At 36.4% G+C, this 288,358-nt stretch overlaps 1 protein-coding gene and 1 long non-coding RNA gene across 5 annotated transcripts; both read left to right on the top strand.

Annotated features, from left to right (window-relative positions):
- Positions 1-51,413: 51,413 nt before the first annotated feature.
- Positions 51,414-65,266, top strand: LOC119526176. Its single transcript, XR_005215138.1, has 4 exons — positions 51,414-51,450; positions 57,169-57,413; positions 58,013-58,138; positions 65,074-65,266. It is a non-coding gene; the product is annotated as an uncharacterized LOC119526176 (long non-coding RNA).
- Positions 65,267-77,916: 12,650 nt separating this feature from the next.
- Positions 77,917-196,505, top strand: PTPRC (protein tyrosine phosphatase receptor type C). Of its 4 annotated transcripts, XM_037825091.1 has the most exons (32): positions 77,917-78,074; positions 78,156-78,271; positions 133,444-133,641; positions 136,979-137,119; positions 139,780-139,923; positions 140,696-140,773; positions 141,925-141,954; positions 144,736-144,951; positions 146,108-146,236; positions 147,366-147,503; positions 151,125-151,247; positions 154,235-154,390; positions 155,084-155,295; positions 157,808-157,868; positions 165,763-165,871; positions 167,093-167,127; positions 170,792-170,901; positions 171,487-171,577; positions 171,665-171,741; positions 177,523-177,559; positions 177,658-177,755; positions 178,462-178,587; positions 180,367-180,524; positions 180,746-180,881; positions 182,678-182,827; positions 186,519-186,609; positions 187,864-187,997; positions 188,960-189,094; positions 190,732-190,854; positions 191,074-191,252; positions 192,810-192,945; positions 194,379-196,505. In XM_037825091.1, exons 2-32 carry the CDS (start codon positions 78,199-78,201, stop codon positions 194,652-194,654), a joined length of 3,900 nt encoding a protein of 1,299 aa, XP_037681019.1. In that variant the 5' UTR covers positions 77,917-78,074; positions 78,156-78,198; the 3' UTR covers positions 194,655-196,505. The 4 variants fall into 4 exon arrangements, with proteins under 4 accessions (XP_037681019.1, XP_037681021.1, XP_037681020.1 ...); XM_037825093.1 differs by lacking the exon at positions 133,444-133,641; XM_037825092.1 differs by lacking the exon at positions 136,979-137,119.
- Positions 196,506-288,358: the final 91,853 nt, after the last annotated feature.

The following is a 288,358-nucleotide window of genomic DNA, read 5'->3' as shown; positions in this document are numbered from 1 at the left end:
CCAGGCTCCAGTCTGCCTTTCTTCCTGCGCCTCTTTAAATCACCTGAGTTGCTTGGCTTTCTGCCATGTTCTCCTTTTTTCTTTCACACCAGCAGCATCTACATTTTAACACCAGCTTCTGGTAAGAAGCTGCTACCTTTTTTCTGTCTTCTAAATGCCTTTTATATTTAAAAAATAGAAAGAGGAAAAAGAAAAAAGGTTGGGAGAGATATAATTATCTGCTGGTTCTTCCTCTCTCTTTTCTTGCCTCTCCCACACCAAGGAAAAAATAGGTTGAGATGGTTCTGCCTTTTTAACCAAAGTATGATTCTGGCTTATCCAGAACATTTTTGGAAAAAATAATTTTTTGGAAAAATTATACAGCATTCTTGCTTCATTTGGGATCTGTGGGGGACAGCTTTCAATATCTCACTATGAAATATAATACTTGTTGCAGCTTTTAAAGGATTTTAATCAGATTAATGAAATGGCCCTTTCTTGCTAGTTTAGTAAGAGTAGCATAAATGAATGCTGAATTTTGTCAAATGCTTTTTCTGTTTCGTTTGAAATGAGCACTTAAGTTTTCCTTTTATTGCCTTAATGAGGCAAATTACTTTGGTCTTTAAATGATTTTCTGGAATAAGTGTCTGCAATGATTACTTCCTTTTTTTCCTGATATTAATTATTTTTACTTTTTACAAAATTTGTCAGTCTTAGCATGGGTTCATCAATTTTATAAGTCTTTTTAAAGTACAATGTTTGGGTTTGTTAATTTGTTCTGAAATATATTTTTCTTTCATTTCTTTCTGTTTTTATCTATATTATTTTCTTCCTTTTACAATTTGGGTTTAATTTGCTCCTCTTTCTCAAAAGTCTTAAAATGGATACTTAAATCAATGATTTTCACCCTTCCTTCTTTTCTAGTACATGCATTTAATGCTATACATTTCCACTAAAAATAATTTTTGCTACTTTGCAATATTTTAATATATCATATTTTAATTATCATTTAGATCTTCTCTGTTTTGATTAATTCTTTGACCCATATATTATTTATAAATATATTGCCTAATTCCTAAATATTTAAGTATTTTTCTAGTTATCATCTATTCCTTTTTTTTTTTTTTTTTGGAGCAGTTGTAGGTTTAGAGAAAAAGCATGCAGAAAATACAAAGTTCCCATTTATACCCCCCCACACGCAGTTTTCCCTATAATTAACATTTTGCATTAGTGTGGTAACTTTGTTGCAATTGATGAAACAATATTATCATTATAGTATTAACTATAGTGCTTAGTTTATATTAGGTTTCACTCCTTGTATTGTCCAATTGTGTTTTTTTTAATTTCATTCTGTTAACATATTTACAACCTAAAATTTTCCATTTTAACCAATTTCAAATATACAATTCAGTGGTGTTAATCCCATTCACAATGTTATGAACCATCGCCACCAACCTTTACCAGTTTTCCCTTCACACCAAACAAAAACCCTGTACCATTTAAGCAGTAATTAGTGATCTTTTTGTTTTTTATTTTCAGTTTAATTTCCTTGCAATCAAACAATATACTCTGTATAATGTAAATCCACTGCAATTTGTCCAGCTTTTCAGCTGATTCCCCTGGGAGGTTTGCTCTGCAACCAGCTATTCACTATTATAGAGGCCAAATTATCATTGTAATTTTATCTGTATTTTCCTGATGATGAGTGCAATTCTGTATCTTTTGGGGATGTATGTCTTTTGTTCAGAAATTTAAAATTTTGACACAGTTTGATTTATCATATTTTTAACAGTTTGTTTCCTTTATTTCATGTTTCAGAAAATTAGTCCCTGTGTTGACATCACAAAGATATTCTTTTACATATTATTTTTTAAAGTTTTTAATGTTTTTCAAATTTAGGTCTTTAATCCACCTACATTTAGGTTGAATATATAATTTATCATCTGAGGCAGGACAGTATTGATAGTGAAAGCACATGCTAACCAAATAGATGCCAGGGCAGCATACATAAATGGAGATTGGTCTAAGGTACCCTGTTTGGAACTCATTTCTTTACCTCTCACCTTACCTCATCTGTCCAAATTGATTCAGGGCCTCCTAACAGCAACAACTAACATTTATTATTGATTTTGTGCCGGGAACAGGGCTAAATACTTTACTGCCATTTTTTGTTTCTTTATTGATCATCTGTCTAGGTGTTCTATCTATTGATGAAGTGGTGTATTGAGGTCTCCAACTATTATTTACAGACGTCTATTTCTCCCTTCAGTTTTGCCAGTGTTTGCCTCATGTATTTTGGGGCACCCCGGTTAGATGCATAAATATTTATGATTGCTATTTCTTCTTGGTGGATTATCCGTTTTATTAATATATAATGTCCTTTGTCTCATGATGGTTTTGCATTTATCATGTTTTATTTAATTCTCACACAACCCTGTGTGGTAGGTACTGTTATCATCCCTGTTTTACAAATGCAGAAAGTTACTAAAGATAACAGAGCTGGTAAACAACACAACCAAGATTTGGATTCAGGAAATCTGATTCCAGGACCTTATTCGTAGCCACTATGGGAGTGCTAAGGTCATTAGTGGCTCCCCAAATCTGCAATAATTACTCTCTTTAGCTTAAGGAATTTCTCTTGTTTTTGTTTCTACTCCTCCTCTTTCATCTAACTTTCCTCATTTTCATTCCTTTGCTTTTTATTTGGATTCTGACACTTTGCTTAGGCCTTTTGGGTTGGCAGCTCTATTTTAATGACCTGCCTGATTTGTTGCTACCCACTGGGTTCAGCTCCCATACACTGGCAGTTTCTTGGGCTTATCCCATCCAAGGCTCAGAGCTGAGTCTCCTGCTTGCCTAACAGGAGATATTAGATGAGAAATGTGCTATACTTCCCCTATAACCATAACAAGTGACTCATCCATTACCTCCTCTAACCATATTTGTTCATCCAATCTTTTTTTCTCCCTCCCTCTCTTCTTTCTCCCTTTCTCCTCCCTCTCTCTCTCTCTTCCCCTCCTTTCTTCTTTAATTATTTAGTTTGTCAGACATTTATTAATGTTGAGTTGATCTGTTCTAAATATTGAGCATAGGGAAGTGAATAAGGTAAGTATGTGCTTGCCTTGTAGAGCTTACATTCTATCTGAGAAGACAGGCATTTAAACAAGTTGGTGAAGAAACAATAACAGTACTGTATAAAATATTCTAAATTCACCATCGATGTCCCAAAAGAGGGGGTATATGACCTAGGGCTTCAAAGGTGGATGCAGAGAGCCATAACTTAAATTAGAATACTAGCTCTTATACATTTGTTTATAATAGAATGAAATTAACCCGAGTGCTTTGAAGACCCTGGAAGAGGGGTTTTATAGCCTCAAAAAGAGCACAGAACATAGTATATTTATTCTGTTAAAATCACTCATGTGGCCTTTACTCCCTCTCTTCTTTTCTTTTCTTTTCTCTTCCCTTCTCTTCTCTTCTCTCCTCTCTCCTCTCCTCTCCTCTCCTCTTCTCTCCTCTCCTCTCCTCTCCTCTCCTCTCCTCTTCTCTTCTCTCTTCTCTCTCTCTCTCTCTCTCTCTCTTTCTTTCTTTCTTTTCACAATTCTCAAGGTGGTTTTGGTAGCCACAAGCTTGCAACAATTTATCAGTAACTCATATTTCAAATATAGTGCAACTTAGAAGTCCATTGTCAAGTCTGAAACCCTAGGAAGCCACATCCCCTAAAAGATCTGACAACGATCAGGCTCAGGGCCCATTTTATGTGCACAATGTGCTGTTAGTGTGGAGTAACTCAGTGAGCCATTTTAAATGTTTTCCTCTCTTCACTTTGTAGTGGCTTGTCTTGATAAGCTATCAAAGCATCAATTTCAGGTAGTTACTTAGAAAACTCAACTACTTAAGCTAGGTTAAAAAAAATCAATATTTGTGCTGTTTCTGTCTTTATACCTCATTTCTATTGCATATCTCTTATACAGAAAAATGATATACAACTATAAATTTAGACTCCTAAAATGTTTCCTTAACTATGCTTAGTTTCCCTACAAAATATGTACCAGTAAAAATTTTGAGAATATTTTTCATTTGTCAAAAAGTTGATATGCCATGTCTTTCCTAAGCTAAAGAAGTTTTTTTTACCTCATATTATTGAGATTGAGCTGTACTACTAAAAAGATCACATCTATGCATATTCTTAACATCTAGCTAACTTTATGTGATTTCTAGTCCAATTAACATCTTCATAGCTGCCCAAGAATTCACTGCAATTTTTGAGAAAGATTAAGTTATCCATATTCCATTCTTAGTTCCATCTAATATTTTCTGAATGTGTTCACTCTTTATATGTGAGTATTCCCAAACACAAAATAAATGAATTGCTTTTTGGTTGGTTTGTTATGAATTGCTTTTTAAAATGTGATTATTTTACAAAGGCTTTAATTTGAAAAAAATAGGCATATTTTTAAAAATAGAGAAAGAAAGAATGGTTAACATTCTCCTTTGCCAAATTATAAATGATGACATTGCTTTTTAAAGAGGAATTAAGAACATAGCAACTGTCTTCAAGTTCAAAGTTGTAAGTAATTTTTATGAGTGGTAATAAGAGGAAATGACACCTTTACTTGTTTAATTGTGCCAATTCATTTGTGACAAAACAAAGCATAAAAAGTGTGAACATTTTCATTCACCCATTTTAGTAGTGCAAAAACAATGAATATGCGCATTTCTCTGTTGACCTCTCTGGGTTGTGAAATGATCACAGATCCTTCAGGACACCTTCACTTCCTGACAGAGACCTGAACCAAGCTCAATTCTCTATTGAATATTAGCAGAGCACTTTATCTTTTTAAAGATTGAATATTTTAGTATTTTCTTGTTTCACCTCAGTGGACTGCCATGAGTATCTTCTATGGCAGACACATTCCATTTTGCAGACTACAAGTATAAACTTCTTTTGGGTCCTCCAGTCTCATGGTAGGGTGCTGATTAACTGTATTGCAATTTGTGGTACGTTCAGTTTGGGGTATATTTCTGCCCAATTGGCAAACTTCTTCTATTGACTCAATATTGTCCCTTCCTCAATTCTACTCTTTGATCTTAGTTTAGTTTACTGGAAATCATTTTTAAAATGCTCAGATTGAGTAATTCTGGGCTAGAAGAGATTTTAAAATCCTATAGCTTGGTCTCCCACCCAGTGTAGATGCAGGGTTGCTAGATTTAGCAAAGATAAATACAGTACACCCAATTAAATTTTAATTTCACATAAGTAACTTGCCAGGAAAGACCTAGTCTTCACACAAATTTGGGTCAAGGGAAACTTCCAAAGGCGCTGGGATTGTCTCTGTTTCTCTAGGATGTGGCAGGACAGAGAGGGAGGAAAAGCCACTTTCAATGCCTGTTAATGATCTACCTTATCTTTTGCTTAACACCCCAAAAATTTCATGTAAAATTTCATTCATAAAAGAAATTCACAAAATCTGGCCCTCTAAGCCAAACTCTGTGAATAAACTCATTATCCTCCCCGCTATGTGGGACATGACTTTCTGGGATATAAGTCACCCTGGCAATGTGGGACATGACTCCCAGGGATGAGCCTGACCCTGGCATTGTGGGATTGACAATGCCTTCTGGACCAAAAGGGGTTAAAGAAATGAAACAAAATAAGGTTTCAGTGGCTAAGAGATTTCAAATAGAGTCAAGAGGTCATTCTGGAGGTTACTCTTATGCAAGCTTCAGACAGATATTACAAATTGTCACAGAATGTCAGGCTCCAACCAACACTATTCCCCAAAACTCTAAAGAAAGCCCGGAGCTCTGTCTAAGACTCTATAAAAGTTTTACTTATTAAGTTTATTTTCCAGAAACTTAAAACCTCCAGATTGCTCCTATGCCAGAGAAACCTTGAAACTTAGAGGTGTCAGTCTCTCCCAGAACATCAACCAGTTATTCCCCTACCTCAGAATGTAGATACTCCTTTTCCACATGAAGAAGTTAGAATGGTCACTGCCCAAATATCCCTGAAGACAGAAAATGATCAAATGAGAAGGAGAAGGTATAAAAGAGAATTTAGGATTTAATAGATAATTGTGACTATTGAATCATTATATAGATATTTCTTTTTAGTTTCTAGTGTATTAGAACAGCCAGAAGGAAATACCTGAAATTGTGGCATTGTAACCCATACTATACTTTGAAACGTGCTCTATAACTCCCTGTCATTGTTTTAGTCTGCTAAAGCTGATGAAATGCAATATACCAGAAATGGATTGGCTTTTGCAATGGGGATTTATTAACTTACAATTTTAAAGTTCTGAGGCTGTGAAAAGGTCTAAATCAAGGCACTAACTGGGCAATATCTGGACTTTGAAGACAGGTTGCTGACATCCTTAGCAACTCTGCACATTGGAAGGCACATGGCACTTCTGCTGGTCTCTCCCTTCTCTCCTGGGTTTCGTTGCCTACTTCTCAAGACTCTCTAATAACACACTTCTATAAGACCCACATACCATCCCTGTGATGATTTAAAGCTGTCTGTACCTCAGAAAAGCATCAGCTTTAGCAAACTGAGACAATCCTCTATTCAGTGGTTCCTTGAGGGACTGTAAGAAATGGGAGAGTGGGAGAAAGGCACACGTATTTTGCAAAAAAAACACTCCTCAAGATCTTTCTTGGATTCTCTGGATATGCCAAACTACTTTTGTTTTTCTAAACAGGTCATGTTTTCTATCATGTCTGTGGTTTTGTGCATGCTCCTCCACTCCCTGGAACATCCTCCCCCCATCTTGTCTCTCTCACTATCTCCTGTGTCCTTTCAAGGATCCAATCAAGTCTCTTTGACCCAGCCTCAGACCCTCACACCAAGTAAGATACCTATTCTTTGTGTTCCCTTAGAACTAATTTTTACTACTTTTAACACTTAAATCACAGCATTCATTAGTCATCTTTGAATCATTCACTCTAGAAAAATGAGTAGTAGTAGACACTGAATAAATACTTGCTGAGTTGATTGATGGAAGTCTTTACCACTAGGCCAGTAAATGGGCATCCATGTATGTAAGCCAAATCCAGGATACTGAGATATTTTTGTTCAGTTATTTCTGAATCAATTGGGAAGTTGCTTTTCCTGTGAAGAGCTTTCTTCAGCCTAGAAGTAAAATTAATAGCCAAAATGAAGTCTATCTTTAAGGTAAACTTTCTTATCAGTTTTATAAACAAAGTTGAATATGTTCTCTGTGACTCTTCCTTTTTGTGAGTATTTCCTACTTAAATATTCAGGAGACAGAAGGACTCTTAATTTTCTCTCAGGAATTGGGTGGCATTCCTCAATGATTCTTTATAAGTTACCATGAGTTACTGTAGCCGAATGCCACACAAGCTGGGCCTCCAGGTGCAGATCATCAGTTGTCGCTTTGGCTCCTCGATTGTCGTGGATGTAGTGAGAGAAGACCAGGAAAAGTACAGAAAAGATTTCCTTGTGCTTCATGTTTGTAAAGCATGCATTTCACAAGAATGTTAAAACTAATTTATATTCAGGCTGTAAATATAACTTACCTAACTGAATATTATCAGAACACAAAAGATATTTATTGATGAAAACCTATTTTCCTTAAAATGCAGTGTATTACTACTTAGACTAGCTAACATTTATTCTTTACTATCTGCCAGATGTTATCCTAAGCCTTTGCTTTGCATAGTCTCATTTAATTAACATTGCTTTCTTACAGATGGAGAAAAGGAGGCTTAGAGTGGGTAGGCTGTGGTTAGTAGATAGGGGGGCCAGAATTTAAACTCAGATGGTCTGAATACAGAACCTTCAAACTTAACCACCATACTCCACTCCTGAAATAAAGCACTGCTTTATCTTGATGAAGGGCCATGTTCTCTGGAAAATATCATAAAGTTAAATAGCTGTAGAGTTTTATCCCTAAAATAAAACTCTGCATTTTGTTTTGAAAGACCTATTATATAGCCAGAAATGTAGGGGCTGCCTCTATCCCTGAGGAGACCTAAGCATCCAGTCAAGTGGGATATTTCAATTTCATGTGTTAGACTTTAAGGGTGATTGCAAGACTTTACAATGAGTCTGAGCTCCCATGGTACAGGGAGCCTGTCATTAGACTCTGGGTTTTCCTATTTATTTACTTTTATCTATTGATGAGAATAATGTGTCTTTGATTATAAAAAAGAGAGAAAGAAAAAAAACAAACCAAAACAATACAACAACAAAACTTTAGCAAATAAGTTTCAGGAAGTTCCATTAAACCAAGAATGATATCATCACTGGAAGTGAAATAAGGTGCTAATCATTTAACCTGCAAGAAAATTAGGTACATCAGAAAAATACTTAGTTTATACCATGTTAGACCTAGATCCAGCTTTACAGTGGACCCTGAGGCTCAGCAAGACAAAGGGCCTTATCCAAGGTCATATGACAGCAGCAGACCCAGAACCAAGGACTAGTTCTCTTTGGAACAATTTCTTGATCGAATATTCTGTGGGTCATTGCTTGTGGTTCTTGGTACCAAGATAATTACTGATTATAAACTGAATTCAACCTTGAGTCTGTGGTTGTCAGGTACATGAGGCTGCAATAATCTTTATCTCTTTAAACTCTTCAATATATAACACATCACTTCTGTGGTAAGATCAAGCTCTTGATAATTCAGGTTGGTTCTCCTCACCATTCTAGTGTCAAAAATGTCAGTCCAGCCATCTTCTCTTTTTGCTCATGACCTTGGTGATTAATGAAGAAATTGCAGCACTAAGACACCAGTCTTCAACGTATTTCCCCTTCAGCTCAAATTGTCTCTGGGCCTCATTCTTCCTTTCTTCTTTCCACCTTCTACAAAATGTAAGGTCTTTGATCTTTCCTAAGACATCCATCCATGCCCTTATTCCTTGTTTTCTTTGTTCTCTTTTATTTCTTTCAAAATCTGGCTTTGAAAAAGCTCACTATCTTTTTTATTTCTAACCTTATGTCTTTGTTGGCTTCTTCCCTTTCTCCTGAAAGCCTGTTCAGGTATTCCCTAACATTGAAAATATCCTCTTTGCTCTGCTACCACATCGAGCTATAGCCTTTTCCCATTCATTTCTAAATTTCTTGAGAAGTTGAATTGTTTTCTTAATCATTCATTCTTAGTCCCTTGTCTCTGCATCTCTCCAGTGAAATTGCACGCTCAAAGGTCACCACAAACTCATTACTATCAAATCTAATAGATTTTTCCTATATGATACTTATTTCCTATTTGAGCTTCTTTCACATGGCCACAGCATTTGACAATGCATTCTTTTTCTTGAAAATATTTCCTCTTTTAGCTTCTGTGGCTTTACCATTTCCTGATTTCCTCCCACCTCTGTATTACTTCTTAATTTTCTTATCTGGTTCCTCTTCCATCTCTTGTCTTTTAGACTCAGATATTCCCTAAGGTTCTTACTAATTTTCTTCCTCTGTTTCTGCCCTCTATCTTTGAGTCATCCCATTCCCTTCCCCAGCTTCAATTTTCACAGAAGTTAACCTTCCTTGTTATGGACCTCTTTAAACACCTGACCAAAGCTACAAACTCCTCAAAATATTGACACAATAATATAACAGCTGACATTTATTAAGCACTTATTGTGTGATCTAGTACATCCTCACAACAATTCCATGAGTTTGGATAAGAAAACTTGCCAAAGATCTATACCTGCTAAGTTAACATGGCTGAGATTCTAACCCCAGCAGCCTGACTACAAATACAAGATGGTACTCAAATTCTGTTTACATCTTTAGGGGAATCATGGCCCTTGAATCCCTTTTCAGGAACTCCTCAACTATCACTGCTAAGATGACGGCTATAACACCTCTTTCTCTAGGTACTATAACCCCCCTGTTAAAGCTAGCTTTTTAAAATTTATTTTTATTTTTTATTAGAGAAGTTGTAAGTTTACAGAAAAATCGTGAAGAAAATACAGAGTTGTTTATGCTCTCCCCCAATTATTAAGACCTTGCATTAGTGTGGTAATTTGTTACACTTGATGAAGAATATTATTATAATTGCTGTGGTGATGGTAGCACAACATTGTGAATGTAATTAACAGCACCGAATTATATATTTGTATGTGGTTAAAAAGGGGAAATTTTAGATTGTAAATATGTACTAGAATAAAAATAAAAAAAACATAGAACTGTACAACACAAACAGTAAATCCTAATGTAAACCATGGACTATAGTTAAAATAAAACTGGCTTTTATTGAGGAATAATTGACATACAATAAACTGCATATATTTCAAGTGTACATTTTAATGTTTTGTCATATGTATATACTTACAAACCATCACCACAATAAGAAACATATCCATCACCCCAAAAGTCTCTTCAGTCCTTTTTTATAATCATGTTGTACTGCTCCTCCCCACCCCATCATTCCCAGAGGCAACCAGTTACCTGCTGTCACTATAGAGTAATAGCACCTTTTAGATTTTTATATTAAAGGACTCATACAGTATGTTTTCTTTTCTGTTTGCATTCATTAGCTCAGCGTAGTTATTTTAAGATGTTGCATCTAACAGTTCATTCCTATTTTTTGCAGTGATGATCATGCTGTCTTCAAATTAAGACAATTTTATTTTTTACTTATGAATTTGAATGGCTTTTGATTAGATATTCTTGCCTTAATGGTTGGTACCTCTCCTACAGTGTTGAAAGGAAGTGGGGAGAGTGGATATCCTTATCTTATTCCTGATCTTAAGGGAAAAGCAATCAGTTTCTCACCATTAAGAATAATTTTAGCTATAGAATTTTCATAAATATGCTTCATTATGTCCACAAAGTTTTCTTCTATTCCTAGTATGCTAAGGAATGGATACTGGATTTTGTGAAATGCTTTTTTTAAAAAAATCAGTTGGGAAGATCATATGGATTTTCTTTTCCATCTTTAAAGTGGTGAATTTCACTGACTGATTTGCAACTGTTAAACCAATCTTGCATTTCTAGTATTAAAGATCACTTTGATATAATTTATGAAAATATTGTTTAGTATTGTTGCATGTATGTTCAGGAGGGGTATTAGTCAATACTTTCCATTTTGTTGTTTCTTGCCTAGATTTGGTATCAAGGAATTTCTGTCTGGCCTAAAAGAATGTATTGGGAAGTATTCCCTCTTTTTCAATTGTTTGGAATAGTTTTTGTACAATTGGAATAATTTTTTCCTTAAATATTCCATAGAATTCACCAGTAAAGTTATCTGGAACTAGAGTTTTCTTCCTGGGGAGAAATTTAACTCATTTAATAGACATAGGGTTCTGCTGATTTGGATCTTTTATGTCCAGAAAAGCCATGCTCTTTAATCCAGTCTTGTGGGGGCAGACCTATTGTGGGTGAGATCTTTTGATTAAGTTGTTTCCATGGAGATGTGACCCACCCAACTGTGTGTGGACTTTTTGATTAGATTATTTCCATAGAGATATGATCCTGCCCATTCAAGGTGGGTCTTAATTAGTTTACCAAATTCCTTAGGAAGTTGAGAGAGTTGCTTAGAGGAAAAAATGCACAGAAACATTTTGGAGATAGCTGTTGAAACCGGACATTTGGAGATGCAGTCACAAAGATGTTTGGAGATGCTAAGCTAAGAGATGAAGCCCAGAGTTTGCCCAGGAGAAGTGAAATGAGAACCCACAGATGCTTAAAGAGAAAGCCACTGGAATCAGGAGATGAAAACAACACAGTCCAGGAGCAAAGGACTAGCAGATGCCAGCCACGTGCCTTACCAGCTGACAGAGGTGTTCCGGACACCATCAGCCTTCCTTCAGTGAAGGTATTCTCTTGTTGATGCCTTAGTTTGGACACTTTTATGGCCTTAGAACCATAAATTTGTAAACTAATAAACCCCTTTATAAAAGCCAATCCATTTCTGATATTTTGCAAAATGGCAGCTTTAGCAAACTGGAACCAGGTTATCTGTTTTTCTTCATGAGTGAGAGATTAATTGTGTTCAAGGAATTTGTTCATTTTATCTAAGTAATGAAATTTATTGGCAGAAATCTGTTCATAATATTTCTTTGTTATCCTTTCGATGTCTCAAATTCTGTAGTAATGTCAGTTCTTTCATTCCTGGTATTGATATTTTTTGCCTTCTCTTTTTTTCCTGATCAGCCTATCTAGAAGTTTATTAATATTATTGATCTCTTTAAGGGATGAGGTGTAGACTTCACTGATTTTTTTCCTATTGTTTTTCTGTTTTCTAGTCCATTGATTATGTTCTGTTGTTTATTATTTTCTTCTTCTGCCTACTTTGGGTTTAATTTGCTCTTCTTTTTCAGTTTCTTAAGGTAGAAGTTGCTATGTTTGGTTTAAGACCTTTTTTTTTCAAATACATGTGTTTAGTGCCACACATTCTCCCAAATACTGCTTTAGTGTGATCCCCCAAACTTTAATATACTGTGTTCCCATTTTCATTCAAATATTTCATAATTTAATTTTCATCTCAAAATACTTCATAATTTTCTTCTTGAATTATTCTTTTTTTAAATTTTTATTGTGAAATATAATGTATATGCCAAACAGTGATAACTTTCAAAGTATGATTTAACAAGTAGACAGCAAATTTCAAATTGAATTATTCTTTGACATGAATTATTTATCCATGTATTGTTTAGTTTCCAAATATGTGGGGATTTTCCAAAGGTATTACTGTTATTGACTTCTAACTTAATTCCACTGTAGCTTGGAAACAGATTTTATAACATTTGAATCCTTATAAATCTATTGAGACTTCTTTATGGCCTGAAATATGGTTTATCTTAATAATTGTCCTATGTGCACTTGAAAAAATGTGCAATCTACTGTTGGGTGGAGTGATCTATACATGTCACTTAGGTCGAATTGGTTGAAAGTATTATCTAATATTGTCTAAGTCTTCTATATATATAATGATTTTCTGGCTACTTGTTCCATCAGTTATTGAGAGAGGGGTATTAAGAAAGTTGACAGAACTGAGAAGATGAGAATATAGAGAGAGCCAGGTGCTCAAACAATATTAGCCCTGTAAGAAGGAAAGACTTTAGATTTCATTATAAGTGTGATGAGAAGCTGTTGAAGGACTTTTTAAATCAAGGGTATGTGCGTGAAGAGGAAGACATTTAAAGTTTTGAAAGATAGCAGTAGATGAGCATAGATAATAGATTGTAAGGGGACAAGAGTCAAAGCAGATTTGGACAAGGATGGTAACACTCGAGGTGGTAATAAATGAACTAATTCTGGAATATGTTCAAGAAATACTGCTAAGATTTGATGAGCTGGAAGTGAAGTGTGAGAGAAAGAGAGGAATAATGATTTAGTCCCAAGTTTTTGACCTAAATGGTAGTGTTATTTACTAACATGGGTAACAATGGAGAGGAGAGTTTTGGGGAGAGAATTAAATTATGTTCAGTTTCAGATGCCTTTGGATATTCAAATGGAGAATGCCAGGGAGACAACTGAATATTCAAGTCTAGAGTTCAGAGAAAAGTAGAAAACAATTATTTTAATATCAACAGCAAACATATGATGTCATATGGGGATCACTAGGAAGTGTGAGGATAAAGAAGAGGTCCAAAGACTAAGCCCTGGTGTATTTTAAGCTTTAGAGACTGGATAATTGAGACATAATCAGCAAGAGACCAAGAAGGAAGATTGTGGAACTTTAACCCATAACATTCTTTGAAATTTGCTCTTTGATTGTTAAATCATACATTGAAAGTTATCACTATTATGGATATATGTTAAATTTCACCCAAAAAAAGTATTAAAAAATTAAAAAAAAGAAGGGGTAAGGGATCAATCATGTTAAATGCTACTGCGAGATCAAATAAGATAACTGAGAATTGACAATGGATTAATCAATGCACAGTGATTGTTCATTTTTTTTTTTGAATTTTTTCACAGTCTCAAATAATGGAGGCATTATTTATGAAGTTAAATTTAGATGGACAGTAAGATTATGACATGCCTGTGTCCTTGAGTTCTGATGTCAAATGAAAAAGTTGGTTTTTTTACTTGTCTGTGTGTACATCTAAAGATACCCCATATTTTTCAATTTTCACTCACTAAGTTATTGAAGCGCAGTATAAGAGCAGCTTACCATCTGAGGGATGATGGGAAATGTTCCTAGAAGGTCTGCCTAGTGGAGCTCCTTCTACCAATGCGAGTAGTAACCTAGAGTGGGGTGGCTCAGTTTGTGTCAAGGAAAGAGTCACCTTCTCCTGACTATGGAATAAAGTAAGAAGCCAACATTCTAATCAGTGTTTACTTCTCTGTTCATTTTTGAATGTTAGCATACTGTATACATACCTCAAAAGATACAGGAGTCCACAAAGACCCAAAGGTATAGTTTTGTTAAAGAACACAGTCCATTTTTCATCTCACTAAAAATATTTTACTCCATCTTCTGATTAAGAGTATCAGTAACAAAACTTCAAAATAAAATAATTAACTTGATCAATATTGACATGTTTATGTTTTTGCCTTGGATTATTTTTTATTCAAACACTAAAAAGTAATTCCAAAAGGAATATCTATTAATAAGTTTATGAATTTAGTCGATATTTTAGGAGCATGATTCAACATATTGGCTTGATTGTAACCTTAGGAATGTAGTTGCCCCATTGCAGTCATTATATTCTTTGCATCTGAGTTGAATCTAGACTGCACAACACATCTTGTGTTTACCTAGTTATCTTGTATGCCATTTAGGGAGGCTTAAAAATCCCTGAGGAATATAATGTCTAAATGAAGAAAATGCTTTATTTATCAGACTTGGTGGTAGCCTTGAAGAAAAGGAATTGGGAGAGTTTTAAGGGGTTAGGAAGGGAATGGAAGCGGGTGTTTGGTGTTGGCAGGGAGTCTTTCTCTCGGCCCAATGTAGTCCCTCAAGACCAGGTGTTGGAGACCCCATCTGCTTCCAGGATTACATGGAAGGGGAAAGGACACTTGATGGATCTTGATGGCTTTTAATGCTGCCACCCAGAAGTGGCCATGTCATTTGCACTCACATTTTATTGGACTATGCGAGTATGATGGCAGGACTATCGACTTAAGTAGACAACAACCAAATCGCATTGTGAAATCAGTTGGTGGTTCTCAAGGGTCATGGTTGGGTTACCAGACTGAGCTTAGTAACACAGCTGCCAATATCTGGAGCTATAACAACTACAGATCTCATGATATGAGGCCAGGAACATTCATCGGGGAAGCATTCAAAGGATAAGAGAGCACAAGGTGAGACTTAGCTGGGCTAAGTTCAAATACTGCACTGTAACAGAACAGACTAGAGAGAGATAACAGAGCAAAGTGTATCTATGCTTTCTGTGCCAGTCTCCTCTTCCATCTTATGGTCATTCAATTGCTAATTCCAATGGATATGGAATGTCTAGTTCTTTCTAGCTTCTTCATATTTCGTTTCAACTCCTGACCTCAGAGAACTTAAAATTGAGTAGACTCTGACACTTTTCAAATTATTTCAGGAAGTTGTAATAAGGGGCATTTCAATTGACTATGTGCTTTACCAGAAAGAACATATGAAAACAGGTAATTAAGCATCTATTAGCTTTCCATCCCATAGTAAGTAATCTACAGTTATCATTCTATCAGTGGAGTGATCAATAATTACTGAGAGCATACTCTCTGATAGACATTAGACATGCATTATATCATTTGATTTTCACATCAAGCCTGTGAATTCAGTGTGAGGTACGTGATGCTTAAAGACTGTTTACTGACTGCTTACTACGTTCCATGTCCTGTGTGTTACAAGTTTTTCATAGGTTATCTCATTTAATTCTCACAACAACCTTTGAATGTAGTTCCATAATTATTCACAAACGAGGAAACAGAGGTACAAAAAGGTTAGCCAACTTTTCCAAAGGTCACAAAGTTAAAATAGCGAGGAATGGATTTTTGAATGGTCTGTTTTAACTGTCTGTGAGTTTTAATTAAGTCTGTCCATTATACCAAGCTGTTCTTGTTTAAAAGATCCCAAAGTGAGAATAACCTAAAATACTTTGTTTATCCTATTTTTCTGTTATGATTTCAGTTTAGTTGTGATTCTCCCCAAATACCTCTCCATTCATGGCTTATTTTCTCTCCATTTATTTTCCTGCCTAAATTGTCACTTGGTTGTTCTTGCTATCAGTAAGAATGCATTTTTAACAGAAAACTCTATGAACTGTAGTTTTAAGCATTAGGCTATTTGGTTTTTTAACGAAGTCTGGAGTAGGTAATTTCAGGGTTGATTCATTAAAATCTTGGGTTGATGTTTTTGTGATTCTATGGGCTTCTCTTCATGTTGGCAAGATAGCCGCTGTAGTTTTCTCTCTCTCTCTCTCTCTCTCTCTATCTCTCTCCTCCACACAACCCCTCCCATATTCCTCTTCCCTTTCTTCCTCTACCTTGGGTGCTTCATTATTGCCTCCCCATGGCAGGAACGACAGCAAAAGAAAGAAATGTTTGGTGAAGGGAAGGGAAACTGACAGTCTAGGTGAGGGGAGTTCATGGAGGACTAATCTTCCTGCAATATGAGATTTGAAGGTGAAAGGGCTCAAAGAAGGAAGGCTTTTGTACTGAAATTAAAAGTTGATGTCATGACACTTTAATTCAAGATCTAAAAGAAAATATAAAAATTGGATAGACTTGTTGGTAAACTGAATGATATAAAATTTTGAATTTTGATTTGAAGGACATTTGTGACATTGAAACTGGGAAAAGGGAAAATCCCAGAGCTGACATAATAAATTATTTTCGAATCATTTAACATTGAGTGGGAGGTATGTGCAGTCACAGTCAGTTAAGCTACCTAACAATGGTTCCTTAACTCCTCTTCCCTTTTTCACCACCCATAATAATTTTGAAAAAGTCAGATGCTTCCTTTCTCTGCCCCCGTGTACTTAGAATTACCATGTGAATTGGAAAGCAAGGTTGAATGGAAGCCTCCTAGACCACGGTGCAGTATTAAGATGTTTGGCAAGTCTATCAAGGAGTCTTTTAGGTGGGAACACTGTCTCCTTGAAACAGCCTGCTCTAGTAACTCTGCCGCAACTGGTGATAGCTGGAGCAGCCCTTGGATGAGTGTCCTCAGGGCAAATGTGGCAATGGATATTAGAGTATGCAGCAGCTGGGGCCCTTGGCTAGGTCCTTCCCTTGTAGTTGACATCTCCAACTAAATGTTACATGTGAATCCCAAATGATGTCAATTTCTCATTTTTGTAATTCAATTCTTTTTTAACCTGTCTCTCGACTATCTTCTCCAACCCAATGTTTATCATCACCTTCAACCAATTTAAGATAGAAATTGTGGCATCAACCTTGACTTTCTTTTTCCTTAGCTCTCACCTCAACCCCACCATCACCACCATATTGAAAGCCTTAAGTCCTATCAATTGTGCCTCAAAATTGTATTTGGAACTTGTCCACTTTCCTCTATCCCACTCTTATACCTTTATTTCCAGGTTTTGTGATTTCTCATTTTAACCAATGCAACAGCACCCTAGCTGATTTCCTCACTTCCATTCTCAGTTCCCTGTAATCCATTCTTTGCAGAGTATTTAAGAGTCCTTTAAAAATGTAAGTCAAGTTACCTTAATCCTGGCTTAAAGCTTTTAATGATTTTCCCCTTGTACAATTCCTAAATTCCTTTACATGGATTATAAAGCCTGGCATCAACTGGTCCCTCTCTTCCCCTGAAGCTCCATCATCTACTCTTGCCCTTGGTCACCATTTTATTCTCACCGGCCTTGTCCAGCTTCTTGAACAAACCATGCTCTTACCTGCTTCAGGATCTTTGGACAAACTATCCCTTCATCCAGAAAGATCTTTTCTCAGATATTTGAAGGTTGAACTCTTCTTGTTCTTTAGTCTCAATTTTAATGTCACTGCCTCTGTAAGACTTTCCTTGATTTCCACATCTACATAGCTTCCCCCACTCGCTGTTCTTTTTTTATTTTTTTAACCATATCACCTTTCCCCTTCTCTACAGCATTATCACAGTTCTGAGTTGTTTATCTGTCAGTGTGCTTATTTTCTTTTTCTCCCCATTAGACTGAGCACTTCTAGGGGAGATGGTACATAGCTGTTTAGTTTTCATCATACATTAAACAAATAGGACAGGGGCTATTATATACATGAATGTATGTGTGTAGGTGTGTGTGTGTGTATTTGATGAATGAATGAATGATAGAAGTTTGTTATTATCATTATGGTGTCTAAGAGATTTGCAGTTGGAACTCTTTGAACAAGTTCTTTTTCTGGAAAAGATATTCCAAAGGTCTCTTTGACCTCCCATTGGGATTATGTGACCATCTTTCCCAGAAGACAACTAAAGCCCACTATGCTGAGATAATGCATATGAAAATATAACACAGTTAACCATTAGGGCATTTTCAAGCAGTGTTCTAATTTTGTAGTTTTACAGGTGTGCCAGTTGGAATGTATTGTGTCCCCCAAATGCCATTATCTTTGATGTAGTCTTGTGGGGCAGACATTTTGGTGCTGATTAGATTTGCTTGGAATGTGCCCCGTCCAGCTGTGGGTGATGACTCTGATGAGATATTCCCGTGGAGGCATGGCCCCACCCATTCAGGGTGGGACTTGATCAGTGGAGCCATATAAATGAGCTGACTCAAAGAGAAGGAACTCAGTGCAGCTGTGAGTGACATTTTGAAGAGGAGCAAGCTTGCTAGAGATGAACGTCCTGGGAGAAAGCCATTTTGAAACCAGAACTTTGGAGCAGACGCCAGCCACATGCCTTCCCAGCTAACAGAGGTTTTCCAGACACCATTGGCCATCCTCCAGTGAAGGTACCCAATTACTGATGTGCTACCCTGGACACTTTATGGCCTTAAGACTGTAACTGTGTAGCCAAATAAACCCCCTTTTTATAAAAGCCAATCCATCTCTGTTCCGCAGCATTAGCAAACTAGAACAACAGGATCTTCCTACTTTAGGCATTAAAATTTTGTCTGGAAATATTAGTTGGCTCCATAGTGTTCAGGAACATTTTTAAATGATACTTGAGGGCCATTCTTTTTACACTGGACAACATAAAGCTATTAAAATAACTAGTTGGGAAGGAAGAAAAACCCCTATTATGAAATTATTTGTCTAGCTTACTAAACACTTAATCTAAGCATAAAATCATATTTGCTATCTATGAATAATATAAAATTAACCACAATGTTTTCTCTCTTAGTTTCCATCTACTCTCACTAAATTATTCATGGGAATCAGAAGGAATTAACAGAATTTTCTTGTTCCTGGCCATGTATGGTCCTCTTCTTTTGACACCTCTCTGTTCATCTTTTGTGTCTAACTCTGATCTATATCCCATGCTAAGCCAAAACAATACTCACAGATGGTAATGTACATCAGAATTGATAACTAATTGGAGATGATCCCATGTCTCCACACTTACTCCAAGGTCAGTCTTTCAAAGTGCAGTGTCATAATTAACCTTGAACTCTACTGTTATAGTTCTGCTGTTTCTGTTCATGTTTGGCACCTCACAGATCCTGGCAATAACATCCCTCCAGTTGCAGTTACTTGTTACACAAAGCCTGCAAACAAGCTTGCTTGCTTTCTTTAAATCTGCACAGTGGAAGACGTTTTACACAGACACCAATATGCATTTCTGATGCTACCTGGAAGAATCTCCCCAATATTACTCAGAAACCCTTCATTCTATTTTACTTCATCTATTGAATAAACAAAAATGTGTATTCCATACCCCACTCCTGCTCTTACTAACTGCAATAATACTTAAAAACTCTTTGCTTTTTGTTCACTAGGACCGTACTGTTTAATTTTTACGTCCTCTTTTATGCCCCACTTTTGTAACAACAAAAGTATCCTCTAAACTTGAAAGCTATTAAATGTAAAATTTCATTGTGTTTTTAAATGTCACATTTCTTTTGCCTCTTCATATCTCCAGTTTTTGTCAAGAATTCTAATTGCTAAATATCAGCCCCTCTGCTCTCAACCAGAGTTTCTCTTACGCATTGTAGCAAATGGTCATTATTTAAAGTTTAAGCATCAAGGAACATGCTTGTAAAGTGAAATAATTAAAGTCTATTTTCATACTTCACTTGCGCTAACTCAGAAATTAAGTTTCTTTGATACCTACACCATTTTAGAAATTTAAATTAAAAAATAAAATGCGTTTATTTAAAATATTGAAAACAAATGTACCTTGTGTACTAGTGCTGTAAAGACTAAATTAACTGTCTTAATTTTGAAGAATTCTATTTTGTATCATTCCTCAGTTGTTGTGAGGGTAATATTTCCTTACTGAAAAATCCTTACAGTTAGTTCCCTATTATTTAATCACAAGTGAATGATTAGCAACAGTTACGCCTTATCTCATGGCCCAGCTTTCCCTGAACCTGCAGCACAGAGGTCCTGGATGTGATCAGAGGAAAATGGGTGGGCCACGTGCAATGGGTACGTAACTGCCAAAGAGAATCCTGATATTCCTCTGGACTGTGAAAAAAATTCACTATCAATTAAAACACTCATAAAAAAAGGAAAAACTGTGGTTTCCTACTAACCAGATTTCTTTCTAGTTCATATATATCACGGTATTTGACAAAATAAAAAATTAGATAAGAGGTTTCCTTTTGGAAAAAATAAAAGCCATTTCTACTTAATTATTGATTAGCTTGAATATGACCAGTGTATTTATGCTAGTTTTGAGCTCTGATTTTGTGTCTACAATTGTTTCTAGGAGCAGATGTAGAACAATGGTAAAGGTCCAGCACATAATCAAACGACATGAACTAACTTTGTGCCACAGTAGGGCAGTAGTTCTCAATCAGGGGCAATTCACCCCCAGGGGACATTTGGCCATACCTGGAGACATTTTTGATGTCACAACAGGGGCTGGAGAGAGTGGGGCTGCTACAGCACAGTGGGTAAGGCCAGAGGTGCTGCTAAATATCCTATAATGAACAGAACAGACTCCAACAAGGAATTACCAGACCAAAAAAGGTCAATAATGAGAAATCTTTTATTAGACTGAACAGAATCTACCATTCTAAATCATCAGAATGAAATTTCTGTGCAAAAGTTAATTCTGCAAGCAGTTCTTTGCTTTTTCAGAGGTCTCTAAAATTTCTGTCATCAAAATCCAGATTAAAAGCTACTCAAAGTGACCAACTCTAAAAAATTGAAAATAATTTGGTGGAGGTGGTGGGGTAGGGGGTGATTTGTGGTAACTTTGGTAGTGCACAAACACAAAGCACCCCTATGAGCTGCCTTTTGAAGAGGGAAAACAACCGTATAATAAGCAGAGTGTATGTAGCTCATTAGTTCCCTAGCTGGACTCTCTGTTCTTTACAAGATAAACTTCCTCTTGGGTTGGGAAGCGGGGGAGGTGCTCAGAGCATGGGGAGGAGGGGTGGGCAGTTTGCAAGTCTGAGAAATACAAATCTTTGAGGTGACTAAATTAAAAACATGCATTGAAGCTATAAACTCACTACCGAATCTGTGGCCTCGGGTCAGAATCCCTGCAGGAGAGCCTTCTCCTCAATGCCTGCTCTTGTTAACGTTTTCTGTAAGGAGCCGCCCAGAGCTAAGTCAGCTCTGAGCAGGACTCTACAAGCCCACATCAAAAATGACGACAGGTGGGCCAGTGTGATGAGGCACCGGTGGGAGGTTCACCCTGTGTGAGGTTTCTGTCACGGCACACCCCAGGAGAGTAGCAAGGACAAATGTAAATGCTCTGTTTCATTGAAAATCACTTTGGATTATACAAAGCCTTTCCTCTTTTACCTGAAAAGCTACCGATTTCTGCATTTATATGTGTAAGAGATGGAGATTTTCTCTTGACCACAGAACAACCCCAAGACAAATCCTGTGCGTAGGGTTTTCTCCACACGGTTTAGATGGTGTGACTTAGCAGCCAGCACTCTGTCTCCCTTTCCCCTGATAAACTAGAGCCCTTCTGCATTTCCATTATGACTACCCTTCATAAGGGAAGGGAGAGGGAAAAAGTGCGATAACTGAAAATGGTTTCAAACCAGTGCTTAGTAAAACATATTGCTCAAATTATATATTGTGTTTTATTTATTAAAAAACATATATCCTGATGCTTAACCTAGTGGTTCTCAACTGGGAGTGGTTTTACCCTCATCCCCACCTCCAGGGAGCTTTGACAATATCTGGGGAGTTTGGGGTGTCTCAACTGGAGAGGCACTACTGGAATCTAGGACATAGAGCCTGGGATGCTGCTAAACATCCTATAATTCCCTTCAACAAGTATCTGACCAAAATTTCAATAGTACTGAGACTGAAAAACCTTGTTCCAATCCAGTCAGTAACATATAAGGAGTACTCAATGCTTGTAATTTATCGAATATGTCAAGAAAACACGCTAATGCTTATCATTCAAAATCTTATTTTCTATGTCTATTTAAGAAAACACAAGAAGAAGATGGAGAGTCTAAAGGTTTTGCTTCAAACTTTCTGGGCCCTTTAACATGTTGTAGATCTTGACTATGAAATCCATCATATTAGTCTAAGTAGACATATTTCCAATACACATATACTGATTCATACTCCAAGAATTCCTCTCTGTAGAAATCAGAAAATTTGTTTAATTATAGTAAAAGTATGAATAATAAATAAAGCTCTAGAATGTCAACCTTCAAAATAATCACAGGGGCTCATAAATGAATGATCCCGTGTAAACCAGACACAGCAGTTTTAACTGTAATTACAGCCATGCCACATTTAAATCCCTTTATTTCATAATTATTGTGTGAAATTTAAAAGTTTCAAGTGATTTAATTAGAATATACACTATTATAATTTCAAGGCACTTAGTTTGAACCCTCCAAAATAAATGTTAACTTAAAAATATAGCTGACCTCATATGAGTTTGTTTTTTTGTTGTTTTCTAGTTGTTATTTTTTAAATTATCCATATGCATTTTTATACTGCAAGACTGGGTGTAGAAATGTTAAAGGCTTGAGAAGAAAACAATTTAAGAAAATAATTATTCTAAATTATTTTGAATCCCAGGTTCCTGAAATAGTTTCTTGGGCTAAATTGCGGGTCCTGATCCTATAAAATATAAACTCAGCCTACATAGCTGGATTCATCATGAATTATGTGAAAGCCCTGTTGTTCCTATTGCTTGGGTGGTCAGCCCTGCTTACATGACACAGTGCTCAAAATATGTGCTTTATGTGACTCAGTGTGCTTTAGGCATTTTCTTACCTTTAAATGCCTATATTTTCTTTTATATTTGGCAGTGCTAAAAATAAGTGAGGCACATTTTTGCCAAATTTAATAAGCTCCCAAATAACAGCTTCTTTTATACTGTGTGTCCTAGTTTGCTAATGCCGCAGAATGCAAAACACCAGAGATGGATAGGCTTTTATAAAACAGGGGTTTATTTCGCTACACAGTTAAAGTCTTAAGGCCACAAAGCGTCCAAGGTAACACCTCAGCAATCGGGTACCTTCACCGGAGGATGGCCAATGGTGTCCGGAAAACCTCTGCTAGCTAGGAAGGCAGCTGGCGTCTGCTCCAAAGCTCTGGCCTCAAAACGGCTTTCTCCCAGGACCTTCCTCTCTAGCAAGCTTGCTCCTCTTCAAAACATCACTCTCAGCTGCATTCCGTTTCCTCTCTTTGAGTCAGCTCATTTATATAGCTCCACTGATCAAGGCCCACCTTGAATGGGCGGGGCCACGCCTCCATGGGAACATCTCATCAGAATCATTACGCACAGCTGGGTGGGGCATATTCCCAGCACCAAAGCGTCTGCCCCACAAAAGACCACAAAGATAATGGCATTTGGGGGACACAATACACTCAAACCAGCACACTATGTAAACAAAGTTTTTGTGTCACTAGGAGATGTATTCAGCAATTTTCAGATTTCTACAGGAAGAAGCCATTACTTTATAGGATATTTGAGATCCTCAACTCTATCAAATCAATACATGCCAGTGTAAAGTACATGACAGCACTAACTGTGAATATTGCTTTTGATTTTGTTTTTACTAGATATTGTTTTTAGATGCCTTTAAGGTGCATAATTTTATTAAGGGAATTTAGGAGCAGCCTTGAGCTGTGATTATCGACTGTCTCTATTTACTACTGTCTCAGAATCATAACCATTTCCACACCAAACGTTCTTATCTGCCATGAAGAGACATAGGCTACTCTGTTTAAGTTAGATTAATGAAAAAGGAATTATGAAGTTTTTGTTTTAGGTACCTAGAAATGGTACCTCACAAATGCGATTCGACTTCTACATCTGAAGAGAACGAGACATTAGCTGTGCACCTCTGGGGGAGACAGGCATTAGGCTTCAGTTTCCTCTGATGTAAAATGAAAGGGCTGGACGAATCTGTCAACTCATTTTGAATTACATATATTCCTCAGAAAATTTTATTTTTTTAAAAGCAAATAAGTTGAATATTTGGACGAGTTGTTTTAAATTCAGGGGATCTGTTGCCATTCTTTCTCTCATTCTGTTTCTATGCAAGTAATGGGTAAAAGATAATCTCGACACTTAAACTCTTAAAATGATTAAATAGCTTTCTCAAAAAATGTTACTATTTAAAATTATGGTTTTCATATTCTTTAGAGGTAAAGAAAATATTTAATATGCACCATGTGAATATTGTTTGTGTTCATTTCTAAAAAGGAAAATTGCATTGATTTCTTTATTCATAAAATATAAGCAATTAATTCATCAGTCTTTGGTATTTAAACTTGAGCTGCCCAAAATAGCTTAATATGAATGAGAGAACTTTCTCTCCACTTTTGTGCTTTCGAACAAGAATTCTTATGATTATTGTTTTATAATATTAATTGCTGATGGATTATTAGGTATTATTAAACACAACTCTGCTTCTTGAGAATCACTTATGTTACTGCATTATTAAAGAGAGAACCCAAAACTAAAAAAATACAAAAGGCAGTGGAGACTTTTGGGAGCTATCAGGCAGGCTGGATGGAAATAGCTACTATTGCAACAAAGTACTGAAATGTTTACTCTGTGAGGTTCTCTTTATTTTTAGAAGGGCATAAGAAAATTAGAACATGTGAGTACTGCATAGTTTGCAGTTGTCCCTTTTCTCTTTCCCATAATCCTCTTCCTCCTCACATACATGCTCAAGGAGCTCCTTAGCTCACCTGAGTTTGCCTCATTGCCTCTCTTGCACACATCATGTCAGATGGTGTCCCTGCTCCAGGGGATCCAAACTCCATCTTCCCATGGGCTGCATCTGCTATACCCATTCCCTGGAATTCCAGGTGGCAGACCTGTAGGTAGGCCAGGGCTTTTCTCAACTGGAGTCTGCAAAGTAATGGGGTGGAAGAGAATTCTCTTCTTGTTATCCTGTCCTAGCAGCCTCTACAAGGCATTTATTTTTTTGTGAAGCATGAGGGAAACCTCAGAGGGAATTATGATGAAGGAAGGACAACTTTTTCAAGTTCTGGCCAACTCTGACAATCCCTTAGGTCTCATTGAATAAGTCTTTTAAAAGCTTAAGACCTTTGAACAGGAGGGGATAGGACTATAAACCACTAGCATAGGTCGTAAGCCTCCTGATTCTTCTGAGCATCACAGGACTATCCTTTTCAAGACTCGGAATCTAAATCTCACACTCTCTCAACTGCTATAAAACCTTATCCCTTCACAGAAGAAGAGATCTCCTTCCCAGGGTCTTTCAGTAGTCTTGAGGATTTCCTTTATGTTCCTTTTTTTATAGCGGAAGCTTATGGCACTACAAAACATCCAGATTAGCTTTTAATGGCTTACTCGTTGTCCTTTCTGTACATCTCCTGCTCTCGGACCCACCTGGTCCTGTGTTGGGTGAATGCTGTACTTGCTGTTTTTTTTTTTTTTTTTTTTTTAATGCAGAGTCTTTTAGAAATAAGGGTATTTGGGGGATGGTTTGTCAGTTCCTTCGAACACATCATCTAATATATTTATGATATGAACAAATTGGCTGTAAATAGTGATTTGTGCATTTTTGCTGAAATACTTTTGGCATATGAAAGCAAAAGAATGTTCACACTGTACTTTAATGTAATAATTTAAAAATAAGCTCCTAAAATTTGCCACTTTCAGAAGCGGAAAAGAAAACATGCTGTTTTCAAAAGATTGTCGATACTATTGTAATGATCCTGCAGTTTTCCTTTTAGCTGGCACAATTTAAATGTGTGAAATAAATTATGTGGAAGAAAAGCAGATGTATTGCTGAAACATTTTCTGACAGATTTTTCAGTTGGATGTCAAGAATTCAGGTCATGTGGGTAACTGATGTTCTTATTTGGAAGGAATTTTAAAAATTATTTTTTCCTAAGAAATTGTAGTAGCTATTTTTGGAAAGTGCCTACTTTCTTGTGACAATCCCATCTTTAGAACATAAGTTCAGCCTGAACCTGCCCACCCTTTTTTGCTACTTTGCTATTTCTCTTCTTCCTTTCAATGAAGGAGCAGATTCAGGTTTTGAGGGACCTAAAGATTTTACAATTTGTAGGGGTGGGAGTGGAGAGCCTCCTTATCAAAATGAATGCAGAAATATCTTACTTCTGCAAGTTTTACCAAAATGTAAGATCATGCTAACACCTTGCTAAAGCCCAGCCTTGTACCTTGGAAGGGGCCCATGTAAGCCTGGGGCCCTGAAACTTCCACTTAGTACCTTCAAGGGAACTTCACGGCTGATTCATTTCTGAACTCATGAAGAGTGGGATGAAATACTTGTCTTAAGTTCTTCCATGTGAGACAGTGCTCATGTACAGGACCGGTACTTGGCTCCACAGTTACTTGGAGAGAGAAAGAAAAGGATTCTGATATGAAGGAACTCTCTTCCTGGTGTCTAGACTGGCGATTTGATTCTCACCTCCTTCCCTTTCCCCTCCTACACAATCCACATCTAGCCAAGTGATTTGCTTGTTTTGTTGGGAGCAGGCACCCAAGTAGTCTAGCTGAGTGAGAAGATTTATCTTGAAATATCCTCTTGAGTCTAAGATTGTTCAATTATAGATTTAACTCTGATATGTCATAGATGAAACATCTAGGTCAAACAAAAAGATACCACAACCCTCTCATGGACCTTTGTACAGGGATTTGTTCTGCTGAAGCTTGTCCTGTTGGGGTAAGATGTGGTTTATCTAAGATTTATTTTTACACTAAATCTTGCTGGTTAGTCTTTTTTTTATTCTTTTAAAGCAGTTTTATTGAGACATTTTCACATACCATACAGTCATCTGCAGTGTACCATCAGTTCACAGTATCATCATATGGTTGTGCATTCATCACAATCATCCCTTGAACATATTCATTACTCCAAAAAATGAAAATAAGAATAAAATAAACATAAAACTATAAAAGAACACACAAAACATCCCATACCCCCATTCATTCATATTATTCAAGGTTTCCACAATTACATATTCACACCGTGTAAGCTACATAGTTATGCAATCAACTTCAAGAATCAAGACTTCTGGGATGCAGATCAACAGTTTCAGTTATTTCCTTCTAGCTATTCCAATACACTAAAAACTAAAAATGGATACTTATATAGAGCATAAGAATGCCCCCCAGAGTGACCTCTCCACTCGTTTGAAATCTCTTAGCCACTGAAACTATTTTGTTTCATTTTGCTTTCCCCTTTTGGTCAAGAAGATTTTCTCAATCCCATGATGCCAGGTCCAGGCTCATCTTCAGGAGTCATGTCCCACATTGCCAGGGATATTTACACCCCTGGGAGTCATAGTGGGGAGGGCAATGAGTTTACCTGCCAAGTTGGCTTAGCTAGAGAGAGAGAGGCCACATCTGAGCAACAAAGAGGTTCTCTGCGGGAGACTCTTAGGCATAATTATACATAGGCTTATCTTTCCTTTGCATTAACAAGCTTCATAAGGCCAAGACCCAAGATCAAGGGCTTGGCCTATTAAATTGTCAATCCTCAATGTTTGTGAGAATATCAGCAACAACCCAGGTGGAGACGTCCAACATTTCCACACTTCTCCCCAGTTCTTCAGGGAGGCCCTGCAGATATATTTTTATTCTCTGCCTGCATTACTTTGGGATGTGTTGGGATTTCGCACTAATCTGTACAAACCTACCAGATCTCACTTCTTATTCAAAGTTCCATGTAATTATGGTGTTTGAATAAACTGACCGTACAAGTTAAATTATTTAGTGTGCTGCAGAAAGTATAGATCCTGCACTGTATAAACATCTCTTACCGTGGTCTTGCACAGAAGTTGAAGTTTTAGAACACAGTCAGTATTGTCCTTTACCCTTTAGCCTGATTTGCCTTAGTCCTAACCAGATCTGCTTCATTCATATCTCCAACTGAAGCCTGAACTCTTTTACAGCTGTATGAGGATAACGATATTCATAGCTGCTGAGCTCTAATTCTGAGTTTCAGGTGTCACACAGATACCGAAAGTTCCAGAGACCAACCAGGTTATTACACAGAAAGAGTTAAGTACCTTGGAATTTGGAGATAACCGTTACAACTCAGGAATAGATGTGACTGCTGTAAGAGCTTACAATCTAGGGACCATTACAATAAGCATTCCCATGATAAGCTGTGCTCCAAGATTCAGTTCTCAGAGTTTACACATTATAGTTAGTCTGTGCCGGTTTGAGTGTACTGTGTCCCCCAAATGCCATTATCTTTGTGGTCTTGTGTGGGGCAGGCGTTTTGGTGATGGTTGGATTTGCTTGGAATGTGCCCCACCCAGCTGTGGGCAATGATTCTGATGAGATGTTCTCATGGAGGCGTGGCCCCGCCCATTCAGGGTGGGCCTTGATCGGAGGAGCTATATAAATGAGCTGACTCAAAGAAGAAAGGGAGTGCAGCTGGGAGTGAAGAGAAGCAAGCTTGCTAGAAAGGAACGTCCTGGGAGAAAGCCGTTTTGAGGCCGGAGCTTTGGAGCAGACGCCAGCTGCCTTCCTAGCTAACAGAGGTTTTCCGGACACCACTGGCCGTCCTCTGGTGAAGGTACCCAATTGCTGAGGTGTTACCTTGGATGCTTTGTGGCCTTAAGACTGTAACTGTGTAGTGAAATAAACCCCCGTTTTATAAAAGCCTGTCCATCTCTGGTGTTTTGCATTCTGCAGCATTAGTGAACTAGGACAGATTTTGGTACCAGAGAAGTGGGGTGCTTTTGCTGCTGAGTCTGCAAATACCAAACATGTTGGAACGGCTTTTTAAGTGGATAAGGGGAAGATTCTGGAAGAATTGTGAGGAGCTTGATAGAAAAGGCCAAAACTGCTTTAAAGGGACTGTTTGTGGAAATATGGACTCTAAAGATACTTCTGATGAGGCCTTGAACAGAAATAGTGAATGTGTTGTTGTAAACTGGAAGAAAGGCGATCCTTGTTTTAAACTGGCACAGAATTTGGCAAAATTGAGTCCTGGTGTCAGATGGAAGGAAGAATTTAAAAGTGGCAACCTGGAATACTTAGCTGAGGAGATCTCCAGAATACGTGTGGAAGATATACCCTGGCTTCTCCTTGCAGCTTATAGTAAAATGCGAGCAGAGAGAGATAAACTTAGAACTGAACTCTTGGGTTCAAAGAAACCAGAAGTTGATGGCTTGGAAAATTACGGGCTTCCTGAAGCTACAGCCCAAGGTGAGGACAAGCCAAGATCGGATAAGGAGTTAAGCAGAAAGGATTTGTGGAAACTCCTATTGTCTGATGGCTTTGATCCCTGCATGCTTCATGCAAAGCCAACAGAATTTTTGTGAGATCTTTATAGACAGAGCCATTGCCGGTCTGGACTGGAGGAGACAGACAAGGAAAAAATTAAAGGAAAAATCTCTTCAAAGACAGAGCCATGGAGGTTGAGGTCTGGAGTCAGGAGGTCTCGGGCTGGGAGAGTGGAGCAGCCCACACGCATGTAAAGGGTGAGTTTGCCCCAGAGGTCGAGGGAGGGCTTTCCGCCTCGATGCTCTGGAAGAGTTTTGCCACCTCAGGTCCCAAAGAGGGTGGAGCACATTTCCAGGGAATTGAGGAGAGCCTGGCTGCCACCACACTGTTCTGAAGGGGTTGAGCGTTTGCCCCGGAGATGGAAGGAAATCTGGGAGCTGCCCCGAGGTTTTAGGAGGGTGGAGCCGAGAAGGTGGTCTCCCCAATGTGTGGAAATGTTGGAGCACTCACCCAAGCATTTGGAGAAGAAACAGCTGCCAAAAAGGCCCTTGGGAAGGGTTAGGCTCCCACTCTCTCAAGCCCCAAGGATGCAACATTGTTTTGTTAGTGACTCTCAGACTTTGAAATCTGATGGAGTTTGTCCTGCGGGTTTTAGGAACTGTTTTGCTCCTGTTAACCCTGTTTTCCTTACTGTTTCTCCTTATGGCGATGGAAATGTTCATCCTATGAATGTCTCTCCTTTGTATATTGGAAGCACATAACTTGTTCTAGGTTCACAGATCCACAGCTAGAGGGGAATTATGCCTTAGGACTGACCAAGCCTAAACTGATTTTGATGGGATTTTGTACTTAACTTTTGTTACTGAAATGATTTAAGTTTTTGTGATATTGCGATGGAATGAATATATTTTGTATTTGGAAAGATGTCATTTTGGGGTCCAGGGGGTGGAATGTGCTGGTTTGAGTGTACTGTGTCCCCCAAATGCCATTATCTTTGTGGTCTTGTGTGGGGCAAGCGTTTTGGTGATGGTTGGATTTGCTTGGAATGTGCCCCACCCAGCTGTGGGCAATGATTCTGATGAGATGTTCTCATGGAGGTGTGGCCCCGCCCATTCAGGGTGGGCCTTGATCGGAGGAGCTATATAAATGAGCTGACTCAAAGAGGAAAGGGAGTGCAGCTGGGAGTGATGTTTTGAAGAGAAGCAAGCTTGCTAGAAAGGAACGTCCTGGGAGAAAGCCGTTTTGAGGCTGGAGCTTTGGAGCAGACGCCAGCTGCCTTCCTAGCTAACAGAGGTTTTCCAGACACCACTGGCCGTCCTCTGGTGAAGGTACCCGATTGCTGAGGTGTTACCTTGGATGCTTTGTGGCCTTAAGACTGTAACTGTGTAGTGAAATAAACCCCCGTTTTATAAAAGCCTGTCCATCTCTGGTGTTTTGCATTCTGCAGCATTAGCGAACTAGGACATAGTCCATATTAGTGAGGCATTATAATGTCTGTCTTTTTGTTTCTGGTATACTTCACTCAAAATGTTGTCCTCAAGATCCATTCACCTAGTTGCCTGTCTCACAGCTTCATTACTTCCTGCATCCGCTCAGTATTCTATTGTGTCCATATACCACAGCTCACCATTCTGTTCATCAGTCGATGGACCCTTGGGCCACCTCCATCCGTTGCAAATTGTGAATACTGCCACCATAAACAGCAGTGTGCAAATGTCCATTCGCATCTCTGCTGTCAGATCTTCCAAGTATATACCCCATAATGGGGTTGCAGGACCTTATGGCACCCACATACTTAGATTCTTGTGGAACCACCACACTGTCCTCCAGATAGGCTATACCATTCTATTTCCCAACCAACAATAAATAGGTATATCTCTCTCCATGTTTTTTCCAGCACTTGTATCCCTCTGTTTATACTTTTCCCTGCAATTTTACAGAGATATTCACATACCATACAATTATCCACAGTGTACAATCAATTGTTCACAGTATCAACAAATAGTTGTGCATTCATCACCACAGTCAGCACTTGAACATATTCATTATTCCAACAAACAAAATTTTTTAAAAAGAATAATAAAAAAGATAAAAAATTCAAATACAATAATAAGGTCAGACAACAATACCATTCCCAAAAATCCCATACCCCTCGCTTATATACTCCTCTCATAGACATTTAGATTTGGTATATTGCTTGTTAAATTTAATGGAAGCATATTACAATGTTACCTTTAACCATAGAATCTAGTTTGCATTGATTATATTTTTTCCCCAATACCACCATTTTTCAACATCTTGCAAGGCTGACATTCATTTGTTCTCCCACATGTAAAAACATTTTTATATTTGTACATTTAGTCACCATCATTGACCACTCTAGGTTTCATTAAGATACACAGTCCCAGTCTTTATTGTCTATCTTTCCTTCTGGTGTCAAACATGCCCCTACCCTTCCTCTTTCAACCATACTCACAGTCATCTTCATTCAGCATATTTACAATAGTGTGCTACCATCACACCAGCATTGTGCTATCCATTTCTGGATCTATACAATCAATCCTCTTGAACATTCTATACTCCTTCAGCATCAAATGCCTGATCTCTACCCTCTTTCTATCTCTTGGTATGTTCATTTCTACCCTCTTCTCCAAATCTCTCTCTCCTTTCTTTTCCTATCTGTCTATAGCACTCCCTTTAGTATTTCTTATGGAGGATGTCTCTTGTTCACAATCTCTCTCAGTATCTGTTTATCTGTAAATATTTTAAACTCTCCCTTATTTTTGAAGGACAGATTTGCCAGATATAGAATTCTTGGCTGGCAGTTTTTCTCTTTCAGTACCTTAAATATGTCATGCCACTGCCTTCTTGCTTCCATGGTTTCTGTGGAGAAATCTGTACATAGTCTTCTCAAGCTTCTCTTGTATGTGATGGACTGCTTTTCTCTTGCTGCTTTCAGAACTCTCTGTCTTAAACATTGGAAAATCTGATCAGTAAATGTCTTGGAGTAGGTCTGTTGGGATCTATTCTGTTTGGGGTATGCTGCACTTCTTGAATCTGCAATTTTCTGTCTTTCATGAGTTGGGAATTTTATGTGATTATTTCTTCTGTTATTCTTTCTGCCCCTTTTCCCTTCTCTTCTCCTTCTGGGGCACCCATAACATGTATGTTCATGCGCTTCATGTTGTCATTCGGTTCCCTAATACTCTGCTCATATTTTTCCATTCTTTTCCTATCTCTTCTTTTGTGTGTATGATTTCAAGTGTTCTGTCTTCCAGTTCGCTGATCCTTTCTTCTGCCTCTTCAAATATACTGTTGTATGTCTCCATTTTATTTTTCATCTCTTCTGTTGTGTCTTTCATTCTCAAAAGTTCTGCCATTTGTTTTTTCAAGCCTACAAATTCTTCTTTATGGTCATCCAGTGTCTTCTTTATATCCTTCATCTCTTTTGCCACATTTTCCTTCAGCTCATTGATTTGATTTAGGAGATTTGTTTGAACATCTGTAATTTAGTTGTTTCAATTCCTGTATCTCAGTTGAAGTGTTAGCTTGTTCCTTTGGCTGGTCCATATGTTCATGTTTCCTAGTATGGCTCATTATTTTTATCTGTCTAGGTATCTGATTTTCTTGATTAGTTTAATCTGGAGCTCTTCACTCTTTTACCTAGGGTTTTCTTTGGCATTCAGTTCAACTTATTCTAGATCTCTAACCTAGCTTCTGTTTATTTGATCAGAAGTTTTCACCTCTTGTTTTTATGGTCCTTGTGCTGCCTCTATGTAACCATTTTGTGAGAGGGTCTCCCCAGATATGATTGACCCCAATCAGATTTTTCCAGTCCAAACAGGCCCAGGTCTCAGGAGGAGAGTGTACTTCATATCATGTTTCCCTGAGACTGAAGCTCTATAGGTTTTCAGACGCTCCTGTGAAGCCTCTAGACTTTGTGCTTTTCCTATCCTGTCCAGCAGGTTGTGCTTGTCAGCTTGCAGCTCCCTGCCAGTGTAAAGAGGTGCCACAGGTGCCTTTAATTCTCTGCAGACCCTGTCCCTGCCAGGGGTGTGGCTGACTCAAGCTGGTTTCTGTTTTCCAGCCCTTGGGGTCTGCATTCTCTGAGGGGGGGCTGCCACTTGAGCTAGGCCCTGCCCTCCCCCACCTTTCTTGAGGAAGTTATGCCCTTTAGGGAGTTGTCTCCCCCACTAGACTCATTGCTTTGTTTCTCAGATCTATCTTAGCCACACCCTTGCCTGGGTCCAGCAACCAAATGCAAATATCTGAGGACTTCTGTAGGAGCTGCTTAGAATAGTTATTTCAAAAAAAGAAAGAAAATAAATCTATTTTCAAGACCTTTCCCCAGCCCCCAAGTTTTGTCAGTCCCAGTATAATCTATTTAAAGATATGTTCTTTAGGCTATTATCTCTTTCACCTGAATAGTTACTCTGAGGCAACTTTAACTCTGCCCTTTCCCAGGGCAGTGCTGAAGCAGGAGCTCTGATGGGCTATTGAAAAGCAAAAAGATAAAGATTTTGGTGAGCAAGAAAAGAAAAAAAAAAAACACTTTTCAGAGCTGGACCCCTGCTCCCCAGGTTTGCAGACAGGAGTTGGTACCTGTTTCTATGTGCCCCTTTTGCTTGGAGCCCAGCCCTTTTCCAGTATTCTGAACACCTCCAACTCCAAAAATCTGTGGTGGTGTTTTTTTTTTTCTGTTATTGTTAGCCCTGCCTCCTCTCTGCCAGACTGATTGCTCTCTGTTTCTTATGTGACTGCTCTCAGTTTATCTGTGCTTGGAGCTTTTATTCAGCAGTCTGAGTTTGTTAATTAATTCTGCAGTTGGGGCTGGGTTGAGCCCCACTCTTTGCTCCCAGCACAGATTGTTTCTTTTTCCCTCTGGGAACCATGACAAGACAATCTGCTGTGTCTGGGGGTGAGAGGCGCCAGCCCCCTGGCCAGGGAAACTTACAGGTTTTCCCTGCAATCTCAGCTGTTCCACTCATTCCAGACTGGTGTATGATGCATGACCAATCACAGACATCCTTGAAGTAGCTATTCCATACAGTTCCTGGCAGTTTACAGGCTGCTTTCCATATTTCACCAATCTGCCATCTTGCCCCACCTCACTGGGTAGTTTTTTGATGCTACATCTGAAGTTAATCTTTCTATTTTGCTTGTGATGATCTTTCTTGATTGAGTCCATCCTGTGACCAAACCAGAACAGCTCTGAACCTATGAAAAAGAGGACTTAGTAAACTGGGCATCTGTATCATGCTGACAAAGGTTTATACTTGGTTCCTGCCCCTGCTATGACTTGTACCTACTGTACAATCCTGTTGAATATTTCTCATTCCTCCAGGGTTCCATATTCACTTAAGAAAAACAAAAAAATAATCCATTTTATTTTTAAAATTGTTGTAATTTAGCTCTTACCTTCAGCAATACAGTGATCCCTCGATTAATGAACTCATTAACCATTTTTTAAAATTCTTTTTTAGACTCTTTTTAGTATTTAATATTATTGATCATATTTCCTTCTTGAAACTGTGCTGTTATAACAGAGAGAAAGCTTGGAGATAACTAGTCCATGTGTCTTGTTTGGTAGGCAAGGAATTTGTGGTCTTGGAAGATGAAAAGAATTGCCCAAGGTCACATAGTTAGGAAGTAGACACAACACCCTAGGTTCTCTTCTCACTTCTCTGTCTTTTCCAAAAGCTGCTCTTTCCTTGGTAAGAATTATGTGTCAGTCAAGGTTCATTTCTTTTGCTTTTTTGCTTTGCTATTTTCTCTTTTTTAGGTATATCATCTACCTCATGATCATTCCTGTATGAGTAGGAAAGTTCATGGATTTAGGAGTCAGAAAGACTGAGATTTTTAATTCTTCCCCCACTATCCCTTATTAACTTCTCAGTACATCACACTGATCTTAGACAAGTTATTAGCCATTTAAAAGATTTGAAAATCTAAATGTCTTCAAAAGTTAAGAAGGTAATATAAATGAATTAAGCTGATGATATAAGACAATATTGGACACTGAATATCAGTGATCTAAGCTTCTATCCCAAGAAACTAGAAATGGAATAACAAATCATTGTCTAAGTAAAGTACAAGAAAGGAAGTAATATAGAAAAGAGCAAAAACAAGTCAATGAAATAGCATATATTTGACAAATTAATGAAACCTAAAGTTGGTTCTTTGAAAAGATTAATAAATCTCCAGAAAAATTGATAAAGGAAAAAGAGAGAAAATATAAAATACCAATATCAACAATGAAATAGATATATCATGACAATTCATATAGACTTTAAAAAGAGTAAAATGATATTGTGAACAACTCTGTGCCAATAAAGTTCCCAATTTAGATTAAATAAACAAATTTCTTGAAATCCTAAATATCAAATCTGTCTGAAAAAGAATTAGTAAATCTCTAAGGTCTGTATCTATAAATTGATTCTATTAAAATCCTGGCTCTTCATTCCCATAAAAAAATCCTTTAGGCCCAGATAATTTGTGTAAGTAACACCAAACTTGTACACACTTTTATAGAGCATAGAAAAAAGGAAATACTTTCCAGTTTATTTTAAGAGGATAGCATAATCTTGTTTTCAAAAATGTATACTGGTATTGCAAGAAAGGAATGGACAAAACAATGCAAAAATATTAAATGGAATATTGAACTAGGATAATATGTATTGTGACTAAGTATATTTTATTCCAAGAATGCAAGGGAAGTTTAGCATTTAAAAACAATCAAGATATTTTACCATATAGTCAGAAGGAAAACAAAAAAAATCACGATCATATCAACAGATGATAAAACACATTTAGGATTCAAGTACAGCTCAGCAAAGTGGGAAAAGATGCTTCCTTATTCTGATATAAGTGTCTCTAAAAAAATCCCTACAGAAAATACTGGAGTCCACTGAGATTGGGACTAAGACAATGATGTCAGTATCACCACTGCTTTTCAACAAAGTATAGGAGATCCATCCTAGTACATCCTAGTACAATAAGGGAAGAAAAAGAAACAAAAGAAATAAGAACAAGACAGGAAGAAATAAATCTATAATTATTTTCCTATCAGCTCATTGTATACAGAGAAAATCTAAATGAATCTAAAAATTGTTAAAATTCATAAGTAAATTTAGTAACATTGAAACTACAATTGCTGAACATGAAGTCATTACAGATGTAACAACAATGTATAACATTTTTCTATAACAGAAACAAACAAAAAGAAAATGAAAGTAAAAGCATAATATAATTGACTTAAACATTAAAATATAACAAATATTTAGGAATGCATTTATTAAAAACATGGGAGACACAATTAAAACAACAAAATGTTCCAGAGAAAAATTAAAGAAGACCTAAATAAATTGAAGTTCATACTGTTTTCATGGTCTGGAAGTCAAATATCATAAAGATATAAATTATTTTCAAATTGATCTATTGGTTAATGTGATCTCAATAAAAATCCCGGTAAATATTTTGGAAAATTGTCAAGCTATTTCTAAAATTTATATGGAAATTCAAAAGACCAAGATTAACAAAGGCAATCTTGAAGTTGGAGGACTTGCATTTTCATTTATCAATCTTTTTTTAATAAAAGTACAGTAATTAAGACAGTGTAGTATTGATATAAGGAAGATATACTGACTGCTTCAATTTGCTAAAGCTGCTGTTAAACAAAACACCAGAAATGGATTTTCTTTTATAAAGGGGATTTATTAGGTTTCAAATTTACAGTTAAGGATATAAAATTGTCCATATTAAAACCTAAACAAGAGAATTCCTTCAATGAAAAATGGCCAATGGCATCCAGAACAAGTCTGTCAGCTGGGAAGGTACATGGCTGGCATCTCCATGGTTTGCTATAGTTTCTCCTGGGTTCTGTTTCAAAGTGGCTTCTCCAAAATGTCTCTTGCCTTCTGTCTCTCTTAACCCCTCTCAGCCTTTTTGCATCCTTGCTTGTTCTCCAGGGGCATTTCTCCCTAAGCATCTGGGGATCGTTTCTTAGCTTCTCCTGGGCAAACTCTGGGCTTCATCTCTTAGCTTAGCATCTCCAAATGCCTGCTGGTCTCCATCTCCAAGTGTCTGGGTCTGTGACAGCCCCTGTGCTCTCTTAAGGACTCCAGCAAACTAATCAAGATCATCCCTGAAAGGGCAGGATCACACCTCCATGGAAATAATCTAGTCAAAAGGTGTCGCCCATGGTTGGGTGTTTCACATCTCCATGGAAACAACCAAATCAAAATATCCCACCTGTAATAAGTCTGCAACCACAAGATTGTATTAAAAGAACATGGCTTTTGTGGGGGACATAATAGGTTCAAACCAGCACACTGACCAAATAACTGAATAGAATCCAGAAACAGACCCAGAGATTGTTTTATAATTTCTGAGAAAGGTGCCACTGCAGTTTCCTGGAGGAATGGTTGATTTTTTTTCAATAAGCACTGCTGGGTTAGTTGGATATCCCAGGAAAAAAAATATATCCTGACCCTTACTTCAACACCATGGACAAAGAGCAGTTCCAGATGGACTATAGATCTGAAAGTAAAGGTAAAATAAAAAAGATTTGAGAAGAAACCATAGCAAATGTCTTCATGCACTTGAGATAGGTAACGATTTTGTAAACAGGACACGAGAATTACTATTCATAGAGGGAAATGTGAAAAAAATGACAAATTGCATTTATTAACATGGAGAACTTCTGTTCATTAAAACACCATTAAGGAGTGAAAAGTCAAGCCACATAGTGGGAGAATATGATTTGCAATATATATGTCTGACAAAGAATTTTATTTAGAATATATAAAGAATTTCTACAGATCAACAAGCAAAGGGACAACTAAAAAAATAGGTAAAAGATTTTGACAAGTGAAAGCTAAGAGGGCGGCATAGAGAGGCATGGAAGACTGTTAGTCCCCTCCCTGGAACTATCCATAAATGACCAAAAAACTAATAAATAACCTGGAATAACTGCAGGGAGACAAAAGTGACTGTCCACTCATCATCCACCAACCTGAATTGGGAGGAATGCCCAAGATCACAGCATAAAATCTGTAAATAAAAACTGCAGACCCACACTGAAAGCCGAGAGCTGAGAGCCCCTCCCTCACAGAAGCCTCACAGAAGCACTTCTAGCAGAAGTGCTGCTAGAGAGCAGCACTCTCTCAGCCCAGCCCCAACTGGGGTTTTAATGTTAGCTGCTCAATACAGACAGCGAATCCTCAACAAGCAGACAGAGCCTTTGGTGACAATTGACCTTGGGAGAGTCAGGGGACAGCTGTCTCAGGGTGGGGAGCCCAGAGGATCGGGTGCTATCTCTGGCTGACAAGTGAATCTTGGAGCTTTCTGTCCCTTTCTCTCTCTGTGGAGAAAGTCTCAGCCATTTTCAGCTCGCAGTACCTTGCAGTAAAGAAAGCCTCAGCCATTTTAAAATCGCAACACTTTGACCAGAAGAGTCAGAGAAACAAAGAACTTATTGATATGCAGATGACCTCTCTGGAGGGGGCATAGCTTCCCAAGAGGAAAGGGAGGGGCCCAGATCTACTGCCTGCCTCACCCGGAACCAGACCCTAAAGCCTGGGGGAGGAGAGCCACAGGCCACACCCTCTTACACCAGCCAGTGACAGGCTGACAGGTGCACCTGCCAGGCAGAAAAGCACAGGGGTGTCAAGCCTCTAAGAAAAACCACCAGGGAAACTAGATACTGAATATTTCCTCCTTCTGTGACCTGAGCCTGTTCTCATCTGGGAAAACCTGATTGGGGTGGCCTGGGAGGTCAGATGCCTAGACAACAGAAAACTACAACCTACACTAAGAGAAACAAAGTTATGGCCCAGTTAAAGGAACAAATGTATGCTTCAACTGAGATATAGGAATTTAAACAACTAATGCTAAATCAATTCAAAAAATTTAGAGAATATTTTGCAAAAGAGATAGAGGCTGTAAAGAAAACACTGGGCATACATAAGGTAGAAATCAAAAGTTCAAAAAAACAACTAGCAGAATCTATGGAAATGAAAGGCACAACACAAGAGACAAAAGACACAATGGAAACATACAACAGCAGATTTCAAGAGGCAGAAGAAAACACTCAGGAACTGGAAAACAAAACACCTGAAAGCCTACACACAAAGGAGTAGATGGAGAAAAGAATGAAAAAATACGAGCAACGTCTCCAGGAACTTAAGGATGAAACAAAGTACAAGAATGTGCGTATCATTGGTGTCCAGAAGAAGAAGAGAAGGGAAAAGGGACAGAAGCAATAATAGAGGAAATAATCAATGAAAATTTCCCATCTCTTATGAAAGACATAAAATTACAGATCCAAGAAGCTCAGTGTACTCCAAACAGAACAGATCTGAATAGGCCTACGCCAAGACTCTTAATAATCAGATTATCAAATGTCAAAGACAAAGAGAGAATCCTGAAAGCAGCGAGAGAAAAGCAATCTGTCACATATAAAGGAAGCTTAATAAGACTATGTGCAGATCTCTCAGCAGAAACCATGGAGGCAAGAAGGAAGTGGTGTGATATATTTAAGAAACTGAAAGAGAAAAACCGTCAACCAAGAATCCTATAGCCAGCAAAGCTGTCCTTCAAATATGAGGGAGAGCTCAAAATATTTTCCAACAAACAGACAATGAGAGACTTTGTGAACAAGACACCCGCCCTACAGGAAATACTAAAGGGAGCACTACAGAGTGACAGAAGTAGACAGGAGTCCATGGTTTGGAACACAATTTTGGGAGATGGTAGCACAGTGATATAAGTACACTGAACAAAGGTAACTATGAATACGGTTGAGAGAGGAAGCTTGGGAGCATGTGAGAAACCAGAAGAAAGGAGAAAAGATAAAGACTGGGGCTGTGTAACTTGGTGAAACCTAGAGTGTTCAATTGTGATAAAATGTACAAATACATTCTTTTACGAGGGAGAACAAGCAACTGTCAATCTTGCAAGGTGTTAAAAATGGGGAGGCGTTGGGGGAGGGATGCAATCAATGTAAACTAGAGACTGTAACTAACAGAATCATTGTATTATGCTTCCTTTAATGTAACAAAGGCAATATACCAAGGTAAATGCAGATAAGAGGGAGGAATAGGGGAGGCATGTTAGACACTTGACATTGGTGGTTGTTGTCTGACTCTTTACTTTGATTTAAGGTTATTTTTCCTTTTGCTGCTTCCCAGCTGTCATTTTTTTTTTCCTCTTTCTTTTGCCTCTCTACCTTCTTTGACTCTCCCTCCAGCCTTGTGAAAGAAATGTAGATGCCCTTATATAGATAGTGGTGAAGGTGGTGAACACATAAGTATGTGACCATACAGAGAACCAGAGAGCCATTGATTGTTTACTTAGGATGGAATGTATGGTGTGTGAACAAAACTATCTTTAAAAAAAAAAAAAGGGGTTGATGACAAAACCTTGAGGGCAATATACTGAGTGAAATAAGCCAGACACATAAGGACAAATATTGCAGGGTCTCACTGATAAGAACTAATTACAATATGTAAACTCATAGACATGAAATATAAGGTACCAAGATAAAGGATGAGGCTTAAGAATGGGGAGCAGTTGCTTAGTATGAGCAGAATGTTCAACTAGGATGAACTTAAATGTTTGGAAATGAACAGAGGTGTCAGTAGCAAGATGTGAGAATAACTAACAGTGCCGAACGGTGCGTGAATGAGGTGGAAAGGGGAAGCTCAGGGCCATATATGTCACCAGAAGGAAAGTTGGAGGCCAAAAGATGGGAATGTATAAAACTGAATCCTATGGTGGGCAATGTCCATGATTAACTGTACAAATATTAGAAATCTCTTCCATGAACCAGAACAAATGTATGACAATACAATTAGAAGTTAATAATTGAGGGGCATATAGGGAAAAAATATATACCTATCGCAAACTATATACTACAGTTAGTAGTATTTCAACATTCTTTCATAAACAGTGAGAAATGTACTATACCAACACTACGAGTCAACAATTGAGGGCTGTTGGTTAAGGATATGGAAGGATTCACGTTTCCTTTTTTTTTTTTTTTTTTTTTCATCTTTCATTTTATTTCTTGTCTGGAGTAATGAAAAGTTTCTAAAAATTGAACAAAAGTTAAGTGTGGTGATGGATGCACAGCTGTATGAGGGTACTGGGGCAACTGATTGTACACTTTGGATCTCTGGATAATTGCATGGTGTTCTAGTTTGCTAATGCTGCAGAATGCAAAACACCAGAGATGGATAGGCTTTTATAAAACGGGGGTTTATTTCGCTACACAGTTACAGTCTTAAGGCCACAAAACGTCCAAGGTAACACCTCAGCAATCGGGTACCTTCACCGGAGGATGGCCAATGGCGTCCGGAAAACCTCTGCTAGCTAGGAAGGCAGATGGCATCTGCTCCATAGCTCTGGCCTCAAAATGGCTTTCTCCCAGGACGTTCCTCTCTAGCAAGCTTGCTCCTCCTCAAAACATCACTCACAGCTGCACTCCGTTCCCTCTCTTTGAGTCAGCTCATTTATAGCTCCACTGATCAAGGCCCACCCTGAATGGGTGGGGCCATGACTCCATGGGAGCATCTCATCCAAATCATTACCCACAGCTGGGTGGGGCACATTCCAGGCAAATCTAACCAGCACCAAAACGTCTGCCCCACAAGACTACAAAGACAATGGCATTTGGGGGACACAATACATTCAAACCGACACACATGGTATCTGAACAATCTCAATAAATATTAAAAAAAAAAAAAAAGATTTTGACAAGCTCATCACAAAAGAGAATATCCAAATGGCCAACATACTTATGAATGCTCAAATTCAGTCAACATTATGGGACTGCAAATTAAAAACACAATGTGATACCATTACACCCCACTGGAATAGCTAAAATAAAAAAGAATAGGAGAGAAAAGAAGAGAAATAAAAGAAAGGAGAAGAAAATGAAAAGACAGAAGAAAAGAAAAGGGGAGGGGAGTTGTGGGAAGGGAAAGAGAAGGGAGAGGACCAAGTGTTGGTAGGGTGTGGGACAATTAAGAATGCTCTTACACTTCTGGTGGGAGTGTAAATTGATGAAATCACTTTGGACATATGTTGGCAATATCTCCTGAATTTGAATATATACATACCATATAAACCGGAAATTCAACTTCTAGGCTAATTCTCGTAAGAGATTGTTTGTACGTTCACCAATAGATATGCACTAGAATGTTCACAATATCAACATTTGGGATAGCCAAAACCTAGAAATAAACCAGCTATCAACATTGAATGGGTAACTAAAATTAGTATTTCCATGAAAGGAATTCTATACTACAAACAGAATGAACAAGCTACAACTACACATAGCAATAGGAATGAATCTCTCAAGCAATGCTAAGTGATAGAAGCAACACACATGCACACAAATAAGTTGCAAATTACTTCATTTATACAGAGTTCAAAAGCAGGCGAAAATAATCTATGGTGTTAGAAGTCAGGACAGTAGTTAACTTTATTGGAGAGATAGTCACTGGAAGCAAGCAGAAGGTGGGCTTTGGGGATGTTGATAATGTTGTTTCTTGATTTGCTGGCTGGCTAGCTTCACAAAAATTAGTTTTATGTTAATTTTGAAAAAACTCATCGAGGTGCAAATGTATTCTTGTGCCTTTTCCTGTACCTATATTATATATGAGTAAAATGTTTACCAAAAAATACATTAGTACCTTGTTTATAGGGGCACTCATCATTTAGTTACACATACTATGGTCAAGGGAAACTAGAAATATGGATGTTTATGTAAATCTTTCTTATTTTTAAATGTTGGCAACTAATCAATTAAAAAAAAAAAAAAAGGTGTGGTGTGGGCCACAAATTGGCATTCTTTGTTTTGCTATCTCAGTACCTCCAGTGTATACTGGGGATAATATTGTACTACTCTTTATTTATTTTAACACTTAAATGGTGTAATGTATGTAGAAGACATGTGAAAATGCCTGGTATATAGTAAGTGGTTGATAAATGGTAGCTATTGATATTGTTGCTATTGCTTTATTGTTGCTTTTTGGAGTCCTAATCAATTTCTCAAAACTTAATTATTCTTAATTTTTAAAGGACATTTCTACTGAATCTTGTATGATCACCATAATTGCATCAGATCTAACATAAGCTATAAGCTCAATACAAGTTTGTGGCTTAAATATATGTGTATTGATTAATAATCAGTGCACTTATGTTTATACACTTTAGAGTTTCAGTGTATTTGATGTATTATTCCAATGCTGTGTACTATAACATGAAATACTGTATTAACATTAAGGATTCTGGAGGTCATGGAAAATTTAGAAGCTAATTGTAAAATATTTGACTAGTTCTAAATGATTTTCAGACATCTGGAATTAAATAAGTATATAGCTAAAATACATGTAAAATGTATTTCGTATTCTGTTCTAAACTGATCCCTTCTGTCATTTGTAAACTCCAGCCTTTGTTCCATTTCTCTCAGATAGTTCTGAGAATCACCTATTAGGCGGGAGGGAATAGTATCACATGTGCTGCTGTTGAATCATCCTCCAAGTCACCTCTCACCATCTTTGGTTTTCCTTCTTTTCAGCTCTAATGATATCTCTCTTTCACTCCAATTGCTTACTTAAAGTGCCAGTACTACTGGTATTTGCCACTGCTGCTGATATCCCTAGATGCACACATCAAGGGGCTATATCCATTTTTGATGATGTTAGTGTTTATCTTAATGACCATGTACTTACCAGGGAAGAAATTATTGGCACCATATCCTGTTGCTGCAGGAGCTTTTAGCAGCAATGCTCTGACACCTTGATCTATAGCCCTTTTACATTTCAGTTGCATGTTTAATTGTAATCCTTTCAGCATTCACAGGGATTCAAGGGAATTGTTCTGGAGTAGATGATATGACAAAGTATCATATTATACAGAGAGGAGGGAAATGGCCAGAGGAAAATACAGAGGAAAACATACAGGAGCCCCAGAAACGAAGACAAATGGAAAACCTCACAAGCTGCTGGGGGGAAAAATGGCTTCAAATGGGAACTGAATTCAAACACCAATCTGCTGATTTCAACCAGGATACCTACTGCAAATGATACAAACATTCACGGAAAAGTGATTCTTGATTTGGGGGACTCGGGACTTAGTTGTTTTAGTGTTGGTTTAGAGGAAGAGACTTGAGAATCTCAGAGGAAGTTGACAAATCCACTACAGCTGGTAAACATCTCCAGAACCTGGGTGTGCTGACATCCTCCTTGCACATCATGCTCCCCCATCCAGAGGAAACTGGCGCTTGCACTGAGAAAATGTTTTCTATATTTGGAAACTAGCACATAAGAAACTTAGAGACCCCCAACTGCAAATCATTTGTATTTCCATTAAAAAGAAGAAAAACAGACCTGCTCAGATACTTGACATTTGTCTACTCTGCTAGTTAGTAGCAGAAAGGAGACCAAGTTCAAGATCTTTGATTTTTTTTCTCAAGGACTCTATCCACTATGTCACTATTAGTGAAGTTTTCTTTCCTTTCTTGAGAATGGGTTTGCTCAGAAGGATGAATGGAACAAACCAGAAAGAAAGCACTAGTAATTGTGCCATTTCACTATTTTTCATGTGAACTGAACAAAGCACGTTTGTATGAGCAACAATGAGGAGAACATCCACTAAGGAAGAAGGTAGGGACAGAAAAGGGAGGGCTCTGAAATTTTACTGCAACTCCTCTATTCTCTGTTCTCTGTCCGCTTCAAGCCACAGGTCTTACTGCATGCAGCTAATTTTTTAAAAAATATTTAAATATACTACTTTGCAAGTGGGATCCGAGTCTAGCGATGGTCAACAACTAGTAAATATGGCTCCAAATTTTAAAAATTAAGAATAAATATCCTCACTTCAACAAACATGAAGAGGAAGAGTATACATTGTACACCTGATGTGATTTGAGTTTATTACATTTCATAGTTTAGAACAACTCTATGAGAGCAGTACATGTACAATTCATTTATAAGATACATCATGAGGTAGGAGTGAAAGTTACTAGTCTGCTCTCTCTGGTACTGTGGAGGTTTTACTTGGTGATGCTTTAAATAAGCATAAAGAGGGTGTCATTGAAAATGTAATAGTTTGACTTACTTGGCTTTTTGTTTAGTCTGCCTGCAGTGTATGAATAATTCTTTCCTTAGATATGGAGGAAAATACACTGTTGGAGGAAGTTATTTAGAAGTTTGAATTCTTTGAAATAAAAACCACATACGCAAATGCTATCCTAAGTGGAAAGGAACAGAAATATGAGTATAATCACAATCTAAAAATAGTTTACTGCCATTGTACTTTTCTTGAGAAAGTCACTATACCTAGACTGTATTTCTGATCAACAAGAAATTTATGTATTTCTCAAATAGGACAGGATTAAAGTCAATGTATGATTTATTTGCTATATTATACTTTTGTGTTTTAAAACAATATAACACTCACTATAAAAGAGTAACAAGAGTAAAATGTAAAAAAACAGAATATCACCTAGCATTCTAATACTCAGAACGAATCTGTTTCCCTCTTGGAGAACATACTTCTAGACATCTACTTCTATATACATTTGTCTATTTGCCTCCCTCACAGACTTATACACACTCACACACACACACACAGACATTTACATAAATGGAATCTTACAAAAATGATGGAACATACTTTTTCCACCCATCAATAAACTTGCTCATTTTATGGGAAAATAGATAAGCTCATCAATAAATGTACATTTCGAAGTTTCCTTGTCCTTAACCAAGGTTTAGTTGTACATAGATTTAATGTAGTAGCAAAGCGGATAAAACTGAATAATAACATTAGTATTTCAGAGTGAATCTTAGTTATGATAATATACCATTAATAGGAAGTCCAACCTGAGAAGAAAATTTACATGCTTGTTATATTTATTCTTAAAAATTTTTATTATAAAAATTTAAGTTAAAAAACTTGCACAGTGATCACCCAATACACACACCAAATATTAGCATTTTTTTGTATTTTCTTTGTCTATCTGCTCATCTATAAGTCTCTCAATTTAATCTCTTTGATTTTTTTTGAATCATTCTAAAAATATCATGACACTTACTCCTAAATAATCTCACCTGAAGAGCCCAAAGAATTATGAACAATCTCCTTCATCATCACAAAACCATTATCATACACCTAACAAAATTATTCCACATTCCCTAATATTATTTAATATTGAGAATTGGCTTATTCTGAAAGCCAACTTGCAAAAGCTAGAAAAAATTTGTTTTAGTTACAGTGGGGAAGCCAGATTCCTTTAATACAAATAGTTTTTTAAAACCCAGCTTTAAATTATTGTTAATTCATGATGATATCCTGTAAATATAATATATAATTTCTATGTAAACATAAATACAAATATTAATATAACAGTTCATATGTAGAATGCTAAGATGAACTAAAATAATATATTTTTCCTTCATTATGACAATTTTTCAAGTGAATATTTGGTGTGAATTTTGCACACAATTCACTTTCTGCTTCACTTTTTGTGTACATATCCTATCTACAGAATGTAAGTTTCAAGCAAAATGGCTGTTTTATATCCACCTCCATGGAGGACTATACATGTGTATGACCGGCCCCTCTTCTATTCTGAGAGCATGGATTCACTTGCATCCATTTAAACCTGTTGCCACAGACTACGGGCAGAGGAAGTAATCATTGTCTTCAAACCCAGTAAAACATTGACCTGGTTCTTGTATTGCAAAAGAATGAAGATTAAAGCAAACAAACAAAAAAGCTGGCTTCAAGGAATCCTATTCAGCTGAATTAGTAGTGACCATAAGGATAAACCTAGTCGAAAGAGCTGAGCTCCTTCAACAGTCTTTAAACAGGTGACGGGGATTAAAATACAATGTGTTTAAGAATAAAGTCAATTTTGTCATTGATATGGTCCAGGCTTACCCTATTCACTGTTTTGTTTGCTTCTTTGTTGCCTTTTCAATCATTTTTTTTTATCCCGGTAGAGACAATCAACAGCATGATAACAAGGTAAGACACTCGTGTCACATGTATTTCTAGGAATAGCAGGCATTTTCAACCTATTTTGTGTGTTCTCAAATTATTCATTCTTCAATTCCTGTCCAGAAGTTGATATGTATATACTAGTCCAGGGCAGGGATGTGTGTGTGTTGTTTGTGGCTGTCAAGGGAGGGAAGTTATGTGAACCTTCATCTCCTGTCATGTGGAGAAAGAACACTTCTGCTCCTCGCCTTTACCACAACCACCAGGGGCCTCTAACCTAAGCATTGAACTCAGCTCGCGGGGAGCTCAGCCTCACCCTTGAGGAGCAGCCTGTGCTGGGAAACCCAGCCTGCCCTCTACCCAGCCTTTGGAGAGAAGTCCCACAGCAGGGTGGGGACAGCCAAGAGCACAGCCCAGCTTCCCTGTCCAGCACGTGGGAAGTTATAAAAGGCACTTAGAGGAGACTGAATGCGGAGCAGATATTGTTATAAAGGGAACCACTGACTTCCTGTGAACACACGTTCCTGTCTTGCTCTCGATCTGCATCAGCGTGGAGGCCATTCAGTTCATTACAGAGGAAGTGCTCTTCAGTTACCCTGAAGGCGCTGGACCAAAAAGCTTTGGGATGTGAGTCAGGAAGGCTTTCCTCAGTGAGACGAAGATCCACCTTCTTCTTGTTAAGGGTTCTATGCCTTGGGTTTTATATGTTCCTAAGTTTTTGAAGCAAGTGGGTCCGTGGCTCTCAAATGTTGGCTCACAGGGTTCGCAGCACAGGCTTCACAGCTGCACCACCCAGCTAGGCGGGGTGAAACCAGTGGAGCATTTTAGACAGAGCTCATTTCCGCCCACATCAGAGAGCAGTTTGTGGCGAGCTACATTTGAGCCCTCCATTAGTTGTTTCATATCTTATAGACCAAGACACCATTCCTAAACTAGGTGCTGGTTGGGGACACATGCCATAATCTCCTAGAGGGACCTAGCCTTAAACATGCTCAGGTTTCAAGTCGGAGAACTCTTTCTTTATTCATCCTCACTTTCCAGCAACATTCCTCAACCCATGTTAACGCCACTCTCCATTCCCTTCCCGAATTTTATGTCAGTAGACACTTTCCAACTGTGTGAACAAAAGAGGGGGGGGGCGAGGCGGGGACTAGCTAAAAGTTTATTAAAGTCTTCACGACATAAAGAAGATGAAGGAAAAAAAAAACAAACAAACTGAAATGTTACCAAATTGTACATTCTTTGTTGAGGGAAAAAAGAAACGTGTTAGTGGCAAGGAGAAAGAAGAAATGAAGCATTTGTAAGGCATAAAACAGAAGAAGTTGGAATTCAGTGAGAATAGAAAAATCTTTGTTTTTAGTAACATCTATTGTTATAGCTTATAGATCTGGCTAGTTTGAACTACTAGGAAACAATTTGAGAGTGTTTTAATTCCTATCTTCACCTATTGACAGCCCTAAAGGTATTGATGATACATCTTTAACATATATTTCTTCTGTCAACCTCATTGCTTTTTCCTTGGTTTTGACTCTCATTATCATGTCACTATTATTGTCCCCTCAACCAGTCAAATCCACCCTTTATTATTAGCAGAATTATTTATCAAAAATTAATTTTATCACATTCCTTCTTTGCTTGGAATACTTTGATGATTCTGCATTGCCCACAGGTTGAAATCCAAACCACTGAGTACTACATCCAAGACCTTTCATGGTCTGAGAAGGGCCCATCTCTCCAAATCCATCTTTTGTGTACTATGATTCTGCTAAATTGAAGTACTTGCAGTTCCTCCAAAAGGTGTCTTGTTGGAAATCTCCATGCATCTCTACATGCTACCCCTCTGCTTGGAATATAATCTCTACCCTGCCCTCACCCCAACCCTATCTTCTCCTCTACTACCCACTTGAGCATAGCGGATCACTTCCTCCTTTAAGCCACAATGTTATTACATTTCTGTCACACTGCATTTTAATTATTTGTTTATATGTCTGTTTTCACTGGTGGATAATGGTCTTCTAGTGGGTAGGGGCTTTGTTCCTACTTATTTTTTGTGTTCTTGAGTCCTATTGACAATGTTTGGAATATACTATAGCTCTAAAAATGTTTTTTAAAATTTAAATAAATGAATATTCCAGTGCTAGAGTGTCTCTTCCCATGTGATGACTCAGGGCACTTTCTGCTGCAACTTTGATAAATGTTGACCTAATCTAGTTTAAGCAAAGAGGTAATTTATTAGCTGATATAAAATTAAGAAGTTTAGCATTGAGCATGCAAACAATATAATTAGGACTTGGTTTCCCTATGTCTCTTAGTTCTTATCCCCACAGTTGTTTTTAAGTTGTTCTGAACTTGGACTTAGAATTTGCATGGTACCAAGAGGGCCCAAACTCCAGCCTTTTCGATCTTTTCAGTTTTCAATTCAGCAGGGAAAAAAAAAACAAAAAACAGAAAACAAAAAACTGAGTCTATTTTCCTGAAATACCAGTTAAAGTCACATGGGCTGCAATGACTCCGATTGGGTCATGTGCTCACCTTGGAATTAATTCCTCTAACCAGGAGTATGCTCTTTTCTTATTGGCATACGCCTGAGTCATGGGTTCTACTTCTGAAATCAGCTTCTCTGGAGCCACAAGGACTGAGAGTGACAGACAGAGGATTACCAGAAGGAGGACAAATTAAACCTATGTGACAAAAAATAAAATAAATTGGTTACAAGGTAGATTAAAGAAAGTCTTTTTCCTCTCAACCTTAGGTTTAGGATGTTGGGAGCTTAATGGTTGCCTTATAATTATGGCCATATCAGAAAGCTTACCTCCTATTTGGTTTTAGTGTAATTTGTAACTTTTACCAAAAATTTGTGTCTGCTAATTATGATAATGCAGTTGTATCTATGACACAGAGACAGAGTTATTTTGATTAATACAGTGAAAATTGTTCATCTAGATAAGGAGTAAGACCAGTGATATGATCAGAGTTTTCAAAAACATTAAATGTAGATTTTCTCTGTTATGTTTGTTCCAGTTATCTATGGCTGCTTAGCAAACTACCTCAAAACTTAAAGTTTCAAACAATTTATCATTATCATATCTCTTGATTCTGGGGTCCAGAATTTGGATAGGGTACAATGGGGAAGCCTTATCTCTGCTTTGATGTCTGGGGCCTCAGCTGTGATGACAGGAATGTGTGGGACTAGAACAGTAGAGGACTGGCTGAATGTTTTTTATTTTCTCTTTCTATAGCAGAGATCAGTGAACTACAGCCCATAGGCCAAATCCAGTCTGCAGCCTGTTGTTATAGCTCAGACCATGAGCTAAGAGTGTTTTTTTTTTTTTTAATTTTATTAATGATTAAAAGAAATCAAAAGAAGAATATTTAATAATTTATGGATATTATATGAAATTCAAATTTCAGTATCCATAAATAAAATTTTATTAGGAAACAGTCACATCCATTTGTTTAAATATTGTCTAATTTCTTCAACTGCAGGTTTGAATAGTTACAATAGAGACCACAGGGACTATACAGCCAGCAAAACCTAAAATATTTAACATCTGGTTCTGTGTAGAAAAAGTTTGCCAACCCCCACTTTACATGACCTCTCCACATGGCTACTGTAAATGTCCGCACAGCATGGCAACCACAGGGTAGTTGGATTTCGTGCATGGAGGTTTAGGGCTTCAAGAGTGAGTATTCTAAGAGACAGGAAGTGGAAGCTACCAATTTCTTCAGATCGGAGCCTGAAAACTGGCACAGCATCACTTTTACGGTACTCTGTTGTTCAAGCCATCATAGAGTCTTCCCAAAAAGGAGTGTCAGAGAATGTGTGGTAAGCCATCTTTAATTTCCCCTTCTTGACCTATAGCTAAGGCCAACTATAGAGGAAATTTTTAGAGGGCAGAGGGAATTTGTTGAATTATTTTTCCCCAAGTCAGTGGATGTTTTTATAATTATGGTTCAGTTATAGAAGTGATAAAATCTCTGCCTTGATTTCAAACTTGAAAAAAATTGCTAATTTCATCTAGTTTTCACACCTTTGGTTTGGAAATGAGGATCGGTTATAGAATGGGAGACTTTAGATTTCTAAAAGCTCTCAGTGTTCTGACCTCATTCCAATAAATTTTAAACTTATTATTGTTCCTGATCTTATCATATATTAGATTCATTATTTATCTAGATGTTTTCAAAGTAGGAAAACTGATTCCTTCTCTATGAAGAAATTATTGATTATTAAATAGCAATCCCCTTGATTTTCTAGTTCATGCCAAATCAGAACGACATGGAATTTTATTAGTTGGTTACCCTTACGTACTCAGGCTGAAAAATGAAATTGAGTGTTATTCTTGGCCACTAGAAAGTAGGAAGGTCGGCTTCTTTTGACCATTTCCCCATAGCACAAAGCTTCTGTGAAAAGTACCTAAGACCTAAAAGCAATAATATTCCATCTGAGCCAAACTATTACATATGATAGCTAAACACAAGTACCATCCACATACAAACCATCAGATCCTTCAGGTTGATGATTCTCAAGGCCCTAAATGTACAGTTTTCACGTTCTTAAGCGTGGGACTGGAAAAAATAGGCTTATAATTTTTTGAAACTGGTGTTTAAAAATAGTTAAACATTATGGATCAAAATATTTTGGAAATTGGATTAGAATCTTATTTGAAAAAGTTAGCATTTTAATTTTTGACCTTATTCACTATTAAAATTCAGTAAGAAGTTATCTCCAACTTCTTCCACTTGATACAGTGATTGGTTGTAGAATCATTAGCTGAGGAAGTTAATGTGTGAGAAATCATTTTATAGGTTGAAAGAGGGGAGAATAAGTAAAAGAGTAGTTAAGTGGTCGGAGAGCAATTTTGTGGCAAAACTAAGAACAGAAATAAAATCCTCTGATTCTGGGGTCAAAGTCTAAATAACAAGCTATATTCTCTGAAGAGCTACACTTTTTGAGTCCCTTCCATGTATAAAACTCTATGCTAGATGTTTGATAGCTCATTTCACTGAATTCACGTTCCAATTTTGTAAAGTATTGTCTACATTTTATAGTTGAGGAAACTGAAATTCAGTAAAGTTAAATAACTTTCTATAAGGACTGAAAATTAGTAGTAGCAGTTAAATTTTTAGGAAGGAAGGTCAACTCAGAAGTGAAAGCTCTTTACACAGTATTATGCTGTATCTCTAACAAAGTTATTGTTTCCTCACATGGGAAAAATAAATTCCCATTTTAATACATTCATATGTTAATCTACTTATTCATTTATGTCATCTTTTATGCCTTTCTAACAAATATTTATTGTACATCTTCTTGGAGGCAGGCACTCTTTCCCCAGTGACTCAATGGCATGAAAGCCAGGCCATTTCCTTATGGAGCTTACATTGGAGTGGGGAAGACAGATGGAAAGTAAGTAGACAGACAAGTAAAAAATACCACAATTATTGAAAAATGTTAAGAAGTAAAGAATTATGGGGGTGAGATGAGATAGGGAACAAAAGTTGGATATCCTTTTAAAAAGGAATGGCCAGGGAAGGACTCTCTGAAGAGATTATAGTAAAGCCACAATATAAAAATGAGAATAATCTGGTAACAGGAAGTACGAGAGAAAGAACATTGGTCAAGTAAACAGCCTATGTAAGGGCTGAGGTAGGATCAAGACAAACATGGGAGAAACATGGGTTGAAAGAAAGAGTAGCACAGGATGAGGTGTGAGAGCCAGGCAGGGGCTGGAACTTTCAGGGCCTTGTGGTCTTTGATAAGGAGTTTAGATTTTATTTGAATTGCAAATGGAACCCTCAAGCAGAGTTTTTTGCAGGATCATAACATGGATTTATTTTCATTTCAAGACACTCTCTTGCTGCAGTGTGCAAAATGGCTTTGAGGAGTGCCAGAGTGAAAGTTAAGAGACAGGTTGGGAGGCTGTGCCAGTATTCCAGAAGAGAAGTGGTGTTGTCTAGAAGAGCTGGTAGTAGGAATGAGGAGATGAACTTGATATGCATTCCGCAGACAGAATTGAGAGAACCTGCTTCTCGATTGGGTTTGGCAGCTGGAAATGCTGGTAATGGTGATGAACAGGGAGGAATCAGGATGACTTCATGATTTCTGGCTTGAGTAACCAAGTGATTGGTAGTGCCTCTTATTATGGTAGGGAGGTATACTGGGGCAGGAGAACAGTTTTTAGTCATGGTTGTCTGTGAAACATCCAAGTGGCCTGGTCATTTTAGGCTGCAGGAAATAGGAATGCAGAGGCATGGTTTGGGCCAAGGATAGAAAATATAGATGGATATTAGAATCCATGGAAATCTACGACGCTTCAGTTCATGGAAATCAATAAAATTATCTAGGGAGAAAGCGTGGAGAAAGAAGAGGACCTCGACTATGATATTTATAAGTTGGGTAGAAGAGATTGGGTTTAAACACCCCCCAAAAAAGTTGCTTTTTAAATTGTTGGTGTTGGCATTGTTTATTAGATCTTAGATACATGATGTATGTTTGATCAAAAATGCTGCTCAATTCTTCATTGTTTCCATTTCCATTTGAGTTCCATAGAATTAGATCTATTTGTAAGCTAAAACTCCTTAACATATCACTTTTTTCGGTTGGGGGTGTTGAAATTCTTAAACTCAGGACTGGGATTCAAACTTAAGTTCTGACTCTAATAAAATATGTGAATCATGGAAAGTTTCTTTACTAATCTAGGCCTGTTTACTCTGAAAAAACTTTGACACTAATAGTGCCTACCTCCTACTGGTGCTGTGATTAAGTGAAAAAAGTCAGTGCTTGGCATATAGGAAACACTGAATATACTACTACTGCTACTACTACCAGTAGTCTTTGAAAAAACATAACTATGTAAAACTGAAACTTCCCTCTTAGTCCTTTTTATGGTAATCTGTCCTAGAGAATTGTGCAGGTAGAGATATTTTTCCATTTCCACTCCAGTTCACTACTATAGTATTTTCGCTATACTGCTAGTGTCATAATATTTTTTACCATGAAAAATTAGTACTCTTCATAGTAAATATCTCAGCAGGCCTTTAAAAACATAGTGTCAAGGTTATTTGACAGGTAGTAGCATGTCACAAATGCTGTGCTTCTCATATAAAAGCATAACTTTGTTAGAAATAAGAATGTTTGGTACCATACAATTTACTCGCAAATTACCTGTTTAAAAATCCATGCTATTCATCACTGCTATGTATATACAGACATTAACAGTATTGAGTTGTTGATACATAATCTATATTTTTTCCATTAACATTAAAATTTATTTTCTGTTTGACCCCAGTTACAGTAAATTTAAGAGTTGCACAAAAATTCTGAAAACTGGAAAATATAATAGACATTTCAGCAACAATTCTTACTTCAAATGCATTTGTGGTAATCTGTTGACAAATAGGTAACATGTTTGCATATTTTTGCTATAAAATTCTGCATTTGACATTTCCACATCATCTCAGAATCCTACATTCTATGTTAATTTTTAAAATAATCAGTCATTTGGCAAAATTCTCAAGTCATGGCTGAATTGTGTTGTAAATCATTCTTTTTATTTTGTTTTGTTTATTTTTGTATAATTTTATTGAGGTATAATCACACATCATATAATCCATCCAAAGTATACAGTCAATGGCTCACAGTATCATTGTGTATTGGTGCATTCATCCCCACAATTTTCAGATTTTCATTACTCCAAAATAAATAAAAAATATAAAAAAAGAGAAAAAGAAATAAATCAGAGTACCAAACCTCCCATACCCCTTATTCTCCCTTATCATTTACATATTTTGTCATTATTTTATTACTCATCTGCCCATATATCGGTGAAAGGGAGTGTCAGTCACCAGGCTTTCACTATCACATGGTCACATGATACAAGCTATATGGTTATACAATTATCATCAAGAATGAAGTCTTCTGGATTACAGCTCATCAGGTTCAGGTATTTCCTTCTAGCTATTCTGATACACTAGAAACTAAAAAGGAATAAATTCCAGTTGCCCTTTTGTCACTGTTTGAGGTCTTTCAGCCACTGAAGCTTTATTTTGTTTCATTTATTTTTTCCCTTTAAATTGGTTGGCTTTCTCAATCCCATGATGTCAGGGCCAGGCTCATCCCTAGAAATCCTGTCCCTCGTTGCTAGGAAGACTTAAACCCCTGGGAGTCATGTCCCACATGGGGAGCAGGGTAGTGAGTTTATTTGCAGAGTACACTGAGAGTAAGTGGACACATCTGACCAACAAAAGAGGTTCTCTGGGTGTGACTCTCAGGCATAATTATGAGCAGGCTTAGATTCTCCTTTGCAGGAATAAGTTTCATGAAGGCAAGCACAAAGTCCAAGTGCTTGACTTATTAAATAGGGATTCGGCAATGCTTGTGGGAATATCCGGAAATCCCCAGGTGAGGAGGTTTAATATTTCCACATTTTTCCCCAGTCCCTGAAGGGGACTTTGTAAATACTTTATTTTTTTTTTCTTCCCAAAGTACTCTGGGTACATCAGGGTATTATATTAAACTGTACAGAATAACAAGATCTCATTCCCCATTCCAGATTCCATGCAACCATGTTGTTTAAATAGACTGACCATACAGGTTATGTTAGAAACTGTGCTACAGAGAACATAAATTGTGTACCATGTAAATATCTCTTAAATAACAGCCAAACCTCTGGAATAGATGTGACTGCCTAAGAGTTTACAATCTACAAACCTTTTTATCAAGCCTCATTGAACAATCAACACTCCTGCATCCTCCACAGCCCAATCTCTGCCCACATTCTATCTCCTGGTACCTATGCTTTTGAATTCAATTCTCAGCATTTGCTCATTATAGTAATTTTATATTAGTGAGCCCTTACAATACTTGTCTTTTGGTTTCTGGATTATTTTACTCTACATAATGTCCTCAAGGCTCGTTCCCCTAATTGAATGCCTCATGACTTCATTGCATCCTGCAGCCCTTCAATATCCCATTGTATGTAGACAGCACAGTCGGCCCTCTGATCACCCATAGATGGACCCATTTATTGAAAATGGTGAAAACTGCTGCCATAAGCACCAGTGTGTAAATGTCTATTTCTGTCCCTGCTCTCAGTTCTTCCAAGCATATACCAAATAATGAGGTTGAGGGATCATATGGCAACCCTATACTTAGGCTCCCATGCAACCATTCTGCTCTCCAGAGGGGCTGCACCATTCTACTTCCCTACCAACAGTGAACAGGTATCTCTCTTTCTCCACATCTTCTTTAGCACTTGCATCTTTCTATTTATTTTTTAACAATTTTATTCACACATCATACAAGCCACCCTGAGAGACCAATTAATAGCTCCCATTATAATCACATAGTTATGCTTTCACCACTACAATCTATATGAGAACAATTCCATTTCTTCTGATGTTTCTTCTCTTTCTTCAATTTGGCATTTGCAGGGTCCTTCTCCAGTCTATATCAACCTCTAGAGTTTCAACAATTGAGAATTGTCCTTTTTTTGTTGAAAACTTTGAAAAATGCATTTTCTCCTCACAACTTCATTTCTTCTTGCAGCTGATCAATATACCACTGCATGTATACATCGCTGTTTACCATTCCGTTCATCAGTCAATATACCCTTAGGCTACCTGGAGGGTGGCTGAAAACCGTGGAAGCTGGGGGAGTCCTCTGCCACGACCGAGTGGGAGACACAGCCCCACACTGAGTCAGACATTACCCAGCAAAGTGAGGGCATAGGAAACCTGCAGCTTCAGCCCTGCTCAGTCTCATGGGAGCACCAAACAAGTAACTTTTTAGAGGTAATATTCCTTTAGCACCAACAAAGCCTAATGCTTGTCAGTTGTCTGAAAGAAAGCTAAGACAATTCCCAAAACCTAAGTATATCCTAAAGATTCAAACATCTGATAGCCATAAAAAATTTGAACACGCACATGTATTTGTTCGTATTGTATTATAGTTAGCTGTACATTTGTTCCTTTTCCTTCCTGGACTGAATTCTTTGAGAACATAGATAATATCTTACTTATTTTTATACCCACTATACCCTACACATAGTAGAATGTTTTAACACTCTCTTGTTTCTACTCCCAAGTTCTCCTAGACAATTTTTCTAATCCAAACAGCATATATTTGGCAGAAGTGTCTAGCTGTCTCCCAGACTTTATACTTCCCTTTCCATAGTATAATGCTGTTGCCGGTTACTAGATGTCCAGCTGGAGGATATATTTTCCTATCACCAACCCCTGTCACATACCCCTCCCCCCCTCCAGTATCTAGGTATGACAGTGTGGCTAGCAATTACCATCAGAATGGGTAACAAAATGATATGTGTCACTTCCAGGTCAAGTAGCATCTGTACCTTATCCATTCTTTCTTTGCCCTCTGCCACTCAATGCAGACAACAGCAAGGTCAAGGAATTGTGAAACATCAAGATGAATAAGACCTGGTCCCTGCATCATTCTTTGGAGAAGATCAGCTGCCAACCAGGAACAACACCACCTTGGATTGTTTGGTGAGGCAGAAGTAAGCTTCCACCGTGTTTGAACCTTTATAGTTTTGAGGGCTTATTTGTTATAGCAGGTAGCATTAACCCTTACTACTACAGTGCTTATGAGAACAAAAGGGCCTTCTGTTGAAACATCGCTACATTATTTGGAAGTTAATTTTGTTTTACAAGATCATTTTATTTCCTCCAGCATGCAGGGTAGAAAATGAATTTGTCCTTGTAAATAAGAAGAATAAAGGAGTCCTATACTATACAATTAAAGCAGTATGATTTTGTAATGGCAATTAAGAGATGCAAAAATTGTCATATTTCTTTATTTCTTGTACCTAAAATTAAATCTGAACTTGAGGAAATTTTATACCAGGGAGGGCAGAAAATTCAGTCCCTATCCCAGGGCTGCAAAAAAAGTCCTGAGTGTCTCAGGTAGCCTGAAGCATCAGAAAGGATCCTGTGGTCATTCATTTCAACAACTAATTATAGGTACACATCTGCCCATGGGCTAAGGTAGTTGTCCTCATGGAATGTACGCTATGGTAGGAGAGGCATAAATTAATTAACTAATCACCCACATAGTATGACATTTGTCTTGACAAAGATATAAACAGTATGAAGAGAACAATGGTAGGGGTGCCCTTTCTAATCAGAGAAGCAAAGGAAGACTTCCTTGAGCAGGGAAACCTGAGCTCATATCTGAAGGATCAGAAAAAGATTATTGGATATGCGTGGGGAGGGTTCTTAAGGTAGAAGGGAAAACATATGTAAAATATTAGACCATGAAAAGACCACAGTAAAGAGGGGGGTCTAAACCAATCTCTGTGGTACTGGAGTGAAGGATGCCTGGGGACAGGAGGATTGTGAAAGATGAGGCTGGAAAGAGGTGAACATCAGGCCATGCAGAGTCTTGGAGGCATCTTTAAGGATTTGTCTTTTAATCCTGAATTCTATAGGAAGATATATATATATATATATATATATATATATACACATATGAATGATGGGGGTCAGGTGCAAAAGACGCACAATTTCATTTTGAAAGACTTCTCTGGAAGAAGGGTAGAAAATGAATTGGTGACATCACTCATTGGACAAGGAAAACTATGGAAATATCAGAGATAGACATTGTAAAAGACAGAACACAGGAAAAGATGAGTGCATGCTTCTTATATGAGTGGCTCACAGAAGTCATAGATCCATGTATCTACCCTTACTCTTGGAAGGAACCTGGCTTATCAGAAATAACATGTGCTCTGAGAAGTACATTTGTCCAAATCAGCAACTCAAGTAGAAGTTTCTATTCACCCTATTTATTTTTGCAAGGGGATGCTAGGTGCTTAGGGTTGGAGCCTTGAAGCTATAATAACCCTCTATTTCATCAGTTGGTTTTTATAACGTAACGTGGCACTTGAACATTCATAGAATCAACCTAATTCCTCTGGAAGTGTCCCCTGAATGTTTTTTTTTTTTTTTTTTTTTTTTGTCTTTTTATTTATTTGTAGGATTTGAGTAATTTTTTTACAGGTTATCTATCTGACAAGTATTTTATCCCAGTTATGGTATTTGTTTTTAAACATGAAGTTGACTTTATCATAACAAAAAGTTTTCAGTTTAGATGAACTCAAATTTGTATACCTTTATCTTTATAATTTGTACTTTTTAGTTATTATTTTTAAATGCAATTTTATTGAGATATATTTACATGCCATACAATCATCCCAAGTGTACAATCAGTTGTTCATAGTATCATCACATAGTTATGCATTCATCACCACAATCAATTTTTTGCACATTGTCATTACTTAAAAAAAAATAAGAATAAAAATAAAAGTAAAAGAGAACACCCAAAACATCTCATACTATCCCCTCCATTATTTATTTACTTTTTGTCCCCCTTTTTTCTACCCATTTGTCCATATGCTGGATAAAGGGAGTGTGAGCCACAAAGTTTTCACAATCACACAGTCACACCGTATAAGCTATATAGCTATACAATTGTCTTAAAGAATTAAGGACACTGGATTGCAGTTCAACAGTTTCAGTATTTTCTTCTAGTTATTCTAGTATACTAAAAACTAAAAAAGGATATCTAAATAATGCATAAGAATAACCTCCAGAATGACCTCTCGACTACATTTGAGATCTCTTAGCCACTGAAACTATTTTGTTTAATTTCTCTTCTCCATTTTGGTCAGAAAGGCTTTCTCAATCCCATGATGCTGGGTCCAGGCACATCCCCGGGAGTCATGTCCCACATTGCCAGGGAGATTTACACCCCTGGGAGTCATGTCCCATGTAGGGGGTGGGCAGTGAGTTTACAAGTCAAGTGGGCTTAGAGAGAGACCACACCTGAGCAAAAGAAAAGGTTCTCTAGGGGTGACTCTTAGGCACCATTATAAGCAGGCTTAGCCTCTACTTTGCAATAACAAGCTTCATAAAGGCAAGCCTCAAGAACAAGGACTTGGCCTACGACAATGGTAGTCCCCAATGCTTGAGAGAATATCAGGAATTCCCCAAGTGGGAAAAATTCCACATTTTTCCCCAGGCCCCCTGCAGATACTCTTTACTTTCTGCCCAAATTATTCTGGGATGTACCAGGGTTTCACGCTAACCTGTACAAACCAACCAGCTCTCAACCCCTATTCAAGGTTACATGTAATTAGGATGTTTGAATAAACTGACCATACAAGTTAAATTAGATAGCATGCTACAGAAAGTATAGATTTTGCACCAAATGAACATCTCTTCCTTTGGTCTCACACAGAAGTTGAGGTTTTAAAACAGTCACTATCATTCTTTTCCCTTTAGTCTGTTTTACCTTAGTTCTAATCAAGTCCATTTCGTTCGTATCCCTAATTGAAGTCTGATCTCTTTTTCAGCTTTTTTTTTTTTTTAACATTTGCTGCACGGGGTAATGCTGACATTCAGATCTGCTGAACTCTGGCTAAGTTTCAGGTGTCACACAGGTACCCAAAGTTACATGGACCGACCAGATTACACACAAACAGCTCAGCAGCTCAGAATTTAGAGATAACCACTACAACTCATGAATAGATATGACTGCTTTAAAAGAGCTTACAATCTAGGAACCTTTACCATAAGCCTTCCCATGATAACCTATGCTCTCAGATTCAATTCTCAAGAGTTTACACATTATAGTTAGTCCATATTAGTGAGGCGTTATAATGTTTGTCTTTTCAATTCTGCCTTATTTCACTCAAAACACTGTCCTTAAGGTCCATTCAACTAGATGTATACATCACGACTTCATTTCTTCTTGCTACTCCTCGGTATTCCATTGTATGTATACACCAGAGTTCACCATTCTGTTTATCAGTCGATGTACCCTTAGGCCACCTCCACCCATTGCAAAACATGAATACTGCCATGACAAACACCAGTGTACAATGTCTGCTCATGTCCCTGCTCTTAGTTCTTCCAAGTATATACCCAATAACAGGGTTGCAGGGCCATATGGCCACCCCATTGTTAGCTTCCTGTGGAACCACCACACTGCCCTCCAGCTGGGCTGCGCCATTCCCTTTCCCTACCAACAGGGAATAGGTACATACCTCTCTCCACATTTTCTCCGGTACTTATGTCCCTCTGTTTATTTTTTTAACACATCATAAAATCCACCTTAAGTAAACAATGAATGATTCCCAGTATAATCAAATAATTATGTATTCACCACCACAATGCATATGAGGATATTTCTATCTCTTCCCCAAAGAAAGAGGAAAAGGAGAAAAAAAATGAGGAATAAAAATACACAAAAGAGAAGAAAAATAAAAATAAATTACAATGAAAAGGTCAGACAACATCACCACCACTGAGTATCTGCATCACTCCCTTATATCCCCCTCTTATAGAAATTTAGCTTTGGCATATTTCTTTTGGTACAATTCGTGGAAGCATCTTACGATGTTACCATTAACTGTAGACTCTAGTTTGCATTGATTGTATTTTTTTCCCTATACCATCCAATTTTCAACATCTTGCAATGTTCACATTCATTTGTTCTCCCTCATTTAAAAACATTCTTATATTTGCACATTTAGTCACCATCGTTGACCACTCTAAGTTTCTCTAAGTTATACAATCCCAGTCTTTATCTTCTATCTTTCCATCTGGGGTCATACATGCCCTTAACCTTCCTCTTTCAACCATACTCACACTCATGTTTTTTCAGAGTACTTACAATACTGTGTTACTATTGCACATATTATGCTATCCATTCCATTTCTGCAACTATACAATCAATCCTGTTGAACTTTCTGTACTCCTTTAGCATCAAATGCCCAATCTCTAACCTCTTTCTATTTCCTGATAACCTGTGTTCTCCACTCTCAAATTTCACTCATCAATGTTAGTCCATATTAGTGAGACCGTACAGGATCTGCCTTTCATTTCTGACTATTTTACTCAACATAATGTCTACTGTATACCACTTTGTCTTTTGGATTTTATATGTCATATCTTATTTGATTTCTTTTACTTCTCTCTCTTTGTACCCTTACTGATAGTTTTCATCTCTATACTCTTCTCCAAACCTCTCTCTCCTGTCTTTTCCTATCTGCCTATAGTGCTCTCTTTAGTATTTTTTACAGAGCAGATATAATGTTCACAAACTCTCAGTTTCTGTTTGTCTGAAAATATTTTAAACTCTCCCTCATTTTGGAAGGACAGTTTTGTCAGAAATAGAATTCTTGGTTGGCAGTTTTTCTCTTTCATTATCTTCAATATATCATACCATTGCCATCTCACCTCCATGGTTTCAGCTGAGAAATCTGCACGTAGTCTTATCAAGCTTCCTTTGTATGTGATGGATCGCTTTTCTCTTGCTGCCTTCAGAAGTCTCTCTTTGTCTTTGACATTTGATATTCTGATTATTAAGTGTCTTGCAGTTGGTCTACTCAGATCTATTCTGTTTGGATATGCTGGGCTTCTTGGATCTGTAATTTTATGTCTTTCAGAAGAGATGGGACATTTTCAGTGATTATTTCTTCCATTTTTCATTCTGCCCCTTTTCTTGTCTCTTCTCCTTCTGGGAAACCCATGACACATACATTCTTGTGCTTCATGTTGTCTTTCAGTTCCCTGAGACCCTGCTCATATTTGTCCACTTTCTTCCCTATCTGTTCTTTCATATGTAGGATTTTACATGTCCTGTTCTCCAGTTCATTTTTTTTTCTGCCTCTTCATATCTGCCTCTTTTTTATGTGTCTTCATATCTGCTGTTTTGTGTCTCCATTGTATTTTTCATCTCTTCATTCTGCCTTTCATTCCCATACATTCTGCCAAATGTGTTTTCAAACTTTCAAGTTCTTCCTTATGTTTGCCCAATGTCTTCTTTATATCTTCATCACTTTTGCTGTATCTTCCCTCAACATGTTGATTTGATTTCTGAATTGATTTAGGAGATTTGTTTGATTAATAATCAGCTATTCCAATTCCTGTATCTCAGTTGAAGTGTGAGATTGTTCCTTTGACTGGGCCATATCTTCACTCTTCTAGTGTGATCTGTAATTTTCTGTTGTCTAGGCTTCTGGTTTCCTTGATTACCCCAATCAGATTTTCCCTGACCAGATGGAACAAGGTCTCAGGAGAAGGCTGTATTCAGTATCAGGTTTCCCTGAGGGTGAGACCCAGAAGATTGTCAGACTTCCCTGTGAGGCCTCTAGACTCTGTGCTTTTCCTATGCTGCCCAGCATGTGGTGTTTGTCAGCCTACAGCTCTCCACTGGCATAAAGAGGTATGGTGTATGTGTATTTAATTCTCAGTGGACCCTGTCCCAGCCAGGGACTGAGGGTGTCAGAAACCAAGCTTAAGCTGTTTCTGTTTTGTTTTTGTTTTTGTTTTTCCCCTTCCTCCCAGGCCCTGGGGTCTGAGTTCTCTGAGGGAGGGCCACCTCTTGAGCTGGGCTCTGTCGCAGTTTTCATAGAGAAGATAAGCCCTTTAGGGGATTGTCTCCTACACTTGAGATTTTCCTTTGACTGTCTACCTTAACTTCACCCTTCCCTGAGTCAGTGCTGACAACTGAAAATGCCTGAGGCTTTCTCTAATGAGCTACTTAGAATGAGAGAGAGAAAAAAAGAAAAAAAAAGCAAGAATTCCCCTTTTCAGAGCCAGTCCCCAGCTAGGAGTTGGTACCTGGTTCTGTGTGCCACTTTTCTTGAGACACAGTCCTTTTCCAGTATTCTGAGCTCAGTGAACTCCAAAAACCTCTGCATTTATTTATTTATTCATTTGTATATTTATTTATTTATTTATCTATCAGCCCCATCTCTCTGCCAGGATAAAACATTGGGTTCTTTAACTCTTGCTCTGGGTTTATCTGTGCTCACAGCATGTATTCAGTAGTCCAGATTTGTTAATTGAAACTGTAATTGGAGCTTGGTTGAGCCACATTCCCTTACTCCTGGCAGGGTCTGCTTCTTTTTCCCACAGCAAAGTTTTGCAAGTCAGCCTGCTGAGCTGGTGGGGGAGGAGTGCCAGCTCCACAGTTTGGGGAGCTTTACTTACAGTTCTATGCTGCAATCTCAGCCATTCCTGGCTAGTATACAGATGCTCCCCATCAGTCATTCCAGACTATTTTCTGGTTGTTCCATCTATTTACTAGTTGCTCTAAGGGATGAACTGAATTCCACACCTCCCTATGTGCCATCTTGCCTCGCCATTTCCCCTATATGTTTTTATTTTATGAACACATATAACCCAGAGAAGACTTAACATGAAACTGTTCATCCCATAGGTCTAGGCATATGATGACTATCACATTTTGAAGCAGAGTGTATGGGGAAGGGTTGGATGACAAAAATTCTTCAAAGGAGGTACCATTAGGTTTCTCCACAAGTGGGCCATATTAAAGCAAGCAAAAAGCTTTAGAGAAATTACAGTTTAGAAATTGTTTTTGTATTTTTGAATAACACTGTTTATACCACTCTTCCCCCTACAGATTGTTATATCCCATATTGTTTACCCAAAGACAGAGCAAAGATTTCTTCTAACTAAAATGAGGGCAACCAGTGCTTACAGGCAAAAAAGCTGTAAAGAAATCCTGCAAATTAATAAGAAAAAGACAAGTGGTCCAATTAAAAAATGGTCAAAAGACTTGAACAGACATTTCACCAAAGAAGATATGCAAATGGCCAGGAAGCACACAAAAAGATTCTCAACATCATTAGTCATCAGGGAAATGCAAATCCAAACCATCATGAGATGCCATTTCATGCCCATTAGAATGGTTGCTGTACGAAAAATGGAAAATTACAAGTGTTGGAAAGGATGCAGAGAAATAGGAACACTCACTCTTCGCTGGTGGCAGTGTAAAATGGTGCAGCTGCTGTGGAAGGCAGTTTGGAGGTTCCTCTGAAAGCTAAGTATAGTACTACCACATGACCAGCAATCCCACTATTAGGTATATACTCCAAAGAATTGAAAGTAGGAACTCAAAGAGATATTTGCACACTGATGTTCATAGCAGCATTGGTCACAATTGCCAAAAGATGGAAGCAGCCCAGGTGTTCATCAACTGATGAATGGAAAAACAAAATGCAGTATATACATCCAATGAACTATTATTGAGCCATGAAAAGGAATGAAGTCCTGATACATGCAACAACATGACTGAAACTTGAAAACATCATATTAGTGAAAAAAGCCAGACACATAAGGACAAATATTGTGTGATCTCACTTTTTTTAAACAATTAGAGTAAACAAACTCATAGAGTCAGAATCTAGAATATAGGATACAAAGGGATGAGGTGGAGATAGGGAATGGTAAGTTAAGGGCTTAAAATGTTCAGGGTTCCTATTTGTAATAATGAAAATATTTTGGTAATGGATGGTGGTGATGGTAGCACATTGTGAATGCAATTAACAGCACTGAAATATATATTTGAATATGATTAAATGGAAAATGTTAGATTGTACATATGGTAACAATAAAAATTTTAAAAAAATCCATGGAACGACATCTCACAAACAGTAAACCCTAGGTTAAACCATGGACTTTAATTAATAGTATAATTATAAAAATGTTCTATCATCAATTGTAACAAATGTTCCACACCAATGTAAGGTGTTGGAGGTGGGGTGGTATATGGGAATTCTGTCTTTTATGCATGATTGTTCTGTAAACCCACAACTTCTCTAATAAAGAAAAAAAGCTTTAGACAATTCAGAGCCGAAAATGGGACCTTCTTCATGTGCTTTACTGAATGGTCAAAGGAGTGTGTAATGATCTTGAGAGGACAAGCATGATTGTTGAAAGCTGTGACAGACTAAAGTTCTAGGAACATAGCACATCAAATCCATACATTCTTACTTGAGTTTGGCAATTATTTTATTTAATTTAGCAGGGTACACCTCAGAGCTCATCTAATGCTGTATACTTTGTAACTCTGTGTTACCACAACAGAACATCTGAATACCTGTTTTCTTTGAAATTTTGAGATTTGCTGTTAACTTTATTGAAAGGATTTTTTGTTTTCTCTTATCCATTATTTATTTGAATTTATTTCAAGCTGGATGCATAATTTTTGCTTGAAACTGCATACTTTGAAACATTTTAAACACTGTCCACTGATTCACTGACTATTGTTGGTATTATGCCATTGTTCCACAGTTTTATTCAAAGCACTGCCTGATTCAAAGACAAACTGTTAGTGTTTTGTTTTTTGTGGAAAAAAAAATATATATATATATATACACACACACAGAGTATCTGACATCATTTTCAAATAATCAGAGCTACCAAGAAAGAAACCACCATTAACCACTGCTTTCATATCATATTGATGAAGAGTATGAGAATTGTATGCCAAGTGATGGAAAACCATACATGAGGGTAAACAAATTCATGCAGGTGGGCAGAACACCTGTGGGACAGATATGGTACAAGGGAAGCACCAGTGACAGTTAAGACACAGCAAAGTGCACAGCATCCTTTTTTATATATAAATTTTTTTATCCTGTTGAAAAAAATGAACAAATAGAGGCATGATTTCTATTTTGCAAAATTTAAACTATTCTCATGTATATATGATAGTTCTATTTTATTTCCAACATTGTATTTATTCAAAGATGTTCAGAGAGTCCCTACATTGTGATAAATTTGCTACATGCTTTATTTTAATGTGTCCAGCTATGCAACTGACATATCCCAGAACAGAAAGTCATGCACGGCCAGCAGCTAGTGCAGAGAGAGATGCCGCGAAAATTCTGCATCCTTTAGCCATCAAAGGAATTGACAGCAAATGTTAAACATGACATGTAATCACTAACAAGGAGCCCAATGTAAAACATGCTTATCTCAGCTTAGACCTCATGGAACAAGAACAATGTAGCATTCACACAAGACCAGGGCAGAGTGGAATACTTCTTCAGTTTGCTAAAAGTTGCAAGAGTTTGTTAGTGAGGCAGATTTGGAAACTGGTATCAGAACTCACTGCCTATTGTTTATAGTTCTTCGTATATATTACTGGTTTATTAAACAGTCTGAATTCAATGCAGTATAAACACAAAATAATTTGACTTTTCTCTTGTTAGTGGACACCTGTGCTGCAGTGTTTCTTTGATTCTAAGACGACACATTTTATAAGACATGAAAATGTTTTTTTTTAATTTTTTGATAAATAAAGTGTTCTAATTTGCTAATGCTGCTGGAATGCAAAATACCAGAAATGGATTGGCTTTTATAAAAGGGGGTTTATTTGATTACACAGTTACAATCTCAAGGCCATAAAGCATCCAAGGTAACACATCAGCAATCAGGTACCTTCACTGGAGGACAGCCAATGGTGTCCGGAAAACCTCTGTTAGCTGGGAAGGCATGTGACTGGCGTCTGCTCCAAAATTCTGGTTTCAAAATGGCTTTCTTCCAGGACATTCCTCTCTAGGCTGCAGTTCCTCAAAAATGTCACTCTTAGTTGCACTTGGGGTGTTTGTCCTCTCTTAGCTTCTCCAGAGCAAGAGTCTGCTTTCAACAGCTGTCTTCAAACTGTCTCACATCTGCAGCTCCTCTCTCAGCTCCTGTGCTTTCTTCAAAGTGTCCCTCTTGGCTGTAGCAAGCTCGCTCCTTCTGTCTGAGCTTATATAGTGCTCCAGTAATTTAATTCAGACCCACCCTCAATGGGTGGGCCAACACCTCCATGGAAATTATCCAATCAGAGTCATCACCCACAGTTGGGTGGGGCGTATCTCCATGGAAACACTCAAAGAATTACAATCTAATTAACACTGATAGATCTGCCCACACAAGATTACATCAAAGATAATGGCATTTGGGGGACATAATACATTCAAACTGGCACATAAAGTTAATGAAAAAATAAGACATTTGAACATAGCTGAAATCAGGATGCATCTCACAGTCAATGATTTCTATGAGTCAGTGAAATACAGAATACTAAATTTCCCTTTTCTATCTCTTAACAGTACAGAGGACAGGTTTCTTAACTTTGTAGTCACTTTTAGGTAAAAAAAAATTATTAATTCTAGTCCAGTTAACCACTTCAATTTCACACGCAGTTTAGCTGTCTTGCCTCCTCTTTTTCTCCCAGCACCCATCACCTTGGCCTGGGAGATTTGAAGAAAGGTCAGGTCTGAGGAGAGCTACTTCCTTTGTGTATCTACTTCTTTTGTCTGTTGGGGCTAGAAGGAGGGATAGGATGTATGAACTATTGTATATTCTTATAATTATAACCTAGTATAACTAATCCATTTATTGAATACGTGCTTAATAAATTAATTTAATTCTCACAACACTAACATAATATTATTAGCCCCATTTTGGAGACCTTAAATAAATTCTACAAATAGTATTTAGCTCTGTTTATTGACTGCTACAAAAGACTTCCTCAAGCAATTTTTTTAAAAAACATCAGTATGTTTTTTTGTCATTTTTTTTAAACAATGTTGGCATTGATGTGTAGGGATATGTGGACCAGCTGTATCTAAACTCACTAGGAGAGTTGAGGTTCTGGTGCTCAGAGTTGGAAAAACCATCAAGGCAGTATCATCTGCTCCCCTTAAACAACTTGATGTTAGTAAATATTATTTTTGCTTGGATTTTATTTTACACAAAGACAGGGAGACAGATTTATTAAGTAACAGGCTCTTTGCTCAATACCTAAAATGTTAAAATGCAACAGGGTTGAGCACAAGAAGGTATTTTAATATCTCATAAAGATGTAGAAGTATACCCTCCTTCTGTGTTCCTATAATATTTTGTTCTTCAAGAAGAATATGCATCAAATTTCATAGTTGCTAGTGCTAATTCAGTCATTTATTTAACCAAGGCTTTTCTACTGCCATCCTTGCCTGTGCTACTGCACAAGTTCTCCCGCCATTCTGCTGGCTCCTACCCTTGCCAACTCCCAGAACGTTGGCCACGCCACAGCCTCATGTGTTAGTCTTATCATTTATTTGTTCACTCATTTGAAAAATTTCATGTATTCCAACCACTGTACTAAATACTCATGGCCTTCTATCAAGAAAATTATGTTCTAGTGAGGGGTCAGATATAGGAAAAAAAAGAAAAAAACAAATAAATCTTTAGATTTGTGATGTATAACAAGTACTATGGAGAAAATCAATGATGTTCTGAGATAGAAAATAACATGGAGGGGCCTCATTTAAGGTGATACTTCACTGAGGAAATTACATTTAAGTTGCTAACTAAACTAAGCTGTGTAAAGAGTGGGTGGGTGAGGGATGAGATAGGAAGGACATTCTAGAGAGAATGAAGGACAAAGGCTCTGAAGTGAGAAAAAGCTTGACATTCTAAGAAACAAAGAAGAAGACAAGTATGGCCAGAGCAAATTGGGAATGAAGTGGAAAATGATGCTAAATGAGTTGGAGAAATGAATATAATTGTTGAATTTTATTCCAAGTGCAAAGTGGGAAATATTGAGAGGTTATATGCAAGGAATTATCATGACCTGATTTGTATTTTAAGAAGATTGGTGTGACTGCTCTGTGGAAGAAATATTGAAGGGAAATAAGATGGAGGCTTGGAGACCAGCTAGAAGGTTGTTGTAGCAATGACGGTGGCTTGGTATAAAATGGTATAATTAGAAAGGGAGTACCAATAAGGTAGACAGTGGAGGTAAAATGAATGGAACTTGTTGATGAATTAGATATAGGTATGAGGAGAAAGGAAAAATAAAATAAAATAAAAACTTAAATTTCTGGCATAAGTTTCTGGGTTTATGTTTGTGAATTTACAGATATGGGGAAGATTCAGGGTTGGAATCCAGTTTAGAGAAGGTGTAGGTCAAGGCATCCACCTTCTGTTTAAATTGGCTGTAAGGTAACATGGAGGACATATCAATAAGTTAGTAGCACATGTGGGTCCAGAAACCTATAATATAGACCTGACTAGAGATATAAATTTGTTAGCCATCAGCATGAATGAGCTTATCCAGAAAGAAGTGGGCCAGGATGGAGCTTTTAACATATAATTACTTTAAATCAGGTAGAGGAAGAGGACCCAACATAGGAAATTGCCGTGGAAAAGCCAGTGCAGTCAAGGAAAATCATCAGATAATGGTGTTTTGGAAGCCTAAAATAGATAATGCTCAGAGAGAGGCTGACTACATTTAATGCTGCTAGGAAGTCATGTGATATAAAGGCAGAGAAATAAGTGATGGTTTAAGATCTGGCAACGTGTGATCACTGGCAAGAAGACACAAGAACAATGCTTACTAAGCTTCAATAGATCCCAAGGCTCTTAGGATAAAAATGAATCTCAGAACCTTAGGCCTGGCAGGGTTTGACTATCATCTCCCTCTGAAGTCTCATCTTATTCTAGGCTTTCTTCTCTCTGTGCCAGGAAGACCTGCTTCTTTCTGATCCCTGAACACATTCTCCTCCTTTAAATAGATTGTTCTTTCTGCCTGGAACACCATTCTTTATCCCCATGTCCATTTAACATCTATTAATTTTTCAGACCTAGTTTCATTGGTTATTTTTTATTCCAGGGAAACTTCCCTGACCTCATGATTAGGCCAAATCCCCTATTATAAAACTTGTCACAATGATTAGTTATCTGTTTCTTCAACAGACCTATAGATTTCATGAGGGCAGAAGGTCTGTCTGCTTTGCTCACCATTTCATCCTTGTGTCAAAGTGACTGTCTTAAATTAGAGGCTCACTAAATATATGTTGAATTATTGAGTAAAGTAATGAATGAATAACATCTACTTCTGCAATTAACCTCATGTAATCTCTTTTTATCTTTAAATAACCTTTGTTATACATATCTTTAAAAATGGAAAACGGTTTGATTAAGTAAAATCTTATTTAAAATCTATTACTGTACCTTCAGGGGAAGATGGTGGAGTAATGAGCTCCAGGACTTAGTCTTTCCACCCAAACAACTATTAAACAGGCAACAACTTACTGACACAACTATCCTGAAACTTCAGAGGCCAGAAGAACACTGTACAGCGTCTAGGGAAAAGCCGGAGGGCTGCATTTGCTGAGGAGGCCAGGAAAGCTCACCTTTGGGGAGCTGTTGGAGAAGCTTTTGAGTCCTTTCTGATCCCCTCCCAGGGCACTTTGGAGCTGGTCTGCAAACCTCGTGAGTCCCTGGTCCTGTTTGGCTGGGAATGACTGACCTGGAAAGGTCCTCTCTGGAGTGACCCTCCTCACAGAATTTTTTCTCTGGGTAAAAGCAGTGTGAGACAATGAAAGGAGTGTAAGAAACTACAGAGGCAGACGTTTGTAGACAAAGGCCTGCTGGTGTCAAATTCCCGGGTGATGGAAGTCTGTCTCCTGGGAAACAGAGGGGACAGTCAAACTCCTATAAATGGAGGAACTCTGAAACAACTAGCAAGCAAAAGCCCAGGACAAGAGAGAGGCCCAGAAAGACGGGGAAAACCCTGTGCACTGCATTTGCCTTGGGCAGACCTTCCTGATAGAGAGCTAAAGCTCAAGAAAATCCTTCTCTTATCCCCAGCTGGATACAAAACCAAAAAACAGACATCCCAGCGAGTAAATCCCAGAGTTAACATTTAAAAATATCAAAATGTATAGTGTGCAATAAAAGAGTACAAGACAAGCAAAGAAACAGGAAATGATGGCCCATCCAAAGGAAAAATATAAAATTACAGAAAACACTAATGAAGAAGACAAGAATGTGGACATACTGAACTAAGTCTTTCAAAAAATGATCTTAAAAATGCTCAAGTTGATGTAAATAGTAACCAAAGGAGAGCTGGATAAATAATATCAGATAAAAAAGACTTCATCAAAAATAGTTACAAGGGGCAAAGATGGTCATTATATACTGATGAAAGGGATGATTCAACAGGAAGATTAACAATTATAAATATATGCTTATTGCACCTAACAGCAGAGCCCTCAAAATATATGAAGCAAATACTGACAGATTTGAAGGGAAAAACTGATGTTCTACATATAGAAGGAGACTCTAACACACCACTCTCAATTATGGATAGAACACCTAGTCAGATGATCAATAAGAAAGTATAGGACTTGAATGATACATAAACCAACTATATATAGACACTGCACCCAGTGAAAACAGAGTGCACACTCTTCTTGAGTGCACATGGATCATTCTTCAGTATAGACTGTATATTGGGTCACAAACAAGTCTCAATAAATTAAAAAATATTGAAATCATACAATGCATATTCCCCAACCATAAATGAATGAAGCTGGAAATCAATAACAGAGGGATTTTGCATCCAGCTGGTGATAAGAGAAGGATTTTCTTGAGCTTCAGCTCTTCTATCAGGAAGGTCTGCCCTAGGCAAATAACAAATATGTGGAAATTAAACAACATGTTCTTAACCAATGGGTTAAAGAGGAAATAAGAAGCAAAATTAGGAAATATCTTGAGGCAAAATGAAAACGAAAATACAATATGCCAAAAACTTATGGTATGCAGCAAAGGCAGTGCTGAGAGGGAAATTTATAGTGCTAAATGCTTACATTAAAAAAAGAAGAAAGACTTCAAATCAGAGACACAGCTCAAAACCGGAAGAACTAGAAAAAGAAGAGCAAACTAAACCCAAAGTGAGCAGAAGGAAGGAAATAACAAAGATTAGAGATGAGATAAATGAAACAGAAAATTAAAAAAACAAAGCAAAACAGTAGAGAGAAGCAACAAAACCAAAAGTTGGCTCTTTGAAAAGATCAATAAAATCAACTAAACTTTAGCTGGACTGACAAAAGAAAAAAGAGAGAGGCTACAAACAATGGAAATCAGAAATGAAAAGGGGGACATTACTACCAACTTCACTAAAAGGAGAAGAGGATACTGTGAACAATTCTATGCCAATAAATTAGATAATCTAAATGAAATTGACAAATTCTTAGAAGCACACAAACATTGTCTTAAGAAGAAATAGGAGATTTCAACAAAGCAATTACTAGTAAAGAGATTGAACCAGTAATCAAAAACATCCCAACAAAGAAAAGCCCAGGAGCAGATGGCTTCACAGGGGTATTCTACCAAACATTCCAGGAGGAGTTAATTCCAATTTTGCTCAAACTCTTCCAAAAAATTGAGAAGGGAACACTACCTAACTGAGTCCGTGAGGACAATATCACCCTCATACCAAAGCTGGTTAAAGGTACCACAAGAAAAGAAAACTAAAAACAAATATCTCTTCAGAATATAGATGCCAAAATCCTTAACAAAAAAAAAAAAAAACTAGCAAACTGAATCCAGCAATATATTAAAAGAATTATACACCACAATCAAGTGGGATTTTTCCATGGTATGCAAGGTTGGTTCAACATAAGAAAATAAATTAATGTAATATACCATATTCGCAGGATGAAGGAAAAAAATGCACACACACATGATCATCCAATTGATTCAGAAAAGACATTTGACAAAATATGGTACCCTTTCTTGATAAAAACACTTAGAACACTTGGAATAGAAGGAAACTTCCTCAACACGAAAAGGGCATATATGTAAAGCCCACAACTAAATCCTATTTAATGGTGAAAGTGTGCAGGAAAAAAAAAAGACATCCAAATTTGAAAGGAAGAAGTATATAATGTGGTATATACATACAATGGAATATTATTCAGCTGTAAAAAGGAACAAAGTCCTGATACATGCAACAACATGAATCTTGAAAACATCATGTTAAGTGAAATAAGCCAGACACAAAAGGACAAATATTGTGTGATCTCACTGTTTTGAAACAATTAGAGTAAGCAAACTCATCGAGTCAGAATCTAGAATGTAGGTTACCAGGGGATGGTTGGGCTTAGGGAATAGGAAGTTAGGGCTTAAAATGTACAGGGTTCCTATTTGGAATGATAGAAATATTTTGGTAATGGATGGTGGTGATGGTAGCACAATATTGTGAAGGTAACTAATAATACTAAAATATATATCTGAATGTGATTACAAGGGGAAATGTTAGATTATATATATGGTAACAGAGTAAAAAATTTTTTTAAATCGAACTACACTGCACACATAGTGAACCCTATGTTAAACCACGGACTTTAATTAATAGTACAATTATAAAAATGTTCTATCGTTAATTGTAACAAATGTTCCACACCAGTGCAAGGTGTGGTGGTGGAGTAGTATATGGGAATCCTGTATTTTATGCATGATTATTCTGTAAACCCATAACTAACTAAGAAGTTAGGATTTAAGGGTGATTATGGTTACTGAATCATTACATAGCTATTCCTTTTTACTTTCTGGTATATTAGAATAGACAGAGGGACATACCTGAATACCTGAAGTTTGAACTGTAATCTAGCTGCCTTGATCTCCGATAACCATTGTGTAGCCTTTATCTTGTGCCCTTGTAGTTGTAAAAACCTTGTGATTAACCTTCACTTGTACCCATTTATCCAGTCTTTCGGCTTTAAAGTCTTATGATCACTAACGACAGCCCCTAATGTTTATTAATGAAGGACCTTGGGTCAGCCCAGAACTAACCCACCCCAAGTCCAAAGTTATCTTGATGACCGAAGCTGGATCGAACCAAAATGGGCCCACCTGACATGCGCAGTAGTTAGACTTTAACCTATACATCACCTATACCTCATAAAAATCATGTCCATCATCATATTAAGGAAGCCATTTCCTTACATCTGTTCTGTGACTAAGCATGAAATCAATCTGTGCATGCTCAATAATTAAATCACTTCTAGTTACACCATCTGGGGCCATTGAAGTCATTATCCTAAAACCTGCCCATCTTATGATACTATAAAACCATCAGAATTATTGTAGTTCCGGGAGACAGATTTTGAACCATTAGGCCCTCTGCTCTCCTGCTTCATACCTTGCAATAATATCTTTGAAACCCTGGTGTCTCAGGAATTGAGTACGTTGGGCAAAAGGATCCACTGCCTTGGTCTGGTAACACACCTTTTCTAACAAAAGAAAATCTAATATTGCGATTTTTCATTACAAATCAATCAGCTATGATTATTTTGAAATTTTATTGATCAAACTTTGAAATTGTTTTAGATACAAATCTTTTCAATCATTCAGGAAGGGCTGTATTTGCTATATATAACCTCTGGAATTTTCTGGCCCTTTCCTAGCTTCAGTTGCTCTTAAGAAAAATACCCATTTATCAGCAGCCTGCTTACCCTCCCTCCGTCTCAGTATCAGTGAGAGTGGATTACATCAATATGCCACAAACACTCCTATTTTCTATGAGGGTTTTCTGCTGCTCTGTGTCTGAGGGGCCTAATGGGATAAAGAAGAGATGTTTCTCAGATGCCTCTGTGCAAAGTCCCAAAGTTACACAGATTCCTTCCTGGATCTCCAGCCCAGGGTCAAAGGGTAGCTGTTAGGGCCTTCCTCTTTGCCTCTGCTCTGACAGCCAGTATCTCAGGCAGAACCAAAACCCTGACTGGTCACTGTCTACTTTCTGAAGAGTTACTAGAGTGGCCCAGCTCTGCCTGATCATGTGCTTGGCATCCCCGGGGTATAATCTCCCTGCCCACCTGCCTGAAATGGAATTTAATCTTCTAAATTGCTGTTTCTTCAAAGCTGGTATCTTCAAATCTCTTCTTGCCGTCTCTTTAAGGCTTCTAAACCCACATTTTTAGCTTTTGATAGTGTATATTTAATATGCTTTCCTCCCTTTTAAAGACTTGCACTTTCCTCCTGGCTTCCTCTTTTGTCAAATGCTCTACCCCAACAGCAAGCTAAGAGAACACAAGTATTTGCCTGAAGACATGCAAAGCTAATCCCCAAATGGTTTTCCATTGCAAATGTATTTTAAGCCTTGGGGAAGAAGCCTAGCACTCAAATTTGGTGAGCTCTGGCACATATTTTTCAGTAGTCCTGCCTGCATGCCGATTAGTGTATATTTTCACAACTATTTCCTTTAAAAATACATTTGCAAAAAGAGAACATCATTTTTATGGAACCGCTATTTTATCTTTTAGAGATAAAAAGTTTATAAAAATACATATTACAAAAACACTGGGAAAAGGAAGGAGTAAAACAAGGCAACAAAAGTAAGATGAGACTTGGATTCAAATCATTATTTTCCACTTCTTAGATATGAGACCTTGAACAAATACCCGCACTCCTTGAATTTCATAGATAAACTGGAAACAATAAGTTCATCTATCTCAAGGGTGGTTGTGCTAAATTAGAGAGTGCATATACAGTTCTAAGCATAGATCCTGCACATGGTAAGAGCCCAATAAGTTAGCTATGGTCGTAACAATAATAAAATCATAGTGAAAATAACAATCTTGTTATAAGATTATTAGTCAGATTTTAGTGTGGGGTTATTTCCACTTGCATAAAGCAGTTTTTGACTTGGTAGTTCCTAGTAGCCAATGAGAGAATAAAACAGATAAATTTGTAAATATCAAAATATTTATTTCCTTCAATACAAGAACTCTACAATACTGATTTCTATCTAGGGGTTACAGAGTTATTGCAAGGGCTCAGTGTGTCTACAAGCCCATCAAGAATTAGCTATAGGTCAAATAAATAGTGTCTTGTACATGTGTGTGCTATTATTTTTAAATAATTCATTTACAGTTCATTAATTCATTTACTTGCATTGCTGACTTCATGGTAGCTTTCTCCAGTAAGTGCTTTCCTTATTGATAGACTTACTAACAACACCTCAGAATCACAAAGGACATTGTATATTAATTTATTGTCTCATTTATCAAAAAGTTTGGGAAAATATTGCCTGAAAGAAACAAAAAAAACTTGACTTTTATAAAAGATAACTCTTGGTTGTCATTGCCTTCTTTCCCTTATCAACATCAGTAAGAATATCCTGAGTCACAGAAACATTAATTTTTAAAGGATTTACTGTTTTGGAAGTGACATTCTGATTCTACTTCTAGCCCCCCAAGGACATCTGTGAAAGATTTGGGGCAAACCTGTAAAGCTCTCTGAGAGTACTTTTGCATAGGAAATGGGTTTGACTGTTTTACCAGTCATCTCACCAGGTTTTGAATGCCCTAATGGTGAATAATACTGGCTTCATTCACTCATTTTGGTCACCTTAATAAATCAAGTAGAGGTATTTTCTACTAGTTCAGTTACTGTATCATCTTGACAACCTCCATTCAGTTTTATCCATGCTGTATCTATTTACCACCTTTTAGGTGAGGAAATTATTATTTTTGGAGGATCTGATTTTGAAAAGTTGTAATGAATATTGTGAAGAAGTACTATTTGAATAGTTTAAAAAAATCCTCCTTCAGGGGAAATCTTTTAAAAGGCCTACCAAATTAGTCTAATTACTTGAATTAAGGAAGTAAGATGCCTTTGCACTGACTTTGAACGTCTCTTTTGACTTCCTGCAAAGAGGACCCTTTACAGTATTTTTGGAGAAGTTGGTAAAACCGAATCTGACATCATCACCTAGTACATGAAGCTAGCAAGTGGTTTGTTCTTAGGGTAACAGAGGAGGAAATTGCTCCCTGTCTGATAAGACAATAGTGAAGAGTATGCATTAATTTCTTTTCTTTTTTATTCAATTTGTCAGAGAAAACCTTTTACAGAGATAATCATTATTTTGCCTTGCAGAAGAACGCATGCTGTTTCATAAGGCTACGGCTGATTTCCAGATATGACCATGTATTTGTGGCTTAAACTTTTGGTGTTTGGCTTTGCCTTTCTGGATGCAGAGGTGTTTGCTATGGGTAAGTACAATGATATTTAATATGTCCTTAATTATTTCTTTCCTTTTGGAGGGGAATTGGTTTTAAATAGGCATAAAAATAAATAAGAATTGGTGACAAGAAATGAGGAAGACTGCAGTAAAATAGTTAAGGCTGTTGTCCAACAGGGAGACGTGACTTGTTTTTTGACAGAATACATTGTTTCTGTTTTAAAAAGGCATGATTATTTGAAAAAGATTTACAATTTTGAAGGAAAACATTGTCTATCAGTGTCTTAGTTTGCAAACTGTTAAACAGTATTACCAAAGCAACATTGTTAACCCCCAAAGTGACATGAACATAACTTTATGAAAGTCTGAGGAAATTTTTAATGACCAAATAGGTGCGTTCTTATCTTTTTAACAAAAAACACATTTTCTAAACTCAAGATGGCTTTGGTTTTGTGTCAGTCACTCCCTCCGGTCAGGAGTTCACTTCCTCAAATTTTACTTAGTATTAAAAATATGTTATTGAATATTTAGTTACATGGTAGTTCAAAATAATTTACATGAGTATTGAGTAAAATTTTAACTTTCTATATATTCTTATCATGGAATGTATTTTAAATCAAATTTTTAGTTCCTTATTAAGAGTTTAATGAATTTTTGCTTTGAAAATTCTTGTGGGGCCACCGCCCTTCCTGGGTGATGGGAAAATTAGAGCCTTGATGAGATTAAAATATGTAAACTCTAAGAATCATGCAAATGCTGTGTTCTGTAGGAAAATGCAACTAATTGGACTTTGGGTACCTATTTAAGTTTGAGATCTTTGCACACCTATTATCTATTTAATGAACATTTCTTCAACAGTTTTCATTGGGTCATGAATTATTTTCAGTTACTAAGTTTAACTAATAGACTGATATTTAGTAGTTTTCCTCCTTATGATATAGTATCTAAAATCCTTTTTATTGAAAGGGCATTGAAAATGGATTTCTTGTAGAAATTCCAAACCAGTAAACAGTAAAAAGGAAAGAATGATTTTTAAAAATCTTAGCTTATTGGGATCTACTTTGAAACCTAGTTTGACTTTCCACTGCTTTCCTTTTCTCTGAAAGGCAGGGCAGCAGCTAACTCCTGAGCATGCTACATTGTCTATTTATGTTTTATATATTGGATAACCAAGGAGAGTGGAAAGAAAAGGAGTCTGAGATGTCTTTTTTTTCCCTGCAGAGCTGGATTTAAATATATCTATATCTATAGCCATATATATCTATGTTAGGTAGAGAATTTTGTCAAGTTGGTATCTCTATAAAGTTGGTTATCCTAACCAAAATCAAATTATAAAGAATAATAATTTAATTATTCTTATTTTTTAATAAGGAAATACATATGTTCTTATAAATGAGAGTATAATTGCACTAAAAGTTCTCATACAGCAAGTGTTGCAAACAATTCTAAATGAACATAAAGCCATGCCAATATATATTGTAGGCCATGGAGCAAACAGCTGTAAAATATTTCAACTTTGCCCATTAAAGGTTTTTGTTTTTGTCTTTTTTTTTTTTTTTTTTTTTTTACCATGGGAAACATCTTTAAATTCATAATGAAAATATGAGTGCAATAGGATCTGGAAACCTTTAAATCAACTTTGCTGAATCATTTATATTCTAAAGAAATGGATAGATAATACTTAGATTTATTTTGAACAAGTTTATATTCAATTGTTCACACATATCAAGAGCAAACACATTTCTAGAAGACATGGATAGTCTTTCTGAAAAATATACTTATTTCTGGGAGAATATATACAGACATAATCATTCGTGTCTGCAGATATTGTTCATCATACTTTTAAGTTCCGAGAGGCATTTTGTGGTTCAACATACAATTGAGGAAGTTATTAATGTTTTAACAATATATTTTTCTTTTAGTAATAAATGGGTTGAATTACATGTATTATTTTACATGTTAAAATTGAATTTAGTGTATACAGGAAATATAGACTGTTGTGTAGCAAAATTTATATCATGTACTCTAAAGGATAAAGAAATAGATCCTAAAGTAGAGAAAGATCAATGGATACATATGTGCAAGTTTGGATGTTTTATAATTAGTCTCTAAATACATGAATGGACAAGACCAAAGTGAAGCTTCACCAGGGTAACAATACTGGGTTCAGTTTTATGCAAAAGATTGCAATCTCCTTGCTCTGTGCCTCTTTGCCGTGATAACTGGAAACCCAAACATTGTTTAAATTTTCTAAATAAATCTAAGGAACAATAATAGTTTTTTAGAATTCAGTTATGGTGAATCCTCGCTGGCTGGTGTTAAACCAGGCAAATCTGGCACTCTATCCTTACAGTTCAGACTCATTTCTTGGACATAATTCTCCATTTTTTCCATCTACATTAAAAAGAAAAAAATTTACGTTACAAATTTGTATTGCACCTTGCCCAAAATAGGCATTCACTACCAAGTATTAACTGAATCCTACGAAGTTCTAAAAACTCTACAGTTTAGAGATTTGTGGATGTGAGGATGATTATTTACTAATTTATTTTAAAAAAACCTTTCTTAATAAAACCTGCTTATGACCCTTATCGTTGTTAGAATTTGAAATACATTTCGTTAGAGGAATGGTAAGTGGGGTGGGTGGGTAGAGAACTGTTTTTCTCTCTTGCTCTAGGTAACTAAGCACACGGCAGCGTGGTAGCTTGAGCTAGGTCATTTCTCTGTTCTGGGCTATTTGGTATCTCTTCACCAGTGACACTTAACCAGTGTAGAAATATGCCACACACACACACACACACACACACACACACACACACACAAAAGTATATATATACACACACACGCATACTACTTATATGTTAATTATGTGTAAACGCATATATAATAGTTTTAGGTAATACATATTTATCTATATATCTATCTATTGATCATCTATCTATCTAATCTGTTTATCTATCTATCTATACTGAATTTCCACTTTTGTCTACCCTTCAAACACTGGGGTTCTTTGGGTTTCAGTCCATGGCAAGTTTCATTCTTTTTCTCTACACTCTGGGTTTATTACTATCTACTAAATGTGGATGAACCTGATTCTGCATCTCCAGACTTATCCCTTGGAAGCATGGAACCCACCTCCTCTCCTAAATCCAAACATTTTAAAGCTCCTCAAGTCCTGCAATTTTCCTTTGCAATAAGCTCTAAAATCTTTTCCTCGTCTCTATGTCTACTGCCATCACCTTTAATTCATGCCTTTATCATCTTTTACCTGGAATATTGTAATAGTTTCCTCTTCAGTCTGAAGTCTAATACCTTTCTTTCCATGCTCCACAGCTTAAAAAATAAAACGGGGCGGGGGGGGGGGACCTTTGGCATCTTCCTATTGCCTTTGTTACATAAATTCTAAACTCCATGTCAGAGCGACTAGGCCCTCCAAACAGCTGGGCCTGGAGCTGGGCCTGGAGCTGGGCAGGGATATTTTTCATTTCTTTTTTGATTGGTTAAAAGAGAGCAAGCAGTAGTTAGTTTCAATGCCCACTCCCCTACACTTCCTCAGAACCTTCAAGGCTCTGTGCAAATCCTTTCTCCTTTTGGATGTCCTCTTCAGTATCTCTGGCTACAGAATCTTTCTACTGAAATTGTACACATTTTACCACCTTTCTTTGGCATTCTTCAGATATTATTTCAATTCACATTATTATGATGATGATTACAATTATTATGTGCTTATGGTGCATTTACTGTCACTGTAACCTATGTGAAAGCAGAAACTATATTTTATGCCTTTTTGCGTCTTCTGTACCTGATTTATTACCAAGCACAGAATAAATAATGGATTTTTAAAAAGGTGGTTTATAGAGATGGAGGAGAAAGAGGAGGCAGAGAAGAAATATTTCAATGAGAGAGGAGAAAGGGGAAAAATATATGGCAAAAATGTAGCCAGGGGAAAAAAGTGGGAGGATGGAAGCAGCAGGACAATTTCATCAAGATTAAATAGGTTTATTCTGGACCTAGAGCTTGACAAACTCCCCTCCCCCCACTCCACATTTTTTTTTCCTGTTTTCTTCTTTCATCTCCTTATTTCATCTCTTGTCTGCCAAGATCCTCTTGACTTCTTTAAAATCCATGGTTCAAGAACGTTGTTCCTAAATTTTCCTTGGACTGCTTTTTGGATATTCTTGCTAATGGTATTTGGTAGATCAATTTTCTTTTTCATAAACAGATGCCCATAGAAAGAAAAAGGAGAAATGGGGAGGGGAATATTCACCTAGAACAAGGATAATACAAAAGCAATCAGCTCCAGTCTTTTGCGGGTATTGCTTTGTGCACTGGTAATAGAATGGGGGAGAGATTATTTAGCAAGGGCAGATGGCAGATGATGTACCTAGGCGTTGCAGAGCATGCACACAGGAAGTTTGTAGACAGTCTGGGAACTGTTTCTGATTAAATAAAGTGATAATGAATTTCAATCTAAGAAGGCAAGAGCCTTGATTTGTAGTCAGGTTGATTAATTCTGTTGGTGAAAATACAGCATTAATGAGGACAGTTTCATAGTCAGACCCTGTGGGCCAGTCCGTCAGCTTTGCACAGAGAAAGAATTTGTCATCACCACAGACCTTTGATTCTTTTTCCAGTCATCTTATAAATGTATGAAAATATTTACATGGGAGAAAATAGGAGCAGAAATTTTATTTAATCTCAGTTCAAACTTAATTTCAGTTTAGCCTAAATCACTTTTTCAGTACTAGACACCCAATGCCATACCAGCTGCCCACTGAGGCTTAGTGGCATGCCTTTTGCATACACAAAAATAACACTCTTAAGAGAATGATACAGGGGAAAAATAAAATTTCACAGGCCATTTATTTAGCCTTATGATGAAATATCCATTTCTTCTGCATAATACTCAAATATCTAGAAACAAAAATGATGTTAATTGTTGGATTTTGTGTACATGGCCCTAACCCATATTTAGAGTATAAAATATCTAATTATTGCCTACAATCTTTACTTTGAATCTATATTCCTGTTTATATATCAGTGTGGCACTTCTATTTCAGTCAGTCAAAAAGAGTCTGGGGGATGGTTCTTGTAAGCAGACTATTGTGAATTTGGAAATCACAATAAAAACAGGGAAAAATAAAACAAATAAAAACCTACCTTCCTGCTCTTTCAGGCTGGGCAAGCATAAATATACCTAAAGTTATTTTAGTGATATGCATAAGCATATCTCATGCCCATTCATAGTATCTTCAGTTGATTCGCTTCTGAGAACATAATAAGCAACACTACTGGTTTTTTTTTATATTCTTCACTGAAGACCTAAGCTCAAACAAGCTTTAACATTTTATGATGTGTAGTTCTACCGTGTTTAAAGATTAAACATTTATTTCCTGCTAAAAATGACATAATCAATGACTGAAATGAAAATGTCACTTTACTGAAACTCAATTTTTCCTATATATATTGCATTTATGATAAAATTATAATTATAATTCAGTGATATCTGTGTGAAAATGATCATCATCAATATATTGAAAAATTCTTTCCCACCAAAATATGAGCAACTGGAGGAAAGTCATCAAGACTCAAAAAAAGTGATTTGATAACTCTGGAGTAGAAGACAAGAGCTGAGGGCAACCCAGCATCACACTCATATGTATTAGGATATGAATGGCTGCTAAAGCCAACTTAAGGAAAATCACTGACAGACAAGAAGAAACTCTCTGTCTCATAAAATTAGAAAACATTATTGTTCTGATTTTCAAGACAATAGCTTAGAGAAACCTATATTGGTTGCTAGGAGATCATATCAGAGGGATGATATCATGGCAATAAAGCATGGTCACTACATTTTAAGATAGCTCCTTTTAAGGAAAAGCACCCAATAATTGTTTATGGATAAAAGAAATATTGAGCATTCATAAGCAATAAGGCAGGTGCCATTCCTGATTAGGGAAACCATGGCATTTGGAGTGATAAATATTTTGGAAATGCAGCTCTATGAATCATGTGATCTTTATCCAAATCATTTTCCATCTTTGAGACACAGTTTCCTCATTGATAAAATTTTGTAAGGATTAAAAGTGATAACGTTTGTGAAAATGCTTCGAAAACTATATGGTACTCTGCTCGGTTGTAAATTTTAACTTACACTATCCCATGAAATCACAGCACACAGCTCTTTAACATTGAAACACGATTCCAAATCACATCTCTTCCTTTGAGAGAATGTGACATGACAAAGGGATAAATTAAGGTTATGTGGCAGATGACTGCACTCTCATTCAATCCTTTTAAATTTGTACCGCTCTGTTGGGGATTTTCAGGCTACTTTGGATTCTAGCTTCCAAATGATTTGTAAACCCACCCCCTACTACAACTACTCCTTAGGGGTTCTTATTTCTTATTGTAACAATAGGCTTTCCTCCCTTCACTTCCTACTATGTCCATGCTGGCCACTACCAGGTAATCTCTATAAAAGACAAAACCCACCTTTGTATATGCCTTGTTTAATAGCTCTCTGTGGGGTGGAAAACATTCCGATCCCATGGTTTCAATTCCAAGGATGTTTTGACTCAACTTTTATGAAAACAAACACTTAATTAAGGTATACCAACATTTATGAATTTCCCTTGAGGACAAATTTAACAGCACAAACTCCATTAAGGCAATTTAATGCCCGGAGCAATTTTTTTATATCGTCTGATTACATCATTACCAGTTTTTCCATTTTTATTTTTCTTTTACTGATCTAATTTTCCACATCAATTTTAATTTAATTTTTACAATTACTATTAGATTCATGCTTCAATTTTTTTTGCCTCGAATTTTACTGATTACAGCTTATGCCCTTGAGAATTTTCCTTTGTGGCCATTATTTTTCTGTTTAATTTCTCCTGTAGAATAAAGTAGTTCTAAACTTTTCAGAAAAGTTTTTTAAATCAAATTATAACTGGAAACATTTTTTTGTGTGGTTTTAGTTATTGCTAATTTCTCTTTTTTGCATTTCAATGCTACATAAAATATGAGTCTTTAGTCAATGTTCATTTTTGTCAAATTTTATCTTGGGCAGTATTGGACATTCTAAAATTTATATGGTGTTGACAATTTCTATCAGTAATGTTCATTTTGAGATTAAGAAGTCTTCAGTAGCACTCATTTTGAGATTTTGAGACAGAGAGTTTTAAGTATTTCTCAGGTAGCCAATGTGAAACTTAAACCAATTGTAAGACTGTTCTCTAGTGTAGAAATTTTATGGTCTAATTCTCACTCATTTGTTTAGCATTCTACTGATTAGCTCACACACCTGTGCCAACTTCATACTCATTGGTGGAACAAAAATAAAGAGAAGGATCAATGTGATAAGTTCAAAATGTTCTCAATGTAAAATGGTGGGTAGGGTCAAAATAAAGAGTCAAATCATCCCACTTTGGTCTCTATGCATTTGGGAAAAATAAAAGCTGTCAGCATGGCACACATATCTAATTTAATCCCTCAAGATTTCTCCAGCTTTGTCCTTAACTGCTTTGAGACACATACTAACTATTTTTGTAACTTGCATTTCCCTAACAATGTATTTTCCTACCTCCAAAGTGTTAGCTGTGCTGTTTTTGTTAATCTCCACACCTTTTCACAGTTGGGCAATTATAAACGCTCTTCAAACATTATTTCAATGGTCATGTCCTTTGGGCAGCTCACCTGCACATCCCCTGCCCTTCCACCCTTTTCATACCTAGATAGTTCTGCCTTGATGATCCTGCAAATAACCGTGCTGGAGTTTTCGTTACTTGTTTGTCTCTCGCAGGGCAGATGGGATCATGGAATTTATCACTATGCCTCTGCTTATTTACCAGTGCCTGCAGGTGCACAAAACATTCTTGCTGAATGAATGGACAGTCTTTCAGGGTAACCCAACTCTGAATGTAGAAAGTCCTTGACTTAACGTTTAAAAATAATTTTTATCCTGTCCCCTTTTTGTTGTTGTTATGTAAGTGAATTATTCATGGTAAAATTTTATATGTGATAGAAAATTTGCAAAATTCCAGTAAATAGAAGAAAGAAAAAATTGCTTCAAGTCCTTGATATCATTTTCCCTCTCACTCACTCCCCTTACCTCTCTTGATCACATGCTGTGTATCAAATTGGATATCCTGATTTTTTTCTAAGTCCCCATGATTATTCTAGGCAACTTGAGAAACATGGAAATGAGTGAGTAGGAAAATAAAAATCTCATAGATTTCAGTATCCAAGATCTATAGACTTTTTGAGTATTTTGTTTCACTAGGTCAGCCAAATGTATTTATTTATTCATTATTTCAGTATTTCCTTTGATGAGTAAGTATATTATGAGTGCTTACTCTGTACAGTGGACTGGAAATACCATATCCCGTGCCTTTCTCATGAAATCTGTAATCTTGTTGGGGCAGTGGCATCTTGGAGATGGAGTTTCAGCTCTGCCAAATCTCCATCAGCACCCCAGAGTTTTGTCTCCAAACTAATAATATACTTTGCTGCAGATAACTTGATTTTTAAAATCTTTTATAAAATATAAATTGAAATTCACTATTTTAAGATCTGTATGTAATATACTATCAGAGTTCTTGCAAGACTACCTATAGCCCCCCTTCCATCCAGATTCCCTTTGCAAGGTTTTTTTGGTCACCAAAGTTCTGGAGCTGCCGCTGAATTGTGTAGATTATTATTAGATATTTAATAAACAAAGTTGATAGACAAGAAGCAGGACTAGCCAATAGTTAAGTCATAATTCTTTTTTTGTTTATTTATTTTGTGTTTTATTCTGGAACAAAAGAAATTTATTTGGGGGAAAAATGTTAAAATATGCACATATACATACCACACAGACAAGTCTTTAGCTTTTTGTGCTGGCCTTTTAGATTGGAATACAAACTACTAGATTTACTCTTTATGAGAGGTTTGAGAAATTTATTTTTTAAGGGATAAATAAAGTAAAAAAAGCAATTCATAACCAAAGCCAGTCATTTGGAAATATGCATTTCTTAATGGATGATGTGTGCAGTGCTTGTCCAACCCAATACAAAATACCCCATGACTCTTTCTCCATTTGTACTGACATGTGAGCTTCCACGGCACAACTAAAAACGTCACTAAATTGGCTACTTGCACTCCATTTCAAAAGTATTTACTTTAAATATCCCACAGTATTCTATTCCAATAAAAAAATTAATGTTGAAGATTTAAATAAGGACCAATTCAGAACTTCATGCTGCAGCATTTTCAAAATTGGTTTCTCTTACTCTAAGGTAATGTTTACTCATGCACATAGAGACTTCATGCAATTTTCTTAATGACTTTTGCCCTTCAAAGCCTTTCCTGTGATAAGAACTATCAATCATTGATTTCTACCACATGCAGGATATTGTTCTAACAGCCTTAATCCCAAATTGATTTGGTCTTCATAATAATATAATGTAAAAAGTGAGATTGCCTTCCATTTTTATATATGAGATAAATGTGTCTCATCTCCTCAAAGCATTTTCCCAAGATCACCAGGTAGTAAGGAATGGGAAGCAGAGGGGCAGAAAGTGGGATTTCAACCAGGGACTGTCTGATGCTAGATGTATTCTTTTTCCACTGGGTTACTCAACCTGCTTAGCAGTAAGCTTAATAACCAGGTAACTGAGGCCAGGCTTCAGGATGGTGGGCCAGTCACACTGGGACTGAAGGATAGTTGGTAATTTCTCAGAGGTCATTTGTGTGGAATGACCCTTGCATTTGACTTAGCTTCTTACATGAACCGTTGTGCACAGAACCACTTTCATTTCTTTAGCAAGCTTTAATTCAGCTAAGATAATGTATCTCTTATCAAAAGCAAAAATACACATTTGATTAATTTGTCTTTACTATGAATCCTGATGCCACACTAATAATGCAAAGTATGTTAGAATCATCTTGGAAAGGATGTTAAGGAAGTACAGAACTGAATCTGTCTTGAGGTGAGTGATGCGATGGAAAGAATAGATTTTTCCCCACCTAATTTGTTTTTGATATTACATAAAGCGAAAGCCATTAAATAATTCACAAAAGTGTCTAGATTTTTGTTTTCAAAGTGAAAGGGATGTAACTTGACCTTTGTTAAACACTTTGATCATGGAAAACACACAGGGTTCTCATCTTATACCAGGAAGTGTAGACACCAGATAATTTTTTCATATACATCCTATAGGTATATTAAATGAATCAGAGCTGACTTGTGGCTTCTTATTCTAGAGACAATTCAGCTATAACTTCAGGGAATGTAAAGAAAAAATATGCTTATAGTTTGGGTAATATGAAAATGTAGACTGCCAATCAGATAATTCAGGCCAAATATTCTGCTTTGACTTCTTAAAGAGACTTAGATTTCCAAAATCCCTTTCAGTTTCTAAAAAAAAAAAAAGATCTTAAGGCAATAAACCTAAGTATTTCTACTTTTCAATGAACCATATTTTTATTTTCTGAAACTTATTGGTACATTATAAGATGTTTTCCCCTAAGAAAAAATAAGTGAAGCAGAAGGCATCAGCTCAGAGTTTTGACTATGAGAGGAAGTGAGATATGAAGGAAGCAGATAAGCAGAAGAAAAAAGTTCAAGGAGCTGATAAAAATCATTTAAAAAGAATAAAATTCTAGAAATGTTGGATACAGGCAAGCTCTACCATTCAAGTACTTAAGAAGCCAATTTTTGAAATCTTGCCTGGATTCCATTCTGAACTTGCCAATCATGAAACAATGGGGAAATTACCTTTCAAAGCCTCAGTTTCTTCCCTTTAAAATAGGAATATAACTCTGGTTTTAAATGAGATGATTTATTCATTGATCCAGCAATTGCTTATGGAGCCCCTACTATGTGACAGGACCTGTTTTAAGTGCTAATGCAATGGGAAATAAAATAGACTAGGTCCCTGCTTTCACAATGCTTACATCCTAATGAGGAGAGACAACAAACAAGAAAACAAATAAATCAATGAAAAAATTCAGATATTGATAAGTGCTATGAAGAAAATTAAATAGTGAGTTATGATAGAGGCAGGTCAGATTTGGGGGTGGCTGTCCTTTTAGACAGAAAGTCTGTTTGAAGTAGTGTCATTAAGATACCTGGTTGACAAGAACATGAAGATCCATGTGAAGATAGACTGGCAAGGCAGCTTGGCAGGTGAAATCACTGCCCTCCCCACTACGTGGGATCTGACACCCAGGGGTGTAAATCTCTCTGGCAACGTTGAACATGACTCCCGGGGGGGAATCTAGACCTGGCATCGTGGGATGGAGAACATCTTCTTGACCAAAAGGGGGATGCAAAATGAAATGAAATAAGTTTCAGTGGCTGAGAGATTCCAAAAGGAGCTAAGAGGTCACTCTGGTGGGCATTCTTACGTACAATATAGATAACCCTTTTTAGGTTCTAATGAATTGGAATAGCTAGAAGTAAATACCCGAAACTATCAAACTACAACCCAGAACCCTTGAATCTTGAAGACAATTGTATAAAAATGTAGCTTATGAAGGGTGACAATGTGATGGGAAAGCCATCTGGATCACACTTCCTTTTGTCCAATGTATGCATGGATGAGTAGAAAAATGGGGGCAAAAAAAAAAAAAAAGAAAAAAAAAAGAAGAATGGAGGGGGAACAATTTGGGTATTCTGTTTTTACCCTTTTTTTTTTTATTCTTGCTTTCACTTTTTCTGGCACAAGGAAATTGTTAAAAAAATTGATCGGGGTGATGAATGAACAACTGTATGATAGTAATGTGATCAATGGATTATATACTTTGGATGATTGTATGGTATATGAATAAACCTTAATTTTAAAAAAAAAGATAGCCTGGCAAGGGCAAAGACAAAGTTGGTGGGTTTCAGGCACAGAAAGGAGGCTGGTGCCTACAGCATGATGTGCAAGAGGCTGAGGGGAGCTTGGTGAGGTTGGAGAGACAAACAGGAGGGAGAACTTACAGGGTCTTGTAGAAAATAGAAGGAATTTGGATTTTGCTCTAAGTAAGGTAGAAGAAGCCATTTGGAATTTTTGATCCCAGAATGTCCAAATCTTATTTACATTTTTAAAGAGACCACTCTGGCAGCTGTTAGGGGAACAGACAGGAAGTAAGTCAAAGCTTGGAGACCTAGCAGAAGGTGAGTGAATTGGTGGTTGTGAGAAAGGTGATTGTAATCTAGATTCTGTTGGCAGTGGAGGTAGAAAGAAAGGACGGATTTACATAAAATGAGGAAAATTTGCTGTATGGAAGGGACAGAGAGGGTAAAGAGAGTGACTTGCCTTTTTTTCCCAAGAGCAAGTGGGATGGAAAGACCCAAACCGTGGGTAAGCAATCAAGGGAGATTTTGTCCATATTAAGGTCTGATTTCTCATTAGACACTCCAGTAGGGATGTCAAGAAATTAGTTGGATATTAAGGTCTGGAGCTCATTAGAGAAGTTGTGGCTAGAGACATAAATTGGGGAATCACTGTGTACAGATGGAATTTAAAGCCAAGGGACCGAACATGATGGTGTTAAGAACGTTTAGACAGAGAAGAGCAGAGGACCTAAGTCTGACCCCTGAGACACTCCATATTTTGAGGTGTATCGAAGAAGAGTCAGGTAAAGCAACTGAGAAGAGATGGCCAGTGAGGAAAAGCAGAAAAATTTGTGGTTTGGATGTTGAAAAAGGTAGTTGAAGAGTGTACAGGGTTTAGCATAGCTGCTAGCATATAGTGAGAATACAGTAAATTCCACATAAAAATCAAAATTTATATCTCCTCTTGAAAAGTAGAATGGAGACTGTGGCTACTGTCAAATATCTTTAATTAATTTATAAAAATTATAAATTATTTTGAAGAAATTTATAAAAGTATTTGGAAGAATTAAATATTGTCAATGAACAGATTCCTTGCTAGCCTAATTATAAAAAATAAGAAAAGTAGAACTTAAAAATTTGTTTTAATAAAATCTGTGTAAAATATACTGAGAGATTGATGAATTAGAAATTTATCTGGCAATTGTATAAAAATGTAGCTTATGAGGGGTGACAATGGGATTGGGAAAGCCATAAGGACCACACTCCACTTTGTCTAGCTTATGGATGGATGAGTAGAAAAATAGGGGAAGGAAACAAACAAACAAACAGACAAAGGTACCCAGTCTTCTTTTTTACTTCAATTGCTCTTTTTCACTTTAATTATTATTCTTGTTATTTTTGTGTGTGTGCTAATGAAGGTGTCAGGGATTGATTTAGGTGATGAATGTACAACTAAGTAATGGTACTGTGAACAATCGAATGTACGATTTCTTTTGTATGACTGCATGGTATGTGAATATATCTCAATAAAATGAACATAAAAAAAAAAAAAAGAATGACTCCCCCCCCAAAAAAAGGAAATTTATTTGGAAATGTCTTGGAGAAGTTATGCACTGTTGAGTCATACTTAGTGGTGCTTACTTAGTTTTCACACATATTGATAAAAATACTTTAAAATACTATTTAAGCCAATACTTGGAGAGATTAGATTTGCTGAGTGTTCACTGGATACATAAAAAGATTATTTCTGAATCACATTTTAAACATGGCATTTCTTTGAAAATTAGAAAACCAATCAGTTATCATTTAGGCAGAAACACTAAAGTAAGAACCTAATACCCTTATTTATACAGCATACCAATGGAGATTTGTCATCTTGTGGGCGTATGTATGTAAGATTTTAATTTCAGATTTGGTAGTTTTTTCAAGAGCTATGTCTTCAGAGCAATTTATTTTTATAATTCGTAGATAGCTAATAATAAAAATAGTGCTGACCATGTGCCAGGCACTATTTATTCTCAACATTAACAAATGTTATCTCATTTAACTTGAGTATACAAATAATTATGAAGTCTAGCTTATACTTCATTGTCTTTACCATAAGTCAATTTGTTAATTTATGTTTCTTGATATTTATCATGAATGTATTGACTAGCATATCCTGAAAGGGAATAATTAAATTTGAAATTAACTTTCCTTTCTAATTTTAAGTAACAAAATTGAGAAAGAAGGGGGTCAGGAAAGGGAAATAACACTTATTGAGTACCTCCTACACACACAGAACTCTACAAAATGCTTGATATACACTGTCATTCAGTCTTAGATATGGTTCTATATTTTGCTTCTAATTCTTTAGAGTATTAAATAAATGTATAGACAATCTTTAGTCACTAGTCTTAATAAGGGAGAGCAAATGAAGGTTAGAAAGATTAATCTAAATATCATTAACATTTATTTTGTATTATGATATTTTCTTTAAGCTGAAAAATGAGCACATCAGACGCTTGGTAGTTTACTGTTATCTCAATAATGAAATCATATTGAAAAGGCTCAGTACAGGAGGAAGTTGTGCAGCTTTCTCTTCCTGACTCTACTCTATTTTCAAACATATAAAGTACATCTTAAGCACGTCTGCTTAAGAAAAGTAAAGGCAACTGAGAGTAGACAGGAGAGAAAGGGGGCACAGAGAAAGAGAGAGAGGGGGAAGAGAGAATGAGAGAGGGGAGAGGGGATCTGGGAGAAAGAGAAAGAGGGAGAGAGGAAGAGCAAGAGAGAATTTAAAGCAAAAAAGTATATCAGTGTATAGACACTGTCATCTCTGAACCAGAAAGCAAAATTTGCTGTAATGCAGAAGAATCTAGTTATACATGAGTAATACAGAGACAAAGCTTAGCAAACTTAAGTAATCTGCTCTGAGATGTGTTAGTTCAATTATGTAAGCAAATATCACTTTTTTGCCTACTGTTTCCAGGATAAAAGTTTGACTAAAGAAAATAATTTTCTGTCTGAGTAAAAGAGGAATCAGCATCATTTAAGTTTGAAAAGCTGCAATGTCTCCTTGCTGAATGGGAAGTTTAGAACAGATGGAACCCATGAGTCCATCTAGAGGTTCAAGGAAAGGTTCTCACGTGGAGAAAGATTAAAGATATGTTCAGAATGACCTACGAAAACACCAAAAGCCTCCAACAAACACCAAAGCCTCCAAAATAAAAGACTTTCCTTTTCTAAGAATAACCTGTGGGTATGTATGTTAAGGGCAGCTAGAAGGCACAGATGAAAATAACTACTTGGGAATAGCTAGCGAAGATCAAAGGCAAGTAGAACCTCAAAATTCTGGAAGTGGAACAAGTCAGATACAATATAAGGAGTACTTCAAAGACAGGGAAATAAGAACAATAAAAATACCTTTAGCTGTCAAATGTAAAATTTTTGCCAGTTTTGTCACATTCTATTTTTCAAGAGCACTGTTAAACTAAAGATAGTTTCTGTTCACATCAATTTAGTTATATATATTTTTCCCATCTACCTTAATCAGTGACTTTTTGAAATGAAAACAAAATGTGTTCTTCTTAAAGAATCCAAAATTACTTTTTTTGTTATCCTTAATAGAATATATTTTCTTAACCTTAATATTACTATCTACATTTCTAAGTATAGGGTGGTTATAGAGAATGAATGTGAAAGAACTTCATAAAGCATAATGAAATGAAATAATATAGGGGATTATTACATAATTTAAGCATTTGGAAAGCTATAAAGGCATGTGGAGATTCCATTATTGCAATACTAATTAGCTACTTATATTGCAATTAATCTATTCAAGAGTGACAGACTGAGGAAAAGAAAAGCCAGTGTAATTCATAAAGTCATAATTTTATGGGATCTTTGCTTTTTTGTCAGTGTACAAAAGAAAATACTTATCATGCCTTGTTTTTGCTGAAGAGAAACCTTTATATTTTAAATCAAAATATTTACATAAAAGCATTTCTGAAAAAGAAAAACCATAGCAGGTGTCTTTTATTTTAATTCATCCATTATTCCATCCCATGTTTAACATAGAAAATATTAATTTAATTCTTTTAAAATAAAAGTAAAGAGTAATTCATTAAAATGTCTATTTCAGCTTTCCTGGTCCATGAATTTTCTCAGAAGTAACACTTCTTAAGCATAGCAGATACCATAACTTGACTTGCACTCTAGGCCTCCATTTTATGGCTGAACGCCTGGATTTGATGGGCAAGAAAACATTTTCTTCCTCTGACTTGTCTAATCTAAGAATCCTCGTATAGATATGCATGCTTCATGTTTGTTAATAAAATTGACATGATTTCAATATCTACTGTTTTAATGAACAACGAATAATGGAATTTTCAAAGGCTTTCAAAATTTAAATACATCTTAAATTCCTAAGAAAGCATTATCAAGAGCTATTCTAAAAAGTCTTAGTGCCACAGATGTTTTCCTTTATAGTGTTAATTGATTTAAGTTCCATCAGATTTTGTTAGCATGTCCAGGGATTAATGATAACAATGACACAGATCAGATTAAAATTATTTTAGGACAAAAATTATGAAATAATAGCTTATTTTCCACTGATTGAAAAAAGTTAGCCAATGAATTGAACAGCAATCTGATGTCTAATATTCTATTCTCTTATTTTATAATGAAAGAGTATTAAAATTAGGTCAAAGGGATTATATGGGATCCAAAAAAAAATTATGAAAGTTTACAAGTACTAGTTTTGTTTTTAATGAAGGGAAGACAGCTATACTTTTTCTGTTTTTATCTGTTATCGTTTTCTTACAATTGTAGCAATTTATCTGCTGAACTTTTCATTCTGCAAAAGAAAGTGCAAAATAAGCATCTTTTCTCTCTCCCTCCCCCTACACATATTTAAATTCCTCCTGGCCTCATTTTAAGCCTGCCTTCTTAGTATAAAAGAGTAACATGCTTTGTAATTTGAGAAAATAGTGTGAAGGAACGTTTCTCAGAATTCAGATAAGACCTGAGTAACGATTATATCTTAAGAGAAAACAATTCAGAAATTTTTATAAAAAAGATTGAGTATTAAACTGAAAGTTTCAAACATTCATCAAATTTTTCTTGTCTACAATATAAAAAGTACTGTACATGAATTACAGATTCATGAATAGTTTGAGAAACTTTTATTTAGGAAATCTATCAATGGATTGAATCTATCAAATCAATTAAATTAATACAGTAACAGTACTGTGCTGTTTATTTGATTTTTCTTTTATAGTCTTGATGTTTCATGTCCATAGTAAAAACAAATTAATATATACAAAAGATATAATCAGAATAACTCATTTTCCCATTAAAATAATAAACAATGAGAATGCCTTTTATTCATGTCAGTCTATTTATTTTATAAATAACATTTTAATTTTATTATATTCTTCACTATTTACTAAAAGCCAACTATTATTTAAAACACTGGGATTTTTTTTTTTTTAAATTAGTAGCAATATATCTTGTCTTTATTAGGGCTAGATTTCCTAGAGAAGAAGTTTAAAAAGAAAGCAAAATAGAATTTGGAAATTTGGAGATTGCTACAATTTTAGGCATCATTATTTACACAATAATGCAATTTTCAAGAAAAAAGAGAACTTAGGAGTCATCTATTTCAACTCATGTATTTCATGATTGAGAAAACTAAGACTCAAAGACTTTTAATGCTTGCCCCATGTTATACCAAGAGTGAGGGACTTGGTGTAGAATTCCTCTAGTACATCAAAGGTATTTATTGATTTGCCTGGTATAATGAAATGAGTATTGGATAAGGCATTAAGGAGTAGTTTTGAATCCTAACTCTATCACTAATTCCTTTTCACTAGACTTAGATTTTTTCCATATGGTATTGCCTAAGTTAATTTCTTTAAGCCTCAGTTCCTTTTTCAGTGAAATGAAGCGCTTAGCCCAGGGTTTCCCAACCTCAGCCCCACACTAACATTTTGGGTTGGATAACTGGGCAGTCCTCTGCATTGAAGGATGTTTGGCAGTATCACAGGCCCCTGCAAAGTAAATGGCAGTAGCAGATTCCCCATCACCCACCCCTGTTGTGACAACTAAAAATGTCTCTTTGCATTGCCAAACGTCCTCTGGGGCTAAACCCAGCCCCCTACCCGCCCCCCCCCCGCCCCCAAACACACACACACATTTCCTTGAGAAACACTGGTTTAGTTGAAATGAGTTCTTTAGGGCTCCCTGGGAGTAACATTGTGCCATTCTAGACTACATGTTTAACTCTTGGGTGCTTCATCAGAAAGCACCTAATAAAGCATTATTCACCATGAAGTTCTGCTGGATTTTGTCTACAGTGACTGATGAGGGCATCACATTATTTTTAGAAACAAACAACAAAAGACCAAAAAAAAAAAAAAAAAAACACAGGGAGAGAAGTTTATAGTAATGATAATGAAATATTAAATATTAGAAAAGTTTATCAAAACAATATAAAATATATATATTCACTGTGAGTGGGCATCATTTTCTTTAAATGTAAGAATTATCTATGTAACAGATATTCCAAAGGGTATGACAATAACTTTGGTCATTGTTTCATAAATTAATAGGGACTCACATCAATTTATAGGTTTTCACTATGCCATGTTCCTCTTGAAGACCACTGAACTCTGTAGGGCTAGAACAAACATGAAGTATTTCACAGTGAATAGGGTCACAGATGTGTTTTTGTCTTTTGCACGTGGAAGCAATAGACATCTATTATATAGTTTTCTAATTAAATGATTTTGCTTCCTTTTCTTTCTCTCTCCTATACCCATTCTTTTTCACTGGATCCACATATATCTGTGAGTAGAAGATGAGGGCCTGATATAGAAACAGTCAACAGTGTAGAAGCTACCAGGATATATTAGAAAACTTTGTCTCCAACGGATGCTAGACCAGAGAGCTAGTGTGATGAACACTGCTGCACACACCACACAGTCACTTTGTCATGCATTGCTACAAGTTCCTTGAGGAAGTTTACTGACTTGTGGCTTTACGAGAAATGCACGTCATAGGGGCGGGGATGGGGGTAGGGAAAGTTCAGTTGCTATAAAGTAGGAGCTGAGAGCCATAGGAGCTCAGATAGGTTGGTTATGTTCTGCCAGATGGAGATAAAAACTGAGGCAGCCACATCCTGTGACTAGAACCTGTTAGAGTAGGCAGACTTCACTTAGGGAGTAACAGTAAAGTACATTGGTCAAGGAGATCAAATTAGAGAAAAAAAAATCATTTTGGTGTAAAAGGGAAGATCTATTTCTGTGTTTATAGAACATTTTAACTCCACAATATGATAGAATTAATTTGCACATATTGAATATATATGTGTATACATATCTAGATTAAATATCTAGATTTATCTTTTTCCCATAAAGCAAATTTTATATTGAAATCCAATACATTTGGTTAATAGAGCAGAGAAAAATAATCTGGGCATTTTTGCTAATTTCAGTGCTGATAATTAATCTTTCAGAAAATTAGGTTTTTCCAAGAACTTTTTCTGTCATTGAATACTGTCATCAGATTATTGGTGCTTCAGATATTTTCCATTAAAAAAAAATCCAACTTTTACAAACCACATTATTTTCTATTTTTACTGGACTTAAACAATGGATATTTTTATTTCTCTCCAAGCTAAGATAAAGGACGTTGCTTTAAACATAAACCATTTTTCACTGTAAATAAAATTGATTCATTATGATAATCATCAAAAATCCCAAACATATCTCAATTAAGTATACTCAGGTTTGTGGGTGGAAATCAATTGTCATTTTAAAAAAATAAACAATATTTTCAGTTTTTACTTTTTTGCTACTTCTGGGCTCTGGCCCAGAGTCCGGAAGCAGAAGTTGCAAAACATTGTGAGAAGATTTCTGCTCACTCTCTCTCGTTTTTATCTTTTTCTTTTTTTCCTTTCAATCTCCACCCAAATGGAAATACCAGAAATCTGAGAGGAAAGTCCATTCTTGTTAAATGTCCATCTCAGTGTTCCTTCCCCATTGTAGGTCCTTGGTTACCTTTTTTACAACTAACCTCCATCCATTCATCACTGCTTGTCTTTTAACATCCCTGCTCTCTTCCTGAATGAAGACAGACACATTCTTTCTGTTTGTTGCTGCTTCCTTTGGGCCCCACATAAATTTGCATTTTCAGCATGTCTTTTATAGACAAAACAGGTTAATTATGATTAGATGCTCTGCAAAGTAATCAGCTCTCTGGAATGAACTTATGAACTTTTTTTTTTTCACTTCTCCAAGGAAGAGATGTGAAGTAAGTTCATGTAGATTTCAGATATCCCGGGTGCTCACAAGGACCCCTTCTTGTTCTCGGTCTCATATGCCTTTATTTTCTGCCTACAATACTTGAAACACCTCTAAGGGAAGGACTTTTCCTTATTTGCCCTTATGTCCTCAGTGCCTGACATTACAGAGTAGCCTTTGAACATGCATTTGTTGAATAAATTTTAAAAATGAATGAATGGATGAATTAATAAACCCTTATAACTTTCTAAGGTTACTTCATGTCATGGGACTTTTTTGCCTGTTTCTTAGTGATAGATTGATTCTGATGACTGATATTCTGGGGAAAAAAAAACAAAAACATGGCAGACTACTAAATTTGAGCATTATTTTGTTATGCTACTTTCAAGTATAATGAGGAGTTAGTATAAAGCAGTGTGCACTGTGAATAATTGTACCTGTGAAAGACAGACAATACATACATGTTTTCCTTTCTTGGAATAAAATGACATGGATAGCTTAAAATGTTTACCATGACTTAGAGATTTTTATTTATTATATGTATATTTATTTATTATATGTATATTTCATAAGAATATTTTTTGACCTTTGACAATTACTAAGGTAATTGGTTTTTTCTCACCTCTTCTACCTTTTCTTGTCCCTCTCACCCCTGAGAAGATTTGGTTACCACACAGGTACTTATAACCTGGGACTATTAAATGGAACCAGATTTATATGACAAGACCTGAGGAAATTTGCTTCTGTTCTTCTTATGCTTTTTCTGGAAAATGGTGATAATTCAGGCCCCTGAGAAGCCTTTAAAGAGAGTAGCACAGTTTTATGACTGCTCTTCATAATAATAATAATAAAAAACAGACCCTGTTCTTTTTTCCCTTTGGACTAAAACCCTTGGAAGAAAAAATATTTTTTATCCAACCATTTGAGAAGATTAAATTGATTCAGTGATATGGACCTACCTTACAAAAGTGTGTAACAAATATCCACATTGGTGAGCAGCATTCTACATTGGGAGTGGTAAATAAGAAAAAAGAATTTTCAAAGCAAGGTTTTTCAAAAGTGTTTAAAAGTTTTAAAAGATGAACTTAAAATTGGGGTGCAAGTTATTTCAAGTGAAATGAGACATTTTGGAGATGTGAAATCACATTTCCTTAAGGTTAGAAACTCAGAAGCTAAATGACATGGGCCAGTGGAGACACCTGGGCTTGAGGAGGGTTGAGCTGAGTCCTACGTCGCTAAGAAGGAGGTATCAGCTTCTTTATGCTTTGACGTCTGCTTTGTTCTCTTGCCTGTTGGCACTGGGCATATACTATTTCATAGTAAACATGTCTTTACTACACATATTCAACAAATATAAGCACCACTCTATGCCAGGGAACAGAACAGAGCAGTGAAAAAGAGCAGTGTGTCTCCTTCCTTTGTGGAACTTCCTGTGCTGACTCCAGGCAGAGGAGATGCTCCATCAAGGAGGAGATGCTCCATCAGGGAGGAGGTGCTCCATCAGGGAAGAGGTGCTCCATCAGGAAGAAGGCGCTCCATCAGGGAGGAAGTGCTCCATCAGGGAAGAGGTGCTCCATTAGGAAGAAGATGCTCCATCAGGGAGGAGGTGCTCCATCAGGGAGGAACAGAAAGGACCAAAGCTCAATTAGAGGATATAATTAGGGAGTATCTGAGGAAATGGACTACATGCACTTTATGGCCAAATCAGTGTGGCTCTGAAGGATATTTACTGAATTTTTCTGTGGAAGTAGTTTATTAGTTTGCACTCAAAGAAGACTATTGGCAGTTTTTCCTTAAAATGCACATCACTGTACAGAAACTCTTGTCCCTATAAATCTGGCCATTTCTTTAAGGTAGCATCCTAGAACTGGAATTTCTGGGTCAAAGACTAGACTAGGAACATTTTAAGTCTCTTCATATATATTAAAAAATGTTTTTTCAGAAAATGTGTATCCCTTCTTCTCTTTCTAGAAATGTATGAGTTTCCTTTCACTGTAATTTTACCAGGGTTTAATACCATCATTTTCAAAAATGTGTGAACACATTAAAACTAGTATTTTTAAAATTTATTATTTTGCATTCATTTAATGATTTTTAGTGTGGTTGAATTTTTTCATATGCTATGATCATTTCCATTTCTTCTTCTGTGAGTTGGGTTCACATATTTCTATCAATTGCCCTCTTTGAAAGAATCTTAACTATCAGTTTGCATAATGATTAGAGGAGACTTGTGAAGCTAGCCTCCGTTTGCTTTGGAAAAGACATTTTTATGAAATTGATGTGACTTTGGCAATAGGCCTTTGAGCCTATTTTTTTTCCTCCATTAGAGAACCTAGCACAGTGATTCAAAATGCACCATGTCCTTGCACCGAGGTTCTTCACCTTTTGTTTCACCCCAAAAAACTCCCCTCCTAACCACATGCCTGGGTGCTATCTTTCACAGCAGCCTTTTGAGAACAATATTCTCACTAAGCTCCCCTTTTCAATTCCTTTCATGACGGAGCCTCACAATCTTTAATTTGAAAGAAACTGCAGAGACCATGGAGGTCAATGCATTTATCTCCTTTACCACACTCCCTTATTGCTTGGATATTTGCTAAAGGCTACTTAAAGAAAAACCCAGTTTAAGGTTGAATGGCTTAAATTTTTTGAAGTTTGTGATTTCAAAATCTCCTACACTCTGACTAAAACCAGTGATTCTGAAACCTTTTGGTCTGAGGGCTCTTTTCCATTCTTAAACATAACTGTGGATGCTGAAGACTTTTTCTTTATGTGAGTTTTATCTATTTGTATTTACTGTTTTGGAAATTACAACTTGGAATTTAAATATTTATTTAATATTAATTTAATAATAACACTAATAAACTCACATATGCGAATATAAATAACTTATTTTTATGAAAAATAGCTACATATTCCAAAACAAAGATTTAATAAGAATGGTGGTACTGTTTAACATTTTTACAAATCTCTAGTGTTCCTCTTAATGGAAGATCGCTGAATTCTTATATCTGCTTCTATGTTCTATCTGTTGCACTATCCTATGGCATATAGCCTCAGGAAGCATCCATTAAATGCTTATGAGAGAATGGGAGAGAAAAAAGGCAAACAAATGACCTCTTAATAATTTTATGAAAATAATTTTGACCTTGCAGCCTCTTTGAAAGGATGTTGTGGACCTCCTTTGGTCTCCAGAACACTCTTTAAGAAACACTGACTTAAACCAACTTATAATTTCCCTTACAAAAGCACAGGACTATACCTTCTTCCATATAATCATGCTGCAAGTATTTGAATACATTCTTGAGTTCTCACCTACACTATTTCTTCTTAGGTCAAACTATCCTCCATTTCTTTTAGTCTTCTATATTTGGCATACTTTCTTGCCCCCTGGTTACTGCCCTCTGAAAACTCCCGGATTTCAATTCTGTCTCTAATGTGTATTGTTAGGATGACATCCTAGACTGGACACAGCACTTCAGGTACCCGGAACCTTGACTTAGCAAACATACATCTTCCAAAGGATGACTACGGTCCAACCAATCAATAAACTTTCATATTGTGTTCCACACCAGTAATCACAGGGTTAGCCTAACCAGGTTTAGGCAATGCATTTGCCCCGTGTTGTATTAGTTATTATTAACACGAATATCAATAAGAATAATCATGAAAATGACTGACATTTATTTAGCACTTAACATGTGCCAGACACTATGTTTAATGCATGTATCCATTTATTCATCTAATTCTTAAAATAAGCTAATGATGTACATGTGTTTATTATTCCCGTTTTACAGATGGAGAACCTGAGGCACAGAGAAGTTAGGTAATTTGTTTGAGGTTGCATAGCTAAGAAGAGGCAGGGCCAGGACTTGATCCCAAACAATTTGATTCCAATAATTTTAGGCAGGAATATTCTGGAAGCATTGTATTTAGAAAAATATATGAATAAGTAAACATAGGCCTACATTAGTATAACCATACATACAAATATATATTTTCAACTGCAATGTCAAGAAGTAAGAGTATTTTATTTGGTAGAAATGAAGAGGAATGGAAGAGGGACAAAAGTGAGAAAGAAGAAAGGAGAAAGTTATTATGAATACTGAAAAACCTAAAAGGTACTCCTGCCTTTATCCACCTTACATCCACCGGTGACTTTCCACACACTGAGCAATCCCACTCTTTCCTTTTTTAGGACAGCCTCACAGACACTACAGACACTCTTTTAGGTATTTGTCAGCTACATTTCTCTTCTTTTAATGTTTGCCTGCTTAACTCTCTCAACTAGATGTTTTTATAGGAACTGTGAAAATTATGATATGTCCTTTGACCTCAAGGACTCATCTCAGATCCTCATTCTGGACTACACATTCCCTTTGTGCAGTTGGTGTAACCATGCCACGTGTCCACTGTTACGATGTGGGAGGCAGGGGCTGAATTACCGTTGCTTCTGAAAGAGCATGAACTACTTTCAGAAGTCAGAATGGAGCCTCTGGGTTCTACTTCCCAAGCCTCTGCACCTACAGGTGCAGCAACTCCAAATCTGTGATCACCTTCCTGATGAATGAAGACATTCTCCCAACACAACTGCACTGCAGGCGGGATTTAACTTATGACTACTTCTATGTAATTCTGAATTCCCTAGACCTGAGCCCTGCTGAGTACACCTGCTCCGTTCTATACCTTGCTGAATTTCATTCTTTTTAGTTCATTAACAGTGCCAAACCAAGCTGGTAGTGGTGACAATTTGAATAATAATGGTCTCAAACTTTTTATCCTTTTTAAAACAGAATTCTGAGGTACACTTTTATAGCTATAAAATACCTTCATCTAATTAACTGAGTTCTAAATTTCTTGTGAAGTGTAAAAGGGCACAGGTGGGTCTGTGGAAATAGAATAAAGCAATCCTGAGTCTGAGTAATTAGAGGTACTGGCAAGCTTCTGGAAGTACTCAAGGGAGACTTCTGTTAGAAGCTTTGTCTAATGGACAGAGTTCTGTCCTGAATGTTGGAGACCCACAGCCTCCCTCTGAATCCAGAGCCAACCCGGCAGCCTTGGGCATGTCATATAACTATAGACAAAGATTATTTATTCATGTATAGTATTAATTTCAGGATAGTGCTGTGGTGGTGAAGATTGCAGACATTAATAACTAGACTTCCTGGATTTAAATCCCAGCAATGCCGTTTACTGTTTTTCCTTGGGAAAATTGCTTGTTTAACCTCGCTGTGCCTCAGTTTCTTCATCCATACATGATGATAATTTGAATATCTCCCTCACAGGTATTAGAGAAAAACTAATTGGCACTTAGAAAGTATTGAACAAATGTTAGTCATTATTATTACTGTTTTTATTTTTATTACTATTCCTTTATATATGACATCATGTTATCTGCCCTCCAACAGACTATGAGAACACAATCAAAAGGGTTTTTCTATATTAATAATCACAGTAAACACTTCCAAGTTTTCTGAACTATACCTTTTCTCCTCCCATGTGCTTTTAGGTCATTTAAGGAGAAGTATTTCAAATAGCAAGTACAGAGTTGAACAGGAAGGGAAATGATACTATTAGAGCAATGCCTACTATAATTTTATATATCCATATAAGTGTTTATGTTTTAAGAAAATTGCTCTATGAATAATTGCGTTGAGAGTGCAGGTTTTCATTTTGTTTCCTATAGACAGTGTCTGTGACTGGCTGTGAGAAAAAAGGAAGAGATAGCTTCCCACATTTGAAAGGGAACTGTATAAAAAAAGGGAAAACATTCATTTGAAATGGCTGATTGAAGTGAATTCTATCATACTTGTTAAGTGTTTTGACAGCCAAATAAATTATTTGGGCAGCAAGAAGTGTCTGTGAGTGTGTGTGTGTGTGTATGTGTATGTGTGTGAAGCTCTGGAACAGGCTATTTGGGAAGAATACAGAATCCCCTCTCTGGGGCTACTATGATCATGGTAGTGGGCCAATTGCAAGTCAAAGATTTGTTCTTCCACTGCCCTGGCCCACCTCCTTTATTCTTCTTAAAGATTCTAGCTTTGGAAGATGTTCTTGAATAGCCTTTTCCTCTTCACTTTGCGAAAGTCACAAATCAACAGCGGTTATGATAAGAAGAGGGAAAAATATTATCTTTTAAAGTCTTAAGGTTGATGTTCTGGGACCCTGTCAGGAAAAATCTAGGTCTCCCAATTTGGAGAGTATCTTTTGGAGCTGGCCAGGATTGGAGCCAGTACAATGGGGGCAATATGAACATTCATTCAGGCTTTCAGAACAGAAGCACTAATTAGGCATCAAATTTAATACATCATTTGAATATCATATTTTGGGAATATACTTTGTTATTTATTATAATTTTGATGGATGTAAGCTGACATCAAAACTGGCCAAAGTCAAGAAGTTGTTATTGAGATTCTGAATGGATGGCACAAGGGGAATAAAAGCAAGCTAAAGGCAAAAACAATAAAAGAGTAGACTATCCTGCTCCCCAAGATACATGCCGAGACATTTTGTAATGGAGACCCATTGGAGTGGTCTGAGCCAGCTTTCCACCTCAAGGTAATTGGAGTAACTATAGTGATACTTTTATCCTGATCTCTCCATGCACTTTTCTGTCTCAAAGACAGATTAAACTCTGAAACTAGAACATATATCCCTCTTCTTTGGCTCCTCACCATATGCCTGATAAACATCAACATCAAGTATGTTCAATTCAGTGCATGACAATGAATATCATCTTTAGCAAAGTGTTGGCAAATAAATTCTGATTGGCACATTAAAGATAAAATGAGAATATGGAGAAATACGAATGAATCACATCCCAGCCCTGGAAAGACAGCTCAAGTGCATGCACCATTTATATTTTATTGGTATATCTTAACCTACAAAGGACAGCTCATCATCATTTGATCTGCTCAAATATTGACATCTTAAGAGACATATCTATGTAGAGAGGTTGTGGACATCTGTTCATAGAAGTAAAAACAGTGGAAGTAAAAGACCTTCTGTATATCTTGAATACTGTGTTTTTTTACCTCTGTAGGAAGGTGAGAGTAGGGCCAAGGCAGATCTTTCGAGGAACATGGTGGCACTAAAACAGATTATTTGGATTTAAATAGCTCTTTCCTGGGCATACACATTATTAGAGATTATTTGTGAGGTTGATTTAGCTTAAAAAATAAGGGGAGTAATTAAAGCATTTGCTAACTATATATAGATGTTGAAGTAAATGTAAAAACTTAAGAGTCCATTCATCTATTGACTGAGTTTAATATATGATTTAAGACCAGACCTTAAATATGCTGAGAGCTGTAACAGAGGTAACAACGAACACATTTTACCCAGCCTTGGTAAGATTAGAAACAGAAATTAGAGGCATAAAATATCCACAAGCATAGTGATCTTAACATATCAGTCTTTTCAAGGCAGATTTTGAATTCTTGTAACATGGATATACCTTTTAAAATAGTAGGTTCATTTTCATTTGCCTGTATAGGTTAGATGCAATCTTGCTTGAGTGCAGATGAATGCATGACACCTCAATAATGATCCTGTAGGTTACTGTATCTGTCCACTTTGTATTCAGCCACAAAACCAAAATAAAATATGACTACTACTTTAATAGTTTAAATAAATGGAAACTGTACAATTAGAGACCGAGGGGAATGAAATCCATGACTGAGACAGAGGCAAAACAATGCTGTCAGCAACCCAAGCTCTTTTCCTGTTTTCTTTTTACCACTCTATTCGATAGACTTTGTCTACTCTGTGCTTGTCGTCTCACATCTGATGATGACTGCTGTGCCTCCACACCTCTCTTCTGCCTTCCAGACAAAAGAAGCAGAAAGGCAAATTAGCAAGGGCTCTTTCCTAGTGAGGTTTTGCTTTTTTCATTCAGGTATGGAAACCTTTCCAAGAGATTTCTGTCTTACTGACCAGAAATATACAACATGGCCACTCTTAACAACTTAGCTTTCCAGTCTGTATTGTAGAGTTAGACAAAAAAGAATGGGATTATGAATAGCTTTGGAATTTCTATCTTGTCTGCCAGTAGCCATAGTTGATAATCAAATCATATGATTGAATCTACAGTAGGCCAGTTTATCTGACAAACTTCCCAGGGTCCAAAGACCATAGGACAACATAATGAGCTTGCCTTAAAAAAGGAATAATTCTGTCTCACAGTAAGTGGTGATGTAAGATGCCAACTCCTTTTGGCAAATGAGTTTTGCCTTGGTGTCATTATTGACAGACAACAGACAGCCCCCATTCGTTTACACATTCAGTCATTCTAGCTGTGTTTATTGAATACTTACTAACTGCAAAGCACTGAGCTAGACAGTGGGCGAGGACAGAAAAGAAAAAGTTGTTGTCTCTGCCTTGAAAGTACATTGACTCTAGTCATGGAACAAGACATATACACAAGAATAATACAGTGAGAAATTCACAAGATACCATAGAAATATAGAAAGAAAGATATCAGTGAAGGCTGGGATATTCAGCGAAGTTCCAAAGTCCATGATAGAATTTATGTTCTAAGATCTGGATAGGTGGTAGCGGTGTCAGAGGCATTCTGGGCAGTTCACAGTATGAGAGAAGGCAGAAATGAAAATAAGTTCAGGGAAAGGTGAAGGAACTGGTACAATATTGGTCTGAGGAGTAAGGGAGGAAATGTTATAAAATTACAGAGGGATTAACTCAAAGCTAAACTTGAATACAAAAGTAAGAAATTAAAATGTATTCTGTAACAGCAGAATATTAATTGTTAGGGTAGTCCTGGAAAGCCTTACTAAAACAGAGACATTTGGGCAAAGAGCAGAAATGGTGAGAAAGCTAGCTGTGTAACTATCTGAGAGAAGAGCATTCCAGAGTACTGAAATCAAAGGTGAAAATACTGTAGGTTAAAATTTCTATAAATGTGTGCATAGGATGACATGGTAGCCCAAAACAATGGCATTTCAGTTAGGGTACAGAAGACTATGTAGGAGTTAGCTAGATGAAGAAGAGAGGGAAGGGTCTTGCACACAGAAGAAAGTGGAGGCATTAAAACATCTAAGTCATGGACTTCCATAGAAGCTGAGAGCTTTAGTTTGGCCAAGCAACTTTCAACCACTAATAAGGAGGTACAGTGTTGACAGGGGAAGTAAGGGAGCCAGCGAACCTACAGCAAGGTGCTTACCAAGTGGGGGTAATGAGTCCAATTGCATGATTTGGAGGGAAGACACATAAACAAGGTTAGTTAGGTCCTGCATCTGGAAAGGTGATTTAAAATGAAAAAGAGAAGCATGACCAAAACTAAATGACACTCTAGGGTCAGTTGAAGGTTTTTCAGATTAAGTGAGAAGGGCCAATATTTGAGAGAAAAAGTGAAGGAGCAGAGCAGGCTAAAAGACTGTAAATGCTAGATTGCCAGATAAAGGAGGAGATAAACATAATGACAGCTATCTTGGATGGCAACATGGCATAGGTGGATGGTTGAGCCTTTCAGAGTTGGGGGATCCATTTTTTCCTCTGGAAGAATTAGAGCCCTTTGGTGCAAAGTTATATACTGAAAGAAAATTAAGGTTGCTTAAAAGCCCAGTACCTGCTCTCTATCTATCTTGCAAGCAGCAAGATCACCCAAGGGCTATGTGGTACATTTAGCTAGAAGGTGTCTTTGTATATGCAGTAGGTGACATGACCTATAGGCTGAAGTATATAGACTGATGATTTCTGGTCATTACTGATCTACCAAAAAACCCATTTCCTATGAACTAGTGGAAGTAGTTTCAAAGGTGTGACTTCTGTGTAAATAACATAGTTGAAATGGTACCCACAGCCAGCACATTGAGCAAAATTTACAAAGAAATAACCAAATGGTTGCATATTAACCACAAAAATGAACACAATTATTTTCAGAGTTCAAACCGTGGTAGATTTGAGAGTATGTTTAGAAATGACTAATTCTTAGTGTTGTTTCCCCTGGTGCAAATGCCTATGTAAGGGTTCTTTATCTCTGACTGGTCACACTCACAGCGGTTGTCTGCCAGCCTTTTCCTGTACTCACATCGCCCACCTGCACCTTACATCCTCCTATTATGCCTCCTGCTCCCCTTTCTGGCACTGTGTGGGCCACCCTATGACCTAATCTGCCATGTGCCCATAAAACTAGACTTTTTTTTTTAACTCTGAGAATCTGCATTCTTTACTTTAGTAAGTCTTTAATATTACTTTTAACCAAATGCCAGAGAATTGCTTTGTTTAGCAAAGGAAGCTTATATTTACTTGTGGGTGTGTGGAGTTTATAGAGAAAAGGTTAGAACATTTGTCTCTGACACTAACTAGAAGCTACTGCATGCTTAGGAATAAAAGATGAACTCTTTCAATATGCTAAGAAATAATTTGATGACTTAGAAACCCTATCTACAGGCTTCATTTAGGCAGGGATTTGAAGATAATAAAAATATTTCATGAAGGATTTTTAAATAATAAATGAGGCATAAATGTCAGAAAAAAGTAAATACTTTTTTCTGAAAGATGTTATATAATTAGATCAAAAAGTTAGATTTTTCTTTTAAAATGTTTTCCTTCATTTTTAAAGTTTTCACATTATTTTCATACTAAATTTTAATCATTCACTAATGTCCCACTGCTGGATACTACAATTAGGGAACCAAGGACACGCAGAATCCTTGACTTGCCCATTTTGTTAGAAACGGAGCTCAGATCTAACCAAGGATTCTGGCTGATCAGTCCAGGACTCCTATCCCTCAAGCAAATGTAGGACATATTTCACGTACCCAAGAGATAATCAAAACTAAGGTTTTATTTTAATTGAACCAGTCTTTGAACTGTAAAGTCCACTAATGATGAAGTCACTCTTTCCCAACTACAGCCTTTTCTTCCCTTCTTCTCTTCACACTCTTATCAATTCTGAACATTGAATTTGCAAAGGCAATGAATTCAAATTGGGTATTTCTTGGCACCACCCAAAGGACTTTAGTAAAGAAATACTAATAAACGTCCCTTGATTTTTCTGTGGTAAACACCTGAATTCCAAACAGAAAGAAGAAATGTCATTTTTTTCATGCTAAATAAAGCTTAAAAATATTACTAGCTTCTGTTTTAAATTCATTTTTATACTTATTTCAGGAGTTTTGGGGGTGATATGACCCTATGTAATCTAGGTCACAAGAGAAATACAGTCCTGGCATAGCTTCCCTAGGGCTTAGTGACAGACCTAGTAAGGATGACTTAAATACTGAAATATGGATGTCCGTATTGTTGATTTTCCTTATCATTTTAAAAGAAAAGCCCTGGAAGCCAAAATCTCTATGATGAAACTTTTAAAATAATTTATTATGGTTCTATGACCCTATTAGGTATAAAAACGACCCTAACTTCCTAAATATAAAAGCTGATCAACTTGAGGTTTAAAGATTAGTGGTAAGAAGAAACACGTTGAAGGAATATGTAAAAAAAAGGAACACTGGATTGCTTAGGACACATGCAATACTTCAAAATAAAAGCAGGCTTAAAAAAAAAACACTTCTCTAATGGTTTGGTAAATAATAGATAGAGATATTTACGTTCTATCTTATAAATCTAGAGCTTTTCTTCCATGTTATAAATATTGACAATGTAATTTTAAGAGAAGTAGTTATAATGATAGTGAAATTAACAAATATCCTCCCTCCACTCTAAGTCTCATCTAATTACCACCATCTAGCCCTCTCTTCTCTATCACAAACTTTTAGTGCTTTTTTGCTAGCCTCCCAGTCTACACTCTCTCACTTCCCATTCACTTACCTTCCTACCACTTTCTGGGTTTTCCCCCTACCACGCCACTGAAACTACTTGCATACATGTACCGGTATCATTGCCCCTACCCCTGAGTTTCTAAACATTTAAATCGAATGGACCACCTTTAGAACTTACTTTACTTCACCTCTCAGAGGCATTTGACATTACTGACTACTCCCTTCATTTTGAAAGTCTTTCATTTCTTTGCTTGCAAGAAATCAACTTCTCCTAATTTTCTTCTTAAACATCCTAGTCTTCTCTGACTTCTCTTTGTCTGCTAGTTCCTTAAATGTTAGTGCTGGTATGTATTCTATTCTAGGGCTTCAAATCCAATCTGTCCACCCACTCCCATTGCTTAATGCATCTACTATAAACTGGTGACTTCTACAACTATATCTCTGTTGTCTCTTCTATATTGAGGACCCATTTCTTCAGCTATGTACTAGAAACCTCCAACTGGTATCTCACTGGCATTTCAAACTCAGCATTACCAAAACTGAACTCAAAATTTTCTATCATTAACCTACTTTGCTCTTATGTTCCCTATGACAGTGAAGTGGATGAGCTTCCACATAATTGCCCGAGCCAGAAACCTGGGTCATATTCTCACCTTGAACTTGTCCTTTTCCCTTAACTCGACATTTGGTTATAAATGGTTACTTATTTGGTTATTTGGTTATAAATTATAAATATATAGTTTACATTCTTTGTATCACATGAAATACTCACTTCTATGTATTTTCATTGCCACAGCTTTGATTGTGACCACTTGAATATCTACAGTAGCCTCTGAGGCATCATTGCCCACATCTCTGTATTTTTCTGCTAATGAGGCCATAGTTTATTTATTTATTATAGTTAGTTAGTTACAGCTATTTATGCCTTTCTATGTGAATTTAAGTTTAATTAGGTCTTGTTGTTTCCATGTGACCTAAAGTTAGGTCCTGATTGGTCAAAGTGAATCATGGTGGCTACATTCCCTTTGAGAATGATGCACTTTAGGCCAATGAAAAGTGAAGAGAATTTGGGAAGCTGTTCCCTTCAGGGTTAAAAAGAGACCAAAGTGAGAGAAGTCCCCTTTCTTGGTTCTGACTGATATTTTATGAGGATGTGACACCTAGTCATTCTGAGACCATGAGCTAGGCCCATACCCTAAATATGAAAGGAACCTGGGCTCTTGATACCATTATCGAGCCAAGGAATTAATTGGATCTGAAGTAATCCAATTTCCAGAGCCCCTGTTATGTGAAATAATAGAGTCTTTAGGGTTTAACCTGTTGGAGTTGGATTTTTCTGTTAGTTGCAGTTGGAAGCATTTTAACAGATACTGTCTCCTAATCCCTATCTTCACCTCTAGTCTTGCGTCCCTCAACTCTACTCTGCTCACAAGTGGGATCACTCACCTGCTTACATCTCTACAGTAATTCCTGCTGCCTGAGGGTAATGCTCCAACTTCTCAGTTCACAGGAAGAGGCATTGCCTCTCCTTCCGGAAGCATTTCTATCCCTTTCTACCTTACATCCCGCTTTCTAGCCGTACAGAACAACTTTTACATCCTGAAATGTATGACTCTTATCTCTGGACCACGATGTTCTCTTTCTCTGAAAGACATTAGCTTCCCTTCTTGCCTAACGACATGTCCTTCTCAACTTAGACACTGCTTTTTTCAGAAAGTTTTCCATTATTACCCCAAGAGTGGGCTGGGGTTATTAAAATAGGTTAAACACACTTCCTTCCTGCTCCCAAAGCACACTCTGCTCAGCTTGGCACCTTTTAATTTAGTGATAACCTAGTAGATTAAAAGAATGGACTCTGATCCATATTGTCTGCATTCAAATCCTGCCTCTGCCACTCACCAGCTGAATCACCTTGGGCAAGTCGTTTATTGTTCCTTATTGTGCTTTCTTCATCTCTAATACCTCAAGTAGTGCTTGAGACTTGGTGGCTATTATGATGACTGTGCTTATGTATTTTGCTTTTTCTATTAGGCTGGAAGTTGCTTGAGGCCAAGAACTGTGTATCTGTGCATCACACATGGTACCTTATACATAATAGGCATTCAAACATATTTATTGAGTGAATAGAGAAACAAATGTTAAAATAAATGAATAATAAATAAATGACAAAGCATTGTTTTGTTGTTCCTATTACAGAGGATTAGCCCACTCTCCCACCCTCAGTTTGTTACTCAGAAAAATGAGAGTACATTTTTATCACTCATCCAGTGATGCTCATGAAAACAATCTCTTAGGAAAATAAAGACCATAGAATAATATGCTAACAAAGTGCAACAGAATTTCCCCAGAAGCCCAGTAGAATAAGTCCTTTGGTTTGTGATTTTTTTCTTTTGTTTGCTAGTATTTTTTAAAAAAACAAACCCAAATTTAAGAATTGAAAGTTGTGATGTGTTCATAATATACTTCCCCCAAAGTTTTGTTTTAATTAAATGATTTTTTTTTTTTTTTTTTTTTTTTGCCATTTGGGTGAATCACGTATATAACTGAAGGCTAAAAGACCTAAAAGCAAGCTTTCTTTAATTGATTTAGTAGACTTTTGTGTGTTCATTTTGGTACACCATAAAGTAGCATTAAATTTTTTTATACACTTTGACTTAATCCAGATTTATTCCTTTAAACCAAAGATTTTCTTTCCCTGCCTCTGCCCATTCCTCATATATGGTAACAGTGACACTGTCTCTGTGGACTGGAGCTTGGTGTCCTCTTTCTACATGCTCATCTTCACTGTGGCAAGATACTGGAGGCTGTTGGCAGCCAAAGAAAGTTGTGAGGGCACTTTTGATAAAGCAATTTAAAAATAAACCCACAGCTAGTGAATGAAGATTTTAAAGAACTTTTAAGCATTAGGTAAATGGTTAGGTAAGCTTTATTATATCTTTTCACCTTGACTTTTATGATTCCATAAACATGTCATAATGTATAATGTTGACTCTTCAGTGATGGAAATTTGCAACATCTATATTAGGGATGCACAATGACTAGGGCTATGACTGCAAACATTCATCAGATGTATTATGGAAGTGCCCCTATCTCAAAAAGCTTTAATTTGAAAATGATAATGAGAATAAATCTTGATTTATATACCTGAAGGAAGAAAAGTTGCTTCATCTTTCTTTGAATTATATGAATAAAAATTTATAAAATAAGCTTTTAATTTGGGAATAATTTTAGATTTAAGGAAAAGTTGTGAAGATAGTATATAGTGCCCAATTTCACCCAACTTCCTCTAATGCTAACATCTTATCTTACCATGGTATCTTTGTCAAAATAAGAAATAATCATTGATACATCACTATTAACTAAACTACAGACCTTATTATGTTTTTACCAGTTTTCACTAATGTCCCTTTTCTGCTCCAGGATGCTATACAGGATACTACATTGTATTTACTCATCATTTATCTTTAAAATCCTCCAATGTATGAACTGTTTTTCAGTCTTTCCTTGTTTTTCATGACTTTGAAACTTTTGAAGAGTTTCTAGTCAAATACTTTGTAGATATCTCTGAATTTAGATTTGTCTGATGCACGAACTAAATTTTGATGTTCCTTATTGAACATGGAGGTTAATCATAAACAATTTTCAAGAGGATTTTATTATTAAAACTTTTTTTGGACTGACTAATTTACAACATCATCATGAACAGTATGCAGTTTAATTTTCACAATGACCCTGAAGCTCAGAGATTCTATGACTCCTAATATTATGTTTTCCACTCAAAATTATTGACATCATGGTTTTTCCTCATCTACAATTTCTTATACCATCTCTCTGTGAAATCAGTGTACTTTGAACATATATCATAGATTCCCTTCCATAAATGTTAGTGAATACAGAAATCCTTACAGAAACTTCTGACTGATACTTGCTATAGCTTTTCTGTTATTGTTTATTTCCTATTTCAAATATGCATCCCTGGTAATGAAAGCAGCTGTCTGCATGCTATCTGAGGCCTTACATAATATATGTGGAACCTTCACCACACCGCTGCAATATAGGAACTACCCACCCAGCCTTCCAAGAAGAAGGCAAAGTTCACTGCTAAGGGTCTCGTTCAAGTAGTGGTAAGAGGCAAAACCTGGATTTCAGCTTTATCTGTGTGGTTCCTCACTCCATATTAATTTTACTATACTGCTAGATTTTCCCAGAACCTAACTTAGAGAAAAAGTGATCCTGAAGAGATACTGGATTGGGAGAGAATTGCGGGAGCAATAATGGTGGAAATTAGTCCATGAATGAGCAGAGAGTGGCATGAAGCCAAGTGAAGGGAGGGATTAATTTTCTGAGCACCTTTGGGTAATATTAGCAGATAAGAAGGGATTAATAAATATCAGTTAGTATTATCATTATTATCATTACTGCTACCATTTCTACTAATGGAAGGAGACGCCAAGTAATGTTATGTATTTGCTCATTTTCCTAATATATTTTCTGTTCATTTGTAAAAGATGTTTGTAGTCTTAATCAAATCAATAGGATCTCTAAGGGTTCTAAGATATTCAATAGGACATCTTTTCTGATTTATTATAAATGTCAGTGTAATGCAAAAGCATCTGCAAATTGAAGATATTGTACAACATGATCCTTGCCTTCTAAAATCATTATCTATGTCCTTTTATATTTTTTAATCCTTATCATATATCTTAAATCAAAACCAATTAGCAGAAAATACAAAGATTAAATATTATTTTAAATACATTTCTCACACACAAAATCAGTATTAATTTTTAAAATACAAATATACAGATTCACTATAACAACTTAAGCAATGCAGAAATATGTGCTAGATAGGTAAAAATGTTAGCCAGTTGATATAAATGCTTCCAGATTTCTTTCTCCATGCATGAACCAAGATGTTTGTATTTTATTTTACCCAAAATTATCATATCATGTTCTGTAAAACTATTCTTCTAGATCCCCTACCCCACTATTTAAGACTGACCATTGTCTCCATCAGTTTACATAATCTATTTTTAAAAGTAATTAATAGTCATATAGCATGGGAAGTTCATTTAAGTAAAATATTTCTCTGATCCAAAGGCCTGATTCCAAGGATTTGAAATAAGAATAGCAAATATTGCAGTCGTCCTTAGAAATTTTTGGATGCTTCTCAGTTCCATTCCCTTCATGAAAGTAGTAACTGTGGTTTTTCCAAATATAATTAATTTTGGTGAGAAACAAACAACTCAATTTTAAAAAGAATATAATTTTGTTGGAGTGATAGCCTATGAAAAATGTATTTATTATAGATTAAAAAAAATCTCATAGTTTCTCAAAAAATGTGCCTCATGTTAACATTTATTTTATCAACATTTAGCTTTCATTCTTTTAAAAAGTATATACCATCAACAATACTCCATTAAAAGTAAGTCTATCTAATTTTATCTTTGTTTCCTCTGGAATAAGATCATTTGGAATGGATTCTCATAAGAAGCAAAATAATACAAAAAAATACATGAAAATAAAACTATGAGCATGTCATTAAATTTCTCATCAGAATTTTCTCAGCCTCAAATTGCTCTTTGGTTTATGACATGAAACGGCATACTGTCTCAAGAACTGGACAAATATAAAACGTGTTTTCCTTTGCTTATAAATTAGGTATAAGTATGAGGATATGGTAGTGAATTAGCAATTCAAAAACATAAGGTTCTTTTTCCCTGGAAGATTTTATCACACAAAGAGGAAGGCATCCATTCCCTTCCTTAATGTCTCACTTTATCAGACTAGTAGCTACATTCCTGGTTCTGAAATGAGTGGGGAATTTCCTTTCTAACTGCTCAATTTCATTGGAAAGTATAACAAGAGAAGATAGCAAGTACTAACCCAAAACTATGCCAATGACCTTAGCTCATACCTCAAAATGGAGGCTATGGGCGCTATACGGGATTAAAATCTGTGCCTCAGAATAGGAGTCAGTGAAGATATGGTTGAAAACAGACATAGACCAGTAATAAATAATTTTACTTAGGTCATGAGATGCCCATCCTCCAAATGCTACTGAAGAGCTTTTAACTGTTTTGTTTTTATATAACCGAATTCAGTCAAACCAGTTTCCATTCAGTAGAAGGAGTATTGATGTGCTGTTTGAATGTTCAGACCAGTAATGGGAACTATGAGGTCCCAGGACTAAAGGAGCCCTGCTTCTGAATAGTTTAGCATAGGTTTAATATAATATAAGGCGCTCTTTTGACATTTGGGAATGCCTCAGCCAATCAACAAGGAGGAAAAGTAAATTGACTATGAAGGTGAAAAGAGGTCATGTCTTTTTCTATCCAGCTGTGAAAAACTTTTTTTTTTTTTTTTAGCTATTGTTAAACTCAAGAAACAGATGGTAGATCCGTGTCAGCCACTGAGGGGTTCTGAACGATTGCCAGGAAAGTGGGTCAGAGACACTGCCAGGCACTGGCTTTGTTTTGAGCAGCTTTGTGAAAGGAAGCCTGGGATTCGGAGCCCATGGGATGGCAGCCATTTCTATTGCCTTGCAAATAGACAGAATCACAGATAACAAGCCATTGGAAAACCATGGGTTTTTGAGGATTGGTATCTTTATTATCACTGATCATCAGTCTTGCTTTTGATAAAATTTTTTCAAAGCCCTCCAAGAGATGTGGGGAACCACAAAAGAATATAATAAAATACAGCATAGAGAATGCAATAAGCACATTCAAGCTAAAGGGCACACTGAATATTGTAATCTGGGAATCAACTCGATTCTTTTTCTTACTTGCTCAGTACAAGTTGCAAAATCATAGGAGAATTAGGTGGAATTCCAGAATTCAGGATAGTAGGCACATTTAGATTCTTACCTAATTTGTAATTAACAATAAAATGAGATTTTTTTCGTGCCAAGTAAAAGAATAAATAGCTCTGCTGACCTCTTGAAATCATTTTAACTATCACTGGATTTCCGAATCTTATTTAAAAATGATTATCATTGATGATCACCACATGGAAAAGACAGCGATAGATCGTTGCTCACCGTAATGAATTATTCAATCCCACCTGTGTACCTGCCATCCATTTTTGAGAAACCCTCAGCAAGTATTACTTTGTATAATCCTCATGTCAACCCATACACTAGCTATTATGATTCTGACTCTACAGACAAGGGGACTAAAGCTTGCAAATATTATTTAACCTGCACAAGGTCCTAATTGGCTGAGCTAGAATTCAAAACCAGGTCAGTCAGCAAAGCGCAGCTATTTCCTCTACATAGCAATTTTTATTTCTGGTATAGTTTTGTATCTTATTCTTCATTGAATGAAAATTCTAAAACATAAGAAAATGCCAAGAGGAAATACAATGCCATATTATGAAATACGAAATTACACATGCTATATCTTACAATGTGTTTCAACATTATATTGCTCAAAGTTTTGTTACTGTGAGACCACAGGCCCAAACTATATTAACATTAAATCCAGAAATTCTTATTAATTACCTCCCATAATCTAACTAATATGTAGGAGTCAAAGGATGCTGATTTGGTTTTAGGAAGTGCCTTTAGGAAGCACAAATAGAGTTAGCAATTCAAAATGCATACATGTGATGGTGATGGTGATGATAACAAGAATAACAACAATTACTATCATTCATGAGTTTCTAAACTAGTTAATAAGTGTTTCACAAACATTGTCTTATTTAATCACCATAACAACCCTTTGAGCTAGGTATGTATAATCTTCAGTTAACTCAAGAGGAACTGAAGTTCAGAGAAGTTGTGCTGCTTGCTCAAGATCACACAGCTGGAGAGTGGCAATGCAGATTCAAACCCATGTCTGCTGTTTTCAAAGTCTATGCTCTTAACTGCAACTCTACATGTAAAAAGATAACTACCTAGATAAATCAATTTATGCTACGCATCTCCATGAGAGTTAATATGATTATTATTCTAATGGTTAGGAGACCTCGGTGGCCTGGGGAGGCCAAGAAAATTGTTATAAAGTTGGGGTTTGAACCAAGTCTGGAGGATGGATATGATTCAGAGACATTAAAAGGAGGAAAAGCATTTCAGGCTATAGTCATGTTAAGCTCAAAGAGAGAAGGGAACACATGCTGAAGCCTCCCATGAGACTCTGCTGTGAGTTGTATTTAAATTGAATTTGAAATGAAAGAACTGATTTTATTTGAGTATAGTGGGAATATTATTGGAAAGGCAGGTAGGAGATGAATTGTGAAGGGCTTTCAATAACAACAGTAAAGAGTCTGGAATTTCCTACTAAAGTATTTTAACAAGGAAGGAGCATATCAGGACATTTTAAAAGGAGATGGATGTTGTGGCATCGTGAAGGGGCCGGTGGTGGAGGAGGAAGGTGTCAGCTTAGGAACTGAGTAGAAAGCTTGCGGAAATCACACATGATAAGCAACTGAACTAGGATAAAACAGTGGAAAGGAAAGAGAAGGGAAGTTTAGTTATTCAAGGAGTAGCTATTCAGGGAATATGGACATAAGTTCTGGAGAATGATGTGAAATGAAAGCTCTGAAATCCCATAGCATGAAATGTGGGAGCTTTGGAGTCTTTTAGGCCTAGGGTTTTCCCTCTGTTACTTATTAACTAAAAATTTGGAGCAATTTGTTTAAACTGTCTTAATTTCCTCATTTATAAAACAAGAGTTATAACACTTTTCACATAGGGATATTATGAGGATTATATAGGACAATCTATCAGATAGTAGGTATTCAATAAATGTTTCTTTTTTACTCAGGATAGAGAAAACATTCTCTAACATAAAAAGTCATGAAAGACTGACCCAGTAAGAATTTTTCTAAAGAAGTTAAATAAGAAGGACCTCATGACCCTTTTCAGGACTTATAATTTATGGATGCAAATATCTTATTTTAATATTTTTATTATCATGAAACAATTATTTTAAATCAAAATACAAGACAATTGATTGGTAGGTATACTCAGTATGGAAAATTATCAACCAGGACTGAACAGTATCTGGTAATGTGGTAAGGCAACAAAATGTTCCCACACATTTCGGTGTTTTCCAGCATTGACTTGCATGAGTCTAGCAAGTGTGATCTTAAGGAAGTAACTCAATTTATGACCCTAAGTACATTTTGCTTGGAAAGGGTGCAATGTGGTACCTCCTAATGACAGAGCAATATTTTAAACATCATTTTCATGTGTAGTGTTAAAGAGCTTTTTAGAAATGTGAAATATCCTTGCCTTGAGGATGTCTGATCGTTTCATAACCATGATCTTGAGACAAAAGGAATGTAAAGTCTGTTTATAAACCAAACACATTTGTCCTACCTTTTTCTTTGTAATCTGTTTTCTACAAGTTTCATTATATATTTAAGTAAGAAAATTTAATTGCTGGGCAAAGACAGGGTGCCTTTTCCTGTTATTAAAGATGCAGAGATAAGGATTAACATTTTTTTCTCATTAAAATATCTTTTGTAAATCTTTTCTCAATGAAGAGCTTCTAAAGCAAATCAATAAATTAAAAAAAAGATCAACCTCGTCGTTGAACTACATTTTCATTTAAACAAAAGCAAATCAAACTAAAATTCAGTATTTTGTAGCAGTTAAATGCATAATCCGACAGCTTCAACATAAAGTCGAGAAGTTGTGGTTTTAACCCCCAGATAGGGCTGATTATGCTGGTGCTATGGCAACCCATTGCACCATTTGGAAGTGCTTGTGTGCTTAACCGCATGAGCTGCACCTCTTCCTTTTCTATAAAGACTTAGAATAAGAAAAACAGAAGTACACCAAAGAGGACAAACCACAAGAGCAGTAAAGACACTGCTGTTAGCTTTTAGCTGTGCAAACAGCAGTCTTGTGAGAACGACTATTGAAAACCTCATATCTGAAAGTGTAGCTTTTCCCATTATGCCTAGTTACTTTAATGATTTTGAAAGTAGACCAAGTGTTTCTGTTCAGAGTTCTCATTAAAGAGAAATGAAGAGAAATTAGTAGTGCATTTTTCAGCCCTTCCTTTTATTATCCTCAGTTTCAGCAGGGGCGGCTTTTGTGCAACTTCACTGGATGTTTGATCCTATTTATCATATAGGGGACTAATTCCTGATAAGTGGACTCCCAATCACCAGCATGTATTTTCTGTTTATTTTTTAGTTTGCAGGAGACATAGTATAATGTAGCACAATTTAGATTTCACTCATGGTGCTGCCATAAGCAGTTTATTACCAAATTCCATTAAACTCACAGACCAACACCCTCCTTGCACTATTTCTTCTCTATGGTGAACCTCACTCACCCACCACACTCACCCATTCATTCACTGATTCACCTCACTTCTTTTACCACCGTTTTCATCAGTAGAAGTGATTCTTTTTTTTTTTTTTTTTTTTTTTTTTAACTAAGCATAATATCTTCAAGTATGTCCTACTATTTTTCCTTCCTTGAGAATTTTGGTAGTTAACACAGAAGGACGAGCACATGCCATGGTTTTAGTTTGTCATGGGTCTGTTCCGGTCTCTTCCCTCCACGTTTTGTTGTTGTTGTTGTTGTTGTTTTTGTTTGTTTGTTTGTTTTTAATCTGAACAATATCAATCCACCTATTTTGGAGTCATTTACAACCACTTTGCACTTTGAAGAAATCGTTTAAGGTGTGACATCTGAATTCTGTTTTAATGGTTCACATACGATATTTTACCCATTATTGGGTCCCTTAGCACTCTTAGCACAACCACTGAGATTTAGTATTTAATATCTTTCCCTTATAGCAGAGTACAGTTTAATAAGCATGGGGCTTTTCAGAGTCAGACAGATCTACATTTAAATCCAAACTCTTATTTTCCTATGAATTCTTGAAACTTTCATGAATTTATTTATTTTTGAGCCTTCATCTGTAAAAATAGGATAACACTCCCTACTTCGCTGGGTTTCTATAATAATGATTAGACAAAATAATACATAAAATTATTTAACACAGTGCCATTCACACAGTGAATGTTTACTAAATAGTGCATATTATTAGTAGTACAAAAGATACAAATAGAACAATTTTATTGCTGAGCAAACATCCTTTGGTAATTTTTTGTATTTCTTTGACTCTGATTTTACTCTATCCTAGAGGAAGAAAAGAGCTACAAAACCATACATTTATTAGATAAATATAATTATAAAGGCTTTACTATCTGAAGTACATTTTATAAAGCAGGTATTTAATCCCAGGCTTTAAATGAATGAAACAGACTTTAATATGGAAATAAACCATATTTAGATGAATGAAACAGGCTTTTAGATGAATGAAACAGGCTTTAGATGAATGAAACAGACTTTAATATGGAAATAAACCTAATTTAAAAGAGTATATGCATAAGGAAGCATCTTGACCAATATTTCATAACCCCTTTCCCCCATCATACTCACCCTTAAAGCTTTAAGAAAATACCAGTGCACACATCACACCTCATACCTACTGAATCAGAATTTCCAGTGGTGTTTCCCAGGAATCTATATTTTTAATCTGGTGCCACATCCAGCATTAATACCTACTGATACAAACCAGAATTCCATAAGCTGTGGTCCAGGAACACTGGGGCTCAATGGCACCCATGTTCCATGAGAATGTCCACAGTATGTTCATGGGAAAAAAACAAGATTCGTGGCAAATGCTTTGGGGACATCCTGGGTTAAACAATGTTGTGTAAATTTCTCAGTGCCTTTAATGTGTTAATGTACTTTGTGAATTTTTTCCAAGGGGCATGTAGGGTGAAGTACTTCTAAAACAAATTTGGCTATGGGACATTTTAAGACATGCTAATCTAAATCAAATGTCTCAGGTTGACATGGTTAGAGAGGAAGCGATAACCTAGATTTTGTTTTAATCTGAATTATAGGTTATTAGAAAGATAGAAATTAAGGCCATTTAACCAATATTTCATACATGGTCACCTAATCTTGATTACTTTCTTATTGTTAGTTGATTTGTTTTGTTCCATATCACTTAGTTAATTGACATGCCTAAAATTGATCACATGATGTTTTAAGCCAAATATAAAAGATATGTAAATGTATGCTTAGTTTTAGGGGTATGTGTATGTGCATACACCTACATATTCAAGTGTGAAGGATAATATTCCTGATATTGCATGTGCTGATTCTTTTGGCAACAGCTAGATACGATTGCAATATTTAAAATAATGAATTTCATTTTATCCTAGGTATTTGCCCTTTTTTATCCTTAACTCCATTTTCTTTACTAACTTTCTTTATTTGTATTTTTATTCAAATGTGTGTGTGTGTGTGTGTGTGTGTTTATGTATAGTTTGAAGTTTAAATGGTACTATAAGGCTTATAGTAAATAAGAGCAGTCCCTTGCCCCTAACCCACTCCCCACCTTTGATTTCTGCTTTGTGGACACTAACACTTAAAAGATATTTTGTCATTTTTAGCTGGTGTTTTCTGTTTTCCTTGTTTCTTCATTTTATTTTATTTTTTAAGATTTTGGCTATTATATATTGACTTCCTTTCCTCATCTTGAAATGTTGCTTTTTGTAGCTCCTTGTTCTTTCTTCATAGATGCAATTTTGTGTCATTTCTGAGGCTATGAATTACAATTGGTTTTAGGCTTTCTTCTGCTCCCTGCCTTTTCTGTTTCTCCCAAGTCCTTTTTCTGTTTTTCTTAGGCTCTTGTCTTTCTTGTTAGAGGCTTCTGTCTAGTATTTCTTGAATGTTCATTTGTATTTAAGAGCAAGCCCCCCCCCCCCAGATCTGTGGGCATGGGTGGAGCTCATAAATTCATGGGCCTTACTGGGATAACTGGGCAGGGGCACCAGCATCTGTTGTCCCCTTACCAGTGATGATCTGTAAGTCTCTCTCAGGGTGTCAGTTTCCCCAGAAAGTAATGCTCAATCTCCTTCTGCGGGGCCTAAACATGGCTGCCGACATCTTGGGAGCTGAGTAGGAGGAGGTGGCTGTAAGGCTATGAGTGTGTGTGAGTGTGTGTGTGGTGTGCATGCATGTGTGTTGGGGGGAAGGGCAGGGGCAGGTGGGAGTGGAAGAGATGGTGGTAATGAGGCAACTGTCTCAGTGTTCATTTTGTAAAATTTTGCTTAACCCCATTGTTTTCCTATGCTGCCTCCATTCAACCTTCATCTATGTCTAGGACCTCAAGTCCAGTAGCTCTCTGCTTCTATTTCTTTTAACAGTAAACTTCTCTGTGGGTTAAACTGTCCTTATTTACACTTTCAACTAATCTTCCCGTTTCCAGCCCACCCCTCACCACCGTTATCTTCACAGGTACCCAATGCTACCAATTCTTAATGCTTTTCAGGATTCTGTAGAGGAATCCAGTTGGCTTTGTTTGGCTTCCTTGCCTAGAGTTCTTTTGTCTTTTATAGCAGCTACCATTTGCTCAGCTGCTTTCCTCTTCCAAAATGTTGCTGATGTCTTCCTGTTTCCATTGTCTCTGACCTTGAATATTTGTCTTTTTTCTTTCACTGCCCTTTTGATGAGTTTTGTGGAGATAAGCTCAAGTTTTCCACTTGCTAAATTTACCGAATGCCTCCTTTCATATATCTTTTGTCATCCCTACCTAATGTCTTCCATTTCTCCTTTTCTTCATTCTCTCTAAATTTTGTATTAAATCATCTCTCCCTCCTTCCTCTCTGTCACACACACATACACACACACACTTAACTGTATGCATTCAAGAGTGCATATAAAACCCTTGCATCAGTAATTTCTTTACTCTTTCCTTCCAGGAATAAAAAAAGGGGAATACACCTTTATCTATTTGGAGGCAAGGGCAGCTTCTGAGTTTCTATCTATTTATTATTGACTTTAAATGGACTAGAACACACATAAAAGTACTGGTAAATTGTAAAGCTCTAGGAATGTTAGTTATTTGCATTGTTATGGTACTTGAAAAGAAACTATAAAACTGCTGCCTCAAACTAACTTAAAGGACATTTCTCAAAGACCCTAAAAGGGGTGAATGACAGAATGGAATAGTCCAAAGAGCACTAAACTGAGAATTGATATAAATGGGCTATTGTCAACCACCCTGGATGAAATCAGAAAGACAGTTAAGCTTGCTGAGTCTTAGTTTCCTTACCTACCAAACAAACTATGTGTCAATAAAGATCATTAAAAAAATCCTATGTTTCTAAATGAGTTGAAATCTTTGGAATTATTTTCTGGTGGTGAGCAGCACTGTTTCAGTCAGGAGAGTCCAGGCATAGTAATAACAACATTATAAATGTTTTTATCATTGGGTCTGGGTAGAGAACAAGACTTTTTTTTTAAAGCAGACACTACTTCAAATCTAACACTTCTTAGGTGTCTGACCTTGAGTAATTTGCCAAACCCCTTTAAGTCTCAGTTGCATACCCTACAAAATAAGAAAAATAATTGCTAACTCACAGGCTTGCTGAGATGATTAAATGAACACACATATGTAAAGGGAGGAGCACAGTACCTGATCCATAATAACATTTCAGTAAACTGGTTGTTACCATTATTTTACTTTCTGGTAGCTTAATGGTATTTTACTTTCTGGTAGCTTTCTGGGAGGGAAAGGCTATTTCCCATGGTTCTTTGAATTCTTCATGACACTTTGTCACCTGTTCAGAGTGTGTACCCAATAAATAATTATTAATTTGGTATGATTTGTTGGATTTGCTGTCTGTGGGTCATATGTCAGATTTATAGAGTAAATAAAAGTAGAAACTTTTTTTTATGTAATTTATTATCATTATTTTGCTTTTCTAAGTAAGGAGAGTCATGCAATTCTATTTTGGTTGACCCTCATCCTTTGTCTTGATTGCTTTTCCCAGTTTTGTATGGCCTTTATGTTTATGCATCTAAACCTTCAAAACATGCGACTGTTCATTTAAGGGTAGATGCTGAGAATAAGAATATATTTCATCTATTCTGTTTCACCCTTCTGTCCTTGTACTTTTCTTAGATTTGCAGAATCGACATGCTTAAATCCCTCTGGAGATGGCATTTCAATTCTTTTTTTGGCGGGGATGGGGTGGGGAAAGGCAGGAGGTATTTAAGTTCAAGTATGTCTTTTGAAATGTCATTTTCACTCAAACTGATTCCTAGTTTTTGCTGAAATCTCTAATCGGGGACTTAGGGGTGTGACTTCAAGGTAACTTTGATTTGTGATCACTTAAACATTTTGAGTTGTAAAAGAAACATATTGGGAAAGGTAAATTCATGAACAATATATGTGTTAGAATAACAAGACTTTGAAGATCAAGTGCTCTGTTAGCTACATTTTCATCTGGCAATTCACAACAGGATTATAATGGGAAATAGAGCCCTGTGTTAGATGATTTACAAATTTTTGGTGCGATGGTGCCACCTACTGAAATATTTCTAAACATTCTTTTCTTAAATGAAAACAGACAGCATTGACATACAAAAAAACTGTATAAATTTTTGTCTCCAAGAGTCAAGTCAGGGTATAATATATAGCAACGCTAAGGATATTACTCTGATCTATTTTATTGTATTTATTTGGAAATCCATACGAATGGGTTTACGGAACTTAAGAGAGAGCTTGATGCAGTTTAGAAGTAAAGATACATTCTCTTTATTGTCACACACCCATCCATGTGCCCTCTCCGTTCCCACTGCCAGTCACGTATATTCCTCTACCTATCTCCACACCTTCCCAATATTGTCCAGATATAATGTTTATATATATTGAAATGCTATTTACTTCAATATAATCAATATAATGTAATATTAACTAGATTATTATTATTCAATTGCACTCGGTGCAGTTTTTTTCTTTGCTTCTGCCAGATCTGTTTTGGGGTGGCTTGAACTTATAATTTAAATTTTAGAATGCTCCTAAAAGATTTTGTAAGTGCCTAAAGGGTTTTCATGTCACTTATCATATTGGCTAAAAATGTTGTAGAGATTCTAAAAATTTGCTGATGGGGATTCTGTGACCTGGAAAACAAGCAATTTTGAACTTGGCATGACAGTAATTGGTAGTCATAGTGAGTCTAAATGGTGATGCTAAAGCCTTGGAGATTTCTTTTAAAGAGATAAAATGCTTTGTCTGTGTGTGTGAAGTCTCATATGGAGAAAATAAAATGAAACATAAGTTGCAGTGTTTTAATATTCCTAAAATAATTTAGTGGAGGAATTCAGAATCAGATTTAGAAATAAACTGTGTGTAAAAGAAAATCCATATTCAATTCAAGGGGTCTTTATGTTAATTAGGCATGGACACAGAAGAAAGGAAAATGTGATGGAAGTTTAGATATTTACCAGGGATGGTAAATCCCGTTTCATGAAAGAGAATCATTAATGGATTTGGGGAAATGTTGGATAAGAGGTGATGGCTATATCAGAAAAAAAATATATTTTACTAGTATTATTTTTCTGTTCCCAAGCTCCAGATACTGCCTCTGCAGAGAAACAGAATGCAAGAGGTCTGTGAATTGTAATACTTTAGTTTGATGTTATTGTAGTTTGGTTGACTTTCCTGTCAAAATAATATTCTGTAGTGAATTAAACTGAAAAACCTCTGAATTGTCTCTAATTGTTTTCTGTAAATAGAGCATTCACTCAGCAACCTCTGATTTATCTACACATCTATGGTATTATTTAGAGACAAGGTTATTTTAACATTGTAGCACTATTAGTAATTTACTATGTGGTCTAATCTGATTAAGGTGCTTTTTACTAAGTTTGTGAACTTTTAATAAATATCAGTCTCTGTAGAGTCTAAAGCACCAGCTGAAATATTCCATGCTGAAAAGTTCAGTATAAGAGGAGAGCAATGGCTGTAAGGGAATGCTGATGAGGGACACAGGAGCCTGAGTGTTGGAACACGCCTGCAGAGAGAGCCAGGCAGGCTCAGGGTCAAGCCTGGGCTAGCGAGTACTGGCCTTGCAAACTCAGCCGAGACTTCTCAAAGCCTCATGGGGTTTTGACACGTAAGAGAGAAAATACAGGCAATTGTAACTGCTAACATTCAATAAATATTAGCAATTAATAATAATCAAATGATATTGCTTCTGAATTATTCTGTGAAAGGACAAAACTCTACAAATTGTCTTCTCCATTTTGATCATTTACCTCTTGTTCTTCTCTTTAAAATTTAGCGCAGAACACTATGTGCCCCTTATTCCCTTTTAAAGAATACATTGCACTAGAGCTATCTGGAATTCAATGAATTTCTTTCAGACATTTATCATCTGTAGCCTGATGAATTGTCTATGGGTTGGGATCATCTCTAGCATATTTACTTGAGTATTCATAGTTTTTTAAAAAGGAATAGCTTCACGTATTGTCCCAATATTTGTTTTCTCATCTCCATACTAAACATATAATGGATCCCACTTTCCTTTTATAAAAAGGCTCAATATCATTTGTGCTACATATTTTGTGGTAATAAGCTAATAAATCAGAATAATAGATTATAGTGGTGTACAGAGGTAGTGGTGGGGCTAGACGTAATAAGATTTCTCTTTTCTATCAAAGCTACTATCTGACATCTCTTCTATATTCATTGATCCGGTGGCTTCCACTACTCTCAGAAAAACATTCACACTCCTTATGTGCATGGCTTTTTTCTGAATTATCTTTAAAAGGCTCTTCCTCCTCTTCCTCCTCCTCCTTGTTCTGAAATTCTCGTTAGTCTCTGATGGAAGGAATTTTAATCATTAGTCTAACCAAGTGCACTCATGACCTGAATATATTTGTGGACCACTAGATACATATGTCCTTCGGATCATAAGCTTTTCCAGGGCAAGGACCATGCTTTATCATGTTTGACCCTCCTAATAGCTACCTGGCAAAACAATGAATATTTCTTGAACTTAACTGAACTAACTTGTTTGAGGTTCCAAGGAATTAGGTATTTCTTTTGAGAAGGAGCATAAATAGACTTTTAAAAGCCTATATATTTCTCAGATAAAGAAGGGAGGTATATAAAATGGAATTTGTTCATATACTGAAACCAACTTGAATATTTTTGCATGGCAATAAGTTATATTCTTTATAGACCATGCCCATAAGGGTTATTTTTCTTTTCATTTAAAATTTGGGAGCTATTAGTTATTGCTATAGTAACATTTTATTTTTCTAATTTTTTCTTTTTCAGTCAGCACAATTCTAAGAACTTAATTTAAAAGGAAAAAAAAGAAGAAAGGAGAGGACAGGGAAAGCTAATTAAAGGAAAGTAAAAAAGACATTGTTTTTTATGGGATAGAAATATAAAAGATGATAAAAAGAGGGCCAAAAATGAAAATAAAGCAAATTAAAAACAATACTTACATATGAACAATTAAGAAAACATGAAGATAATGAGAAAATAAGAAAAATATATTTTAATAATTGTGTTTAACCCAACAGTGATAAAAAAATGTATGATGCATATTTATATCATATAAATGCATTTTATTTCAAGGAATAAACCAGGGAATTTGGTTGAAGAAAATTGGGCCATCCCCTCTAATGGTGTCTTTGAGGGAAGAAATTAAGTTTTTCCAAATCAGTACCCTCAGGAAATAAAATCTCAAGGTTGAGAGGTATTTTTTTAAAATTCAGTTTTATTGAGATATATTCATACACCACACATTCATCCACGGTGCACAATCAACTGTTCACAGCACCACAACACAGCCGTGCACCCATCACCCCAATCCATTCCTGAACATCTTCCTTATACCAGAAAGAATCAGAATAGAGAGGTACCTTAAATATAAGACAACCTATTCGAAGCTTAATTCCCTTTTACTGATGTTGACTGTCATTTAAAAGAGATCTTTACAATCTTTTCAATGGTCATTTATTAATATGAGGGATGAAAACATACCTCACTCCAGTCGTTTGAATGCATCTCTCATCACACTAATAAAACTGCTTTTTGCAATATTCCCACAAACCCAGCCAATAAATCAAATCAACATGCTTCAGTCACCATCTTGTTTGAATCAACGATTTCCTCTTTCAAACACCTTTTGTCAACTCAAGTCACAATAAATAAACCCAGTTTCCCCTCCTGCATGGAAACCCCAGCCTTCGTTGCCAGTGCTTATCCTCTGTCTACTCCTTAAATATTCATTTTCTTCAGGATTTTATCCTGGACCCTCTTCTTTCTATAAATTGGGGATCTCCTTCAGTCCTGTAGCTGCAACCCCCATCCATATGCTGATCTACAGTTTCAGTACAGATATACATCCTGAGCCACAAATCCCTATATCCAAATGATATTAAATATTTTTTAATTGGAAGTTGCAAGCAAATCAAAGCCCCTCTCCCACCTGCTTCTCCTTCTTTCCTCCTTAGCTCAGTGAAAACTTCCACAATCTACTCACTGCAAAATCCCTATATCCAAATGATATTAAATATTTTTTAATTGGAAGTTGCAAGCAAATCAAAGCCCCTCTCCCACCTGCTTCTCCTTCTTTCCTCCTTAGCTCAGTGAAAACTTCCACAATCTACTCACTGCAAAACATTAGTATGTTAAACCAGTAACCTGAATGTTTTCCTTATTATCCTTAACTGTCCCCTCCCCTCACTTCTAAAGATTTACAAAGTCTAGATGACTCTCCTTAATTGTCCTTTGAACCTATTTTTTTCTCCCTCTTTTTGGGGGTGGTGTTTACCTGATATAGGGCATCATCCTCTCTCATTTGCTTTTCTTTAAGTCTCTTCATTTTCTTGTCCCAAGCTTTGCCGTCTGATAATCCATTCTCCACTTCACAGTAAGGTTACTCTAAAATGCAAATATTTTTCCATAAACTTTACACCTGAAGACAATCCATGGCTATCCAAAACTGGTAAGATAAATATTACTTCTTATGAAAGTTTATATGACTGAACTAGCTATCTATAATCTTTTAGGTCACAGCCCAAAGGGCTCCAAGAAACCCCTTCCAACAGCACTTTCTGTCTCACCCACCATCTCACCATCTGCGTTTTTTGATTGTCGCTGTTTGCTTGTTTGGTCTGTATCTCACACTACAGTGAGCTCATTCAGGTCAGAGAATTATTCTATCTAGATCATATATCCTAAGCATGTGGTAATGCCAAACACATAATAGGTGCTAAACAAACAATCATTGGTAAATAAATTAATACATCTGGGGAAAAAAAAAAAAAAACTTTGTAAAAGTCTCTCCTAAGATTTTTGCAGGCTTTGCTTTCCTTTACTTTAATATTTAGTTTTTCCTGGGAATACAAAAACTAATAGCACAGTTTTGGCATGTAAACATGTGTAGTCTGTAGCTCTCTGGTGCTGGCTGCCAGCAATCCTTGGGTTTCCTTGGCTTGTGTCTCCTCGTAACATAGTGATGTCCTCTCGTTTCTCTTCCGGGTTTCTACCCACTTCCTGCTTCTGGCTTTTTCCTGTAGGTTCATTTTGCAAGGCCTCTAGTAACTACCACACCTTACCCAAAAATAACGTCTTTAAAAGGTTCTATTTGCAATGGGTACACAAACCCAGGATGTAGATTAAGAACATTTTTTTGTTGGGTGCATAATTCAATCTATCATAACCCTTTTATAAAGATATAACTTTTACAAACTCTCTGAACATATTATCACTTGTCTATGTATCATTGTGTATAAACTATAAGGTTTCTTAAAGTTTCCAATAAATCATAAGGCAGGATTCAAACTTCTTTTTAAAATTTTAATGCTACAAAACTTCAGTATGTTCAAGGGGTTTAGGAATTATCTGATAAATCAGAGAGAATGCTAAATGTGGATAATCTTACATATGAATTTTCCTTAAAGAGTAATTTTGCCTTTTTCAAAGTTACAGAGAAGTTTTGAGACCAATAAGATATTTTGCAATGATTATTTTCTAATTCTGCTAGAACAACTGAATTAGTTGTCTTAACAAGTGCCCTAATCCTGAGTTAAGTTAAATTAAAAAATGCATAAAATCAATGGATAAGTATTACATGAAGAGAAAAAGAGAAAAAATAAATTGCATATGTTAAAAATAAACCACATCATTTAATTCTACAGTTACTGAAAATATATTCTTTATTTCTTGGTTTGAAGTATGCATTAAGAAAGTATGTAAAACCATTGAGAACTTTGTGATTTAATAATTGTAATAGTTCTAAATGAGGTACATTTGACATATTCTGAGAATTTGGATTATTATGGGAATTATTTTTGCAATTAAAAAAATTCATTTTACACTATGAAATCAGACAGTTGTGCAGATAGTGACAGGAAATGCTCCTGAATTTGCATAAGGAGAGCATTCTTTTATTTTTAAAAGGTTTAATATTAAAATTTTATAGTTTTATATCTTAATTTAGAGGTTGTATAAATATGTGAAAAATCATCATTCCAGCCTAGCAGGTAGTGATTGGTTTATGCAACCTACTCACTTGTAACTTATCTACATCTTTTACAGAGGAGTAAGTTCATCTCAGCCATATAAACTGGTTATTTTTGTAGGAGGGGACTGGAAATGGGGCAGAAAGAGAGTGAACAGTTAAAATGGTAAATGATGCATCACTTTACTGAACGAGTTCCCATTATCTCTGTGTTGACTCCACTTTAACAAGACCCCAAGAGATGAAATGAGGGTAGGCTAAAAACTGAAATACAAACAAGAATTGTTTCTTTGAAATATTGCAAACAAGAATGAAATCAGTGGAAACTAGTGGTATCTCCAAAGTGGAGATGCAGTAACAATATGGGATTGGCAATTGAAGCTTATTTTCTAATCATAAATTAAATTATTATTTGTGAAATTAAGGAGAGTGCCCTGAGCTTAAGATGTGTGTAAGGATATTAAGGCTTCTAGATAGGAGGTTAGTTCTCTAAACACCTTTTCTTTGTACACCCTGGACTGAATCTGCCTGGCTAAAAGTAGTCCTTAAGAACGTTACTGTTTTCAAAATAGCAAAACATGACTAATGAGGGGTGTGGAGTGATTTTCCTTTATTCTTTTTGCAATTCAAATCTGAGTAAAGAATGGGGGTGGATGATGAAGGGAGCATGTGGTAACGTTTCTCTCAAAAGCAAAAGGGATCACTTGGAACCCTCCCAGTATCAATTAGTTTAACTTAAAATAACAAATTGATAATTGGTCAAATCTATAGTGATGACAGTGAATGCAACATTAAAGTTCTTGGGCAGAAAGTTAAGCTTGTCATTTCTATTTCCATTTTCTTAGTTCTCTCTTCAGTAATTAAGAGTAATTAATTCTCTCTTCAGTAACCCCTCAATTTCAGTTCCTAATTGTATCTTTTCTTATCTTATCACTTCTACTCATTTGCTAGTTTCTCCTGTTCTCTACTACTCTTCCAATATTTGCGCCATTCTCTCTTACCCAAAGTTGTTGTATTTATGAAAATACTTGCCGTGTAATAAAGCTCATTTTTGTTAACCAAATATTTAAAAACATAAGTTTTGCTATTTATAGAAGTAAATAAATGTGAAACATAGACAATTTTGAACAGTAGAGATCTATAGTCACAATGTTCAGAGATCACATGTGCTTTTTAAAAACAGTTTTGGTGTACTTCCCTACTCTTCTATAAAGAAATAACTTCTAAGTAAGAAAGTACAAAAAATTTTATTGGCATTTCATACATGGTGCTACTTTGCCCTGCAGGAAGCATTTATCGTTTGTACACTCATATCAGCTGTGCATGGACCTGTTCTACCACAACCTTGTCACTTTTTTCTCCCTTTTGAAAATGAGTTTGAACTGCAGATACTGTCATTTCAGTGTCTTAAACTGTGTTCCTTTTAGTATTATGAGGTTGAAGATGTTTTTGTATAGTCGGGGCATCTGTTATCTGTTTTGTGAAATTTTTTCCCAGTCTTTACCTACATTCCTTTGCCTTGTTTGAATTTGATCTAGTAAAAAACAAAACAAAACAAAATGAAAAAACAGTATGTAGATATAACCTCTAGCTTTTCTATTCTTCTCCTGGAATCCTGGTCCTCCTAATAATTCCCTTCCAACTTTATCTTTCTCCATTGTTTTCTTCATCAGTAGCTCTGTAAAATTTCCTTTAATCATCTTTATACATTGTGCTTCATCCTTCTGAATCCAGTAGCTTTCTGTAGACAAGAATGTAGCAAATGAATGGAAAGAAGGCAGAGAATACCTGCCTTCAACTCCATTTATTCATTTTTATCTTCAGTCACTGTTTTGTAGCTTGCTTTATATCTATATCTATATATTATTTCTATATCTGGATCTGCAGCTGCATTTTATTTATGCATATGTAGAGATAGGTATTTACAAAAATATATTTATATATGTATATATGCCATACTATATTGTACCAGGTATAAACTTGGATGAGTACATGTTTCAGGATATGACTCACATATTTATTTTTATTCTCCTTTCTTTCATTAATATAACAGGACTGGCCACAACAGAAAAGCCCAGTGCCCTGACTTCAAGTGACCCCTTATCTGCTCGCACCACTGCATTCTCACCCACAAGCATCTCTGAAAGAAAACATGACTTCACAGAGACTTCACCTCCTCTCAGTTCAGTCAATACTTCAAGCGAAGTATTCCAGGACTCTTTCAATAAAGCTACTGCCCCTGACAAGACAGGTTGGCAAGGAGATATCGTTAACTGTAAAGATATTAAGGAAAACGTATTTTTTTCTTTTTAAATTCGAAAATGATCAGAATAGCTTTTCATTAACTGAAATAGGTGTGCAGTTTTTAAGTATGTGATGCCTCTCATAGGACACATTAGGTGCATTAGGTGTCTATTAACTATTTGTAGACTGAGGTAAGGAATATAGGTTGTGCTGGAAAGGAAGAGTTCGGGAGCATGAGGGAGAGACGGAGGAAATACCCCTAAATAAAATCATATGGGTAAAGTTTCTCCATTGTCCTCTGATCTCCACATTCTGCATCATTTTCCCAGTTCTTCTCACTTAGGTCTCCGGATAGTCCGCAGACAGTTCAGAGCAACCTATTTCAGGCTTCCTTTATTTTTGCCTTCCGTGGCGCGTATCCGAAATAGAAACTTTCACTTCTTTCTCCTCCATTCAAGATTCTCATTATCAGAAAATTACTGAAGATAGACAATTTATTTTAAAAAATTTGCAGCAGGGACTGAAAACACAGATTTGCTTTTTGGATTTTTTCCAGAAACATTTTCACTATTTAAAGAATTTAATTGATCAGTATTGTAAAATCCTAATGGTGGAATTAAAGGCAAGGTGGTCATATCAATAGTAAAATATTTATCAAATTGATGTGGGAGGTATTTTTGCCAGAGAAGACTATCAATGCTCTTTAGAAACCTGAGATGTCAGTGAACTGCTCAACTTAAGTTTAGTGTTAGATTTACAGTGTATTCAATTCATAAATCAACTGTAACAAGGGCTGTTTAGGACTTTTCTGAAATAAACGAACTATGTTACCATTTTCTTAGGTATGCAGATTTATAGTCATATTTTGACAAAGGAGTCTAGGATATTTGAAATGTTCAACACTGTCATTGATCTTAGTTTGAAAAATAAGCATGTATAAATCCTCCAACTGCAGAAATCTTGTTTAGGTACATTCCAGTGACAAAATTTACTAGCTATAGTAAGTGGTTAAAAATAATGGCCAATGATTTCTTTTTTTTTTTTTTTTTTTTTTTTTTTGATGCAATCTTGTGGGGGCAGACTTATTAGTCTTTTGATTAGGGTGGAACCTTTTTTTTTTTTTAATTCAATTTTATTGCGATATATTCACATACCATGCAGTCATACAAAGCATACATTCAGTTGTTCACAGTACCATTATACAGCTGTGCATACATCACCAAAATTAATTTTTGAAAATTTTCATTACCACACACACAAAAATAATAAGAATAAAAATTAAAGTGAAAAAAGAACAATTAAAGTAAAAAAGAACACTGGATGCCTTTTTTTTTTTTTTTTTTCCCTCCCATTTTTCTACTCCTCCATCCATATACTGGACAAAGGGGAGTGTAGTCCTTACGGCTTTCCGAAGCACATTATCACCCCTTATAAGCTATGTTTTTATACAATCATCTTCAAGATTCAAGGGTTCTGGGTTGTAGTTTGATAGTTTCAGGTATTTACTGCTAGCTATTCCAGTTCATTAGAACCTAAAAAGGTTTGTCTATATTGTGCGTTTAAGAGTGCCCACCAGAGTGACCTCTCGGCTCCTTTTGGAGTGGAATCTCTCTGCCACTGAAGCTTATTTCATTTCCTTTCACATCCCCCTTTTGGTAAAGAAGATGTTCTCCATCCCATGATGCCGGGTCTAGATGACGGGTCTAGATTCCTCCCTGGGAGTCTTATTCCACGTTGCCAGGGAGATTTACTCCCCTGGGTGTCAGAACCCACGTAGGGGGGAGGGCAGTGATTTTGGCCAATGATTTCTTACAGCAATTTAAGACTGTCTACTTAATCTTGCTTCATTCCCCACTGCCACTCCTGTTACCATTAGCAGAGTAGTGGCAAGGATTTATCTACTCACTGTAAGCATTTTAATTCATTGCCAACTAAGGTTTTACACAAGAAATGTGAGGATGAAGGTGCTGACCAGTAGGCAGAACATTTCATGCTGAACTTTTTTATTGACTGAGTAGTGTCAAATAGTTTTCCATTTAAAATGTTCCACATCACAACACACACACACATACACCTACACACATGCATATATGCAGCATTCCTATCTTTTTATTCATCCATTTTCACCTAAAAAAATGAAAGCAATAGATTTACAGAGCGAGTGAAGTATGAGGGGGAAAATAGGTTTAAAATGGAGTAGATTGGAAAGAAGGAAGAAAATTTTAAAATACTGACTTGCTCTGGCAGCATCATAATGATGGTGAAATTAGCTTGAAAGGTTTCTTATCCTTTCAAAAAAAAGAATAGCACATTTTATTTTCTAGAAAATAGCCTTCTTGTCTGTGATATTTCAATTATCTATTGGGACCAAGTCTACATGTGTTATTTAATTTTTGTTTCTGACTGATTTATATTGTTGAATCCAATCAAATTTTTCTTTCATGCTCATATACTTAGATGAAAAGTCCTTAATTTTTTCTGGCAATATAATATACACCATTCAAAACTGTTCTTTCCTGAAAATGATTACAGTAAGCATCTACAGGCATATCATTAAATAAATTATGTAATTTTTTTATAAAAAGTTTATGCATGTTGTAAAGCAGTATCAATAGACATATATAGTTTATATATATATGTATACATACATGCATGCACACACACACACACATACCACAAATATCATCTCCCCAAAGCTACCAGTTTATTGTATATCCTCCAGACACTGTATGATTCTAAGTGTGTGTGTGTGTGTGTGTGTTTTTCCCCACATCTTTTCCAACACTAGATACTATCAATCTTTTCCAACTTTCATTGTGATAGTTAAAATATTTAATTTTGATTTACATTCCTTTAATTTTCCATAACGATGAGGATTTTTTGTATATTTTTCCGCAATTGCATATTTTAGATAATTGTCTCAAGTTTTTTGTCCATTTTTGTATTTCCTCTATTGTTTTTGATTTTGTTAGATATCCTAGTGTACTGGGGGGAGGGAGAGGTCCTTTCTTATGCTGCCTACAAAGAAACACCCTAACTTTCAGTTTGTGGAATTGATGGAGAATATAAAAAGCTCACAGTGATTTGGAAGTCATAAACGCAACCAGGAAGCACGAGTCTATGGCTGCACCCAGCTCTCTGAGCTCCCAGGGTTATGTAAACAGAGAACAAAGGTGCCACCTTCCTGCTGCGTGAAATTAAATACAGGCAGATACACTACATAGATTGGGTCGTTTCATAGTTTGGTAAACCATAGAGAAATCTGCTCTTTACAATCATTTAGGGTTAAATTTTTCCTCTGAAGTGGGAAAGACTGATGTAACGATCTCATTTTCTTACCTTAGGTGTAACTTCAACGCCGGGGCCTCACCTTCTCACGCACGCAGACTCGCAGGCGCCCTCTGCCGTATCTGCCAATCAGACACCCACCAGCAAGGCTGGTCTTACCGCACTCACCCCTGCTCCTGGCAGGAATGACACATCAGGTTTGCCAGTCCTTTAGACTTGTGCAAATATGAACAGCTTACGACAGCTCCTTGTATTTAAGGACGATTCAAGGAATGCAATCACTTGTTCAACGGGTAGCACTTGCTAGTTGATGAATTTAGAATTTCATACTTTTACACTTACTTTTAGGATACGATATCTTTCAATAGAGATTACATCACAAAAAGTGAGAATTGGGAGGTTACAACAATGTTTTCTGGGTTTCTTTATATTTGGGGCAAGTATCATTGTACATTGAAAACTTCTTTTTTGCAATTAATGAATAATAATATAACTCAACCTTTACTTAAAGACACCCTAACAATAAAACAATGAAGAATGGGTGAATCCTATTATCAGTGAAAGACACTGAGAAATTGTGACCACATTTAAATTATTTTAAGAATGAAAAAATAGATGTTAATGTTTTCCATTTGATGGAAATGGAGATCCTCTCAACTAGGCACCTCTATAATTATAAATATAATGCAGAATATTCCCTTCCTCACATTTCCAAAAGTCAGTTTCTAAAGTTCTTCACGGTGTCCTTTTGTATGCTAAAAAAAACCAAGTATGTTCTTTGCCGGGTCACAAATCTACATAGCCACAGATTTAAATTTAGCTATCTGAATGCTTAAAATTTAAAGATATGAACTGGGGCCCTACCTGGCTAACACTGGGGTAGCCTTGCTTTAGGTGTGAGTCAAACGTGAAAGACAGACACACCTGCCAGAATAGTAATAATGTTGAACCACTAACATTATTCCCTTGGCATAAGAATCATTATCGCAATGCACAAAATTCAAACAGCTGGGAAAAGAGCTGCCCTCACCTCCGTTCTTCATTCCACCCATGCAGGCTGCCCTGGGAACCACAGTAAACAGATGTGGAGTTTTTAGCAGACCCAGAAGATGTGCAAGGGAAGATAGAGTAAAATAGAGTGGACTGACCCCCGGGGGCTGATTGTCACCCATTCTGGTCCGGCTTGCCCAGCTCAAGAAATTCATCCTCTCTCAGTGGCTAATTCCATTAATTAAAAATCTATTAGGATTAAAATTGTAAATCCACTCCTGAACCATAACTGAGATTACCTACACAATGAGGAATGGGAAATTTTCATATGTAAAGGGAAGGCAGGGAATTTGGGAGCTTCCTGGCAGGACAGAGTGAGGACCACAGAACACTACCGGGACATGGGGACAATGGCTTCTTGTGGAGAAGAGAATGAATTAGTGAGAGAGGAATAAAAAGAAGGTGACAGAAGGCCAAAGACAAACCCAGCTGGATTTAAAACTTTGCAGAGGGCCAGCACTGTGTCTAAAATGATTTTTTTTTTAAAGAGGATAAATAAACTTTCTGTCTTTTCTACTTCTTGTACAGCCTTCTTCTGGGAAACCAGAACTGATTTTTATGTTATTTATTCTGTTCTATCATTTAGTTGTTTTGGGGGAGTTAAGTAGCTTTTGAAGACTGAGCTGAAACAGCCCAAACTTGATATTTGGAGGATGAATTCTCAATTCTAATAGAACATATGGATGAAGTTATGGAATACACCCCATTTTTAATTGGAGGCTGCTGCACGTGCACGTCAAAACCATTTTCAGAATATGTATGCACATATCACTGTGCTGAAACACTGCGAATCAGACTGCAAATGAGACCGATCTCAAATCACTTCCTAAAAGTGAAATAATCACATGAGCTTGAATAGTGTCTAGGTTGTAATTCTTTTGCTTTGGCACGACAACTACAGTAGTGCTAGTCATCTAGTCGTCATCCAGTGAATATAGATTGATTGCTTGTACTGTAATTCTGGGTGTGACGTCTGGGGGAAGATGTAACATGCCTTACATGCTTTGAAGCCTGACAATGAAAGGTCCTAACTGAAAAGAATGTACAGTTTCCTCACAACACTTGATTCTACAATACTAATTAGCTCATATGTAATTGCAAAATAAGGTAATAATGTCAGTATAATGTGGAAACTTGCTGGTTCCAAAACAATTTGATTTTTTCCTGCGAACAGAAGCTTAAATAGTGAAAGTAGAATTGTAACCTTCAATTGGAAAGGAGGAAAAAAACAAAATAAAACAAAAGAAAACCCTCAGTTCAGCTCCTGCACAAGCAGGAGCCTATTCAGCTCTATTTTAAGAATATTAAAACTAAGCACCTGCACTCAGGCATCTCTCCCCAGGGATGTGCACCCCATGCAAAGCTCTCAGCATGTGGCAAGTTGCACTTCCTCTTGGCCACACTTAATGCAGCCTTTTTAACTCAGAGCTCCACTTCCATCTGCGTAGTCTCAATTCTGGAAAGCTAGCATACAACTCTATTGTTTGGGTGCATTTTTAATATTCCCTAAGGCAGCCCTCAGCCAGGATGCTTGGCCTCTCTGGGTTGTCAAAGCTATTTGTTTAAATTTTTGCTCTGATTACAAAGCTGCATAGGTTTTGAGTGACCTGTTCCTATACTTAGCTTTTCCATCAGCCTTGATATTTTTAGTAGAGCTTTGCAGAGTATGTACATGATGGTATAGCACAAGTGTTTGATTGTTCCTTGCGCTGCCCTAGCTTCAGTAATCATGTTTATGTTGGTTATCTGACCATAGTCTTTGAGAGGCAAGAATGTGTGACAGTGCTAATGGCCTTTCTGATTGCAGATGTTCCGGGAGGGAGGAACATATCTACCACCATTCCTGCAGACACAGGGTTCCCATCAGCACCCACCCCCAGCCCTGCATACAGCAGCTCTGCTGCCTTACCTCCACGCACCTCCAACACCACCACCACCGATAACTCCTCAGGTCTGACTCTGTTGCTCAAGGTGTTTTGGGCTTTGCAAAATAAAAAGGAAACTCAAAACTTTAATGCAGCTCTTTTATTTCAGAGCAGATATTATTTGCAAGTATTCTGTTTCACAAATTCTCATATCATCATACTAAATTGGGCAAAAGAAACTTTTCAGTAAACTTTTTGTGGCATATCTTGATTTTATTATTAATATTTTAAAAGTTTATGGCAAAGAAGAAAGACAGTAGACTTTAATGTCGTATAGGCCTGGGATCAGACCCAATCTCTAAACTTTCAAACTGATGTTACGACCAGTTACCAGTATGTTCTGAGTGTCAGTTTTCTCTTCTGCAAAAATGGATGTAATGATGCCTATGACGTAAGATTGATGTGAGGACTGAATGTGTAAGAAGGCTGGCATGTAATGAATATTCCAGATGGGTAATATCCTTACTAGTATCCAAAATATGGAGAGTTGTAATTGGAAGAAAAAGGAGTAGCTTGAGGAATATTGCACCTCAGGAAAGAATTATACCAAAAAATGGATAGCTTCCACTCAATTTGTACACTGTTTGTTTAATTATACAAATTACTTGAAACATTTTAAAGGGCCATTTGTATATAAATTTTAGATTCACTTTATTACTTTAAAAACAAGCAAGTGTTAATTCAAATGAGGACTCATACAAAGATTCAGACAGGAAACGAGGTTTGCTAAAGAGTGTTGCCTCACTCTTCAATAGGACAAGCTCAGTAACTTTTGTCCTTCTGTTCATTTCTTTGCAGATTCCAACCATACGACCATTCTACCAGCCTCTCTGAAAACCTCAACAGACATTACCACTCCAGCCATTTCCACAGCAGGTGACAACCTTACCCTCAATTATGCAGTCATCCCGCCATGTGCCTGGGATGTGTTCACAGAAGGATGTTCCACTTATTCTAGCTTGGGGTCTTTTTTTTTTTTTTTTTTTTTTTTTTTTTTTAAGAAATTAAACTAAGTGTTCCAATTCTGAGGGCTGTGGAAAAGCAGTTAGTCAAAAACACTATCCTACTTTAGCAGTACCCCAGATGATGGACCAGGATATAATGTTGCTGTAATAGCTCATCATATTATTGTAGTAGTATAGCCCAAGAGATATATATTTTATGAGAACACTCAAGAGAAGAGACCAAATATGCTAGATTAGGTCCTCTTTCTCTAAGAGTGGGTTTAGGTATGACAGTTCCATCAGTGAGGCTCTGTTCCACATGATGAGTGCAGAGGACTGACTGTAGAGTTCCGGCTCAGTGTGGGGGTGTGGAAGTCAAGGGGCCTTCAGAAGAACACCATGGCAAAGACCAAAGGGAAGCACAGTGTCTGCCTGGGGTCAGTGATGGCACAGCCTGCAAGGCCACCATTCTCCCCCGAATTCTTCCAACTCAAAGACACAATTAGCAGAGAACCCTTGGCTTCCAAGAGGCACATTTCTACCCAACTCTTCAGTTCAATACATATGCTCACCCAAGACACTATGAAATTTGTTGAAAGAGCAATTTATTACCCTGGCTCTTGTACATGTGCAAAGAGCTGGCAAAAGTTAAGCTAGGGAATGAAGCGGCCTTTGCCTATTGTCTGTTTTTTTCCTTAATAAAGGTATAATCTGTGCTCTATAACACTTATATTATAATGACATAAACTTGTTTTGAAATTAATCAATGGGATGAGGAACTTTAAAATATTTTTGACCAGTTATAAATTCAGACATGTCAGCACTACAATCAGGTATGTACCATAAAAGTATTAATAGTATTAATATCATAATATTGCATATACGTTTTATGGAACTAGTTTATCCATTTATAACATCTGAAGTCTTGATATCAAAACACCCTACTTGGCTCTGCAAACCCTGTTATGTAAAATGACATATATCAAATGTAAAACATTTTAAATCATCTTTTCTTGAAATAACTAAAGCAAAGATATTCTAAAACAAAATTTTAATAATTTGCATTTTTTTTCTTTATCACAGCTCCTACTACACCTTATAAGCCAAGATGTGGTAAGTTTATTTACCTAGAGACAGCATATATCACTTTGAAATAGCTATTTAATCATTCCCTTCTTCTTTGCAATCTTCCAAAACCCACTAGGAAGCTTAACTTACTGGCTAATTTCTCCCCAATGATTAACTTCATATCTTAAGAGCTAGTGTCCATCAGTGGCAAGAAGCTTTGATTTCATATTCATACATAGTTTAAAATACCAAGATGAGCAGTTACTATGTAGATAACTTTGGTGAAGCCACTTAACTTCAGTTCAAGTATTTGTAACATGGGATAATAGCAAGTTTGTTTTGGTGTTGGAGTGAGGATTCACCTTTATGATAGATGTCTAATGTGGATAATATCTTCAAGGATTATTGAGAAGGAAGAAATATGTCTGCCTCTCTGTCACTCTCCTGTCCAGCATAGGGCCTGGCTCAAATCAAATGCTTGAGAACCATTTGTATGTTTCTTTTCCCATTTTCTTCCTCTCTTCTCAGTGAAAGCAGAGTCCTTCTTCTGGGTCAGCATCTATCTTTCCATTTGTTTCTAAATCTCATCCCTTCCTTCTAATTTGGAGTTCTTGGGTCATCAGGCAAAACATCTCACATGTATCTTAAATGTCTCCATCTCTTGGTCTCTTTACTTACTTTTCCATAGTTCTGAAGTCCATTACAGATTGAAACAGAATATAAACCTTCCTCAATCCTGGGTGTCTTCTAGGCACAGTCTCTCCTTCCTTTCACGGCCAAAACTTTTGCATTTGCTGTCTCTTCTGACTTGCCTCTCATGCCTCTCTCTTAATGTGTCATAGCTGCTAAGTACCGCATTCTCCTTAAACTGGTTTTGTGTAAATCACGAACCACTGTCCTTGTCTCTTTCTTGGTCTCTCTGTGATATATGAAACTGCTGGCCACTTTCTTGGTAATCCTGGTCTCGTCTGTGGTTCTCTGAGACTGCTTTCTTCTGGTTTTCATGCTTGCTCTCTACTAATACCTTTACTCAACATTCTGGAGATTCTTTGAGCCTTTTTACAGGCTTTCCGCAGCCCTCTGAATTTTCCCCTCTCTCGTCATCTTCCTCACTTAAATCCAATACTTCAGCTAGTGGTTATAAGTTGGTGGCTACCAAACCTTTATTTTCAGTGTGGAATTTCTTCTGTGCTCTGTGTTCCTGGATGTCCTGAAGGCACCTCAGGCTCACTATGTTGAAAACAAATTATTGTCTGCTTGCTGAACTTTTTTTCTCCTATGCTCCATTCCCTTGGTGGAGGACATCAGATCCAGACAGATGTCCAAGCCCAAGCCACGATTCTCCTCAAATTCTTCCTCCTAAAATTTCCCTTACATTCATTGTTCCATTCATAATTAATTTGATCATTCATTTATTATTATTGTATATTATTGAAAAATCCATAGTCGATCACCAAGTCCTGTATTTATTACCAATATCAGTTGAGTCTGTCCTATACATTCTATACCAATGTCCTTTCTAAAACCAAATTTTGTCAATTTTACCTCTTAAATATTTCCTGAATTCATTTACCCTCTACTATAATTCTTGACATCATCTTTCACTGATGTGTTTATTTAAATTGTTCTCTACCTCCTTTCTTGCCTCATTCTAAAGTGCCATCCATATTTCTACTAGGAATAAGTCACTGCCTTCAGTAGCTCCCCATACATTTAGTGTAATGATTGGTCTTTTGTTTGTTTAGTTAATATGACTTTTTATGATTGGGTCCTGTCACCTCTCTTCTTATATCATTGCCTCCATGCTTTAGCAATGGAACTACTTACAGTTTTCCAAACACATGGTGTTCCTTCTTGCCTCCCTCTTTACTCCTGCTGTCCTACTCCACCCCTCCCCTATATCAGTTTTGTTATTCCCTGTTCATAGTTTAAAACTCAAACTGAATCTCCTTCTCTGGAAATCCTCCCCCCAACTCCAATTTAATGTATTTCTCTCTCTCTGCACTCCTATATTAGTTTATGCACTCTCCTATCTTAGGTGTTTTGATGTTTTCCTCAATTCATGTTTGTGCCTCCCCTGTTATACTACACATTTCTGAAAGTTATGGCTGTATTTGACTCGCCTTTACATCTGCAGTGCTTGCAGTGGTGTCTTAAACATAATAAGAGCTTAATAATTTTGTTCAATAAAAAAGAATGATTAAAATAATATATGTTAAAATATGTTTTTTCCCAGTCAAGATAGGCAACAGTGAAAGATGATTCTAAGGAAAGGTGCTTAGGAGGGTATGTCATCAATAATCCTTTTATAAGGGATGAACGAGGGCTTGTGGTCTCTGAATAACTCATGTCTCACATATTTAGAGAAACATATAAATAATAACTGCATTTCATAAAGTAAAGGAAATTGTAAAACAAGAAGAGGAAATTTGTCATGTTTATGGTTCATCTGGGCATCAATTCAACAAGTAATTATTGAGCTCTTACTAATGCCATGTTGTATGTCAGTAGCTGACTGTATGGTGATGATCAAACTAGACTGGGTTTTGCCCTCATGGAATTTATAACCCAGGTGGAAGATAGGCATTAATCTAATATTCATCCCAATATAAACTTATAAGCTCAGGTCATTTATAAGGCGGTAAAAGGAAATATGAAAGAACACTCTGGAGGGACCTGACATGCTTTTTCTATTTTTTATATTCCTGGGGATACTTTATTAGTGATTTGATATTTTCAAAACTCTATGTTATGGACTTCGCATTTAATACAGATTTATTCATTTTGAAAAAATAGAAAATACCCATCATTTTATTTTTCTTACAGATGAAAAATATGCAAATATCCCTGTGGTCTACTTATATGACAATGCAACTAAATTGTTTAATGCCAGACTGGAGATTAATGATACAGTGAATTGTGTGAATCATAAATGCGAAGATATTCTTCATAACCTAAGAGAATGCACAAATCACTGGGTTGAGATAACCCATGATTCATGTGTTCCTCCATATAAAAATGTAACATTAGATGTACCACCAGGTAATTATCAATTTATTTATATTTGTATATTTACAAAAACAGTAACATTTTATTTGTTGGAATCTATTTGTCACAGGAACTGGTATGGTGAGAGAACAGGGTTGAAAGAAGAGAATTCAGCAATATGTGACTGGCAGAATTTTCTGCTCTTCTAACCCAGTAAAATTACAAATTAAAATTAGCTGTCTGTTTTTAATCTCTCAGTCATCCCTTTTTCTTTTACAGTAGAGTTTCATGCAGATTAGGTAGAATTTATGCTACTAAGTGATTATCACAATCTTTCATTTTTTCTCCTCTATTTAAATCAGATCACCAAATATCTACATGCACACATTTCTCTTTTTTAAATACAACTTTGTCTGGAATATTTTTGGGGAAAAACACAAGGTCAACAATATGATATTCATGGAAAGAGCCAAACTATAGTCCCAAAGAAGAGAGTTGTAGTTATGTTAAGGCGACCAAACTGGTTTTGCCAACTAAGCTGCAACTGGAAAATAGAATGGGCTAATAGGTATCAGGCAGACTACACTGAAACATATTCCAGCAAATGGTTTTTGGAAAGAGATTTAGAAGTTGTTTAATTTTTCTCTGATCTTTCATCATTTAATAATTAAGATCATTGATCAATTTATTAACATTTAAATAGGTCAAACTATGATATTTTATGTATGCATTACCAGTGACCTTATTTATTTTCTTTAATATTAACACAATAAATTATCAGTTAAGTAAAGAATGTGACAGAAAAAAATGCATTCCTCAAGAAGAGAAACTTTAATACTCTTTGTAATAATCTTTAAATTAAAAATAAAGGTGTAAATGAAAAAATGTTGAAGATATAAAGCAGAAAACAAAATGAAGAGAATGTTTGAAAATGTGCAAAAAGGAGATTCATCTAGATATTTGCCTGGATTTCATTTTCTTTTAAGTAACATAAATTCTAAATGAAAGCATTACCAAATTTATGGTATTAAAAATAATCAACTAAACAATCAAAAACACCAAAACTTGAGATTTATTAGATTTTTCAAAGGCAGTCTAAATGCTTGCCAAATTCTATAACATGGGTATAATTTTAATAACTGTAATTGAGAATATGGTACAAGTTATGAAATAGTAACCATATCATATTTTTATATCTTCTTTTTGACAGATCCTGAAAATTTTGAGTTAAATGACTGTACCGAAGATGTGAAAGCAAATACTTCCATTTGTTTAATTTGGAAAATAAATAAAACATTTTCTTGTGATGAACATAAAATTAGATATGAATTTAAACATGGTAAGAATATAGCAGTGATCATATAATTTTTTTTTGCTCTGAGTCATTCTAGACTTAATTGTCAATTAATTCTTCCTTCCTTCCCTCCTTCCTCTTTTCTTCCTTCCTTGTTCCCTTTTTTCTTTTTTGTTTTGCTTTTTGTTTTGTTTTTGGATGTGGTATGTTTGGAGTTGAATAATTATATTATCTATACCACTCAAACAAATCCACAAAATAGAAAAATACTTTCAACAAATAATTATTTAAAATAGTAAAATTCGATTAATTTACAAGAGTTTTCTTAGCAACTGTTATACAAAAGGCATTGTCAAGAGTTATGAGCAAAGTGCTATGAAAGAATGGCAATGCACATACTCTTTTAGGATGAGAGGAAAAGCAAAAACAAGATTATATAGTCATGACTTTATTTTGTCAATCTTCCATCAACAAATTGATAAACAACTCAGGAACACTTAGATGACATGAGAGTGGAAAGGGAACAGTAAGTGAGTTTAGGAATGTGGGTTTGGGTTCAGATTTGAGGGGGAGGAAATAATTCAAGTAACATTTCTGAACCCTTTTAAAGCATATTTGAATTTAGTACAATGTGAGCTCCCACTCCTTGGCATGAAGCCATCTTCCAGGCCATTTTCAGAAGGTCTCTCTCACACACACACACATTCACACACAAACATAGAGAAGGATAAAGTTTGGCAAGGTTTGCAATAATCATGTGAAAGAAAGTACATGACTATGGTACAAACAGTATAAAGAAGAAAAAGAGCAAACATGATCAACTGATGCTAAAATATTGATCTAGAAAATCTATTAGGCAAAGGCTAACTCAAGTGTAATACCAGTTTTTGAACAGAGAATAATGAACTAATCATCATTCCTGCATCATTTAATTTAGGGACATTTTCAAATTAAGGTTTACCTGCTAAATATTTTCTTAAAAATTGAGTGTGGTAAAAATCATTGGTTACAGTACTTTTCAGGATATTTGACTTCTTATTTTGATTATTTGCATAGGTTTCAAATCTATTAAATAAACAAGTAAATTATTATAAATATGAGATCAAGAATACAAAGTTAAATTTGATGCATTTATTGTGTTAATAGACTCAAAAGTAATGATTTTTTGTTTCAGATCATTCAACAGTTTCAGAGCAAAAGATTGAAATTGGAAGTCTTAAACCTGAACATAACTATACTTTCTATTCCAAAATATTGTATAATGGACAGGAATTTGTTCATAAAGAAAGAATTATTAAAACAGATTTTGGGAGTGAGTACATAATTACATTTATATGTAATATTGATTTCTGTTTTATGTCCTTATAAGTCTTTGGGAATCATAGAAAATGATGGTATTACCTACAGGAAGGATTTCAAAAAACCTATTTTAAAGTTGAATTCAGAAATAAATTACACAGGATTTGTCTTAGCTTACTCAAGCTGCAAACCAAAGTTGCAATGATTTAAACAGGGATTTGTAAGCTAATAGTTTGGAGGCTAGAAGTCCAAAATCAAGATATTGGCAAGGTTTATTTTCTCCCCCAATCTGAAGCATTCTGGTAGTTGCTGCCAGCAATGCTTAGGGTTCCTTTCCTTTCCCATCACATGACAATGTTCTCTCCTTTTTCCTCTAGTTCCTGCTGACTTACTGCTTCTGGCACCTTCCTGTGGCTTTCTCTTTATAAAGCCTCCAGTAATCAGTATTAAGACCCACCCTCATTCAGTGGGGTGGGTCTTAACTAAAAATAACATCTTCAGAAGGTCCTATTTACAATGGGTTCACAACCACAAGGATGTGGATTGAGATTAAGAACATGTGTTTCTGGGGGTACAAAATTCATACTGCCATAAGTTCCAGACCTCTTGCAATTTATATGTAATGTGTAGGATATTGTGAGCTGCATTGGAAATTAAACTGTGAGATAAGTAAAATGTTTTGTTTATTCATTTCCTATTTCATCCCCCTTTTCTTTCTGTGGTATCTTTTCCTTCTAGCCTCTTCCCCCATCAGATCCCGCCCCATCACAATTTTTCACTTTAACTTTAGTTTAATTTTCTGTTAAAGACTTACACCACCAGTATAACTCTTCTTCAATTTGATTTGATCAGAAACTCGAAAGGAAGATGAACACAATCCCTGAAAGCAATTTTGGGCAGGCAGATTATCTGAGGTATTGTTCTTGAACCAACTAACATTAAATAAATTATGCCAAGATTTCCTCACTCAGTAGATTCATCCAACTTCCATATCTTGCAAACATATGAAACAGGATAAATCATAAATCTGACCTGCCATTCAAGAAAGTGAATTGAACGCTCAACAAAACATCCGTTTCCTATTCAAACTAAGATTAGTGACAAAGAAACAAGAATATAAATTATCAAAGATGAAACAGAGTCCCAGAACTATTTTTTGAAATGATTCTTCTTTTCCCATTGAATTGTGTTGGCACTATTGTCAAAAATCAGCTGACCATAATAATCAGCTTATTTCTGGACTCATTTCTATTTCATTGATCTATATTTCGTCCCTTATTCCAGTGCCACACCTGTCTTGATGTCTGTATCTTTGTAGTATATTTTGAAATTGAGAAGTGCTGGGTTTTTTTTGTTTTTTTGTTTTTTTACTTTTTTTTTTTTTTTGGCTAGTCTGGGTCCTTATATTAGGACTCAGATATTAGGATCAGCTTTTCAATTTCTGCAAAAATGGCAGCTGAGATTTGATAAGGGTTGTATTGAACCTGGAGATAAATTTGGGGAGTATTGTCATCTTAACTATGTTAAATCTGATCCATTAACATGGGATGTCTTTCTACTATTTAGGTTTTTTACTTTAATTTATTTCAATAATGTTTTGTAGGTTTTAGTGCACAAGTCTTGCATTTTTTTTGTTAAATTTATTCCTTGATTACATTTATTCCAGTTTATAATGTGATTGTTTTCTTCATTTCATGTTTGGATTGTTCATTGCTAGTGTATGTAAATGCAATTTTTTTCTGTATTGATCTTGAATCATGCCACATTGCTGAATTTGTTTATTCTAATGTTATAGGATATTTGACAGAACATACTAAAGTTATTCCTAGTTGCAAATGGAAGGGTTAGTTGAGGACTAGGGGATAGTCTGAATCCATGTCTCCCCATATCTCTCCAAAGCAACATAAAACTACAAGAAGAGCTAATAAAACAACATAAAAACTATGCTCTCAGAATAACTAGAAACATTTATTGTTTTGAATTTTAAGTATTAAAATTATTACAGCACTTACAAATCAATGTAACAATATAGAAACCCCAGAGAATATATGTTTATTTTTAGTTTTGATAAAAATGCAAAGGTAATGCAGTAGGAGAAAGGATAGTCTTTTCAACAAATAGTCCTAGATATCTGTATAGGAAAAAATGAACATAAACCCTTATCTCAAAACAAACCCAAAAATTAACTGGGTTACAGACCTAAAGATTAATATTAAACCTATAAGATATATTGACAAGGACATAGGAGAAAATTTTTATGACTTTGAAGTAGGCAAAGATTTCTTGGGTAGGACACAAAGAGCAGGATCATAAAATAAAAAACGTGGTAAATTGTACCTCATCAAAATGAAAAATTTCTTCTGTTTGTAAAAAGCCATTAAAATATAAAAATGCAAGCCATAGATTGTGGGAAAATATCCATAATTAATTTTTCCAAGGAAGGAAAATTTTTTCCAGAATATATTACATAAAAATAAATCAAACAACTTGATTAAAAATGGGTGCAATATTTGGAACATGCACTTCACAAAAGAAGGCATACAAATGGACAATAAACACATGAAAAGTTGCTCACATCTAGTCATCTGGGAACAGAAATTAAAACCACAATGAAATGATATTACGCTTGCAGTAATATGACTACTGACAATAATGACTATTGATAGGGATGTGAAGTGATGACCCACAAATTTCACTCCAGGTATTCACCGAAGAGGAATGAACATGTCCACACAAAGACTTATACACAGATATTCATCAAGGATTCATTCATAGTAGTGAAAAATCTGCAAATGATTTAAATGTCCGTCAACTGGTGAATGATAGATACAACGTGGTATATCTTTACAATGGAATAGCAAGCAATAAAAGGAAGAAACTACTGACACATGTAACAATGTGAAAGAATATTCAAACTGTTATGCTGAATGAAATATGCTAGACATTAAAAAAACCTTACTGTTTGATTTGATGTATATGAAATGGATGGAAAGGCAAATTTAATCTATTAGCACCAGAAAGCAGATCAGAGGTTATGGGGGATTGGGCATAGGGAATGAGTTGACTGGGAAGTGATTTAGGAGAACTTTCTGGGGTAATAAAAATGTTCTGTATCTTGATTGTGGTGGTGATTAGATAGTTGCATACATTTGTCAAAAGTTATCAATTTGTATACTTAAAATGGGTGCATTTTAATGTATGTAAATTACCCCTCATACATTTGATTTAAAAATGTGTTACCTTCTTCATCGCAGGTTCTGGTGACTAGTTACTGGAAGTAACGGCAAGTGCTAGTCCAAATATTGACTATTAAATTTAGCGGTGCTACAAATGCCAAATTTTATATACATTAAAATCCAGAAGTCACAAGCTTTCTGGACAATAATATATACAAGAGGAAGAGAGAGTCTTAGATATCTGCAAGTCAGTGGAATGTGTAGATTCTACAATGCCACTTTAAAGTAACATTTATACTGTTAAATGGCTTTCAAAGCAATTTCAATAAGCCCAGATGCCTTTCTTTCGATTTCATTAAGTAATAATCAAAATACGGTTAATAATTCTTGCTTATAATATGCAGAATGCTTTCTCCATTTCTTATTTTTCACATTATATATTCTGCTTCTTTTAACAGTTCCAGACAAGCCTCTGTCTCTTACACGTGGAAATGAATCGAGTCCTTATCAACTAGTAATAAACTGGACACCTCCTCAAAGTTTTTTTAGTAAATTTATTTTTTGTTACACGGACAACTCAGGTAAAATAAATAGAATTTGATTTTATGCCAGGAAAGATAAATAAAGAAGCTGAGAGTTCTAGAAATATGGATTGAGCCAGTGAAACATGGAGCCCTCTCCATGACTGGCGGGATGTGAATGCTACGTGCCTTAATTTTAAAATTGCTTCCATCTACTGAGAGTTCTAGAGCTCCTGAAATGGCTAAAGCCAATTCACATTGTGTGCTGTCTTTCTTGATCTATCTCGGTCCTAAACTTTGCACTCCAAATGTTGGAGAAAGAAAATCTTTAAAAGATAATACACATTAGTGCCTTCCAAGCAGTATGTACATGGTTTGCAGTATGGTCCACTCATTATTTAAGCCCCCAAACCAAAAGACAACACATTTCAAAGCTTGCTCCAGTTAATATATACTGAATATTAGATGGAAAAAAGAGTAGCATGGACTATAGCCAATAAGGTCAGTTAGCAGGTGGAGTCTGGGAAAATGGTTCTATTTTAGAATTTGGCTTCTGCAGAAACAAATGTAGTTGCAAAGTGTGTTATGACAAGTTCAACCTTGAAACTTCCCAAATGAGGGGCTATTTCAGAGTATAGATATTTCCTGGACATTTAAAAGTATCCAAAAAGAAAACATTTAGTCAAGTAAGTCCTCAACTTGTCCCACACATCTTGTGCTTCTGATGTCAGAGTATTGAAAATGTGTTTAAACACAAAGAGGAGAGAGGAGTTCAATGGAAGTATTTTGACCTTTCAAAAAAGCTTGAAACCCTTAGCAGTTGGAATTGCACATTCCAAACCACCTTTCTAAGCACAGCAAACTGATTAATTATTGCTTTAAAAAAATGCCCAAACAACATTTACAAAAATAAAATAAGCAATTCGACTATGTCAAATTGGCTAAGCCAAAAGCTTCATACATCTGCATAAATGAAGAATCATGCTTTTATTTTGAATCAGAATGGTTGTGGGACAATTTATAAAAATATATACAATTAGGTCATTGAAAGGAAGCTGGATTGAGCTTGAGAATGGTATCTTGTCACTTTGATTGGATCAGGACAAGAAGCCCAGTATTTTTCTAGAAGCTAGATCCCATAGAAGGAGCTGGCAGGTGCCATGAGTCCAAGAGGTCTGCCTACCACTCTCATGAGCTCACATCTCACCTGTCCTCACAGAGGATTTTCACTAGGGACAGGGCACAGCTGAGCTGACAGGTGTAGCTCAATTAAATCCGGCTTTGGGATGTTAAAAAAAAAAAAAAAAAATCAACACTTTTAACCAGGCTAGAATGGACACTTTATCTTGCTTATTATTTAGAGTCACATAGAAAGCAGAAATATTACTATAATTTCCATTTTATAGACAAGTAAATATGGCAAGAAAATGCCCAATGATAGATCTTTTCCTACACTGCCCCTGCAAGTCTATGAGCACATCCTATGGACCAGTCAGTGCCAACCTATAGGACTGAGGGGATGGTTAAATTATTTAATTCATATACAGTACTTAATGCAGTGCGTGGTACAGTGTGAGATATTTGTCGTTTCTTTCTTTTTTTTAAATTATAAGTGGACTTAGCCTCCCTTTTACACCCGTTAAGTTTTACTCGAGCAAGCCTTGAGATTGAGGGCTTGACTTATAAAGTAGGGGGTACCTAAATTTGCATAGCATATGTTATGCCTATGATAATCCTACCATACCTCACATTATCATCACTTAGTTGTACAATCCTCATCACTGTCCGTTTTAAACAGTTCTCATGACCCAAAACACCTTGTAGCTCTTTTCAGCCCTTAATTATTTGTCCCTAGTATTTGTGTGGTTTAGCCTGGTATTCCTATTAATTACAGTCCTAGTATGCAATAGGTAGATTTTTCCCATATACTATTGTGTTGTCAACTCTCTGTGCCAGTGTCATACCTTAGAAGTATATCATGCAAGCACCCATCTATATTTGTGATGCTGATCTGTGGGAAACATGCCTTTAAACAACCCCTTTCAATCCTTTTTCCCTTCAATACAGTTCTGATACTTATAATCCCATTAACAATCATCACCCCTATCCATTCTCATATCTTTGAATTCACTATCATTAACATATCTGAACATGTTAGATTATCTTTTGTGGTTTCTTTATCATTATTATCCTTGCAACTTATCCAGCAACATGCTGCCACTCATCTTCCTTTCATACATCTTTCCTAATAACATTTGTCTACACAAAAATAGTCAGTAGCTAGTGAGTTTTCCCCTTATCAAAATTTAACTCTTCTGCCAGAATGCTAAAACACTCTTAAACATACCCCTACCTATTACATACTTCTCTTACCAGAATCCACTGTTTTAGTGAGGCTTGCCCCTCAACTCTAAATGTTCTTTCATTTATATATTTTTTATATTCTCCCATACACCTTTTCAATCTCAACCATCTTTCAATGAGCAGTTCAGATTCCAGTGCCAGTGAAGCGAAACTTTCCCTCATATTTGAAGCACCCCTTCCCCATAAATTATTATAGTGCTTAAATTAGCATGGTAGAGTAGTTAGTGGATCATGGAAATTATTCTTAATCTAAAACCCATAACAGCAGCTAATGCCAATGTTCAAGATTTGGAGGTTAAATACCAGAAAAAGATTCTCTAAAACATGGTTATTTTGAAATGTCATGACTCAAAAATATCATGGGGTCTGTGTTTTTTCAGAAAGAAAAGGGAGCACCTTCAAAAATGTTTCTGAGTGTATTAAATATTTTATGTACCAAATTAAAGATATGAGATCCTAATTTTTGCATATTTGAGTTTATTTATAGTAATTGCATTTGTTGAATACATTTGTTGACAATTGTATGCATTGATGAGTACTATATAATAAGAGTGTACTTATTTCTCATTAACTCATTAGTTTGGAATTTTATTGAAATGATATCACATATAGACCAAATTAGTGATTTGATAACCCTCACTTTTAGTGATTTACTTAAATATTTTCCAATTTTTTTTCTGAAGAAATCTGTAAGCATCTGGATAAAACCCAAACCCAGTACGTTGTGCAAAAATTGAAACCTTATACAAAATATAGTGTGTCATTACAAGCTGAAACCATTGGAAAAGTGCTACGTACTGGAGAGAAAATGACAAAAGTATTTCAAACAGAAATAGCAGGTAAAGTATATGCTTTAATGCTTCTTTCTATGAATAGCAAGGAGCAAAGTATTAACTTTTTAGTCTATAGTACAACTGGGACTACTGTTAATATCTAGGATTTATAATATCTGGGTATTTATCTCCAATCCTTGACTTCACTTTTACTCTGAATGCATTGCATTCACTCTGTCAGCCACTAAGGCCCCTTCTCACCAAAGACAATCAATGACCTACTAATTGCTAAACCCTGCAGCCACCTTTTAGCCCTCAGTTTATATGACCTTTCTGCAACACTCACAGCACAAATAACTCCATAGAGTAACTCACTTCCTTCAGAGTTCCACTGATGCTACTTTCTGCTACCAACAGGTTGGTTTCCTTTACGAGCTCTTCATACATCCTTAGAGGTTTTCTAATCATTATCTCTTGCCCTTGCCTTCTCCCTTTCCTAATTCTAGACCTTCTCCTTGAGAGATTACATAAATTCTCATGGCTTCAACAACAACCTATATACTATTGGTTATTGAACGAATGGGTAATTTACTTTTAGATGTTTTGTTATAGCTTCATTTATATACTAACATAACTACCTCATCCACAACCCCCAAATTGAGACTTAAAGTACATTATACTGTAGACACTGATTGTGCAGTAATTTGAACTTGCATTTTCTAAATGATTAAAATGACAAATCTCTCTTCATTATAACAGTTCCAAGCAGTGTTCAGAACACAGTTGTCTCCCTTCATGATTCAGATAATAGTGTGCTTGTGGTGTGTAAGGCTCCGAGTGAAGCTAATGGCCCTGGCATACAGTACCACCTGGAGGTCAAAAATGGAGATGAACTCATTAGAAATGAGTCAAAAGAAGAATGCCGGTTCTTTGTATCAGATCTTCAATATTCAACACGATATGCATTTGAGGTGAGACTGTGTTTTCTATAATTACTGAAATACTGGTATACATTACAGTGATTAATATCTAGCACTTGATTAATGCTAAGACTAGTGCTCAGATGAGTTTGAGAAGCTCTGATGTCTTATGTAATCAAGCCTTAAATCTTAAAAATTTTGTCTCCAAAGTTTCCACTCCCTGTACTAAAAATAGTGGAATATTTTAGAGCTTCAGTATGATTTCATTATAGGCAATTTATTGCTCCTGTGTCAAGGAGTGCAACAGTTTATACACAGTAGATTATTACTTTGCCAAATCTTTTCTTAACCTTTGCATTTTATCTTTAATAATGTGAATTTTTCAATTAGAAAATCTTTACAGGTATTTGAAGTTAGAAAATACTAGAAATAGATATTGGAATATACCAAAGAACACAGAAAAATTTAAAAATACCTATAATCTCACTGTCCACTGATCACATTTTGTGTATATACTTCCATAATACATAATGAACATATATATATTTAACAAAATATTATCAGCAAATACATATAATCACTATATTTTTATTCTGAATATACAGTTTTGTAAACTGCATTACTCATGTTACTATATCATGAATGTAGGTCCATGTTAAATATTCTGATATTACATAATTTCCAATGGTTGCATAGGATTCCATCTTATGGCTTTATCACATTTTACTGTGTACACAGCATTAAATAAACTTAGTTATTGGTAAATAGAAATATTTCTGTTTCTCATAGAAGTGTATAAAATGACTACTTCTTGGGAGTCTGCCAACATTGGCCATACTCTTGTTTTTTCCCTGAACTTTATTAGGTGAAATGTATTGGTATCTCTTTTTGTTTCAATGGAGTATCTTTCATTGCTGTTAAGGGTAAATATAGTTAGATTTTATTTTTGTTCTTGTGATAGTATCCTCTTTACCTCCTTTACCATTTACTTTTGGAAAGGTCGTTTTTATTTCTCAAACACAACCAGATTTTTTTCCCCTATAGGCACTTTACCCTATGCTCTTCATGTTCCTAGACTTCCCTTCTCTTACTCCTCAGATATTAAAAGTTATTCTGTAAAAATATAGGTGAACACCATAATAAAATACAATGTCCTAAAATTCAAAATAGGAGAAGTCTTTTCCCCCACTGTTCTAAAGCCTGTCTTTTGTTTGCTTCATTGCATTTGTCATGATTTGTGTTAGTGTGTATTTTTATCTTCACTGCTAGTTTTACAGGTTCATGAAGGAGCAGTCACTTTGGTTTTATTCAGCACCTTGATCTGTGATTAATAAATTAATATAATTGTTAATTTCTCAGTTTTTCCTAGGATTATTTTGATATTCTGATAGTTTTTGGATTGAACATTTTAAAAATTCTTTCCATTTCTTTTTCTTTTCCTTTTCTATTAACTAAAAAAAAAATTAAGGCCATGAATTGTCCTCTGACAGAACTTTGACTGTGTCCCATGTCTGTATTGGTTAGCACTAATTTCTCAATGCCTGCACATAAAATTTAATGAATAAATTTTAAAGTAGAGTGTTACTATTATTGGTAATTTCTAAAGAGCTTACAATTGCAATTTGGGGGCATTTTTAAGTTTATATGTTACTTAAGAGAGTGCTTTAATATTTCTGGTGGTGACATTTTTGCTATTAGTTATTAGTTTACGAAAGACAATTGGTTTTTACAATATCTGCCTTTGGGAATTTATAGAGTATATTTTACAGCCCAATATACAAAAAGTGTTTGTGAATATTCTTTGAGTATTGAGGAAACTACATATTTTCCATACACTAAAGTCTTAGATATGTTTTTCAGATTTATTAATCATATTTACCATTAAATATTTTTTAATGCTATAATCATATGTAGTTTTCCTTAAATTTGTTTCCTGCCAAAGACTCCAATTGCTTTTTTGCTTTATTTGTATTAAATGAGATGCAGATATTTGTGTTAGTTATGTCTGTATTGTGAATTTTTCCCTGTATATCTTTAGGACATCAATCTTTATCTTTCCATTCCTTGTGAATTAAATTTTATATTGATATAAATATTGTTGTTCTTACTTTATATTGTTTTCATTCATAGGCTATTCCTTTGCCCTTGGGGAGAAAATGTGCACTTTATGTATGCCTCTTGTAATCAGGTTGAATTTTCTTTTTAAATCAAATATGAAGATATTAGTCTATTAATAGGGAATTTTAACTTTAAATTAGGAATATTTTTGATGTGGTGGATTTTATTTCTGCATCCAGTTTCATTTATTCTTGCTCATTATTATAGTCATTATTATTGATAAATGGGCTAAGATTTCTTTATATCTTTTCATTGTCAAAATATTTTCTCTTAAAAAATTTGAAACAAAATATTGATATAATCATGAAGTTTCAGATTTAAATTAGAGCAAACCACTGTATTTTTAAGAAAACTAAACATTATGAAAAATAAAACATTTTACATTTTGAAATATAAGTGTATACTAGAAAACTAAATTATTTTCTTTTTTATTACTGAAATTCAGGTCTATTTTTACAATGGGAAATATAGTGGACCTAGAGTTATTATTCATCAAGCAACATCTTGTAAGTCATTACTGGGCTATTTTTTATATTTTATCTGTATTAAAATATGTTAGCACTTACAAAGCTATATTATTTTTCACTCGTACTAATTTTAATTATCAAATGTTTAAATGATATATTTTCCATAAACATAAATTACTAAGTTGTTATGGAAAAATATAGGTTACCATCATATTAAAATACAATTGCTTACATTCAAATTAGATGGTTATTCAATTATTATAGGATTGTTTATTTCATCAAATAATTCACAAAAGGATTTATCTACACAGACTACTAAATTATGATTATGTTTATTATTTTTTCACATTAGTAGCTACATTTTCTGTACTGTTTAGAGATTGTTACCTGTTTTATCCTATTTCATCCCTCTATCTTATGCTTCTCAGAAGTGGGTGTTAGATACAAATCTTTCCTTTATTTACCTAATTGAAGCTAAGATAAACATTTCCTAACAATAATATGGCTATTTAATTTTTTATCTTTAGTATTTTAAATACTTTTTATCAGTGTAAAGGTGCACACAGGAAAAAAATCACAGTAATTAAAATTTTATTATAATGAATATAACAGCTGCAGGTCACACCATTTTCCGCCCACTGTTCTGCTCACCAAGGCAACAATTTTAACTATTTCCGCTTTCAGTTCTCCCTTTAGTTTCCTCTCTATATCTATATCTATATATCTAGATCTAGATCTCTCTCTCTCTATATATATATATATGTTTGTATGTGGGTTTTTCTAGTTTGCTAACGTTGCCTATTGATATGAGCTTATGGAAGGGGAAGACAGTACACTGTTTTAAACTTTCTTTGTTGTTAACTCTGCAAATGAAATTAAATTATTTAAACCTCTGTGTGTTGTGCTATCAAGCATAGACTGTTTCTAACACTATCGTCACCACTTTCAGTCTTTCTCTCTTACACACATATACACGTACACAATAACCAATGCTTTATTTTCCAAAGTCAAAAGAGAAGATACAAAAACAGCTTATTTTCCAAACTGCTTTAGTAAGTCCTGCTGAAAGTTGCAGTCTTTTCTGCTAAGATTTATAAAGTGAGAGTTCTTAGTAGTAAATGTTATACATATTCAGTCAGGAAACTGTGACTTTATTCCCATATTAGTCTTTTTTTGTTGTTTTTTTTTTGTGTGTGTGTTTTTTTTGTCTCTCCTTACAATAAAAATAACTTTATTGGATTTTTCTTACTACATAAATAATTTATAGCTGCAGTGCCCATTCTTGGGGACCTTAGATTCAACTGGACATTTCACACTCACACACCTTCATAGGCCATACCTGCTGCTGGTTTCACTCAGAGAGATACAGAACGGGAAACAGAAAGTGCTAAGGGAGTCAGGCAGGAGGAAATCTTCCAGCCGTGCACACAGTCTTCCAGGGACTATTTCCTGACCCTCCCACAGGCATCTCACATGTGAAAGATTGAGACAACACGCATGAGTGTGAGCGCTCCTGTGGCTTAGAAGCTGCATGTCCCAGATAGGAATCCCTATCCTTTCTTTTATAATAGTTCCATGGGCATAACTTCTGTTATGTGACCACAGGGACCCATTACAAGAGGGCACTGCACCCGAGGAAGCCTAAAGCTAAGGTTTCTCACCAGGTAGATACAGTTCATACATGATCCTCCCTGTGCAGATGCAATCAGGGGTTATTTTTACCATTAGAAATTTTGCCTGGTAAGGAAGCTGGCATGCCACTTTCATCAGATTTCCAGAACACCCATGCTAGAAAGCCATCCAGGAAAAACAATTTGCTGTTTGCTCACATGGCATTTTCACAGAGAAAATAATATAGATACTTTTTAATAGTGGCATCTATTCCAGGGAAGGTCTTGGGTTTTGGATAGCTATTGTTGCTGAATTTCCCTGGTATATAATTTCATCATCTACATTTTGACAGCATTCTCAGTTCAACTCCCGGAGCCCTTTTCTTTCTCCTCTGATCTGTACTCACTAGGTGTGATACTCAGGTTTCATCTTAAAATTTTCCTTCATCAGTCTCCTCATTTGGATTGCTATGTCTGAGTTTCATATCTTCCCCACTTGCTGCCCCTGCTTTACAGGTATATATCTTCTAGTGTGAGAAGAAAATATTCTAATTTTTGCATTCATGAAAATATCCTTTTCTACTCAGTAATTGGTCAATATTTTTATTGGGTGGAGAATTCTAAGTTAAAAAAATCTAGAATTTTAAAGAATTTCTGTATTTTTCCTCCTGCATCCAGTATTAATTTGTAATGCCACCCTGCTTCTTGTTTCTTTGTATGTTCCCATTTTTTTTCTCTCTGAAAGTAATTAGACTTTTCTCTTTATATTTCATCTTGCAGTCATTCATTTTCCTGGATACTACAGGCCCTTGTGACCTGGAGAATTAAATCTTTGAGAATTTTCATTGCTCCATTTTCTTTTTGGAGATACTATTAGTTGCATTTCGGAACTCATAAATTGATTTATTATCTTCGCATTCCTCTTGCTTGCTGGGGATTTCCTTGGTAGTTTGGTTCTTATTGGCAGTCTGATCATAGTTCTAGTGAAACAACAGGAAAAGTTGATTTGATGTTTTATGGCCATTGGAGGGGCTTGTTCACCAGGAAGAGTCCCTTTGATATTGTTGATTTGTTTTCTCTGGGACCATTCAGCATCTCCAGAAATTAATCAAAAGGTCTACATCTTGGGAAGAATAAAGTGGGGGCTGAGAAAGTGATTCTTCTCATGGTAGGGCATGGGGACAGGATTCCAAATATTTCATATGCAAACATTTACTTAGCTCTTCTAATTTCAGTCCTGTTTCTCATCTCTGTTCTACTCTGAACTTGACCCTGACTGTCTTAACTCTTTCCTTTAATTTTCGTTTGTCTCCTGCCTGGGATGTCTTTTCCAGAGGTTATTTTATTTCTGTAAACAGATATCAAAGCATTCCATTTTCTGTCCTATGCTTCATTTCCACTGTTTTATGGTGCCTTCAGACTTGAGACTCAGTCATTCTGAGTTACTTGTATCTATCTCAGCATGCTCTTTAGGTGGTGGCTTCCTCTCCTTTTCTTTCCACCTTCCAAGAATTTGTTGAAATCTCTCTACCTCTCTTCTTCCATTCTCTTTGCCATTTTGTGTATATGCCATTTTCATTCTTTAATATTTATGGAGTTCTAGAAAGAGAGGAGAAAAATGTGTGCTAGGCCACAATTAATATCTGAAGATTTGGCTATTTTATTATTAATATGCTTATCGAGGCAAGTTAGAAGCTTCTTAATGTTTCTATTGAACCATCTCTAATTAATGGCTATGGAGTAGAATTGCTTACTCATAGTAATTTAGTGGCAGTTTCTTGCAAAAATTCACTGTGGGGTATTTTATTTTGCCAATAACACCCTTTCATTTTCATAATTTACTTGAGGGAGATGACATTGGATGGTTGCTTCTCTGCTGAGGTTTTTATCCAGAAATTCTGGAAACAGTCTTATAGATCAATATATATGCCACTAATCACTGGTATAGGTTGACAGTTCTAGCAAAAACAACTTGAAATAGTGATAGGAAAAGGCACACATTGGGTCATTTGAGAGCCTAATGCAATAAGCACCTATTGTGATAAAAACAGTCAATAAAATAAAACATTTACCATTTATCTATTCATACATACTTGTATATATTCAATAAATAGTGATTGTCTAATATGTGCAAGGCAATCTCTCTCTCTGTCTGTCTCTCTCTCTCTCTCATCTCTCTGTATCCTCATAGCATCCCTTTGAAAATCATTCCCATTTTAAAAATGAGAAAACTTACGCTAAGATTATTTCATCAACCTGTGCTAATAACCAAAGAAATGGAAGTTCCAGAATCCAAACCCAAGCCTGACAGTCTCTACCAAAAATCCCCTTACCATATTCCTATTTTTATGGGTTCCAGCTATAGAAATTTTGAACATGGGACAAACTATTTCTGGCAGGTGTTTCCTTGGTTATTTCCATCTTTCAGGTTGTAGAATACATGTCTTCTGCTCAAGGAGACTTCAACTGAGCAGTGTAGAAGATAGGCTCCCTCTTCTTTATTACCATGCTAATTATTTCTTTCAGAATTCTAATGACAAATATGTATTTATTGTATTTGTTTGTTTACCTGTCTGTTGTTTGTTTCCTGCAAAGAAAACACAAGTTTCCTGTGGGACTGGGAACTTTTGTTTAGTGTTTTCTGTTGTATCCCCAGGAACTAGCATGGCACCTGATACATAAATATGCTTAATAAGTATGAGATAAAGGGAGGGAATTAATCAGTTAAGCTACTGACAGATGATTTAACAGACCTCAAAGCTCAGTGACTTAAGAGAATGGACATTTATTTCTTACTTCACACCAATTGGTGGGTGTCTGTGTCTGTGTAGGAGGTTTTCCACAGTCGTTCAAAAGTCCAGCCTGACGTAGGTGTTGCCAACTTCCACAAGTGGTTTCCAAGTGTGCCTTTATGAGCAACATCCAGCCAGCAGTCTGGGGAAGAGAGAGAGTGGAGACTCTCACCAGTGGCTTCAAGCACCAGACCTGGAAGCGGCATATATCACTTCTACATTTATCTCAATCAAGTTACAACTAACCTCAGGCGAAGCTGGTTCAGAGGGAAAGAAAGGGGTTGCAGTTAAGAATAAGTCATTCTCTGCCAAAGGAAGGGAAGGAGAAAGGAAGAGAAGGAAGAGGGGTTGGTTATTTCAGGTGTACTGTTCCTAGGCAAAATCACGAAAGAAGTAATGCTTTGTATTTGTTTTCTATTGCTGTGTAACAAATTACCACAAAGTTATCCACTTTAAACAAAGAAAACTTTAAACTTCACTGTGCTGTAGGTCAGAAGTTCAATACAGCGTGGCTGGGTTCTCTGCTCAGGGTATCACAAAGCTGAAATCAAGAAGTTGGCTGGACTGGGTCCTTGTTTGGAGGCTCTGGAAAATAATCCACTTCCAGACTAATTCAGGTTGTTGGAAGGACTTGTTTTCTTGTGGTTGTAGGACTGAGGACCTCAGTTCCTTTCTGGCTGTCAGCCAGGGATAATAGTCAGTCAGTTCCGAGAGACCACTCACGGGTCCTTCCTCATGGCCTTCTCCATCTTCAAGTCAACAGCAGCATGTTGACTCATTCTTGTAATTTGAATCTCTGATTTCTTTTTTGCTTTTAGAGGGCTCAGATGCTCAGGTCAGGCCCATCTAGATAATCACCAAATCTTAAGTTCAACTGATTTGGGACTTTAAATGAATATGCAAAATCTCTTCACAGCACTGCCTAAATTAGTGTTACATTAAATAACTAGGACCTGGAAATCTTGGGAGACCATCTTAGAATTATGCCTACCACATGTTTCTCTTCAGAATATTTTACCATGGCCTCAAATTTATTATTTCTGTATTGCCTTAGAAATATGTCTTAAGATTATTAAACTTCAGTTTCTTTATCTAAAATAGTAAGAACACCAATTCCCTATCTACCTTCCAGAGTGATTCCAGAAGGCAAATAATAATAGTAATAATTGACACTGACACATTGCTCCTCACCCCTTTGATATCCTCCATCCTTTGCTTACTCAATGCAAATTCCATTATTAATCATTGTGATCTCTTGCAATTGCTCTTGAATTCCTTGTTCCTCTCAACCATTCAAAGACATGTATCCTCAACTTCCCTCTTTCTTTCCTGTTTCATTTCCCCTCTCTGCTGGATCATTATCATTGGTAAACAAATGTGTCAAAACTAACAAACAACAACAACAAACATATCTCTTGTCTTACTTCCCCATCAGCCACTTCCCTATTTCACCTCCACAAAAGCAGCTCTTTACAAATTCAGCAGTGCCCTCCCTCATACTAAACCTAAAGGTCCATCCTCTTTCCTCATCTAACTTGACTTAGCAGCAGCAGCAGCATTTGTCATAGTGGATCATTCCTTCCTCCTTGAAGCACTTACTTGTAATTTGACTTCCTGAATACAATACTCTTGGTTACTTCCTATTTGACTTCTCAGTCTCATTTTCTGGTTCCTTCTTTCTTTTCCAACATTTTAATGTTACAGTGTCACAGAACTTAGTTTTGAGACTTTTATCCTCTTCAGATAACTTTGATTTCCTGATGATATTATCCCATCTTCAAACAACAGCCTTAGGTTGAAGATTCCCAAGTTTATCTCCAAGTCCAGACCTTTTTCCTGATATTTTATGGTATAAGAGTTCCAGATTTGCATATCTGACTTCCTGTTTGTCATCTCTACTTGCAAATGTCTAATAATTATTTTAAACCCTCGAGTCAAAAACTGAGCTCCTATTTACCCCTGAAACCTGCTCCATCCACAGTCTTCCTTTTTCAACTAATTGCAACTCCGTTTGACCATTTTCCCCAATTTCAGAACCACCATCCTGGTCTGAAACCCAGTCATCTCTTGCCTGGGTTACAGCATTAATCTCCTAACAAGCCTCCTTGCTTCTCCCCTCACCCTCCTTGAGTGTCTTCTCAATACATAGACAAGAATACTTGTAGAGCATAATTCAAATTATATTACCCCCCTACTGAAAACTGTACAGGGGCTAACCATTTCACTGCAAGTACCAACCAAAATGCCCTTTAAATGGCTTAGATGACTTCAGATCTTCTGACCCTTCCTGCTCCCACTCATTTCACTCCAGCCATGCTGGAGTACTCGCTGTTCCTTCAACATGCCAGGCATGCTCCTGCCCTCAGGATCTTGCCCTAACTTTACCCTCTGCCTAGAACAAATATTCCCCAGGTATCTGCCTGGCTAACTCTCTCACCTTCTTAATGAGGCTTCTCAGACGCCCTGCATGGTGCTGTGATTTGGTAAAACCCATTTTATTTTCACAGCGTTTGTTGTCTTCTAATCTGTTTTATCATATGCTTATGATGTTTCTTGTTCATTGTCTGTCTTCCTTAACTAGAAGATAATTCCATGTGGAAAGGGCTCTGTCTGTTTTGTTCACTGAGCAAAGTACTCACAGCAGTGCTTGCCACACAGTGGGACTCATTTATTTTTTGAGTGAATATTTAGTACTAACCATGTGCCAGACTCTGCTAAGTGATTTCTGCAAATCAACTCATTTAACCTCCTTTTAGGAATGAGGGAACTGAGACACAAAGATAAGTATTCTGGCTAAGTCTCCAATTGGGAGGTGTAGAGCTGGGATTTGAACCTAAGCAGTTTGGCTCTGGTGCTGAGGTCCTTAAGTGGTACATTATTGGTTGAGCTCTCACGATATAAGAAAGGTGTGACTGACTAGTAGAGTATAAGGTATATTTAAACACATCTTCTTTTTCTGCCCTTTCTCTCAGGAAAGGTTGAACCTTAGTGAAACTTTAAGTCAGGGTAAATCCTAACTGTAGAATGAAACATCTGTGTCCCTTGGTTAATTAATTTTACACCTCATTGAGCAGGTAAGAGGTTTTATCTTTGTGGGGCAGAGGCCTTTCTGATCCCTTTAGAGGCAACCCACTTCTGCATATAAAGATAAACTATATGAATTTCTCTGAGAATTACAATAACTCAATTACCAATTTGCTCCCTTCAAAATGGAGTGATTGAAAGAAAGAATTAAATTTAAATGATATTATTTGAGAAAGCAACATTATTTAATGAAAGGAAATAGATTTGCCCTATATCTAAACTACTCTTTTAAATATAAAATGTTTTAATATGTTCAACACAGTATATGCAAACTTCGCAAAATCAGAAATTTGTGTATTTGGTCATATTCTACAATTTTTATTTTTCCAAAAACCTCAAAATAGATAAAAATATTAAAATGCAAGTACTATAAAGGTGATTATTCAAAGTACCTACCAAAATATTTGACATAATAAGCTCTCTTAATGTTTTGTTTTTAATTTATAGATAATACTAAAGCACTGATTATATTTCTGGCATTTCTGATTATTATGACATCAATAGCCCTGCTTGTTGTTCTCTATAAAATCTATGATCTTCATAAGAAGAGATCCAGGTAAGAGTTGATTTCCAAATTAAAAAAAGAGTGTTAATAGTATTAGTGATGGAAGCCCATATCCGTGAGGCAGGGATGGAACAAATTAAGTAACAAAGATGAATTCAGAGAAGACAGTGTCAAGTGTAGTTCATGATTGAATTTTTGATCAAAGACTTTTAGTATGGTTTTATTGGTCTATATTAAATATTAACATTTTCTACATTCACTAATAATATTAGACTTTAAAAAATAACCAGTGAAAACAGTGTGTCCTTTTTCTGAAGATTAGGTCAGAGGGTGTTTTAGTTTGCTAATGCTGCAGAATGCAAAACACCAGAGATGGATAGGCTTTTATAAAATGGGGGTTTATTTCACTACACAGTTACAGTCTTAAGGCCACAAAACGTCCAAGGTAACACATCAGTAATCGGGTACCTTCACTGGAGATGGCCAATGGCGTCCAGAAAACCTCTGTTAGCTGGGAAGGCACATGGCTGGCATCTGCTCCAAAGTTCTGGTTTCAAAATGGCTTTCTCCCGGGACGTTCCTTTCTAGCAAGCTTGCTTCTCTTCAAAACATCACTCCCAGCTGCACTCCCTCTTCTCTCTTTGAGTCAGCTCATTTATATAGCTCCACCAATCAAGGCCCACCCCGAATGGGTGGGGCCACGCCTCCATGGGAACATCTTATCAAAATTATCTCCCACAGCTGGGTGGGGCACACTCCAAGCAAATCTAACCAACACCAAAACTTCTGCCCCACACAAGACTACAAAGATAATGGCATTTGGGGGGCACAATACACTCAAACTGGCACAGAGGGATATAGCAATTACAAAAAGCAAAAGAAAGGGAGAAATATCTGGGGAAGTATATGTACTTCTTTGGCCAGGAACAACTCCATTTATGAAAAACAGGAAGTTTAGAATAAAATAGTTTAGTCACTTACCTGAGTTTAGCAGATAACCCTTGGTTATTTTTTTTTTCTTTTTCGTGCTTTCTTTGCTCCCCTCTTTTCTTTCCCTCCTATTCCCACCTCTCCCCTCCCCTGCGCTCCCCAGCCCTCCCCTTCCTTTCTCTCTCCTCTCCTGTCTCCTCTCATTTCTTTCTCCCCCTTCTCCTTATTTCTCCCTTCTTCCCTTCCCTCCTTCCTTTGAGACACTCATTAAATATAAATTGAATGCCAACTGAATTCTATGTTTCTTAAGAATATAGAAATGTATGTTTCTTATTTTCACAGTGATTTAGATGAACAGCAGGAACTTGTTGAAAGGGGTAAGTTTGCATATTTTTTTGCTGATGAATATTCCCTATCCCCTGCATTTGAATCCATTCATTTAAAATAAAAACCCAGTGTTTTTTATTTAACCCAGACTCTGTTGATAGAAATGATGAAGCTTAAATTCATTTATTTTTTTATTCAATCAGCAAACATCTATCAAGTGCCTAGTGTATGCCAAGTATTGTGCCAGGCAATGAGAATTACCACAGAGATAGGCCACAGACTCTGTCCTTGGAGAGTTTAGAATCTAATCAAGGAAGACAGCAATATTGACAAATATTACAGTAATATGAGCAATGTCACTGTTGTTTAGTGTGGATTGTTCTATAGAAAGAAAGAAGGTGGAAAACTGCCTGTGGGAGGAGTTGGAGTATTTTAGGATGGTGGGGAAATAGTAGACTGGCAAATGTGGGGTGAATGCATGGAAAGTCACACATAAGATAAAGGTGGCAAGTATCCTCAAGTCACTGCTAGGGGAGATGGTGGCTACTCCCATAAAAAGCACTATGGATAGGACAAAGAACAACTGTTAGACTTAGGAGAGGAAAACAAATTCCTTTCACATTCTCTTTTTTGTTATAAAAAACTTTTATATTATTCCACTAAAAGGGGATGGACTTAAAGAAATTGAAACCATGTTTACGACAAAGAAAATTATACGTTTCTCATACTCCAGCAGGAAGCATTTCAGAACACCTCCACGTTGCTTTAATTTGTCTGTGAAGGGTTTCCCACCAGCAATTGCAAATAGCACACTTCTACTTTCAAGAGCTTTAGGGCTGGCTATTTGGAACTGCTATATATGCCAACTCATCTCTGAACGGACTTTGCGTGGCTCCATTTCCGTCAAAATATAGAGGATCTTATTGACGAATCCCAGATTTAAACGCAAAATATTGTTTTGCAGCTCTCTTGCATGTAGCGAGAACATCAAATTTAGCTACATCACTTTGCTGCTTAAAATTTTTATTGGCTCCCTATTTGCTGTGATATACATTGCAGACTCCTTATAATAACATGAATGTGACTTGATTCTAGCCATTCTCAATAACTTGCTGTTTCCCAGGTATTCCACACACTTTTTCAGCCCTGAGGTTTTGCAATTATGTTCCATTTCTAACTTCTCTCACTTAAATTTCCTAACTCACGTGCCTCTGAAATCAGGTTAAAGGACCCCCTTTTCAATTTCCATAGCACACGTGCTTACCCCTTTCATAACAGCATAGTGCATAGTCATTGACTGTTTACATGACTATTTTCTACTTCTCTGTAAAGCTACTTGAGAGCAGGGATAGTATAGCCTGTTATAGGTGCTCATTGGACATAGAAATGAGTGATAAATGAATGGATGTTGAATAGTTATTGTGACCCTCCTTTGCTCCTTTCCTTTCACCTGACTGGCCTTAAATATGAGCAAAGCAGGTGATAGCAGGTGCACCAACATTTCAGTGGTACAAGGAGAGAACACTGTCCTCCAACCCATTTACTAAGTTGCCCTTGTGTTTTTATTTTGTACCTCTCCCATATTATTTTAGTCTTTACAAAGTGGAACACATCTCGCTCCCGCTATATTCCACACACATAAGATTTCAATACTAGCATATAGTAGTAGGCCATCAGGCATTTGATGAATGAATGATTCCTGAAATTTTAACATTTGTTGCTTGATTCAAATTATTGACTAATCATTCATCATTCATTCATGTCTTCTCAGTATAATTTGCTTCCTCTGCATTCCCCTGCATAGCTCATTCCTTCACTTTATTAGGTCTCAGCAGATATCACCCTGTTATAGCATCCTTCTCCCAACAGTCTTTTTGAAATGGCATTCCCTACTCCATTACTTTCTGTCTCCTTAACACGCTTTATTTTCCTTTGCAGAACATGTTACTGGCTCACTTTGTATTATACTTTTATTCATTTGTTTATTGACTGTCTTCCCCTAACCAGAATATAAGCTTTCTGAGAGCAGTGATGTTTTTCTTCCTCAATCACTGTTTTATTCCCAGTACCTAGGAGAGCTTTGGAATGCCATAAATATTGATGAATAAACAAATGAATGCGATAAAGAATCCTGAGGACTGGGTTGGATAGGGTAAGGGAAGAATGACAACCCTAAGGGCAATGGCTACCTGAGGAGATAACGAGAATCCATTTCAAGGAGTCAAGGCTGACTGGACAATATCAAAGACACATTTTATCTCAGGGTTGTTACTGATTGTCCCTTGGAAATCATTAGAATTTATCCATAGGACCCCAAATGTGTCCCCAAATTTAGAATGTATACCCAGGTCCCAACATTCCAAAGAAACAACTGCAGGTGTTCTGTTAGATGGTTCTGATTGGATAGGAAGTTTCCACTGGAGTAATAGGAGGGCTGGGTACAAATATGACCAGCAGTAGGTGAAATAGTAGGAGAATCACATTTTTACATGTGTGAGTGCTTAAATTTTCTCAACTTAAAACTGGTGTTTTCCAGGATTCATATACAAATATAGCTCTTGTTAATTAATATGCATTTTTTACTCTTTAGTAATTTATATCACAACCATGTTTAGCTTATGATGTGTTTCATACTTTGGAGGCATAACAAAGGAATACAGCTTGTTTCACAGTCGAGTGTTAGCAGATGATCAAATTAAGCTGAGTCATGGTTATGAGGGTGTTAATCATATTCCCTTATTTCATCTGAATATTTAAAAGGAAAATATAAAAAAAGAAAATATCACATTATAAATAAATAAGTATGGTAATTCTTATGAAAAGTATATCATCAAGCAAAGAATTGTGCAAGTCACTACAATAGTGATGTTTTGTCTGGAGCCTGAAAAGGGGGTACCTGTTCCCAAGGCAGAAAAAGGGAAGGACATCCTAGGGAGAAGGAATGCTACATACAGAGGTTGCGGACATGAAGTCGTGTGATTCATTTGGAGGCTATTTATGTTTAAGGTGTAAAGAAAGAGAATATGGAAATAGTGTGGGTAAGATAGGCTGGGAGAAATTATGAAAGGACTGGTATATCATGTTAAGCATTTAAACTTCAGCCTTTTTGCAGCAGAGTGCCACACCAGTGTGATTTTTTTTTTTTTTTTTAACTAGTAGAATTACATGATGATATTTGTATTTCAGGAGATTGATTTATGCAATTTGGAAGTTAGATCAGTATGGGGAGAGACTGGAGGGAGGGAAGTTAGGAAGATACAGCTACATGGATGATGAGGAGTGTTTGAACTGGTTAAGGGATGGAAAGTACCTGGTAACCTACTGGATATAGGTCAAGAAGAAGAGAACTTGGAGTTTCAACCTTTAACAACTTCGTGAATGGGGATTCTGTTTACTGAGATTTGAAATGGTACATTGGGAGAAATGAATTTCATTTTTTGCGTCTTAAATTTGGGGTACGTATAGAATAACTGTGTAGAAAGTACAGGAGTCAGTCAGAAAGATGAATTTAAGCCCAGAAGAGGCTGAGGGAGGTGCCGTAGAAGTCATTGGCTTATAGGTGAGTGTTTACATGTGCATGAGATTTCCCAGGTGGAATCTGTGTTGGACGGAAAGAAGGTTAATGATTGAATCCACGAGATAAATTTAATAAAATCTGCATGAACGTTTTAAAGATAGACATAACATTGGTCCTGAATCTTTATATGTTTAAAGATGATGAAAAACAACTGATGAATGTGGAGCCAATCCATGCTGACAATTTGTTGGAAACTTATAAGAGAAAGATTGCTGATGAAGGAAGACTTTTTCTGGCTGAATTTCAGGTGTGTGCTGCTCTTGATATAGGATGAAAAACCCTACTCAATTACGAAGATAATTCCGTTTTAAATGTATTTAGATAACTGTTTGCCTTTATAATTTAATTCACAATACAGCAAAATAGTCAAGGCAGACATTATTATCATCATTTTACAGACCAGAAAAGAGATTCATAGAGGTTGACAAGCTCATAATCACAGAGCAAGTAAATATTTTAATATAATAATTATTGTATATTTTATCAATTAGAAAGATGTATCATGAAATGCATTTTGAGCATGTACTTTAGACAATCATCCAAGTATGTGTTTTTAAATATCTTTTAAAATGGCACTGCAAAATAATTCTAAATTCACTCTCAATCATGTATTTTGTTCTCAAAGTACTCCATCATTAATTTTTAAGAGGAAAAAGTGGGTGTTTTTGCATAATTCCTAATAATTTTAAGTTCAATTAGTGTAAGTAACTTGTTTACCAGTATACAGGAAATATGCTATGGGATGTCTCATTTGCTCTAAATGATAACTGGCAAGAGGAAAGTTATTTTTTCCTGAATCTGCTGTGACCCAAAGGATCTTTGTGTCTTTCAGAGCATTCCACGGGTGTTTAGCAAGTTTTCTATCAAGGATGCTCGAAAGTCTTTTAACCAGAATAAAAATCGTTATGTTGACATCCTTCCTTGTAAGTACTCATTGAGAACTGAATTATCATATTCTTAGCTTACTTGATTATTCATTATTTCACTTTTTTTTTCTTTTCATTAAACAGATGATTACAACCGTGTTGAACTCTCTGAGATAAATGGAGATGCAGGGTCAAACTATATAAATGCCAGCTACATTGATGTGAGTAAAAATGCCTTACAGCCAAATTACTTTTATATTGTCATTATTATATCATTGATAATTTTCAATGTATCTATTTCCTTGTATCTATTTTTTTTATGTATTCAACCATTCAGTTCCTTCTTTGTCTTGACTAAACTTTTGAAATATTATTAGAAATATAATTAGGGAAGCCCACAACATTGCTTACATAAACAACAAAATCACTGATGGTTGTGTGAATAGTTATTTATTATTTGCCTATTGGTACTGTGTGCAGTCTAGGACTTTCCTCTGCAGACAAAATGATAATAATAGTTAACATATGCTGGTGCTTATTATGTGATGGATATTGGACAAGATGATTTGTGCATGTATTAATCATAAGAGCTCCACAATTGCCCTGGCCGTGTGCACTATACTTATTGTATAGGTGAGGACCGGGAGAATCCAGATAGTGAGTTACCCCTTGCCCAGTTACAATAATCGGTAAGGGTTTGAGTTGAGATTCAAACCCACATCTTTCTGATTCCAAAGCTTTTGCGTTTCAATTATGTAACACTGCATTTCAGCCATGATGCTCTTCTTAACACAGATTATCTGTTCATTTTATTTATCCTTAAATGTGACTGTAAAATATACATGGTTATTTTAGCAAAAATATTTTAGAACATAATTTATTATTAAATTGATTTCTTAAATAAGTAATACATCACATGATGTAAGGCATGCTAAATAGTATAAAAGTACATAGACTGGGAAAAAAACTCTCTTATGTAATTCCCCATTATGCAGTGCCCCTACTTAACTGAAGAGTTAATCTCTATATTGGCTTCTTGTTTATCCAGCCAAGGCTATCCGTCAACAAGAAAATACCAACATTTGTTACTCTCCCCACTTATACAAAAATGGTAACATAATATTCACACTCTTCTGTACCATACTTTAAAAAATTCATCTAAAATATATTATCTTGGATGTATATAATATCACTATATAGGGCGGGGCTTGGCAAACTTTTTCTCTAAAGGGCTGGATAGCAAATATTTTTGCCTTTACAAGACATACAGTTTTCTGTCACAACTACTCAATTCTGCATTGAGCAGCCAGGCTTTCATAGACAATATATAATGTGGCAGTGTTTAAAAAAAAGCTTTATTTACAAAATCAGACAATGCTAGATTTGGCCAACAGGCAGAAGTTTCTTGGCCCCAGGCATGGGACATTTACACATCTTTCTTTTATATTTTTATAGTAATTCATGGCTGGTTTAGTTTCCTAGGCTGCTCAAGCAAATCCCTTGAAATGGGTAAAACAATGGGAACTCATTACCTCACAGTTTTGAGGCCAGGAAAATGTCCAAATCAAGGCATCATCAAAGTGTTGCTTCTCTCCAAAGACCGTGGCATTCTGGGGCTGGCTGCCAGTGATCATTGCTACTTGGGGCCTCTGACACACGGCAATGCACATGGTGGCCTCTCCTGGCCTATCCATTCTCTTCCAGGTTCCATTGATATTCAGCTTCTTGCTTCCTGTGGCTTTCTCTCTCTCTCTCTGTTTGAATTTTATTCTGCTTATAAAGGATTCCAGTAATAAGATTAAGGCCTGTCCTGATTGGGTCTGGCCACATCTTAACTGAAGTTACCTCATCAAAGTGTCCTACTTACAATCCAGGAATGGATTAAATTTAAGAATACAGCTTCAAACCACCATACTCCACATTCTGGACCCCAAAAAGACATATTCTTTTTACACACAAAATACTTTCATTCCATCACAACATCCCAAAAGCCTTAAGTTAGTTCAGAAACAATACTAAGATCAAAGTCTCATCAAAATCTGTTATGTGTGGTCTGTTCTAGGGCACAATTTCTTTCTGTATACGGACCTCTGAAATCTAGAAAACAAGTTATCGACTTCCAATATACAGCAGCAGTATAGAAATAGGACAAATATTTCCATTCCAGAAGGGAGAAATTGGAAGGAAAGCAGAGGTCACAGGCCCCAAACAATTCAGAAACCCAACGGGGCAAATTCTATTAGCTTTCAAAGTCTGAAAGTCATCTATAGATCCATGTTTTATCTTCAAGTCTTGATGGAGTGGCAACCCCATCCCTTCTAAGTGTTGTGCACTGGCCATGCTTTCCCCAAACTCTGGGATGAAGACATCCTCTCTCTGCATTGGGATTGTGGCCAGGCTCTCCACAAACCCCAGGCACAGCCTCCAGCCTCTCTGAGCACTGGCGTGGCAGCACTCTCCCTGAACAACTGGGTGGAAGGCCCACCCCTTCAAATGCAGGTGGGAACAGCTCTTTCCATGCATGTGGGTGGGCCTGCTCTTTTGGCATGAGGAAATGTCTTTGGTCCAGACCTCAGCTTCCATGGTTCTGTCCTTGAAGCCATTCTTCCTTCAATTTGTCACTTCTCTGTCCCTTTTAATCCAGCCTGGCAGTGGTTCTGCTCATAAAAATCTCACAAAAATTTGTTGGTTTTGCATGTTGTTCACAGGGTCCAGATCATCAGATAATAGAGCCTTCCATGCATCTTTCTCGCATAACTGAATTTCCAATCTTGACTTTCCCTGAAATGGCTGACTGGATCCATATTTAGTTAAACCCTCACATGGAGCAGTATTCTCTGGGGACTCGTTTTGTGGCAGCTCAGACTTTTCCAAGCCATCAATTTCTGGTTTCTTTGTGCCCAGGAGTTAAGTTCTCAGCTTATCTCTTTCTTCCTGAATTTTACTAAAAGCTGCAAGGAGAAACTACGCTGCACTTTCCACACTTAGCTTGGAAATCTCCTCAGCTCAATATCCAAGTTCATCACTTTCAAGTTCTGCCTTTGATCTGACATCAAAACTCAATTTTGCCAAGTTTCAAATAAGGATTGTCTTTCCTCCAGTTTCCTCCAGTTTGCAATATTATATTCATCATTTTCTTCTAAGGCCTTATCGGAAGTACCTTTAGCATCCATATTTCTGCCGACAGTTTCTTGAAAGCAATCAAGGCTTTTCTATCGGGCACCTCCCAATTCTTCCAGCCTCTACCCATTATCCAATTCCAAAGCTGTTTCCACATTTTTGGTATTTTCATAGCAGTACTCTCCCTCTCCTGGTACCACAATCTGTTTTACTTTCCTAGGCTGTTGAAGCAAGTGCCATGAAATTGATTGGGCAAAAAAATGGGGATCTATTAGATCATGATTTTGAGGCCAGGAAAATGTCCAAAAATCAAAGCATCATCAAAGTGATGCTTTTGCTTTAAAAGACTGTAGTCTTCTGAGGCTGGCTGCCAGAGTTCTTTAGTCCTTAGCTCCTCTGTCCCATGGCAATGCACGGGGCAGTCTCTCCTGCTCTCTCTCCCTTTTCTCTGTGTTCCGTTGATGTTCAGCTTCTTGCTTCCTGTGGCTTTCTCTATATATATATATGAATTTTGTTTCACTTATTAAGGCTCCAGTAATAGGGCTAAGACCCATTCTGATTGGGCTGGGCCACACTTTAATTGAAGTAACTTCGTCAACGTGTCCTACATATTTCAAAGGGTTCACACCCACAGGAATGGATTATATTTAAGGACATGTTTTTCTGGGGTATGCGCAGCTTCAAATCATCACAATGGCATAGCTGCATTATGATTTATCTAATCAGTTCCCATATTAATGAACATTACATGTGGTTTCCAGTTTTTTTATTATTGCCAATAATAGTCCTGACATATTATTTCACAGTGTATTTCAGTATATCTGTGGGATAAATTCTTAAAACAGGGTTTGCTGTGTTTAAAGCTATATGCATTTGTAACTTTAAGATATTTCCAAATGGCGCTCTTCAGGTGTTGGGTTAATTTATGTATAATGTATAAGCATGCTTATTTCCAACAGCCTTGACAAAGAGTGTGCTATCAGACTTGTTATTGACAACCAAATAGTTGACAAAATACATGCCATGCTACCAAATATACTGGTTTATAAGATAATTCCCAAATTTTTCTTCAAGAAAAAGCAACTGAAATTGAGATTTTTTGGGGGGTGGTGGTGGTGGTGCATACTTGTTTATATAAACTTTTAGCAGAGTCAATAAATTGGTCAAATTTCAAATGATAATATTTTATTCATTAATTTAAACAGCTTGTGTAAAATTATAGAATAATTTCTCTCAACAGGTATTTTCTACTTGCATCACTCATGAAATATGTATCTTCAACATCTGTATCTTAATAGGTTTCTTTTTTAAGACATCTAATAATTTTTCAGAAAAAATTTCTTATAGTCAATGATGACTATTATAGTAATAAAACTTATTTTCTATTTATCAACTGTCAGTTCCCATTTTAAGTGCTTTACATGCATTAATTCAATTATGTATCACAAAAACCCTATCAGGTATTCCCCATTTTGTTAATAGGAACACAGTTGGGATTTTTTCCTAAGTATTCTTCCTCTAGAGCCTGTATTCTAACCTAGCCCAATACAAAGACTCCAATATACTCTGTGTGATATTTAACACTTTCTGTATCTTTGTTTAATGCTTTCTCTGGAAATTTATCACCAGCAACAAACATTTCTTCCCATATGATATGTACAATGTAGTTTCTTTCTTACCATAGCTCTTTTTAAAGGGATTCTCAAAAGGACTGTTTCAATGACACCCAACACTTGCAAAGTAAGGCCATAATAGTTCCAGAAATAATAACTATTATTTTGTTATAATCTTGTCCTCTATTTTAAATAATTCTTTTAGGTTACCTCTATCATTTATCAATTTTAGTTTATTATTTCTTTCCAAAATAGTAATTTCTTCTTCAAAGTAAAGTAATTGAGAGCAAACATGGTAATGTGAGATGAGAGAAAACTTAAGAGGATTTAGATAATGTCTGGGGGGAATTATTTTACTATTCAAGCATTTTTTGGTAATTATGGTGTTGGGTGACACTTACGCTTCTCCAACTAATCTGGGAGCTCCATGAAAGTATGAGTCCCAGGCCTTTAGAAAGGTACATGACATATTGTAAAAGCTCAATAAATACCTGTCGAATAAATACATAAATTAATGTATGAGTGACCCTGAGTCATGAGAGAGAAGTTTCAGTAAGTTACTCATAAATTCTTGTGGTCCATGTAACTAAATTTTATGGCAAAGATTCTTTCTGCAGAGCTTTTCTGATGGCTAAGATGAGTTTCAGGTATATGAGGTAATATTGGAAGAAATCAGCACAGTATCTTAGCCTCGATAGTCCTTCTTTGCCTTGGCGAATAAGACAATGAAAGCAGACATTGTGGGTAATGAAAGGAAAGGGGTTATATCTTTAATTTGGGGTGGCAAAAAAGGGAATTGAGAGAATCATCAGTATATTCCAGCACTAGTTAAAAGGTGGAAGCGTGGAGTAATCTCAGAGTGATTTATTGAAATAAATTGAGTAAAATTCCTAAAAGTAACATGGGACTGGTGTAGGGGTTTGCATTATGTCAGAGGGTACAGTAACAAGTGGCAGGATATGAAGTATAGGGATATCTGAATTATTCTTGTAAATTGCTGCACCATTCCAGGTGAGGATGAAGTCTTTTTTTCCACTTGTTTTGAGATACATTAAAGTGGTGAAAATCATTTGCAAAGGGTATCTGACACTATTGCTAAAATGCTTGACCATAAGTCACCAAAAAACCCCTTATAATTTGAAAATGCCCAGGGAAATCCACAACCAAGAAATGGTAGATCTAAAGCAACTTCCTCTGACCCACAGTTTTGCATGATAATGAATAATTGAGTGTTCAGTAATGATATGCCTTTATGTGTGTTTTGAACAGGGTTTCAAAGAACCTAGGAAATACATTGCTGCACAAGGTAATTTATTTGATAGTTCACAATTCTTTTTTAAAAAATTGTTTTATAGCACTTTTAAGAAAGCATTTCTTATCAGTTTGTATTTGTTCACCTCCTAGGTCCCAGGGATGAAACTGTTGATGATTTCTGGAGGATGATCTGGGAACAGAAAGCCACAGTTATTGTCATGGTCACTAAATGTGAAGAAGGAAACAGGGTAAGGACCCAGCAGATTCATAGGTTGGAGAAACAGTTGGGATTACTATAATAAAGTGATGGATAGCATTTCAAAGAGCCACATAAAAAGGTTTGATACACAAACACTTGTCTGTTTCAGTCATTGTAATACTTGATTTAAATTTATAGTATATGTAGAAAAATAAAATTTTATATATGTAAATATGTGATGCATAAAATTTAAATGCTTCTGCTTAATAGCTGGACTTTTATTTTACTCCTACTTTTTTTTGCAGTGTTGTTCTAAGTTCAGTACATTTGTGCTAACTTCCAAAGTTCTTGTGAATGCATGAAATAAAACTGACTGGGCAGATAGATGGCAACTCATGTAATGTGACTTTAGGAGCAGAGAAAGCTTTTCCACCTCTCTGCTTGAAATTAACAGGCAATTTATTCCTTTTTGCTGATCACTGAGCTCCTCCTCTTTTAATATGCAGCCAAGCCTGTCAAGATGATCCTTTTGCTAAGGTAGTTTGAAGGAAATGCTTCTGGCAAATTTAAAGGGAGATGGAAAACCTTTCAAGCATTTCAATTTAAGGTGTAATGTACTTAAAGGAGAATATACGAACGCTCTGAGAATTTCAGATGGATAAGTTTTTGTTTGGTTGGTTTTTGTTTAAAAAATGTTTCAATAAAACAAATTTGTTTATGAAAACTTGAAATCATTAATGATTTTTAAAATACAGAACAAGTGTGCAGAATACTGGCCATCGTTGGAAGAAGGCACTCGAGCTTTCGGAGATGTTGTTGTAAAGATCAATGAACACAAAAAATGCCCGGACTATATCATTCAGAAAATGAATATTACAAATGTGAGTTTGTTTTATTACATAACCATTTATTTTGATACTGTTTTTCTAAAAATACACTTGTGGAATATTAAGAGATTAGAATATACCTGGGAAAATATTTTTAATAACCTTCAGGAGGAAGTGCTGGGTGAGAACAGCAGGAAAAGCCAACAGAGTCAAATTACGTAAGTGGTCAAAGAAGAAATTATCTAAGTGAAATCAAAAGTATTTATTTTGCTCTGACCCTTGAAGTGTAAAGAAGAGAGAAGGGCTCATTCAATATGTAGAATAAATTATTGAATTAATTAATGAATGAATAAATTGCTCCTATTCTCAATGGTTTATTACCATTATGGAAAAATATTTATACAAATGGCTCCATTTAGGGAACACTAAGAACAAAATTGTAACTGTGTGGTGGAGATAAAATGTTTAGTTCAGCAAGTTCAGTGTGGCCTTAAGTAAGATTTAAAATGGAGGTCTTGACATAATTCATGTGATTACCATTTATATGAAAAGTCCAGAACTGGCAAATCTGTAGAGATACAAAGTAGATTCCTGGTTGTCCGGGGCTGAGGGGGATGCAGCAGGAATAGGGAGTGACTGCTAAAGGGCACAGTGTTTCCTTTCGAGAAGGTGAAAAGTTTTTATACTCAGGTACTGGTGATGGTTGTACAGCTCTGTGAAAATAATTAAAACTACCTAATTGTACACTTTAAATGGTGAATTTTATGTATGTGAAATATACCTTAATAAAGCTGTTAAAAATCTTTATAGAGAGGACTGAAATATTATTTGAATTCTGTTTTTTGGAGGATTTTCAGTAGTCTGAATTTTAATTCTATGTGGGCCCGATAATTTCTCCCTATAACCAAGTTGAGAGTCTTAGAAAACTCCTGTGCCATTATTAACCACTAAGCCCATGGAGTTGCTGCAGACAAAACCGTCAGTGGTTCATGGTTAATATACAACTGACTAAGCCACAAAGGCCCCTAGTCCTCAGGTGTTGGAAGAGATGTAGACAGATGTTCATCTTGTTACAATGGTTGGTCTGGGGTTGCTAATCTTAACTTTGTTATTGCCTAACAGAAAATTACAACTAATTTTTCTTTCCTTCCTTCCTTCCTCTCTTTTTCTTAAAAAAAAAAAGTTATGTGTTTCTTCTGTTGTCTAAATGTAGGTGGGTCTTCCTCATACTTGGTCAGAGAATTATGACATATGCTTCTTCTGGTGGTTGCCTTGAATTTGGGACAGACCTGAGTTGTCATCTGAGGCTGACTTCCCTCAGATCTCCGTCTACATTTCAAGTTGATGATTCTAATATGTGAGGGCCTAAGAAATATAATGTCAACCAGATAATCCAACAGATTTTCTTCTCATGATAAATAGTCCTATTTGCTGACCCACCAGGCACTTACAAAGTATTTCAAACAGCTGTGAGAATGACCTTTTCTTTTATATCTTTTAACACACACACACACAACCCATTTATTTGATCATTTTATTTTTTAGCCTGGCAGCATGAAAGTTCCTAGGAGGTATGGCTATCCTTACCTGTTGCTTACGGGGTAGTGCATGCCAATTCTGCATGGTGTCTGAATTACTAGTTATTAATTGGAAAGGAAAATAGAATCATGGCTGAAAAAACTTAGAGGAAGCTAGAGGAATTAAGGACTCTGGAGTGACTTACATTTGCATGAGGAATTTTTGTACTGGTTCCCCCTCCCACTTATTTATGTTAGGTAGTCTGCTTTTGAAACAAATACATACATCTCAAAGAAAATATTTTATCTTGACTAGAAAAAAGAAAAGGCAACTGGAAGGGAAGTGACTCACATTCAGTTCACCAGCTGGCCAGACCACGGCGTGCCTGACGATCCTCACCTGCTCCTCAAGCTGCGACGGAGAGTGAACGCTTTCAGCAACTTCTTCAGTGGCCCCATCGTCGTGCACTGCAGGTAAAGGAAGAAATCTAATAGTGTGCATGGAGCAATTCAAATCCTCATGCCTTGGACTGCTAGGAACATCCTCCCCTTTGGAAATGTCTATTTTGGGGAATAATCTATGAGGAGACATTTATGTTTTTTTTCTCTGCCTCACCCTTGATGGCTTTTCATTTTAATTTCCTTGCCATGGGATCACGCTTTAACTGCTTTTTAATTTTATTTATTTTTGTCAGTGCTGGTGTTGGACGTACAGGCACCTATATTGGAATTGATGCCATGCTGGAAGGCCTGGAGGCAGAGACCAAAGTGGATGTTTATGGCTATGTCGTCAAGCTTCGCCGGCAGAGATGTCTCATGGTTCAAGTGGAGGTATGTCCAAACATTTAGAGATTATTCTCATTCTTATTTTCTGACAGATCTCTTTATGGTGGTAATAATGATCTTCAAAGAAACCTAAAGTCTTCACAACTTCACACAGTAGGTGAAAATAGTTTTCTTTAATTTCCTGAATACTAAAACAAATGGTAGTCACGAGTCATGTTAGGAGGGTTTTGCCTTAGTGCCTAGAAGTGCTGTGGAAGAAGATAAATATAAAATATGTCTTAAAAAATAACAAAATATAATTTACACACATCAAATTGGGGAAAAATTAAAACTCTGAAAATATTAAATATTTATGAAGATTTGGGGAAATAGCTACTCCCACATGTTGATGGGGATGTAATTTGGAATATCTATTTTAGAAAGCAATTTGGAAGCATCTGATTTAATAAAAAATAATGGTATCGAATATCACAGTGGTTAAGAGCCTGGTGTTTAGAACTAGATTTCCTAGGTTCAAATCCCACCTCTTCTTAACTACTGTGCACCCTTGGAGAAGGTTCTAATCTTTCTGTGTCTCACTTAAGTCATCTGTGAAATGGAGATAATGATAGTACCTTCCTCAGAGGGTTATCATGACAAATAAGGCACAAATCATGACAAATACAAGTAAAGCAATTACAAAAGTCCTTGGCACATAGCATGCATTGAATATTTGTAAATGATTGTTATTATTGTAAAGGTCCATATTTAATCTGTCAATTCCACATGTATGTATAAACCCAAGCACTTGCATATGTGCAAGTAGAAACATATGAGAATGTCCATTGCATGCCTGCCTTCTTTGAATAGCAAAAAATTGGAAACAACGTAGCTATATATCAATAGAGGAATGGATATGTATCTAAGTAAACAAAATGCAAAATGTGGACTGTATAATGAATGTTATGTGGCAGTTGAAAGGAATAAACTAAATCTGTTTCTCTATTTGGATAGATGCTCAGACAAAAAGAAGTCCAAGGCATGCAATATTCATCAATTGAAACAAACTTAGTAGCTTTTTTAGAAAACTTACACAAAATAACAATGCTCAGAAATACATAGATATTAATATAGAAATATAAAAATGGATTTTACCAGAATAAAAAAAAACTATTTCCTTGCAGAAAAATAAAATAGAGTGGAAGGATATAGCCAAGCCTATGTTAGTGATTTCTTCTAGAAGGATTTAGAAGGGGGAGAAGGGGCAAGAAGTTGTAGTTAAACAAACTTGACCTTTGTCTGAAATATGTTGTTTCTTTAAAAAATACCAGATACAAACATGATAAAAGGTTTGGAGTTGCTAAATTCAAGTTTGCTATATTCTTTTTTAAAAAAATAATTTTCTGTGTTTAAACAAATCTAGAAAACTATTTTAAAAAATATATTCTGTGGAGTATCAACTTGCTTTTCTCCCTCTAAGATATGCTGTGAAATGTATTATAGTTTTATAAATCAGTAATATGAGTTATCAATACAATAATAGTCATTGAAGGAAGAAATCAGATATATTATTCTAATTTTTAGGAGAAAGTTGTGAACTATGCAATATACAGGAGATGCCTAATCTATTTAACCAGCTATTTTTTTTCTGGGAAAAAAATGCCTGAAAATGGAATTTCCTCATATTCCAGAGCACTGTGAGAGTCAACTTCCAGAGCATTTGCATATTACAGATGTCAATTTGCTTTAGTATACATTATCCCAATATAAACAAAATTATGAGCATTCATATTTCATTTAAATCTGTTTTATAGGACTATAAGTTTTCAGTTAATTATCTGTGTTTTTTCTTGAAACTGTAGGCACAGTACATCTTGATCCATCAGGCTTTGGTGGAATACAATCAGTTTGGGGAAACAGAAGTAAGCTTGCCTGAATTGCATCCATATCTATATAACTTGAAGAAAAGAGATCCTCCCAGTGAGCCATCTCCACTAGAGGCTGAATTCCAGGTAAAAATAGAGATAACAATAATAACATAACAGCTAATTTTTATTCGGTGCTTGTCTACATTACAGGTGCTTTGCTAAGCAGTTGACATAATTCCTGTGTTTGGGCCTTACCATAATCCAACAAAGCACAGATGAGGAAAGTAAGACACACAGAGTTTAAGAAGAATGCCTGAAATTACACAACTGCTATGCAGGAGACTGTTTGAACCCAGAAATCTGATTCTACAGCCAGCAGTTTTAACTATTCCTCATTAAGCTGGTATAAAATAAAGTGTAGAAATAATAGTATGTAGCCACAAAATTGGCCTGCCAAAGGCAATGCAATATCTTACCATTAAAAACTGCATCTGGTTTCAGTTTGCAAAGGAAATAATTAGAGGAGTTTATGACTGCTTAGGAAGTTGTACTGGCTGGAGCTGATAGAAAGAAACTGAAGGATTAATAAGTGTGCCTAACCAATTCCTCAGACTGCTAACCTAGGATGTAGTGCCCTGTGATTTCTGAGAGCTGGCATAGCTATTCCCAAATTGCTTATTGTTAAAAAATTCCTTGTATATTTTCTTGTCCACTTATGATTTCCATTTTACTGAGCCATTCTGTAAATTGCCAAACTGGTTAATTACAAGGAGACCAGGAATGTGCTTTTAATCAGATACGGAATTGATTAATATTTAGGATCAATGTGTGGCTGAGGTGGGAGGGCAGAGCAGGCAATCACCAAATCAGAGAATTCACCAGAATAGCTGTACTATATCAGAAGGACTAGCAGGCACAAGGTAGTCTTAAAAGAGGGGTATTTTTATTGTTGTTTTCTTGCTCTTTTTACTGATAAATTAACCATGTACAATACGCTAACACTATTAGACCACATATACACATATGCTGTTTGGAGATGCATTAATTTAAACATTCAGATGTATAGTCACTAAAATAGTAAATTCTTACATTGAAGAACTATGATTGTGTCTCTGCTCTGTACCAAGTAAAATTCTAGGCACAAAGGTCAAAGTGATTTACAAGTGGACATGGGAGAAGGCATGAGAGAGTGGGTCCAACAAAGATAGTGGCTATAACCCTGATAGAAGCAGTGAAAGAAAGGAAAACAGAAAATGAGGGTAGAGAAGAAGGCTGGTTGGTAGATTTGGTGAAGGGAAGTTGAAGCAGTTCTTGCCTGATTACCTTTTACATCTCAAGAAAATATGAGGCAAGAGCATCAGTTGAGTGTTGAGGAGGAGGAGATTAAGTAGGGCAATGAAGTGCCTAGTGACCATGTTGTTTGATCATTTAAAATATATGGTCATGAATTTAAAAAGGGACAAGTCAGTTGGCTGTATTGTTTTCTACAGCAACATTAAACTCTTTGGGGGTCGATGCTGTATATTCAGATAGTTGGGTTAAATCCATCTAGGATTCTGAAAAGTAACTTTTTGAAATTAAGAGTTAAAGGAGTTGAGGATATTTGGAAATGAATGATTAATGTGGTTTGCAAAAAAGAATTAAATGGTCACATGAAGGACACGAGACACATGGAGGAAGTAAGGACAACATTTTGGAGATTTTGATAGAATTTCACATTGTTATATTGAAGGGACTAAAATACATGACTGGGGAGAATAGGAGGTACGTGTCAATAACGGGTGGTGGAAATCATGATTTTTAAGGTGATGCAATTTTTAGGAACAAAACCTACAAAGGTAGAATGGTGAGAGTGGATGGCTGAGGAGTGGAAAGAAAATTCATAGGAGGCAGAGAAGCTAAGAAATTAAGAGATTGGTGTGTTGGATAGATCCATCTGGGGTGTTGGATAGATCCTTCTTGTTAATGTTGAAGTACCCAAGAATGATGGCAGACCTCGAGGAGAAGAACCCTCCAGTAACTAAGTTTAAAACTCAATGAGGGTGAGTGATCCATTCAGAAATCAGTACCTGCTACCTTCAACTGAACGCAGGGATATAGAAGGTGACATAGAGTGATGGATGGAAAATCAAAGTAGTTGGGATTTTGAAGGACAAATGGGTAGAAATGGTCTGTGAGTAGAAACAGGATGCAAATAGTTATTTTCTTCAAGTTTTGAGGTAAATGGGATATAAGGAGGGAAGCCAGCATTTCTTAAATGGGCTACAAGGTCTTTGGTGATATTCTGAAAGGTTTCAATTGGGGCATAAAATGTAAAGGGACTCTTTGGAGAAGAGAAGGAGGATAGATGGGAGTTGCTGGTGACAGATCATGAGCACGAGAAGGCAGAGAGGAAGGCATTGATAGATTTTTAGATGTAAGAGCCTGAGTTTTAATAATAAAAGAAATAGGGCCATGAGGATGCGCTGGGAAGTTTAGACTTTAGGTGGCAAGTGAAACAATCAGGAATTGAGGCATGAAAAATTCATCAGATCTTAGTTGTAAGTGAGTCATGAATTCACTTCCTATCCTGGGTATTGGCTCGAGGGTGGGGACTACTGATTGACCATTCTCATGGGAACACAAGGTGTTCAAATGGCCTTGTATTCAGTGATGATATGTCCATTCATTACACAGCAATAAATGGGGATTGAAAGAGGGCACCATATTGAAGTTACAGTGGACACCATGTTTCCAAATTTAGATCATATACATTCAGTGTTACTGAATTGTACATGATGAGCTGTCTTGGTTTAGGTTATTCATCCATATGACAAATATTTATGTAGGAACAGCAGGAAAGGAGGACTGCTAGCAGGGAGGTCTTCCAGAAGAAACCGACATTTAACTGATACCTAAAGGGATAAGTAGAAGTTAGCAGAATGACAAAAAGGAGAAAGAGTCATCCAGGCAGAATAAAAAACACATGTGAGACTGCCAAGAGTTAATGGACAGCTTGACCCCTTCTAAGATTTGAGGATCATGGTTTGGCTGAAGCAGGTGTTTGTGGAGGAGCCTAGCGGGGGATGAGGCTGGGAAGGCGGTCACGGGCTTATCCTCAAGGGCCTTTTGTGCTATAATAAGGAGTTTGACTGCTTCCTAAGGTTGATGGAAGCTGCTGAAGAGTCTGGGTGGTACATGCTCTCATTTGTGTTTTGGAAGGATTTGAGCAAGCAAGATTGAAGACAGAGAGCCCAGTAAAGAAGTTGTTGATTTTTAAGTGAGAAATGAAGGTGGACTGGACTGAGTAGGAACAAAGAAAAGTAAAAGGATTCGAGAGCTTCACAAGTAGAAAGGATAGATCTTGCTGACTGATTAGCTACTATGAGTTAGAAAATAAAACATTCTGGAAGGCTCAAGCTAAGTATCAATTACTCTTAGCTTGTGCTGCATCTTCTGTAAATGCTGTGTCTGGAGAGTTTATTTCTGATAATTGAAAATAATTTCCATTTCTTTTTGCAATATGGTAATTAACATCTGTATAGTGATTCAACTTATGCAAAAAATAAACTTTATAATTTTGGTATCCAGCAACTCTGAAGTAGGAAGCATATTCTGTTATATAAATATGTATTTTTAGTTCAAAATCACCATGTCAAAATTACTGAATGACTGAGCCATTATAAGGAACAATTCAGAAGCAAATGTTAAAATTGTGACCTATAGGGAGTGGACACAAAACTCATAAAACTTGACAAAATATTTTTCTTTAACAAGCATCTTATGTCACAGTAACAGATTGTCAATATTAAATTTTTTTCTTTAAGGATATTCTCTTTTATTAATTTTTCCTCAGAGACTTCCTTCATATCGGAGCTGGAGGACCCAACATGTTGGAAATCAAGAAGAAAACAAAAATAAAAACAGGAATTCTAATGTCATTCCATGTATGTAATCTATTTTATTTTACTTTTTTGCATCAGATAAGGTTAAGCTCTCTTTAGAACTTGTTTAATGTGAGATTGAGAAACTTAAAGATATTGGAAGCAAGTTTTCAATAGTTGCTAGACAGCAGAGAAGTAATTAAAAGGCTATTTAAATAATTTTAGTTTATAGCAAATATTTTGAACCCCAAGCAGTTACAAAGGACTTAGAGTCATAGGTAGACTGTATTCAGTGTTTTCTTTCTGCTAATTATTACAGAAATGAGTTATCAAAGAAGTGAAACTTCTATAGTTTGGAGAAAAAAAGTGTTTAACCCTTTAGCAGTTGTCTCTTATTTTTACTCTAGGACAATTGCCAAATAGCAAAAATTATGTGCTTTTGTTCTATTTATGCTTTCTCCTTTTCTCTTATATCCAAGAGGTTGAAGGTGGGTGGAAAGTTCTCTGTAAACTGACAGTCAGTCATTGAAATTTAATAGATCAAAATATGTGCAGTTTTGAAGACTTGAATCATATTATTTAAGCATGTTGACAGGACCACATCTGATACAACTGTAATTTATTTAGTTGCATATACTAAAGTTAGCATGGAGAAAATATAAGCTAAGCCAATAAATTAGACAACCAAATCAAATCTAGTTAATGTCTGCAGAATTCCTTATGAATATGGTTTAAAACATGGAATTGATAATGGTGGTTAATCGATTTAATTGATTAAATCATTTGACTGGTTATTATAACTTAAAGAAATTGAGAAATGGTGGGAAATTATGTACTAAATAATCTTCTGGACTAAATAATAATTTATCTGAGGTATCTATTTAATTAAGATTAAATAGATTAGTGTTTATAGGATATAACTGAGAAGCAAAAACTAAGCTAAGAATTTTTTTTAACTTATATTAAGTAGAAAGGTGATATTCCATGGAAAGCTAAAATGTGTGTGTAAATCATGATTGACCATAAACGGTTGAACAATTGTATGGAATGTCATTGACATCTAATGGTTGTTTAACATAAATTATGGTCCATATTTTGTTTTTCGATCTTTATAGAGGACTTCTTTTCCTTAGAATTTTTTTTTGTAATTTATTAATCAAACTACTGAATTTTATGTTGGGTCCATTCCATGTAGTTCAATAAGTCTATACAAACCATATGTCACTCCTAAATTACTTATTTTCTAATTTTTAAGTAGAAATTGAGCAGAGATTTGATATTTCAAAATAAGACTTACTACTAATTTTTTTTATATAGATGACTTTAACAGAGTGCAACTTAAATATGAACTAGAAATGAGCAAAGAGAGTGAGCATGATTCAGATGAAACGTCAGATGATGACAGTGATACAGAAGAAACAAGCAAATACATCAATGCATCTTTTATAATGGTAAGTACTTAAATTTCCAAGATCAAGGACCTAACCTTTTTGAATATATATCAAGGCTCTCATGGCTTATTCATTAAGCAGTTTATAAAAGAATGATGACCTTGGCCATGTCTATATTTTGACTGACTATCAAAAGTTTCACTTGATTTTTAATATTATAGTTTAACTTCTGAAAAGAATTAAAGATTTTAAAACCCCATGAATTAATAAAAGTAAGACAATGGTATTGATTACATTTTTATGACAAATATTACTCAAACCACATTAATTTGAAAATAACAAAATTTCACTAAATACAAGTATTTGAAGTCGTTTGTACTTAGACATCCAAATTGTAGGCAGATCCAAATTTGTATATTTAAACTTTGTTTAGTTAAAACGTTTTCATTCAGGTTTTCTGAATTATTAAGTGATTCTGTGTCACATACATTTTGCCTTTAAAAAAAAATAAACTGAGAATTCAAACATGGAATCTTCAGTCATTTAGTGAATACTTATTGCATATATAATACATTAGATCTTTTTCTTTTCAAAATCTTCCTAAAGCACTTAGAATGTTAGCTTAATTATTTGATGTTTAATTAACTATGATAATAATGTATGGACATGCATGATGAAAATAGTTTGAAATGCTTAGGCAATTTGGCATTATACTAAAATACTTTTTACATTATAGTAAAGCTTTATAAAGAAAAAGGTAAAATTTTTGAAAGGAGCTTATTAGTTTTGCAAGTTAATATTTTCTAATCTTGATGGCATCTTTTAAGCTAAGAATTATCAACTGAATAAGTGTTTTATATATTTACATCACATTGTTTCTTGGACCTAAGAATCTTAATATTTTAAGCAATGCCATTGATATCAAACTAGGTGGCTATATTTTCAAATGGTTATTTTAAGTATCCACTGCTCTCTCTTCAGTTAGGAGTAGTAACAGAATCCTTTATTATTTGTTTTTAAAGAGTTACTGGAAACCTGAAGTAATGATTGCTGCTCAGGGACCATTGAAAGAGACCATTAATGACTTTTGGCAGATGATATTCCAAAGAAAAGTAAAAGTTATTGTTATGCTGTCAGAGTTGACGAATGGAGACCAGGTTTGTACTTTTGAGAATCTTTTCAAAAAGTCTTTCTGTCATAAAATATTATTCTCCATCCTTGGATTACTCCCTTGATATTTACATCAAAGTTTCCTGGTATCTCTGTCACACAATTCCATTTATTCATTCTTACTGCCTTCACCAAAGTGCTGGCCTCCGTCATGTCTTGTTTTGTTTCTGGTAGTGTCTCCTGGGTTCTCCTCTCTAGTCCTGTACACTGCTCACAGGTTATCTGAGACATAACACTTCTAGTGTCATCCCTTGCTAGTAACAGCAAACAACTGCTATGTTTTCTCTTTTTTTCTTTGAGATTAAAAAAAAAAATCTTTACTCTGATATTGAAGACCTTCAGTAAGCAGACCCTTATATATCTTTCCATTTTCCTCCTATTTTTCTGGTTTACACAGTTTCAGTGCTGGACAAATAGGCTAACTGACTTAGTCTTCACACACAACTTGCATTCTCATCACTGACTCTTTATTTACTGACATTCCATGTACCTGAATATACCCTCTCTGTTCATTTGATCCCCTTCTTCTAGTAAGACAAAATTTCTGAAATAATTCTTTCTTTATGCTAATTTAATATTTATTGTCATAAAATTCTATAGTTGGAGGGTGATCTTAAGATCTAATTTGATCTCTAACTTCATGCCCGTGGCAACTATTTGATCCTTTCCTTAATAACTTTTGTTGGTATTAAATTTCCTTGGTTGTAGATTTTACATAATTTCAGCACCTTACATAGTACCTGACATGTTAAAGCTTATTCAATGGATACCCTTATAAGTGCACAATAAGTTATAAAGTTTATGATGTTTCTTTGTAACTGTCTCTCCCTCTCTCTTAGTTACGTTCTCCTACCTTTGCACATAGAAAGCTGTTTTTTGTTTTTACGTTTTTTCACCTTTTTAAAGGAATATGTGTTCAGATTTCCAGCATGGAATTCCAGCAATCTTTCCTTTCATCCCTAGATTGTGAAATCCAGGAAGTAGAGTGGTAGTGTGGGCAGGGATGCCTATCAGTGTCAGCAAGTGTGAAGAATAGTTTGCAGGGGGAGGAAACACTTGTGTGGTTAACCTACTCGTCAATCTGACCCTTTGTTCAGACAATCAGTCAACTTATGTAGAGCTGCTTGATGATGTTGGCCATTAAGATACAGAGACAAAACTCTAAAAGACACAATCTCTTTCCTTGAGGACCAATGGAATGTCAGTGGGACCTGAGTTAGTGGAAGGGCCTGACAGACATCAGCACAAGCGATACATTTTGAAAGGTGTGATAATAAGGGTATGGGAAGGGAGGGGTAAATCCCAACAACCTCCATGAAGGTAGACAACTGTTACTGCCAGTTCCTGGCAATCTTGGTATTCCCAGATTCCTTTTACTTTCATAAGAATAGGTCTCTAACAAACTTAAAATTGATTATGGATTTTTTTGTGGGCAGGTTTCAATTTTAGAAGGCAATTAATAGTTTCCATTTAATAGAAAGCAAGGATGGAAAGGAAGGAGAGAAGGAGGGAGAAATATGAGAGAACAAGATAGAGAAACAGAGAGAGAGATAATTCTGAATATTTTAAATACCAAGCTGAAAACTTATGTAAAAGTCATTGAACCATGTTTTTTCTTATCTAGGAAATCTGTGCTCAGTACTGGGGAGAAGGAAAGCAAACATATGGAGATGTAGAAGTTGATCTGAAAGACACAAACAAATCTGCGGCTTATACGATCCGTGTATTTGAACTGAGACATTCCAAGGTATATAAACAATTTCAGGAGCATATATCTTTTATGTAATTGGCCTGGGAGCAAAACTACGATGAAATACTTCATGAAATCAAAGCAATTATCTATATAATGTTTCAGAATAAAAATTTACATTATTTAAATAAATGTAATTATGACGAAAATAGGATTATCAGATTATAAAGTGGATGATTTCACTCAAGTTAATACTCCTTTCACTTCTGATTTTAGAGGAAAGATCCTCGAACTGTTTACCAGTATCAGTATAACACCTGGAGTGTGGAAGAACTTCCTGCAAAACCCCAAGAAATAATCTCTATGATTCAAAGCCTCAAACAAAAACTTCCCAAGAAGATTTCTGCTGAAGGGAATAAGTACCACAAGAGTGTGCCTCTCCTCATTCACTGCAGGTGGGTGAGGATATGCTCTAAAAAACATTGTAATGCTTGACTTCTGGGTTTGTACTTTCTCTTAAATTCTAGTTATCTTGATATATAACACGCATGGCCAGCATGACAAACTCTTATGGCATCACTCACTCTCTCATTTATGCTCTCACAGCATAATTATTACTAAATCATTATATCATGGTACAATAATTTATAGTCTGTGAGTTATGTAACACCCAATATCATGCCATCTTTGATTTCCAAGTGCCTGACGTTAGACCTGGAATATAATAGGTCCAGAATGATTAAATGAATGAATAGAAGGATACATGAAAAGATAAGTTGTTTAATATTATATTTAATATATACTCATAAGCATTGATCCACTCTATTAGGTGTTAAAGAATGGAGAGGACTGAAAGCTTGCCATTAAGAAACATATCTTAAGTTACATATTAACTGAAATCTCGATGCTTAGCAACTTTGATTTGAAACTCAAGATTTGATTTTCTAAACTGACTCAAAGGCAATGATTTTAATAATATAAATAATAATACCTGATTTTATTGTTTCTGTTATGCAGACCCTTAACTTCATCTGTGATGGATGCATGAATATCTACCTTAAATAAGAGATATTGTAGGAAGGGTATATAATATAAAATAATTACTTGAAAAAATATTAAAGCAAATGAGAAATGAAAAAATATTAAAGTGAAATGAGAAATGTAAATATAGCAAAATCCTTTTGGATTTTTGAGAAAACCTCGTTGTTATTGGAATTACATATACTAGAATCAAGTTCTTAGAGAAAGACTAATTTTCAGCATTTGCTTGAGTTTTCAAAAATGAAATGTTTGTAAATTAAAAAAAAAGCTGATGATGAGAGGTTTAGGCTTTAAAACCACATGTGTTTTCTTAGGATATAGTTGAGTACCTAATATATGTTTGTTTACTTTATACAGTAAATAAAATGTCTTATTGATAACTATTCTTTAAATAGAATCTTTATTATAATATTTTGTACCTTCCATAGCTTGAGAAATAATTTGTTTGACCTCTTTTTAATTACACCAGATAGCACTTTCCTACTGATGCAGAAATGGAAATGTTTATTAAAAGCAGTAGGGAGGCTGAAGAATGAAAGAGAAAAAGCACTTGGTTCTAGTAATTTGCAAAATGTGAGGTCTAATATTTCTAATTCCATCAATTTCTAGCCATGTCATTATATTCCCAAAGTCTTAATTTCCTCATCTATCAAGTTGGAACTATGATATTTGTGCTAATAACTTCAGATGTAAATAAAAATGCATTAAAAATGTAAAGTACTATACAGAAGAAAGTATATTTCCAATGTCTGCAAACATTTCTTAAACTATAGGATTATTATATTCCTGAGTTGAAAATGTTTGTCAAAATATGCATTTAGTAGAAATAATTTCACTTAAGATATTGGAAAAAAATAATTATGGAAAACATGAAATGGGAAATATATTCTCTCTCAATTTTTATTCAAATTTCCCTCTCTCCATAAAATGTAAAATTATTTTTGTTCCTTTTTTTTTTTCTCCTTTTGTAGAGATGGATCTCAACAAACAGGAGTATTTTGTGCTTTGTTAAATCTCTTGGAAAGTGCAGAAACAGAGGAGGTGGTAGATGTTTTTCAGGTGGTAAAATCTCTACGCAAAGCAAGGCCAGGAATGGTTTCTTCATTTGTAAGTATAAAAATTGTTGCTTTTAATAGTTCTGGATTTTATTTTGACTTGCTTCCTTCCTGTCCTTCCCCACTCCTACCTGTCCCTCTCCCTCTTCCCCTTGCTTCTATTTTTTCTATTCTTTTTTCTTTCTTCCATTTTTACATGATAATTCACATTGAATTATAACACCAATAAGAGACCCAGTTAGAGTTTGTCAGCAATTTGTTGTGTGGGGCAGTTAATGAAGAATACATCTTAACTTCTTTAAATGCTAATGAATTTCTTAATTTCTCTACCTTTAATCATACATCAATCAGTGTTGCTTTGTAACAAAACACCCCAACAAGTTGTGGCTTAAAAAATAAATCTATAATCTGTTGGTTGGCTGCATAGCTGGATGGTTCCACTGTTCTCATATGACCAGGTTCACTCAAATGTCTGCCATCAGCTTATAGGTCCATTGGGGACATCAGCTGCCAGTTGGGGGTGGGGGGAAGGGCACTTGGCTGGCAACAGGCGCCAGTAGACCATGTGTCTCTCTACATCCAGAAGGCTAGCCCAGGCTTAGCCACATATAGGTGGAAGTGTTCCAAGAGGAAGGAGGAAAATATGCAAGACCTCTTGAGGTTGAGGCTTGGAATTGGCATAGCATGGCTTCCTCTGCATTCTATTAACCAAACAAGTAACAAGTGTAGCCCACATTCAAGGGCTTGAGAAATAAACTCCACCTCTTGTTGAAAGGGGTTGCAAAGTCACAGAGCAAAGATGTGTGGATACAGGGAGGATAATGAGTGTGGTGTTTTTGTAACTAATCTATCCTGTGTCCTCTATAAGTGGTAGGAGCCATAGATGATATTCTGAAAATTAGTAATTATTCACAATATAAACTTAATTACTCACAAAAATATATGCAGCTTGTAATTGTATATGACATTGACCTTACATATATTGATTTTAAAAATTATATTGAGTGCCTACCATGTACTCTTGCCATCAAGGGGCTCACTGTTTAGTGTGGGGGAGCTAGATAATTATTAAACAATGTAGTAAGTGAAATGACAGAAACTATGAGAACATGAATGAGCTTACTTAAATTCACCTATGGGGATCAAGTTTAATGATGTGCAGGCATTAGCAAAGAGGATAAGCATTAAAGCAGAGACATTATCAGTAAGGCATGGAAATCAGAAACCACATGGCATGTGAAGGATATAAACACCAATTTGGTGTTACTAGAAGGTAGATTTTAATAGTACCTTACGCTCAGTCCTTTAGAATTTTAAGGAGGCTAAGCCATTTAGAATGTTCTTTATGTGAGAATGTAATCAGAATAGCTTTCTGTCATCCAGGACTTCTGCAAATAAGGGATTAGTTCTTGTTAATTTTCATCTGATATAAAATTAGTCACATAAAATTGGTTCATGTCCTTTCTTGCTTCTTTCCTTTACTAGGAACAATACCAGTTCCTATATGACATCATTGCCAGCACCTACCCTGCCCAGAATGGACAAGTAAAGAAATACAGCAATCAAGAAGATAAAATTGAATTTGATAATGAAGTGGACAAATCAAATCCAGGTGCTAATTGTGTTAGTTCCTGTGGTGCCCTAGATGAGATCAATGAAGGAAATAAAGAGGCTCAAGTTTCTGAACCCACGAGTGGCACTGAGGGACCAGAATGTTCTGCCAATGGTCCTGCAAGTCCAGCTTTAAATCGAAGTGCATAGGAAAAGACAGACATTGGGCACTCGAGACTTCATATTCATTATTGTTTCTATTTTTCTGGAAGTAAGAGAGGAGTATGGGTGTACAGCAGAGTAATAGAATGCATTGCACTAATGTTTGGGGGGAGCTTCTGTTTTTAGTACCATGGAAAAGTATTTAAGATAGTTTTGCTGAAACTGTACAGTAGTATGCTTGTTTTAAAATTTTACCTATCATTCAGCAAAAACAGCTTCTTTTTAGACTTTGCATGTGTATCTGTGCATGGAAGAGAGAGAGAGAAAAAATGCTTTTAAGTGACTCAAAACGCTCTTGGAAAACTTTGCCTTTTTGTTTTCCTGAAGGAAAAAAATTCACAAAATTTACATTGGAAGTAGAAAGATCTATTTTTAAAATCATAAAATGTGTGTGGGCTCTGTGTAAGAATAAAATCATGTATATTTCTAGAATGACCTCAAGATGTCCTCATAGCTCTATACATACATCTTATAATTTACTATTTTACAGCTTAGAAAAGTAGTATGTGTGTGCATAGTTACTAAAAGGAAGTTAACTAAATTAACATTTGGAAACCTTGTATTCCATGTGTTAGCATTTAGTCCAATATATTTTCATGCATATTTAAAAAAAATCTAATTAAAATTTTTCAAGTGAGCCTATCTTGTTCTCTTCACATGGTGTTTACAACTTTGCAAAATAGATTATTCCCTGTATAATATGAGATATCCATTGCCTGATACCTTTTGCCAAAAATTGTTTGTTACAATTGAACTTAAATAAGTATCTTTAAAATAAACCAATAATATACAAATATATATGAATAAATAGAATCATGCAAATTTATTTGTTCTAAATATTTACATTTAAAACATAATATATCTATGGAATTTGACATTGATATGGGAGATATAATACTGCCTTTGCATATTTCCCATGTTAAATTCTGTCCTAGACTTTCAGTGAAGTGCATTTATTGTGATTTCTCAAATATTTACATTGCTTTTACCAGTAATTGATACCAATGTATCACAATATAGTTCAATTATTATATTTTATTGTAAATAATATATTAAATGTGTTACATGTTTATATGCATAAAATGCAAGCACATATTAAAATATAGTTTTAATGCAATTTAGTAACATTTGTAGAGCTCTTTTATAAGGTACCAATTGTTTTCAAAGATCCATGGTTTAATAATTGTTTATGATATAGAAGAAACCATAAGAAATCTTAAGAATGATGGTATTTTTCAAAGAAGTAATAAAACAAGTCCTTTTGGTAAATACTGCTTCAGTTTATTATATTGGTCACATAGTACCTCTAGGTTAGTTTTATTTTCTATATTGTCATTCTCCTGACTGATTTTAAATGTCTAGAACTATGTTATCTCTTCCTTTTCATTCAGCACACTTTTATTTTAAGCTCATATGCTTATTATATTAATGAAATTAGCAATTAATCCTTGCATTATTGTAAAGTACCTTATCCTTATTTAACAGAGGAAAGTAAGTGAATTTTAAAGTGATGCAAGAATTTCTGGTATATATTAAAGTCACATACCATCTCTTTACTTATTAGTGAGAAAGGGTGATTGAAAATCATCAGTGATAGGCATTAGAGTGAAATAAAGCTTGTTTCCATTGCTTGCATTTGTCATTTATTCTCTGTGCCTCAGTTTCTCCAATAGCTACTTGATCAGTTGGTGTTCACTGAACAGTGTAGGTAAAATGTACCGCTCTCATGCTCAGTAAACTATTATGATATGTTTCTGTTTTATCTGTGAGCTGCTTCAAAATCCAAACAGCAAAAATTCTAAATTGTAAACATCTACAAATAAAGTTTTTCTCCAGAGATTTCGGCAGAAGTGACATCTTCCAATTGTGAATACCATGTGTTTCAAATGTGTACTTTACACCTGAATCTGTCCTTTCCGAGATAAAAAATAAATACTTAGAAAATAGAGTCATGATAATTGCTATTAGTTTAGGAAGAAAGCTGGAAATTTTTTTTTCTCTGTACATGGGAAGTTGTGGTAGAGAGAGAGATAAAGTAGGACCCAGAAGGCCCATAATTCTGTGAGAAAATATATCAGCACAGAAAGCACGAGAACATGGAATTGCATTACGTCTATGATTTTTATTTTAAAAGGAAAATAAAATGTGAAGTATAGACTCAGGTCTATAGCTATGGATTGCATTCCTAGACAATCTTGTCACAAGATATAAAAAATTACCTTCTAGAGTTTGCCACTACCATTAGCAATTCTAAGAACTTGCCCAAAAAATTAGACAAAACTTCCGACTTAATAAAGCCTGGTCTATTTTAGGGTTAAGACCTTGGATCCTACTGTATGTATGTTAGGCAAAAAGAGATTGTGTTCTGCTTCTTTTAAAGGTTGTTTGTTTATTTTATTTCCAGTACTTGAATTCACTGGGGACAGAAGATATATTTTATATTCTTAAAATTCAGCTCCCAAGCCATTAAGTTTTGTACATGAGAAACAAATAAACATTTGCAGAAAAGAGATATACATTAGCTCAACGTCTTAGCAATAATTAAAAAACTGGAAGCTTCCATTCAGAGCTCTAATATTTGTACAGTGAAATTTTTGTATCTATTTTTGCCTGTTTCCCATCCAAACATTGAATTTAAAGTTTATTATTTCTTACAACTGACTAGAACTGATTGTTATACTTATTTAACCAGAGATTTGTTATAAAATGTTCTCATGTGCTGAATTATGTTTTTAAAAGTGGGTAGTAATTGCCTCTAGCCAACTGGAACATGTTTCTTGATATGAAGACCTCCAAGTGTACAACTTCAAAAGAAATGATTATCCATTAACATTAGTAGAAAAGGCTTTACTTTCATTCTCCCATACAAATTTTACAACTAGAATGATCTGAAGTTCTTCAAAGAGGCAGATTCTAAAATGAAAGTTTTTCTTTCCTGTTTCAGGTGAAAAAAATTATTCTGCTAAGGGTCCATTTTCTGTAACCATTTTTTTGTAAACCTCTTTACATTTTTCATCATATTTTCATCTTTCCTTGAACAAAAAGTGATTGCTAATTTTTGATTAATAAATGTAGGACATTTAAGCATTTTCAATCATTTACAGGAAATGAATTCCTGTTTTTGCTAAAGTCTCCTAAAGACAAACCCTTCTTTCCTCACACTACTCATGGTTATTTTCTTAATAATGATATGAAGTGTGGCTGCCAGATAAAATACAGAATGCCCAGTTAAATTTGAATTTCAAATATACAATGAATAATTTTGAAGTATAGTTATGTTCCATGCAATATTTGGGACATGCCCATATTTGAAGAAAAAAAACAAAACTATTCCTTGTTTATCTGAAATTCAAATTTTAACTGGGCACCCTGTATTTTTATTTGCAAAGTCTGGCAATTCTAATATGGAGAAATCTGCAGTGTCTATTCATTTAAATGAGCATTTGAGGGCTGAGCTTTTATATTTAACCTCAGCCAAAACTTCAGTAATTTCATCCAACATGTGAAAATAGAATCCCACTTCTTGGTGAGTGAAGTCCTGGTTAAAACAAAAATGGTTGAATGAAATTATTCTGATTAGTATGCAGATAAGAACTTAAAAATCAATATTGACTCAATCAAAGGCTATACATCCTGTATCTTTACTTATAAACAGAAAATAATAATTACTACTGTAATAACATTTATTGAGGCACCCTATCTGCCTGCTGTACCTGCATTTGTTTCCCAAGATAGCTTCCATGTGGCAGAAACTGAAGCTTGGAAATGTTCAATACCTGGCCTATTATCAAACATCTAATAAGTGGCAAAGCCAGGATTTGAACCAGGTCTGGTCTCACAGGCTGTGCTCATTACCTTCTGCTATTTTGCCTTCCTAAATATCAACTTTACATTTTGAAAATATGGTGAAGAAATAGAAAAACAACCTAGATTTATTTTTTTGCCTTTTTTTATTCCATGATTTAAAAAAAAAACAGTCTGTAATATAAACTTTCAACAACACTGCACAGCGTAGTAAGCCTAGCTGAACTCACAACATTGAAGTTATTGTACAAAAATAAACATACTCTTAAACATCCATGGGAAAGGATTGTTCTCATAATTCATATAAACAAAGATCACCTCATCACTAAAGTGAGTGCCAGGAAATAAAACACAACAATAAATCACAAATGTCACTGTTCCATTGTCTCTCAATTTGGTAATCAGAACAAGTTCTTACTGTTTGGATCACATTTCTGTATGTTTGTCAGAGGACCCATCAATCAGTATTTAAAGCAAGTTAACAGGGCACCATAAAATGCAAACCACATTTATGGAGACTATGACTCATTTGCTCTCTCTAGAGTGGCACAGTGAGTCCAACGGAGCTCCAAGAGAGCTCTAGTCTTCTGATCTAGCTATTCCCAAACATACAATTCCAGGGAACTGGAATAGACTTTTCATGTAAAATAACATGTCTCTCTAGAAAAACTAGTGCTTCCTTGATTCATATGAACCTTTTTTCCCCCAGTAAAAGTGGAACCTCTGGTACAGTTATATTTAATTTTCCAGAAGAGGGGGATTGTTGGATAATATCTTTCAGGTTTTGCAGGCAACTTAGAGCCATGGAGTCTAGTGTTCTGTCAAAGAATTAAGTAGTGTCTTGAAATTTTTTGGATTGTGTAACCTTATATATTTTTCATGCATACCCTGTGTAGTCAAAAGAAGTTGTGCTACTAGGAAGGGAAACAATCTGCCCACTATTAAACCAGATGAAAGGTGGGAAAGAATCTGGCTGCTCACAGAACTTGCCTCCAAGGGGTTAGCACAGACCTGGAAGAGGGATTTCCTCATGGTGCACTTAGGTAACTGTGTGCCTAGAACTTTTAAGAGTAATCAATAAATCTGATGTCTCATTGACTCAGATTGAATCCCTTAATGAATGACACTTCTGGGCTTTTGTTATATGTGAAAATTCTAAGTTCCAAAAGAGAAAGGGGAGGAAGGCATTATATGTCTAAGAAATTCACACATCGCAAACTCCTTAATAAAGGAGCTCCTATTTATATTTAACTATTTGTTTTCATTGAATTGACTACTTAACATAAATATGGGGGTAGAAAACGATTTGCAGAAGATTTAAAGCTGAAAGCTCAGGGATTTTTGTCAGAATTATTATAATAATAATAATAAAAAAACTTTCTCAATGGCTGTGTAGTTTCTGTTTTGAATTACTTCGAATTGACCTTGTCAATGAGTTTTCACACATGGTGTGGATCCTTACAGACAATAGCAAAGAGGAGTTGACACTGGTTATTTCAACATCATTCTTTAAAAACATGTATTTTTTCCCCCACATTATTCTTTTTCCCACCTCAAAGCATTCTGATTATATTACCAACTCTTTAATAATCAACCAGATCTTTGTCCAGAAACAGCATCCTGGCTCTGAGCCTGTCAATACTTTGGAACATCTGGTAAACCTAAATGGTAACTTTGCCACAATTCTGAAGAAACACTAGTACATAAATAATCACCCTTACTTCAACATACAAGAAGAAAAGAACTTTTTTCCAAAAAGCTGGAGTCATGTGAATCATATGAGAAAATGAAGATCAGTGATACATGTGCAGTAAATTTTAGTCTGTTTTTTCTGTGTGTGTGCAAGCATGTGTGTGTGTTTCCCCTAAGACAGTCTAATGTTTCTCATCTGGGCTCACAGTTGGTTTCTGTTTTATAAAATGATATCTTAAATGAAACAAGTTATTTTTGTAAATAAAACATGCTTTGGCAGTTTTCTCTTTGTTTAAAGTCGCATTGAATCATGGAAGTCAAATTTCCCTTTGATGAGAGTCAGTGGGAAATAAAGTCTATTTGTTCTTTCAAGAGGTAGCAAAATATTTGTTCACAATTTACATGCAGGAAGCTAAGAAAGGTCAAAATCAGTCAAATCAGTAACAGGGTATAGTCAAACTACATAACCCACTAAGTTTCTCTCTACATATTTTATAGTATATTCTAATTCAATGCCCTGTAGTGATTAAGAAAGACTATGAATCTCAGAAATTCATAAATGAATTTCAGATATAAAACCAACCTTAAACTTACACAATGTTAAAGGAAGAGATTATCTTTTAGCATTTTTTATTAGCAAGATGACACATTTTATAGCTATTCTGTATTTTTTTAAAATTTTTATTTTGAAATAACTTCAAACATATAGGACAGTTAACAAATGCAATACAAACCCCATACGGAGAACTCCAGCACCCCCCCCACCCCCAGATATCCGTATCTTCCAATTTTACATTTTGCTACCTTTGCAGTACCTTTCTTTCTCTTTCCTTCCTTCCTTCCTTCCTTCCTTTCTTCCTTCCTTCCTTCCTTCCTCCTTTCCTTCATCTCTCCCTCCCTTTCTCCTCCCTCTCTCTTTCTTTGAATTATATTTATTGTTCTATCAATTATCTATCTACCCATTTATCATCTTCTGAACATTTGAGAGCAGGTTGCATAAATCATACTCCTTGAACTCATAACACTTCATGTACATTTCCTAGAACAAGGATATTCACTTATGTCATTAATTTAACTGCAGTTAATTCAAGAAAATTAATATGGATATAAAGCTTAAATTCTATATTCCAATTTTTCCTTATGCTCCCTTTGAGCTTTTCTCCTCCATTCTTAGATCCACTCCAATATCATGTATTGCATTGATTGTCATTAACTCTTAACTCTTTTTTTAAATTAACTATATCAGAAAAAAAATTTTTAAAAAGATATACAGTAAAAAAACATTTCAAACAAACCATAACAAAGGAGTAAGAAAAAGACAACTAACTTAAAATAACTACTTTGCTTCCAAGGTGTTCCTATTCTACCTCAAGAAAATAACCTCATATAGCAACATTTCTGTGAACTTGTTCCTACCATACCTATCAGAAATTAACAAACCATAGTCATTCCTGGGCATTCCCAGAACGTTAAATTTACCCATGATAGCTTATCTGTTCTTATTGGGTTATTGTTCCCCCTCCATTAATTGCTCTCTATCACTAGTTCCCCTACATTCTACATTATAAACCATTTATTTTAGGAGTGTGTTGTTTAACCTCTAGGTGTTTGTGAATTTTCTCAGTCTCTGATGGTTATTGACTTCTAATTGTATTCCATTGTGGTCAGAGAATGTGCTTTGAATAATTTCAATTTTTTAAATTTATTGAGGCTTGTTTTATGTCCCAGGATATGGTCTATTCTGGAGAAAGTTCCATGATCCCTAGAGAAGAATGTGTATCCTGGTGATTTGGGATGTGATGTTCTATATATGTCTGTTAAATCCAATTCATTTATCCGATTGTTTAGGTTTTCAGTTTCTTTACTGGTCTTCTGTCTGGTTGATCTATCTATAGGAGAGAGTGATGTGTTGAAGTCTCCCATAATTAATGTGGAAACGTCCATTGCTTCCTTTAGTTTTGCCAGTGTTTGTCTCATGTATCTTGTGGCACCATGATTGGGTGTATAAACATTTATGATTGTTATTTCTTCTTATTGAATTGCCCCTTTTATTAGTATGTAGTGGCCTTCTTTGTCTCTCATAACATCCTTGCATTTAAAGTCTATTTTATCTGAGATTAATATTGCTACTCCTGCTTTCTTTTGGCTGTAGCTGGCATGAAATATTTTTTCCATCCTTTCACTTTCAATTTCTTTGTGTCCCTGTGTCTAAGATGAGTCTCTTGCATGCAGCATATTGATGGTTCATATTTTTGGATCCATTCTGCCAATCTATATCTTTTCGTTGGGGAGTTTAATCCATTTACATTCAATGTTATTACTGTGAAGGCATTTCTTGAATCAGCCATCCTATCCTTGGTTTATGTTTGTCAGATATATTTTTCCCCCTCTCTCTCTTACTGTCCTTTATTGAACCAATATTGAATCTCTTTAGTACTGAATCTTTCTCCATGTCTCTCTCTCCTTCCTTTGTTTCTCTGTCTGTAGGGCTCCTTTTAGTATCTGAAGTAGGGCAGGTCTTTTATTAGCAAAATCTCTCAGCATTTGTTTGTCTGTGAAAAATTTAAGCTCTTCCTCAAATTTGAAGGAGAGCTTTGCTGGATAAAGTATTCTTGGTTGGAAATTTTTCTCTCTCAGAATCTTAAATATGTCATGCCACTGCCTTCTTGCCTCCATGGTGGCCACTGACTAGTCACTGCTTAGTCTTATGTTGTTTCCTTTGTATGTGGTGAATTGCTTTTCTCTTGCTGCTTTCAGAACTTGCTCCTTCTCTTCAGAATTTGAGAGTCTGATCAGAATACGTCTTGGAGTGGGTTTATTTGAATTTATTCTATTTGAAGTTTGCTGGGCATTTATGCTTTGTGTATTTATATTGTGTAGAAGATTTGGGAAGTTTTCCCCAACAATTTCTTTGAATACACTTTCTAGACCTTTACCCTTCTCTTCCCCTTCTGGGACACCAAAGAGTCTTATATTTGGACATTTTATTTTATCTATCATGTCCCGGAGGTCCATTTCAATTTTTTCAATTTTTTTCCCATTCTTTCTTTTGTTCTTTCATTTTCCATTCCATGGTTCTCGAGGTCGCTGATCCGTTGTTCAGCTTCTACTAGTCTTGTAGTATGAGTATCCAGAATCTTTTTAATTTGGTCAACAGTTTCTTTTATTTCCATAAGATCATCTTTTTTTTTAATTTACTCTTGCAATTTCTTCTTTATGCTGTTCTAGGGTCTTCTTCATGTCCTTTATATCCTGTGCCATGCTCTTCTTCATGTCTTTTATATCCTGTGCCATGCTCCCATTGTTTGTCTTTAGTTCTTTGATTAATTGCTCCAAGTACTGTGTCTCCTCTGATCTTTTGATTTGGGTGTTTGGGTTTGGGTTATCCATATCATCTGGTTTTTTTCATATGCTTTAAAATTTTCTGTTGTTCTTGGCCTCTTGGCATTTGCTTTACTTGATAGGGTTCTTTTAGGATATGTAGGATTATTCAAAGACAAATCTCTAATTTGTCAGATCTACAGCTTGGTGGTGTACACTTTCTCTAACTAGCCAGCAGATGGATGGCATCCTCAAGTCACCTATTCCCTTCAAGACAGTTGTCTCCAACTTTGTCTTTGTGGTGTGTGGGGGCCTGATTCTTGTGGGGTTCAATTGGTGCACCAAGTTTGGGTGCATTGTTGGTGCTGTCCACCCTGAATGTGGGGGCATGTGTCTGAGTGGATAGGGATGGAGGGCAGCTTTAATAATCAAACCTCCCAGGTGTTCCTGGAGATTTAAGGCTGTTGCAAGAGTCTAAACCTTCATTTCAGTCTCACCACAGTTTGTCTCTGCCACTGACCCACAAGTCCTTGGTATTGGTGTATAGTCCCTGAGATTTCCAAGTGGGTCCCTCTTCCAAGCCATGTCCTTCTAGGGCCTCTGCTGAGGGAAGGTTGTGCTACGTCACAAGTGCATACCATCCCTCAAGGGAAGTTCCGGGCTGCCAAGCCGTGTAGGTGCATTGCCAGCCTGCTGTAAGGATGGCTGAATGGGTCATGCCAATTCCCCCTTTTTGCCCAGCTCTACCTTCCCAGCTCCAGGACAGTTAGCTGTGGGTGTGTGAAAGGCTATTGTCCATGCCCGACACTGTGGCAGGTGTGCATGCCACTGGAAACACCCCCTGTCACACTGGGTTTCTTGGCGTGGCTCTGGGCTGTGGCCCTGGGAAGATGGCTGCAAGAGGCATGTTTTTTTTCCTCTTTTGACTAACCTCTGCCTTCCTCACTCTGAGACAATTAGCAGCAGGTGCACAAAAGGCTATCTTCCATGCCAGATATTGAGGTGTTCACATAACCCGTACCTGCCGTGTTTCACTGTGCAGTTCTCGCTGCCATATCTGCAGCTGCTTTTGGGTTTTTTTTAAAAAGAACTAGTCTGCCTCCAAATGTCAACCCTCAGTTTCCCCACACTGCAGCATGGCTGCCAGATATTCAGTGGCTTACTCACTCATTTCAGAAGGCAGACTCCTGGTTTCACCAAGTGCATAGTCCCTGTGGATTTAGCAGACCTTGTCAAGCTGATGCATCGCTGGAACTGGTGTTCTGGGTCACTTTCTGGCTGTTATCTAGTATTTTTCATGGAGGTGTTTTTTTGCCCTGTCTCTCCTAACTGCCATCTTAGGTTCTCAGCTATTCTGTATTTAATATAATTCTATAAATATTTCTGCATAAGATATTTTTCCAGGAATATTTATTTGATATTTATGTTTTGTGGTTTTGTGTAGCAGATGAAATTATTACTAGTTCAAAACATGTTTTGATATTAATTTTCAAAAAAATAATGAAGAAATAAAAAGAGGGCATGAAATTTCTAATTACTTCATGGAGATCTCCAGTCCTTCTGCAGAATCATTCTGATCCTCCTATTCTTTCTGTATCCTCACTTCCCTTTCTTGTCCAACAACGTCATCAATTCCATCTGCCTCCTTGTCCTACCAGCATCCCTGTCCTACTGACACCTTAGCCTGTAACTGTCAGATTTCTCCTGTCCCAGTTTTCACTTCTCCTCCTACTTCTGCTTGGAATGACTATTACTTCTTAAATACTTAAGTTACTTATTGGTACCATTACATAGGGATGTTTCCAAACTTGATCCAGGACCACAATGTGGCAAGTGGATTTTTGTTCTTGTTCTATATTGATTTCCTTTTCTCTCCCCCTTAATGCTCCTCCAGTCATGAACTGTGTCCATGGTTACTGACGACATCGAATGACACTAACTCTTTTGCTAAAAAAAAAAAAAAAAAAAATGAAGACTTTTGCTTGAATTTCCTTTCCTCCACCTTAAAATATTCCCTTCTTTACCATACTCACTTCTCCTCTCCTACCTAAGAAGACCTCTACCCCTCACCCACCTTCCCTTTATGAAGCCAAGCTCCTTATCTGTGCTTTTTATTCTTTTCTAGAATAAATATTGTTTTGTAAAACTGATACATTCTTACTATATAAAATCAATCAATAGAGCAAAGTGCTCATCAAAAAGTTAAAAACCAACCCAAATCCAATTGACAAAATTAGTACAGGAGAACAATAGTGAATTAATAAACCAAGAACTCCAAAGGCCCTAAACATGTGAAGATATTCTCAATCTCATTCATAGAAGAGAAATGCAAATTAAAATGCGAATTACATTGAAATAATGGTTCTCAATACAAAATATCCACAAACTTGTTTACAGCTATTGGCAGGACTGTGGGGGAGAAGGGGACTGCAGGTGAGAAAGACTCTCACAATTGTACTAGTGCAATATATATAGCCCTTATGGATGGCCAAGTGGCAATAGCTATCAAATTTACAAATGCATATTGGCTTTTACCTAGACACTCCACATCTGATGATTTACCTTCCAGACATATCAGTATAGTAACAAAATGTCACATGTACAAATTATTATAACTTTATTTGAATCAGAAATTACAACCCATGCCCACCTACACAGGGCTTGTTAAATAAATGATAGCACACCTGTTCAATGGCATATTATGTACTTATCTATAGGGGCTGGTGAGAGATGATGACAAGGATAGGAGGCAGAATGCATTAGCATACTGTTTTAAATTTTAAACTCTGAATTCAGCTTCTATTTGGACAACATAATTTTTTTTAAATTCTCAAGCACACCATTCATATAGAAATACCATTAGTTTTTGGTGACTATTATTCCAGTCATTTCTCCCTTCATATAGAAAAATAGGTGAAAAGGAGGAAAGAAACAAGGAAGAGAGGGAGGGAGGGAGGGAGGGAGGAAGGAAGGAAGAAAGAAAGGAAGGGAGGGAAAAAGGAGAGAGGGAGGGAGGAAGGAAGGAAGAAAGAAAGGAAGGGAGGGAAAAAGGAGAGAGGGAGGGAGGAAGTAAGATCTGTTAGATTAGAAAAATTTCAGAAAATTTAGGGTAATTTATAAGCATTTGAAAATATACATCACAATATAGATCTTCTTATTTAACAAGAGCATTTAAATCCATTTGAACTTGTCTAATAAAAGGAATTACAATGATTTGAAAAAAAATTTGTTAACCTATAGTTAAATTTTCTTTTTATAACATTTATTAAACATACACCACATCACAATGAAATCAAGGCAAAGATGGTAAAAATTTCAAAATGTTTTAACTTCAGTTAGTCTTATTTATCTTCTTGCTGTTAAAGATAATGAGCTGTCTCACCCCACCCAAACCTCCTCCAACACTGTCTCTCTCCATCTCTTGAAGCTTTTCCTATTTATATTGATAAATTCACAATATCAAGCTGGTTAGGACTGTATTAGACCACAGTCTAATATGAAAAGCCTAAAATCAGTCCTTTCTAGGGCTTCTCCATTCCTAAATTCTTTATTTGAATTCCTCTCTAATTAGCTTAATTTCATTGTAAAGTGGATTTTATCAGATATTCTTTATGATGCTGCTTCCTTCTGATCTCATTATCTTGAGAATGTTTGTGGTTGTCTTTATACTTGGAAGAACATGGAGGAGGTATAAAATTTAGGAGTCACATTTTTGATGCCACAGAATTTTATAGACATCATTTCACTGGATTCTACCATTAATTGTTGCAGTGGAAGTGCTGAAGTCAAATCCAATTTTCCCTCTTTTAGGTCATTAACTTGTGCTTTTTTTCTGGATTATTTCATAATCCTTTCTTCATCTTTGACATTCAGAAATTTTAACCAGTTCTGTCTTGGTTTGATCTCTCTGTATGAATTCTTCCCAGACACAATGTGTACTTTCCATCTTTATATTCATATATTTTTATTTATTTATAAAGGTTTTCCTTTATTGTAACTTTGAATTTCTCTCCCATACATTTGGCTCTCTTCAGAAACACTTTGGCCTTCATTAGCTATCAGATTTCTTCAACTTTTTTTTTTGTTTGTTTTTATTTGGTTTCTTTCATCAGTGTTTTATAGTTTTCCTCTTAAAGATCTAATAATTTTTTTTTTTAGATTTATTCCTAGGTACTCAATTTTTTTATTGGTAGGGTAATTATTTTTAAAATTTCAAATTCCAGTTGTTCATTGCTGAGATATAAAGCAGTTGACTGTGATATTAAAGGCATCTGTCTTTTGTTTTCCATCAACTGTTTTTTGAGAAGTTTGATGCCAATTGGTTCCTGACACTTGATTTCTGATCTACTTGTTTGCTAGGAATGCTTCCACAGATAAGGTAAATTTGGAGTTTAGCCTTGTCAAGGGGCAGGATCAATGGTCTTTTTGACAGAGTAGAAGGGAAAGGCCATCCATGTCACTAATTTGATTTCCACTTCATTGTTTCTTCAAAGTGTAGTTCTTTGTTGAGAGAGGACCGTAGCAGGTGCTTTAAACATAGTAACTAATGTTCTGTTTGGAAAAATGCCCTTAAATTATTACCTTCATAGTTTCCTTTCTTTCTTTCTCTTTCTGTCTCTCCCTGCTCCCCAGCTCCTCTTTCTTCCTGTGTGTTTGTGGGAGGGAGATGACCAATTCTCTAATTTTTTTACATTTACTTTGCTATTTTGACATCTCATTGCCTTTTTGTTCTCCTCTACAAGAGTCTTTAATTTCAACCTTCTACAAGTTTTTATTCCCTTTAAAAGATAATTATATTTATAAGAATTCTTATTTATGTATTTTGTTCCTCCCAGGATCTTCATTTTAAGTCACTTCATATTGATTATGAGGATAATATCTCTCTGAGCATATTAATTATAAATTTTTCCTTTTGCAGGTATTGTTTCTGTTTCTGTTTACTTTTCCTTTACCCAACTTCAGAATTCTCTTTCTTTCCTGATGAGATATCTTGAGCTCTTTTGACTGATTGGTAAATGTCTATCCTTTTAAGACCAATCCCAAATATCACCAAATCTGTAAATGTCTTATTACCTGAGACAGAGTTAATTGCTCCTTTCATCTTACTCCCATGGCACATTGATTACGCCTCTACCATGGTATATATCAGATTCTATTGCAACATTTTTCATAAGCCTCTCTCTCTGGAGCCATAACTCCTCAAAATCAAGAATTACGTCAGGATCTCTCTCTCCATCCTGTAGCAACATGTAGTAGTGGGAACATCGAAGGTGGTCAATAAGCATGTTTTAAATGCTATGATAACAATAAGTCACCTTCAGTTTTAGTCATGAACATAATTGTCTTTTTAATATAAATTTATATCCACCTCATGTAAAATATTTACTGTAGGTAGTACTCAATTCCAGTACCATGTTTTCATTACTGTGTCACTCACATGTTTTAGAACAAAATTGTGTTCTTTCCCAGCATCTAGAATTCTTACTTCCTCTAGTTCTCCATCAGAGCCACCCATCCCCAGCACCTCCTTCATGGTGTACTTTGGCCCTGTGTCCCCTTTGTCCATTTTTCACCTTGATTCACCCTAATGGATCTCATGCCTGAGTGAGCTGGTGTCTTATATTTCAAGCACCTGGCACATGTGGGCTTTGGGGACTTTTTACCACAGGTGTTTTTAAGTGAAAGGAAGGAAGTTCGTGGAGGACTCCGTGGTCTGCCGCAACCCCATTCAGAAGGCAGAGCTTAACTACTCGTGCAACACTGTGGCCTAGACTGGAAAACCTTGAGGGAGGGTTAAGCGAGGGGAGTTGAGAGGAACCTGAAGGAGCAATTAAATGAAGCTACAGATACTTTCCTCCTGAGGTGGTTCTCGGAGATTTTTGTCCCAGAGGAAAGCATCTGGCTGGCTCTAGGCCCTCTCAGCCTAACTCCCTTACCTGACAGCCCAAAAATTCACACTTTCCCTATCAAGTTTTAAGCTAAAAAAATGGGGATTGCTTTAAAGCAGCTAATAAAATACAGTGCCTCAGAACTCACATTTGGATTTTTTTCCCGTACCATGCATGCAAAAATAGACACATTATTAACTTTGATTTGGATGCATGTTTAGCAACTCCATTTTACCTAACTAAATATGTATTACTGCCATAGTACAAATAATGTGTTGCTTCATTATTACCAAATGGACATTTAATATGATGATCAATTTTTTTAAATGGAAATCTGCATTTTTAGTAAATGAACCATTTATAAGTATGAAATAGTTCATTTTCATATAAATAAGCTCCAAAGTTAGTAGATTTTACCAAGGTAAAGCATAATTTCTCTGAATATTAAAAAGAGAGAGTTTTATTTTTTTTCATTGTGAATAGCTGAACCTTGAGCTAGCCCATTAGAGAGAGCCAGTATAAAGTCCACCCAACTTCAGTAAAATAGTCCTATTTCAAGCTGATGTACTGCTTAGTGACAATAAATAAGTTAAAATCCCCTACTCAAAGAGCTACACCAACAAACTAATTTAGAAATAAAGCTGCTTTTTAACCCTTTCAGATCATAGTATCTTTAAAGGAAATGCAAAGATCACCAAATATAAAGATCACATTAAATAATGAATGCAATGTGGAAAACAGGGGCATTGTTTATAAACTTGTTTGATGAAAATTCACTTCAAAGACTATAAAGAAAATCTTGGAAGAGGATTAAAAATTCTTAGATCGAAACAATTTTGACCCCAATAATTTATAATCTAAAATGTTGGAGGAAATGTGTCCCTGAATGTTCCCTGGAAAGTAAATCTTCCCTGGGTTGGCAGCCTGATCCTATTGCAGCCAGATTGGCTCTTCAAACCCTTGCTTTAGGAGGGTAGAATTTTTTTTTTAATTATAGTTTTTTAAACTTCACATAAAATATAAACGAAATCAGTGGAGTTTGCATAGCAGGGTGGGAAAATCAGCCCCATCAGTCATAAAATTATTTTATACTTTTTTATTACTCTAAATGAAATGTTTATTTCTCAGTATAGCAGCAGTTTATAAATACTCAGTCAGCATTTAAACTTGGACATCTGAAGAGTTCTTTTCTTATAAACAAATTACTACTAATTTATTTTTAGACTCCAATTTTTCTTTTATTTTACTAAGACAAAATTATTGATTTTTAAGATAAGTTTTGAAGTTAACTCTTTGTAGCTAATTCTCTGAGCAAAGGAAAAAGATTTATGAAGACTGGAAGTTCAGGCCAGGATCCTTTTTCAACTGAAGTACATATTTCCTTTCTTAGTGAGTGCGAAATAAAAACAAATTTGAGAAAATGTATGTTTTCTCTTAATGTTTTATGCTCATATTTTATTATTCAAGAACACAGAATCGCAAATTTCGTAGGAACAATTGGAGTTTTTTCCTGGGATAATTTGTTATACTGAAGTATTTGTACGTAAATGTGTGTGAATGCTTCCCATTGCCTTACAGTAGAATGCAGAACGTCCACCAGGTTGTGCTACAACCTTTGCAATGGTTTTATTCTGATGAGGGACTGTTTTAAATGCTGCAATTTGCATGTGTTATTTCAATAAACTATTTAGTATATATATGTGTGCTTAAATTGCAAGTTTTCAGGTGCATGTTAATATGCTAGATTTCTGAGAGTATTCATACTTACTTAAGAATGGCACTACAAGTATATATCAATCATATTCTTTCTGTGGAACATAATATTTCCTAGAACGTACTCCATGCAGAGTGTGTCAGACTGATAACTCCTCGCACTCATTGTAGACATTTACTCCTATCTCACTGCTCTAACAGTGGGTACCACTGGGAAGTGAGTTCCTTAAGGTCAGAGCTCCAAATGTAGATCTCCTACCTCTAATTTTTTATAGGCATGTCCTTTTCCCCAATCCATACAATGCGAGTTCCTTTCTAGGAAAAATACATTTAAGGAATCTGAGGTTAAGTCAGATTTTTCTCAGCTCCAAATTGGGACAATGTTATATCACGTATATAATTGATATAGAAACACACTGATTGAAGCCCCTTTGTGTGATGTATCTTTGGCTACTGGGAAGACAATTTTGGTGCTGTTAATTATTTTCACAACCATCCTTGATTGGTCTCCACCAAAGTAATTAGATTTGTAATAGCTGGTAGAGTGAGTTCATGTTAAGCGTAGGAATTTAACTTCAGCATCTTCTTTGTATATCTGTTGGAATAAAATAGTTAATTGAGGAGAACTTAATAAAATATGATGGAAAAAACCATGTTCAAAAAAAAGAAATAACTTTAGAAAAATGTGGGTTGTAGAACTATATGGATACATAAATCTATATAAGTATGTTTGATGGTATACATTTATACATTCTTTGAAATTGTTAAGCTAGCTAATTAATCACAGTATTTCCTTATAAGAAATTAGCTAATCACAATATTTCCTTATAAGAAATTAGTTCTATCTTGATGCAAGAATTCTTTTATATTCCTTTCTTTGGGTCCCAAGTTTCTCTCTGTTGGACTTTTCATCTTTACAGGTTATACTTCTAAGATTGGTGGCTTGAAGATCTTCCCCAAATCACTCAACAGCTGGAGACTGCAAACTCACACATCTTTAGAAGTTAGGAAAATAGCAAAAATGAAAGATTTATAAAATATCAATTGATGGCAGCCCCCAAAACCTGAAAAGCATTAAAATTCAAATATTTTAAAAACATGATTCTCCCTGGACACAACACACCAGCAGTCTGAAAATATGCCATCCCTGCTCTACATCTTACCAGTCCTTCTTCCACAGAACGAAATTGCTGTTGTCCCTTGCTCTTCTCAAAACCTGCCTATTTCTTTGCATTTCTACACTTCAAGCTCTGCAGGATGATGGAGGGGGAAGAGGGGAAAGAAAAAGAGGCGAAGTGGAAGGAGAAGGGTGCTTCTTGCTCTCCAGTCAGAAAAACAATGATTTCTTTTTTTTTTCACTGTAATTCATTTTTTTATTTAGAGAAGTTGTAGGTTTACAGAAAAATCATGCAGTAAATATGGTGTTCTTATATTATGCCTCCCTCCATTATTAACACCATGCATTTGGGATATATTTGTTGCAATTGATGAAAGAATATTATTTTAATCTACTATTAACTGTAGTCCATGGTCTACATTAGGGTTCACTCTTTGTGTTATACAGTCCTGTGGTTATTTAAAAATTGTTTCTCTACTAACATATATACAACCCCAAATTCCCCTTTTTAAACACATTCAAAAATACAGTTTTGGTACTGTTAATTATTTTCACAATGTCATGTTAGCATCACCACCAACCATTACCAAAACTTTTACATCATCTCAAATAGGAACTTTGTACAATTTAAGCATTACCTCCCCATTCCCTACTTCCACCCAGGCCTCTGGTAACCTATATTCCAGTTTCTGACTCTGAATTTGTTTATTCTAATTATTTCATATTATTGAGATCCTACACTGTTTATCCTGTTGTGTCTGGCTTATTTGGCTCAGCATGATGTCTCTAAGGTTCATTCATGCTGTTGCATGTTTAAGAGCTCCATTCCTTTTTATTGCTGAATAATATTCCATTTATGTATATACCAAATTTTGTTTAACCATTCCTCAGTGGATGGACACTTGGGTTGCTTCCATCTTTTGGCAACTGTGGATAATGCCTCTAGGTTCACTGATGTGTAGATATCTATTCTAGTCCCTGCCTTTGGGTATATACCTGGAAGTGGGATTGCTGGGCCATTTGGTAATTCTACACTTAACTCTCTGAGAACTACCAAACTGTCTTACACAGAGACTGCACCATTTTACATTCCTACCAACAACGAATCAGTGTGTTCCTTTTTCTCCATATCCAAAACAATGATTTCTTTTGTTCCATCACACTTTGCACTTGATACATTATTTTAATCTGTCCTGGACTCAGTTTCCCTTTATAACAGTTCCCTGGGTTTTCTATTTAACTTTGGCATTTGCTTCTCAAGTTTCCCTTACTACTTTGGCTACTCACCTCTAAGGGTTAGTGTCTCAGGAGATCTCAAACCATGCCCTAAGGCAAAGCTTCCCAACCAGGTGAGCCAGATGCCTTGGTGTACCTTGACATTGGCCCCTACAATCCTCACAGGGTTTTGAAGTCACAGGAGTCTTGAGACCTGTCACATGCAGGGATAAGCAGCCTCATGCAGGAACCACATTGTTTCCAGTTCACTATTTACTCCCACATGCCTTATAATTACTTTCAATTACTCCATGCCTATTAGATGAACTAGTTTGGGAAGCGCTACCACTAGGAGAGAATGTAGTTCCTTGTCCACATGGTCAGTTATCACTTGGGTCAAGTGGTCTGCAGAGCATCTCTCTAACAGCATTGATCTCTCTGTCCTTATGACCTGTATTGACTTCAGACTCATTATTGCATATCCATGGCTGCTCTGATTTACAGGTCTTAGGGATGCAGGCTCTGTATCATAGAGCCTTGGTCTCCCCTTTCTGCATGCTGAGAAGGACTGTTTATGCCACCCGCAGGCTGTGAGGGGGAGGAGGGAGAGTGTTGTCAGGAGGAATGCACCCCCAGAGAGGCAGACCTGTTTCCTTTAAGGTCTCTTTCTTTTCTGAATTCACAAGCATTCTCCCTTTCTCAGCAGCTTCATGACAAGAGGTAAAATGGCCTTGCTTTTTATACAAACACTTTTTTTTCCACGTTCAAACTGCTGCTATCCCAGGAGAAAGGAGCTCATTTTATCAACTGTAAGTACTTGAAGTTTTTCCTGATGCCCTATTTGTGAACCTGACACTTTGAACCAACTGATTTCATAGCTTGGATTTTTGGACCTCTCACCAATTTTGCATTTGTAACATTTGAGACATCACAATGTAGGGTTTATTTATTTACCTTTGTGACCCTTTGCCTGTTCTCCTTACTCAGATAATTTTCTGTGTCTTTACTCTTGGCCTCATGCATTCACATCTTACTGTTCAGATGTCCAATTTTCTACTGATTTTGTTCTTGTTCCTTGCTCTAATTTTAACCATTGCCTTGTGTGCTGGTTTGGAGCTGCTATGTACCCCAGAAAAGACCATGTTTTTTAATGCATTTTTGTGGGTGCAAACCTAGTTGGGTGGGTCCTTTTGATTAGGTTGTTTCCATGGAGATGTGACCCACCCAGCTCAAAGTGGGTCTTAATCCTTTACTGGAGTCCTTTAAGAGAGCTCAGGGAGAGAGAGAGAGTTTAGAAATAAAACGCCCAGAGAGAAGCAAAAGGACCCACAGGAAAGCTAAGAGAGAAATGCCCAGAGACATTTGGAGACAGCCAGTTTGAAAGCCGATCCAAGGAATGAAGGACCAGCAGAGGTCGCCATGTGCCTTCCCATGTGACAGAGGAACCCCAGATGATGTCAGCCTTTCTTCAGAGAAGGTATCACCCTGCTGATGCCTTAACTGGGACATTTTCATGGCCTTAGAAATGTAAATTTGCAACCTAATAAAACCCTATTGAAAAAGCCAGCCCATCTCTGTTAAATTGTATTCTGGCACCTTTAGCAAACAGAAACACCTTTTCTTCTTGGATGGTGTCGATTTGGCCCATACTGATCCTGCGAATCATCTCTCACTGTTGTCTGGTTTTCCAGTCTCAGCATCTGCATTGAACTCTGCTCAGGTGCCTCCAAAAATTATCTCTGAGGCATTTAAATGAATTTAGAGAAGATTTGCTCCCTTTCTCTCTCTCTCTCACATGTACTCTTTCTTCTGATAAAATAAATTTTGCCTAAAGATAAAAGTCAAATACTGTTCTCTTCTACTTCCTGACCAACCTTCTCCCATATTGTATTTTATAAACTGGGACTTGCGTGATTCCTGCTCACCCTCTTCTTTCTGTTTCCACCCTCCATTACCTGGTGGGAGTAATTTATATAAAGCACCATATGATGGGAAAATCAGCCAGGTGACATGGAATTTATTGTCTTATAAAATGTAAGATGATTCTACCTTATTACACTTATTTTTTAGAGAGGGGTACAACTGTTCAGTTTCTCTCAGAAAACATTGTATAGAAATAATATACTTTAAAAAAAAAAATGAAGCCAAGCATTTTAAGTGTTTGACTATATCTTCTGAGGTTATTTCACTTTTTTCCTCTTAGATGTTCAAGTCTTCTTCTCTATATATGTACTGCACTATACCAACATTGATTCTTAGAGGAATTGCTTGACTTTACCTCTCACCTTTGATCAAAAATATAAATAAATTAAAAAGTCACTTTATTATTTGTATAGATTTTTCTTTTATTCTAACTAGTACACTGACTAGCCTTTTGCCAGAAGAAACCCACAAATGAAACAGAAGAAAAAAAAGCCTAATATATTTGCCCATTTTTCAAACTCTAGTTAATTAGATGACATCAAGTGCTATGTATCATTCTAATAAACTAAACACACTGCATGCAGAATACTTTCAGGCATCTTCCCTCCACCAAGTTTATTTAAGGTTCTTTGGCAGGAACTTGTGCTGGAATAGGCAGCTGCCTGGATACTTTCTACTTGCAATTTGACACCTAATGGTTTTCCTCTTGGCTGAGAAACTTCACACAGAAGTGAGGGGGAGATCACAGGACCTGAGCACTCCGGGAAGCCCGGTTCTGTGGAAGGAGGTGGCAGGCAAGGTGGGCTGCTGTGCTTGAAGATGCATGAGACAACAAAATCAGCCTTTCTAAGAGGGATCAGGCCGTGATCTCAGAATTCAGGCATTTTGCTTGACATCTGGGTGCAGACTGAACATGGCTACAGGTTCTTGGACCAGGTGGTTGCTTCCAAACTGCTTGGCATCCTTTTGGTGAAAGGTAGAATGTGAGAGTAGGTAAAACACATGGCACTGAAAGCTTGAGCCTTGTTCTACCAGTATTTTTTACGATTTGGGGAAAGTTATGTGGGCATTTTTAGCTTCAATTTCTTCATCTCTAAAATTGACATAATATTAAAAGTTGCCACTTATTCAAGGTAATAAGCCAAGACCTGTGTTAAACCACATGCCAGCTTGGATATACTATGCCCCCCAGAAAAGCCATGTTCTTTAATGCAATGTTGTGGGGGCATTAGTCTTGATTAGGGTGAAATCTTTTGATTGAGTATTTCCATGGAGATGTGACTCACCCAACTATGGGCAATACTTTGATTAGATTATTTCCATGGAGGAGTGGCCCCGCCCATTCTGGGTGGGTCTTGATTAGTTCACTGGAGTATTTAAGAGAGAAGGTGAGATCTGACACAGATTCTGACTCTTGCTGACACTGGAGATGCTGGGAGATGCAGACAGAAGGATGTTGGACATGCTAAGCTAAGAGATGAAGACCAGCGTTTGCCCTGGAGAAGCTAAGAGAGGACCCCCAGATGCTTAGAGAGAAATGACCTGGGAGAAAGAAGCAAGGATGCACAGGAGCTGAGAGAGAGAAGTGGAGACAGAAACCCAGAGACGTTTTGAGAAAGCCATTTTGAAACACAATCTGGGAGCAAAGGACCAGCAGATGCCAGCCACATGTCTTCCCAGCTGACGAGGTGTCCCAGACAGCACTGGCCTTTCTGCAGTGAAGGTATCCATTTGTTGATGCCTTAATTTGGAAACTTTTATGGCCTTAGAACTATAAATTTGTAACCTAATAAATCCCCATTGTAAAAGCCAATCCATTTCTGGTATTTTCCATAATGGCAGCTCTAGCAAACCAGACCAAACACTAAATGAATCAAACCGGACCAAATCCTAAGTGAAAAGGGCAGCCACACAGTAGAGTTGGGTCATGGGCATATTTTCTGACCTCTGTAAGTCCTGGTTTTCTTATCTGTTACCTGAAAATTATGAGAGTTCCTCCCCCTCAAGGTTGTTGTGGAGATGACCTCAGATACTGCCCCAAAATGCTTGTCAGGGTAATTGACCTTTAATAAGAGCTCAGTCGATGATGGTTATTATTAACATTGCACAAAAGGTGGTTTTTATCCCCATTTTAAAGATGTGGAAATTGGTACCAGTACCAGTTGCTAAGTAATAGACCTGTGATTTAAACTTAGGTTCATCTGCTATTAAAACTTAGTTCAGATCACCAGGGTAAATGAAATTCCTGTTACCAGAACAGAACCCTCTCATTTCCCTTTGCCTCTGCCCCCACTCGCCTTGCCTTAGCTGGGCCCACCGGTCTCCATGGATCCTACTAACATTCAGCTCAACTACTGTTGTTGCCAGACCGATCCTGACTGGGGGCAGGAAGTTCCAAACCAGACTCAGCTCCTCCATCCTTCGAGGCTGGATATTGAATCACTCTTCCTGTTAGTGTTAATTCAGGACAAAGAGTTCCAGCACTGGTCACAGAGCTTGTCATTTTTAACGACGAATCTCCCGCAACAGTCTCACAAAGAAGAGGAAGGCCTTCCAGTGCTGACCACTGCCCTTCATCCCACTCCCTCAGTGTCCTCTCTAATTTTCCCTTCTTGTCCTTCCCACTCAGCAGTTCACAAAACCAGGCTCTGTTTGCTATAGGCAGCAGTGGTGACACTGTGATGGGCACTTTAAGTATATTCCCTCCAATATTTACTGTATCTTTCAAAGGCAATTATTAGTATCTCAAATTTAAATTGAGGAAACTGAAGCTTGGAAGAACTAAATAATGTGTTCAAAGTCACACAACCATTAATGTTTATAATAATAATAATGCTTTACATTTATTATTCACTGTTATGTCTAAATCACCTAGAACAAGGTATTTCAACCTCAACACTATTCTAGCCAGTGAGAATTGGAAAGGAAAGTAGAGTGTTTCATACATCAACTCTATCTACAGCTCGTTACCTCTATTCTCATGCAATTGGCCAGAACTTAGGTATATGGTCACACTTAGCTGCAAGCAAGGCTAGCAATTGTGGCTTTATTCTATGTATGCCTACATAAAAGTCAGGGATTCTATTATTATAAAAGAAAAAAATAAAAATTGGGCACTCATCTCTGCCACAGCACTTCACAGTATTGCCACAAGTAACATGCACATTGACAAATAAGAGAGTGCTTTGTGAACCCTAAACAAAAGCACTGAACCAATGCTAGTTACAAATTTCTTCTGAAGCCCTTGCAAAAATTTTGAATTTTTACCATCTCATGAAAAATAAGTAAGACATTAGCAAACCATTACATTAAGTTTCCCCAGCACACCAATCTTCACTTCAGCTGGGAATTGCAGCTGAGGCCTGAGACTATGCTGCTGAGTGAAGTGCAAACTGATGGCAAAAATTCTGATTTAGAAGATTTTACCCTAAGCTGTGCTGCCAAGTCATTTGATTTCCACGTCTGTCATCTTTTGTAGATTAGAGCTAAGAAAAGCCCACTTGTTTCCTATAGTTTTCCTCACACAGCCAGCTAAACAAAGGAGGCTGCTGATGGTGCGGTTTATATCAGAAAGCCTATGACCTGGGAAGTGAGTTTGTCAAGTATCGTATTAATCTACTTTGACTTTGCCAAGTGATGTGTCTGATCCTCACTTTTCTTATCTGTGAAACTATGAGGAAGGATTCCATGATCTCTAAACTCAGACAAAACAATAGCATGCTATAAATCTTGGTTTCCACGGCCACTAAATAAAAGTCGGACTAAAGGGTGGTGGGGAAGAGCCAAGGCTCCCTTTCGGTGGTCTGAATAATCTAGTGTGGATCACACACCAGTCACCGGCCGGCTGGCACTCCCGGTTCAGCTGAGGTCCAGACGTAACAGGCCCGCCCTGCTGCCTCTGACCGGGGTGTATTGAAGGAGACGCGTGTGGGTGTTTACACAGGGCCTGTGCGCTGGGGCCTGGCTCCCTCTGCACTGAGCTGCTCACTTCTCTGAGAACTGGAATTCCCCAAATTTTCCCCCAAATTAAAAGAACCAACAAACTGTATTACAAAAACAAACAGAATTTGTTTTTCTTTTAACAAATAAAAACTAATTTATGCTAAAGCTTTGTTGCCTTGGATCAAGCCAACCGCATGATTCACTGCCAACGCTTTTCTGTAGTAACTTCTCAAGTTCGTCAAGCTTAGCCCTTGCTGGAAAAAGTATAGGGTTTGCAAGCCACTAATTGGCCTAAAATGCTCCTCTATTTTATGTAAACACACAGCATAGTATCAAAAATAGAGTTGCATTCATTAGCCTAAAAATCCAGCTTCCCATGTGAAACCTTTTTTTATCCCATCAATACTTAGGTCTGCCTCTAGAGTTAAAGGAAAACTTGTTTTTTAAACTTGTACTCTGTAATTTCACCAAAAGAGAGAGATGGCTTTGATTTCTATTTTTGCCTATTAACGTATTTTATAAGCAGTGAAGTAGAAAACTAAAATCTTTCCCTCAGCTATTCAGTGCTAATTTTAGGAAAGTATGCCTGAAATTGGGCAAAATAGTGAGAATAATGCTGCTACTAATAAAGGAGAGATAGATGTGTTCCTCTGGATTCTGCCACAGATCACCGATGAAATCTCTATCACATTTTGCAAAACTTTTGTTTGCAATCCCTTGTGAATTTCAGTCTTCAAGTCCACTTCACCCTTTCATCAGTCTTAGCAGATGACTTCTGCTTCACTGAGAACTAGGTGATTTAGTGCGTGCCCTGGGCAGGCCCTTTCCTAACTCAACATCCCTTTGGATCTTAATTCTTTCAGTTCTCTTTCTTCCACAAAGTGTGAGGTGTCACTCCTCCATCCTTTTTCCACAAGAGAACTTTCTACCTAGATTCTCAGCTCCGTATCCGCACACCCACTACACAACTTTATCAATTATTGTGCCCAGCTCCTACTTTTTCATCTTGTGTTTCCTCTCAGTATTATTGAACTGTGAACAAGTTCTCCCTCATTCTAGAAGCAACACTCTGTTTTACCATTCCCCCAGGCTCTCATCCCATCATAACTTCCTTTTAATCAACTCCAGTTTTTCAAATTATTAGGATATGAGCTACTTTCATTTCCTCACTCCTTACTCACTGTTCAAATCTTTGAAATCTAACATGTGCTCCCTACTCTTCTCCTGAAATTAGTCTTTCATATTTAATGATAAATACTCATTTACCAAATTCAATAATTTCTTTTAGTCCTCATACTATTTGACTTCTGTAGCTTATGATATTATTAACACTAATTCCTTCTACCTCAGACCCCGCTAAATTGAGCCCAGAGACATCAGTAACCCATTGCCTCTTCCTTAATGCCATGGCCTGACATTGAGCCTTTGGATCTTGGAGGGCATGGTGGTTTGAAGCTGTATGTACCCCAGAAAAACATATTGTTAAACCTAATCCATTCATGTGGGTGTGAACCCATTGTAAGTAGAACCTTAATGAAGTTACTTCAGTTGGGGGGTGGCCGCCTCAGTCGAGGTGGGTCTTCATCTTCTTACTGGAGTCCTTTATAAGTAGAGTGAAATCCAGACAGAGAGAAAGCCACAGAGAGAGCAGCCAAAACTGAATATCAGTGGAACCCAAAATAGAAGGGAGAGACCAAGAGACACCATCATATGCCTTGCAACATGAAAAGCTAAGGACCAAGGATCACCAGCAGTCAGCCCCATAATGCCACTGTCTTTAGGGGAAAAACATCATCTTAAGGATGCCTTGATTTGGACTTTTTCCCAGCCTTAAAGTGTGAGAGAATAAATTCTATTGTTTAACCTGACCCATTTAATGGGTATTTGCTTGAGCATCCTAGGAAACTAAAAAAGAGGGCTTTGAACTTTGGAAGGGACACTGATTTCACTAAGGACAATGGGCCCTTCTGCCCTATTCTTAATTTTAAGAGTATGACTCCAATTTTTGACCACTTCAATGATGAATTCTTCCTTAGCTTCCTCTACACTTTAGTACCAACATTTGCATTTTCCTACTTCTCTATCTTATCCTCCTTTGTCTCCTTCATTGCCCTCCTTTTCTATTTCCTGTGCCCTAAAAATAGTCACACTTGTCTCTTAATATCTATTTTCCTTTGTTGATTTCATGACACTCAAAACTTCAGCTAGCACCTTTACATGTACAGCCTTCAAACCAAAATATATGGCATCAGCCTTTCCCATGAGAGACCAGATTTACATTTCCATTTGTTACTGGGTATTTCCATCTGGTGTTGGTAAAAGGAACTGACAATCTCCCAGAATCCTGACCAAAGCCTCCTTGCTGCTGTTTTTGGATTTCTTCTTCTCCATCACTGTCCAGGTTTACTGGGTCTGGCTCCTTTTGAAAGTTTGGGAAGGTGCCCATTCTTTTGACTCCCGTGCCAAGATCCTAAGTGTAAGCTCTTACCACCTTTTGACCAGACTATGTTAATACCACCTCATAGACTTAAGGACTCCAATTGATCATATCTTTGGTTTATCCAACATATTGCTCTCAAATAACTTTCCTATAATTTATCATTGATCACAGCATATCTCTGCCCATACCCTTTTGTGGCTCTCCAGTGGCTCACAAGGGAAGTTGACTCTTTCTTGCTGATTTGAGACCCCCTACCTTCTGCACTCTGTGCATGAGCCGGATGGTCTACTTAGTGCATGCTAAATATTGACTACCTTTTTGTATGCCTGTTACTTATTTCAGTATGTTTCATCCATTTGGAATGTCTTGATCCTGGAGAGGTGCACTCTAAAATTCAGCTGTAATTTTAAGTCCTAATCAAATGATATCTCCTCCAAGAACCATTTCTCTAGCCCTTTCTTCTTGGAAGTAATTTCTCTCTCCATTCCAACCTCATTTAAAATATCTCCCTCCCATACTCAGCTACAGTTTAGTTAAGAACCCAAACTTTTTAAATTCATTTCAACAATAAATGAATGGCTTTGGAAGATAGGTATAAAAAGTTCAGGAGGGGAAAGAGGGAGATAGATGAGAAAAAAGTGAAGTGGAGAAGGAGGGGAGAAGGAGGAGGAAGATGATCAACAGAAAGACCAATATAAAGTGCTGGTAACACCAGATATTAAGATTTTTAAAGCTACTCAATTCAAAACATTGTGGTATTGAACTAGGATTAGATCAATAACAGACCTGTGTATTTTATAGTGAACATAATTCACAAAATACCTAGCAATGCAGACCAATGGGAAAGCTGCTGAAGCAACATAATAGCCATACAGAAAAGAGTAAAATTGTATCTCTGCCTCATATTGTATACTCATGTTAACTCCTCTTAGCTTTAGGATTTACCTGTGAAAGGAAAAATTGTAAAACTTTTAGAAAAACACATAAAAGAAGAACTGCTTTGTCCTGGATAGAAAAGTATTTGTAAACAAGATGAAAGGAGCACTAATCATTAAGGGAAAATGTACATTTTATTACTTTAAAAACAAGAACTTCTGTTTATTGAGAAGCAGCTTGGACTATATGCTTGTAACATATATAACCAATGTTGAATTAGTATCCAAATGCATAATGCACGCACACACAACATATTAATAATTCTTATGAAACATTTAAAAATAAAATAATAAAAAGATATGTGCAGATTTTATACAGAATTGGGTAAAAAAAATAAATGGCTAATAAACATGTGAAAGGATATTCAGTCTCATTACTAATAAGAAAAATGAAAATTAAAGGTATGATCCAAAGTGCTACTGAGGAAGAAGGAGAATTCTAATCCCATGTTCCATTGTTAGGGTTTACTTTGCCACAAACACTTTAGCAAATGCTTTGTTTTAAATGTGTCAAGTTGAAGATGTATATTACCTATAACTCACTGATTTTATATATACTTCAGAAATTTTCTTAGACTTTACACCTAAAGCACAAGCAACAAAAGAAAAAAATAGATAAATGGGAACTCCTCAGAATTAAAAGATAATGTACCTCAAAGGAATTTGTCAAAAAGGTAAAGAGGCAGCCAGCTCAATGGGAGAAAATATTTGGAAACCACATATCTGATAAGAAATTTATATCTTGTATATATAAAGAAATCTTACAACTCAATGACAATAGTACAAACAGCCCAATGATAAAATGCGTAAAAGATATGAAAAGACATTTCTCTGAAGAGGAAATGCAAATGGCTTAACACATGAGAAAATGTTCATTGTCGCTAGTTATTAGGGAGATGAAAATCAAGACCACAATGAGGTATCATCTCACACCAATAAGAATAGCTCCATTAAACAAACAGGAAACTACAAATGCTGGAGAGGATGTGGAGAAATTGGAACTCTTATTCATTGCTGGTGGGACTGTATAACAGTTCGGCCACTCTGGAAGACAGTTTGGCGATTCCTCAGAAAACTAGATCTTGAGTTACCCTACTATTCAGCAATTTCACTTCTTGGTATTTACCCAGAGGATCTGAAAGCAGTGACAAAAACAGATACTTGCACACCGATGTTCATAGTGGCATGTTCACAATTGCCAAGAGATGGAAGCAACCTAAATGTCCTTCATCAGATGAGTGGATCAACCAAATGTGGTATATACACACAATGGAATACTACACAGCAGTAAGAAGGAATGAGGTTATGAAACATATGATAGCATGGATGAATCTTGAGGACATAATGCTGGATGAAATAAGCCAGACACAAAAGGAGAGATATTGTAGGTTACCAACTAATGTGAACTCTGTGAAAAATATAAAGTAAGTGTCTTATATTGTAGAATATAGGGGACCTAGAGATAGCAGTTACTGAAGGGGGAATGATAATCTAATGAGAACAAACAAGATATTGAGGGTGAGCCATGATATGGGAATGCTCAGGTGTGACTGTGGTCCATTAATTTTCTTTTGGTATGGTGGGAGTATATTGGAGGGAAGGCAGTTATTTCAGGATGTTTGTTTTCCCCATTGTTTTGTTTGGAAAAGTTTTTTTTTTTTTTTGATAAATAAAGTAATTTTAGGAAAAAAAATTTGTATAAATATAAAATAAATGAAAATGGATGAATTGCAGCTACAGGTATAAAAAATGTAAAGTAAAAGCAACTATAGAAGAGCCCTTACCAGAATTATTTAATTTTATAAAGGCCCAAAATAGGTAAAGGTAAGCAGATTTTAAAACAAAATTTTCTGATTATGTACTTATATGTCTATGTATATATGAATGCCTGTATGTGTATATACACATAAACAAAATAAAAAAAGTAATGGTATGCCCCTCAGGTCATGCTTACATGTGGGCAGGGAAGAGAGGGATGCATTTGATGAAAAGCATATGAGGACATCACAGGTCCTCTTATTGTTCTATTTCATAAGCTGGATGTTGGATACTGGGAGTTCATTTTATTAATCTTTGAATCACACCTATGCATTTTGTTTATATAATATATTTATTAATTAAAATATATCAGAACAATGTAGGAGAGAGAAAGTACTAGAATTATTTTGAAGTTATAATCTATAATATTTAGAGAGACAGTTTGGAGCTTTTTAAAAAACACTGACATCATTGATAATAAAAGGAATTTGAAACTCTATGTATGACGTCAACCAGGGTGAGTGAGGCCTCACTGTGGGAGAGGGTGGCCTTGGGAGAGTCCACTCAGAAAGAAACGAAAAGCACAGCTTTCTCCAAGTGCTTATTTCACCCAGCATTATGTCCTCAAGATTCATCCATGCTGCCATATGTTCCACAACCTCATTCCTTCTTACTGCTGTGTAGTATTCCATTGTGTGTATATACCACATTTGGTTGATCCACTCATCTGTTGAGTGTCTTGAAAGATAAAATGGATACTTGTTCTTGGAGCAATGTTGTTGGAGCACGTTGCTGTCTGTGGAAGCCTCTGTGAACACCAAATTATGGCACAGCATGACATGCCCATGGGAAGAGTGGAAAATCATAGCTAGCTGTCTATGTAGCCAAGCCTTCTAGGGATAGTTAAGAATATTGAATTTATAAGCTGTATGAGGCTTTTGGTATTTTATTAGCTATGGATAAAGGAAAGTTAAAATGAATTTTCACATAAGTGGACAAAAAACCTTGCATAGAGAAAGTTCCACAAGAGCAAAGTAAATTTCTTGATGACCTGTACCTTCTCTCCCAATATTCTTCCCAAATTGATAACTCATTCAGATTCAAAAAGGGACCAATGGGATCTGTGATGGTTAGGTTCATGTGTCAACTTGGCCATCTGTGATGGTACCCAGGTGTCTGGTAAAGCAAGCACTGGCCTAACCATTACTGCAAGGACATTTGTGGCTGGTTAATAAACCAGAAGGCTGGTTTATTAGACCATCATTCATTTGATTGCATCTGTGGCTAATTACACCAATAAAGGGCATACTTTCTGCAATGAGATAATTCAATCAGCTGGAATTAAACCATTCAGTTGAAGACTTCTAAGGGAAAAAGAGAGAACTTTCACTTCTTCATCCAGCTAGCCTCTCATAGGGAATCCATCAAAGACCTTCATTGGAGTTGCCTGCCCTACAGAATTTGGACCTGTGTGTCCCCACAGTTGTGTGAGAAACTTTTATAAAACCTCATATTGACAGATATCTCCTGTTGGTTCTGTTTCCCTAGAGAACCCTAACAAATACAACTTGGTACCAGAGTGGTTCTTGAGAAACAGAATCTTAAAATGGGTTTTTATAATTGGTTTTATACTCTGATTAGATTCAAAGGCACTAATGACTCCATTTCCAATAATCAAGAGGGCACTGACTGTCCATGGCATGATTTGGCAATGAAGATATGCAAAATATCACAATTTGACTCTCCTAATCATACTCTTGTGTGTTGCAAGGCTCTGGGTGACAGTGTTTTTGACACTTAAAAAGAGTTTTATGGAGTTAAGAGGTATAATGATGTTGGTTGGTTGTTCTTAGATACACTGGATAAAGTTAAAAGAGAAAGGGACGGGCTGAAGGCTTCAATTTTGAAACTTAAATGCTGTATAACAGATGGAAAGGTTTCTATGTGTGCCTGAAAGAAAATCTTATTTCCTGTGGCTACAGACTTGAGATGTCTGAAAAACAGACCTAGAGTCTCATTGTGTGAGTAGAAGATTTACAACATAAACTAAAATCTCAATCTCACAGGGTGTCTACTGTTAAAGTAAAGGTATTGATTAGAAAAGATTGGGATCCTGAGAATTGGGATGGGGACATATGGGATGATAGTAATGTCAGTGGGGACATTGGAATCTTAGATTCTGTTGAGTCTTTGCTAGATATACCAGCATGGTATGCCCTGAGGAAACCATCACCCCCCCCACACACACACACACCCCTCCAGTCTGCTCTGAGGAGACAGCTACCCAACCTCCAGCCTGCCTTGAGGAAACAGCTTCCTGACCTCCAGTCTGCCCTGAGGAGTCTGCCATCCAACCTCCACATAAAGAGATTACCCCTTCAGTACCTGTTAAACCTGTAATCTCCTCCCCTGAGGAAGCAGCCCTCACTCCTCTGTCTGGAGAGATTAATTAATTTCATCAGATGAAACTTCAATGGGATGTCCTGAGGTAACTGGCTTGAAGGACACTTCTAATTCTTTTCATGACACAGTCCCCCCCCCCCACCCTTTTCTTCAAGACCTAGAACTAAAGTCCCAACAGGCCCCAAAGGGTGAGGTACAAAGTGTGACCCATGAGGAAGTATGCTATACCGCAAAAGAACTGCATGAGTTTTCCAATTTATATAGACAGAAATCAGGAGCATATGTGTGGGAATGGATATTAAGGGTGTGGGATAATAGTGGAAGTAATATAAAATTGGATCAGGCTGAATTTATTGATATAGGCCCACTAAACAGAGATCCTTCATTCAGTGTTGTAGCTTGAGGGGTTAGAAAGGGTGTTAACAGTTTGTTTGGGTGGTTGGCTGAAACACAGATCAAAAGGTGGCTGACATTACCTGAGGCCAAAATGCCAGAATTGCCCTGGTATAATGTAGAGGAGGGGATTAAAAGGCTTAGAGTAATTGGAATATTAGAGAAGATTTATCATGGAAGACATGCTCACACACCCCAGGAGTGTCCAGAGAACACACCTTTTACCAGGACTGTGAGGAATAAATTTGAGATATTAGCTCTGTCATCCCTGAAAAGCTCTGTAGTCACCCTTCTCTGTAGGTCAGATATTACTGTGAGAACTGTCATCACTGAGTTGGAATCCTTAGACACAATGGGGATAATTGATTCCTGAGTTGGCAGAAGCCATGTGGCAGCAGTTAATCACCAAAGACAAGGTGGGGATGGCTACCATAATAGACAACAGGCTCAAAGTGGCAGGCAAAATAATCTGACTTGCAGAGACTTCTGGTGTTGGCTATTAGATCATGCAGTACTTAGATGTAAGACAGATTGGCAGTCTACTAAATATTTGTTTGATCTGGATAAGCAGAAGAATTCTAGGTCAAGTGAACAAAAGTATAACTTGAATTACAAAAACAGAGAGTCATGCCCCTTAATCAATTCCCAGATTTGAAACAGTTTACAGACCCAGAGCCCCTTGAGTGAGGGGAGAGCCAGGTACACTTGGGGAAGGGCCCTGTTACACTGTCAAAAATTTATACTGTTAATCTTCCTCCCAGCCTTCCCCAGGGAGACCTAGAGCCTTTTACCAGGGTAACTGTGCATTGGGGAAAAGGAAATAATCAGATATTTCAGGGGTTATTAGACATGGGCTCCAAAGTGACATTAACTCCAGGAGATTCAAAAAGTCACTGTCATCCACCAGTCAGAGTAGGGACTTATGGAGGTCTGGTGATTGATGGAGTTTTAGCCCAGGTCCATCTCACAGTGGGGTCCAGTGGGTCTCCAGACCCATTCTGTGGTTATTTCCCCAGTTACAGACTGCATAATTGACATAGACATACTCAGCAACTGGTAGAATCCCCACATTGGTTCCCTGACTTGTGGAGTGAGGGCTATTATGGTAGGAAAGGCCAAGGAGAAGCCACTAGAACTGGCCCTATCTAGCAAAATAGTAAATCAGAAGCAATGCCAGATGCCTGGAGGGATTGCAGAGATTAATGTCACTCTTAAGGACTTGAAGGATGCAGGGGTGGTAATTCCCACCACATCCCCATTCAACTCTCCTATTTGGGCCTCTGCAGAAAAAGATGGGTCTTGGAAGATGACAGTGGATTATTATAAGCTTACCATGTGGTGACTCCAATTGCAACTGCTGTTCCAGATGTGGTGTCACTGCTTGAGCAAATCAACATATGCCCTGGTTCCTGGCATGCAGCTATTGATCTGGCAAATGCTTTTTTTCCTCAATAGCTGCTAGTAAGGACCACCAGAAACAGTTTGCATTCAGCTGACAAGGCCAGCAGTATACATTCAGTGTGCTACCTCAGGGTTATATCAACTCTCCAGCCCTATGTCATAATATTGTCTGCAGGGGCCTTGATCATTTCTCCCTCCCACAAGACATCACATTGTCCATTATATTGATGATATCATGTTGATTGGACCTAGTGAACAAGAAGTAGCAACTACTCTAGACTTATTGGTAAGGCATTTGTTTGTCAGAGAATGGAAGATAAATCCAACAAAAATACAGGGGCCATCCATCTCAGTAAAATTTCTAGGTGTCCAGTGGTGTGGGGCATATTGAGATATCCTTTCTAAGGTGAAGGGTGACCTGTTGCATCTGGCCCTTCCTGCAATCAAAAAAGAGGCACAATGCCTAGTTGGCCTCTTTGGATTTTGGAGATTACATGTTCCTCATCTGGGTGTGCTACTCCAGCCCATTTACTGAGTGACCAGAAAATCTTCTAGTTTTGAGTGGGGACTAGAACATGAAGAGGCTCTGCAACAGGTCCAGGCTGCTGTGCAAGCTGCTCTGCAGCTTGGACCATATGATCCAGCTGATCAAATGGTACTTGAAGTGTCAGTGGCAAATAAAGATGCTGTTTGAAGCCTTTTACAGGCTCCTATAGGAGAATCACAACATAGACCCTTAGGATTTTGGAGTAAAGCCTTACCATCCTCTTCAGATAACTACTCTCCTTTTGAGAAACAGCTTTTGGCCTGCTATTGGGCCTTAGTAGAGACAGAACACTTAACCATGGGCTACCAAGTTATCATGAGACCTGAGTTGCCTATCATGAGCTGGGTGTTGTCTGACTGATCAAGACATAAAGTTGGGCATACACAGCAGCACTCCATCATAAAATGGAAATGGTATATACAAGATAGGGCTTGAGCAGGTCCTGAAGGCACAAGTAAATTACATGAGGAATTGGTTCAAAAGTCCATGCCCCCCACTTCTGCCACATTACCTTCTCTTACCCAGCCCAGCGTTATGGCTTCTTGAAGAGTTCCTTACAATCATTTGACTGAGGAAGACAATACCCAGGCCTGGTTTATGGATGGTTCTCTATGCTATGCAGTTACCACCCAAAAGTGGACAGCTGCAGCACTGCAGCACCCTTCTGGGATGTCCCTGAAGGACAGTGGTGAGGGGAAATCCTTCCAAGTGGGCAGAACTTCTAGCAGTGCACCTGGTTATTCATTTTGCTTGGAGGGACATCTGGCCAGAGGTATATTTGTATATTGATTCATGGACTGTTGCTAATGGTTTGGCTGGATGGTCAGGGACTTGGAAGAATACGACTGGAAAATTGGTGACAAAGAAGTCTGAGGAAGAGGTATGTGGATAGACCTTGCTGAGTGGGCAAAAATCATGAAGATATTTGTGTCCCATGTAAATGCTCACCACAGGGTGACTTCAGCAGAGGAAGATTTTAATAATCAAGTGGATATGATAACCCATTCTATGGATACCAAACTCTTTCCCGAGCCACTCCTGTCATTGCCTGTCATTGCCTCCTGTATGGGCTCATGAACAAAATGGTCATGGTGGTAGGGATGGAGGTTATGCATGGGCTCAGCAACATGGACTTCCACTCACCAAGGCTGACCTGGCCACAGCCATTGCTGAGTGCCCAATCAGCCAGCAGCAGAGATCCACACTCAATTCCTGATATGGCACCATTCCCCAAGGTGATCAGGCTGCCACCTGGTGGCAAGTTGATTACATTGTACCACTTCCATCACAGAAGAGACAGTGATTTGTTCTAACTGGAATAGACATACTCTGGATATGGGTTTGCCTTCTCTGCATGTAATGCTTCTGCCAAAACTACCATCCATGGACTTATGGAATACCTAATCAACCGTCATGGTATTCCATGCAGCATTGCTTCTGATCAAGAAACCCACTTCACAGCAAATGAAGTGAGGGAATGGGCACATGCTCATGGACTTCTCTGGTCTTATCACATTCCCCATCATCCAGAGGCACCTGGGTTGATAGAATGGTGGAATGGCTTTTTCAAGACTCAATTAGGGTGCCGACTAGGTGACGATACCTTACAGGGCTGGGTATTCTCCAGGAGGCTGTGTATGCTCTGAATCAGTGTCCACTCCATGGTGATATTTCTCCCTCATCCAGGATTCACGGGTCTGGGAATCAAGGGGTGAAAATGGAAGTGGCACCACTCACTATCATTCCTAGTGATCCACTAGAAAGATCTTTGCTTCCTGTCCCACAACGTTAACCACTGTTGATATACTAGTTCCAAAGGGAGGAGTGCTCCCACCAGGAGACACAATAATAATTCCATTGAACTGGAAGTTAAGATTGCCACCTGGCCACTTTGGGCTTCTTATGCCTATGAATCAACAGGCAAGGAAGGGGATTACTGTACTGGCTGGGGTGAGGGATCCTGACTATCAAGGGGAAATAATACTGCAACTACACAATGGAGGTAAAGAAGAGTTTTCCTGGAATACAGGAAGTCCTCTAGGGCATCTCTTAGCACTACCATACCTGCAATTAAAGTCAATGGAAAACTGTAACAACCCAATCCAAGCAGGAATACCAATGGCCCAGATACTTCAGGAATGAAGGTTTGGGTCACACTACCAAGCAAAGAACCATGGCCAGCTGAAGTGCTTGCTGAGGATAAAGGTAATATGGAATGGGTAGTGGAAGAAGGTAGTGATAAATATGAACTGTGACCATGTGACTAGTTACAGAAATGAGGATTATGATGGCATGACTATTTCCTCCTTGTTTTGTTATGAGTATGTTTGTATTTGTCCAAATATCTTTGTTTTCTTCCCTATCTATCCCCTTATCATATGACATAAGTTGTATTGTTCATTTCATAGTATTTAAGTTATAGGATATCAAGTTTAAGAGTGAATGTTACCCAAGGACTTGCACCCTATTCTGGAGAGATATAGTGCATTTCCAGTTGTACGCAGGACAGATGAGTATTGCTAGGCAAAACACATATCTGTTATTGTGTTCTATTTAGAGATTAAGTATGGGTTAAGGTGATGTGTATAGCTGTCAAGTTGACAAAGGTTGGACTGTGATGGTTAGGTTCATGTGTCAACTTGTCCAGGTGATGGTGCCCAGGTGTCTGGTCAAGCAAGCACTGGCCTAATCGTTACTGCAAGGACATTTGGGGCTGGTTAATAAGCCAGAAGGCTGGTTTACTAAATCATCAATCAATTGATTGCATCTGTGACTGATTACATCAACGAAGGGTGTGCCTTCTGCAATGAGAGAATTCAATCAGCTCGATTTAATCCAATCAGTGGAAGACTTTTAGGAACTTTCACTTCTTCTTCAGCCAGCCAGCTTTTCCTGGGGAGTTCATCAAAGACCTTCATCAGAGTTGTCAGCTCACATCCTGCCCTATGGAATTTGGACTCTTGAATCCCCACAGTTGCGTGAGACACTTTTATAAAATCTCATATTTACAGATATCTCCTGTTGTTTCTGTTTCCCTAGAGAACCCTAACTAATACAGCAACTATATATTAAGTTACAAAAAAGGGAAGAAATGGCAAAACCAAGAAAGTGGCAGTTGAAGCACACAGAAGTGACAAGTATCACCACTGGGAAATTGATTGATACCATGACCCAAGTCATTCTCAAGAATTCAAAGTGATTTATAAAGATGTCTACTAAAACTATTGTTTATAGTAGAGCTAAAATGGCCCAAAGAAGGAATATCAGCAAAATAAAATTTAAAACATTGAACTGGCAGATGCCAGGAAGTAAATGAAGGGGGAAAAGAACACCATCAAGAAACAAAATAGAAAAGAAGTTGGGAATTTAAGTAGGGAAGTTGAAGGAAAGTTTAAGGGAAGAAAATGAAAGTTTAAAAAATGTTTAAAAATAATTTAAATCATAGGGAAAAATGATAGTTGTTATACAAAAAAGACAATGAGACCCAATATATTCAAAAATCTGGTTAATAGAAATGGAGGAGAATGAATAGTTAAAAAATTTCTGAAATAATGGAAGATGACTTTCTGTATTTTTAGAGTATACTGTGTGTGGTAAATAGCAGTAAAGGAGGACACCAGCATTCCTCCCCTACTTTGTGCCTACCATTCTTCAGATCCGAGGTGGAATGAATTTTCTGCCCACTGGAACCCAGGCTGATCATGGGACAGGCGTTTGTCAATATAATGTGGTGGAAGTGATGTTCTGTACTTCCAATCCCAGGCCTTAATAAGTCTCATAGACTTCAGGTCAGTTCAGATAATACCACCTTAGGGAAGACTTCCTTTCCTGACCTCTCAAAGAATAGGAAGGAATTGTTCATATTTCTATTTTAGCACTCATTAAGTTGCAGTAATAATTTTCAAGTAATTTGGAGGAATGCGATTATTGAGTATTCCCTACCCAGATCTGAAAAACCATGTTAAGGATTTTGTCAAATGAGTAAGTAGCATTAATTGATAAATGAAGTAATTGTATTTACTTCATGTAAATGGCTGCCACTGGAGGGAATAAAATCATTGAAGATAGACTATAATGAAAAAGGTGACAGGAATGTATAGCTGGTATTCAGAGGAAAAAATGTAACCTGAAGAGTAAGTAGGCTAGATACTTTGGAGGTTCTTTCTGCTAAAATAAATTAGATCTTGGTTAAGCATGTACACTCTTAAAAACTTTATTGGGCATGGAAGGAATTAATAGAGGACAATTAAAAATGAACTAAGTCTAGATAAAGAATGGAAAGGAAATTGAAGAAACCTGGAGTTGTTTTGGTGGCCAATGAAAATATCCAGTTATGTCCTGAGATATGAGAGACTAACACAAGTTACTGCTGCAAGTTGGGGGAGGTAAACACAGAGTTCCAAAATTAAGCCAGGAGTCTTAAATGGGGTGAAGAAAAGAAATTCTATGAAGGAAAGAAACCTCATTATTATCCCTCAAGACTCCCACAGTTTGAGCTTACTCAAATACGAACTTACATTAAAAAAAAATCACCACACAATAAAGCTTCCAAAACTGACTGAATAGCCTCTTCAGGAACATCAACCAGCCACCTCCCCTTTTCCCGTATGTTGACACCCCTTTTCAATATGAACAAGTTAGGGTGGTCACTGCCTAGACATCCCTGAAAACTGGGAAGTGATTAAGCTAAAGGAAGGGGTAACAACAGATAAGATGGAATTTAACAAAGGATTATGAATACTGAATCTCTGTACAATTTTCTTTTTCTTAGTTGCTACAGTATTAGAATAACTAGAAGGAAAGAATTGAAATGGTGGAACTGTAACCCATAGAATTCTTTGAAATTTGCTCTATAGCTACTTGTTAAATTATAATTTGAAAGTTATCACCTTTTTGCATACATGTTATGTATCATAATAAGGAAATAACAGAAACTATGATACTGTATTTCATAACATTTTTGGAAATTTCCTATATAACTACTAGTTAAATTGTGCTTTGAAAGTTATTACCTTTTTCTATACATGCTATATTTTACTATAAGGAAATAAATGAAACTGTGGAACTGTAACCTATAATGTTCTTCAAAATTTGCTCTTTAACTGCTTGTTAAATTGCACTTGAAAAGTTATCACTTCTATGTATATATGTTATATTCCACAATGTAAAAATATGATTTAAAAAAACTGGCTGAACTCTTCATGCTTTGCTCCCACTTGGGACCAATGCATTTTGATTATTCCCGTTTATCCCTCAATCCTTAAATAATTGACTGATTTCCTTTAGGGAAAAGAATACACATAGCTATCCAGGTTATATGTCTATCCAGGGAATAATCAAGGCCAACCATGACTTCTTATTTCAAACCATCTTCTGGTTACTGCCCATTCCCAAGCTTGGACCATCCTACTGCTCATTTTGATATTTCTAATTTATTCATTTATTTAATAAATAGTAATTGAGTACCAATTATATGCCAGATCCAGGGCAACAAACTGGCAATACAAACATGAACTACCTAAATATGACCTCAGTTGAATTAGTCAGGTTACAGGCTAAGCTTTTGTAGAGACACCAAAGTATTGGGAAAAAAATAAGAAATTGTTTATTTCTATCCTGTATCACCCATAGGTTGGTAGGGCCATTCTCAACACTTACAGATCTGATTCTGCTTCAATTCTTGCCATATCTCAGCCAAGGATAAGGGGGAGCTCATGGACAATTATATGTAAGGGACATACTTGAAAGGAACATAAATACCTCTACTCACATCCCTTTGTAAGAATTTAACCACATGGCCACAGAGCTGCAAGAGTGTTGGAACATGTAGTTTTTAACCAGGAGGCAACATGCCAAGCTAAAATTCTATCACTAGATAAGTGAAGAAAAATAGATATTGGGGGACTACTAGTAGTCTGCCACACCTATTGGCACCCAACCTATAATCGCCATGATAACTACCATGATAAGTGATGTATAGTGAGCAGTGCCTCTAACATAGACACTGGGGGGTCATGGACATTTACGTGGATGAGCGTAATTTAGCTGGAACTCTTAAGATGTTTAGGATTTAGTTAGATAAAAGTGGAGTGAAGGAGTCCTCGAAGCAGAAGGAAGAGTGTGCAAAGATCAGGGAGATGAGGCAAGTATGACAACTCTTCGAAAGTTTCACTGAGTCCTATCAATAGGTCTCCAGTACTAATACATCCCTGGCAATAACACACAATACATATGTATGGAATGAATAAATGAACAATCCATGGAGTCCAAATATCAACACCTCTACAGTATTCTTGGCAGGTGGTTTTGAAGTCTCTGAATGCTTCCTGTGATAGATAAATTGCTATTAAAGAGATTGCATATTTATTTATCGTCAGTCAATCATTTGGTCAACTAGCATTTACATAGCAACTTCTATTATAAATCTTGAGAAATGGACAATGAACAAAAAGAGAGCCTCCCCATTCAAATTACAGCCTTTTGGCAGGGGAAGGAAAAACTAGTCATGTAAATGTATAAATATAGATATACATATATAATATAGATATTCTAATAAAAAATTGGAAATGGTGCTACCAGAACCTGACCTAGGATTTGGTCTAGCAAAGGGAGTCCAGGGCTTTCCTGAAGATATTAAAATCCTGAAGAACACATAGGAATTAGATGTGGAAAGGGGAAGGGAAACAGCATGTTATTAGACCCTGTGTAGAGCGGAATTCTGGTATCGTGTGTGAGAGCAAGAGAAGGCCAGTTTGACTGGATTGGGACTGGAGAAATAAGTGGGAAATAATGGATTGTAACCCATTAGTGAGTCTGCTAGAGACTGTTAGATCTCACCAAATTTCCAGGTATTATTCTCCTGAATACAATGAATGGGGTCACGGGACCAATCGTCATCAGTGAACTGAGCACTTCTGGCCCAGTGAGTTAAGAGTGAGTGCACAATAGGTGGAGTGCCTTTTCCAAACTCCTTCTCCCTTTCAACCCTGAAGCAGGAAACAAGGGACTCTGAGTTAGTAGAGTCCCATGCCAGAAGCAGTGTGGTCCCTAACGCACTGCTTGTAGGAAGGCACTGATTTATATTCCCGCTCATCCTTTTCTCTTCCTGTTTGGTCCCTTTGGATTGGGAGGTCTTCCTGTCCCTTACAAGCCATGGGCCCCTTTTCTCATCCATTTCCTTCCCACTGGGGACATTGTCCCAAGAGTGATTCCATTGATTTGTGGGTCTTTACCTTGGCCCTTGCTCCTAAATTCTTCTTCTCCCAGGACATAAATGAGTGCAATGGTAAGTGAAGTTACAGACATTCAAATAAAGGTCCCCATAAGACAGTGTAACAGTGAGATGAAGGGAGCACACTATGAATCCAGACCCTCTAGCTCTTAAATCCCAGCTCTTGGCATTAGCTTCACTTTGTAGCATTAGACCAGTTAAACTCTTTAGATCTCAGTTCCCTTATTTGTAAAATATTGATGATAATACTTCATTTTCTGGTTTATGTGAGGATTAAATGAGCTAAAATTTGTGAATTCTTGATAAATGTTAGCTACTATTTTCCCTAATAGACATTCATGAAGAAATAAAACAATAATTATACAAACAAAACACAAGCTAACAAAAACTCACCCTCATGGCTGAAGATGTTGTTCCTTTTTTGATCCTATCAAGATTTGTCTTTTCCTTTTGACATTTCTTGAGCAGTACTAACCTGGATTAGGAGGCCAGTTTCTTGTTTTAGGGCCTTTATGATTATTTACAGGAAAAAAAATACCCCTCTCTACACTTTCAGCATTCAAGTTTGGTTATTTATTCCTTAAACATAAAGGAGCTACTTTCTTCCACTAAAACTTCTAAAGGCCCGACACTGGTCAATTACCGACACTGGATTGGCCTTTCTATTTGTCTGACCCAGCTCTCTACTTCTCTCTGTGGCCTGCACTGAAGTTGGAATGGTTTTTGTCCTGTATTGACTTTTTCAGAAAGAACAGGTACCCACCTTAGTTGGAGAGCTGAAGATCCAATGACACTAAGTTTGCAACCTATTAAGTAACCCCTTCCACTACTGCAGCATAAGGGAGTTGTTTCATGCTTGCAATTTGGAGCAACGTAAAGTGTAATAGAACACTGGTTGGGAACTAATTGTCCTGAGATGGCATGGGGGAAGGATTAGGACAAATGTCAGCAAAGAAGGGACATGTAAAATATGATTAGAAACTTCTCAGGAAGAGAGGGAAGCACATTCCAGACGAGGTCACTGGGATGCCCCCACTTCTCTCAGTAGCTACAGCTTCCCTCTGGTTGCCAGGGTAATGTATTGAAGGCAAACACCAGTCTGGCTCACTGAATCTCAGGAAACTTTATTGACCTCATGATATACACTGGCAGAAGAACATCTCAAGCTACATCACAAAGGGAACCACTCTTGCAAAAGTTTATAGGGGTTAAGGATCCCTTCACATTGCACAACAGCTGTCACAATTCCCTCCCAGTTCAGCAGCCCCCTAAAATAACCATAGCAACCCTTAGCCCACAGTCAGCAGTGTGGCTGGTCTCAGGAGAGAAGGAAGGGCCAAACCGCCTACCAACTTTAGCTCCCTCTTCTCGGGAATTTCATCTAGTGATGTCACGGGATAATAATAAAAGATGCAATTTCTGGCATTTATTGAAATCTTATTATGTCTCACGCAGTCCTTATCTCTCTTACATCTTAAAACACTTACCTGAAATAAGTAATATTATTATCCCATGTGTTGAAAAGGGAGACAATTTCAAATGTAGATGGTGTTGAACTACTTTGGACACCTAGCTGACAAGGAAAAGCTATCAAGAAAACATTGCAAAGATATTTCCCAAGTCTAGCCTGCATTTTTCTGCACCTGTGCTCCTATCTTGTGCAGTTGCAAAGCCCTCTGAGTTTCTTGAAGTTCCCTCGAGGTCTCCTGGGGATAGAGTGAGAGTGGTGGGAGAATGTCAGTGAGAAACTTGTGAGTCAGCAATTATAAGGATGAATACGTCTGCATGATAGATGAAAATTAAATGAAGAAAATACTCTGTATACCATATAAAGGAATTATTTTAGGTTTCTTAGCTCCCTATTCACCACTAAGCCGAATGTTTTCTGAAAAAGGAAACATAATTCTCTATGGATCATCATTCCAGGTATCTAATGAGATCAACACTGGAAATCTCAGTCCCTTTCTACATGAATAGAGTTTATTTGGACTCATCTTATGCCTTCAGATAAACACCTTTTTAGCTAATCCTTTATCACCTTTCAAATCCTTCACCCTCCTAGCTATCTATCAAGTTGTCATAAAATAAATGAGATAATGGAAGAGAAAAACTTGGAGCACTTTGTAAGAGAGTCAAAATACAAATAATATTATGAAAAGGAATATGTGTCAAATATTTTATCTATTCAAGAAAACAGTGTTTATTTAATTTACAACAATCACTTTTTAGGTTAAGAATATCTTAAGAACTAGATATGTACTGCCTTCAATCTCAACAGACTATAACAAATCTCAAGCTAAACCAGTTGTCCTATTAAAGAGTGCAAAAATTAAAAATCTGTTCACATGACTATTACTGACCTTTTTATTTTCCTAAGTTTCTACATTTGTTTCTGAAAGTTGTGAACTTTTTTTTCAGATTTATGCAATATGCTTCATCAGTCCATTAGTATATCAGCACATTTTACCATGTTATTCATGCTGCTCATTGGTAAAATATGCATTGTATGGGCAATCCTGTTCTCTCCCATGGTTTCAGAAAGCACTTCATCTACTTCTGATTTCCAAAATCTGTCTTCAAGAATGGTCAAGACTGACCAACTGCTCATTAAACCTGTGTCGCCTTCTGCCTGGACTCACAGTTAGAATATATTTCCTGCTTCCTTTGCAATGAGATGTGACTAAATGCTAGAATTCTCCCATCTCAATAGGAACACAAGTGACAAGTAGAGTCCTCAGGCCTGGCCATGCCGGTACCCCATGCCCTCCCTCTGCTGAGCATGATGTCAGTGAGTCAGTGCTGACATTGGTGAAGCCACCAGTGAAGGGAGTCTGTGGCAACCCACTGACTAGCAACAAATATTTGGGACTTTACATGAACAAAAAAAATAAAAAAATAAATGTCTACAGATGAAGACATTGCGATTTAGGGATTTATCTCTTTAAACAGCATTCATCACCTTAACCAATATCTCAGCACAGCTCCCATCTTGATCTTGAGACCTTTATTTCTATATATCTACATGGATGCTCCTTAATAATGTCTAATACAGCATATCCCAAAATGAAATAATTACTTTGATCTGTATGGTCTCCAAATATATCTTTCTCTTTCTCTGTTACCATCCACTCAATATGCCAACTTAGGAATTTTGGCTCATCCTCTATATTAGTTCTTCTACAAGTTTAGTCTGCATATAAATAATCTGGAGCCCTTGTGATAACACAGATTTTTGCACCCACCATCACTCTGATGATTCTGATTCAGGAAGCCAGGGATGGGGTGAGACTCAGGTGACATTGGTAATGCTGGTCCATGGATCACACTTCGAACAACCACCACCACTTCCAAACTATTTCACCCTTCCAATTTGCTACTGAGTGCTAAGTAGTCTACCTCTGATTTATCTCTAAACCTGTCTTCTTTTTTACATTTTCAATTTGTTTATTTTTGGCTTCTGCCATCTCTCATATTAACTGTTGTGTTGATGTCACAAGTGGTATGTCTCCCTGAAATCCATTCTTCAAACTACTTCCAGAATGGTTTTAAAAACCAACCAGTCAACAAACCAACAAACCAAAACATTGTGTATCTGTGGTTTTCACACTTCAAAATATTTTATTTATTTATTTATTAAACAAGGGAACCCTTTCTTTATAGCACTTTCAAATGAATGAAGCTTATATCTGGCTGAAATCTGAATGGGGATTGGGAGCCTGCAGCTCATTTTTCTTCTGATCTCATCCACAAAGAAATTCCTAATGAATCCCCATGTAAATCCTATGACTCCTTGGAGCAAAGATTGAAAATGATTTATTCAGATGGAGTCTCACTGTTACAAAAAGAAAGAGTTACAAATGTGCAAATGTGGCATTCAAGACTATTGTTAATCCAGCTTCAATTTAGGTGTTTAAATGTCTGCGGTGGTCTGGAACTGTATTTACCCCAGAAAAAGAACATGTTCTTAAATTTACTCCATTCCTGTGGGTGTGAACACATTGTAAGTAGGACCTTTTGATGAAGCTACTTCAATTACAGGGTGGCCCACCTCATCAACATGGGTCTTAATTTTATTACTGAAGCCATTTAAAATCAGGATGAAATTTATACATATATAGAGAAAGTCACAGGAATCAAGAAGCCAAAGGTCAACCGAATCCAGAAGAGAAGGGAGTGGCCAGGAGAGACTGCCATGTGCATTGCCATCTGACAGAGGAGCCCAGGACAAAGGATCACTGGCAGCCAGTCCCTGAATACCATCCTTCAGGAAGAAAGCATCACCTTGATGATGCCTTGATTTGGACTTTTTCCTAGCCTCAAAATTGTGAACTGATAAATCCCCAATGTTTAAGCCAACCCATTGCATGGTATTAGCTTGAGTAGCCAAGGAAACTAAAACAATGACCTACCTCTTCTTTTCATCCTCTGGATAGGAGTGCTAGACTGGATATTCATGTTTATCTAACTCACTACTAGTAGTGCACTTGCTTTTATTGAGGTTGCCCTTCTATGCAAACTGTCACACTTAGTACAAATATCAGGTCACCAGTAAAGATTTGCATTCTCATACCAGTATTTTCCCATCATCACGATACAGAAGTAATTTATTTTTCTCATCTTGATTTTCCTTTCTATCCCATTAACAACTGTTCTGTGTTAATTATATGAACAAATTTTAGAAAAGCAAAGACTTATGTCTCTGTATTCTTTACATACTATTAATTTTACATATATAATATATGGGTATAGAACATATGAAAATATATCTTCAACAAATTTTGTTGTTTTCTAGACCAGGATATGTTAGTCAACAATCCTGATTACTCTCATATATCTTATGGGTCATAATTTAGAATCATTATGAAGAAATAATTTCCCAGCATAACAAAGAAATTAACTACCATGCAATATTAATGTCTATAATTTTTCTAGGCCTTTGATGTATAATAAATAAGGGAAAGTCCAATTAGTTGTTTTGGCCATTTAAGGGGAATTCTTATTGACTAGATCTATGCTTTCAAAGGGAATTCAGTTGCAATTTATTTTAGCCTTCACTTCTGAACCCAACATGTGTAAATGAATAGGAGAGTGGCAGAAACCGTCCCATCCTATACATTCCTGAAGTACTACAAATAGAATTATTTGACAGAAAGGATCATATATAAATTTAACCCCTTTTCAATCTAATTTGACACCTGAAAATTTTTTTGTGACCAGCTCTGGCAGCAAATGGTTCACATATTGAAAAATCTCTTATACCTGGAGCAAAACACATTTAAAGAAAAATTTTGGAACAACATGCCCTAATTCAATGCAAGAATTTTTAGCATTTTGCCATCATATCTCAGCATGAAAGGTTAAATGGCACAGACCTGATAGGCTGCCTCCAAGAAAGCTTGGAGTTAATTCGAAACAGGAGTGCTTAGAGGATTGTGGGAAGATGGCAGAGTAGGGAGCTCCAGGACTCAGTCTTTCAACCAAAACAACTATGAAACAGGGAAGAACTGTTTGAAACAACTATTCTGAAACTTTGGAGGCTGGAAGAACACTGTACAGCAACCACAGAAGAGCAAGAGGAAGAGGCTGATAATTTTTGGTAAAGAACAGTAAAGCACCCTCTCTACACAGTGCCCATCCCCCCACTCCCAGGGCAGGCCACTGTGGAGCCCAGCCCCTGCCTAGCTGCTGGTGACAGAGAGGGATGTAAAAATCCTCTTCCCCAAGAAGAAGCATGGGCAAGGCTGATCACTGATCACGGCTTTTGATTAGTGATCTTGGATCCCTGGGGACTGGCTCTGAGGGCAGCTTTGGTTTTAATCCACCATGGACAAGGGTGGTAGCAGCCATTGTTTCAACCTGCCCTGGACAAGGATGGCAGAGGCAGAAACTTAAAGCTGCTGCACTTTTTCAGGGCTGCAGAGGAACACTTAGCTGAAGGGTGCATTCGTTGGGCAAGTCAAGAATGCTCACCACTGGGGAGCCATCAGAGAAGCTATTGGTGCTCTTCCTGATCCCCCTCCCAGGGCAATTTAGAGATGATCTGTGATCCCTCCATAGCCCTGTTTTGGCTGGAAAAGACTGACTTGGGAAAATCCTCTCTGGATTGATCCCCTCCCAGAATTTGCACTCCAGGCAAAAGCAGTTTGTCTAAAAAACTGTAGAGTCTAAAAATCTATAGAGCCCAGTAGTCTGGGATAAAGGCTTGCCAGCTTCAAATACCCAGGAAAAGAAGGTCTGTGTCCTGGGAAACAGAAACTACAACCAAACTCCTACAAACAGAAGAATTCCAAAACAACTAACAAGCAAAAGCCCAGGAAAATACAAAGCCCAGAAAGACAAGGAAAACCCTGCATATAGTATTTGCCTTGGGCAAACCTTCCTGATAGGAGGGCTGAAGTGCAAGAAAATATCTGTCTTCCTATGGCTGGTTAAAAAATCAAGAAACAGAAATCTCAGGGAATAAATCTCAGAGTTAACATTTTAAAATATTATAATGTACAGTATGCAACAAAAGAGTACAAGACAAAGATAGGATGACCTATCCAATAGAAAAGGATAAATATCTAGGAAACTCCAACAAGGAAGACAAGAATGTAGACATACTGAACAAAGCCTTTAAAAAAATACTCAAAGAAAGCTCAAGGAGATGAAGGAAAACACAGAGAAAGAACTAAAAGATATCAGAAAAACGATGAATGAGGAATATGAGTCTTAGCAAAGAGACAGAAATTTTAAAAAGGAACCAAACAGAACTACTGGAGTTGAAGACCACAGTAACTGAAAGGAAAAGTGCCCAGGAGAGTTTCAAGAGCAGACTGGAACTGGCAGAGGAAAATAACAGTGAATTTGAAGACAAGATACTCAAAATGAGTCTGGCTGAGGAGAAGAATTTAAAAAATAAATATTAAAAGTGAGAAATCACCCAAGACACCTCTGGGACACCATTAAGCACACCAGTATATGCACTATGGGAATCTCAGAAGGAGAAGAAAGAAAGGGGCAGAAGGAATACACAAAGAAATATACAAAGAACTTCTCAAACTTAGCAAAAGATGGGAATATGCACATCCAAGAAGCCCATAAAACACAAACAAGATAAATATGAAGAAACATTCACTCAATCATCTGTTGATCACACTACTGAATGCGAAGGCCAAGGAGAGAGCTCTGAAAGCTGCAAGTGAAAAGCAACATGTTATGTACCCAGGAGTCCAATGAGATTGAGTGCTGATTTCTCATCACAAATTATGGAGGCAAGAGGGCAGTGTGTTCAAACACTCAAAGTGCTGAAAGAAAACAACTGCCAGCCCCAAATTTTATATCCTGTGAGACTTTCTTTCAAAAATGAGGGAGAGATTCAGACATTCCCAGACAAACAAAAGCTGAGAGTATTAATCTCCAGTAGACCTGCCCTACAAGCAGTGCTAAAGGAAGCTATTCAGACTGAAAGCAAAGGGCACTAGACAGTGGTACAAAGCAGCATAAAGAAATAAAGTCCAGTAGTAAAGTAACCATTTGGGTAATTATAAATGCCAGTATTATTGTAGTGTATAGTTTGGTATGCAACTCTACCTCTTTTTTTTTTTTCCAATTATCAAATTTATTTGAAAGGGTAAGGGGCCCCAAATAGCCAAATACATCCTGAAAGAGAATAAAGTAGGAAGACTCACACTTTCTGACTTTAAAACTTATTACAAGGATAGACATACTCACCAATGGAATTGAACTGAGAGTTCAGAAATAGACCCTCATATCTATGGCCAACTGATTTTTTTTAAATTTTTTTAAAAATTTTATTTTGAAATAAATTCAGTTACAGGAACAGTTGCAAAAACAATACAAACCACATACACAGCATACCCTGACCCCCTCCTGCGATACCACGACCCATTAACATGCTGTCACACCACCATTTCTTTCTTTCCCTCCCTCCCTCCCTCCCTATCATCCATCATCTATTGCTCTGCCTTCTGAACATATGAAAACAAGCTGCATACATCCTTGAACAAACACTATAATTCACATATACAATTCCCACGAACAAGAGCATACTTTTATGCAATCCCATTAAGCACAGCTAAGAAGTTCAAGAAATTCAACATTGATACAAAGCTTACATTCTATATTTCTCTTTTTTTTTTTGTTTCTTATGTCCCAACTGTGTCCCTTTGAGCCTCCTATCCTCCATCCTCAGATCCCATCCAGGATCATCCTTGGCATTCAATTGTCATCTATTTAGACTGTCTTTTTTTCCAATTGTGGAAACATATATACAGCCTAAATCTTCCCATTCCGCCCCCTCCCTAGCATTCCATTAGTGGGATTAATCACATTCAGAACATTGCAATGCTATCACCTTCCCAGCATCCATTACTAGAAATTTCCTTTCACATCAAACAGCAACTCTACACTCATTTCTTAACTCACCATTGCCCCTTCCCCCACTTCCCATAACCCATACTCTACTTTTCATCTCTATGGTCATATTCTCTGATAATTTCTTTGTGCTTACTGTGGGGCTTAAATTTAACCTCTTAAATCCATAACAAGCTGGGTTTTCTTTGATACCAACTTAACTTCAATAAGACCCGTATACTCCTCCATTCCCCCACCTTTATATAGTTCTTGTGAAAAATTACATATTTTACATTGAGTCCAAAACCACTGATTTGTCATTAGAGTTTATGTATTTTAGATCCTGTAGGAAGTAAAAAGTGGAGTTACAAATAAAAAATTATTGACTTCTATTTGTATTTCATTGTGGTCAGAGAACAGGCTTTGAATATATTCAATTTTTTTTTTTTTCATTTATTGAGGCTTGTTTTATGTCCCAGCATACGGTCTACTCTGGAGGAAGATCCGTGATCACTAGAGAAAAATGTGTGTCCTGGTGATTTGGGATGTAAGGTTCTATATATGTCTGTTAAAATTCTCTATATCTTTCACTCCTTTCTTTGTTTCTCTGCCGGTAGGGCTCCCTTTAGTATATGAAGTAGGGCAGATCTTTTATTGGCAAAATCTCTCAGCATTTGTTTGTCTGTGAAAAATTTAAGCTCTCCCTCAAATTTGAAGGAGAGTTTTGCTGGATAAAGTATTCTTGGTTGGAAAATTTTCTCTCAGAATTTTAAATATGTCATGCCACTGCCTTCTCACATCCATGGTGGCCGCTGAGTAGTCACAACTTAGTCTTATGTTGTTTCCTTTGTATGTGGTGAATTGCTTTTCTCTTGCTGCTTTCAGAACTTGCTCCTCTTCAGTATTTGAGAGTCTGATGAGAATATATCTCGGAGTGGGTTTATTTGGATTTATTCTGTTTGGAGTTCGCTGGGCATTTATGCTTTGTGTATTTATATTATGTAGAAGGTTTGGGAAGTTTTCCCCAACAATTTCTTTGAATACTCTTTCTAGACCTTTACCCTTCTCTTCTCCTTCTGGGACACCAATAAGTCTTACATTTGGATGTTTTATTTTATCTATCATATCCATGAGATCCATTTTGATTTTTTTGATTTTTTTCTCCATTCTTTCTTTTGTTCTTCCATTTTCTGTTCTGTGGTCCTCTAGGACACTGAGTTGTTGTTCAACTTCCTTTAATCTTGTATTATGAGTATCCAGAGTCTTTTTAATTTGGCCAGCAGTTTCTTTTATTTCCATAAGATCTTCTATTATTTTTATTTACTCTTGCAATTTCTTCTTTACACAATTCTAGGGTCTTCTTTATGTCCTTTATATCCTGTGCCATGTTCTTCTTCATGTCCTTTATATCCTGTGCCATGTTCTCATTCTTTGACTGTAGTCCTATGATTAATTGAGCCAAGTACTGTGTCTCTTCTGGTCATTTGATTTTGGTGTTTGGAATTGGGTTATCCATATCGTCTGGTTTTGTCAAATGCTTTAAGATTTTCTGCTGTTTTTGGCCTCTTCGCATTTGTTTTGCTTGATAGCTGTGATCTTCCAGGACCTCTGCTGAGGGAAGGCTTTGCTATGTCACAAGTGCACGTCTCCCCTCAAGGGAAGCCCTGGGCCACAAGGCTGTGCAGGGGTGCTCCCAGCCTGATGCAAAAGTGGCTGAATGGGGTGTCTCAACCCCCACCCCTTTTTGCACAGCTCTGCCTTCCCAGCTGTGGGACAACTAGCTGTGGGTGTACCCAAGGCCACTGTCCATGGCCGATATTGTGGCGTATGCATGGTGCCATGGGATACACTCCCTGTCAGACTGGGTTTCCTGGTGTGGCTCTGGGCTACGGCTTCATCCCCGAGCAGGAGTGTCACCAGCACGACGGGTAGCTGACTGTAAGGGGTGTAGTTTCTTTCTTCTTTTGGCTCTCCCCTCTGACCCTCTGGCCCCGGAACAATCAGCAGCAGGTGTGGGGAGGGCTATCCTCCATGCCAGACACCGAGGTGTTGGCCACAGCCCGCTCCTGCAGTGCTTCACTGTGTGGTTCTCAGTGCTGTATCTGCAGCTGCTCCCGGGTTACTTTTGTTTTGTTTTGTTTTTAAAAGAACTAGTCCATCTCCAAACACCAACCCGCAGTTTCCCCACACCGTAGCATGACTGCGGGACTTTCAGCTGGCTCACTCACTCGTTTCAGAATGTAGACTCCCAGTTTCAACAAGTGCGTGGTCCCTGTCATTTTAGCAGACCTTGTCCAGCTGGTGCATCGCTGGAATTGGTGTTCTGGGTCACTTTCTGGTTTTTATCTAGTATTTTTCACGGAGGTGTTTTTTAGCCCTGTCTCACCTAGCTGCCATCTTAGGTTCTTCAACTCTACCTCTTAATTACTAAAGGTATTAAAATGCAAATACATAAAAATAATGATAAATCTATGTCTTTTGGACATACAATATACAAAGATATAAGTGGTAACAAGTATAAAAAATTGGTGAGGGGACAGAGGGGAACAGGAAAAATATATGTGTATATTATTTAAGCTAAGTTGGTACCAAACCAAATAAGATTGCTATATATTCAGGATGTTAAATTTTAACCCCATGGTAACCACAGGAAAATAGATGAAAAATATGTCCAGATAGAAGTAAGAAGGCATTCAATATGGAACAACACACACAAAACAAATAAATATAAAAGTAGGCATTAAGAGAGATAAAAAAGGTATAAGAATTACAAGGGTTAAATAGCAAAATGGTCAAAGGAAGTCCTGTATTATCAGTAGTGACTTTAAATGCAAATTGATTAAACTCTTCAGTCAAAAGACAGAGATTGGTAAAAAGGATAAAAAGGCATGACCCAACTATATGGTGTCTGCAAGAGACTCACCTTAAATTCAAAGATACAAACAGGTTGATGGTGAAAGAATGAAAAAATATACCATACAAGTAGTAATCAGAAGAAAGCTGGAGTGGCTATACTAATGTTGGATAAAATAGACTTTAAGTCAAAAGCAATTATAAGGGACAAAGATGGTCATTACATACTGATAAAGGGAGCAATTCAACAGGAAGATATAACAATTATAAGTATACATGCACCTAACAGCAGAACCCCAAAATATATGAAGTAAATACTGACAGATTAGAAGGGAGAATTAGTTGTACATTAATAGCAGGAAACTTTTATACCCACTGTCAATAATGGATATAACATCTAGTGAGAACATCAAAAAGGAAGTACAAGACTTCAATGACACTTTAAACCAACTAGACCTAATAGACATATGTAAAACACTTCACCTAAGAAAACAGAACACATATTCTTCTCATATACAAATGGATCATTCTGCAGAATAGACTGTTGGGTCACAACAGAAGTCTCAATAAATTAAAAAATATTGAAATCATACAATTCATATTCTCTGTCCGCAATGGAATGAAGCTAGAAATCAATAACAGAGAGAAATGAAAATTCACAAATATGTGAAAATTAAATAATGTACTTTTAAACAACAAATGGGTTAAAGAGGAAATCAGAAACTAAATTAGGAAATATCTTGAAGCAAATGAAAAGGAAAATAAAATGTATCAAAACTCATGGGACACAGTAAAGGCAGTGATGAGAGGGAATTTATAGCTCGGAATGCTTACATTAAAAAAGATGAAAAGACCTAGCCTCACAACTAGAAGACCTAGGAGAAAAAGAGCAAACAATATCTAAAGAGAGCAGCAGGAAGATAATAACAAAGATTAGATCAGAGATAAATGAAATAGAGAAAAAAAGTAGAGAATCAACAAAACCAAAAGTTGGTTCTTTGAAAAGAGCAATAAAATTGAGAAACCTTTAGCTAGATTGACAAAGAAAAAAGGGACAGGATATAAACAACTAAAATAAGAAATGAAAAGGGAGACATTGCTCCTGTCCCTGCTGAAATAAAAAGGACTATAGGAAGACATTATAAATAACTGTATGCCAATAAATTAGATAACCTAGATGAAATGGACAAATTCTTACAATCACACACACTATCTACATTGACTCAAGAAGAAATAGAAGATCTCAACAAACCAATCAGTAGTAAAGAGTTTGAATCAGTAATCAAAATCCTCCCAACAAAGAAAAGCCCAGGACCACATGGATTCACAGAGGAATCCTACTCCAAGATTTCACTCCAATTCTGTTCAAATTCTTCCAAAAAAGTTGAAAAGGAGGGAACACTTCCTAACTCATTATATGAGACTAACAACCCTCATACCAAAGCAGGATAAAGATACCACAAGAAAAGAAAACTACACACCAATATTTCTTATGAATATAGATTCAAAAATCCTCAAGAAAATACTAGCAAACTACATCCAACAGCATATTAAAAGAATTCTACACCATGATCAAGTGGGACTTATCTCTGGTATGCAAGTATGGTTCAACATAAGAGCATCAATTAACGTAATACACCACATGAACAGAATGAAGGAAAAAATAACATATTATCATCTCAGTTGTTGCAGAAAAGGCATTTGACAGAACCCAGCACCCTTTTATGACAAGAACTTTGAACACTAGGAATTGAAGGCTATTTCCTCAACATGTTGAAGGGCATATATGAAAAGCTCACAGTTAACACAATACTTAACAGTGAAAGAGTGAAATCTTTCCCTCTAAGATCAGAAACAAGACAAGGAGGCCCACTCTCACCACTGTTATTCAACATTGTACTGGAAGTTCTTGCCAAAGCAATTAGGCAAGAAAAAGAAATAAAAGGAATCTGAATTGGAAAGGAAGAAGTAGTACTTTGCCTATTTCCAGATGACAAAAATCCTGAAAAATCCACAAGAAAGCTCCTAGAGCTAATAAATGAATTCAGCAAAGTGGTGGGGTAAGAGATCAACACCCAAAAATCAGTAGTGTTTCTATACATGAGCAATGAACAATTGTAAGAAGAAATCAAGAAAAAAAATTCTGCTCATAATAGCCATTAAAAGAATCAAATATCTATGAATAAATCTAACAGGATGCAAAGGACTTGTAAACAGAAAACTACAAAACATTACTAAAAGAAATCTAAGTAGACCTAAATAAATGGAAGGACATTCCATGTTCATGTATTGGAAAACTAAATATTGTTAAGATGTCAATACTAGTCAAAGCAATTTATAGATTCAGTGCAATCCAAGTCAAAATTTCAACAACTTCTTTGCAGAAATGGAAAATCCAATCAACAAATTTATATGGAAATGTAAGCAGCCATGAATAGCTAAAGCCATCTTGATAAAGAAGAAAGTTGGGGGACTCACTATCTTGATACTCATTAAAAAGCCACAGTAATCAAAGCAGCATGGCACTGGCACAAGGACAGACATACAGACCAATGGAATCAAATTGAGAGCCCAGAAATCAATCCTCATATTTATGGCCAACTGATTTTTCACAAAGTGACAAAAACTGCTAAATTGGGAAAGAACATTATCTTTAACAACTGGTGTTTGGACAACTGGATTCATTCAAAGTGGATCAAAGACCTAATTATAAGAGCTAGTTCTATCAAACTTCTAGAAGAAAACTTAGGGAAGCATCTTCAGATCCTTTTGTTAGGTAGTAGTTTCTTAGACTTTATACCCATGCACAAGCAACAAAAGAGAAATAGATTAGTGGGACCCCATGAAAATTAAAAACTTTTGCTCCTCAAAGGACTTTATCAGGAAAGTAAAAAGACAACCTACACAATGAAAGAAAGAATTTGGAAACCACATATCCAATAAAGATTTAATATTCAGAATATATAAAGAAGTCATTCAACTTAGCAACAAAAATACAAACAGCGTAATTACTAAATGGGCAAAGGCTTGAATAGACATTTCTTCAAAGAAGATATACAAGTGGCTAGAAAGCACGTGAAAAGATGCTCACCCTCATTAGCCATCAGGGAAATGCAAATGAAAACCACAAGATATCATTTTGTACCCATTAGAATGGATGCTATTTAAAAAAAGGAAAAAAAAAAAAAAACAAGTGTTGGAGAGGTTACAGAGAAATGGGAACACTCATCATTGTTAGTGGCAGTGTAAAATGGTGCAGCCATTGTGAAAGACAGTTTGGCAGTTCCTTTGAAAGCTCAGTATAGCACTGCCATGTGACCCAGAAATCTCACTACTAGAATATACCCAAAATAATTGAAAGCAGCGACTCAAACATATATTTGCACACTAATAATCATAGCAGCATCATTCACAGTTGCCCAAGGATATCTATCGACTGATAAATGGATAAACAAAATGTGGTATCTACATAAGATAGAATATTAGTCAGCCATAAGAGTTAAATATTGATATATGCAACAACATGAATAAACCTTGAAGACATCTTGTTGAGTGAACAGGCATAGAAGGACAAATATTGTATGATCTCACTGATTTGAAACTATTAACATTAGCAAACTCATAAGAGTCAGAATCTAGACTATAGGTCACCAGTGGACAGGGTCGGTGTAGGGAATGGAAAGTTAAGGCTTAAAATATACAGGGTTCCTATTTAGAATGATGGAATGTTTAGATAACGGGTGGTGGTAATAGTAGCAAAACATTGTGAACTCATTTAATAGCACTGAAATATATATCTGAAAATGATTAAAAGGAAGAAATGTTAGATCATATATACGGTAACAAAATAAAAATTTTTAAAAAATCCATGGAACTACACTACCCAGTGAATCCTAGGTAAAACCATGGACTTTAATTGTTACCATTAATTGTAACAAATATTCCACACCCATGCAATATGTTGGTGGTGGGGTGGTTTATGGGAATCCTGTATTTTATGCATGATTTATGCATGAGTTTTCTGTACACCCACAACTTCTCAAAAAAAAAAAGGAATAAAAAAATATACAAACAATAGCAAAGCTTATTAATTCAAAACAGGAGTAACCTCTTCCTTAATATATGTAAAATTGCTGCATTCCCTTACTTACCCATCCCCACATGGATTATTAATTTCCAATAGCATCTGTGGGAATTACACATACCTAGGAAGGAACAAGACCCCCAAACTTGCAAGACCTATTCTGTACAGTGTTTAATGTGATTAAAATGTATGATACCTTTGCGTTTTGCTGCCTCATAATGGTTGTAGAATTAAAAAAAGAAAAAGATACTTCAAATCACATTAAATGTATCAGTTTGAATGTGTCACAACCTGCAATGTTTTCTTCAGTCTTCCAAACATGTGGGACCATTTATGCTGCTCATAGCACAGCTCTTTACACTTGAATAGCATTTATGGTGATTGGTAAAGTTTTGGCTTTTTAAATTTTGGATCCATTGCCAGTACCAAGCTGGTATATTGTAAGCAATAACTTTCCATCAACTGATCCAACTTTCTTCCTCCCTTTTGAAAATCATGGCTGATTAAAAGTCTAGTGCAACAGCTGTTAGTGATCATGTGATTGATATGTTTTTAAAGACAGATGTTGAGTATTAAAAGCAGAACCCTTCAGATTTCTCTATAGTCTCTGCATATTTTGAATGGCTGCTACTTTCTTTTCCTCATTTCTACCCACCCTTTCTTATTTTTCTTTTTTCTCTTCTTCTCTTGTCATATCTTGTCTTTCCTTTCCTGTTATTTTTCTTTTTCTTCTTGAGCAGAATGCAGTTTTAATGAAAACTATTTGTTTTCTTTTACAATATGGCAATACCCTTCATTCTCCAAAGCAAATACTGGAATGAAGTCCATCTTTGTGGGTGAAGGGTTTTATAAACCGTTATTGAAGAAATCATGAAAATATCTTCAGATTCTGACTAAACAATACAAACACAGTGGAATTCAGCAACCCTGTGCTCCTAGTGTTGGGGGTTTCCTAGATAGCCTCAATTTCCCTGGAAGAGATTAAATCTTAACTAGCAATCATATTTCTAGATAACTCCAGTTTTCCTGGTTACGGTTTTCTAATGTATTCTTTCATGAATTAACTCTCACATTAGAGAAATTTTTTAAAAGCTATAACAAATTCATTACATTTAACTCTCTCTAAACATTCAAATCCATTGTGTTTAAATTGCCTTTCATACCTTCCTTCTTTGTTAGCTCTGAGACAGAAGAGTCTACCCTGAAGTTCTTGTGCCTGAATTTATGACAACAGGTTGATTTCTTTTATGGTGCTGATGATATCTCAGGAAGTAATTCATTTGGCAGCATCTATACTGAGGAAGAAATGTGCTGTGAAAAAGAGAAACAATATTCCTTACACAGAATCATAGCATTATAGAGCTGGAATGAGCTTTGGAAGTCACTGCAGAAAGAGATTGTTTAAAACACTCCATATGAAATGTTAAGGCTTAGGAGTGAAAGGTGATTAATCAACATAAGCCACAGGGCCCTCGAAGGATTCTAGCTCAGTGCAGTTACACTGTGGTTTCAACCCTTTCAGTTATTCCTGTTTGGGTGGTCCTACAGGATCCAACACTTCCACTGGTTGCCGAGCAAGAATGGAAAAGCCGTTAGCTAAGCCCAAATAAAATCACCAGGAAAGTTATAAGGCCCAATCTCATGAAAGATACTATACATTTATGCAGTACTTTTCACCTTTGAATTACATGGAGAAAGCCACAAAATTATTCCCACTTCATATATAGAGAGTGCAAAGAGTAATTTATCAAAGTGACTGAAACTGTCTGTGAATAAATTTATGCTATTGAAAAGCAAGTTATCAATTTAGTTCAGACCTTAGAAAGCTATTCCTCTAAGAAAAAGCAAGGACGTACACGCTCAGTCCAGGAAAAAAAACATAGCAGTATATATTGCTCTTCCTTCTTCAGCATTCATAAGCAGTATGTAATTCACCAGGATGTCACATCTCCGCTCATATCTTTACTATTAGCCTCAACATCAAAATCCATATTCATTCAGTTTTCATGAATTTAGAGCATTTTTAAAAACTTCCACAACCGTTTTAAGTCCATTAGTTTTGTTTTGACGTGCCCACTAGTCGGTCTGGGAGTAATACGTCACTGTTGATTCTGGCGTATAAGTAGCAGTAACCGTCAATAACACAATCTTCACCAACAAACGTTGATTGACTGCACCAGGCACATTATCAAAGAACTTGCTCAGAGTGGCAGCTTCACAAGTCCAAAACTTTTCAAAACTGATTTCCAAGCTGTTGGTCAATGAATATGAGTTATTTTTTTAACATTGATTAGTCTGAATCAATTTCCTAGTTCTTTTAAGTGAGATGTGGCCAACTAAGGTCTGTTAGACGGAGAAATCAAATGCATAAGGAATATGGCTAAAATTTAAAGATCATGATAGAGAGCAGAGACATTTGGTTTTCCTGAAAATTTCAATGTTACTTAGTTTAAATACAGTCTAAGGCTGGGACAATTTGACTACAGCTAATTAGCTACCTTATGGTTCTATTTTTTTAATTTCAATCAAAGAATATTGCAAAATACCTACAGTACTATGGGCTGTATTTGATAACATTTTCAATCATCAGCACAGATACCTTAGAAATCTTCCCCCAGGCAAGTTTATTTACGTTAGGAGGCTACCTACAATGTTTTTTAAAAGTAATGACTACTGATAAAACCGGTTTAATTAAGAGTTTCTTAACTTCTGAAATATTAACACTTTTGACCAGACAATTATTTGTTTTAGGGAGTTTTCCTGTGCATTGCAGCATGTTTATTAGTATGTCTGGCAACTACGCATTGGTTGCTAGGTGCACTCCCAAGTTAGGACAATCAAAAATGTCTCCAGATGTTGCCAATGATCCGCTGGGGACAGAATCATCCCTGATTGAGAACCACTGGTTCAATACGTAAATTTATGTTTTCAGGGTTCAACAACTTCCTTAATACAAGGCATCCACAGTATCAGGATCCTTCAGGATCCCTGGTTTCCAATGGATACATGGATTTCTAAAATGAAAAATATGACTTTATTGCTGTCTTGATACCACAAATCCCAAGAAACAAACAGTCCTGAGTTTCTTTATAGATAGACTGTTTTGGAAGATGTCACTGATTGGTTTTAAGTTACCAGGTATAAGCCTCAGGTTTACAATTAAATTTGGGGGCTGATTGCTACTGCAAAATAAAATAGCTTCCAGAAGTTAAGATTCCCTGTGATTTAATGTACTTGTGTACTAGAAATCTTATAATCTGCAAATCTCCATAAAGAACACCAAATGATAAATGTTTGCTAAGTTTAGTTACTATCATAACAAAATTCACATACTCTAATTTTTGTAATAAGGAAAACTTATAGTTCATTTGATTTCCATACAATTTTATCTTTGTTATTCTTTTATTGAAATATGTCACTGGTTCCTCTAAAGCATTATAGTCAGTGCCCCACCCTAATTCCTACCATCACAATTGAGTCAAAAGTTAATAAAGTTATCCAATTTTTCTCAAATTTCCTTCCACGTTATGTCAAAGTCCACTTGATACACTTACTAGAACAAAGCTTGTACATAAAAAGTCTCATGGCTTTTTGTAATTCTCCAACAACAGATGCACAAAAGCCTAGTAAAAAAACCGCTCTTTTGAAAATCTAAATTCAAGCAACTACTTTGCTGAAAGCAGGTATGTTTTAGGCAGGACCAGAGAAATCTGGATTTTATTACTTAATGCAAAATTAATCTCAGTTTTCCCATCTGTAAAATGGCAAAAACATCTGCTTTGGAAGAGTAATGTGATCATTGTGATATGTGAGAAGCCCTTTCAAGGAAAATTTCTAGTTATTTGTGTCCCTTATGTTTGTGCACATTGAGAGAATATACCAAATAACTCTATAAACTGCTGAACATATCTGCTTAATAAATGCCCTTTAATGACTATAGGAATGTTAGTCAATTAAAAATGTCAACATTAGTATGTTATCATTAGATTGTTTCTCATTTCATAACTTAAGAGTGGAAAGGGCTCACTTTTTGTGCTAGCTGGAACAATAGTGAAATAGAGTATGGGTTATTTCTGTAAAACAAGCAGAGCCTGATCTACCCACTTATGATTGCTAGCTGTTTCCCTATGGTCACAGCTGGAGTTTCCTTGTTGCCTTTATGATAGTTGTAGTCGTGCCAGTTAGAAAACTGCTCTCAGATTAATCATATTCAAGTTGGGAAAAACAGAGGCGGCTCAGGGAAACTGCTTTGGGTCTTTGTTGGCAGATAGCAAATGAATGAATAAGACATATACCAACACCATATTTTTATATATCTTCAAAAACACAGCAGTTTCCCCTCTATGTGGGACACGACTCCCAGGGATGTAATTCTCCCTGGCAATGTGGTACATGGTTCCTGGGATGAGCCTGGACCTGGCACAGTGGGATTGAGAAAGCCTTCTTGACCAAAAAGGGGAAGAGAAATGAAACAAAATTAAGTTTCAGTGGCTGAGAGATTTCAAATGGAGTTGAGAAGTCATTCTGGAAGTTATTCTTATCCATTATTTAGATACCTTTTTTAAGTTTTAAGAGTACTAGAATAACTAGAAGAAAACACTTGAAACTGTTGATCTGCAACTCAGTATCCTTGATTCTTGAAGACGGTCGTATAAGTATATAACTTACATGGTGTGATCACATGATTGTGAAAACATTGTGGCACACATTCCCTTTATCCAGTGTATGGACAGATAAGTAGAAAAATGGGGACAAAAAGTAAATGAATAATCGGGGGGAAGAAGAGGTATGATATATTTTCAGTGTTCTTTTTCACTTTTATTTTTATTCTTGTTTTTAGTTTATTTTTTGGGGCAATGAAAATGTTCAAAAATTGATTGTGGTGATGAATGCACAAATATGATATTGTGAATAATTGTAATACACGTTGGATGATTGTATGGTATGTGAATATATCTCAATAAAATTGCTTTTAAAAAAAGATAACAAAACAAAACACTACAGTGCCTACATTGGTGCCCTTATGCATAAAATAGTTGCTTAGTAAATGCTTGTTGAATTTATTATCAAATGAATTAAAAGTGAGGAATGGGTATGCAAAATGACAAGAACTATAAAAGTATGTCAGTAATGGGTAATGCTAAGTCAAGATGCTGACCCTTGGTTTTGACCTTGGTCCTGGGTTTCAGCCTCGCTTTAGAGAGTGGCCTTCACTCTAATGGTGTCGTCTTTCTGGAGTCTCAATTGATTGCCTGATATGCTCAGAGTTCATCTGGGTGGGTCAGAAATCTCATGTCTCCCAGTCCTAAGCAACATCTGATGTCTCCATTTAGCTCTGGCCCCATCAGACACACTAAGCTAGGCCTATAGAGATTTGCCTTAGGTGTGTGCAAACCAGTGCTCAGCCAAGAGACTGAGAGGAACCCTTGTGAAGACTTCTGGGGCCTCATACCCTGTGCAGCTCTCTCCTCTATCTCGTCTAGAAAGTCTTTTTTTTTTTTTTTAATATCAGGTGATATCAAGGGGTAAGACTAATTTGACCCACAAATTCCAACTGCCTGATCATCCGCAGCCTCCGATCTCAGCCTCATCAGAAGAGAGCACTGTCCTCCACTTGGGCTCTACCTCCTGCACCGCAGTCTGCAAGTCCCTCCATGCAGAAACCTGGGTTGAACAAGGGATTCTTTTTTTGTGCTTCCTTCTTTCAGGGAGCAAGCTTTCTGTTTTCTCTGGTCTGGTGCTTTAAAAGAGTTGCCTTGCTTATTTTATTCAGTTTTAAGGTTGTTTTCTGTGTCAGTGGGCAGGGAGTGGGGCAGGAAAGTCCAAAAGCAGTTACTCCATCATGGCTGGAAGAGGAAGCTGAAACACAAATGCTGTTGGATGTTATGTCTGATTCTTTGTGCCACTACAGTTCCTGACTACTTGAAAATCTCAGTGGGAATTCATCTAAAGGATCGCCTGCTTTTTTTTTTTTTTTTTTTTTTTTTTTTTTACCAAAAGGTCCTTACCTTTTTTCCACCTCCTTCAAAAATGGGAGCAAAATTTATGCCACCACACAATGGCAAGTGGTTAGGCCCTATATATGTACGTATCTCTCTGTTTCAATTCAAATTGTTGTTTTCTTGTTTATTTAAAATGATAACTGAGAATAAAAGTTACAAGCACAAGACATAAAAATAAACGCAAATTAAAGAAAATGAAGTTCTCATGAGAGACCCAATTCTTCAAAAACAAAATCACATAAAATCTATATAACGAATGGAAGCAAAATACAAAGATGAAATAAAATAGCTCAAAGAGAATTTTGGTTTCTTGAATTAACCTTCATTCTCACTTCTTCATAATCCTGCAAAAGGCAGCAGATGGCATTAGAATGTTAAATTACATTAAAAGATGTGTTCCATTGTGGATATTATATTTATTTAGTCACAAGTCTAGTTTAAAAATAAACTCACTTAGCATGGCAGGTGTAGCTAAAGTAGAAATTTAGAAACTCAACAATCTATTTCAGATTTTAGGAAAGCAGATCCCACATTAGGACTGCTAAAACTGAAATGACCTTCCAAATGTAACTTTTTGGTAGTGAATTTGTTTCTACCAAAGTATTTATAACATTCTTTGGATACAGAAAAAGATAAGGCTACCAAGCTGCCTTTAGTAGCACATATATCTTGGGCTGTTTTTCCAAAAGTGGAAATGGATTGCAGTTAATCCATCCATATATGTGTTTTCAAGGAATACTGACCAGTTTAAGGATTTAACCCACAGCCATGGAACACAAAGCTCATTGGTTCAGAGAGTAATAAATATGCTCTCTTTTGAATCCAATAATTCTGCATAATTAGGACCATAAAATGACCAACTTACCGCACTAGCTACAGAGAGATTGTAACAATTGGCCTCTATTTACATGAAGAAGCTTCAATGGTAGAATTGGAAACTTTCCAGGAAACCGGAAACATAGATGGCCAGCTATTGGGTAGTCATAAAGTCAAGAGGCCCTTACGCATCTCCTATTTCAACTAAATGCTACTTCCTTTCCAATGGTCTACAGCCCAAATATATGTGAACTTCTCCATTGACAGTGAACTTACTATCTCCTTACAATCCACTGTGCTTTATGATAGGCAAAATGGATTTAGAATTCTAGAAATCACAAAGTTTGAGTTAAAATTTTATTTCTTAAGTTTTCTTACATGTCAAATGGATTTAAGAATATGTACCTCCTTACTACACTTTTTTTTTGAGAAGATTAAATGAGAAAGTTTAATTACCACTTCAAACATATGAGATAAATACTCTTGCCATTTTTAGTAAATAGTGAAGAGACTAACATGCAGAGAAGTTAAGAGAATTGTGTGATGACTGCAGGGCAGAGCTAGGATTCAAACCCATGTTGCCATCTTATACTCGCCATCACTGTTTAAAAGGTGATTTGAGTGGTCACAGAAGTTCCCCACATGAATCAAAACCTACTGTTTCTCCTTTGAAAGAAACCTGACATCTGTCCTGCTCAGACCCCTTCACACATGGCTGTGTCTGGGAAAGTGGAAGAAGAAGGACATTTTAAACGCTCACCTCAGCGTTTCCTCTCTTTGGTCAAGGTCCTCGTTAACCAAAAGCTGACACTCAAAATCCCTGTATACCATGGTGGTTAATCAGAATGTGCTGAATGTCAAATGCCTGAGTTCAAGTCCAAGTTGTACCACTCACTGATGGTGCCACCTTTTGGAAGTTATTTGTCCTACTTTGTAATGGAGATGATTTGAAATAGGATAATAATACTTAATTCAAGGAGTGGTTATATGGATTAAAATCAATAATCATGTGATTGAAACAGTGATTAGGAAACAGTAAATATTTAATAAATGCTAGCCATTCTTTTTTCTTCCCTGCACTAAACACTATGCAGGGAGGGGTTTCGTGACTTACTGCCTGGTTTTTTTTTTTTTTTTTTACATATTTTATTCAATTTTATTGCGGTATATTCACATACCATACAATCATCCAAAGTGTACAATCAGTTGTTCACAGTACCATCATATTCATCACCCCAATCTATTTTTTGAACATTTTCCTTGTACCAGAAAAAGTGAAAATAAGAATAAAAGCATAAAAGTAAAGAGAGCACCCAAATCATCCCCCCCACCCTATTTTTCATTTAGTTTTTTGTCCCCATTTTTCTACTCATCCATCCATACACTGGATAAAGGGAGTGTGATCCACAGGGTTTTCACAATCATGCTGTCACCTCTTGTAAGCTACATTGTTATATAATCATCTTCAAGAGTCAAGGCTACTGGGTTGCAGTTTGCTATTTTCAGGTATTTACTTCTAGCTATTCCAGTGCATTAAAACCTAAAAAGGGTTATCTATATAGTACATAGGAATGCCCACCAGAGTGACCTCTTGACTCCATTTGGAATCTCTTAGCCACTGAAACTTTATTTTGTTTCATTTTGCATCCCCCTTTTGGTCAAGAAGATGTTCTCCATCCCTTGATGTCGGGTCCAGATTCATCCCTAGGAGTCATATCCTGCATTGCCAGGGAGATTTACACCCCTGGGAGTCAGGTCCCTTGTAGGGAGGAGGGCCTTACTGCCTGTTTTTAAAACAGGAAGACAACAAGCTCTAAGTCTTCTTTATAATGAGTGAGGTCATCTTCCTTAGAATGCACCAACTCCCTGCAATATTACATGACCATATTACTCATTTGCCTGGTACAAAAAGGGCACAAATCACCAAGGATACAGTTCATGAAAAGTTACAATTTTAGTTACAATTCTTCAGGGATCAAACCCAAGTGGTTGGTATGCGCTATTTCATGATTTTTCAGACTTAAATTAGCAGAGCTAAGAAACTTTCAGGAAAAAAGTATAATTAATGTATCAGAGGCACTTCCATACACTCACTCTCTTGAGCTATCTGACAGATTCATGACTATCTTGACTAATCATTTTCCTTGGAAAATGCATTTTCTGACTGATATTTAAGAGCCCAATGATATAGTACTACAGATGACTGTTATAATTTCAGCACATAGTAATTCATTAGTCTCATTTGTTTTAAATATATTATATTCATATTTTCATGTTCATCCAGAAAAACTAATAATTTCTGATTATAGCCTGCAACACATGTCTCTAATAACAGCTCTTGCTGTGCCTTTTTTGTTTTTTTAACATAAAGATACATGGTTTGTTGATTAGCTTAGATACGCTAAGATTTAACTGATGAGATCAGGCAAGCCTGGCTGCTTTGTTTTCTAAAAGTCAAACAGACTGCAAATTTACGCGATGTAAGTAGTTCAGTTAGACCGTGAGGCACCACTGGGGAGATGAGTGCTTATTAAGTTCGTGGATTAATGCAGATGTAGCGTGAGAAGCACTGCTTCTAGGACTGAGGCTTTCAGCTGCAGGATTTGGACATCACAGTTGTGGATCTTGGGAGAGGCTTCTGTCTGACACAAATGGAACCAGTTCCAGGGCAGTTAATAAAAACTTTATAAGTTAGTTTTGTTTTTTTCTTTGTTTACTGATAATCTGCTGTATATAAGATTTTTTAAAAATTATTTTCTCTTTCTCCATCAGTTCTTTCAGACTGTTTAAGAGCTTTATAAAAGAAAATTGTTTTAAATGGGATTCTAAAGTAACAAGGGAGATTTTAGCTAATCATATTGAAAGATTATGAAAATGTGATAGCCGAAGTTACTGTTTCTCTATTTTTTATATTCCTGGCATATAACAAGTTTCTTTTGCATGTGGCATGGAGTTAGCCTAAAATAAAAAAAAAAGAAGACGACTCTTAAGACGCAAGTTAAATTATTTTTCTAGCTCGTCTCTTTCTTCCCTCTTTTTGCTTTATAATTTTTCAGTTATTTTCCCCCTGTATATCTTTCTTTTGACCTTGCTTTCATTATTTCTATTCCCATACCTTTCTGTCTCTGAATTTTAAAGGAAAATAGATACAGACCTTTCTATTAGTTCTGGTTTTGCCAATCAGTACTTTCCCACCTATGACCCCACTTCCAGGATAAAGTTCACTTTGAGGGAAGAAAAACTAATCTGTTGGTTGAAAAGAGTCTGATTCTATGGGACTTTAATAAGCGAAACTTGTTTAACATATGGGCATTTATTCATAAGACCTTGGGTAGCAAGAATGAAATGACATCATTCTGTTATGCATTCAGTCAACAGAGTTACCAAGGAGTACCTTAGTTCCAGGTGCTCGGCTCATCATAATAACCAAGACACGAAACCAGAAGTCCCTACCCTTATGAAACTTATTGAGATATTGCCTGCAAAAGTGCTTTGTAATTAAAATTGTTAAATACATTTATTGTGTTATTGGAATATGACCTTTATTTTCCAAGATAGCAATGGAAAAAGCTGTATTCATAGTGAAGTTTTAAAGCTGAACATCATTCCATGTGTCCATCTCTATAATAATAGAAGTTAACATTTATTGAGCACTTACTATTTGTAAGGTGCTGTTCCCTGTGCTTTGTTAGCAATATTTTATTTCCTCTTCCTCATAATCTATTACTTTCCTCATTTTATAGTTAAGAAAACTGGAACACAGGGAATTTAAGTAACTGACCCGAGATCATCCAGCTATAAATAGTGGCAAGTTACAAATTAATATGTGGAGGTTGAAAACAAAATCACAACTCAATAAAAGCAGTAAATAATGAAGAGTTGTAAACACGCAGAAATGCTTGGCTATAGAAAGGATTTGACTGTTCCCAGCACCAGTCTCTGACCTTGGCCTCACAGGCAGCATATTCCAAATGCTAAGAAAACGGCAAATGAAAAGAATACAGGTAAACTGGGGACAGGGTGAGATATATTTTGACTGCTAACGATTTTAAAAATATCTCTGTTGAAGGGGTTGATGTGTAAGGAGGATGAGAAATGAAGAAGTTAGGGAAAGATCGCAACATAAATTATCAGCAGAAGGTTTAGCACAGTGGAGCACGCACACCCTGCAGAGACCCTTGTTCACAGGTGACCAGAGGAATCAACAAGACTATGTAAAGAATTGCCTTATAGAAATGGTTAATTTCTGGTCATCCCCTATTCTTACCCATTATGACAAAATAAAGGATATTGCAGTTTAACACGGATTGAGTAGAAGGTTTAAATTTTGTACATATAAGTAAAATGATATTAAAAAGCCCTGGGAAGAATGTTTTATGGAGTGCATGTGCATGTGCATGTGTGTGTGTGTGTGTATGTAAAAGTTCCTTCTTGCTTTTAAATAAAAAAATACATTTTAAGGCAGTTATTTGTTGATTTTTAATCACACAGTAAAACTGTCAGACCATTTGCCTTTAGGCCAATTTTTTTCCCCAGTCATAAAACTAAATAACTTGTTTAAGTCTTTGGAAGACTATAAAGCTAAAGTGGCCAAAATATTTTAAGCTTTAAAGTAATTGTTAGGTGTGATACCAACATTCAAGAAATTCAAGTCTTCCAAAACCAAACAATGATGTATACAATAAGTCACACACTTTCCCATCTGCAAAAGTATTAGCCTTTCTATGAAGGCTGACTTATTGTTTTTTAGGGAGCCACATTCATCCCCATTTATTGGACAAATACAGTTTATAATCCTTCTAAAAGCTGTAAAACTCTGAGTTTAAAAAATAAACCATACGAACAGTCCAAAGAGTTAAAACAGATAAATGCAGAGTGAGAACAGAGTCGCTGTGTGTTGGGAGCAAAAGGGGGACAGGCATGGCAGGGGTTGTTGAACAGTTGAACAATCCTTTTAGAAGAATATGGTGCATTCAGTTACTTTAATTAATGTATAATTTAGCCAGAGCTCGTAAGACAGCTGTACTAGAAAGACATTTAAAACTGTTTTTGTTCATGCTGTATAAAGAAAGTCAATTTGTAATGAAAAGTTATATAGGTCAAGATTTGACTTTTACCTAGTATTTCAGTGGTCACAGACCCTTAGTTTCCTTGTGGGGCCACTACACTTTGTTCTGTTTTCATAAAAAGTTCACTGTGTTATTGCTCCTAATTGTTTGTTGTGCTCACTATAAGAGGAATACCACTGAAATCAAGCTTGGTCATGTGATTTTCTTTGGCCAAAAAAAAAATGGGAGTAGGAGTGAAGTGTGTAGCTTCCCAGCAGCAGCTTTATGAGCCCTCTTGTGGTTTAGCTTACTCTTTTGCTTTTGATTCTAGAATAACGTGTTCCTGGTAGAAGCTTCTCCTTAAGCCTGAGCCCTGGAATGAAGCAGAGCCAAAACAAACCAAGATACGTAGTCTGAGGAATAAAAAAAAAGGAAAGAAAAAAATACATATATATTGTGTGTGTGTGTATGTGTGTGTGTGTGTGTGCTGTATGCCACTGAGATTCTTGGGGTCATTTGACACTGCAACATAATCTAGTGGAAACTGATAGATACAACATTTGAAATGAAGTCCCATATTTGGACAAACAACAGTTCAGACACTAAAATGAGTCATAGGACAAAGAGTCCTGCATCTTCACTGTTCCTTACTTCTCCTTTCTCTCGGTTTCTCTCAATTTCTTTCCGTGAAGAGCTCTTGTGCGATAACCACTGTGCTATTGTGTTTATACTACTGGAACTAATCTAAGAGAGATAGATATGGCTCCTCACAAAACAGTATAATGGAAATATGGTTAAATATAATCTAATACAATGCCCTCATTGCATACAAGCCTGTAAACTGAAGTCTGGAAACACACATTGGCTCATCCAAGTTCATGAAGCAAGGGAGTGCCAAAGTGGACTAGAAAGTTAATATCAAGGCTCTTGATCCGGGATTCTTTCCACAATAGGCTTTGGCCTCCTCCAGGAATTTCAAGATGATACAATGAACTCTGACCCCATAGTTTTGCCTTTTAGGCATTTGGGAAATTATATACACTCACACTCACACACACACACACACACACACACACACACACACACACACACACACATATATACACACAAACACGTATTTATTAGAAACCCTAAGAACACAGGCATGAAATCTTTGAGGAGCAAAAATTCTAACCTCTCCTGTTTCCAAGAACTGAAAGGAGCTCCCAGGTAGGCAGGAAGGCAAACAATACTGGCGACCAACCATCTTGGATCAGAAGTAGAATTTTACCAAAACAAACTATGTGGAGCCCATGAGTATTTGGATTTCCCAATGCAAAGTTACTTCTCTTCCACAAAAGAGAAGGGAGGTAGTAAAATGCTCAATGAAGTTCCATTCTCTGGCTTCACTTCTCTTGGGAAAACTAAACTTCTCCCTCTGATTGTTAAAATAAATGTGTTGGAACCATTATATTCTCAACCCTACTTCCACTCCCTCATTCCTCATGAAATGACGTGAAGTTGCTCATAAATTTTGGGCTTTATTCCAGAGAATCAAAAACATGAGAACCACCATGACAGGTTTATTATGCAACCGTGGCAAGGACTTCCGAGCCTGTCTGTGAAGGGCGCCTCTCTGGCTCATCTCCGGGCATGTTGCTTCCATTCCAAGGTCCCTGTTGGAGGTAAAAATAGAAATTAATGTATTTTGCAAAGACTGCCTCAATCACCAACCTTCTGATTTTCTTCAAGGACTTTGACTGATGCTGTCTCCTTCCTTCTGAGAATGCATGCTCAAATTTTACAAGACATGCAGCCTGGGTTTTATTACTCAAATGAAAGGTCCATTTTATTGAAGTCCAATATAAGATTAAGTCAGCCAAAATATTTCTAATTTAGCAAAAGCTTAAACTCAAAGTGTTTTACTATTTAGGAATGTTATAAAGTATGTGCTTTCCTTTCATAAAGTATTATTCCAGTCATGTCATTTTATACACACCAAACAATTAGTGACCCCACTCGCCTTTGATAATAAGTACACCCTTCTCATTCTGACATTCTGTAATCGCCATAGTATGGCTGTATCCAATTTCTATATAATCCTACTTTCTCAGGCTAGAATGGAGGTGTCATTCTCCATACTTCCTCCTTTTACAGCCCTGTATTTGCAGTTTCTATTCCTCAGAGAACTGATAAATCGCCTTTGTTTCCATACTCATTGCATGACAGTAGCTTAGATTACCGCAATTTCTCCACTGCGCTTGGGAAGTAACCACCTAACCATACCAAATCTTGGTTCCTTTTAATACATCCCCAAGACATAGACTCATTGTTTTAAAATGCAACACTGATCATGTCAGCTTTATGATCAGAATCTTTCCCTCCTGCAAGCAGTCTCCAAGTACTAAATTAATGTATCTTCTTCCCAACAACATAGCTTCTTTTCCTTCCCTCTTCCAAGTTCTAGCCATACTGATTTCTCTCAGCTCTTCAAACAAGCTAACTTCTCTCCCACCCAGGGCTTCCATATATTATTATCTTGGGCTGGAATGTTCCTTTCATCAACCTTGCCATCTTATTCATCCCTCAAGTCCCATTTCCTCTTGATATCTCTGTCCAAATGCTTCACCAATAGAACCTTACACTTCTTCAAAGCATTTATTATACATATAAGTATTTGTTTAATGGTGTGGAAAAAGAGGCATCCATCTTGTCCATAGATGTGTGTCTCTAGCAGCTAGCAAAATAGCTAGAATAGAATTGCTACTCAAAAGTATATTTATTACCTGATTGTTGTCTAAAATTGTCTCTATCTCCTTCAGGTTTCAACATAATCATACCTCTTTTCAGGAAGCTTTTGAAAAAGGAAGATGGTTAGGTGAGGGTAGAGTGGGAATGGGAAGGAAAAATGGAGGATCAGAAGATTTATAGTTAAAAGCATATAAAGAAAGAGTACAACAAAGTAATGAAAGTTGTACTTATGATAAATAAACCTTAAAGAAAAAGAAGAACCCGGGATAAGAGACACTGACCAAAAATGAAATAAACAAAAGTGAGACTGAGAGGAGGAATCTAAAGGACAAAGAAAAAAAAAAAAACAAAAAACTGTCAGGCAGAACTAACTGATCTTAATGACTCTTGCTTTCTTTGAGAAATTTGAGTAATACCCAGAAATCAGCCTAGGAAGAAACTCAGTGTTCCGGTCCACTAAGTAGAGGTTCCAGGGGTTTATGTCTCTGTTATTTCCCTGTATCCCAGACTGTAAAAACAGTCAGAGAAGTACAGGTTGATCTGCAGTTCATCAGGCATAAAATGCCTGACAGCCCTCTTGGGATCTCCAAGAGAAGCAACCAAGCTTGTCAGACATTATCAGACCTCGCTCAGTCAGCATTGTGTGCATTTGGCCCTGAGCTGATCCATGGGGTACTGTACAGCTAGAGCAGATGATTTAAATTCTCACCATGTTTTTCCAAGATCCTCATGTTTGAACTTTATGATCTCAAACCTTTCATTACAGGTTACATCTATATACTTCATTGACACATGAAAAATACAATTTTCTGAAATTTCACACAGAAAATCTTTAATTGCTGCCAAAATATGTCTCTGACAGCAGAATACTAATTTGTGTTGTGAAAAGAAAGCAGACTTATATGGTAATGAGCATTTATTACACACATATTATGTATCTGGCATTGTGCTAGGCATTTTCATATTTATTGGAAAAATACTAAACTCTACTTATGTCCAGTGCTAATTACATATCTTTACATAATTTTGATTCCATGTTTTAACTAAACATTGTGGATATTATGTGTTCAGATTGCAGCTCAATTAAATCTAGCTAGTACTGTTACGAGTAGTTGTGGCAGTGAGGGAAAGGATTGAAATTTGGAATCAGGTAGAAATACTTTCATCCTTGCTGCTTTTCTTAGCATCAGCAAGACACTGGTCAAATTACAGAGCCTTTGGATTCCCAGCTGGCTTACTTTTAAAATGGTGAAAATAATATCCACTTGATAGGACTGTTGTAAGAATTAATGTTTATGTATGTATGCATATAAACTTGTGACTTGTGGTAAATAATCACAGTAGAACATCTACTAAATGCAGATATTTTAAAAAACTTCTGAGAGAAACATAAAGCATGTAAAATTTAAGAAGAGGTGGTTGCCTGATAGTAATGGAAGAAGGCACTGGTCAGCAAGCAGCATTGAGAGGACAAAAGAGGAGGAATGAGCTAAATGCCTGACCAAGCAATGTCAGCATGAATATCATGAAGAATCACTGAAATGATCCAGTTATATAACTAAATATGCACCAGATGTGAGCAGTCTCTTTGGGAGTGAATTCCTCAAATGGATGAAGAGGGAGAAAAGGAAGTAGAAAAGACCACACGCCAATTCCTATGTCTGGCATAAAGGATCCTTATCCAAGAGACAATGGCTTGGAAAGGTAGAGCAACAGTATACAGCTCCAGCAGGCAAGAAAAGATCTGGTGTAAAGAATGACACTCTCTGCCTCCTCCCTACCTGTACAACTACCTCTCTGACATTTCCAAGCAGAATTTTAAAAGTGCCTGTTCCGGTTTGCTAAGCTGTTAGAAATGCAATATACCAGAAATGGATTGGCTTTTACAATGGGGATTTATTAGTTCACAAATATCCAGTTCTAAATTCATGAAATGCCCTCCAAATTAAGGCATCAAGATGTAGATACTTTCTCTGAGGAAAAGGCCAATGGCATGCGGAACACCTCTGTCGGTTGGGAAGACACGTGGCTGGCGTCTGCTGGTCCTTTGCTCCTGGGTTGCATTGCTTTCAGCTTCTGATTCCAGTGGCTTTCTCCTGAAGCATCTGTGGGTTCTCACTTAGCTTCTCCAGGACAAACTCTGGGCTTCATCTCTTAGCTTAGCATCTCCAAACGTCTGGGTCTGTGTTGGCTCTTAGCTCTCTTAAGGACTCCGGTAACCTAAATTAGACCCATACCAAATGGGCAGGGTCACTTCTCTATGGAAATAATCTAATCAAAAGGTCCCACCCCTAATTGCACAGGTCATATTTCCATGGAAACAACTTTATCAAAAAAGCCTACCCACAATAAGTCTTCCCCCATAATATTGGATTAAAAGAACATGGCTTTTGCTGGAGTACACAGTGGATTCAAACCAGTACAGTGCCCAAGATTAAATTCTTGATTTGCCAGTTGCTCCTTCCCTAGTATTCCCTATCTCAGTAAATGGCAGCTTCAATTTTTCTAATTCTTTCCTGGACATTTAAAATAAAATTTTTGTAAACTTTGGCTCTTATATTAGGTAGCTTATGCTGCATAAACATTTACCCCCAAATTCAGTGATTTAAAACAATAAACATTTATTTTTGTTTATGTGGTAGCTGGCAGCTGGCTAATGCTTTTCAACTTGGCTGGCCTCTCTCATGTCTGAGATTTATCACATGTTGGGGTATTAGCTGGCTCTAAACTACTTTAGGGTGGCCTCAGCTGGCACAGTTTGGCTCTCCTCTACTTAGTTTCTCATCAACCAGTAATCTCACATGGACTTCTTCACTTCTAGTGCAGAGTTTCAGAAAAGAAAGTGAATGAGTTCAGCAAGATTTCAGGATACATGAACAATATACAAAAAACAGTTTTATTTCTATATATTGCTATGAACAATCTGAAAATAGAAGTAAGAAAACCATTATATTTGCAACAGCATAAAAAATAAAATACTTCAGAATAAATATAATAACAGAAATACCAAACTCATATTATAGAAACTGCAAAACTGTTGAAGTAACACTAAATAAAAGGGGACCTAAATGAATGGAAAAATACCCCTTGCTCATGGTTTGGAAGACTTAATATCATGAATATGGCAATATTCCCCAAATTCGTCTACAGATTCAATGCAATCTCTCTCAGAATCACATATGGCTTCTTTGTAGAAATTGACAAACTGATTCTAAAATTTATTTGGAATTTCAAGGGACCCAGAAGAGTCAAAATAATCTTGAAAAAGAACAAAGTTGTAGGACATACACTTCCTAATTTCAAAACTTATTGCAAAACAACAGTAATCAAGACATTGTGGTACTGGCGTGAGGATAAATATATACATGGATGAGAATTATGAATCCAGAAATAAATACACTTTTCTATGGGTAACTGTTTTCTGTTGAGGGTGCCAAGACATTCAAGGGGGAAAAAGTAGTGTTTTCAACAAGTGATGCAGGGACAACAGAATCACATGCAAAAGAATTAAATTGAACACTTACCTCGTTATAGATATATGCATCTCAAAATGGATCATTGTTCTAAATGTAAGAGTGAAAACTACAAAACTCTTAGACAGGATAAGTCCGTATGTTCTCAGATTCTTAGATTCTTATATATCACACTAAAAGCATGGACAACAAAAGAAAGATTAGGTAAGTTAGACTTTATCAAAATTAAAAACTTGTATGCTTCAAAAAACACTATCAAGAAAGTTGGTAATGCAAGCCACAGAAAGGGAGAAAATATTTGCAAGTCATACACAGTATTTGATAAAGGACTTGTATCTAGAATATATAAAGAACTCATACAACAAAAATAAAACAACAAATAACCTAATTTTTAAAATGGGCAAATGATCTGAATATGCATTTCTCCCAAAAAGATAAGCAAATGGACAATAAGCACATGAAAAGATACTCAAAATCATTAGTCATCAGGGAAATGCAAATCAAAATCACAATGAGCTACCACTTCACGCCCACTGGAATAGCTACAATCAAAATGTCAGATAATATCAAGTGTTGATCAGGATGTGGAGAAATCAGAACTCTCGTGCACAGTCAGTGGGAAGGTAAAATGGTTTAGTTGCTGTGAAAAACAGTCTGGCAGTTCCTCAAGCACTTAAACATAGTTAGTTATCATACGACTCAGCAATGCCACTCCTAGCTATGTACCCAAGAGCGATAAAAACAGATATCCACACAAGAACTTATACACATACGCCACCACAAAAGAGCCTCATGAATTGGAATTTTCATGCTTATTTAGGTCTTTGTTAAAAGAAGGATTTCATTGTATGTTGAAAATGGAATCAATTAAGGCAGCCTGTGGAATTTTTTCACAACATTTGCTACCTAAGAATTTACTCACTTGGAAGGTTTTACTGTTTTGTCAGGGATTAACTGAAGAGACCTTATGACGTCTAAATATAGCTCAGAGGAATAATTTAGTGCCTCTTGAAATTCATTACATAAACATGAAGTTTCTTTACGCTGAAACTGGATGAGCCTTATATGTATCACTCTTTACACCTGTTTCAGATTCTTTCTCTGAAGTATATTGTATGCATTTAAAAATAATTTTCTCCTTCAACACTGAATTATTTTGCACTTTTAGGAAAAAATTTAAGTTATTGTTATAATCTTCAGAATGATAATCAGAAGAGTTATTGGATAGATTATAAGCTTCCGGAGGGCAGGAACTATGTCATATTCATCTTTTTATCCCTGGAGTCCTCTAGTTTCTACCAGATTAAGCAATAAACAAACATTGCTTGAATAAGTGAAAGAATAACTGCATAGTAAATCCAACATGACTGTCAATAGGGCAAACAAACAAATAACTTACACACAAATGTTCATAACAGCATTATTCATAATAGCCAAAAAATGGGAAAAAACCAATAATAATATGGAAAATTATTTTGCCATAAAAAGGAATGAAAAACTGATATATGCTACAGTGTTGATGAACCTTGGAAACCCTATGCTAAACAAAGAAGTCAGTCACAAAAGACCACATATTGTACAATTCCTTCTATATGAAATGTCTAGAAGAGGCAAATTTGTAGAGACAGAAAGCAGATTAGTGGGCAGGGAGTGAGAGACAGGGGAACAGGGGAATGGTAGTAAAGAGAACAAGGTTCCCTTTTGAGGTAATAAAATGTTCTACAATTGACTGTGGTGATCGTTTCACATATCTGTGAATAGACTTAAAACCACTGAATTGTGCAGTTCATGTGGGTGAATTATATGGTGTATTATTTATTACTCAATAAAATTGTTAGAAAAAAACTAAATATGTACTTCATGAAAAAAACCTTTTAAAAGAGAAAACGAGACAGGATGCAAAGCTTCTTTCTATCATATTGTGACTTCTGCTACATCTTTTTGGACAAATCAAACTACAAGGCCAAACGAGATTTAAGTCTTCGATTGAAGGACACATTGCCAAAGGCCTGGATAGAAGGTAGGGTCAAGAATTCTGACCATTTTTGTCATCACCTTACAGTAGTCCATACAGAGTTATACAGATCCTTTCATATACAAAATCCACTTACCCCCTCCAGTGTGGCCAAAGGGTTAGCCAATGGCAGCATGAGGCCCAGAATCCAGGATCTAGTCCTTATATGGCCATTCTTGATCCAGAGATTTAAGGATCCAAAAGATGATCTATTTGCCCCATGGGCGCCTGACATACAGAGGTGGAACAGGATCATGATAACCATAACAATCATTCTTACTTGAAAAGAGGATGAGTAAGTGACCCAGAAGTCCCTGCTCCACAGCATTCTGAAATCCTATGGAGCAGATGTTACCAAAATTCCCTCCTGTGGCAGTAGGGGCGTTCCTTGATTAGGTCCTGCTTCTTTTCTCTGAGAGCAGCTTTGAGTCCACTATTCTCTCAGGCTTCTGACTTCCCTCTAAAACTTTACACATGCTATTTCTTCTACCAGGAATTAAACTCATCACACTGCTTCATATTCAAAATTTAGATCTTACCCTCCAATCCCTATCCCAGCGTAACTGGGTTATCCTTTCCCCTTCTATACCCTTTAAAAAAAATAAATACTTGTTACATCAAAGAATCTTATACCTCAACTGTAACCACAAGCAGATATGGCCTAGCAAAATTATCTTACATGCTGTGTGACTTTGTCTATGGTCAAAATGATGTAATTTTCCACAAGTTTGCCTTGGGAATGGTGCATTTCTATGCCACGGACACCACAGTTGCTTAGACCACAACCACAGTACGAACTCATTATGTGGCACAAACTCTAGCCAGATGATGACATACAGCAGGAGTGGACACAGTGCAGGGGGCTCTGTCCTCAGGGCACCCCCTCAAGGGTAGAAGAGCTCTGGAGTAGTAGTAAAAATATAACCACAACCCAACAACTACACCAATCTTTAACATTCATAGCTGCTGGAATGTAAACTTCATAGAGACAAAGATTTTTGTCTGTTGTGTTTACTGGTGACTCCTCAGTTTGTTTAAAGGTGTCATAGCACATAGAAGATGTTCAATAAATTTTCACCAAATAAATGAGGCACCTGAATCTCAGATAATGCTAGATAATACACTAAGTATTTTTGTTCAAATTATCTAATGTACTCATTCCAGTAACCCTGTGAAATAGTATTGCCAATTTTTAATAGTATGTACTAGCAAATGAGGGGCTCAGAAACTAAGTTGCAGCATGTTACCTGCAACAAGCAGCTTCTTTGGAAATTCAGACCATGTATGCAGCCTGAGAACCCAGCATTCTGGCTCTCCATGCAGTGAATTCAAGGTGGAATAATAAAGAGAGGTAGATTTAGATACTTGTAGGAAAAAGATAAAAGATTGTCTAGCCTGAAATGGAAGCAGTTATGGGGATAATGAGCATTTATTATTTACGAAAACTATTCTGCCTCCTAGATCTACACTGTAGCAGAGACTATTAGGGACTCACACATATTCCCTCTGGCTTTACCACTGACGTAAATGCCTGTCTCCCAGGCAGAAGTGCCAAAATAGTTAATGTCCCTTGTGGCAGGTTGAATTATATACCCCAATTTAGACATGTTCTTAATGTTAATCCACATTCCTGTTCACGTGAACCCTCCTTTGTCAATAGACCTCTTAACGATGTAATTTTTAGTCAAGGTCTTGCCTAACTGAGTGAGGGTGGGTCTTGATCTGTGTCACTGTAGGCCTAATAAAGAGAAAAATCTGGAAGACAGAAGCTGGAGAAAGCCACGGAAGAAACAGTGGAAGTCAATAGAAACTTGAAGAGCTGGTGAAAGGAGAAGACATCACCATGTGACTGGGGTCAGAGATACAAACCCGGGACCGCCAAGGATTGCTCACAGATGGCACCAAAACGCTGCAGATCCAGGAGAAAGCAAGCCTTGCCGATACCTTGATTCTGGACTTCAAGCCTCAAATTCAGGCTACAGTCCTGTTGTTTAAGCCAAAACCAATGTGTGGTATTTGCCGTAGCAGTCCAGCAGACTCAGGCAATCTCCATCCTCCTCACCAGTCCTCATTCAATGACTGATGAGGGTCAGTGTGTAAATATTCCAGCCATGGGTGGGACAACTCTGAGGCCCACGTCCTAGGCTTATATTCAGAGTTTCCCAGAGGAATACACATCTTGGATTGACCGCTTTCTCTTCCCTGTCTCGATTCCCTACTCCCCTTCCTGTGTTCCCCTGGGTGACCTCCCAAACACGGCAAACTTTCCAATCCTTGCTTTAAGAACAGCTTCTAGGTGAACCCAAACTGAGACGTGCATTTAATAGGCAAAGGTTGAATAAGTATCAAAATACATAATTAACCGAGACTGAGGTGAAGTTATCCACTTTACAGGAAATAAACAATAGATTTAAATTCTATTTAAAAATAAGTTTTATTTTTATTATATTTTTAAGACTCAAAATTTTGAAGTTTGGTATTATATGGAAGGATAATAATTTCTCACCAACAGCCTATGTTCTTGTTGCTCAGGTTTGTAATAGTAGATGCTCATGGCAACAAGTTTGGTAACGGAATATTATAGTGGGAGGTATCTACGTTATCTTTAATGCTTTCACCATTTCCTCATATTTCCTATATTCTATGTTATGTGTATATAAAAAATTATTATCATAGATGTCATCATAATTTTGGAGGTATTTTTCTCCTTATAAAATTATAAGATGGCAAAGCAAACATTCTGTTTTCAATTCATCTTCACAAGATGTGAAAAATTCCCTAGTAGTATTGTTTTCTTTAAACAAAACAACCTAAATGAATTTAAGTAACTTTAACTAGTGTTTTTGAAAGCATTTTGCTCTATATTATGAATGCTATTATACCAACCAATTCTATGATATTTAGAACTGAGAATAATCTGCTCTCTATTATTTTACCTTGCAATATTTACATTTTTGTAAAATTTGTTGGTTCAAAGGATATAATATTGTCTTTGAAGTTATCCTCTAACAAATGCTCTCATTTTGTATTAGCTTCAGCCTATTCTCTATGTATTAAACCAGTTAAAAGTTCTTAGTTGTTTTTTCACATAAAATTAATTTTCACATTTTTTGCTTTTAGTAACATGTATATATTTACATTTCTGTTACTTAATAGAATTTTAGTGTATAAAAAGTATAAAGAGATTTTCAATCCAAATTATTTGTAGATTGCTCATCCATATTTGAAAGTGAACATCCAGATATTAAAGTATAAACCTAAATGGCATGCCTGGTTTGCATTTCTGATGTCATGATGCCCATCAGCTGTTGTCTCGGCCTCCAGATTCATAGGATCCTTGAGCACGTGCAAGCACAACAATGCCTCAAATGGCAATGTTTTTGGCATCCTTAGGCTATTAAACTCTCCAAGTCTGAGACTGAAGCTGAATGGAGGATTTGGACCAAAAATTCTGTTGTTTATCATATTCTTTAATTTTACTTCACAGTGACCCTGGAGTGTGGTATCATTATTATTCCTATTTTACAGATGAGAAAACTTGGATTTACAAATGCCAAATAATCTGGTTAAAGTCACAGAGCTGATAAGAGGTGGGACCAGTACTCAAAGTTAGATCATGTTAGTTTTTAAAAGCTATTTTCATGTTTATCTTAAGAAATCTTAGTCTAAGTGAGGGAAAATATAAGTTGACAAATATTTATAATAGAGGCTGGACAGTAATAAGAGCCATAGTAGTTTCAAAGTTATATCTCTGAGCAAAGTCAGGATGGTGATCTCAACCTGCCACTTGCACTCTACTTCCTTCCAAAGAGTCTCCCTGTAGTAGGTTGAATTAGAAACCCCAAAGAAAGACATGTTCTTAATCCTAATCCATGTTCCTGTGGGTGTGAACTTATTTGTAAACAGGACCTATTGAAGATGTTATTTTGTTAAGGTGTGGCTGACTGAATCAGGGTGGGTCTTCATCCACATTACTGGAGGCTTTATTAAGAGAAGACACTGGAAGCCATAATCAGAAAAGGCCACTGGAAGAAGCAAAAGTCAGTGGAAATCAAAAGAGGCTATGAAAGAAGACATCACCATGTGTCTGGAGATGGAAATACAAGCCAAGGATCACCAAGAATGGCTGGCAGACATCACCAGAACATGACAGACTCTGGAGGAAGCATGCCTTGCTGATATCTTGATTTGGGACTTCTTCTAGCCTCAAATCCATGAGCCAATAGATTCCTATTGCATAAGCCAAAACCAGTTTGTGGTATTTGTGATAGCAGCCAAACAAACTAAGACATTGTCCCAGTGTCCCCTGCATGCTGTGGTTTCCTATACTTCCCAATCCTGGCTGCTGAATGGTCCCTCCAGGTACTCCATTCATTCATGCACTTACTTACATCATTTATTGCCTTAACTCAATGCCTAATCCTGTTGATTACTTTCATAGGAAACTCCTTTTCTGTTCAATTCAAGCACATCTCTGCTCTTTTCAGATACGGGTATCTTCTGAGTGAAGGACTGAACCGAGCTTGGCCTTGCTGCTTAGGGAGATGTGCTTGTTGACCTTAACAGTTCTGGGACTACAGAAATAGGGCAACCAGTTGAATAATTCTCAAATAACATTTGAAATTAGTCCAAGCATCACGGGGATGGTCCCCACATGATTTCAAATTCAATTTTCTGTTTTGTCTAATCATTTTTATATTATCACCGTTAATATCATTATAATAACTCAATGCATGTTGTTACAGCACTGTTGTTATGCCTATGCAAAATAGATATAACAGTGCTTTCTTTCAGTAAATTAAATATGCTGAGAAGATCCACTTTTTTAATCGTTCAGAGATCTGTAGATGAGGAAAATATATATTTTTTTCAGATATGGTAAACATTGTTTCCATTGACACCCTTTTTGTAAGTCTTACAAGCAGATCAAACCAACTGCTAAACAGTTCTAACAAATTGCTGCTCCATACTTCTGTTAAGAGAGAAAATATTTGTTGATGAGTAATATAGAAGATGAAGGGAAGAATATTTGTATAAGCATCACATTTTATGTAATTTTTCTAAATGAGGGTTAAAGACTCACACTGATTCCACAATTACATGTAGTCATAGAGGAGAGCCCTGACAGGGAAGCTGAGCATGTTTGCTGTGTGCCAAGGCATTTTACGAACTCAGTAAAAGACTGAAAGTAAGGATTTGGGCTTCAGAGGAAAAAAAAAAAGAAATGGGTAAAATACTTTGAAACACTTCTGTAACAAAGAATGAATATAAGAAATGTCTTAGTACCTCCTTTGTTCTTGGACGTTTCTACAATAGAAGAAAATCTATTGAAAATTCCAATTCTGGTGAAAATAAATATCCTCCCATTTTTATGTCTATTGGGGTCATGGACAGGGAGCTTTCTTTGTGGTGGATCATTGCAATTGTTGATGTTTTCTAACCGGTGCTTAAAATATTTTCCAAAATGACAATTTAATTATTTATGTTAGTATAAATTGTGGTAATTATTTCACTAGTAAGTCAACAAGTGAAAAGTTTAAGATAAATAGAAAATTAGAAATTTGGCTGCCGATGTTCATAAATTCTAATCACAAATAGAACTGCTTTTCTTGGACTGTAGCAAAGGTTTAAATTATATACTCCTAAGAGTGATTTTTGCAAAGTGAGGTCCACAGCTTATAGAGTTGTCTTCCTTGGTGTCCTCTTTGGCTGGTGTGGAGGGGCAAGAGGGTTCTTAGGCCCTTGGACAGCAGTTGTTCTTCTGATATTCATCATGTCTTCCCAGTTGCTGTAGCAGCAAATCAGGACCAGAAGCCACTTGTCTTCTGGTGCTCAGCTATCACTCTGCTATGCCCTTGCCCCTTATAAAAGGTGCCTGCACTATTTACCATTCCAGTTAATTCCTCTGCTCCTTGGAGTTTGTTATGGTTCTTTTTAGTCTTGTTCTATTTCTTGTAATTGCTAATTTTAAAATCTTCCCAAATGCGAATCCAATTAAGTTACTCCCAAAGGTTACCTATTGTTCAAATGCTTTAGAACAGCTGATAAGTTCTTGTGGGATATGAGGGCCTTCTATTATCTAACTTCACCTCCTTCATCTTCTGACATGTACCTTGCATTTCATGCAGATGAATCTGTTTTTTCCTTCTAGCCTTTGTGTTTTGGCAATTTTTGTTCTCTTTGATGGGAATACATGCCTCTCTGATCTTTCCACTGATCTCAAACTTTAAGATTCAAATCAAACATGACCCTGGTGTTAGTTTCCTGTTGTTGCTTTAACACATTACAGTGTGATGAGTGGCATAAAACAACACAATTTTATTATCTTGTAGTTCCTGAAGTCAGAAGTCCAAAATGGGTCTTATGGGCTAAAATCAAGGAGTCAAGAGGGCTGTATTCCTTCTGGAGTTTCTAGGAAAGGATCTGTTTCCTTATCTGTTCTAGCTTCTAGAGGCTATCTGCATTTCTTGGTTCATGGAACGGATGGATCCCTTCCTACATCTTCAAAGCTGGTAGCATAACATTTCTCTGATTCTCACCTCCTTCTTCCACTTATAAAGTGATTATGTTGGGCCCACCAGGATAATCCAGGATAACCTTCCCATTTCAAGATTTTTAATTTAATCCCATCTACAAAGTCCTTTTTGCCAGGTAAGTTAACTTATTCACAGGTTTTAGGAGGTGATCAACTTTGGGGGCTATTATTCTGCCTACCAAAATGGCCTCAAGGATGTCTTCCCTGGCCTCCCATACTTTTGACTCTAGTTCATTTATTTTAATTAGAAAATTGATATATTGGGTAGAGAATAAGGATGAAACAGAACTGCCTATTTTAATTCTTACTAAGGTGATAACTGATAACGACAAAGTATTTTCCACCTATTAGTACTTGCATCCCCATTCTCATGATTAAATACTCAAATAATTTGATGCATCTAGAACTATAGCCCACATATAATACATATGCAAAATAGGTCATATGTGAGATCCATTTTACTTGAAATGATTATTAAGTCGTCCATGATAAAGTTTACCATTATTTAAAAACCTTTAGAGTAGAAGTTATTTGTTACTGAAGCAGAATGTCAAAAGAGAGATGAAAATATCCAGCACTTACCATGATAAAATTCAGGGACCCTTTGAAGTTTTTCCATCTGCTATGGAAAGGTGATGTACTCCCAATTTGGGAAAGACTCTGGAACAATGCACTGATCTAGATCTCAACTGATAGGTAGCAGAGCCAGGACATTCCAACAAAGTCCCCACTGTACTCAGCCCTAGCTCAACTTCTGCTCTTCAGAACGATGAGTGTGAATCCATGCTACAGGGCTGTGGTTCTCAAACATATTTTGTCTTTGTATCACCTTAATGCAATGAAATGGCTTTGTGGCCCAATTCCCTATTTTACCCTACTTAAATCAACAACAATAAAAAAACCTAATATTAATTGTTAACTTTTAACCTAAGTTATCATTATACAGCTAGCGTTTTAAAATAAGAAGTAGAAGGCACAAATTATTATTATTATTTTTAACGGGAAAACCACATTCATGGATGTCTTTGGGAATAACCCACAGACCACAGGGTAGAGCCTGGCAGGCTAACAGTCGAGAACTCCTGCTCTAAGGAACATGTGGTTAAGCTTCATTGCCTCGTTTCACTCCAGCTGCTGCCATGAAACTCAGCTGGGCTGCAGAACTGAGGTAAAGTCTAGGCTTCCTTGAAAAATGCAGAAACTCTTTCTTCACCATCACTTGAGCATGTGGCACAGAGCATATGGACTACAGGCACTTAATAGGCTTAATAGATTATTTCAGACTTTTGGTTCTACTTCATTTTTAAGATAGATTTTATTTTTTAGAGCAGTTTTAGATTTATAGAAAAATTGTACAAAAAGTACAGAATTCCTCTATATCCTCCACAAAGACAATTTCCCCTATTATAAGCATCTTGCTTCGGTATGAAACATTTGTTACTACTGATAACCCGATATTGACACATTATTGCCTCAAGTTTGTAGTTTACATCAGGCTTCAGTCTTTGTGTCGGACCAATATGTGGGTTTTGAGAAATGCATGATGTCTTGTATCCACCATTATAATACGGTACAGAATTGTTTCAAAGCCCTAAAAATGCCCTGTGCTCCACCTATTCATTCCTCCCCCATCCCATTCCCAGGCATCCTACCAACCCATGGCAACCACTGACCTTTTTACTGTTTCAACATTTTGCCTTTTCTAGAACATCATATATTTGGAACCCTACAGTATATAGCTTTTGCATACTAGCTTCTTTAACTTTGTGATGTGCATTTAAGGTTCCTCCATGTCCTTTCATGGATTCCTAGCTCATTTCTTTATGTTGTTGAATATACTCGATTGTATCAGTATACCACAGTTTGATTTTCCACTCTTCTGTTGAAGGACCTTTTGGTTGTTTCCAATATTTGGCAACAATGGATAAAGCAGCTGTAAACTTCCATGTGTGGGTTTTGTTTTGATATAATTCCTTTGGGTGATTATCTAGTAGTGCCATTGCTAGATCATATGGTAAGCTTATGTGGAGCTTTGTAAGAAACTATCAGGCTGTCTTTCGTAAAAAGTGGCAGTACCATTTTACATTCTCACCAGCAATGAATGAAAATTTCTGTCCTTCCACATCCTTGTCAGCATTTGATGTTGTCAGTGTTTTAGATTTTAGCCATTTTAATAGGTGTGTAAATCTAATGTTGAGCATCTTTTTATATGTTCATTGCCATCTGTATCCCTTCTTTGGTGAGGTATCTGTTCAGATCTTTTGCCTAGTGTCTGATTGGGTTGTTTTCTAATTGTTGAGTTTTAAGAGTTCTTTGAACATTTTGGATACAAATCATTTATTTGATACTGCTTTGCAAATATTTTCTCCTAGTTTGTGCCTTACCTTTTCATTCTCTTAACTGTGTCTTTCACAGAGCAGAAGTTTTTAATCTTAATTAAGTCCAATTTACCAGTTTTTTCTTTCATGGATCATGTTTTTGTGTCATATCTAAAAAGCATCATTGAACCCAAGCTGGCCTAGATTTTTTTCTATGCTATCTTCTAGAAAATGTATAGTTTTGCATTTTGAATTTAATTCTATAATTCATTTTGAGTTAATTTTTTAAAAGTCTTAAAGTCTGTGTCTACCTTCATTTTTACGCATGTTTATGTACAGTTGTTCCAACCCATTTGTTGAAAAGACTATCTTTTCTCCATTCAATTGCCTTGCTCCTTTGTCAAAGATCAGTTGACTATTTTTGAGCGTTTATTTCTGCATCCTCTGTTCTGTTCCATTGGTATATTTGCCTTTTCTTTCACTGATACCACACTGTTGTGATCAATGCACCTTTATACTAAGTCTTCAAGTTGGGTAGTGTCATTTCTCCAACTTTGTACATCTTCAGTATTCTGAGTCTTTTGTCTCTCAATAGAAACTTAAGTATCATTTTGTAAATAACAACACAGAAACTTGCTAGGATTTTGATTGGGATTGTATTGAATCTATAGGTCAAGCCAGGAAGAATGGACATCATAACATTACCATCTTTCTATCCATGCACATGGAGTATCTCTCCATTTCTTTACATCTTTGATTTTTTTCATCAGAGTATTATAGCTTTCCTCACATAGATTGTGTGCATATTTTGTAAAATTTGTATCTATTTCATTCTTTTGGGTGCTATTGTAAATAGTGCTGTGTTTTAAACTTCTAATTCCAGTTGTTCCTTGCTGGTTTACAGGAAAGTGATTGACTTTTGTATATTAACCTTTTATACTGTAATCTTGCTACAATTACTTATTAGTTCAATGGAATTTCAATGTTTCCCTCAACATTCACTGAGTTGCACAGGAACTAAGCTTATACAAAAGAAAAAGAAAAACAAATTAGGTTTTGTGCTATCATTTTAATTTTTCGGCCTACAGTGCTATTGCTTCTAGTGTAATAAAAGTTGGAACAAGTAAAATGACTAGTCATTAGTATTCATCAATGAAGTATTTTTAATCTTTTTTTACAGGGCTTGATTTGTGTAGTGTCTTAGTGGGGATGGTGACTGTGTGCGGGGTGCAGAGAAATAGACTCACTGACATTAAGTTAATGCTAGAGCTCATGTATAATCACTTTTTCCCTATAAGTATTGTAGATAATAGAAATCTCACATAATAATGGCTTTAATAAAATAGGAATTCATTCATTCACTTACTCATTCACTCCCTCCCTCATTCAGTCAATTAATCAGTCATTTATTTTATAATAATAGAAATCAAAAGGTAAGGAATACAAGACTGGTCATTGGCTCAAAGGTGTCCTGATAAATGATTCTTGAGTTCTCTTGGCCTTTTCCTTCATTTCTGCTACACCTCCATTCATCATGTTGGCAGATCAGACAGAACAAGAAAGCAAAGGACATGATATAAAGAATACAAGCTGGTTCTCTTTTAAAAGACTTATTTGTAAACTCTAACCACACTCTTCTGCTTACATATTATTGGAATGTAGTGGCTATCTTAGCTTCAAAGGAAGCTAGAAGACTGGTGTGAGGTTTTTTCCCCCATTGTTGCTGGTTGTGTATTTGTTTATGGTTTTTTTGCTTGTCTGTTTTTTAATTCCAGTACATTGCCCAAGAACAACTTGGCTCTATAGGATAATGCAGCCACCTGCCAAACTAGCGATCTGTTGAGGTATTTTAACTTCATTTTGATACTGAGTCACAATAAAAATATATTATGGTCAAGTCAAACTAACTCTAGAATGTCATTGCCTGTGAAGACATATTATAGAATGACCACTTAGGCTCAGTTTCTCATATGATCTTCAGTTAATAAGAGGAGGAATTGTGAATAATGATTTGGAAGAGAATGAACTTATTTATAGTTAATAAATTGGGTTCTCACTTCTGCAGTTGGTTCTATGTTTCCTTGAGAAGGTTCTAGAAACTTTAAAGAGAAAAATTCTAACAGTTTTAAACGTGGCTCAGTATTATGTCCCCAAGTTCATTTTTCCTCATTAGGGAAGAAGTTTAGCTGGGATGAGCTAAGAAGGGACATACCAGTTCCAAATATGTGTTTATCTTGTCTCATGCTGGACCAGAGGAAGACACAATGGACTGAGAATTAGAAAATATAGCATATTGTCCTCCTTATGCCAAAACTTCAACTTTCAAATTCACTCTCTACTTTTGTAAATAAGTGTAGTAATATTTAGCTTCCCATCACTTGATGTTGCAAACATCAAGATATGGAAAAACATTTCAAGGAATTTTAAAATGCTATATAAATTACAGGAAATGATTGAGCTCTTGGAATAGTTTATGAAATGCTCTTTAGAGATAAGAACAGTACTTTACATTAACTTCTCCCATAAATGCTTTATTTTGAGAAATAGAGCATAAAGGAGAATTCTATCTATAAGGCAATGTAAATTGCAGGAGAAAAGGTGGTGCATTGCACAGATTATTTTTACCTCAGCTCCAGTCATGTATCTTGAATAAGAACCTTTGGAAAAACTTTATAATCAAATTTACATTTGCAAAGTTCAAAGGGAGAGATAATAACTACAACAACAATAATAATTATCAATGAGCATTCAGCTTAATCCTTACACAATTCCATGCAATAAGTACTGTTATCGTTTCCATATTACACAAGAGGAAACTAGGGTCACAAAGCTAAAAAGCTTTAAAAGGAGAATGATATCCCAAACTTCTGACTCTATCACATGAGCTCTTTAGTAGTGACAGCCATATGTTAAAAGCTTTCTTTCATATTATTGGAAAATAAGATTTAATGCTATTCATTAATTGAAGAAGCACTTGAAACATAGTCTAGTTTTCTTCTAAGTTTTATGAATCTGTATCCTCAATGCTTTGTTTTCTCATATCTCCAGTCTCTTTAGCTAGCTAGGGATCTTACTTTATTCAGTTCTTAAGGTGTCCTGATGCTTTAGTTTCCTTGGCTGCTCAAAAAAATACCCTGAAATGGGTCAGGTTAAACAATGGGAATTTATTCACTCACAGTTTGAGGCCAAAAAAAAGAGTACAAATCAAGGTGCAGAAAAGGCGATGCTTTCTCCCTGAAGAGTGTGGCACTCTGGGATTGGCTGCCATCCATCCTTGGTCTTTATCTTGTCACGTGGGAATGCACATGGCACCTCCCGGTCTCACCTTTCTCTTCTGGGTTCCATTGATGTTTAGCTTCTGGCTGCTCCCTGTGTGCCTTTCTGTATCTGGATTTCATTATGCTTATACGGTTCTCCAGTAATAGGATTAAGACCTATCCTGATTGAGTTGGACCACACCTTAACTGAAGTAACATCATAAAAAGGTCCTACTTACAATGAGTTCACACCCACAGGAATGGAACAGATTTAAGAACATGTTTTTCTGGAAGTACATACAGCTTCAAACACCCACACCTAGATATCATGGCCTTTACACTTCAGAGACTTCAAGGAAGTGCTAGAATAGCATATAAAATGGATTATAGGCTTTGAGACTCAGGGGAACAATCTACACAATTCTGTTCTGCTCTCAAAAGTTCAGGGTAGATTTTAGATCATTAATAAATGCCTAGCCTTGGCAGGTCCCTTATGTTTTCTGGGTCTCAGCTTCCTCATCTTTAAAATAGAGATAATGATAGCCAACTCAGAGTTGTTAAGGATTAAATAAGTTAAAAACATAAAACATATAAGGGGTCTTGACTGAATTATAGGAAACTCTTCTGTGGAAATGGGGATGGTTTTTCCAACCAGCTTTGTCAAATTGATTGACTTGAATTTTTCTTGTTAGCCAAGGGAGTAAAAAAAAAAAAAGAACTAATTCACCACAGGGATTTGCCTACAAAATTAAACTCTATTTTCAAAATAAATCTGAATATAACAACTCAGGCACAATGCTTTTCTAAAACATGTAATACAAAGTAACTTCTCTTCAGGCATATGTGATATATGGGAATTTATGATTTGATTCTGAAAAGAATTCCCAATCTGAAAAAGAATCTCAAATTGTCATTTTCAACATTTACCACATCTGACTGGATACACCGAAGCTAGAATGTGGTCAACTTTACTTACCAGTTGAATAGTTCAGGCCAAAAATAGAAAGTATCTGCAGCTTTTCAAAATGCAATAAACAAATTACAAAGTTATAGTTATCCTCAAATGTATAGTAGTGACTTCGCTCTGCTATGGGACTTGTGAGTTAAATTAGTTGAAAGAGTTCAAATGTTGGGTCTCCAGACATTGAAGCATGCACATGCACACGCACGTGCACACACACACAGTAGTGCCTGCCCAAACTGAAAATGATAGCTCTATGATAGAAAGCACTTTTATATGTAAGTATGCACTCTGGGAGTCTACCTTCTGAATTCTCTTTTTCTTGTTCATGCAAACGTACTTCTGAAGATACAAAATGAGTTCTGATTGTGTACACCGAAGAGTTTAGTGGACAGATTGGGGATCTGGGCAAAACTTCAGAATGCAAAGCTTTTCATCAAGGCTTCTCTCTTCTTTCTAGCACCTCTTCCTGCCTCTAGGTATATAAAGGCTTTGGATTCAGATGGATCTAGACAGTTACTTATTCTCATTGCAAGAGTATTAAATCATCTGGAAAGTGTGACTAGTAACATTTGCCTCTAAAGGTTGTGGGGCCGATCTTGTAAAATATGTCTCAATTACTTGGCACAATGTAGGCATTCAAAAAATAGTAGTTATTATCTTCATGCTCCCATGGCTCCCATGGACTTATGACTTGGACCTATTTACATGGTGCTGTATTTTAGTGAATGGCACACACACAGACACACACACACACATACACACCACATACATGCATGTATGCACAGCCACAAAAATATAAATAACACAAGCATATATACAAACAGAAAATAAATAAATATTAAGCAATGGACATTGAACCAATTCAAAATTAATAGAAGAGACAGCAGCTAAACAAAGTAATTAACTTGGATGCAAGTGGCTCCATGAGGAAGCTGAGGCAACACTTACATGGATAAAGATAAGCCATGAATCAGCATATGGTCAGAAAGGGGTTAAGAAGGATGGGATCTCAAAACAAGTCCAAAAATGCCACATGAGGAGTGAGGAAGAAAGAGAAATTGGAGACAAGTTTTCTATCCTTGGTAACTGTGAAAGTATTAAGATCTAACCAAGATGATCAACTTTGCTAGGGTAGTAAATGATCTTGCAATCAAACGTATTGATTTTAAGATGTTCTTGAGCCGTGAGGAAATGCCAGTGAGGCAATTTAAAATTTGAATATTGTCCCCAGTTTTTCTACCACTCACCTCATCTTTAAAAATATAACAGCTCTAAGTCCTATCACTCCAAATGCCATAGCTAATATGATTGTGATGGACAAAGGTTAGAATATCATCTGTTTTAAATAATATATGTATTTTTGCAGGGGCTAATGCCATAATGCAATGTTTAATTCATCCTCCCTTTTCAAAACATAAACACATGCACACACTTACACACACACACACACACACACTAATGTTATGAAGTAGGCAAGATGGACAATATAAGAAATTTGCATGTTATATTAGGCCCAAAGAGGGGAGATATTTTTCAATAAGTTTAGGCATTCGTTTGTTCTTCTGATTATAATACTGAGCTGCCTCCTCCACATAAATGGCACTGAGTTATTCTAAAAATGCTCTTCAGTGCTGTGAATTACTGACTATATGTTTTTCTCTGCTAGATTGTTAATACTATATTAAGAATTATTTAGACTGAATGTTAACTAAATATTTCCTAGCCCTGCCACATCAAGCTGTGACCCCATATTCCATGACAATATATCCTGATGTAGTGAGCAGTTACTGTTTCAAAAAACGTGATACAATTTCTCTTCTCAGTGGGGTCTGTACAAATCAAAGACATGAAATGAATGACCGGTTAGTAACCCTTTTATAAATCACAATCCAATGACTCCCTGGCAATACCATCAATCTCTAATGGATTCTGTAAGTTTTCAGAAGCCCAGAGAGACCAAGTGGAGTAGAAGGATGTAGATAAATCAGTGCACGTGTGGCTCAGCCCCTACCAAGTTGGCAAATTGGGACTCAACAATAGCTATCTGCAGGATAGCTTAAGGATATCTTAAATATACTATAGGAAGGGGATCTTAATTTCTTTTAGAAATTAAGTTCTAACTTCAGATGAATCCCAAATCTACTTTGAATTCTTTATATGAATCACATAAGAGCAAATTTCATCTGCTACAAAAATTGTACCACTCTCAGAGTATTATTGTTTTTTAAAAATTTATTAAAAAGTCCCAATTCCTGTGGATTGGTAGTGGTTTGATAAATATCATTTTGAGAAAATTTCTTAATCCTGATTTGGGTTCACCAAAAAATATGTATTGGGGGTTGATTACCAGATATACCATAGTTATTAAAGGAAGAAAAGCAGCCAATGTGCAAAGAGATTCTTTTTTCTGAGCTTAGATTTATATCTACATTGGATCAACTGGATCAGAAGCAGCCTCCTGTTGGATAACACCTAATCACCCATTCTCTTTCCTTCTCTTGTGTATCACGACCACAGGAAACCTGTTAGGTCAAACATTTTCCTCCCTGTTTCCACAGGTTTTTTTGAATACTTGCTGTTATATTGCAATAGACAGGTTCTTTGGTGAGTATCAAAAAGACGTGGAAGCCATTCCCCCTTGCTACAACAGCAGAGAGTTCTCAGAAAATTATAAAAGCTCCACAATCACCCTGCAAATTGTACTGCATTATAAAGACCTTTCAATACCATGAACCATGGGTGAGTAGTTCCTGGAATTGCTCAAACAGTAAATAAAAACATTAAAAATACTTGAAAGGAAGGGACAGGAATCCTTTATAATAACCATATTACAAAACCCTAAAACACAAACACATTCATTTCAAAAGCAGAAGTGTTTTTATGCTTAAGAAAGAAGTGAGAGGAAAAGAGTTTAAGCTTCTTTACAGTTTCCTCTATAACAGACTGTATAAAACCTGGTCATTTCTACTGAATACACTGGCTTTGTGAAAAAATGGTATTGAACCTCATAATGTGATTTTACTGTTTTACAATTAAACAATTCTATCACATGCCTAACACTCTGAGGGGAAATTATTCAGTTGAACCATTGCTCCTGGCTCCCATAAAAAACTGTTGAAATGCATGGGACAAGCTTTATGTTAGGAGACCCTATTTAGCCTTCCAGCAACTCTGAGTCATATAAAAGTATCAACTCTCAAATGTCTAGTGTTAATAATCAGTTTGTGAATTATTCAAGCTGTGTTTTTATTTTCCTTTCAGACTGTGCCTGTCAGTTTTTCCTGTTGTCATCGTTATTTTGTTTTGTTTTTCCTTGATGGCTTGATTGATTGTGCTCTGGTGTCTCCAGGAGAGAATGCAAAGTGAAGTAAAGGCAAGTAAAACAAAACAAAACAGGTTGTATTTTTTTGAAGCTCAGATAAAAATGGTCTTGAGAATCTTGAAGTTTCAATTGATTTCAGTTATTCAAGTTTACCCTGTCTGTCTGCCATTTTCCTGGCCCCCAATACTGACCCCTTTG

This window comes from Choloepus didactylus, chromosome 2 (assembly GCF_015220235.1).
Source record: "Choloepus didactylus isolate mChoDid1 chromosome 2, mChoDid1.pri, whole genome shotgun sequence".
In the NCBI taxonomy this organism is placed as follows: domain Eukaryota; kingdom Metazoa; phylum Chordata; class Mammalia; order Pilosa; family Megalonychidae; genus Choloepus; species Choloepus didactylus.
The sequence above is the reverse complement of the archived record's forward strand: the minus strand, read 5'-3'. Positions and strand labels throughout refer to the sequence as shown.

Coding starts and splice junctions, on each gene's coding strand:
- PTPRC (XM_037825091.1), top strand. CDS start 78,199: ATGACCATGTATTTGTGGCTTAAACTTTTGGTGTTTGGCTTTGCCTTT. Junction 170,902..171,486: donor TTTTTCTGGCTGAATTTCAG/GTGTGTGCTGCT, acceptor TGTGTCTTTCAG/AGCATTCCACGGGTGTTTAG. Junction 180,882..182,677: donor GTCTCATGGTTCAAGTGGAG/GTATGTCCAAAC, acceptor TTGAAACTGTAG/GCACAGTACATCTTGATCCA.